At 52.7% G+C, this 284,032-nt stretch overlaps 6 protein-coding genes across 6 annotated transcripts; 4 read left to right on the top strand and 2 right to left on the bottom strand.

The window, feature by feature from the left end:
- Nucleotides 1–14,366: 14,366 nt before the first annotated feature.
- On the top strand, nucleotides 14,367–15,618 carry LOC146764377 (olfactory receptor 14J1-like). Its single transcript, XM_085565287.1, has one exon. The coding sequence runs from the start codon at nucleotides 14,388–14,390 to the stop codon at nucleotides 15,318–15,320; it is 933 nt and encodes a 310-aa protein (XP_085421413.1). The 5' UTR covers nucleotides 14,367–14,387; the 3' UTR covers nucleotides 15,321–15,618.
- A 37,109-nt stretch (nucleotides 15,619–52,727) lies between these two features.
- LOC146764373 (uncharacterized) lies at nucleotides 52,728–251,489 on the bottom strand. The gene is given in 8 exon segments (XM_085565021.1): nucleotides 52,728–54,078; nucleotides 137,700–137,702; nucleotides 138,323–138,735; nucleotides 153,430–153,436; nucleotides 167,513–168,025; nucleotides 245,081–245,291; nucleotides 246,653–246,738; nucleotides 250,108–251,489. Coding segments are annotated over 8 exon segments (3,042 nt in total). The 5' UTR covers nucleotides 251,244–251,489; the 3' UTR covers nucleotides 52,728–53,405.
- Nucleotides 98,216–99,167, bottom strand: LOC146764376 (olfactory receptor 14C36-like). The gene has a single exon (XM_085565299.1). The coding sequence runs from the start codon at nucleotides 99,146–99,148 to the stop codon at nucleotides 98,216–98,218; it is 933 nt and encodes a 310-aa protein (XP_085421425.1). The 5' UTR covers nucleotides 99,149–99,167.
- LOC146764375 (olfactory receptor 14C36-like) lies at nucleotides 151,026–152,235 on the top strand. Its single transcript, XM_085565318.1, has one exon. The coding sequence runs from the start codon at nucleotides 151,034–151,036 to the stop codon at nucleotides 151,955–151,957; it is 924 nt and encodes a 307-aa protein (XP_085421444.1). The 5' UTR covers nucleotides 151,026–151,033; the 3' UTR covers nucleotides 151,958–152,235.
- Nucleotides 230,477–238,210, top strand: LOC144248848 (uncharacterized). The gene is made up of 2 exons (XM_085565351.1): nucleotides 230,477–232,363; nucleotides 235,614–238,210. The coding sequence occupies exon 1, from the start codon at nucleotides 231,559–231,561 to the stop codon at nucleotides 232,351–232,353; it is 795 nt and encodes a 264-aa protein (XP_085421477.1). The 5' UTR covers nucleotides 230,477–231,558; the 3' UTR covers nucleotides 232,354–232,363; nucleotides 235,614–238,210.
- LOC146764374 (uncharacterized) lies at nucleotides 232,358–238,210 on the top strand. Its single transcript, XM_085565261.1, is given in 2 exon segments — nucleotides 232,358–233,273; nucleotides 233,276–238,210. Coding segments are annotated over 2 exon segments (1,569 nt in total). The 5' UTR covers nucleotides 232,358–232,876; the 3' UTR covers nucleotides 234,448–238,210.
- Nucleotides 251,490–284,032: the final 32,543 nt, after the last annotated feature.

The following is a 284,032-nucleotide window of genomic DNA, read 5'->3' as shown; positions in this document are numbered from 1 at the left end:
ATTCTTAATGCTTTAAATTCTTTTTGTTGATTTACTAGGGATGCCACTCCAGTTCTAGCTCCTATTCCCCGATGGTAAGGAGAGTTGCAATAGTTAAGGCAGTGAGGGGTTCCCTTTTCATTAGATGGTGTTCTGGCACAGTTTGTTGTTCATATATGTAGTCACTTGTATGGTAGGCAGTTCTGGGCACAATCGCCACCTGGAAGCAGTAGTTCTGGCCTGGACTAAACAGTTTCAGTGAGATGTACGGCGCGACACCCAGAGTGTCACACACCCACCCAGCGCCAGCTGCTGGCAATAGCCAGCCAGCCGGTCTTCTTCCACCTGTTTCTATTACTCCACAAAGGTATTTTCTATGTGTTGGGATTTTTCTTATGCATCTCTTTTTCCCTGTTACCTTCTTTATAAATATTAAGCTACCAAAATTGCCAAAATCGGACGAATATAAGCGAACGCCCCAAGTTTTTCCAATTAACCATATATTATCCTCTGGCCTTAATGCAGTAATTTGTATATTCCTGCAAATATTTTTTTGGGGGTTTATGACCTGTCCAGTAGCCGGGAGGAATACAACCATCTGGCTTTCAGACTACCTTAATGTATGGATCAGGAGTGGGGGGGGTCCCATGTACCAGCTATTGTTTCACAACCCCAATATGCACAGTAATATTGTCCAGGACTATTGCAATACCCTTTACCAGGATTTGAAGCAGGACACATATAAAACGATGAAACTCAATGGGAACCCCAACCAGTACCTAAGGATGCCACAGGTAACTGGAAAGTGGGAGCTCCAGTTGTAGTATTGCTCCTTATAACTCATGAATCCTCCCATTTTCCTAAAGTCCACTTGAAAGGTTCATGAGTAGTTACTTCCGCAGTATTACAAGATATACAAAGGAAAATCACAAGCAGTAAGCAAATGGCATGTGAGGTCTGGTTTCTCACACTGCAACAATTATACCTTTGAGTCTAAAAACTATTTCTGCCTTTGTTACTCCCAGTCCCGGGGTAGTTCCGCAAATATTGCTTGCGTATTCCATCCTGAGGGCTCCTTCCTCCACAGCTGTTTACTCCTCTGCCTCGCCTGTCGACTCGGGTGCTTCGAGCCACAGGGTGTACCATCTTCTTGGCAGCAAGAGTATTCTTCAGGAGGGGATTTATGCCCTCTGGTGCTTTGCCGCATGCAATAAGAACACCAATTCTGATCTTTTACTTCTGATGCGGTACAACTGACCCCTTTTAGGTCTTTCTTATAAAGGCCTTTTATGATCTTTGCCACAAATGGGCTCGGCTCGTTTGTATGGTAGCAGTAATTTGAGAAAATTTCCCACTACTCTTTAGATTCCAATCGGATTTTCCCTCTAGTCACTTTACAGGTCAGTACCCAAGCTGTAATTTCTCTTTGTACGTTCCAACAGGAATTGCAAGTTCCTCGTGGAGGATACCCTCTGTTGCAATGTGACCACCACCGTTCCCCACACACTTTACAGATATAGCATACAAAAGGATAGCAATTACAATTTTGAATTTTTTACACTTTACTCTAACACTTGAATTACTAATTAGCCCACTATCTAAGTAATATAAGTCTGATGTGTATTCAATCTGATAAGAGTCCATTAGTTTCTCTGTAACTTCAATTTCAGGTTCCCGGGAGGACTGGTTACTTGCCACACAGTGTTGTTAACTGGTCTTTTTACTCGACTGGCATGTGTCTATCTTCTTTCTGCAGTCTGAATTGCAGTTTCTTTATACTTCAGAAGTCTAGAATCTGTAATCCATTTATCAGCTTTCTGTTGTAAGATTCCTCTGATATTATGTGGGGATAACACTTTCAATTTTCCATTAAAAGTTATTTTATGAGCCTCTTCTACCAAAAGGGCAGTGGCTACTATAGCCTGCAAGCATGTAGGCCATCCTCTGCTCACTGGATCCAGTAATTTAGATAAATATGTTACAGGCTTCTTTTTATCCGCCCATTCTTGGGTTAAAACCCCGTATGCTGTTCCTTCCTCCGTATTAACAAACAAATAGAAGGGTCTTTTTAAATCAGGTAGGCTGAGGACTGGCGCGTTTACCAAATTATTTTGGAGCTCCTGGAGTCGCTGATCATCTGTGGGGCTCCATTTCATTAGGCTATCTTGGCTTAATTTATCATAGAGGAATCTGACCTTCTGACTGTAATTTTCAGTCCATTGTCTGCAATATCCAATTAACTCTAGTAGCTGACGAACTTGCCTTTTATTTCTGGGGGCTGGAATTGAGAGGATTCCTTTTACTCTTTCAGGATCAATCTTCTTTACCCCTCCACTTAAATAATGCCCCAAATACTTCACCTCTTCCTCTACAAACTGTAATTTAGATTTGGATACTTTTAGTCCTTTTAGGCTTAGGAAGTTTAGTAATTTAATACTTTCTTGCCTCACTGTTTCTTCTCCTGTTCCAGCAATAAGCAAATCATCCACATACTGAATCAGGGTCGTCCCTTTATCTACTTTATATTCCTGAAGAATTTGTTCCAAAGCTTGGCCAAATAAGTTAGGTGAATCCGTGAATTCTTGCGGCAAAACCGTCCACCTTAATTGCTGCCGCCGGTGTGTTGCCGGATCCTCCCATTCAAATGCAAAATAATCCCTACTTTTCTCATCCAGGGGGCATGCCCAAAAGGCATCCTTTAGATCAATAACACTATACCATCGATTTTCAGGTCCCAGACGGCTCAACAAAGTATATGGATTTGCAACGACTGGAAACCGGGCTAAAGTCCTCTTATTTATTTCTCTTAAATCGTGTACCAATCTGTAGGACCTATCTGACTTCTTTACAGGCAGGATGGGAGTATTGAAGGGAGACATACAGGGCTCTAAAAGCCCTTTTTCCAATAACTTATTTATTTCAGGTTTTAGTCTTAATTTTCCCTCCCTAGGGATAGGGTATTGTTTTATTCTTACGGGTTTGCCAGGATCACTTATTTCCACTGAAAAAGGCTTAATCTGCAATTTTCTCACCGTTTCTGGGGTATACCACACCTCAGGATTAATTTTTTTTTTTTTTTTTTTTTTTTTTTTTTTTTTTTTCATCCTCTTCTCTTAAAGGGCAGAGCTTTATCTGTAATTCTTTATTTACAACTTCTAAATTAATACTTAATTCTATTATCAGATCTCTCCCTAATAAATTGTAATCTGCTTCAGGTACCAGTAGTAAAGAACCTATACCAAATTTGGAATCAGTTTCTACCATTACATCCTTGATAACAGATACCTCAAAGGGCTCTCCTTTTGCCCCAATTACATGTACAGTGTCAGATGACTTTTTACATCCAAGCGGCAAGGCTTGGACTGTGGATTTTTCAGCCCTGGTATCTACTAAAAATTTCATCTCTTGTTGTTGGGGTCCCACTTTAAGCTTTACCAAGGGCCCCTTATGATGTTTCTTTACATACATAAATAACCCACCTATTTTAAAATATCATAGCTTAAATAATAGTGTGTACACAATGATTTCAAATTACTTCCACAGAAATGCAAGGGGGAAGAATAGTTTTTGTAGTAGACATTTCATAAAATGACTGCACACTAAGCTGAATTTGTATAAGCTGAGGCAGGAATTCACTCTTTTAAGTTTAGATTGTCCTGGCATTATTCCAGCTTAGGGGGAGAGGATGGAGTCCACAACATCATTGATGTGGCTGCTGTCATTTTTAAATGCACGAGGTTTCACAGCATACAGCAGGAAAGCAGAGACCGCATTTGAAGATCATATAAAGGATCAACTAGTTTCTGATTAAGAACACTTTTTTTTTTTTTTTTTTTTTTTTTTAGTGTCTTCCCTTAAATGCAGAAAATAAGTATCAAACGAATGAACAGCCTTACTAAGAAGTTGTTACAAGCTCATTAACTGTGTTTACATCCGAAAGGAAAGGGCTTTTTGCCTTTCAGAAGCAAATGAGCTGAATTACTCAGGTCATGTTTTGCACTCCGGCTGATTTTAACAGTGCAGGCACCAAGGCTTCAACACATGCAGTTCTGACAATGTCTGCAATTACTTGTGAAAACTATTCTTGCACACATTGTTTCCCTGAATCTCAGACCTACTTAAAATAGACATAATGCTCTGGCTGATAGCAATTTCAGTATTTTGAAAGTAATAAGGAAGAACTGCTTAGAAGAAGTTATTTGTGCTGTAACTAACAGTTGTTTACAATATCTCTAGGCACAAAACCCCATAATCTGTCATTAGCAGACAGTGATTTCCAGTGATGATATCAAAGTACTGGTTATTGAAAGGGAGCTCTTTCTATAGTACACTTCCCTGGACCATGCTCCCTGCTAGGGAGACTTACCTCAATACTTACTTCACTGTGTACTTAAGAAAACAAGTTAAGCAGAGCTCAGAATGAATTGACTAATCTAAGAACTTCAAAAAGTGGCTTCCCAACTTCAATTTCTGTTCCCCCAGACAGTAGCAGCAGCAGTGTGGGAAGTGTCCTGAAAGGGTGGAGGTAGGACCATGTTTGAACAGCAAGTTATGTGACAACTGTACAATTAAACGACAATAACAATACATTTGCATTTAAGAATTGAAGCTGCAGAAGCAAAAGGCTTCTTAAGGAGGGCAAGATAATGTGGTCCATTCTAAAAAGCAAGTAAAAGCACTGCCAGCATCTCACCCCATATAGGCTCCACTGCATGTCCCAAAATCTTGAAAAGGCTGAGCAGCAACACTGCAGTGTGGGTGGAAGCAGAAATTTTGGCACTGGAGAGTAATGCAAGAGTGCAGCTGTCCAAACAAGGGTGGTTTACACCATAAGCTCCATCAGGTTGACATTTCCAACCCCACTGCCACCTCTGGGGCTGGCAGTGAAGGGACCTTGCTGCTTCTCTGCTGGCCTGGGGCCTCACACCCCTAATCTTCCTTAAAGGCCTTCTCATCCACTATCTACATTCCTTGCATGGGAATTAGGGTTAGGCCCTTTCCGCACACTTCCATACAATAATGTATCATTTTAACTTTGTCTTTCCCTTTTCTAGATGGGAAAGCATCCCAATTAATTATCATCAAACCCAAGGGGCTTGGGAATCTGGGGAAGCTTAGCATGGGTCCCCTCTCCCATGGGACCAGAGGGCTTGCTTTTCCTCTGTCCCATCTTCCGGAGTGCACTCAATTTCTCACACACGTGCTCCCCTGGTTCGTGGCCCAGCCCCTCGCGGGGAATGGAAAACGCACTAATACAGAGTCCGCACTCACTTGGTCTCCACGAGACCTCTCACACACAGCACTCCGGGAAAACCACCCCAAACCGAGCGGGAAACTGGCCTATACTCACGCGTCCTGCGTCTTCGCTGGTTCTTCGTGCACAAAGATTACAGGGGTAACCGGTTCTCTTTTGCCCGTTACTCAATTTAGGTTCGTCGGTGGAGAGTGATCAGAAAGCCTGGGGCAGCCGGGCCGCCATAAGGGCGGGGCGCCTCCCGATCGTCCCGTAGCGACTGATCTACTTCTCCATCCGAGTCACGGCACCAAATTGTTATAAATTGTGACACGGCAATTTGAAGTGTCTTAATTCAATAAAGCAATTTTATTTAAAATGAGCAAGCAAGTAAGACAGGCAAAAATTCAGCGCTGGGCGGCCGGGGAGTCTCTTGCTCCACCAACGGCGCGCAAAAATGTTCTGTCCCAACCTTCCTTTTATCCCCCTTTTCTCCTTGCAGACGTGACTCTCCAGATGTAGTCTGAGTCTGGTCGTTGTGATAGCTTCTAAGTCTCTTCTTTTGAGATACAGTAAGCAGACCAGATACACACACGCCCAGGACTTTAATCTCAACCTCCTTATCACCCTGTAAGCAAATAAGCATTTCAAAGACACACCAGTACATTCTTAGTCACTATCTTATACAAAACAAATTAGGTTAACATACCACAGTACATTCTTATGCAAACTAAGACAAGCAAGCATATTACAGTGAACAAATTATCTTCTACTTATCTCAGGGAACCCCTCGGCCAGCCCGGGATGCTCTGCGCCCTGCGCTGGCCCCACGCCCGCTCTCCCTCCAGGCGTCCTGGCAGCTCCCACCCTGCCGGGCCCCGGCTCAGCCCCGCCCGGCACGGCCCGGCTTCTGCCGCTGGCCCGGCCCATCACCAGCTCGCCCCGGCGCCGGATGCTTTCGCTGCTTTCGCTGCTTTCGCTGCTTTCGCTGCCGCTGCTGCCGCTGCAGCTGAAGCTCCGTGTCCATGTGTCCCTGTGTCCGTGTGTCCGTGTGTCCCCATGTCCGTGTGTCCGTGTCCGTGTGTCCCCGAGTCCGTGTGTCCCCGTGTCCGTGTGTCCCCGTGTCTGTGTGTCCGCTGCCCGCTCGCCCCCGCGCCCAGCCCCGCGCTCCCCGGGGCAGTCCCTGAGCCTGTCCAAACACGGGAACTTTGCCGTGTCCAGCCCAGACCCAGAGCCTGGACTCCTGCCCAGGGGCACAGGAATCCCCTCGGTCACTGCTGTGTGTTGTCCCTGCTGAGGGTTGAACACTATGGCAGCGCATTCCCTCAATGCTGAATTTGTACCTGACCCAAGAACTGCACTTAGTCCCCAGCACTGATTTAAAAAAAAAAAAAAAAAAAAAAGAAAAAACCAAACCAAAACAGGGGAAGGCAAACTTTGTGTAGCTCATGGTATTTTACACTGTCTAAAACTTGCCACGTTGTGGATCATAGAAGTGAGATCCATTTGCAATTAATGGGAAGAAGAAGTAGTGAAAGATAGAAAAAGGTAGCCTAAAAATAAACAGAGAAAAACATCTTGGATTGTTTCTTTCCATTTTCATTTCATTTCTTAAAAGCTGTTTCAGTTTTCCCAGAATTTTCTCCACAGCCCCTTTTGCTGTTTCCAAGAACCTTTGCTGGAGAACTAGGAAGCTTTGAGCAGCTTCTGTCACAAAATGTGCCACCAGCTGCAGCTTCTCTTGCAGCTCGACTCTTGCAGAAAAGCGGGACAAATAGTTGAAGAACTTGACTGCTTGTTCATTCTTTTCCTTGTGGGCTAGGCAGTTGTGCCATTGGTGAGATTTTCACTGTTATTGTTCTACCCTAAGAAAACATGATGGGCTATCAGGAATTGTCAGGGAATGCAAGCCTGACTGAATGCAGAGAAAGAATCTCCAGAGCCTGCAGCCAGAAATGGGGAGCTGTGTGATAATCATTCCAACACCCCTATGGACAGCTTGAAAGTGATGTAGAAGATGAAAATGGGCTGACAGAGGGAGTTTGTTTCTGTGTTCATTTTAGAAGCTTCCACATCTCATGCACTGATATATATCAAGAGTTCAATCAGTTCATGAAAAGCACCAGAACCATCTGGACCTTTCAGGAGATGACTGTAAGAATCTGAAAAGGAGAAATGCAGGCAATGACTAGGTGAACCTTCCCTGGAAGAAGGGTCACTTTTCCCAAATAATTTCTAATCCATCTCCTCTGCATTTGTCTTTCTGAAAAAGGCCATTTTCATCCCAGATTCCCCATGAAATGGGAACCCTGAGCTTGTGGAAGTGCCTGAAAGATGCCCTGTTCCTCTGCAGGGACACTCGGGCTGAGACAGGAGCCGGAGCCCTCTCTCGGGAAGCCTCCTCCGAGCTGGAATTTGTGCCGTGCTGGGAGAGGAGGAGGAGGGGAGAAGGCTGGCGCTATGTGGCAGGAGCAGGAGGTTTGGTCCGCAGGACATTCCATCTGTGTCGCTGCCCCGCAATGGGCAGGAACGCTAAGGGGAAGGCTGGGGGAGACTGGAGCGGGATATGGATGGCACTGGGGGGAACTGGGAGAGCCTGGAAATGAACTCAGCTGTATTGGGAGGGACTGGGCTGTGCTGGGAGGGACTGGAGGGGCACTGGGCCTGTACTGGGCTGTACTGGGGATGAACTGGGCTGTGCTGGGAGGGACTGGAGGGGTTGAATGGGCTGTTCCCGCCCCCACTGCCTCCCATTGGCCGAGGCTCCCGCCCATCACGGCCCCAACCAATCAGCGCCAGGGATCATGGCTTTGGGGGCGGGGCCTGGAGTCCGCGCCATCTTTTCTTTTGTCTACAACTCCCGTCATGCTCTGCGACCCCTTAGAGCCCCATTAAAGCCGGGACTACAACGCCCGTCATGCCCCGCGCTCCACAGAACCCCGGTACTGCCCCCATCTGTCCCATCAGTGTCCCCCAGACCCTCCGGGACCCCCAGGTGCCCCTCAGCGCCCATTCGGGACCCCCAAAATTTTACTGGCAAAGTACAAAAGAACAAGGAACTTTGGAAATGCGTTTAATACCAATCCAATCCAACTTAAATCATTTTTCACAGCTGTAACTTCATTCCCTCAGCCCATTTAGCCTGGAAAGCCCTAAACACTGAAGTTGATCAGGTACCCAAAACTGTTCCATATAAAGAGCATTAGAAGGAGAGGAAAGAGAGAGAGACAGGAAGACAGAAGCTCCACAGAAAGACACACATGTGGCTCCGAGCTCCCGGGGCTCCAGTGTGGGCATAACACAAACCCCAGGAGAAGGCAGAGTCCATACCAGGGGCTGACCTTGTGCTCCTTGGTTTTAAGCCCCTGGGCCTTCGTGGGCCTCCCCCCAGCTGGGACTTCTGATATCTCAGGTGTTCAGAGCTGGGTCAGCACTGTCCCAGCAGAGTGACTGATCGACAGCTCAGCCCAAGGTGTCTGGGGACATTGATCTCATCCAGCCTCTGACAGCGACCATGGTGACACTGGGGAACCTCATGGAGCCTCATGGAGCCATGGGTCAGTTGGGACAAGGCAGGTCCAAGGACACCCTGGTGACACTGGGGAACCTCATCGAGCCATGGATCAGTTGTGACAAGGCAGGTCCAGAGACACCCTGGTGACACTGGGGAACCTCATGGGACTGTGGGTCAGTTGTGACAAGGCAGGTCCAAGGACACCCTGGTGACACTGGGGAACCTCATGGAGCCATGGGTCAGCTGTGACACTGTCGGGACCTCATGGATTCAGAGGGGGCCACTGGGAAGCTCCCATGGAACCAAGGGCCCAGGGTGACACTGTGGAGCCCAGAGTGTCACGGAGGAGCCATTGTGACACTGTGTGTCCCCATGGAACCAAGGGAACATGGGACAGGCTGATGCCTTAAATTTTAGCTTCCATATTTTCCCGATTCTGTGCTGTATCAGTCTGTAACTCTGAAATTCATACAGAGTGTCAGCAAGTTCTCTTACAGTGCAGTCAGACAAAACAATCCTTTTCCTGCCCGAGAACCAAAGACACTGCTGCAGCTTAAGGCCCAAAAAGCGAAAACAGCAGCAAATTGAGGAGAGCAGACTGGGAGGGTGGGGCTGCATAATCTAAAGGTGTAATTGGACAATTAACCCCAATATGGAAATGAACCAAATCTTAAAAAAGTGTGTAAATGCGTGACCTGCCGTCCATCCTGGATGTACCCTCAGCCAGGCCCTTGTACTGCCCAGGTGAATCCTTTGAAGGCCTTTTTAATAAATCCCCACTTTACTCCTGTAACACTGTCCAGCCTCTGCTCTAGGTGGCCTCTCAAGGCATCAAGGCCTGGCTGGCTGGGCCACCTGGGGGCCACCTGACAGGTCCAGCTGACCTTGGCATGTCCAGGGCTGCTGCTCATCTGCCCCTGGAGCACTGGGTCTTGGTGTTCTCCTTCCTGTGGAAAGAACTGTCCTTCTCTTCCAGGTGCCCATGGCCAAAATCTGGATTCCTCTTCTTAGTTTGCTTCTATGCAAAGATTGTTCCCAGATGAAATCTGCCAGGACAGACAGGTCTGGCTGGCTTGGCCACCCACAGGCCACCTCTCAGGAGGTGAAACACTGGGAAACACTGGGACCCTGTGCTTTTCTTTCTTATGGGAAAAAAGCACCTTTCACATCCAGGCACCCATGGCCAAAGTTGGGAATCCGCCTCCAGGATTCCTTATATCCAGGGATTTCTCCCAGGTGAAAGCTTCCAGGAGAGACAAGTCTGGCTGGCCTTGGTTTCCAAAGAGCTGATTCTTATCTGCCATTGAAACACTGGGGCTTTGTGCTTTCCTTTCTGATGAAAAGAACTCTTCTTCCTGCCCAGGTGCCCATGGCCAGAACTGAGATTCCACCTTCAAAATTCTGAATATCCAAGGATTTCCCCCAGATGAAAGGTGCCAGGAGAGACAGGTCTGGCTCTCTTGGCCTATGGTGACCACCTCTCATCTCCTTCCAAAACACCTGGGCTCCACGCTTTTCTTTCCTATGGGAAAAACCATCCATCTTGACCAGATGCCCATGACCAAAGTTTGGAATCCTCCTCCAGAATTCCCTAGGTCCAAGGATTTCTCAGTGACAAAAGCTGCCAGGACAAACAGGTCTGGATGGCTCGGCCTTCCAGGAGCCTTCTCTCTCTGCTTCTGCCCCTGCAACACGGGGGCTCTGGGCTTTCCTTCCTATGGAAAAGAACCATCCTTCTTAACAATGCAGAAATGGCCGAAATTGGGGTTCCACCTCCCAAATTCCCTATATCCAAGGGTTGCTTTCAGACAAAAAAAATACCAGAACAGAGAGGTCTGGCTGCCCTTGGCCTCTGATGGTCACCTTTCATCTGCCCCTGAAACACCGGTGTTCCATCCTTGCCTTCCTATGGAAAAGAACTGTCCTTCTCCTCCAGGCAGCCAGGTCTGAAACTGGCATTCCACCTCTAAAATTTCCTATATCCAAGGACAAAATCTGCCAGCACCATCTGATCTGGCTGCCCTTGGCCTCTGGTGGCTGTGGCTCATCTGCCCCTGGAACGCTGGGGCTGGGTTGTTCCCTTCCTGTGGAGACCATGGTGGCACAGTGAGGACCTGGTGGAACCATGGAGTCCATTGTGACACTTTGGGGCCATGGTGACACCGCGGGGCTCCATGGAACCCAGAGACCACCATGACTCTGTGGGGCCTTGTGGAACCATGGAGACCATTCCGAGCCTTCAGGGCCTGGTGTCACCAAGGGGGCATTGTGACACCTCAGGGCCTCCTGGAAGCAAGGGACCATTGGGACACTGTGGGGCTCCATGGAATGAGGGGAACAGGGAACAGGTCTGGCAGGCTTGGCCTCCCAGGGGCCACCTGACAGGTCTGGTTGATCTTGGAATGTCAAGGGCTGCCTCTCATCTTCCCATGAACCACTGGGGCTCCATGCTTTCCTTGCTATGGAAAAGAACTGTCCCTCTTTTTCGACACCCATGGACAAAATTGGTACTTCCCCTCAAAAATTTCCTGTATACAAGGGTATCTGCCAGAAAAAAACCTGCCAGCTCTGGCTGGCCTTGGACTCTGGTGGTCACATCTCAGTTGCCTCAGAAGCACTGGGGCTCTGTGCCTTCCTTCCTGCAGAAAAGAACTGACCCTCTTGTCCAGGAGCCATGGCAGGAACTGGAATTTGGCTGCCAAAATTCCATCTATCCTAGGATTGCTCCCAGACAAAAGCTGCCAGGACAGACAGTTCTGCCTGGCCTTGGCCTCTGGTGATATGAGCAGAATGTTTTCCTTTGCAAACACCTTGGACAGGGCCCAGAGATCTCCCGAGCTGGGTTTTGCAGGCCTCAAGAACATAACCCACGTATGGAGGCTGATGTGCCTGGGCTCAGCTGTGAAGAGACTGAGGGCAGATCACGAGTGGCCTGGCAGGGCTTGAAAGGTGGATTTAGAAATGGTGGAGCTTTTCTCTATAGTGGGAATCAGGCAGGGAGAGAAATTATGCCACAAATGCGGCTGGGGAAGCCCAGACTTGACACAGGAGGAGAGGAATTTCCCTCCCAGGGCAGGGCTGTGGTGCAACACTTCCCCAGCAGGAGCCTGGAGCAGCCCAAGGCTTTGTGTGTCCAGGCAGGGGCAGCAGGAGGCAGAGCTGCCAGCAAAGGAAGGGCCAGCGAGGTGGGGCAGCCGGGGGTGACGACAGCCTGCAGGGACAGAGGCGCAGGGCAGGGACACCGTGGGACAGCCTGGGCTGCAGAGGGCTCAGGGATGTGCAGCAGCTGCAAGGCCCTGACAGAGCCAACCTGTGCAGCCCTTTGGCCATGGCTGCTGGCCCTGGGCCTGAGGCCACGAGGGGACAAGTGACCCTTGCAGCCCTGGGGCCTCAGTGCCTCCTTGTCCCTGCTCAGCAGCCTGGCAGGGGCCGCCCCATGGTCCTGCCCTTGGCACTGCACATCCCCACATGCCAGTGCCCATCCCGGGAAGAGCCCTGAGCAATGAGGGAGGGACAGGATCTGCCTTGCCAGGGGCTGGGTCTCAGGCCTGGGCCCTTTGCATTCCTGAAACACATCCAGGTTTGCTCAGCACCAGAGCCACCTTCCCCTTGCTTGTCCCTTGCTGTCATCTCTGCCTCGTGCATTATGCTCTACCTGGGGACACTTTCTCAGTCGTGTCCCTCAGTGGGACCCATTAAAAGTCCAAGAAACTTCAGTGTTTCAATCACACTTTGAGTTCTTGAGAAGTTTTTTAAGCACACTCTCTGGGAATGAGACTAATGAAAACAATAGCAGCCCCTGAGAGGGTCATTAAAGTCCTTGTGCTGTGTCTGTGCTGCTGAGCTGGGCCGGGCTCCTGGCACAGAGGGTGATCCTGGTAACCAAGCAGAGCTTCAAAAGCACATTTCTCTTGCTGAGCAGCTCTTCTGCCAGCCCAGCAGGGCTGGGGCACTGCCTGCAGCCAGCGTGGGCACAGCACAGAGGCACAGAGAGCTTCAATCAGTCAGGGCTGGGAAGGGGCTGAGAAGTGCCTGGGGCAGAATCACTGCCAGCCCTTGGCACAGGAACCTCTGGCTGCAGGACAATGCAGCTGCAGCTCCTGGAGTGATCTCCTAAAGCTGGAACATGCCAATGCCCACAGATCCTGTGAGTACTGAGTATTTCTGGTGCAGGGGAGGTGAAATGCTCATGAAGCTCTGACATACTGAGGGCTTCTGATTAGTCATAGAATATTTCCAAGACAAGGATTTTGATAAAAATGTGGAAATTTCCTAAGAATTTTTAGTCAGCTGTCTACTATTGAAGAGTGGCAGGGAAAGAAGGATAAATATTAAAGGTTGATTATGAATATTGACAAGTGCATGAGACGTCTGAACTGTTACTTTTAGTGATCAGTAGGTTCACAGGAGATCCCTATTGTGCTTTCAGCCACTCTGCCCATGGACAGCACCAGCATCACCTTTGCTGGAGCCATCAGGCTCAGTCTGCGCTGTCCTTTCTCCAAGCTGCAAACAGAACCTGCCCCCAGCCCGTGCCCTGCAAACAGGCAGGGTTCTGTCAGGCCATGGAGAGTGCACAGACATTTGGGATGCAGGAATTCTGGCAGGGAGAGATCAGGCACAGGGAAACAACTGCAGGAGGAAAATGTCCAGGAAGCAGAGAGAAGATCAGGGAAGGAGAGAAAACAAAACCCAGAAATGCTGTGGCAAGGGAGGGTTTAGAGATGTCCAGAGGATCCCCTCCAGTGCAGCCCCTCCCTCTGCACAAGCCCCCTGCCTCCTGTGCCCCAGCCAAGCCTCTGCCCTCAGGGCCGGGGTTCCAAGGCGTGCAGCCCCTCCTGTGCAGGCAGAGCTGCAGCAGAGCCGTGAGGCAGCTCTGCAGCCCCGAGCCCAGTTCCCTCTGCAGAGCACAGGGCTGGGAGCAGCTGCCCGGCACTGGGGGCTCTGGCAGGGGGCACAGCTGGCTCAGGGTGACACAGCTGTCCCCAGTGCCCAGCTCTGGGCAGTGCTGGCAGTGCAGCCAGGGAAGGACCTGCACCTCCCTTCATCCAGTGCCATCAGAGGGACACTTGGAAGTGTCCCTGAAATTTCAGTCCAAGCTGGGAGCTTCAATGCAGGATGCAAACCTGTCCTTGAGCATCTTTGAGGCATAAGGTTGATAGGGAAAGGCAGAGGTGTTGTGACACTGAAAATGCTGCTGGGTTGGTGAAATGAGCAATGTGAGTCCTTGGCTCCAAATGGTGGATCTGGACTTTGGTGGATCCATCTGCCCTCAGCCGTACCTGGTGACATTTTAGGGGAAGCGTGGGAAGGTTATCATCCTCTAACTGAGAGCGGTTAAAGCCCAGAGAAATTTGAACACGTCAGAAGGACAGACCATCTCCCCTCAGTCTCCACTTATCACTTTGCCTCACAGAAATTGCTTTGTTCTCCCTGGGGGAAGGAGAAATGCTACAGTTTTCTGATACGCAAGAACACAAGAAGAGACATGGTGGGAGCTTAAAAAGTAATCTGCAGAACTCTTGAAGGCAAAAATATGTCCGTGTGTGTCACAGAAAAAAGAGGTGTATGTGAAATGTCTTTGATTTTACTTAAAGATATCTCCTTTAACACTTCACTGTCCTTTCTCCCTGAACAGGTGCCCATGTACAGCCACAGCAAATGTCCAACAGCAGCTCCATCAGCCACTTCCTCCTGCTGGCACTGGCAGACACGCGGCAGCTGCAGCTCCTGCACTTCTGCCTCTTCCTGGGCATCTCCCTGGCTGCCCTCCTGGGCAACGGCCTCATCATCAGCGCCGTAGCCTGCGGCCACCACCTGCACACGCCCATGTTCTTCTTCCTGCTCAACCTGGCCCTCAGCGACCTGGGCTCCATCTGCACCACTGTCCCCAAAGCCATGCACAATTCCCTCTGGGACACCAGGAACATCTCCTACACGGGATGTGCTGCTCAGCTCTTTTTCTTTGTCTTTTTCATCTCTGCAGAGTTTTCTCTCCTGACCATCATGTGCTACGACCGCTACGTGTCCATCTGCAAACCCCTGCACTACGGGACCCTCCTGGGCAGCAGAGCTTGTGCCCATATGGCAGCAGCTGCCTGGGCCAGTGGCTTTTTCAATGCTCTGCTGCAAACAGCCAATACATTTTCCCTGCCCCTGTGTCAGGGCAATGCCCTGGGCCAGTTCTTCTGTGAAATCCCACAGATCCTCAAACTCTCCTGCTCCAAATCCTATCTCAGGGAACTTGGACTCCTTGCTGTTAGTGTGTGTTTGGCATTTGGCTGTTTTCTGTTCATTGTTTTCTCCTATGTGCAGATATTCAGGGCAGTGCTGAGGATCCCCTCTGAGCAGGGACGGCACAAAGCCTTTTCAACCTGCCTCCCTCACCTGGCCGTGGTCTCCCTGTTTATCAGCACTGCTGTATTTACCTACCTAAAACCCCCCTCCATCTCCTCCCCATACCTGGACCTGGCCATGTCAATTCTGTACTCCGTGGTGCCTCCAGCCCTGAACCCCCTCATCTACAGCCTGAGGAACCAGGAGCTCAAGGCTGCAGTGAGGAGACTGATGACTGGATGCTTTCAGAGACATTAAACTGCCAGCCAAATTCTGCAAATCATTTGCAATAAAAGTCATCTTTGATACTTCTTGTTATTTTCCATTTGGAGGTACTTTTTCTTTGTTTTACATTTTAATGTTGTCCACAAAGAAATGTCATTGTTTGTGCCATTTCTAATTTTGTTTACCTCCACTTTCCCTGTGGCCACAGACTGTGTCAATGAGGGGCTGTGCTCTTGGCAGCTTTAAAGGAGCTAAATGATGTCCAGTCAGAGTTTTCTGCAGAGATGTCCTTTTGTTGCCTTCTCTGGAGCTGCAGCAGCAATGTCTGTGTGCAGAACTGGGGCAGTTCTGTGCTGGCACAGCCACTCTGGTCCTGCTGGCCACACCATTCCTGATCCAGGCCAGCAGCCATTGGCCTTCTTGGTGACCTGGGCACACTGCTGGCTCATGTCCAGCCTGCTGTCCATCAGTCCCTGCAGGTCCCTTTCTGCCTGGCTGCTGTCCAGCCCCTCTGTCCCCAGCCTGTAGCACTGCAGGGGTTGTTGTGGCCAAAGTGCACTACCCAGCACTTGGACTTGTTAAACCTCACCTTGTTGGATTTGGGGCCTGGATCCAGCCTGTGCAGGGCCCTGTGCAGAGCCTTCCTAACCTCCAGCAGATCAACACTCACATCCAGCTTGGTGTCATCAGCAAAACTGTCCTTGGTTCAATGGGCCCCAAAATGTGACAATGGACTCCTTGGTTCCATGGGGTTCACAGTGTCACAATGTTCTCATTGGTGCCGCAGTTTCACAGTGGTACCTTGGTCCCATGTGGCCCCAGGGTGTCACAAAGGCCCCATGGTCACATGAGGTCCCACACTGTCACAATGCTCTCTGTGCTTCCACAAGTCCCCTCAGTGTCACAATGGACTCCTTGTTTCCACGAGGCCACACAGTGTCACAAGGGCCTTCCAGATTCCCTGAGGCCCCAGAGTGTCACAGTGGCCCCTTGGTTACACAAGGTCCTGCAGTGTCACAATGTCCCCTTGGTTCCATGAGGCCCCGCAGTGTCAGAATGGCCCCTTGGTTCCACTGGGCCCTGGACTCTCCCAATGCTCTCCTTGGTGTGGCAGTGTCACAGTGGTGAAACCCCTCAGTCACACGAGGCCCCGCAGTGTCACCATGGCCTCTGTGGTTCCACCAGGACCCAGTGTCACAGGGACTCCCTGGCTCCATTTGGCCCCAGAGTACCACAATGGAGCCCTGGTTCTATGGGGCTGCACAGTGTCACCATGGTCCTCTTAGGTTCCACGAGGCCCTGCAGGGTCACAATGGCCCCAGAGTGTCCCAACCATCACACAATGAGAGAATCAAATAGGCTGGAAAAGACCTTTGGGATCATCAAGTCCAACCAATGCCCTAATACCACCTTGTCACCCAGACCATGCCACTGAGTGCCACTGGAGAGGGACAGTGACTCTGCCACCTCCCCCCTGGCCTGCCCATTCCAATGCCCACTCACCCTTTCTGAGAAGAAAAGGCTCTGAGTGCCAGGGGTAGTATGAGGGAAGTGGTGGGGAGTTGGTGCGGACAAAGTCTGATTGATTGTCAGCCATGAAGTGTCTTGATTTTCATATCTGTTCAGACTGCATTAAAAGATGCTGGGGTTCAATATCAATTGGGCATTGCTGATATCAGTCCATAAACAGGAAAAACAGGAAAAGAAAACAGGACAAAACTGTTCTCTCTGCATTGTTTTCAATACAGTATATTCAGTTTGAATACACTTCTGAAATCTGTTTCATTTACCACAGAAGTATTGACAACTTAATATATTCCCAGCAGCTTTTTTTTCTTTTTTTGTGTGTGCATTTTGAACAATTATTTATTGGCTTTTCTCACTGAATTCCTGAACTAAAGAGCTCAAGAAAGAAGAGGCCTCTGGAGCAGTAAAATTAATCACCAGCCTCCAAGTGGCTGAGGATGCATCCCCATCAGAGCAGCAATGAGCAGAAATGGGCACAGCTTTGTGGCTGCCCCAGCTCTGGGATGGGCCCTGGGCCTGGAGCAGGAGCAGCTCTGGAGGGCCCCAGGGCCGGGGCTCTTGTGCTGGCCTGGGCAGATGGGATGGCAGGAGGGGCTGCAGAGCTCTCAGCACCTCAGGCAGAGGGGAGCAGGGCAGCCAGGGAGCTCCTTTGGCCTTGGCCAAGCCCCTTCCCCCATGGTGGGGCTGAGTCCTGGCTGAGCTGCAGCTGCTGCTGTGCCCTTGGCAGGGGCTGAGGCCGTGGGGCAGTGCCCAGAGCAGCCTGGGCTGAGCAGAGCTGTGGGGCCAGAGCCGGCTGGGCTGTGCTGGGGAGAGGCCCTTGGTGCTGCCCAGAGCTCAGGGCAGCTGGCAGAGCTGGCAGGGAGCTGGGCTGGGCTGGGAGAGCCTGGCACAGAAACCATCAGTGTCCATCTCAGCCTGGCTGAGCGGGCAGGGGCAGGACTCAGCCCAGGCCTTGTGGGGCAGGGCCAGCGCCTGGGCAGGCATTGAAAACAGGCAAGAGCCCCAGAGAGGAGGCTGCTCTGTGCCCTTGGGGCATGCACAGAGCAGGGAGGGGCCCAGGACATTTGTCAGCGCCAGCCTCTGTCTGTGCCAGCCCTGGGCAGCCCTGGTTGCTGAGCCCAGCTCTGCCCTGGGCTGAGTTTGGCTATGGCCCAGCTCCATCCTCCTGCAGGGCTCAGGGCCTGTTCCCGGCCATGGCCAGCCCTGGCCGCCTCTCTGCTGGCCCCGAGGCCGGCAGAGCCCGGGCAGGCCTGTCTGTGCAGCCCCACAGGTGCCACGGGCTCTGCAGGAGCTGGCAGAGGCTGCCCAGCAGGGAGGCCATGGGGCACAGAGCCCCAAGGCTGCCCAGGGCCCCATGGCACAGGGGCCGTTCCCAGCCGCAATGCTCCTGTCCTGGGCTGGGCTGCACAGGGGCTGTGGCACCATGGCTGGGCCAGCACAGGGCCACCGAGGGGCCACGCAGCCGCTGCCGGGGCTGGCAGCAAGGCCGGGCACAGACAAGGAATTGCTGAGCATGGCCTGCGCTGGCCAGGGCTGCCTGTGCCCAAGGCAGAGCTCAGCTGCCCTTGGGGGCTGCAGGAACACTCAGGAGCCCAAAGAGCCTCCATGGCTGTGCTGGAGACCAAGGCTGGAGCAGGGAAATGCAGTGCTGCTGCGCCATGGGGAGGCCATGGAATTCCAGCACACACCTCAGCTCTCTGATGGTCCCGGCACCGTGCTGGGCCCTGTTCCAGACTGGAGCAGAGCAGATGTTGATGGCACAGGAGCCCTGCGGGGCTGGCAGGGACCTGCAGCTTGCAAGGTGCTCTGCTCTCCCTCAGCTCCTCTCTGTGAGATCCAATCCCAGCTCGGCACCTCAGGGCACAAGTGGCACTGCCTGTTCATGGGCACACAGCTGATATCTGCCTGGAAAGGGACACAGGTATTAATACTTGTACTTTTCATATTAAGGAAGGAAATTACTTGAGTATTTTTGAGAAACACCAAAGTTTTCCCTCCAGGAATAGGAATTTGCTGGAAGTGTACTGATGGGAGAAGAATAAGAAATACTGATATTGCCTTCTCCTTGTATCACCAATATAATGTTTATTATTTCCTCCCCCTCTTCCTTCAGCTGTTTCTAGCTCTCCTGTTGAAATGGCCATGTCTCAGGACATCTCTTCACTAGACCGGCTGGATCTATGTCCTTCCTATTACTCCCAGAGTTCCTGCTCCAGATGCTCCCTGGTCATCCAAGTGCCTCTCTACTGACTGGTGTCATGCTTTGAGAGCCAGGCAGTAGCCCATCCTTCTAATGTTCAAATAAATATTAATTATATCTTATTGCGTTTATATCCATCACAGAATTACCCTTTCTTATGTCTTTGTCTAAAACTGTTCCTGTGTATAAATCCCTTGGGGATGGGGGACATGTCAGATGCTGCTGGGACATCCCAGAGAGCTGAGGGAAGAGCTGTGATTGTTATTTAACGGTTCACATGCTCAGCTTGTGTTTGTTGGCAAGAAACCTTTCTGTGCCTCTGAGTGTCACCACCCCTGAGCCCAAAGGACACAAACCTGATGAGTTGTGGTTCCCACTGCAGGGGCTGCACTTGGACCTTGGCTCTGCACAGGAGAGCTCTTCATCCACTTTCCATCTTTTCCTCCCTCTGGGCATGGAGGCAGCTCCTGCCTTCAGCCTGTGACTCGTGTGTGCAAAGAGCAAATCTGGGCAGAATTGGGGCAGGGAGGGTTTGGGGGGACCTTGGGATCTGTGCTGGGCACAGAAAGTGTTTTCCATTGCTCTGAGACTGTCTGCTGTGCACAGTGGATTTAATAGCCAGCAGAGGAATGACTTTTGCATTGGATGGAGCTGTGCCTTCCCTTGGCTTTGTTGGCTGGCAATAAATGAACATCCCTCTGTGTCTGGGGCAGCTCCTTCTCCAAGGAAAACAGGTGGGAGTTGGAGCCCAGGAGCTGAAACCTGCAGGTGCAGCCTGGGCTGGAGGGAGCTCAGATTTGCACAAGACTGCTCTGAGTGCCAGGGCTTGAATGGGGGAAAAGGTGGGGTGGGGGTAGGGACAGAGTCTAATGGATTGTCAGCTACAAAGGATCTTGAATTTCATATCTATTCAAACTGCATAAGGAAGTACTTGGATTCAGTGTCATTTGGAAACTGGACATATCAATTTATTAGGGCTAAAATAAAACTAAACAGGACCTAAACATTTTTTTTTTTCTCACGATCTTTGTAAAAAGAATACATTCAGTTTGAATAGACTTCTGTAATCTGCTTAATCAAACACAAAACATTTGAACACCTATATTATTCCCAGAGGCTTGGCTTGTTAAGGTGTTCTGAATGTTAATGAGCCCTGGGGCACCGAATTCCTGCACTGAAGAGCTGAAAGCTGAAGAAGCCTCTGGAGCAGTAAAATTCAGCAGCAGCCTCCAAGTTGCTGAGGATGTCAGCAGCCCCCACTGAGGCCATCCCTGCCCAGAGACCCTGGGGGAATGGGCAGACAAGGAGAGCGTCCCTGGGGCTGGGGCAGCAGAACTCAGAGGCACCACAGCTCCAGCTGGGAAATGGAGTGTGGGATAGGGCTGTGAAAGCCCTGCCTGGGCTGTGCGAAGCAGGACACACAAGCCCTGACCCCCATCCACTAAAAAACTCTCTCATGGAGACATTTCAAAGGAATGACAATAATTTGTGTCCTCTGAGTTGGATGCACTGGAGCAATACTATCAAGAGTTTCTCAGGAGCTCTAAACAACAAAACAACCTTTACTGTGAAATTTAGAAAAATCAGAGAAACTTTGGCAAACGTTTTAATATCGCATTCAATCAACAAAAATAACAACTTCCCAAAGCATTAACTTGGCCCACTCAACTTCACAAACTCTTAGCCTGTTCAATTTTATGTTAATCAATATTTGCAAGAATACAGAAATAGAAGAAATAGATACAGAAAGAGAGAAAAATAAGATACAGAGAAGCACACACACAGCTACCGACTCCTGGATTCCAGCAATGTTCAGCTGGAAATTCCAAGAGGAGGTAGGGTCAAGATGTGTGCTTGCCTTGTGGTCAGCCTTAAATACTCCTTGGTCTTCCTGGGCTCTTCCCCCAGGTGGGACTTGGGGTCATTTGGTCACTCAGGAGCTGGGCTGGGGCTCCAGAGGTGGCTGTGGAGCATTGCCTGTGCTGTGCCAGGGACTGGCAGACACTGCTGGGCTGGGATAGAGGCTCTGGGGGGATTGGGGTTCCAGGGCAGGGCAGTGCTGGGGTTCCAGGACAGGGCAAGGCTGGACCTGCCCCTTCCTCCCCCACACATGAAATGTTTCCAGCCAACAATCTTCTCCAGTCTGTCACAACAGTCATCATTGGAGGTGAAATCCCAATATGGCCATTGGCACCTGCAGGAGAAGGACAGTTGTTTTCCATAGGAAGGAAAGCACAGACTCCCACTGTTTGGAAGGCAGGTGAGAGCCTCATTAGGCCAAGGCCAGCCAGACTTTTCAGGAGAGGCAGATTTTGTCTGGGGACAATCTTTGGAGATAGGGAATTTTGGAGACAATCTCAATTTTGGCCATGAGCACCTGGATAAGCAGGACAGTTCTTTCCCAAAGGAAGGAAAGTGTGGAGCCTTCCCCAGTGTTTTGGAGGCAGATAAGCAGTGACCCTTACCAAACGACTGCCTGCCAGATTTGTCCTGGCAATATGTCCATGGGAACAGTCCCTGGATATAAAGAAATGGAGGTGTAGTCCCAATTATGGCCATGTGTGCCTAGAGGAGAAGGAGAGTTCTTTTCCATAGGAAGAAAAGCCCCGAGCCCCAGTGTTTCAATAGCAGATGAGAAGAGACCCTCCAAGTGCCAAGCTGTCAGGCAGCCCCTGGAGGCCAAATCAACCAGACTTGTTCTGTAGTCCCTTTGTTCCTTGGGGCCATGCAGTGTCCCAGGGATCTCCGTGGTTCCCCAGGCCCCACAGTGTCATGGGACTCCTCTGTTCCATGAGGCCACAATGTCACAATGGACCTTTGGCCCCTGGGGCTTTGCGATGTCACAATGGTCTCCTTTGGCTCCTCAGGGTCACAATGGAACACTGATGACATGAGGCCCTGCAGTGTCACAATGGACCTTTGGTTCCCTGCAGCCCTGCAGTGCCACAAAGGCCTCCTGGTTTCACAAGGCCCCACAGTGTCACAATGGTCCTCTTGGTTCTGTGGGGAGCCCCAGGGTCACAATGGTCTCACTGGTGCCATGAGGCATCACAGTGTCACAATGCTTTGCTTATTCCACGGGGCTTCATAGTGTCCCAATGGTCTCCATGATTCCATGAGTCCCCTCAGTGTCACAATGGTCCCTTGGTTTTACAGGCCCCATAGTGTCACAATGCACCCTTGGTTCCATGAGGCTGTGAAGTCACTTAATGGTGTCTCCATGATTCCATGAGTTCTTGCAATGTCACAATGGCCCTTTGGATCCCTGGGGTCTCTCAGTGTAACAATGGCCCCTTGGTCCCATGATACCCCAGAGAGTCATGACAGTCTCCACGGTTCCCTGAGGCCCCATGGTGTCACAATGGCCCCTTGGTTTCACAGGCCCCACAGTGTCACAATGGCCCCTTGGTCTCACGGACCCCACAGTGTCACAATGTTCCCTTGGTCTCACAGGGGCCCACAGTGTCACAATGGTCCCTTGGTTCCATGGTTCCTGTGCTGGTGAATTCCCCCCCTGCCCTTCTCAGGCCGCCCTGCCAGATGAGAAATGCTCGCTGGCCTCGGCCTTGGCCAGCAGCCCCTGGGCTCAGCTCCTCTGGAGCTCAGCACAAACACGCTCTGCTCCAGGCACTGCTGCTGCCCAGCCAGCTCCTGGCTGCTTTAGGAGCAGCCCTGGGAACTGTTTGTGTTCCCTCGGTGACACAACATCCCTGTTCTCACCCTGCCAAAGAAAGCTGCTGATGCCAAGTGCGGCCAGGGTGAAACATGGCTGGGACTGCAGCCCCTCTCTTGGGGCCCTACAAACAGCGCTCCAAAAGGAGCCCTTGGAGCTCTCCTGGGCCAGCGACTCCCTCTGAGTGGGGCCTCTCCGAGCCGGGAACTCTCCCGTTTGCTGCACTCGGGGATCCCCAACAACGAGGGAGCCTGGGCCGATCCCCCCACTCCTCCAGGCTCAACCCTTCCCTGCTGGGGAGATGCCAAAGCATCCCCAGGGAGCATTTCCCTGCCCTCAGCGGAATTTCTCACAGGCGCCTTGCACTGACTCTCTGTGTCTGTGTGCACACAGGAGTGCCTGTGCTGGGCAAATGTGGCAGGAATGCTGCTCCCTGAGGGGTCTGAGTGCCTTGGATGGCTGAGCCAGTCAGGCCTGTAAGTGAGGTTAAGTCATGAGGAATAACCTAAGTGAAATGCTGCTAAGAGTTGTTCTTTTGCTAAGTTGTTACACTTAATAGAAGTTATAAGCTAAGTTGAATATTGTTAAATCTTATTCCTCTGTTAAAATGCAAAGTCATAGGTTATAAGTTACGTTAAATACTGTTAAGCTCATTTCTTTTGCTTAATTGTGAAATTTAAAGTAGAAGTTAAGGTTAAGTCCTGTTAAGTTTGAGGTGTTCAGCTTTTGGGCCATATTCCTTTTATCCTTGACATCACTGTCCTTGTGTCACACTCACACAGGGACAGTTTGTGTTTAATTTCTGCTTTGATTGTCTGGATTTTGTTTGGTTTTGTTGTTGCTTTTTTTCCTTGCTGTGCCTGAAGTGTGCAGTCAGGAGCAGAGTGACTCTTGCCAAGGAACTTTGTGCTGCTGTCGCTTAATATTAAATCTGGTTTTTGCTGCTCCCTTGCTGGGGATTTTTCCAGTGCTCTCAAGCCCTCGTTGGTCACAGGGTGAAGGAGCCCTGGCCCAGGCTCTGGCCCTGGGGCACATGGGGACGCTGCCAGGGGATCCCTGTCCCCCTGTCCCACCCCCCATGGCTCCAGCCCCCGTCCCTGTGTCAGGCTCTGGGGTCGATCTCGTGGAACATCCTCTGGGGGAGGCTGCGGCACCGGGGGCGGGGGGACCCGGGGGGACAGGGGACCCCGCTGTGCATGAGCAGCATTGGACTTCTCTGGGGGAACTGGGAGGGGAATGGGGCAGAGTAACCTCCCCAGTGACCTCACACAGCCCCTGTAATGTCACACAGGCCCTGTGATGTCACAAAGCCCTTGTGATATCACACAGCCTTTGTGATGTCACACAGCCATCTCTGTGATGTCACAATGTCCCTGTGATGTCACACAGCCCCTGTGATGTCACACAGCCATCTCTGTGATGTCACACTGTCTCTGTGATGTCACACATCCCTTGTGATGTCACACAGCCATCTCCGTGATGTTACACAGCCCTTGTGATGTCACAGCCAATTCTATGATGTCACCCTGTGATGCCATACAGCAGTGCTGTGATGTCACAGAAGACTGTGATGTCACAAAGTCACCCTATGAAGTCACAGTCTGTTCTGTGATGTCACAGCCAGCTCTGTGATGTCACATCCCCTTCGGTGATGTCACAAAACTCTCAAGATCTCAGTTACATTGAAACATTGAAGTTTCTTGTACTTTAAAGAGATCCCTTTTAGGGACATTGAGAAAGTGTCCCCAGGTTCCAGTCAGAGCAGAACACTGGAGGCACTGATGACAGCTGGGGACAAACAAGGCAAAAGTGTCTCTGGTGCTGAGCAAACCTGGATGTGTTTCAGGAATGCAAAGGGCCCAGGCCTGAGCCCCAGCCCCTGGCAAGGCAGATCCTGTCCCTCCCTCATTGCTCAGGGCTCTTCCCGGGATGGGCACTGGCATGTGGGGATGTGCAGTGCCAAGGGCAGGACCATGGGGCGGCCCCTGCCAGGCTGCTGAGCAGGGACAAGGAGGCACTGAGGCCCCAGGGCTGCAAGGGTCACTTGTCCCCTCGTGGCCTCAGGCCCAGGGCCAGCAGCCATGGCCAAAGGGCTGCACAGGTTGGCTCTGTCAGGGCCTTGCAGCTGCTGCACATCCCTGAGCCCTCTGCAGCCCAGGCTGTCCCACGGTGTCCCTGCCCTGCGCCTCTGTCCCTGCAGGCTGTCGTCACCCCCGGCTGCCCCACCTCGCTGGCCCTTCCTTTGCTGGCAGCTCTGCCTCCTGCTGCCCCTGCCTGGCCACACAAAGCCTTGGGCTGCTCCAGGCTCCTGCTGAGGATGTGCTGCACTACAGCCCTGCCCTGGGAGGAAAATTCCTCTCCTCATGTGTCCAGTCTGGACTTCCCCAGCTGCATTTGGGGCATAATTTCTCTCCCTGCCTGATTCCCACTATGGAGAAAAGCTCCACCATTTCCACATCCACCCTTCAAGCCCTGCCAGGCCACTCCTGATCTGCCCTCAGTCTCTTCACAACTGAGCCTAGGCACATCAGCCTCCATACATGGGTTATATTCTTGAGGCCTGCAAAACCCAGCTCGGGAGATCTCTGGGTCCTGTCCAAGGTGTTTGCAAAGGAAAACATTCTGCTCATACCACCAGAGGCCAAGGCCAGGCAGAACTGGCAGGTTTTTTTCTGGCAGATACCCTTGCATACAGGAAATTTTTTAGGGGAAGTACCAATTTTGTCCATGGGTGTCGAAAAAGAGGGGCAGTTCTTTTCCATAGCAAGGAAAGCACGGAGCCCCAGTGGTTCATGGGCAGATGAGAAGCAGCCCTTGATATTCCAAGATCAGCCAGACCTGTCAAGTGGCCCCTGGGAGGCCAAGCCTGCCAGACCTGTTCCCTGTTCCCCTCATTCCATGGAGCCTGGTCCCTTGTTTCCAGAAGGCCCTGAGGTGTCACAATGCCCCCTTGGTGACACCAGGCCCTGAAGGGTCGGAATGGTCTCCACGGTTCCACAAGGCCCCACAGAGTCATGGTGGTCTCTGGGTTCCATGGAGCCCCACGGTGTCACCGTGGCCCCAAAGTGTCACAATGGACTCCATGGTTCCTCCAGGTCCTCACTGTGCCACCATGGTCTCCACAGGAAGGGAACAACCCAGCCCCAGTGCTGCAGGGGCAGATGAGCCACAGCCACCAGAGGCCAAGGGCAGCCAGATCAGATGGTGCTGGCAGATTTTGTCCTTGGATATAGGGAATTTTAGAGGTGGAATGCCAGTTTCAGACCTGGCTGCCTGGAGGTGAAGGACGGTTCTTTTCCATAGGAAGGCAAGGACGGAACACCGGTGTTTCAGGGGCAGATGAAAGGTGACCATCAGAGGCCAAGGGCAGCCAGACCTCTCTGTTCTGGTATTTTTTTTGTCTGAAAGCAACCCTTGGATATAGGGAATTTGGGAGGTGAAACCCCAGTTTCAGCCATTTCTGCATTGTTAAGAAGGATGGTTCTTTTCCATAGGAAGGAAAGCCCAGAGCCCCCGTGTTGCAGGGGCAGAAGCAGAGAGAGAAGGCTCCTGGGAGGCCGGGCCATTCAGACATGTTTGTCCTGGCAGCTTTTGTCACTGAGAAATCCTTGGACCTAGGGAATTCTGGAGGAGGATTCCAAACTTTGGCCATGGGCATCTGGTCAAGATGGATGGTTTTTCCCATAGGAAAGAGAAGCGTGGAGCCCGGGTGTTTTGGAAGAAGATGAGAGGTGGTCACCATAGGCCAAGAGAGCCAGACTTGTCTCTCCTGGACCTTTCATCTGGGGGAAATCCTTGGATATCCAGAATTTTGAAGGTGGAATCTCAGTTCTGGCCATGGGCACCTGGGCAGGAAGAAGAGTTCTTTTCATCAGAAAGGAAAGCACAAAGCCCCAGTGTTTCAAAGGCAGATAAGGATCAGCTCTTTGGAAACCAAGGCCAGCCAGACTTGTCTCTCCTGGAAGCTTTCACCTCGGAGAAATCCATGGATATAGGGAATCCTGGAGGCGGATTCCCAACTTTGGCCATGGGTGCCTGGATGTGAAAGGTGCTTTTTTCCCATAAGAAAGAAAAGCACAGGGTCCCAGTGTTTCGCAGGCAGATGAGAGGTGGCCCCCAGGTGGCCCAGCCAGCCAGGCCTTGATGCCTTGAGAGGCCACCTAGAGCAGAGGCTGGACAGTGTTACAGGAGTAAAGTGGGGATTTATTAAAAAGGCCTTCAAAGGATTCACCTGGGCAGTACAAGGGCCTGGCTGAGGGTACACCCAGGATGGACGCCAGGTCACGCGTTTTCACACTTTTAAAAGTTCTGGTTCATTTCCATATTGGGGTTAATTGTCAATTACACCTTCAGGTTATGCAGCCCCACCCTCCCAGTCTGCTCTCCTCAATTCGCTGGTGTTTTCACTTTTTGGGCCTGAAGCTGCAGCGGTGTCCTTGGATCTCGGGCAGGAAAAGGATTGTTTTGTCTGACTACACTGTAAGAGAACTTGCTGACACTCTGCATGAAGTTCAGAGTTACAGACTGATACAGCACAGAATTGGGAAAATATGGAAGCTAAAACTTAAGGCATCAGCCTGTCCCATGTTCCCTTGGTTCCATGGGGACCCACAGTGTCACAATGGCTCCTCGTGACACTCTGGGCTCCACAGTGTCACCCTGGGCCCTTGGATCCATGGGAGCTTCCCAATGGTCTGCTCTGATTCCACGAGGTCCCCACAGTGTCACAGCTGACCCATGGCTCCATGAGGTTCCCCAGTGTCACCAGGGTGTCCTTGGACCTGCCTTGTCACAACTGACCCATGGTTCCATGAGGTTCCCCAGTGTCGCCAGGCTGTCTCTGGACCTGCCTTGTCCCAACTGACCCATGGCTCCATGATGCTCCATGAGGTTCCCCAGTGTCACCGTGGTCGCTGTCAGAGGCTGGATGAGATCAATGTCCCCAGACACCTTGGGCTGAGCTGTCAATCAGTCACACAGATGGGACAGCGCTCACCCAGCTCTGAACACCTGAGATATCAGAAGTCCCAGCTGGGGGGAGGCCCACGAAAGCCCAGGGGCTTAAAACCAAGGAGCACAAGGTCAGCCCCTGGTATGGACTCTGCCTTCTCCTGGGGTTTGTGTCTCACCCACACTGGAGCCCCAGGAGCTGGGAGCCACATGTGTGTCTTTCTGTGGAGCTTCTGTCTTCCTGTCTCTCTCTCTTTCCTCTCCTTCTAATGCTCTTTATATGGAACATTTGTGGGTACCTGAACAACTTCAGTGTTTAGGGCTTTCCAGGCTAAATGGGCTGACGGAATGAAGTTACTGCTATGACAAGTGATTTAAGTTGGATTGGATTTGTATTGAACACTTTTCCAAAGTTCCTTGTTCTTTTGTACTTTGCCAGTAATATTTTGGTGGTCCCGAATGGGCGCTGAGGGGCACTTGGGGGTCCCGGAGGGTCTGGGGGACACTGATGGGACAGATGGGGGCGGTACCGGGGTTCTGTGGAGCGCGGGGCATGACGGGCGTTGTAGTCCCGGCTTTAATGGGGCTCTATGGGGCCGCAGAGCATGACGGGAGTTGTAAGTAAAAAAAAGATGGCGCAGACCCCAGGCCCCGCCCCCAAAGCCATGATCCCTGGCGCTGATTGGTTGGGGCTGTGATGGGCGGGAGCCTCGGCAAATGGGAGGCGGTGGGGGCGGGAACAGCCCATTCAACCCCTTCAGTCCCTCCCAGCACAGCCCAGTTCATCCCCAGTACAGCCCCAGTGCCCCTCCAGTCCCTCCCAGCACAGCCCAGTCCATCCCAATACACCTGAGTTCATTCCCAGGCCCTCCCAGTTCTCCCCAGTGTCATCTATATCCCGCTCCAGTGTCCCCCAGTCTTCCCCACAGCGTTCCTGCCCATTGCGGGGCAGCGGCGCAGACGGGATGTCCTGCGGCCCAAACCTCCTGCTCCTGCCACACAGCGCCAGCCTTCTCCCCTCCTCCTCTCCCAGCACGGCACAAATTCCAGCTCGGAGGAAGCTTCCCCAGAGAGGGCTCCGGCTCCTGTCTCAGCCCGAGTGTCCCTGCAGAGGAACAGGGCATCTTTCAGGCACTTCCACAAGCTCAGGGTTCCCATTTCATGGCGAATCTGGGATGCCGGGGGAGAACGCCGGGGCATGGCCGGCCCGGGGCGCTCGGGCGGCGCTCGGGGCCGCTCCTGGCCCGGGCCGAGCGCTGACAGCCGCGTCCCGCCCGCAGGGAAGGCGCAGGAGGCCCGGCAGGAGCGGCACCGGCGGGTTCGCTGCTGGGCAGCGGCGGCTGCGGCGGCGGCTGCGCGGCCACGCGGCTCTCGGACGGCGCCCGGGGAGCGGCGGGGCCGGCGGCGGGCGCGGAGGAGGGGAAGGAGGAGGAGGAGGAGGGAGAGAAGGAGAAGGAGAAGGATGGGGCTGTGTGGTGCAGGCGGCGAGCTCAGTCCGCTGCTGCCCTCGGCTCGCAGGTGGCCATCAAAAGGGTGCCAGGGAACCGCGTCCGGCACCGGGGCGAGCTGGTGATGAGCGGGGCCAGCGGCAGAAGCCGGGCCGTGCCGGGCGGGGCTGAGCCGGGGCCCGGCAGGGTGGGAGCTGCCAGGACGCCTGGAGGGAGAGCGGGCGTGGGGCCAGCGCAGGGCGCAGAGCATCCCGGGCTGGCTGAGGGGTTCCCGACCCCCGGCACGGCATCAGCCCCACTGACGGCATCGTGCTCCTCCCGCAGCCCCACGGCACCAGCGCAGCCCTGGAGATCGCGCTGCTGGACAAGGTCTCCTCTGGCTGTGCTGGTGTCATTCAGCTCCTGCAGTGGCTTCAGCTCCCCGACAGCTTTGTGCTGGTGCTGGAGCATCCGGAGCGGTGCCAGGACCTGTCGGGTTCCCTGGCGGAGCGGGGGTTCTTGCCGGAGGAGGAGGCGCGGGGGCTGCTCCTCCAGGTGCTGGAGGCTGCAGCATCCCCCTGATGAACTGTGTCTGTGTTCCACAGGAACCCTGTCCTACAGCCCACCAGAGTGGATCCACCATCAATGCTACCACGGCGAGGCAGCGACGATCTGGTCCCTGGGCCTCCTGCTGCACCACCTGGTCATGGGGAAGCACCCGTTCAGGAGGGGCCAGGAGATATCTGGGGTCAGATCTTGTTCCCACCATGGCTCTCTCAAGGTGGATCCTCATCTCTGGCCTCGGGAGCAATACCAGTGCTGGGAGACAGCAGCAGCTCATGGGCATTCTGCTCTGGCAGCTGCTGAGGAGGTGGCACATGTCCTGCTCTCCTGCTCTCCTCCAAACAGAAAATCCATGGGGAAGTTTAGGCCCACCTCTAAGCACACCCAGCATGGCCTGGGCACGGGAAAAGGGGGCAACTTCTCCAAATGACTGGTGATTTCTGGTTTCTCTCCCCAGAGTGCCAGGATGTCATTAAGAGGTGTTTGTCCATGCAGCCCTTGGACAGGCCATCCTTAGAAGAGATTTTCTGTGATCCATGTTCCTCTGCCCTAGAAGATGGGAGAGATCCACATGCACAGTTGGATCCAGGGGCCTGGCAGGTAACAGCTCCACACATCTCTTGGCACTCAGTAGCAAAGCCAACCAGACAGGTTTTGTCCTGCCTGTAGCTCTGAGCAGGGGTCAGCAGGAGGGAACACAGCTCATGGGCTGGAGCTGAGCTGGAGACCTGGTGTGGCAAGCACTGGTGGCCAACATTCCCCTGGTTTTGCCTGCCATGGTTCATGGATGGCTGGGGCCCTGGGCAGAGCCCTGACAGCCTGGTCTGGCCCAGGGAAGAAGGAGCCCCTGGAGAAGCTGTCCCAGGTGGGGCTGCTGCTGCTGGGGACAGCGAGGATGACATCAAGGATGACAACCTCTTGCTCCACCTGACCACTGGCAGGCTGAAGATGGTGGACTTTGATTCTGACACCTCCTCCAAAGCCAGGCTCCACAGGGAGTTTGCAGATGAGTCCACAGACTGGGGGATGCTCCCAGATCTGGGCATTGCACAGCCTGGCTGGGAACCAAAGGTTCCCCCTTTGCTGGGGCGGATGCAGCTGATCCTTCAGTCGGCTGCCAGGCTGCTTTTGGCAGGGCTGGGGGCACGGGCTGGGGTGGGTACGAAATGGGAGTGAGCTCCTGGCCCTGCCAACAGCCCCCAGCACCCACCGTGCCCCGGGCTGGGGCTGGGCTGGGGCAGCCAGCCTGACACAAACAAACCCCCATGGTGGGAGCAGAGGTGGGACTCCAGACCCTGTGCAGGGGCTGCTTTGCTTTGCAGGCAAGGAAGGGCTTGGGCTGCTCCACTGCCCTTGTTTGCTTTGGGATCACCATGGGGGCAGTTCAGGGGAAGGGAGAAAGCCTGGGATTCCCTCACCCATGGTGAGTTTTTCGCTGGCATGCAGGGGTTGGGCCTTCCTTAGGCCCCTGACAGAGATAAGATTTTTGACCTTTTTTCTTGTTCCCCTTTTTCTCTGTAACCTATTTTCCATAATTTGATGTTTGTCTTTCTAGAGGAAGTGTTTCAGGTGGAGTCCAGTCTGGATCAGGAAGTGCTTGGGAGCAGCTGCGGCGTGGATGGGCCATGCCCTTGGAGAAGGCTGAGGGCATCGTTTGGGAGCATCTTTTCTTCCAGCGGGGGATGGCGTGAGGTGGGTCCTGTCTGCTGGGGATGGTGGGATCAGAGCTCTGGGGAGATGGCAGCGAGCACAGGAGCGTCCTGCTCTGGGCAGCTTCTGAGAGCTGGAGGTGCCGTGGCTGGCTGCAGGCTGGGCACATGTCCTGCCCTCCTGCTCTGCTCCCAAAGGCAGCAGTGATGGGCAGCTCTGGGCACAGCTCTGGCACGGCCAGCATGGCCTGGGCACCGCGGGTGGCTGGGACAAGGGGACAGGAGCCTTCAGCTGACGGGGCTTTCTGGTTTCTCTCCTTGCAGCCGGGCTGTGCGGGTGCTGAGGCTGCTCTGGGCTCTGCCAGGGCCCTGCTGGAGCTCAGCACGGGGCTGCAATCAGCCAAAGGAGAAATGGGGTGACCTGCAGCACAGACTGGCCTAGAGCATTTCAGCAACACAGCTCAAGTTTGCAGAGTGTACACCTCCAGGAGAAAACATGCCACCAACCTAAAAATAAGCTTGTTCAATAACTTCTGAAATGAAATCAATCTGGAATGACCCCAAATGACTTTTTGCAGCTTGCTCAAGCAGTAGCTCAGCCCTTCTCTGAACTGTTCTCTCCCCCACCTGCCTTTTACTTCCCAGCTGCTCCCTCTTTTCCCCCAGTGAGTTCCCAGCCCATTCCAGTCTCCAGCATACTGTTGCCTTCCTTGCTGCCCCTCACCATGAGGAAGGCTGAGCCCGAGTCTTAGGGATTCATCCTGTCACTGCTGAGGAGCAGCAATGTCTCAGAGGTCTGGTGGGATTTTAGTGTCATTCAGAGCTGCTCTCCAGCCCCCAGCCCTCCTCACTGCTGAGTCCCTGCTCTCTTTTCCTCATCCTTGCAGCAGGATGAGCTCTGTGAATCCCCTTAAACCTCCCCACTCTTCCCAGCCCACGCACCCACCTCAGTTAGGCTGAAGCTGCAGCTTCTCTGTCTCCTCTGGCACACCAGTGCAGTCCCCTGTGCGGGGAGCTCCAGCCCCAGAGCACAGCACTCAGCAGTGCAGTCGGGGCTGGAGCAGCTGCCCTGCAGCCCTGCCTTGGCTCTTTGTGGCAGGGAATGCTCCCTGTTTGCAGCTGTCCCTGCAGGATGGCCCCAGGGCAGAGCCCAGCCGGGCTCCCACTGCAGCCCCTGAAGCTTGGGGCAGACAGTGGTCCCAGAGCTGAGGTTCACGGGGAGCTCCCAGAGCTGTGCCTTGCACTCTGTTGCCGTGTCACCGTGCAGGCTGGCTTGTACGGGGTGAATGTACCAGCCCTGCTTTGACTGACAGGGGCCGGGCCCATCACATCTCTCCCAAGGCTGCAGGCATTGCCCAGGCCAGAATCTGAAGGGGCACAGAGATCAGAGCAGTGAAATCCAGACCGGGTTTTCAAAGGCCCTTTAGAAGGAAGGGCTTGAGAATAAATTTGCTCTGTTTGCCACATGAACATCGGGGTGAGTGGTCTCTTTGGCTCCAACCCACTTTCCTCCCCGAGCCAATGTTACCCACTCCCTCACACGTCCCCCCCGTGCCTTCCCACTGCCTTGTCCTGTCAGGGCTCCCACAGCCCCTCATCCCTTTGTGGCCCCGTCCCCTCAGGTTCTCCCCAGCCCGGCCAGCCTGCCCGGCAGCAGCGCCACAGCCCCACAGGAGCTCCAGAGGAGCCCCACCAAGAGGCACCTGGGAGCCCTCAGCAATCCAGCCAGCAACACACGGGCAGGAGGACACGGATGGCGCTTCCTGCCTGGGACAGGGCTTGTGGCCGTCTCCAGGCACCGCTCTCACAGAGATCCCCACAGCTCCAGCCCCTGCCCATCTGCTCTGTGGGCAGCACAAGGGCTTCATCAGAGCCACCAAAGGTCAAGGGGCTTCTGGCCATTTTCCCTGCAACCCTGCATGCCTGGGTAGCTTGCTGAGCCCAGGAACCCTTTTCTCCCTCTTCCCCTCAGCCCTGCAGAGCCTGGGCAGCAAAAGAAAGATCCTGGGAGTCTGTCTATTACAACACATCCTATATTTATATGCTAAAGAAAAAAAAAAAAGAAAGAAAAGAACAACCTTAAAGAAACAAAACATTTCTGCTGGCTCAGGTGGCCCCAGCAGACAGAGCCTCTGCAATCAGCTCTCTGCAGAGCTCCAGCAGCGCAGCCAGCCGAGCCCCGACAGACGAGGCCGTCTCCTCCATGCCCTGCAGAGCCGATCACGCAGGTTGTCAAAGGTGGAATATGGAGCTCTCTCTGCTTCCTGGAGAATGTACAATACTTGAACTGCCAGGCTTGCGACGGCAACGCTGTTGTCATTTTCCATGCCTTCAAGGGCTGAAAGAGAGAGGAACAGAGCCATGGTCAGTTCCCACATCTGACGGGACCCGAGGGGACTCTGTGCCAGGGCCATCCCAGCCGGCTCTGGCCATGGCCAGCAGGGAGCAGGGACCAGCTGGATCAGCCCGAAGCTGCTGGCCACGAATCCCCCAGGTGCCCTGAAAGCTCTGTGTGCTCTGCCCACGCCGGCCCTGGTCCGCACAGGGAGCAGAGCCCTCCGCAGCCGGGGCAGGGCTCGCAGCTCCCCCGGCAGCCCCCACTGGCAGCCCGCTGCCCTCACTCACCCTCAGAGAGGAGCTGGAGCTCTTCCTTCCTCCCCCTCAGGTGCCGCCCGGCCGTCCCTGGGAACACAGAGCCTGTCAGGCCCAGGGCACAGCTCCCTGCCAGCGGCGCCGCCAGCCCTGTGCCCACACGCCCTCCTGGCCCGGCTCGTGGCTCACCCATGAACCTGACGGCCGCCTCTCGCAGGGGCTCCTGTGGGCTCTGCAGGTAGGGCAGGGCCTGGCGCAGGTGCTCGGCCACGCTGCTGCTGTCCTCTGCCAGCTGGAGAGAGCGGCAGGAGGGAAGGGTTGGCCCCGCAGCCCCCCGGGCCGGGGCTCCATGGGCACCCGGCTGGGGCCGCAGGAGCCTGGAGCAGAGCCCGCGCGGCCTCGGGCTGCAGCAGCGGGCAGGGGCACAGCTGCCAGCCCGCACACCGAGCACCGCGCTCAGGGGCTGCTCCAGGCTGGGGCTGCGGCTTCCCGGCCCTCCTTACCAGGCACTCGGTGAATTGGCACAGCTTCTGGTTCTGCACCATCTGTACAAGATCCCTCCTCCTGAGGAACTCGGCCGCACAGAGCAGCGTTTCCTGAGAAGCCTGGAGAGCAGCAGAGACGCGGAGATGGCCCCACAGCCCAGGGCGCAGGACCCCGTCCCTGTGCCAAGGCCAGCAGGAGCTGCAGCCTGCAAGGCGCCAGGGCAGGGCCAGCCCAGCCCCTGCCAGGGGTCAGCGGCAGCTGCCGAGTCCTCACCTCTGCCACTCGCTGGTTCTCATCGTGGCAGTGCAAGGAGAGTGGCAGCAGGCTCTGGCGCACATGTGCCTTCAGGACCTTTTTTTCCTCTTCTGGAAAAACATCCAGCATCTCCCGGAAGATAAACATTGAGCACAACTGCACCTGGCTGTCCTCCTGTATGAAAGGAAGGAAGAAAGACCTCAGCGTCAGCTGCTTCAGGCCCACCTGGGCACAGCCCATGAGTGCACAGGGCACAAAGTGTGCGGGCAGCACCCGCTGGCCGTGGCTGGAGGCTCAGAGCCTTACGTTGTCAAAGAGTGGCAGGAGCGCCTCAGCCAGCTGCAGGGCGAGGGCGCTGGTTACTGGGGCACCATTGCACAGGAACAAACCCCTGAGGAGAACCGTGGTCATCCTGAGCATGGTGCTGTCATCTTCCTGCAGGAGCTCCACGAGCTTTTCATGCAGGCTCCACATCCTTATGGCCATCTACTTGTGGAACACAAGTGTGTGAAACACCATCCTGCTGCCACAGGGCCCAGGGGCCAAAGGCCTGTGCCAAAGCCCTGGGGCAGCTGCAGCAGGAGGCAGGAGAGCTGGCAGCAGCTGCCCCAGTGCCCCAAGGCCAGCCAAGCCCCAGGGACTGCCTTCCCCAGCCCCACGCTGGCAGCACGGCTTCAGCCCCTGCGCTCTTCTCACCGAGACACTGGTGGTGCCGAGCGCCACGAGGCCTCGGAGTGCCAAGCGACGCCTCCCCCTGCACTCGCTCTGCAGGTGCTTGGACAGGAACTGCAGGACGCTGTCACGGCACTCACTCAAGTTCAGGTGCTCCAGGATCTGAAAGGCACAGGCCGGTGACGGGGGAGCGGCCGGCGGGAGCCCAGAACCGCCCAGGGCCGGGCCCAGGCAGCAGCACAGGGCACGGGCTCCGTCCCAGGCACTGCGGCCAAGAGAGGGCAGAGAGCCGGGAGGCAGCTCAGCGAGGCAGCGCCGGCCTTCAGGCTCACCTCCACAAGGAACGCCAGGGCGGCCAAATCCCGGCACGGCGTGTCCTTGCTGAGCAGCCCGAGCAGGTGGAACGCAATCCTGGAACACGCAGCTTCGGATGCGCGGTGCATTTCTCTGACAGGAGGAAACACGAGTCAAAGCCCTGAGCCAGTGGAGGCAAACCTCTCCCAGGACTGCCTCACAGAGCTCTGGCCTTTCTCCACCACCCTGCAAGGGGCAGCTGAGCCCTCTGGGAGGTTGCTGCTCTTGGGCACGCTCCTCTCCCAGCCTTTTGCAGCCTCCTTGGCCGTCCCTTGGTGACAAGGCCTTCTGGCCCACGGCCACGGGGACTGTGTGGGGCACCTCGGGCACAGGGCACACATGCCGGGGACAGCTGGGGAGCAGGGGGTCTCACCTGGCCAGCACGCCCACAGCACAGTGGTGGGTGTCAGCACAGAGCAGTGTGTCCCAGCCACGCTTGTCTTCCATGGCCACCACCACATCCTCATAGTGAAGTTGGCAGAGCAGGGCATTGAGGGTCTGCTCTGCAAAGCTGTGCACAGAGCAAAGCCCAGGTCACGCTGGGAGCACTGGCCCTGCCCTGGGCACATGGCAGGGACAGGAGGACTGGCATGAAGCACCTGCTGGGGCTGGTGGCAAGACCGTGTTGCTGCTGGCATCCCTTCCAGAAGATATCGACCTCCTCTGGCACATCCAGAGTGCTGAAGAGCACTTGGAAGAGCAGATGCACAAAGAGGCCGGGGAAATGCACGGTGACTACATGTGGCACACAGGGCAGCTGGAGGATCTTCCACATCACCACGGTTGCCTGCAAAGGACAGAGCAGCCCGAGACAGCGCTCAGTGCCGAGGTGTCCGTGTGGCAGGGCCCGAGCATGGGAGGGAGATGCCCGGAGAGACGCAGGGGGAGCACTGGGCCTGGTGGCCCTGGAGCTGCCCCGAGGCCAGGTTTCAGCCCAGCGCCTGAGGCAGGGAGACGCCGTGGGGGAGGGAGGATGGAGAGCTGCTGGAAAGGTGGCCTTGGGGCCAGCACAGGCAGAAACTCACAGCCAGGGCAAGGACAGCCGTGTGGTCCCCATCGGAGGTGCACGTGCTGTGCTCTGGCCAGCTCCCCAGCACATCGAGGAGCACGAGCATGGCCGGCTCTGCAGTCCTCAGCGAGCACATGATGCTCTTCCACATGGCCAGAGCAGCTCTGTGGGGTCAGAGCTCTGTCTCAGAGGAGTCTGGGACACAGCAGCGTGGCCTGGGCGGCAGCGGGGAGCTGAGCTGCTCTGCCAGCCCTGCCTCTGCCCACTGCCCCTCACTGGCAGCACGCAGGCAGCCCAGCCCTGTGGGCACTGGCCCCTGAGGGGCAGGGGGAAGCATGGCAGCACGCTGGGGGGCTGGCAGGGGCCAGGGCTGGCAAAGGGAGCAGCCAGAGGGCCTTGGAATTCTCTGTGTCAGACACCTGGGACAGGCTGCACAGGGGGAAGGGCTGCTGAGCCCCGAGCCCTCTGGGCAGGTGGGCCCCGTACCTGTCACACAATGGGGCCACACGCAGGAGAGCCATCACCACGTCAGAGGGCTGTGCCTCTGTCAGATCCAGAAGGGGCCTGTACAGATTGTACTCAGGAAACTCATTGGCCACGAGCCACTGGTGGATGAACCTCACCATGGCGGGCACCTGGAGAAGGCAAGGGAGACTTGGAAAGCTGCCAGAGGAAGGAATGTGCCCAGCTGCCCCAGAGAAGTGCTTCCCTTGCCACCACACTGCCATGGCCTCAAAGGCTCCCAGGGAGCAGCAGGTGTGGCTTGGGAGGCCAAGCAATTGCTGGGAGAAGAATAGCCATGCCACAGGCTGCTTACTTGCTTTGGGCTGGAAGGACCCTCCTCCACAAGCATATCCAGCAGGGCAGCGCTGGTCTTGGTTTTGAAGATGGGAGAGTAGACTCTGAGCACGGTGCCCATGGCGCTGCTCTCTTCCTCCAGAATCCTCTTCATGAATTTGCAAACCATCTGCAGCAGAGAGGCAAAAAGCCCGGGATGGTGCATGGAGTGCTCCGAACACAGTGCTGGGCTGAGCGGTGCCAGCAGGCCCAGCCCAGGTGGGGATGGCTGCAGGTACCTGCGCTGTTCTGCGGAAGCGGCCACGGGTGCGTTCCTGCTCTCGTGTGCGCTGCACGGCTGCACCTGGCAAAGAGCGAGCGCAGCCCAAGCTGAGGGGCTGCGGGAGAGGCCGGAGAACACAGCCCAGCCCTGCGCTGCCCAGGCAGGGACAGCCCCGTGACGGCCCAGGGCACAGAGCACGGCTGTGGGATGTCTGCTTGGCCCCTATTCCATCCTGTCCATGGGCATGGCCCCAGGGGATGGGATGGGATGGGATGGGATGGGATGGGATGGGATGGGATGGCATGGCATGGCATGGCATGGCATGGCATGGCATGGCATGGCATGGCATGGCATGGGGCCAAGCTGGCTGCAGGCACCATCCCTGTGGCCCAGCTCTTCCACTCACCCTTCTGCGGTGGCTGGAACTGCTCCACCTCTTTAGGCTGCTGTGCTGGGGCAGCTCCAGGGCCTTCTTTCTCCTCCTTCCCCCAGGCCAGCTTGGGCACGCTCGCAGGTCTGAGCTCTACGTCGCTGCCTGGATTCATGGCTACTTGCAGAAGGTGAAAAGGAAAAGGTCCGAGTCAGCAAGTGCTGCAGTCGTGCCTTGAGGGCACCTGCAAGAGTGAAGTCTTGGCAAGGCTACAGGACAGCAAGTCCTGCACTCTGCTCTTGGGGCTCCTGCCACAAGGACAGGAGACTCCTGTCAAGGATGGTGCAAATGCCACAGTCTGCCCTCGAGGGCAGCTGCAGAAGAGATGCCTCGGGAAGGCCAGGGGTCACCAAGTGCTCTGGTCTGCCCACGAGGTCACCTGCAGGAGTAATACCTTGGGAAAGCTCTGGGTCAGCAAGGAACGAGTGGCTGTGCGAGGGCTCCTCACAGCACCGCTCTCTCCCGTCCTCTCTCGTCGTGTGCACCGAGCACTGTGGAGTGTAACTGTAACTTGTAACTGCCAACACCTCTGCCAGAGCGTGTCACCAAGGGCCCTTGGAATCCCTGCCCCGTTCCATTCCACGGTGACCATGCTGCACCGTGTCACCAAGGGCCCTTGGAATCCCTGTCCCATTCCATTCCATGGTGACCATGCTGCACCGTGTCACCAAGGGCCCTTGGATCCCCTGTCCCGTTCCATTCCACGGTGACCATGCTGCACCGTGTCACCAAGGGCCCTTGGATCCCCTGTCCCGTTCCATTCCACGGTGACCATGCTGCACCGTGTCACAAAGGGCCCTTGCACGCACTGCCACCTGCCCTGGGGCCACCCCCAGCCCCCCAGAGTGGCCCAGGGTGGAAGGAATGCCTTGCCCCAGGTGTGTCAGACAGCCCAACAGGATCTTTAGGAAGGGCTCAGCCCATCAGCAAACGCTGCCCTGCTCTGCGGGCTCAGAGCAGCAGGAGCCCCCGCAGCTGCCGACGCAGCCGTGACGGGAAGGGCACGGGGCCTCCACAGAAGCTGGCACGGCCTCCTTGGGACACGTCCCACATGGTGGCCATCCTGAGCACGGCCATGGGACACAGACCAGGAACGTGTGGGCCAGGGCAGGAATGCTGCTCTGAGCCCTGGGGCCCGGGCAGCGCTGACAGCAGCAGGTGAGGCACAGTCCCCGCCCAAGCAGAGTTCCCCCGAGCCCTGGCAGCACCGGTGCCCGTCTCCTGCCCAGAAACCTGTGCCCCAAAAGGGCTTCTCTGCCCGAGGGAAGCCAAAGCTGGTGTGCACTGGGGGCTGTGCTCTGTCCTACAGGGGCTATTGGTAGCAGCACCTGGAGCAACTGGGGGCAACACTTGGTGTGTGTCAGATGTTGTTGCTCCTTCCTGGGATGATTTTTTCATGGAAGGGATTAGCAGCAGCACAGAAACACCAACAACTACTGAACTTCACAGGACAAAGAGACTCCACTGAAACACTGCCATGTTTCCTTGTGCTTTTGCGTCTTTCTTGCACTCTGAAAGAAAAAGAATTGGCCCAAGCCCTGCTATTCAAATCTCCAGCTGCTGTGTGTCTTCCTGTGGCAGCTCACTGCAAACACAACTGGCTGTCTGCTCAGCTGGGCAATGGACAGCCACAAACAGGGAGGGCCCTGGTGAACATCTCTTTGGTCTCATGGGGCAGCGAGGGCACAGGAGACAAAGACTGCTCCTCCCAAGTTCATGGGGCAACAGAGAGATTTTATTTCCCAAGCTCCCCCTTAGACAGAACATTTGAAAGACCAGGCCTGGAAGCTCTCATCGGTTTGAGCTCCACGCCCCTTCAGGTTCTGGCCCGTGAGGTGCCTGCAGTTTTGGGAGATATTTGATTGGTCAAGACCCCTGTCAATCATGGGAACACCTCACCCTCCTTTTCTTTATAATATTCTGTTTATTGTTCTCTGTCACCCATCTGCAAGGGCCCTTTGCCAACATGGTGACAGAGGACAGCGTGCATCTAATTTACACTGGAGCTGCAGCATTCCCCTCCAGGAACTGTTAGGGGAGAACTCAGGCCACAGGCATAATGCTTCTTGGTTACAAATTGAACTTATCTCTAAAAGCAGAAGGCTATTTAACCCTGAGCCCATTTAACACTTAGAGAAAAACCCAATTTTAAAAAACAACCTTTAAGCACTTGATCCCTTGGGGAAAAACCAAACTTCCAGAAAACAATCTGTAAACAGAAAAACTGTTTGCAAACTTGAGAAGTAATTTGTAAACAAATCAAATCCATCTATGAACTGTCCATGAGGCAGGTGATCATTTGTAATGCTGTCTGTGGTTTCCAGTGTCCATATTTTAGGCAGCTGTATTGTACTGTTGTAGGATTTATTGTAAAACATGAGAACAGACTCAGAGGGGAGGAGGGTGTACCCTCAATCCAACCCCTTTCCCCTTTTTTCTTTGTATAAAAATAATAATAGGAACAGAACATGGACTTTGAATACTATTAACTTATGCAACGTTTCATCCACATTTACTGAAAATATTTGCCTTTATCAGCGAGGTTCAGGGCGAAGAACTTGATTGGGAGATGTTTTGATCAGGGCAAGGAACTTGGTTGGGAGACATTTTCTGTATTTATATTTTATCTAGTGCAAACCATATACTGTTTTCCCTTTGTTAGAAGTTAGAAATTTTGTTATTGACTTTAATAGCTGACTTTTCACTTTTAAAATGATGACAAGTGGCAGAATGTCAGTGAAAATCTCTGCAACTGCAATTTGCTTATGATAAATCAATGTTCTATGTGTACCTCAGTGGATATTCTTTGAATCATACCAGTTTATCTTGAAGCAATGCAAGAATAATTACTCGAATATTAAGAAAAGACATGTTATTGCACATACTAGGACTTCTTTAGGACAATGATTTACTAAAATATGAATATCAATCTAATATCGATATCCAACTGAGATGGACAAAAACTCTCTACGGGTTTAAAGTTAGAAAGTGTATGTTTATTGAGACAGCCAGGCAGTACCTGGGATAATTCCCTAATGCACACTGCAAAAATCACAGGTATTACAAAGCTTTTATATTTACAGAAGTCTTGAATACACAACATATGAATGCATATTCATATCCCTGTCACTTCCTCTGATCCGCTTCACATGCTAATTGGCAAAAAGGCAATTAAGCATGTGTAGTTCTGTTCCCTGAAATGAGTCAGGGGTCCTTTTTGGGGAGGGGTCTCCAAAATGAGGAAGTAAAATAAGTCTTCCTCGTTCTGACCTTTCTGCCTTTCCCATGCATACGTGACAAATGAATCCTTGCCGTTTTCCTGTGCTTAATGGATTCCTAAACTATGGGAAGTCTGCAACTGTTTTTGTGTCCCTGAAATCTGTTGATCACATTCTGTTTCACATGATAAGCACAGCTACCCAAGCATAAAGCTGGCAAGCAATGAGTTAATAGATCCTGGATATCTTATCTAAGATCCAGCTACTGTTAACTATGAACAAAGCCGATTTATCTACTTCCGATAAGTCAGCAACATCTAATTTAACTATCATCTTAACTTTCCTAAAATTCTTAATTCTTCAAAATTAATGTCTCACCGGGATTGGGGACAGGGAATGGGAATGGGGACAGGGAATGGGAATGGGGACAGGGAATGGGGAATGGGAATGGAGACAGGGACTGGGAGTGGTGACAGAGACAGGGAATGGGGACAGGGACCAGGAATGGGGACAGGGAATAGGACTGGGACAGGGACAGGGACAGGGACAGCGACAGGGACAGGGACAGGGACAGGGACAGGGAACACGGTACTGGGATCAAGAATGGGGTCCGGATTGGGATGGGAGCAGGATGGGAACGGGACAGGGGGGACACGGGAACAGGCAGGGGCAAGGGGAGTATGGAAGGGGAGTAAGGAGTTGGGCAGCCGCTGCAGGTGGACGAGGCGTTGGGATGGGGGCACATGGAGATAGATCCAGGGCAGGAGGTCCTTGACCAGCTGCCCAGAACCTCCACCAGGGTCTCCCAGGGCAACTGGAGCCGCTCAGCCTGGGGTGCTCAAAGCCCTGAGAAACTCCCAGGTCCCTCCCAGGAACCCCCAAGTCCTTCAAACCCAGCATCCCCCATATCCCCTGCAAGACCCCCCCCTCCATGTCCCCATCCTTGTCTTAGCTCAACATCTTTATTTTTGCCTGCTTTTAAGAGTTTTGAAAGGGCAAAGAGAAATGAAAAGAAAATCCAGGCCACGGGGAGCCAGGAGGATGTGGAGCCCCTCCAGCTGGGTGTCTTCCCAACATGGATCAGCAGCACCACAGGTCACCAGGGCTCTGCCCACTGGGGCTCACTGGGGATCAACCAGCACGGATCCTCCCATGGGGGATGGAGCTGGAGAAGCACACGGAGCTCTTCCCACACTGGGGCACTCGCAGGGCTGCCCTTCGTAGTGCCTCTGCTGGTTTGGGGTCAAGGCTGAGCCATGTCATGAGCTCTTCCCACACCTGGGACACTTGTGGGGCCTGGGACATCACCAGGAGTGGGGCTGGGATGTGTCCTGGTGCCTGGGACATCATCAGGAGCGGGGCTGGGATGTGCCCTGGTGCCTTGGACATCACCAGGAGCAGGGCTGGGATGTGTCCTGGTGCCTGGGACATCACCAGGATTGGGGCTGGGATGTGCCCTGGTGCCTGGGACATCACCGGGACGGGGCTGGGATGTGCCCTGGTTCCTGGGACATCACCAGGAGCGAGGCTGGGATGTGCCCTGGTGCCTGGGACATCACCGGGATGGGGCTGGGATGTGCTCTGGTGCCTGGGACATCACCAGGAGCGGGGCTGGCTCTGATGCTCTCCGGTGCCTGGGACATGACAAGGGGCGGTGCTGGCTGGGGTTTGTTTGGTGCCTGTGCAATCCCAAGGGCAGTGTCACAGCGGGGCAGCTCTCAGTGTCCCCAGCAGGTCACAGTGTCCAGGGCAGCCCGTGCCAGTGGTCACTGCGCACACGGGGCAGGCTGGGCTGGACAGGGGACGGGGCAGAAACGCTGCCCCGGGACTGGGGTCTCCCCCTGCCTCTGGGGCCCAGCCCCTGCTGGGAGTGCCTTGGGCAGGGCACGGGGCTGCTGCTGGGCCAGGGGGACAGGCCGTGCCCCCTGTCCCCTGCTGCTGGGCTAGGGGGACAGGCCGTGCCCCCTGTCCCCTGCTGCTGGGCCAGGGGGACAGGCCGTGCCTCCTGTCCCCTGCTGCTGGGCCAGGGGGACAGGCCGTGCCCCCTGTCCCCTGCTGCTGGGCCAGGGGGACTGGCCGTGCCCCCTGTCCCCTGCTGCTGGGCCAGGGGGACTGGCCGTGCCCCCTGTCCCCTGCTGCTGGGCCAGGGGTGTTATGGACAAATTCAATTGGGGAGGCTAATTATAGATAAATCAATTAACATGAATTTATTAAGCAAGTGGTATTAAGCAAACGAACAGGTCTGGGTGGCCAGGGAGCCTCTGCTCTGCCACGGCGCACCTTCCCCCTTCACCTTTTTTTTTTTATAGTTCCTTTTTATTTCCTGTTGACGCATTTTCTCTCGATGCACTCTGCATCGGTGCAATTGGTTCCTGGGGGGTCTTTTGTTCTGCCCTTGGTGGTCATAGGAATGAAGGCTCCTCATCTTCCTTGCAGATTGTCCTTGGCCTAAAAGTTAACTTGTATATAATTAGTTACACAGTCTTCTATGCTAATTGCATTCCCTACTCAGTTCAGATTCTTATCTCCTATATCGCTGGTTTTGATGAGCAAAACAATTTTTATTTATTACAATTCCCCCTTTTTCTCTTTACCAATTTGTTCATTAAAACGCTTTAACTCTTGGTAGCTTAAGACCAGGGTTTCATCTACTTCTAAGTCCCTGGGCAATGTTTCCTACCTATCTCTAATAAGTGTTAGATGAGCTGCCTCTAATCTTCCTTTTACAATGTCTATGATTTTATTAAAAATGTAAGGTCTGAAAGTTAAACTTAGTAACAACAATATTACGGGACCTGCAATCTCCCTTATACAGAATTTCTCCTTGAGTGCCATACCCCGGAGTTTTGCACCCCTCAGGGTACCATGAGACATTTAAACATTTACCTGGATGGGTGACAGCCAAGGCGGTTGCTATGGTTTCACAGCCCCAATACCCACACAGATATTCCCCAGGATAATGACCATATCCCCTCCCAGGATTGGAACTAGGACACCAATAGGTAGCCCGGAGTTCAGGTTTACTCCATCTCCACATAGAGTCTGCCAAGTCTTTGTTAGTAACAAAAAAAATGGGAGCTACAGTGGTGGCATTATGCTTAACAACTTTCCCTTGGTCTGTTTTGGTCAGAGTCCAATTAAATGGCTGGTGTGCATAGTCCCCTTGACCAGGCCAGGTACAACATATAACTAATATGCACAGAATTTGCCAGCAAGGGTGGAGTCCAAACTGCCCCAGGGTTTGATTATCATTATCTCCCCATTCCCAGTGTTTGTTTTGACATGTTATTGCCGGGCTCACCTTTACCCTTGGGAGATCAGTATCCTTGAGGCAGTTCTTGAAATACTTTGAATTGTCCCAGTCTGAGGGCTCTTTCCTCCACCGCTTCTCATCCCTCTGCCTCTCTCGCCGACTCGGTTGCTCCGGGCCGCGAGGCGCACCATCTTCTCAGCAGCAAGGATATTCTTCAGGAGGACCCTTACTCTGTTTTTGTTGCCTCTTTTTGAATGATTCCCAGCTTTTATCCTTCACTTGTGATGAGTCACACTGAATCCCAGGTAAAGTTTTCTGGTAATTCCCTTTTATAATTTGAACAATTAGGGGAATTGGAGTGGAAACAACAATTTTCAGGCCTAGCCCCCTTAGTAAACACCTCCCACCACTCTTGGGATTCCCTTGGTAGGGTCCCGTTCACTACTCCAATCTTTAGAACTGACTCTGTCAGTACTCTTTCTAACTGATAACACCTTTACAAATACCCCTAGGAGGAGTGCCTCTGTAACTATGGACCCACCACTGTTCCGGCAAATTTTACAAATAGAGCATACAAAAGGGTAACAATTACAATCCTTATTAGTACAATATACTCTAAAATCATTAGTTATAGGATATCCATAGTCCAATATCTCACTCTACCAGCTGGTTCGTACAATTCTTACTGAGTCCATTCAGTCCATTTAAATGTGACCTTAAGGTCCCCGGGCTGGCTGGTTATTCTCCAGGGCTCTTCGGCAGCAGCAGGAATCGCTCCCTTTATTTGGCTCGCATGGGTCCACCCCTTCTCGGCGGTTCTGACTGCAGTTTCTGTAGTGAGTAAAACAACATAGGAGGCTTCCCAGTATGGGGTTAGTGAGGTTTCTTTCCAGGTTTTTTATTAACACCTTATCACCTGGATTTATATTATGGATTGCTAGGTCTAAAGGAGGTTATTGCACTAGTAACCCAGCTCTTCTAAGCCCTTCCCGAGCCTTCACAAGTTGCATGACATATTGGTTAATTTGTTGATTACTTATTTCAGGGTGATCTATAGGAGAATCCATGTCATAAGGCATCCCGTAAAGCATTTCAAATGGACAAATTCCAATATCGGTTCTGGGCTGAGTTTTTATGTTTAACAAGGCTAAAGGTAAACATTTTACCCAAGATAATTGTGTTTTATACATCAATTTAGTTAGTTGTTTCGTAATTTTCCCATTTACCCTTTTCACTTTACATAGCTTTGTGGATGCCAGGGAGTATGATATTGCCACTTTGTTCCTAGAGCTGTAACTACTTGTTTAATTATTTTGGAGGCAAAGTGTGGCCCTCTGTCTGAGTCTATTACTTCTGCTAGTTCATAGCGGGGGATTATCTCTTCTAATAGTATTTTTACTACTGTTTGTGTAGTTGTCCTGGAGGTAGGGAATGTCTCTACAAAGTGAGTCAAGTGATCTATTATCACCAATAAGTGTTTATACCTTCCTACTTTAGGCATATCAGTAAAATCGATTTGAATGTGGGAAAACGGTCTATGTGCCAATTCCCGTCTCCCCCATTTCCCACACCACTCAGGATTTCTCACACCTGGGTCTATTCCTGGGTCAGGAGTCTCTTCAGCCCCGCTAGAAATCTCAGCCCTCATTCTAGAGAGACTGCAGACTGTGTAGAGAAAGCTTACCAGATTAAACACCAGGAAGATGGTCTCTTTAACAGTCAGGGGAAACGGAACATTCTCTAATAGGGAGCTAAGAGATTCAGAGGAGAAGAAGGAAAGCAAAGGCTGAAAAGCCTCGTCCCCTGCTTCCCCTCTAACTAACTGGCTGCACAACCATGACCATGAGCCATGCATTCCTGGAACAGACTTCAGCACCTTCATAAACCCCCTGGATGCCATTACACCCAAGCCCAGCCCAATGGATATTCTGGTCAGTGCCCTTCTACTACAAAAATTACATATTAGGGACAATACCGGAGCTATTCCTGAATAAGAAAATAAACCTAGGGACCATAGAGGGATTAAGATCTCAAAAAACCCTAGGGACCAGAAACACATACAGGCCTGCACTCTAAAAGACACTATGAATTCAAACAACATAGCCAGTAACTGCTCCATACTAACACAAAGTAATTGGAACCAAAATATGATTAGAACAGGTTGGTTTTTTTTTTTCACTCTCTCCAGACACGAAATGGGCAGCAAAATATTTGTCCTAGTTTAGGGCAAATTTGGGAGAAAAACCTCTGGAAGGAGCCCCCAGAAAACAAACCCCCACGGCCCCTCCCCACCCACCTGATTCGGGAAGAATTTTCTCTGAGAGAAGTGGAAAAGAACCTGTTTATTTAACAAACAAAACCCTTCCCAGCAGTAAAAAAATGAACAACATCAGATGACAACAAAACTCTTTCACCACTCTGCAGAGATGACAAATCCAGAAAGTCTCTCCTGGGGGTGGTCGCCCGGGTCTGGGCACTGGGGATTGCTCTGGACACTGGGGATGGCTGCTGCAGATCACAGAGCGCAGGCTCCCGGTGCTCCTTGGGGTTCCCAGGTCCCAGTCCAGAGCAGGTTGGATGGTATTCAGGAAAGGGAAAGGGAAAGGAAACAGTCCAGGCAAAGAACTGGACTGCTCAGCTAAACTAACTAGGAAGAAAAGGCAAAAGCAGAAGCAAGCAAAAAAAGCAAAGCAAAGCAAACAAAAGCCAGCAAGCAAAGCAAAGCAAGCCAGCACTGGCCCCTTCTAGACAGCAGACCATGGGGGGAGGTGAGCCGGCTGATAACAAGGCAAAACAAACCTTCACTTTCAGAGTCAGTTCTGAGAGCACAGAACAGAATATCAAACATGAACAGAACCCACGATTGGAGATACAAACACCATAACATCACCCTCGGACATTCCACCCCTTATCTCCATATCTTCAACATCATGTATAAACTTCATCAAGTAAAAACTTCTTTCATTTACTCAAACCTTTGACACTTACACATTTCCTTCTATTTCACTTGCTCAAACCTTTGACACACATTTCCTTCTGTCTCATGTCTGTGTGTTTTTGTGTACAGACACTGGCAGCACCATCCAGCAAACAGTGATATTTGCACATGAGTCTCACCCCACAATCAGATCCCCCTGAGGTACACATCGTGTTGCTCCATCTCTCTGCATTATCACCCTCGGACATTCCACCCCTTATCTCCATATCTTCAACATCATGTATAAACTTCATCAAGTAAAAACTTCTTTCATTTACTCAAACCTTTGACACTTACACATTTCCTTCTATTTCACTTGCTCAAACCTTTGACACACATTTCCTTCTGTCTCATGTCTGTGTGTTTTTGTGTACAGACACTGGCAGCACCATCCAGCAAACAGTGATATTTGCACATGAGTCTCACCCCACAATCAGATCCCCCTGAGGTACACATCGTGTTGCTCCATCTCTCTGCATTATCCACCATGTACAACCTGGTCCCTGAGCAAAGACAATCCCACAAATGGGTTTGTCTGTACTCGAGACAGAATTGATCCACACTGATTTCCTAACAAACCTCTGGCATGTGCCACTGGGACTTTATCTCCATCTACTATATTCAGGGGCTCAGACTGGGCAGGACCTGCTCGACTGGTGGAACCTCGGCTGTTAACTAACCAGGTGGCCTTTGCTAAATGTTGCTCCCAATTTTTGAAAGATCCCCCACCCAATGCTTTTAAGGTGGTTTTTAACAGTCCATTGTGCCTCTCCACTCTGCCTGCAGCTGGTGCATGGTTTGGGATGTGGTACGCCCACTCAATGCCATGTTCCCTAGCCCAGGTGTTGATAAGGCTGTTCTTGAAATGAGTCCCATGATCTGACTCAATCCTCTCAGGGGTACCATGCCTCCAAAGGACCTGCTTCTCAAGGCCCAGGATGGTGTTACGGGCTGTAGCATGAGACACAGGGTCGGTTTCCAACCATACAGTGGTGGCTTTTACCATGGTCAGCACGTAGCGCTTGCCTTGGCGTGTCTGGGGCAGTGTGATGTAGTCAATCTGCCAGGCCTCCCCATACTTGTACTTGGACCCCTGCCCACCATACCACAGGGGCTTCACCTGCTTGGCCTGTTTGATGGCAGCACAGGTCTCACAGTCATGGATCACCTGAGAAATACTGTCCATGGTTAGATCCACCCCTTGGTCTCGTGCCCACTTGTAGGTGGCATCTCTGCCCTGATGGCCTGAGGCATCACTGGCCCATTGTGCTCATAGCAACAACCACTGGTTGAGGCTCACAGTCTGGTTTAGCTGCTGGCTTAGGCTCACGGTCTGGTTTAGCTGCTGGCTTCGAGCCGGGGCTGTTGGCTGCAGCCTGAGTGACTGGGATCGCTGCTGATTTATCTCCCTGCCCCCCTTCCTCTCTCTGCTGCCCTACAGTATCTAGCAGGGTGTGATAAACATATGTGAGGGCCCAGCTCGCTGCAATGATCTTTTTCTCCTTAGACTTATCATGGCATTTATCTTTCAGGTACTCTGCCACCTCCGCTGGATTCTGAATTTGTTCACATGGGAAGTCCCGGCTATAGGGTCAGAAAATTCCTTTAAGGTTTGGCCCATATGCTCCCATTTCTTTCTTGAACTCCCTCACATCTCCTGAGTTGAGAGGTACCTCCACATAACCTATTCCCAGAATTTGGGTTGGTTGTCCCTGCTGACCAGCACTGGGGTTAGGGATCATTCCCAAAGCTACTTCCCTTCATGGATATAGAGCTTGCCTTTCCCTTTCTCTTTCCCCCCTTGTTAGACTATGAACAATGCAGCGATTTTCCTCAGGGACAGGCTCTGGGATTTCTACCTCTTGGTTATCAAAATCTCCCCCTTGATCTAAATCAGGGTAGACTGCAGGTGGTGCTGGTGGAGGTGGAGGAGGAGGAGGAGGAGGGATGTATGGTAGAGGGGGTGCAGTTGGAACTTCCTCAGGCTTTTTATTTTTCTTTTTCCCTCCCTGGGTGCTTCAGGCAAAAAGTTTTGCTCTTGTTTCCCCCACTATCCAGAGAGCAGCATACTTGCTCTCTTCCATATCAAAAGGTTCTTTAGAGTTTACATAAATGTTTAATGCCTGGCAAATCGAGTCCTTGAAGTTTCCAAACACTGGCCAAAATAAATTATCACTACAGATTTGTTTTCCTCCCCATTCTTTTATACAATAATATATCATTTTTGCCCTAGCCTTCCCTTTCCTTGAAGGATATTCATCCCAAGATTTTATCATTAGACCCAACGGACTGTCAGGGGGTATCTGGGGAAGCGTTACCGGGGTCCCCGTCCCCATGGAAGCAGAGGCCTTGCTTTTCCTCTGTCCCATCTCCCAGGACACCTTCAGGCACACACACACTCGCGGCCCCTGTTGGTGCCCAGCCCCTTGCGGGCTCTGCAAACCGCACTACTCAGAGCTCTGCCCGTGCCTCGTCCTACAAGGACATCTCATGAGTTATGTCCTGGGATCCCAACCCCAACCCAGCGGATCCCCACTTTTATACTCACGCTGTCCTGCGTCTTCGCCCGGCTTCGTGCACAAAGATTACGGGGTTACTGGTATCCCTTGTGCTCAATACCGAATTTGGGTTCGTCGGTAAGGGTCTGGGAAGGAAAAGCCTGCACCAGGGCCGCTGCAGAGGCAGCGGGGAGCCTCCCTGATTAGGAATTCCCACCCGGTCGCCCTTATCCGAGTCATGGCACTGAATTTGTTATGGACAAATTCAATTGGGGAGGCTAATTATCGATAAATCAATTAACAAGAATTTATTAAGCAAGCGGTATTAAGCAAACGAACAGCACTGGGCGGCTGGGGAGCCTCTGCTCTGCCACAGCGCACCTTCCCCTTTGACCTTTTTGTTTTTATAGTCCCTTTTTATTTCTGGTTGACGTATTTTCTCTCTGTGCACTCTGTGCCGGTACAATTGGTTCCTGGGGGGTCTTTTTTTCTGCCTGTCTTGGTTCGACAAGACAGGAGTCTGTGAAAGAAGGCAAAGCCTCCTGTGTAATGGAGAACGGCAAACCCCCCTCCCTCTGAATTACCAGGATCTTTAAATTAAAAGGCTCTCAGGCAAAGATATGGGAGTGGGAGTAACAATTCTTTACTAGGAGAAAACTAGACAACAATTTAAAAAGGCAAATGCAATCGGTACAAACAAAACCAGTGAAAGAAAAAAGTCCAGAACCTGAGGGGTGCCAGTATCAGTTCTGCTGGGACGATTGCTCCCCTTGCAGTGGTTGATGAATTGCAGCTGCAGTGGTGATCTTTTGAAGGGTATAGTTTTCCTCTGAAGATCTGGTGGCAGTGGGGCCGGTCTTCCTCTGCGCCGGGGTTGCCTCTGAGCTCCGCCGCCGTCGGCTCAGCGCGCGCCGGCTGCTTCGCTGCGAGTGCCGCTGAAGAGAGCTGCTTCTCCGGGAATCCCGCGAAGAGAGAAAAAGCGAGCTGCTTCTCTCCCTAAAAGCTACCCCTTTATACCATAATAGAGTGCTTGGCTTCCCCTCTGGGCGGGACTCCCCTCACTTACCAGCCCGGCAGGGAGTCAGTCAATAGTGTATAAACAAACCATTGCCTTTACGGGGCAAACCATTGTCTCTGAGAGAGATAACAAAACCTGTCCGACAGGTTTGCCTTCAACAGATGGCAAATAGAATACAAGCTTATTTTACAACCCAGGACACTGCCCTTGGTGGTCATAGGAATGAAGGCTCCTCATCTTCCTTGCAGATTGTCTTTGGCCTAAAAGTTAACTTGTATATAATTAGTTACACAGTCTTCTATGCTAGTTGCATTCCCTACTCAGTTCAAATTCTTGTCTCCTTTAACACTCATTTTGATGAACAAAGACCTTTTTATTTATTACACCCACTCTCTCCCAGTGCCCCCCAGCGTGTCCATCTCTCTGCTGCCCTCGAGCTCCCAGCCCGGCCCCGGCCGCCTGCTCCCATCCAGCTGAGGTGGTTCCAGGGCCAGCAGGAGCTCTCTGTGGTGGCCACCAACGTGGTCCCCAACGGGGACTGGACCCACCAGCTCCTGGTGCTGCTGGAAACCCCAACCCAGGCTGGGCTCACCTCCACCTGCCAGGTGGAGCATGTCAGCCTGGAGCACCCTGTGAGCCGACACTGGGGTACACGGGAGGAACTGGGGGTGCTGGGAGAGCCACTGGGATGTGCTGGGACCACCTGGGAGGGAGTTGGAGGGAGCCTGGTTTCAATGGGAGAGGAGGTTGTGGGTTTGGAAGGGCTAAGAAGGCATTTGAAGGATATTGGGGAGGGTGAGATGGGGTTCTGGGGGTCCTGGTGGCACTGAAGAGGGACTGGGAGAGGCTTTGGGGGTCCTGGGGCAGTGCGAGCGACTGGAAGGAGGCTGTGGGATCCTGAGAGGGACAGGAGGGGCTTTGGTGGGTCCTGGGGAGGTCAGGAAGGGATCAAGAGGAAGGTTTCAGGGGATCCTGAGTGGGCTGGGAGCAACCAGGAGGGTGCTTGGAGGGCCTTTGGGTGTCTGTGAGAGTTTTTGGGAGATCCTGACCCCTGCGGACCCCCAGAGATGCTGCCGGATGCTGCCGCAGGAAGATGCTGACAGGAACTGAGACTCCCAAGTTGGGTTTTGTCTTCCTGGCACTGGGGATCGGGTTCTACCTGTGCAAGAATGTCTGGGGGGGTCCCGTGAGTCGTGTCTCCCCTCCTGTGGAGTGTGTGTGCTCCCCGGGGCCCCCAGTCCGGTGTCACCCCCTTTTCTCTGCCCACAGAGCTCCTGAGCCGCCGGCGGCCGCAGCCGCTCCCCGTGGCCTTGGGCCCAGCCGGGACCCCCGCTCCATCCCCACGCTGATTTTGGGGGGATTGAGTGTCCCCCAGCCCTGCTGTCACTCTGCCCCTGCCCCCTGCTCCCAGTGTTCCCAGTAAAGCTTCCCAGTTAAACCCAGCCCAGTTCCTGGGGGCACTGGGGAGGGACTTGGGGGGACCCCACGGCGGGGCCGGCCCTGGGCAGGGAGGGCGGGTCCAGGTGGGGAACACTGCCTGCTGCGGGTCTGCCCGGCAACTGGTGAGTCATCAGCCCCGCTCTCGCTGATTGGCTGACTCTTCTCCACCGCGTTCTCTCATTGGCTGAGGAGAGGCCCGGCAGTGCAGAGAAGGAACGGGAGAGATCCCGCCCCGAGCACCGGCACGGGGACAACAGACCCGGCCTGGGCACAGGGAGGGAATTTATTACCAACCAAACCACGGCAGCACCAGGAGAAGGGAAAGAAATCCCTCCAGCACCTTCCCCCACCCAACGGGGATCACCCACAACAGGGTAATCCACCATGGAGAGACGGGGACATACGAGTTTAGAGCACAGCCAATTTTATTGAGTGTACCAGGTGTTTATACAGGGATTTACTTTATGGTGCTTATAGAGAGCTCTGTTTTTTGGTAACAATTTCCCATTGGTTACATATTCTTCGTGACATCCAGTAACGTGGGAACATTTCTGTTATCACAAAGACTCACACCATTTTTTCTGGTCACTTCTTGCCCAGGGAGACTGAAACTGTGTCTGTGTCTCCCACAGTTTCTGCTCAGTCAGGCCTCAGATATCAGGCCCCTTTATCAGCTCCATTGCTTTACTCTCTGTTTTATTCTCCATACAGGGACACCAGGGCTCTGCCCCACGGGGGTCACTGGGGATCATCCAGCCCAGATCCTCCCATGGGGAATGGAGCTGCAGGAGCACACCAAGCTCTTCCCTCGCTCTCTTCCCTCACTCCAAGCTCTTCCCTCACTCGGGGCACTCACAGGGCTTCCTTTAGTGGTGCCTCCGTTGGTGTCTGATCAACTTTGAGCTCCTGGAGAAGCTCTTCCCACACTTCCCACACTCGTAGGGCCTCTCCCCGGTGTGGATGCGCCGGTGCACGGTGAGGCTGAAGTTGTGCTTGAAGCCCTTCCCGCAGTCAGGGCAGCGGAAGGGCCTCTCCTCTGTGTGAATCTGCTCATGGAGGAGGAGATGGGAGCTGGTCTGAAACCTCTTCCCACACTGGGGACACTCGTAGGGCCTCTCCCCAGTGTGGATGAGCCCGTGTTTTCTCAGGCCTGAGCTCCTCCCAAAGCTCTTCCCACATTCCAAGCACTCATAGGGCCGTTCCCCAGTGTGGATCACCTGGTGCTGGATCAGGCCAGACATGTCTTTGAAGCCCTTCCCACATTTCCCACACTTGTAGGGCCTCTCCCCAGTGTGGATGCGCTCGTGAACAGTGAGATTACAGTTGTGCTGGAAGCCCTTCCCGCAGTCAGGGCAGCGGAAGGGCCTCTCCTCTGTGTGACTCCGCTCATGGAGGAGGAGATGGGACCTGGTCCGAAACCTCTTCCCACACTCCCCACACTCGTAGGGCCTCTCACCAGTGTGGATCCTCTGGTGCTCAATCAGGTGGGAGCTCCGGCTGAAACCCTTCCCACATTCCAAGCACTTGTGGGGCTTCTCCCTGCCATGAGGCTTCTCCACCAGCTCTGAGCTCCGCCTGGATCTCCGCCCGCCTTCCTGGCTCAGGGGGCTCTTTCCTCCCCGCAGCTCCCTGGGCTGGGTTTGCAGCTCCTCTTCCTGCAGCATCTCCGTGACTTTCCCTCCTCCTCCATCCAGCCAAGCCCTGGCAATGACAAATCCTGGTTTGAGGGAAAAACAATAGAAGAGCTTCTTGGACTGGAGGTTCCTCCTTGCCCAAGTTCATCTCAGGAAGTCATTGGGAATCCTGTGTCTGTAAGAACCTCCAAAACACCAAGATTCAGACCAAAAATCCCACAAACTTCAAGACACAAATCAAAAACTCCCCGAACATCACCACTCAGCAAAAACCTCCTTCAAAAGATAAAGATTCAGCTGCCACATAAAACCAAAGCACCAACATTTAGCCCAATAAAGCTCAGAAACACCAAGATTCACCCCCTGAAAATCTTGGATCCCCCTCCACAGTCACCTGCTGCATGTGGGGGGAGCAGCGCTCCTGGGGCTGGGGGGAGGCTGCAGACACAGGGAGGGGTGGAACCTTCTGCTGCTTCCTCTTTCTGCTCCTTCTCCTCCTCCTCTTGTGTCTCTACTCTTCCTCACACTCCTCTTTCTCCTGCTATTCCTCCTTCTCCTGCACAATCCCACCCTCTCCTGCCACCTGCATCGTTTGACCATTCTGTTCCTCAAGCCTGCTTCTCCTTCCCTTCTCCTCCTGCCCCCAGGCCCAGCACCCACTGCCGGCTCCCTCTTCCCCCCAGCCCCACAGCATCCCAGCGCAGGGGCAGGGATGGAGCTGGGGCAGGTCGGGCTGGGGCAGCGCTGGGCTCTCGGCCGCTCCCGCCCGCACTCGGTCCCCACTGCAGCCGCTCCCGCCAGGACAGCGCGGGGGGGCCCGGCCTTGGCGCTGCCCCACTCCCACCTCCCCAAATTCCCCTCGCGGGGCCATGGGGCCGAGGGGGGGCGCAGGTGGGTCCAGGTGGGGAATGCTGAGATAATTTTAAGAGTGGGTCCCCAAGAAGAAGAATTGGAATTTGTGGTAGACACAGGGGCAAAAAGAACCTTTATGTTAAATATTCCAAAAGGTTATAGTGTAAGCAAAGATACCGTAATAGTAACAGGAGCAAAAGGAGAGAGTTTCACAGTACCCGTTATTAAAAATGTGGTAATAGAGGGAGAAACTAAATTTTGGATGAGGGATGTTTTCTTGGTCCCAGGGGCAGGTAGCAATTTATTGGGACAAGATTTACAGGTGAAATTAGGAATAGGGGTTGTTCCAGAAGATGGGAAGATGACAGCTAGACTTTTAAAACTAGGCCAGGAGGATGGAAGAAGAATTAACAAGGAAGTTTGGGCTGGGGAGGGAAATAGGGGAAGATTAAATATTGACCCCATAAAGATTACAACTGTGGAAAAAAAAATTGTCCCATACATGTACGGCAGTATCCTGTATCTTTAGAAGGACGGGAATGTTTAAATCCAGTAATAGAAGGACTAACAAAGGATGGGACATTAGAACCTTGTATGTCTCCCCATAATACCCCAATACTCCCAGTAAAGAAGCCTGACGGGAGCTATAGACTGGTACAAGACGTAAGGGAGGTTAACAAAGGAACTCAGACCCGCTATCCAGTGGTACCAAATCCTTATACTCTTTTCAGTAAAGTTCCTCCCCAGCATCAGTGGTTTAGTGTAGTGGACCTTAAAGATGCCTTTTGGGCTTGCCCATTAGCCCAGGAGAGCAAGTTATCTTTGCTTTTGAATGGAAGGACCCACTAACTGGAGAAAACAGCAATTAAGATGGACAAAACTACCACAGGGGCTTACAGAATCCCCAGACTTATTCGGACAAGCTTTAGAAACAATACTACAAACTTTCCCCACTCCCCCTGAAATACAAATTATCCAATAAGTGGATAATCTTTTACTTTCTGGGGAAGCTGAAGCTGGAGAGGCTACTATAAAGCTTTTGAATTTTCTTGGGGAAAAAAGATTAAGGGTATCAAAAGGGAAGCTGCAATTTGTAGAATCAGAGGTAAAATATCTTGGACACTTGCTTAGTAAGGGTAGTTGGAAGCTCAACCCTGACTGAAACACAGGGATTCTATCCCTTCCCCCTCCCTCTTCAAAGGGGGAAATCAGAAAGATACTCAGATTATTGGGATATTATAGATTGTGAATTGAAGGAAATACACAGGCAGTAAAATTTTTGAATAAAAAAAAATTGACAGAGGGAGATGATATAAAATGGATCAAAAAGGATAATGAAAAACTAAGACACAAGAAGTTAAAACTAGCCCCAATATCAACTTTAAGCTCACCTTCACTAGCAAAACCCTTTCATCTGTATGTAAATGAAGAAAAGGGGGCAGCTCAAAATAGGGTTTTGTTTCAAGAGTGGGGAGGAGTAAAGAGACCTGTGGCTTATTTATCAAAGATGTGGGATCCAGTAAATCAAGGCTGGCCAGTGTGTATTCAAGCTACAGCAGCTACTGCAATCCTAGTAGAGGAAAGTCATAAACTGACTTCTAGAGGTAAATTAATTGTAATTGTGTGCACACCTCATGCAGTACTAAATTTCTTCCAATTTGCTTTGTGATTTTTATCTTGAAATACATAACTTACTGTACTCTAGGATTGAAAAACTAGTTTACAGCTGTGACATAGCAAAACCTGCTATTAATTTGAGTCAATGCAGGCTGTTCAATCAAGTGTTCTCAGTGTGTAAAGTTAAACTAAAGGTAACACCAGCTGCTTGGTAGGTCAACGAGAAACAATTTTCCTTCCAACCAATCCTTTTTCATGTACCCAAATGTGTTTTGCTTTCTTCGTTTTTTTGTTTTGTTTGTTTGCTGTTTTTTCTGGAAGTGCTAACTACTTGCAGTGTATCTAGAAGAGCAAATAAAATTGTGCATACAAAACACTTGTAAAAAAATAGGGCTCATTTTTTTCCCACAATGGGAGGTGGCTACATATAGAAAAGGGAAACTACAAAGCTAGATGAAGAAAAAGTTTCAGTATCTTCTAATGTAAACAATTTGTTACTTCCAGCATCACAGTGGGTGTGTGACACACACATATGAAAAAGATGGTGAGGGAGATCTCTGTTTACTACAGTTTCCTATTTCTTGAATGAGTTAGAGAGCTATGAAGCAATTGTGATTCCTTGTGTGGATTACCCAGGCCTGCAGGGAGGGCTTGGCCATGGTTCCCTCTGTGCTGCAGGCAGCCCTGCAGCGTGGCAGCAGTGGCTTGCCTCTGGTGAGTTTGCAGGCAGGGTGCTCCAGCACTGCAGTGCTCAGGGGCAGTTTCCTACTTTGACACCAAAGCTTAAATTCAAGAGTGCCTCTTTCCATCCAGTTATTGTTTGTACTGTAAGAACCTCTTCAGAGAGTGTCTCCTGGCAGTCAAAAAGAGAGTATTGCAGAGATAAATTCCTTACTTGCTGTCTCCCCCACTGTATCCACATTTTGTCTATTCCCTCTTCAAATCATAGATTTGTAAAACTCATGCTCTGTGTCCTCAGATGCCCTTCCCAAATCAAACCTTGGCTTCTTTGCAAATTATATTGCACTAACAAGCATTGCCTTAAATTTTTTATTGCAGGCAAGATCACTTCAGAAGTAAGTTTTTCTTTACCTTGTTCCTACAACCCTTTCAAGCTTGTGAATGGAAAATTGTGACAGCAAAATAAGTCTTTAGTTTTAGCACTGTCAGCTCTGGGTAGCTGGTAGCCCTTGGTGGAGGGTGCCGTGAATTAAAGGCCTGCAGAACACACATAACAAAAGTAATTAAATTTGTAAGGAAGTTGAAAAAGGAGGGAGAGGTGATTGGCAGACTCACCTCTCCAGGATGTAGGACTAATGTTAGAAAGTGGACTGATATTGGAATGTGGATGTTGAAATGTGAAAAGAGAAAAAGAGAGCGAAAGAGAGAGAAAGGGAGAAGAGAGAAGAAGAGAGAAGAAGAAAGAGAGAAGAAGAGAGAAGAAGAGAGAAGAAGAGAGAAGAGAGAAAAAGAGAAAAAAAAAGAGAGAAGAGAGAAAAAGAGAGAAAAAGAGAGAAGAAGAGAGAAGAAGAGAGAAAAAGAGAAAAAGAGAGAAAAAGAGAGAAAAAGAGAAAAAGAGAAAAAGAGAGAAAAAGAGAGAAAAAGAGAGAAAAAGAGAGAAAAAGAGAGAAAAAGAGAAAGAGAGAGAAAGGGAAAGAGAGAGAAAGAGAAAGAGGGAGAGCGAAATATGCCCCAAAGTCCCCATACCGTCGCTATTTGTAAGTTCTCCCCCATTCCTGCTAGACAGAGTGACAACAAGGGGAGGGGAGTGAGGAAGTACAGTCAAAGGCAAAGCCCTGAAAAAGAGGGAGAGCTGGACCACCAATAGAGAGAAGATCAAAGCAGAGATAGCTGACTCTCACAATGTGCTTTATTTTTTTAAACAAGACTTCTTTTTTTTCTTCTGATTTTTGATGTTAAGGAAAGGAGGCTTTTGTTCTGAAGAATGGGTCTGTAAGATTAAAACAGTTGGATGTTGCCTAAAAAGCAAAAAAACAAGAGATGTGATACATCTTGTGTTAAATTTGGGCTAGTCTTTTTTTATTTAACTAATTATAGCTCACAAGAAGAAGAATTGGCCTCTGCAGCAATTAGCACAGCTGGATACAAGAAGAAGCAGCTACAGAAAAAGTTTTTAGTTAAACCCAGAAAGTTTTGAAGAAAACTAATGGTGAAAGTTAATGCAGTATTGTTTTTCTTTTAACACTGTGTTATTAAGAAGTCCTTTCCAGGTACTACTAAAGCAGCAATCCCAACCATGGAAAAGAGGGTGAATTCATGCCAGCAAAATAAAAGAATTTGTGAAGAAACGTGAGGAATGGACTATCACATCTAAACTGGGTGATACCAAATTGACTTTCAACCAGGACTGGGTGGTAATGGTTTGGGAAGACCCAAATGACCCAAGGCAGGTACAAAGAATAACACCTAACTGAGAAATAAGGCAAAGCTTGCATCACTGGTTCTAAGCCCTGCCTGAATAAGCCCTGAGACGCCTCCGACACCTCCTTGGCAGAGGAACACTGCCACTTCAAACAGGAGGATCGGGAGTGTTTGAGTCAAAGAGTTCTTATACTCTGGCCTTAGCCTGTGACTTGTACAGGCAAGAAGGGAAATTGCCATTAATACTATGCTGTATACTTTATTTGATTCATCCCCATATTGGACATGGCAGCTGGGTTATAAGTGAATGTTTAAATTATGAGAATAATTGGCATTGTAGCTCACAAAATCTATGTTCTCGTGGCAAGAAGTATTGAGTACTGAATCAATCCCCTATACAGAAAGACCTCAAAAACTGAAGTAATAAATTGCTTTTGTAGATGGGAATTATCAATGCCTGTGGACTGAGAGATACCTGAGGAATGGTGGAAAACCACAGTTAAAAGGTGTCAAAAACAATTTGCCTGGAAATGAATAAAAAAGGAGTGACAAGGGAAACAGAGGGCAAGCCTGGATTGAGCACTGTACTCACCAGGGAGAAGATCACACGTACCTGCTGTGGGCAGCAGCCCCACAGGCAGGGGAGGTGGGGGTATAAGCCACGCCAGACCTCTGTCATTCCTGTTTCTGTCTCTCATTTGTTGTCTTTTCCCTTCTGAGATAGCAGCAAGATCGTGTCACAAATGCTACAGAAAGTATCACATGGAAAGAAACCAAAGTTCCTTTTTGTCACACACACCCATGTCAACAGGCACTGTTATAACCCATCCAAATTAAGTACCTGCAGGAAAAAGGGGGAAAATTATCACATTACAAAGAACTTAGGAAAAAGTAGTAATACTTGGGGCATGGAATGCCCAAAAGGAGAGAGATGGATTTGTTTTACATTTGATCTTAGAAATATAGTCCAAGATTCGGTAAAGAGACAGTTAGTAAAAAAAAAGGTGAAACAAGCACAGCAGTCTAGCTCTGTGTTAACCCCAAATTATATCCTGAGTCATATTAAATGACTCCAAGCAGTTATAGAGAAGATAATAAACAAAGCTGCTCAGGCATTGGAATTAATATGGAGTCTGCAAAGCCAAACATCACCTGCAGTGCATTAAAATAGGTTGGCTTTACACTATTTATTGGCTAAAGAATGGGGTGTACAGATTGTTGAAAATAGATGGCAATGAGGATGTCATCCTGGAAAAAACAAAGGATATCAGAAAAAAATTATGACCCAGGTATCAGTCCAAAAATGGGAAAATAACGTTAAAAACTAGCAAGTGGGGTAATGTATTGAGAATGGGATGGTGGAAGAAATTAGGATTCTTCCTTTTATGTGTTACAAGTGTTTTGATATTTCTTCTTTGTTTAATCCCATGTTTTATTTGATTACCAACAGAGTCCAAAGAATGCAAGAGGACAGGAAATATTCTTTATAAATCATTTGGCTTGAGCAGTAAGAGGTGGGATTGTGAAAAATGCATATTTATGATTGGCTTTTCGCAAACGTTACAATGAATATTATATGTGTCATGTTAGAAAGTTATGCTGTATTAATTCCCTTACATATTGTGTTAAGTGTAGTTTTAGGTTACAACATTATGTTAAAATAGAGATTATGTATGTGGGGGGACTTTTCTTTTTAGGAATGAGATGCTCCCTTCGAAGAACACCTAAATCTTCCAAAGGAGAGGAATTTATGGCTTCTGATCAGGAGAAGATAATTTCTTCAGGCCTTGCTCAGACTTGAAGACACCAGGGGATTAAAGGGAACAGTTGACATACAACAGAATTTCTTGTTTAGAACAGAATGTATGCATAACCATGAAGGATGTATGAATATGCAACAAGTGTCTTGGTTTAAGGGTGATTCCTTTGTTCACAAGTCAAGCTTTTCTTGACTTAGGGTCCAAGAGCATCTGGACATCCGTAATTCTTTGCTCTTTTTGTCTTGTAATTGTCCTAACTCTAATTGTATTATTATTTTTATAACCATTTTATTATTATTAAACTTTTAAAATTTTAAAAACCAAGTGATTAGAGTTTTTCAAAATTTTCAAAACTAGATGAGATTTAAAGGTGACCCTTTAACTCATAAACAATAAATAGATGATTTGAAGGAAAACAAAAAAGCAGCAGGTTGTGGGGGGGGCACATGTGAGGCTGCTGAAGCTCCTCTGGAAGAGAAGCTGAATTCCAGGCACCCAGAAGGAGCTTTAGAAATTCAAATTAACACTGCTGGGGCAAAGTGGGGACAATGTACCTGGCTCTTCTTGCCTGAGGCAGGAATTGGCTGATTCCCTCTGCCCCTCACCCCAAGCTCTGCCTGCTTGCACAGATGGAATCTGCACAGCTGAAGGCAGAGCCCATGCTGAGGATCTCTGACTCTGCAACAGAAACGGCTGAAGCTGCAAAGGGAAACAGCAAATGGAGAATGTTGGGAAAACTTCACTAAAATAAGGGGGGGATCATCCCTCTGCCCACTCCAACACCTGCAGTCACTGTCTGTGCTGTACAGGGTGTATCAGAGCACTGGGGTTGTTGCTATAACAAGTTCAAGGAAATCAGTTGGAATTCAACTATTTGATAATGTAATTAGAAAAAAGCAATCAATTGACGCAGCCCCGGATGGAGGGAACACACAAAAATGGGCAAAAGAATTAAAGGACCATCAGAACAAATCCTACAACACCATGGACCAGCCCCTGGGACCCGAATCAATTAATATCAGGACACAGAGAACCCATTTATTATTTCAATGGCATCATTAGATTACAAGCTGTCCTCGGAATAAGAACCAACCAGACAGCTCCAGCTCCTGACCTTCCTGCCGACCAGGCCACTGAAATGAGGAACACAACATTTCACCAGGGGATGGGATCAGATTATCTGTGAGCAGAAAAAACAGGAGTCTGGGGGAAACAAAGTGGCTCAATCTGCAGTCGGCAAAGACATGACAAGAGAAAACTGCTAAAAAAGATAACAAAGGAAATAGGAGAGCACTTTATGTATCGGTCCAAACATGGAAAGGATGGGAATGGGACACGGTTCCCCGGCTCCCCAGCACACCAGGGGATAAAGGAATGCTGCTTCTCCTCTTCTGTGCTGCAGCAACTCTCATCTTTTTACCATGCTCCACACCTTGGCAGTGCAGCTCATCCAGCAGCTGAGCCAGGGCATGCAGGTGGCAGCCAGGCCTCCTGATCCACAAACGGCTACAAAAGGACAGGGAATGAGGGCACCGAGAATAATCCCAAAACCAAAGAGGACCCGGGAAGAACAAAACAGAGTCAAGGAGTGAATCTGCCTGGAGATAGGGCCGGGCACTTGTAGATAAGGGGAGAAACCATCAGTTCCAATAAATGTTACTAATTGACCCAGACAGCTCCTCAAAGTCCAACTCCATTCCTGAACTTCGAGGAGAAGAACAAAGACTTAACAGAGCCATGAATATCGGCTGTTATACAAAAGGAGGGTGCACATTAACGAGGACAGGCTCCAGGCGCATCGGGAAGTCGGAACCTTCCAAGGAACTCAGCCGGTGGGCAAAGGCAGAGGGAGATCGGCCGGGAAAATGAGGATAAAAAGGAGGCTGCGGACTACAGCCACGGCAGAGAGCGCACGGCAAATGCCCCACGGCCTCTGCCCCTGCTCGGCAATAAAGTCACTTTGACAGGACTCCTCGCTCTCCGCCGGGCACACGAACCTCCGGCGACGGGAATTTCCCCGCCCGCTCCCGGCCGCGGGGCAGCCCCTCTGTCCTACCCACAGCAGCCGGGCCGAGCCAGCGCTGCTCCGGCAGCGGCTCCTGCCCGGCCCCGGCGGGAAGGAGACCGCGGGCAGCCGCTCCCGCAGCGCCCTCAGCCCGGGGCCGGCACGGGCCGGACACGGCACCGGCGAGCCGCCGGAGCCCCCTGCCGCCCCCTCCGCCCGCAGCCGGCCCCGAGCCCCCGCAGAGCCCAGCGCGGCTCCCACCTGCGCCGGGGCCGCCTCCGAGCTCCGCCGCCGCCGCCTCACCGCGCTCCGGCCGCTGCCGCCGCTGCCGGGCCCGCACAGCCGCTCGGCCAATGGCGGCGCTGCGCGGCCACGGCCGCCCTCAGCCCGCCGCCGGGGCCGCGCCGCGCCCCGCTCCCACCAATCAGCGCGCCGCAACCGCGACTGACGGCACCGGCGGCCAATGGCAGCGAGCTCGGGGCGGGCTCTGCGCACGGCCCCGCCTCGCCCCGCGCTCTCGGCGCCCCCGGGCTGCGTGAGGGGAAAGCCGGAGATGAGGAACAGCCCCGGCACGGGCCCGGGCCCGAGCCGGGATTGAGCTGCCCACACAAACAAACTTCTCCGCGCCTCCCGCCACGGCTTTCCCGGCCCTGCGCCTCCCGTGCCTCCGCCTCTGCGGGAAGCCCAGGAGCCTCACTTCTCCTGCCCCTCGTTAGCGCATCAGTGCTTCGCTTTGATTTCCCCCAAAAAGGGAAACCTGCCCCAAGCCCTGTGGGTGAGTGGGGCAGGGGAGAGATTTCTGGCAGAAAACTCCAAAGACTCGGAGCAGGAGAAGGAGAAGTCAGTGCAGACCCTTAAATGCAGCTTTCCCCGCGCCTCCCTGCTCCCAGCTGCACCTCCTCCCCCGGCAGGGCAGGAGACAGGGAATGGGGCCATGCTCAGCTCATCCCCCGGGGCTTCTCCCTCTGCTCAGGGACAGGAGTCGTTCCCTGCTGCACCCTGCGCTCTCTCCCGGCCGAGACTTCTCCAGGAACTTCTCGGAGCGGAGTCCATCCCCTGGGCACAGCCCCCTCCGAGTGCTGCAGCGTGGGTCACTGTGCCACGGGCTCAGTCCTGCCAGGACAGGCTGCTCCAGCGGGGCCCCTCTGCCCGCGGCCTCACAGCCTCCTCTCAGGCATCGCCGAGCTCCAGCCCGGCTCCTCCAGGGGCTGCAGGGGATCTCTGCATCCCCATGGACCTGCAGGGGATCTCTGCCTCCCCATGGACCTGCAGGGGATCTCTGCATCCCCATGGACCTGCAGGGGGATCTCTGCATCCCCATGGACCTGCAGGGGGATCTCCGCAGCCCCATTGTAATATATGTTATGGAATAATTTGTGCTTATGTAAAATATACATCAAGTCAGTTGTGCTTGTAGAAAAAGATTCTTAAAGTTTTATATGACCAGTGGCTGCAGCCGGGGCTGGAGAAACCACAGTTGGCAGAGAAAGAAAGACCTAATTTACAAATGAAAAAAGGTGTCTCTGTGCAGAGATGGGCCCTTTCCGGGGACAATCCAGGAGACACCCAACGTTTAACCCCTGGTCTGCCGGGGAGCCAGGAAACCAGGCACACGGGCATCCCGCCCTTGCAGCTGCTGAGGAGGCTGCTGGGCTGTGCTTCAGCAGAGGAGATGGAATGTGGCTTACCACTCTGCTCTTCTCTAAAAACAGAGAATGGGTCAGGAGGTTTGGGCTCTGAGCACACAGGAGCCTGGCCCAGGCACAGGCCGTGGTGGGACAGGGGCACAGGAGCCTTCTGTGACTGACCGTGGCTCTCTGGTTTCTCTCTGCAGGCTGCCAGCTCCTCATGCCATGGAAACGGCCCCACTCGGCTGCCAGTCTGGGAGGGCTGGAGGGCTGTGGGTACTCATTTGCTGTCAAAAATAAATTGTGTTCTTTTGTCATTGTCATCATCAGAACATTTCTTTCATCCTTTTCCAAGTTTTTGGCCCCTCCAGGGTAATATTTTTGTGTCCTTCCTCAGACAGTTGATGGCATTTGGATGGGGGGGTAAGCAATGTGAAAAGTTCAACAACAGCTCCAGTTGCCAACTGCAGCAGCCCCTTCAGGAGCCCTGAGCTGCCAGCGAGATCCACGTGTGCCTTGCAAAAGGGAGTGGTTTGCAGCAATGGGGTTGTTGCCCTGCTGCAAAAGCTGGGAGCAGATCAGAAGTGGCAAAATGCCATTTTGGCTCAACCCCCACCCAGGTTCTTTATCTTTTCCCTCTGCTCGGTGATAGGCAGACAGGGCTGGATCCAGCGAGGTTCAAGTTCTGGGTGCTCCCTGGCATCAAAGGGATCAACTAAACTCTTGTATGCAGTGACTGCAATAGGGCTACTGAAGGAAAAAAGGGAATGTCATGAGATGGGGAACCCTTCTTGTCTCCTCTGTCTCCCCAGGAGCCCCTTGGAAAGGGAAATACCCACTGGGTTTATCTGACTCCTTCCCAGCCAGCCCTTCCCTCGCTCCCGGGTCTCATTTGCTCCGCAGGATTCACCAGCTCGCTCAGCTCAGAGGAGCTCTCAGAGGAGAAAACGCTGCCTGGCGTGGGGCTGCCTGATCCCTGTCTCACCTTGATTCCATTTGCCCCCTCCCTGCCCCATCCAAGAGACCGAAGGATCCCCCACAGCCCCACGGTCCTGCAGCAGATCCCGGCACGTTCCCTGCTCCGCTCCTTGGTGCCCTGGGAGGCTCCAGAGCCCTCCCTGAGTGCGGGACAGCGGCTGCAGCACCGCTGCGCCCGCGGGCGAGCAGCGCCCAGGAGCAGCTGCGCCAGCTCTGAGCCTGAAGCGGAATCCTCAGCGCACACAAATGACAGCTGGCACTTCAGGGGCTGGCAGGAGAAGCTCAACCCATCTGCTCGCTGCCCTTCCCAGCCATGGCCATGCTGGTGCAATTGGAAGAGTCGCCCCTGCCCAGGAAGCTCTCAGGTCGAAGAGAGGAGCAAAAGCCACGGGTTTCTGAGGTGTTAGCTGCCACTGCCTCTGGTTTTCCTTCCAGTTCCTAAGGGGTTTTGACTGGTTTTACCATTTCAACACTTTCTGTGTAGAATGCTTATTTTATGATTGGCTTTTCACAAATGTTACAATGGATATTATATGTGTAATGTTAGAAAGTTATGCTGTATTCATTCTCTTAAGTAGTGTGTTAAATAGAGTTTTAGGTAACAACATAATATTAAAATAGAAACTCTGCGATGTAGGATTTTTTTACTTGCCCAAGCAAGAGATGAGATAATCAATAAACTCTTCACACAGGGATGGCGGTGACTTGGGGCACATAAAGAGTTACAACCTCCTTATCAGAAAAGACAAACATTCTTCCATCTTGTCTCCATCTTTATGGAAGCACCAGGATTAAGGGAAAGAAGTTGAAAAAATCCAGAAAAGTTCCTAATTTGCAAGGAATTTATGCATCATGTATGAGAGACATGAATATGCAATAGGCTATTGCTTTTAAGGTTATTCCTTTGTTCACAAGGCATGCTTGTCCTGGCTTAAGTGTCTGAGAGCATCTGGACATCTATAATTTTTTGCTTTTTATTGTCTTGTAATTGTCCTAACTCTAAATTTGATTACTCTAATTGTGTTACTATTTTTATAACCATTTTATTATTATTAAACGTTTAAAATTTTAAAAACCAAGTGATTGGCGTTTTTCACAACGTTCCAGGCTCCCGGGGACCCCCTTATCGGTCTGTCCGACCCCGCAGGCTGCAGAGGGTCCCCCAGCTCCGGTGCCGCCCTTCTCCGCTCCCAGCCCCGCCCCGCCGGTACCGGGCGATCCCCGGTGGCTCCGGGCTGACGATGCAGCGCCTGCCCCGGGCAGCCCAACCCCACCGCGGGAGGGTCCCACGCATCCCCGGCCCAGCGCCGGGGCTCTGCCAGCAGCCAGCACCGGGACCCCAAAATTCTGCTGTCCCGGGGCCACCGAGCGGGCACCCGGCCCTTGGCCCTGTCATAGATACATATTATAATATTGGCTTTTTGCAAATATTCCACTGGATTTTATATGTGTGGTGTTACAATAACTTTGTTATATAGTTTTTATTTCTGTTGTTCATTGATTAAGCTCAGACATACTAGTGCCATAGCTGATAGAAGCATGCTTGTGTTAAAATGCCTGCTTGGATGGGATAACATCCAGTGAGCACAGGATGAGGACACCTGTACAGATCTGCCAACCATCAGCACTCACCGTCTGAAGGCAGTGTGGGCCGGGGCCAAAACTGAAGATGATGAGAAAAAAGGACCAAAACCACAACCAAGGAATACACATGCCCTAAAAAGGTGAAACCGAGGAGGAGCCATGCTAAACAGTTCTTGGAATATGTAAACTAGCTTGGGAAAAAGTTTACTATGCATAAGGGACTATGAATATGCAACCGGCTGGTGTAAGGGAAAAGGTATTCAAGGGGTATCTCCGGAGATAAGCGTGTGCTCTTGGCTCAGTGCCGAGATGCACCCGGCCCTAACAACCTTTGCTCTATGGCCTTGTCTCCTCTTGTCCTGTATTAAACGTTTTAAATGTTCCCAGGGCAGTGAAGGTGTTTTTCCCAGCCCCGAGCAGAGAGCTCTGCCCGGCGGCTCCCGGGAAAGGCGGCGGCGCTCGGCAGCGGCCCCGGCCCGCCCGGCCCGCGGGAATTCCCCGCAGCGGGACAAAATCCTGCCCCGAAGGAGCGCTCGGAACGCCGCCTGCGGCTCCTCCGTGCCCCGCAGGTGCCGCAGCTGCCCCGCTGCGGCAGGCGCGGCTCTGGAGCAGAGAGGCTCTGCGGGACCCCCGGGCTGTGCCCCCTCCCGGGCCGTGCCCCGGGGCTGATGCTCGGCCCGGGCTCTCTCGCTGTCCCGGCTCCCGCAGGCTCCCGGCGGGAGCGGCACCGCCCGCCCGGCGCCGCAGGGCCGAGCCCTGCCCAGCAAAGGCTCCGTGTCCACGGCCGGGCCCTGCCGGGGCTGCGGCCGCTGCCCGGCCCGGCACAACCCGCAGCGCCCGGCGCGGCTCCCTCCAGCCGGGCACTGCGGCTCCAACCAGGCGGAATATTCAGCGCACGGAATCTCTGTCAGCGCTGCTCACATTGCAAAACCAGCTGCTGCCGAGGCAATCCCAGCTCCCACTGAAGCCTCCCACCCAAAATGCTGCCTTCATCTTGGACACACCGGTAAGAAACCCAAGAGCAAACTGGAAGCTGATTAGAGAATCTTGCACAATCACATCCAAGAACATTTTGTTACAAAATCACAAATATTAACAGAAGCTGAGAAAGTCAACAATGTTAGAAAACAAGCTTCCAACAATGGGACTCGAAGAGCTAAGAGCATGTGTTTGAATGGAATAAGCCCTCTCTGACATGTGAGCAATGCCATGGAATTTCTCAAACCAGGGAAATAGGGAGGCCTGGCAGCAGTAGCTTCACACACAGCAATGACAGAGAACAGGGCAGGGCAAGAGGCTGACAAAACTCTAGCCGCTACTTGCAATGAAGTACCTTTGTTTCCAGTTCTAATCTAGCCACTATTAATACAGAGTCCAAAAGACTAAAAATACTAGTAATAATAATAACAACTGTACCATTAATAGCAAAAATAGAGGTAATAGAAATGATAAGAGTTAATAGTGGTAATAAAAACTCTACCATACTTATACCAGGTTTGCATGGCCAGGTTTTGGTAAGGGAGGGGCTCTAGGAGCAGCTTCTGTGAGAGCAGCTGCTCCTCCATGTCCCACAGAGTCAATTCCAGCCGGCTTCAGGACAGACTGGCTGCTGGACAAGGCTGGCCCAGTTAGAAATGGTGGTAATGCCTTTGGAATAAGAGATTTAAGGAAATGGGTGATCCTGGAGTTGTGACTGTGAGCAGGGAGGAACAGGGTGAGGACCTGTGAGGGGAACAGCTCTGCACACCCCCAGGGCAGGGCAAGGCAGGAGGGGCAGGAGCTGCTCCAGCTGCTGGAGCTGATTGCCCTGAGATTCCCTGGTCAGTCCCTGGGGAGGCAGCTGGGCCCTGCAGCCCGTGGAGGGCACGGAGGGCAGAGATGCACCTGCAGCGCCTGGAGGAGCCCGTGCTGGAGCAGGGGGATGCCTGAGCGGAGGCTGCGACCCCATGAGAAACCTGTGCTGGAGCAGGGACCTGGCAGGGACCTGCAAACCCCTGGAGAGGAGCCCACGCTGGAGCAGGGCCCTTCCAGGACTTGTGAGCCCATGGAGGAGCGAGCCACGCTGCAGCAGCTTGTGGAGAACTGCTGTCCGTGGGATGAACTCACCGTGGAGAAGTTCATGGAGAAGTGTCTCCAGAAGGGACCCCTGGCACAGCAGGGGAATGACTCCTCCCCCTGAGCAGCAGGAGAAACAACAGGGGATGAACTGACCAGAGCCCCCATTCCCTGTCTCCCTGCACCCACTGCGGGGGGAGGTAGAGCTGGGAAGGAGGGAGGAAAGGGCAGAAGGTGTTTTTAAAGCTTTGTTTTACTCCTCACTATCCTGCCCTGATCCAGATAGCAAAAATTCCATTAATATCTCCAATTTTGAAAATTTTTTGCCCATGATGGCATTTGCTGAGTGATCTGTCGCAGTCCTTAGCTCTACCCATGAAGCCTTCATTCGGTTTTCTCCCTCCTGTCCATCTCTGGAGGGGAGTGAGAGAGCAGCTTTGGTGGGTGCCTGACATCCAGCCAGGGTGAACAGCCAACACTTCCTTTCCTTCATTCATTCTTTCTTTCCAGAGGTCACTGTGAAGGGGTTGAGTGGGGCTTTGACGGAGGGAGTGAAGGTGGTGGGGAATGGTGGAGACAGGAGCCACAGGGAAATGGGACAGGCATCAGAGGGGCCTGGGCAGCTGGCAGGGGGCACGGCCTGTCCCCCTGGCCCAGCAGCAGGGGACAGGGGGCACGGCCTGTCCCCCTGGCCCAGCAGCGGGGGACAGGGGGCACGGCCTGTCCCCCTGGCCCAGCAGCAGCCCCGTGACCTGCCCAAGGCGCTCCCAGCAGGGGCTGGGCCTCAGAGGCAGGGGGAGACCCCAGTCCCGGGGCAGTGTTTCTGCCCCGTCCCCTGTCCAGCCCAGCCTGCCCCGTGTGCGCAGTGACCGCTGGCACGGGCTGCCCTGGACACTGTGACCTGCTGGGGACACTGAGAGCTGCCCCGCTGTGACACTGCCCTTGGGATTGCACAGGCACCAAACAAACCCCAGCCAGCACCGCCCCTTGTCATGTCCCAGGCACTGGAGAGCATCAGAGCCAGCCCTGCTCCTGGTGATGTCCCAGGCACCAGGGCACATCCCAGCCCCGCTCCTGGTGATGTCCCAGGCACCAGGGCACATCCCAGCCCCAATCCTGCTGATAAACAGATTTCAGGGGCACAAAAACAGTTGCAGACTTCCCATACTTTAGGGATCCATTAAGCACAGGAAAACGGCAAAGATTCATTTGTCACGTATGCATAGGAAAGGCAGAAATGTCAGAACGAGGAAGACTTATTTTACTTCCTCATTTTGGAGACTCCTCCCCAAAATGGCCCCGGGAACAGAACCACACATGCTTAATAGCCTTTTTGCCAATTAGCATATGAAGCGGAGCAGAGGAAGTGACAGGGATATGAATATGCATTCATATTTTGTGTATTCAAGACCTCTGTAAATAAAAAAGCTTTGTAATACCTGTGATTTTTGCAGTGTGCATTAGGGAATTATCCCACGTACTGCCCAGCTGTCTCAATAAACATACACTTTCTAACTTTAAACTCTTAGAGAGTTTTTGTCTGTCTCAGTTGGATATCGATATTAGATTGATATTCATATTTTAGTAAATCATTGTCTTAAAGAAGTCCTAGTATGTGTATTAACATGCCTTTTCTTAATATTCTAATAATTATTGTTGCATTGCTTCAAGATAAACTGGTATGATTCAAGGAATATCCACTGAGGTACACACAGAGATTGGATTTTTCATAAGCAAAGTGCATTTGTAAAGTTTTTTCACTGAATTCTGCCACTTGTCATCATTTTAAAAGTTAAAAGTCAGCTATTAAAGTCAATAAAAAATTTCTAACTTCTAACAAAGGGAAAAAAGTATATGGTTTGCACTAGATAAAATATAAATACAGAAAATATCTCCCAACCGAGTTCCTTGCCCTTATCAAAACATCTCCCAATCAAGTTCTTTGCCCTGAACCTGGCTGGTAAAGAAAAATATTATCAGTAAACCTGGATGAAAGTTTGCATAAGTTAATAGTATTCAAAATACATGTGCTGTTCCTATTATTATTTCTTAGACAAAGAAAAAAGGGGAAAGGGGTTGGATTGAGGGCACACCCTCCTCCCCTCTGAGTCTGTTCTCATGTTTTACAATAAATCCTACAACAGTACAATGCAGCTGCCTAAAATATGGACACTGGAAACCACAGACAGCATTAAAAATGATCACCTGCCTCATGGACAGTTCATAGAAGGACTTGATTTCTTTACAAATTATTTCTCATGTTTGCAAACAGTTTTTCTGTTTACAGACTCTTTTCTGGGAGTTCGGTTTTTTTCCAAGGGATCAAGTGCTGAAAGGTTGTTTTATAAAATTGGGTTTTTCTCTAAGGGTTAAATGGGCTCAGGGTTAAATACTTTCTGCTTTTAGAGATAAGTTCAATTTGTAACCAAGAAGCATTATGCCTGTGGCCTGAGTTCTCCCCTAACAGTTCCTGAAGGGGAATGCTGCAGCTGCAGTGTAAATTAGATGCACGCTGTCCTCTGTCCCCATGTTTGCAAAGGGCCCTTGCAGATGGGTGACAGAGAACAATACACAGAATTTGATAAAGAAAAGAAGGGTGAGGTGTTCCCATGATTGACAGGGGTCTTGACCAATCAAATATCTCCCAAAACTGCAGGCACCTCACGGGCCAGAACCTGAAGGGGCGTGGAGCTCAAACCAATGAGAGCTTCCAGGCCTGGTCTTTCAAATGCCCTGTCTAAGGGGGGGCTTGGGAAATAAAATCTCTCTGTTGCCCCATGAACTCGGGAGGAGCAGTCTTTGTCTCCTGTGCCCTCGCTGCCCCATGAGACCAAAGAGATGTTCACCAGGGCCCTCCCTATTTGTGGCCGTCCATTGCCCAGCTGAGTAGGCAGCCAGTTGTGTTTGCAGTGAGCTGCCACAGGAAGACACACAGCAGCTGGAGATTTGAATAGCAGGGCTTGGGCCAATTCTTCTTCTTTCAGAGTGCAAGAAAGACGCAAAAGCACAAGGAAACATGGCAGTGTTTCGGTGGAGTCTCTTTGTCCTGTGAAGTTCAGTAGTTGTTGGTGTTTCTGTGCTGCTGCTAATCCCTTCCATGAAAAAATCATCCCAGGAAGGAGCAACAACATCTGACACGCACCAAGTGTTGCCCCCAGTTGCTCCAGGTGCTGCTCCCAACAGCCCCTGTAGGACGGAGCACAGCCCCCAGTGCACACCAGCTTTGGCTGCCCTCTGGCAGAGAAGCCCTTTTGGGGCACAGGTTTCTGGGCAGGAGACGGGCACCGGTGCTGCCAGGGCTCGGGGGAACTCTGCTTGGGCGGGGACTGTGCCTCACCTGCTGCTGTCAGCGCTGCCCGGGCCCCAGGGCTCAGAGCAGCATTCCTGCCCTGGCCCACACGTTCCTGGTCTGTGTCCCACGGCCGTGCTTAGGATGGCCACCATGTGGGACGTGTCCCAAGGAGGCCGTGCCAGCTTCTGTGGAGGCCCCGTGCCCTTCCCAGCGCGGCTGCGTCGCCAGCTGCGGGGGCTCCTGCTGCTCTGAGCCCGCAGAGCAGGGCAGCGTTTGCTGATGGGCTGAGCCCTTCCTAAAGATCCTGTTGGGCTGTCTGACACACCTGGGGCAAGGCATTCCTTCCACCCTGGGCCACTCTGGGGGGCTGGGGGTGGCCCCAGGGCAGGTGGCAGTGCGTGCAAGGGCCCTTGGTGACACGGTGCAGCATGGTCACCGTGGAATGGAACGGGACAGGGGATCCAAGGGCCCTTGGTGACACGGTGCAGCATGGTCACCATGGAATGGAACGGGACAGGGGATCCAAGGGCCCTTGGTGACACGGTGCAGCATGGTCACCGTGGAATGGAACGGGGCAGGGATTCCAAGGGCCCTTGGTGACACGCTCTGGCAGAGGTGTTGGCAGTTACAAGTTACAGTTACACTCCACAGTGCTCGGTGCACACGACGAGAGAGGACGCGAGAGAGCAGTGCTGTGAGGAGCCCTCGCACAGACACTCGTTCCCTGCTGACCCAGAGCTTTCCAGAGGTATTACTCCTGCAGGTGACCTCGTGGGCAGACCAGAGCACTTGGTGACCCCTGGCCTTCCCGAGGCATCTCTTCTGCAGCTGCCCTCGAGGGCAGACCGTGGCATTTGCACCATCCTTGACAGGAGTCTCCTGTCCTTGTGGCTGGAGCCCCAAGAGCAGAGTGCAGGACTTGCTGTCCTGTAGCCTTGCCAAGACTTCACTCTTGCAGGTGCCCTCAAGGCACGACTGCAGCACTTGCTGACTTGGACCTTTTCCTTTTCACCTTCTGCAAGCAGCCATGAATCCAGGCAGCGACGTAGAGCTCAGACCTGCGAGCGTGCCCAAGCTGGCCTGGGGGAAGGAGGAGAAAGAAGTTCCTGGAGCTGCCCGAGCACAGCAGCCTGAAGAGGTGGAGCAGTTCCAGCCACGGCAGAAGGGTGAGTGGAAGAGCTGGGCCACAGGGATGGTGCCTGCAGCCAGCTTGGCCCCATGCCATGCCATGCCATGCCATGCCATGCCATGCCATGCCATGCCATGCCATGCCATCCCATCCCATCCCATCCCATCCCATCCCATCCCATCCCATCCCCTGGGGCCATGCCCATGGACAGGATGGAATAGGGGCCAAGCAGACACCCCACAGCCGTGCTCCATGCCCTGGGCCGTCACGGGGCTGTCCCTGCCTGGGCAGCGCAGGGCTGGGCTGTGTTCTCCGGCCTCTCCCGCAGCCCCTCAGCTCGGGCTGCGCTCGCTCTTTGCCAGGTGCAGCCGTGCAGTGCACACGAGAGCAGGAACGCACCCGTGGCCGCTTCCGCAGAACAGCGCAGGTACCTGCAGCCATCCCCACCTGGGCTGGGCCTGCTGGCACTGCTCAGCCCAGCAGCACGCCTGCAGCACTCCATGGCTTCTTGCCCTTCTCCTACAGCTCGTTTGCAAATTCATCAAGAGAATTCGGCAGGAAGAGACCGGCGCCATGGGCCCTGGGCTCAGAGCCTACTCAGAGCTCCTCGGACATGAGACCAGTGCCGCCCTGCTGGATTTGCTTGTGCAGAGGGGTGTTTCCAGAGCAGAGCAAGTAGGCAGCTGTGGCCAGGCTTCAATTCCCCCATGAGTCACACGGCTTCCCAAGCCACAGTGCTGGGCCCTGTGAGCCTTTGAGGCCATCACATTGTGGTGGGAAGGGAAGCACTTCTCTGGGGACACTGGGAACACTGCTCCCTCTGGCAGCTTTCCAAGTCTCCCTGTGCCTTCTCCAGGTGCCTGCCATGGTGAGGTACATCCACCAGTGGCTCATGGCCAATGATTCTGCAGAGCACAGGCTGGACAACGCCCTGCTGTATCTCACAGAAGCGCAGCCAAATGACGCAGTAATGACACTTCTGCGTGTGGCCCCATCCTGTGACAGGTACGGGGCCCACCTGCCCAGAGGGCTCAGGGCTCACCCCAACCCATCGCCCTGTACAGCCTGTGCCAGGTGTCTGACCCACAGAGAGTCCCAGGGCCCTCTGGCTGCTCCCTTTCCCAGCCCTGGCACGTCAGCCCCGAGCCTGCTGCCATGCTCCCTCGCTGCCCCACAGGGGCCTGTCCCCACAGGGCTGGGCTGCCTGGCTGCTGCTGGAGAGGGGCAGTGAGCAAAGGCAGAGCCGTCGGTCAACCCGGGCCCCTAGAGATGCCCAGGCCACGGTGCTGTGTCTGAGATCCCCTGAGACAGAGCTCTAACCCTACAGAGCTGCCATGGCCATGTGGAAGACCATCATGTGCACGCCCTGGACTGCAGAGCTGGCACAGCAGATACTCCTGGATGTGCTGGGGAGCTGGCCAGAGCACAGCACGTGCACCTCCGATGGGGACAAAACGGGTGTCTTTGTCCTGGCTGTGAGTTTCTGCCAGTGGCCTTTGCTGGCCCCAAGGCCACCTGTCCAGCAGCTCTCCATCCTCCTTCCCCCACTGCATCTCCCTGCCTCAGGGCCTGAAAGCTGGCCTAGGGACAGCTGCAGGGCCACCAGGCCCGCTGCTCCCCCTGTGTCTCTCTGGGCCTCTCCCTGCCACGCTCGGGCCCTGTCACACGAACACCTCGGCACTGAGCGCTGTCTTGGGGGGCTTTGTCCTTTGCAGGCAACTGTGGTAATATGGAAGATCCTCCAGGAGCGCTGTGTCCCAGATATAGTGGATGAGCATTTCCCGCAGTTATTTGTGCATCTGCTCTTCCAAGTGTTCTCCAGCACCAAAGAGATGCCAGAGGCGGTTGGTACCTTCTGGAAGGGATGCCAGGAAGAACACGGCCTTGCCACCAGCCCCAGCAGGTGCTCTATCCCAGTCCTTCTGTCCCTGCCACATGGCCAGGGCAGGAGCCAGTGCTCCCAGTGTGACCCGGGCTTTGCTCTGCACTCAGGTTTGCAGTGAGGACCCTGAAGTCCCTGCTGTGCCGACTGCACTATGAGGATGTGGTGTTGTCAATGGAGCGCAAGCGTGGCTGGGACACGCTGCTCTGTGCTGACACCCACATTTATGCCGTGGGTCTGCTGGCCAGGTGAGACCCCCTTCTCCCCATTGCTCCCGGCATTTGTGCTCTGTGTCTGGGGTATTCCACTCAGTCCCTGTGGCTGTGGGCCAGAGGCACGAGGGACGGCCAAGCAGACTGGGAAAGGCTGGGAGAGGAGGGTGCCCAGTAGCAGCCACATCTCAAAGGGCCCAGGTCCCCCTGCAGGGTGGGGGGTAAAGACAAGAACTGCATCAGTCTGTCCTGGGAGGGGCTTCCCCCCCCAGCTCAGGGTCTTAGTGTCATAGGAGCAGGCCCCCAGCTGGGTGATCATTATCACTGACTCCATATATTTCAGAGGTCCGATCAATAATAATTATTATTAAGAAACCCAGTGTTCTTATAGATAGTTATGATATAGATTGATTTAATGGGTTTTCAAGTCTAAACATTATCACCATTAGTTAATTAAAAAATCACGCTTAGGTAGACAAATCTCCGTAACATATTCAGATGTTCACAATACCAGGTGCAGCATGTTAAGATAAGAATGTTTTTTCATTCTTTCCTCTGATCTTCTCAGACTTTCTCAGGCGATGCCTGGGAAGGTTGTCTGTTTCTCTCTGAGGCCAGAGAGCTGCTGCCACATCTTAGTGCCATTTTCCGCCTTCCAGGGAGATGCACAATGAATCCATCGATTTGTGTAAAAGCATCTCAGACTGTCTCCTTCAGTTGCTCCGCAAAGAGATGCCATACTGGAACTTCCCTGCCCTGGCATTCCTTGTGGGGGTGAGTCTGAAGGCCGGCACTGCCTCCCAGCTCTCTGCCCTCTCGTAGCCGCAGCTGCCTGGGACGGTGCCCACGCCCTGTGCTGCTGCCTGGTCCCCGCCCTGTGCGGTTCTGGGCTCCTGCAGGCCGGGTCCCCTGTCACTGCCCTGTGCCTTTCAGGTCCTGCATTGCCTGGACTTGGGTGCATGTGGTGACAGCATCATGGATCTCTTGTCGAGGCACTTGCTGAGTGAGTGCACAGAGATGCGCCGCCAGGTTCTGAGGGCCCTCCTCTTGCTCAGGGATAATCCCTCGCTGGTAAGGAGGGGCAGCAGCTGAAGCCGTGCAGGCAGCGTGGGGCTGGGGAACGCAGTTGCTGGAACTTGGCTGGGCTTCAGGCACTGGGGCAGCCGCTCCCAGCTCTCCTGCCTCCCACTTCAGCTGCCCGAGGGCTGCGGGACAGGGCTTTGGCCTCTGGGCCCTGTGGCAGCAGGGTGGCCTTTCACACACCTTTGCTCCGCACAGGCCAAAAGAATGTGGAGCCTGACCGAAAGCCTCGGGGAGCTCCTGCAGGAAAATGACAGTGATGTGGTCAGGATGGCCATTGTTCTAGTTAGTGATTTGTTCCTGGATAATGACGCCCCAATACCCAGCCCCATCGCCCTGCAGCTGGCTAAGGTGCTCCTGCCACTCTTTGAACACGTAAGGCTCTGTGCCCTCAGCCACGGCCACTGGCTGCTGCCCAGACACTTGGTGCCCTGTGGAGATGCAGGCCTGCACCAATGTGGGCCAGAATCAGCTGATGCCAAGGTCTTGTTTCCTTCCTGTTACACAGGATGACAGGCATGTGCAGTGGATCTCCATGTTTGTATTTCGAACCTTGCTGTCTACTGCAGAAGAGGAAGGAAAAAAGCTCCTGATGACACAAGTGTGTCACAGCCTGCTCCCACTCTTCTTCCACTGCCATGATGAGAATCAGAGTGTGGCAGAGGTGAGGACTCGCGGGCTGCTGCTGTTCCCCTGGGAGAGGGCTTGGCTGCCTCCTACCCTGGCACCTAGTAGGCTGGATCCTCCTCCTGGCCCTGGTACAGGGATGCTGATCCTGGGCTGTAGGGCGATTTCCGTGTCTCTACTGCTCTCCAGGCTTCTCAGGAAACCCTCCTTTGTGTGGCCAAATTCCTGAACAGGAGACATCTTGAAAAATCTGTAAAGAAGGAGAAACTGTGGAAGTTCATTGAGATCCTGGTAAGGAGGGCCGGGAAGCCGCAGCCCCAGCCTGGAGCAGCCCCTGAGCGCGGTGCTCGGTGTGCGGGCTGGCAGCTGTGCCCCTGCCCGCTGCTGCAGCCCGAGGCCGCGCGGGCTCTGCTCCAGGCTCCTGTGGCCCCAGCTGGGTGCCCATGGAGCCCAGGCCCGGGGGGCTGCGGGGCCAACCCTTCCCTCCTGCCGCTCTCTCCAGCTGGCAGAGGACAGCAGCAGCGTGGCCGAGCACCTGCGCCGGGCCCTGCCCTACCTGCAGAGCCCACAGGAGCCCCTGCGAGAGGCGGCCGTCAGGTTCATGGGTGAGCCACGAGCTGGGCCAGGAGGGCGTGTGGGCACAGGGCTGGCGGCACCGCTGGCAGGGAGCTGTGCCCTGGGCCTGACAGGCTCTGTGTTCCCAGGGACGGCCGGGCGGTACCTGAGGGGGAGGAAGGAAGAGCTCCAGCTCCTCTCTGAGGGTGAGTGAGGGCAGCGGGCTGCCAGCGGGGGCTGCCGGGGGAGCTGCGAGCCCTGCCCCGGCTGCGGAGGGCTCTGCTCCCTGTGCGGACCAGGGCCGGCGTGGGCAGAGCACACAGAGCTTTCAGGGCACCTGGGGGATTCGTGGCCAGCAGCTTCGGGCTGATCCAGCTGGTCCCTGCTCCCTGCTGGCCATGGCCAGAGCTGGCTGGGATGGCCCTGGCACAGAGTCCCCTCGGGTCCCCTCAGATGTGGGAACTTACCATGGCTCTGTTCCTCTCTCTTTCAGCCCTTGAAGGCCTGACCAATGACATCAGTGACGCCGTCGGAAGCCTGGCAGTTCAGACACTGTACATCCTCCAGGAAGCAGAGAGAGCTCCATATTCCATCTTCAATAACCTGTGTGATCGGCTCTGCAGGGCATGGGGGAGACGGCCTCGTCTGTCGGGGCTCGGCTGGCTGCGCTGCTGGAGCTCTGCAGAGAGCTGATTCCAGAGGCTCTGTCTGCTGGGGCCACCTGAGCCAGCAGGAATGTTTTATTTCTTTAACATTGTTCTTTTCTTCTTTTGTTTCTCTTTAGCATGTTAATATAGGATGTGTTGTAATAGACAGACTCCCAGCATCTTTCTTTTGCTGCCCAGGCTCTGCAGGGCCTAGGGGAAGAGGGAGAAAAGGGTTCCTGGGCTCAGCAAGCTGCCCAGGCTTGCAGGGTTGCAGGGAAAATGGCCAGAAGCCCCTTGGCCTTTGGTGGTTCTGCTGAAGCCTCTGTGCTGCCCACAGAGCAGATGGGCAGGGGCTGGAGCTGTGGGGATCACTGTGAGAGCGGTGCCTGGAGATGGCCACAAGCCCTGTCCCAGGCAGGAAGCGCCATCCGTGTCCTCCTGCCCGCGTGTTCCTGGCTGGATTGCTGAGGGCTCCCAGGTGCCTCTTGGTGGGGCTCCTCTGGAGCTCCTGTGGGGCTGCGGCGCTGCTGCCGGGGAGGTTGGCCGGGCTGGGGAGACCCTGAGGGGACGGGCCCACGAAGGGATGAGGGGCTGCGGAAGCCCTGACAGGACAAGGCAGTGGGAAGGCACGGGGGGGACGTGTGAGGGAGTGGGTAACGTTGGCTCGGGGAGGAAAGTGGGTTGGAGCCAAAGAGACCACTCACCTCGATGTTCGTGTGGCAAACAGAGCACATTTATTCTCAAGCCCTTCCTTCTAAAGGGCCTCTGAAAACCCAGTCTGGATGATTTCACTGGTCTGATCTCTGTGCCCCTTCAGATTCTGGCCTGGGCAATGCCTGCAGCCTTGGGACAGCTGCAAACAGGGAGCATTCCCTGCCACAAAGAGCCAAGGTGGGGCTGCAGGGCAGCTGCTCCAGCCCCGACTGCACTGCTGAATGCTGTGCTCTGGGGCTGGGGCTGCCTGCACAGGGGACTGCACTGGTGTGCCAGGGGAGACAGAGAAGCTGCAGCTTCAGCCTTACCGAGGTGGGTTTGTGGGCTGGGATGAGTGAGGAGGCTCCAGGAGATTCACAGAGCTCATCCTGCTGCAAGGACGAGGAAAAGGGAGCGGGAACTCAGCAGTGAGGAGAGCTGGGGGCTGGAGAGCAGCTCTGAATGACACTAAAATCCCACCAGACCTCTGAGACATTGCTGCTCCTCAGCAGTGAGAGGATGATTCCCTAAGCCTGGGGGCTCGGCCTTCCTCATGGTGAGGGGCACCAGGGAAGGCAACAGTGTTATGGAGACTGGAATGGGCTGGGAACTCACTGGGGGAAAAGAGGGAACAGTTGGGAAGTAAAAGGCAGGTGGGGGAGAGAACTGGTCAGAGAAGTGCTGAGCTACTGCTTGAGCAAGCTGCAAAAAGTCATTTGGGTTCATCCCAGATTGATTCAATTTCAGAAGTTATTGAACAAGCTTATTTTTTGGGTGGTGGCATGTTTTCTCTTGGAGGTGTACACTCTGCAAACTTGAGCTGTGTTGCTGAAATGCTCAAGCCAGTCTGTGCTGCAGGGCACCCCATTTCTCCTTTGGCTGATTGCAGCCCGGTGCTGAGCTCCAGCAGGGCCCTGGCAGAGCCCAGAGCAGCCTCAGCACCCGCAGAGCCCGGCTGCAAGGAGAGAAACCAGAAAGCCCCGTCAGCTGAAGGCTCCTGTCCCCTTGTCCCAGCCGCCCGCGGTGCCCAGGCCATGCTGGCCGTGCCAGAGCTGTGCCCAGAGCTGCCCATCACTGCTGCCTTTGGGAGCAGAGCAGGAGGGCAGGACATGTGCCCAGCCTGCAGCCAGCCACGGCACCTCCAGCCCTCAGCAGCTGCCCAGAGCAGGACGCTCCTGTGCTCACTGCCATCTCCCCAAAGCTCTGATCCCACCATCCCCAGCAGACAGGACCCACCTCACGCCATCCCCCGCTGGAAGAAAAGCTGCTCCCAAACGATGCCCTCAGCCTTCTCCAAGGGCACGGCCCATCCACGCCACAGCTGCTCCCAAGCACTTCCTGATCCAGACTGGACTCCACCTGAAACACTTCCTCTAGAAAGACAAACATCAAATTATGGAAAATAGGTTACAGAGAAAAAGGGGAACAAGAAAAAACGTCAAAAATCTTATCTCTGTCAGGGCCCTAAGGAAGGCCCAACCCCTGCATGCCAGGGAAAAACCCACCATGGGTGAGGGAATCCCAGGCTTTCTCCCTTCCCCTGCACTGCCCCCATGGTGATCCCAAAGCAAACAAGGGCAGTGGAGCAGCCCAAGTCCTTCCTTGCCTGCAAAGCAAAGCAGCCCCTGCACAGGGTCTGGAGTCCCACCTCTGCTCCCACCATGGGGGTTTGTTTGTGTCAGGCTGGCTGCCCCAGCCCAGCCCCAGCCCGGGGCACGGTGGGTGCTGGGGGCTGTTGTCAGGGCCAGGAGCCCACTCCCATTTCATATCCACCCCAGCCCATGTCCCCAGCCCTGCCAAAAGCAGCCTGGCAGCCGACTGAAGGATCAGCTGCATCCGCCCCAGCAAAGGGGGAACCTTTGGTTCCCAGCCAGGCTGAGCAATGCCGAAATCTGGGAGCATCCCCCTGCGTGTGGATTCATCTGCAAATTCCCTGTGGAACCTGGCTTTGGAGGAGGTGTCAGAATCAAAGTCCACCATCTTCAGCCTGCCAGAGACCAGGTGGAGCAAGAGGTTGTCATCCTTGACGTCATCCTCGCTGTCCCCAGCAGCAGCAGCCCCACCTGGGACAGCTTCTCCAGGGGCTCCTTCTTCCCTGGGCCAGACCAGGCTGTCAGGGCTCTGCCCAGGGCCCCAGCATCCATGAACCATGGCAAGCAAAATCAGGGGGATGGTGGCCCCCTGTGCTTGCCACACCAGGTCTCCAGCTCAGCTCCAGCCCATGAGCTGTGTTCCCTTCTGCTGACCCCTGCTCAGAGCTACAGGCAGGACAAAACCTGTCTGGTTAGCTTTGCCACTGAGTGCCAAGTGATGTGTGCAGCTGTTACCTGCCAGGCCCCTGGATCCAACTGTGCACGTGGATCTCTCCCATCTTCTAGGGCAGAGGAACTCCCTTCACCCAAGGATCACGGAAAAGCTCTTCTAAGGATGGCCTGTTCAAGGGCTGCATGGACAAACACCTCTTAATGACATCCAGGCACTCTGGGGAGAGAAACCAGCAATCACCAGTCAGCTGGAGAAGTTGCCCCCTGTTCCCATGCCCAGGCCATGCTGAGTGTGCCCAGAGCTGGGCCTAAACTTCCCCATGGATTCTCTGTTTGGAGGAGAGCAGGAGAACAGGACATGTGCCACCTCCTCAGCAGCTGCCAGAGCAGAATGCCCATGAGCTGCTGCTGTCTCCCAGCACTGGTATTCCCCCTGTGCCCACAGATGAGGATCCACCTTGAGAGAGCCATGGTGGGAACAAGATCTTTCCCCAGATATCTCCTGGCCCCTCCTGAACGGGTGCTTCCCCATGACCAGGTGGTGCAGCAGGAGGCCCAGGGATCAGATCGTCGCTGCCTCACCGTGGTAGCGTTGCTGGTGGATCCCCTCTGGTGGGCTGTAGGACAGGGTTCCTGTGGAACACAGACACAGTTCATCAGGGGGATGCTGCAGCCTCCAGCACCTGGAGGAGCAGCCCCCGTGCCTCCTCCTCCGGCAGGAACCCCCGCTCCGCCAGGAAACCCGACAGGTCCTGGCAGCGCTCCGGATGCTCCAGCACCAGCACAAAGCTGTCGGGGAGCTGAAGCCACTGCAGGAGCTGAATGACACCAGCACAGCCAGAGGAGACCTTGTCCAGCAGCGCGATCTCCAGGGCTGCGCTGGTGCCGTGGGGCTGCGGGAGGAGCACGATGCCGTCAGTGGGGCTGATGCCGTGCCGGGGGTCGGGAACCCCTCGGCCAGCCCGGGATGCTCTGCGCCCTGCGCTGGCCCCACGCCCGCTCTCCCTCCAGGCGTCCTGGCAGCTCCCACCCTGCCGGGCCCCGGCTCAGCCCCGCCCGACACGGCCCGGCTTCTGCCGCTGGCCCGGCTCACTCACCAGCTCACCCTAGTGCTGGTTGCTTTCGCTGCTTTCGCTGCTTTTGCTGCCACTGCAGCCGCTGCAGCTGAAATTCCATGTCCGTGTGTCCCCGTTTCCATGTGTCCCCGTGTCTGTGTGTCCCTGTATCCATCTGTCCCGTGTCCGTGTGTCCCCGTGTCCATGTGTCCCCGTGTCCGTGTGTCGAGTGTCCGTGTGTCCCCGTGTCCGTGTGTCCATATCCATGTGTCCCTGTGTCCGTGTGTCCCGTGTCCGTGTGTCCGCTGCCCGCTCGCCCCCGTGCCCAGCCCCGCGCTCCCCGGGGCAGCTCCTGAGCCTGTCCAAACACGGGAACTTTGCCGTGTCCAGCCCAGACCCAGAGCCTGGACTCCTGCCCAGGAGCACAGGAATCCCCTCGGTCACTGCTGTGCATTGTCCCTGCTGAGGGTCAAACACTCTTGGAGCACATTCCCTCAATGCTGAATTTGTACCTGACCCAAGAACTGCACTTAGTCCCCAGCACTGATCTCCAAAAAGAAAACACCAAAAAACAAAACAAAACAGGGGAAGGCAAACTGTGTGTAGCTCATGATATTTTACACTGTCTAAAACTTGCCACGTCGTGGATTATAAAAGTGAGATCCATTTGCAATTAGTGAGAAGGAGAAGTAGTGAAAGATAGAAAAGGGTAGCATAAAAATAAACAGAGAAATACATCTTGGATTGTTTCTTTCCATTTTCATTTCATTTCTTAAAAGCTGTTTCAGTTTTCCAAGAACCTTTGCTGGAAGACGAGGAAGCTTTGAGCAGCTTTTGTCACAAGATGTGCCACCAGCTGCAGCTTTTCTTGCCTTTCCACACCATGTGTGCAGTTTGACTCTTGCAGAAAAGTGGGACAAATAGTTGAAGAACTTTACAATTTGTTCTTTCTTTATCTTGTGGGCTGGGCAGTTGGGCCATTGGTGAGATTTTCACTGTTATTGTTCTACCCTAAGAAACCATGATGGGCTACCAGGAATTGTCAGGGAATGCAAGCCTGACTGAATGCAGAGAAAGAATCTCCAGAGCCTGCAGCCAGAAATGGAGAGCTGTGTGATAATCATTCCAACACCCCTATGGACAGCTTGAAAGTGATGTAGAAGATGAAAATGGGCTGACAGAGGGAGTTTGTTTCTGTGTTCAGTTTAGAAGCTTCCACATCTCATGCACTGATATATATCAAGAGTTCAATCAGTTCATGAAAAGCACCAGAACAATCTGGACCTTTCAGGAGATGACTGTAAGAACCTGAAAAGGAGAAATGCAGGCAATGACTTGGTGAACTTTGTTTGGAAGAAGGGTCACTTTTTCCAAATAATTTCTAATCCATCTCCTCTGCATTTGTCTTTCTGAAAAAGGCCATTTTCATCCCAGATTCCCCATGAAATGGGAACCCTGAGCTTGTGGAAGTGCCTGAAAAATGCCCTGTTCCTCTGCAGGGACACTCGGGCTGAGACAGGTGCTGGAGCCCTCTCTGGGGAAGCCTCCTCCGAGCTGGAATTTGTGCTCTGCTTGGAGAGGAGGAGGGCCGCAGGACATTCCATCTGCGCCGCTGCCCCGCAATGGGCGGGAACGCTGTGGGGAAGGCTGGAGGACACTGGAGCGGGATATGGATGGCACTGGGGGGACTGAGAGGGCCTGGGAATGAACTCAGGTGTATTGGGAGGGACTGGGCTGTACTGGGAGGGACTGGAGGGGTTGAATGGGCTGTTCCCGCCGCCCACTGCCTCCCATTGGCCGAGGCTCCTGCCTATCACGGCTCCAACCAATCAGCGTCAGGAATCATGGCTTTGGGAGCGGTGCCTGGAGTCTGCGCCATCTTTTCTTTTGCCTACAACTCCCGTCATGCTCTGCGGCCCCTTAGAGCCCCATTAAAGCCGGGACTACAACGCCCGTCATGCCCCGCGCTCCACAGAACCCCGGTACCGCCCCCATCTGTCCCATCAGTGTCCCCCAGACCCTCCGGGACCCCCAAGTGCCCCTCAGCGCCCATTCGGGACCACCAAAATATTACTGGCAAAGTACAAAAGAACAAGAAACTTTGGAAAAGCGTTTAATACAAATCCAATCCAACTTAAATCACTTGTCACAGCTGTAACTTCATTCCGTCAGCCCATTTAGCCTGGAAAGCCCTAAACACTGAAGTTGTTCAGGTACCCACAAATGTTCCATATAAAGAGCATTAGAAGGAGAGGAAAGAGAGAGAGAGACAGGAAGACAGAAGCTCCACAGAAAGACACACATGTGGCTCCCAGCTCCTGGGGCTCCAGTGCTGGCGAGACACAAACCCCAGGAGAAGGCAGAGTCCATAAGAGAGGCTGACATTGTGCTCCTTGGTTTTAAGCCCCTGGGCCTTCGTGGGCCTCCCCCCAGTTGGGACTTCTGATATCTCAGGTGTTCAGAGCTGGGTGAGCGCTGTCCCATCTGTGTGACTGATTGACAGCTCAGCCCAAGGTGTCTGGGGACATTGATCTCATCCAGCCTCTGACAGCGACCACGGTGACACTGGGGAACCTCATGGAGCCTCGTGGAGCCATGGGTCAGTTGTGACAAGGCAGGTCCAAGGACACCCTGGTGACACTGGGGAACCTCATGGAGCCATGGGTCAGTTGTGACACTTTGGGGACCTCGTGGAATCAGAGGGAACCATTGGGAAGCTCCCATGGATCCAAGGGCCCAGGGTGACACTGTGCAGCCCAGAGTGTCACAGAGGAGCCATTGTGACACTGTGGGTCCCCATGGAACCAAGGGAACATGGGACAGGCTGATGCCTTAAGTTTTAGCTTCCATATTTTCCCAATTCTGTCCTGTATCTGTAACTCTAAACTTCATGCAGAGTGTCAGCAAGTTTTCTTACAGTGTAGTCAGACAAAACAATCCTTTTCCTGCCCGAGAACCAAAGACACCGCTGCAGCTTTGGGCCCAAAAAGTGAAAACAGCAGCGAATTGAGGAGAGCAGACTGGGAGGGTGGGGCTGCATAACCTGAAGGTGTAATTGGACAATTAACCTCAATATGGAAATGAACCAAATCTTACAAAAGTGTGAAAATGCGTGACCTGGCGTCCATCCTGGGTGTACCCTCAGCCAGGCCCTTGTACTGCCCAGGTGAATCCTTTGAAGGCCTTTTTAATAAATCCCCACTTTACTCCTGTAACACTGTCCAGCCTCTGCTCTAGGTGGCTTCTCAAGGCATCAAGGCCTGGCTGGCTGGGCCACCTGGGGGCCACCTGACAGGTCCAGCTGACCTTGGCATGTCCAGGGCTGCTGCTCATCTGCCCCTGGAGCACTGGGTCTTGGTGTTCTCCTTCCTGTGGAAAGAACTGTCCTTCTCTTCCAGGTGCCCATGGCCAAAATCTGGATTCCTCTTCTTAGTTTGCTTCTATGCAAAGATTGTTCCCAGATGAAATCTGCCAGGACAGACAGGTCTGGCTGGCTTGGCCACCCAGGGGCCACCTCTCATCTTCCTGTGAAACACTGGGACCCTGTGCTTTTCTTTCTTATGGGAAAAAAGCACCTTTCACATCCAGGCACCCATGGCCAAAGTTGGAAATCCACCTCCAGGATTCCCTATATCCAAGGATTTCTCCCAGGTGAAAGCTTCCAGGAGAGACAAGTCTGGCTGGCCTTGGTCTCCAAAGAGCTGATTCTTATCTGCCTTTGAAACACTGGGGCTTTGTGCTTTCCTTTATGATGAAAAGAACTCTTCTTCCTGCCCAGGTGCCCATGGCCAGAACTGAGATTCCACCTTCAAAATTCTGAATATCCAAGGATTTCCCCCAGATGAAAGGTGCCAGGAGAGACAGGTCTGGCTCTCTTGGCCTATGGTGACCACCTCTCATCTTCTTCCAAAACACCTGGGCTCCACGCTTCTCTTTCCTGTGGGAAAAACCATCCATCTTGACTAGATGCCTGTGGCCAAAGTTTGGAATCCTCCTCCAGAATTCCCTAGGTCCAAGGATTTCTCAGTGACAAAAGCTGCCAGGACAAACAGGTCTGGATGGCTTGGCCTCCCAGGAGCCTTCTCTCTCTGCTTCTGCCCCTGCAACAGTGGGGCTCTGGGCTTTCCTTCCTATGGAAAAGAACCGTCCTTCCTAACAATGCAGAAATGGCCAAAACCGGGGTTCCACCTCCCAGATTCCCTAAATCCAAGGGTTGCTTTCAGACAAAAAAATACCAGAACAGAGAGGTCTGGCTGCCCTTGGCCTCTGATGGTCACCTTTCATCTGCCCCTGAAACACCGGTGTTCTGTGCTTGCCTTCCTATGGAAAAGAACTGTCCTTCTCCTCCAGGCAGCCAGGTCTGAAACTGGCATTCCACCTCTAAAATTCCCTATATCCAAGGACAAAATCTGCCAGCACCATCTGATCTGGCTGCCCTTGGCCTCTGGTGGCTGTGGCTCATCTGCCCCTGGAACGCTGGGGCTGGGTTGTTCCCTTCCTGTGGAGACCATGGTGGCATGATGAGGACCTGGTGGAACCATGGAGTCCATTGTGAAACTCTGGGCCCACGGTGACACCACGGAGCTCCATGGAACCCAGAGACCACCATGACTCTGTGGGGCCTTGTGGAACCGTGGAGACCATCCCAACCCTTCAGGGCCTCGTGTCACCAAGGGGGCATTGTGACACCTCAGGGCCTCCTGGAAGCAAGAGACCATTGGGACACTGTGGGGATCCATGGAATGAGGGGAACAGGGAACAGGTCTGGCTGGGTTGGCCTCCCAGGGGCCACCTGACAGGTCTGGCTGATCTTGGAATGTCAAGGACTGCTTCTCATCTGCCCATGAACCACTGGGGCTCCGTGCTTTCCTTGCTATGGAAAATAACTGTCCCTCTTTTCAGACATCCATGGACAAAATTGGTACTTCCCCTCAAAAATTTCCTGTATGCAAGGGTATCTGCCAGAAAAAGACCTGCCAGCTCTGGCTGGCCTTGGCCTCTGATGGTCGCATCTCAGTTGCCTCAGAAGCACTGGGGCTCTGTGCCTTCCTTCCTGCAGAAAAGAACTGACCCTCTTGTCCAGGGGCCATGGCAGGAGCTGGAATGTGGCTGCCAAAATTCCATCTATCCTAGGATTGCTCCCAGACAAAAGCTGCCAGGACAGACAGTTCTGCCTGGCCTTGGCCTCTGGTGATATGAGCAGAATGTTTTCCTTTGCAAACACCTTGGACAGGGCCCAGAGATCTCCCGAGCTGGGTTTTGCAGGCCTCAAGAACATAACCCACGTATGGAGGCTGATGTGCCTGGGCTCAGCTGTGAAGAGACTGAGGACAGATCAGGAGTGGCCTGGCAGGGCTTGAAAGTTGGATTCTGAAATGGTGGAGCTTTTCTCCATAGTGGGAATCAGGCAGGGAGAGAAATTATGCCCCAAATGCAGCTGGGGAAGTCCAGACTGGACACAGGAGGAGAAAGGAATTTCCCTCCCAGGGCAGGGCTGTGGTGCAGCACGTCCCCAGCAGGAGCCTGGAGCAGCCCAAGGCTTTGTGTGGCCAGGCAGGGGCAGCAGGAGGCAGAGCTGCCAGCAAAGGAAGGGCCAGCAAGGTGGGGCAGCCGGGGGTGACGACAGCCTGCAGGGACAGAGGCGCAGGGCAGGGACACCGTGGGACAGCCTGGGCTGCAGAGGGCTCAGGGATGTGCAGCAGCTGCAAGGCCCTGACAGAGCCAACCTGTGCAGCCCTTTGGCCATGGCTGCTGGCCCTGGGCCTGAGGCCACCAGGGGACAAGTGACCCTTGCAGCCCTGGGGCCTCAGTGCCTCCTTGTCCCTGCTCAGCAGCCTGGCAGGGGCCGCCCCATGGTCCTGCCCTTGGCACTGCACATCCCCACATGCCAGTGCCCATCCCGGGAAGAGCCCTGAGCAATGAGGGAGGGACAGGATCTGCCTTGCCAGGGGCTGGGGCTCAGGCCTGGGCCCTTTGCATTCCTGAAACACATCCAGGTTTGCTCAGCACCAGAGACACCTTTCCCTTGCTTGTGCCCAGCTGTCATCACTGACTCCAGTGTTCTGCTCTGACGGGAACCTGGGGAAACTTTCTCAGTCCTGTTCCTCAGTGGGACCCATTAAAACTTCAAGAAACTTTGGAGTTTTAATTTAACTTTGAGTTCTTTAGAAGTTTTTTGAAGACACTCTCAGGGACTGAGTCTGATGTAAACAACACCAAAGCCCTGAGAGGGTCATTAAAGTTTTCCTATTCCAGTTGTGGAGAAAGATTTCAAAGTGCTTGTAAGAAATACACATTCCTGTTTTAAAGGGTGTATTTTATTACATTTCTCTTTAGATCAGAGGCGATTGCAGCATTCTGTGATTGATATTGACCCTGGGTCTCCCCTCAGGAGCTCTGGCCTGCTCGGAGAAGCTGTGCCCTGAGCTCTGGCCCAGCGTGGACAACCTTGCTCCACATTGCCCCAGCCCATCCTGTCTGTCCTCACTCACCTGGGACCTGCTGTGCCTGCAGAGCTGGCTGCACCCAGCCTAAGAGGGGCTTTCCCTTTTTCTATGTTTGGAACAATCTAAAACCCCTGAGTTTCCCCATGAAAACAGACACCCTCCTCAGGTGTGTGCCAGCCCAAGGTGCCACCAAAACTCCTCCAGACCGGCCCAGGGCCAGCTGTGAGGGTGGATCATCAGCCCCAGCTGCACTGGGCACTGCAAGGGGCTGTGGCCATGGGCACTGCACTGACCCCACTGCTGGGTTTGGCTGCCACGGCAGCCCTGAGAAATTAAACTGTCCTTGGAAACACTGGGGAGGACTGGGACATACTGGGGAACACTGGGAATGCTGTGGGAGACACTGGGACATACTGGGAGTGATCCTGTGGGGCACTGGGACAGCCTGGGAACATGAGGAATGCTGAGGGGGAATCTGGGTGGGCTGGGACACACTGGGACATACTGGGAGTGAAACAGTGAGTGAAACTGGGGGATACTGGGACAAACTAGGGACATTGTGGGGAAGACTGGGCAATACTGGGGCATACTGTGGATGACATTGGGATGAACTGGGAGGGCCTGGGAATGAACTCAGGTGTATTGGGAGGGACTGGGCTGTACTGGGAAAGATTGGAGGGGAACTCGGTTTCTACTGGGCTGTACTGGGGATGAACTGGGCTGTGCTGGGACGCCCTGGAGGGGCACTGGAGCTGTACTGGAATGGGCTGTTCCCGTCCCCGCCACCTCCCATTGGCGGAGGGTCCCGCCCATCACTGCTTCCAACCAATAAGCGTCAGGGATCATGGCTTTGGGGGCGGTGCCTGGGGGTCTGCGCCATCTTTTCTTTTGCCTACAACTCCCATCATGCCCCGCAGCCCCATAGAGCCCCATTAAAGCCGGGACTACAACGCCCGTCATGCCCCGCGCTCCACAGAACCCCGGTACCGCCCCCATCTGTCCCATCAGTGCCCCCCAGACCCTCCGGGATCCCCAAGTGCCCCTCAGCGCCCATTCGGGACCCCCTAAAACCGTCCTCGGATCCCCTGAGTGCTCCCAGCCCCACAGGTGCCCGGTACAGCCACTTCTGGGAATTCCTCTCCTCTCATCCCCCGCGGCCCCAGAGCCCCTCAGAACACAGTTCCGCGCCTAAAATTCCTGCCGCGCCCTGCGCCCTGAGGAACCCGGTTAAATCTCCCCAAGCTCCCCCGAGTGCTCCCCGGACCCCGAAGGGCCCCAAATTCCCCTCGCTGACCTCCAGGGCCCCGGACCCCCGAGTGCTCCCCCGGACCCCGAACTGCCCCTCAGGATCCCTGAGTGCCCCTCCAAGCGCCCGCCCGGCTCCCCCAGGGGTCCCCCAGACCCTCAAGTTCTCTCTGAATTCCCTCCCCAGACACAAAACTGCCCCAAATGTGCCCAGAAATGTCTCCGTGGGCGCAAAGTGGCCGCTTTTACCCTGTCTGTGAAAATGATAAAAATGATGATAAAAATAATACAAATAAAGGAAAATACAATAAAGGGGGTAAAATCAATAGCCAATAGTGGTCAATGAATTAATGAAGGGAATTGTGTTACTTAGAACCAATGACCAATCCGTTTTTGGTTGCAAAAAACATACAGAGATTTTTTTATAGAAGCATTAAGATGAAATGTTAAAATATAGAATAATATTTTTATGCATAAGCAAAATAAAATTTTAATTATTATTATCAAAAATCAATCAGTTTAATTAATTTAATTAAAAATTCACTTAATTTTAATTATGAAGAAAAATGCACAATTTTTAAAAAATGTTTTGGGGTGTCAGTCCCAGGTGGGCAATATCAGGGGGTAAGGGGATGTGGTAAATGGATGTGATTCATGCTGAATAAGTTGTTGTCCTAGATTGCAAGGCAAGATGTATTCAATTGCCATCTGTTAGAGGTTGGTTCACTGCATTGTTTATTTTATCTTTTTATTTTCTTCCCTAATAAAGAACTGTTATTCCTGCTCCCATATTTTTGCCTGAGAGTCGCCCTTAACTTCAAATTTATAGCAATTCAGAGGGAGGGGGTCTACATTGTTTTTCCCATTTCAGGGGAGGCTCCTGCCTTCCTTAGCAGACTCCTGTCTTTGCAAACCAGGACAGATTTTGGCACCCAACGTGCGGCTCGAGGGCACAGGAACAAAAAAGGGAATAAGAGTTCTTGAGTAATCCAGTTTTTGTGTGCTGCTACAGAAACCTCGTTCAGCGGCACCCTGTGCTCCAGCCTGCCCTGGTTTGGGTGGCACGGAACCGTGGCTGCATTTCTCCATTTGCAGGCCCTGATCTAAACACGGCTCCTACAGCCAAGGCTGCTGTGGCTGTTCTCCGGTTTGTTTTATGGGTGAATAAGGGGAAGAATTCATGATCTTTAATTCCTCTGGGAAGCAGGCACATGGATTCACAGCTGTCACACACTGACTGTGTGCTTTTGGGGTTACTTTAATAATGGCACCTACTGTGAGGAAATGACACCGGGGGAAATTTTCTCCCAACCCTTTAACCATCTCTCTGGGTTTGCCCCACCAGTTTGTGAAGGGCTCAGATCCACTCCAAATACCAATGATATCATACAGGGGCTGTGTTGCTGTTAGCCCTGTTCTATTTGGCACGGAGAGACAAGGGAAGATTAACCTGGATAACCACCCTGACACCCAGCCCAGAACCTGACACGGCCCCAGAGACCAGGGATGCTGCTGCCCCAGAGCCTGACCCTGCCCCACAGCCACCCCAGATATGAACCACCCAGACTGGGTGGGGTCTGGTGAGGGAGATGCAAGAGATGCTGAAGGAGTGCATTTCCCCAGCTGGTGAGAAGCCCTCCCCCTGCCTCGAAAAAGGAGAGTCTGATGGGGCAGCAGTGGAACCCACAGATGTTACAACTGTCCAGGTTCCAGCCGAGCCACAAAGGCAGCCACAGCCAGCAGCAGTCGCCCCTGTAGAAACAAGGAGGTATAAGATGGAATCAGAGCACCCAGATAAGGGAAGGCCCTCACAACCCACAGAGGAGCCAGAGGTTGTGATCATCACCGAGTCCCTGACGTACAAAAGTCTCTGTAACCTGCACAAGAACATTGTACGATGGAGACGTGAGGCTTATACAACCTGACTGCTTCAAGTCTGAGACCTCATGGGTACAGGTGTCCAGCTGGATGGTGGTGAGGCAAGGAATTTGGGACCCTTAACCCAAGACTCAGGTATGAATCAGATTTTTGTAAGGGAGCCAGGGTCCCTTTCCCTCTGGGAGCGGATTTTAATGAGTGTCAGAGACAGGTTTGTCCACAAGGGGAGAATGCAGGAGCACCACCATAAAACATGCTGGAAAACCTTGAGGAAGGGATCCAACAGCTGAGGGAAGTGGCAGCATTGGAGGTACTCTTTGGGAGGGATGGACAGCATGATAATGACCCCGACAAGGTCAGGTGCACAGAGCAAATGCTGTGGAGTCTGGCAAGGCTGGGGCCATCTCAGTACACCACCTTCATTGCCACGATTAATGCCGATAACAGCCGAGAGACAGTGGGCTCTGCTGCCAGCAGCTGAGAAATTGTGAGAGTATGACCCATGGCCCAGTGCAGGCTCATGGCTCTGCTGTGGGCAAGGAAATCAAAGAGGAGATGAGGGAGATGAGGGAGGAGGTGAGGAGGAACAGTTCCCACATTGCCCCAGTGCGAGTCACAGGCCCCAAAGTCAGAGCCCAACGTTCCCCAGCCAGAGAGAGAGGGTACACCCCACGGGCTGGCCTGGGGTTCTTTCTGTGTGACCATGGGGAAGACATGGGAAGGTGGGATGGGAAACCCATTTCTGTCCTGGCAGTGTGGGTATGTCAGCTCAAGGAGGGAAGCACTGACCGAGGGAATTTCAGTGAAGTGAAGGTAGCCTCAGCCTCCCATGACTGAGCTGTCGAGTAGGATCTGTCAGATCCCCTTGAAAGTACCTCTACCATGTATGCCTGGGAAAGAAATAATAATCAGGGTTAGAGGGGCCCTGCCTCAAGCCAGGGAGAGGCACAGGAAAACCGGATCTTTTGGTCAGTGTGGATCCAATGGCCTGGCACATCAGAGCCACAGAAATATGAAGCCTTAGCTGATACTGGTGCACAGTGTACCCCAATGCCATCGGGACATGTGGGGCAGAACCTGTTTCCATTGCCGGGGTGACGGGGGGATCACAGCAATTGACCCTGTTGGGAGCCGAGGTGAGACTGACTGGGAATGAGCAGCAGAAACATCCATTGTGACCGGCCCAGAGGCCCCGTGTGTTCTGGGCATAGACTTCCTCCGGAACGGCTGTTACAGAGACCCAAAGGGACTCAGGTGGGCTTTTGGCATAGCTGCTGCAGAGGCAGAGGACATTAAGCAATTGAACACCTTGCCTGGACTGTCAGAAAACCCCTCTGCAGTAGGACTCCTGAGGGTGGAAGAGCAACAAGTGCCAATTGCCACCTCGACAGTGCACGGCCGGCATTATTGAACAAATCGGGATGCCGTGATCCCCATCCACAGAATGATCCGTGAGCTGGAGAGCCAAGGGGTGGTCAGTAAGGCCCACTCACCCTTCCACAGCCCCATCTGGCCTGTGCACATGTCTGATGGAGAATGGTGATTGACTGTGGACTATTGTGGCTTGAATGAAGTGACTCCACCGCTGAGCACTGCTGTGGTGGACATGCTGGAACTCCAGCACGAGCTGGAGTCCAAGGCAGCAGAGTGGTACGCCCCTGCTGACATTGCAAACGCGTTTTTCTCCATTCCTCTGGCAGCAGAATGCAGGCCTCAGTTTGCTTTCACCTGGAGGGGCGTGCAGTACACCTGGAACCGACTGTCCCAGGGGTGGAAACACAGCCCCACCATCTGCCATGGACTGATCCAGGCTGCACTGGAAAAGGGAGAAGCTCCAGAACACCTGCAGTACATCTATGGCATCATTGTGTGGGGGAACACGGCAGTGGAAGTGTTTAAGAAAGGAGAGAGGATCATCCAGATTCTGCTGGAAGCTTTGCCATCAAGAAGAGCAAAGTCAAGGGTCCTGCCTGAGAGATCCAGTTCCTCGGGTAAAGTGGCGAGATGGACAGAGTCAGATTCCAACTGAGGTCATCAATAAGATCACTGGGATGTCTCTATCCACCACCAAGAAGGAAACACAAGCTTTCCTAGGTGCCATAGGTTTTTGGAGAATGCACATTCTCAAGTATGGCCATATTTTGAGCCCTCCCTACCTGGTCGCCCACAAAAAAAACCAATTTCCACTGGGGCCCTGAGCAGCAACAAGCTTTTACCCAGATCAAACAGGAGATCGCTCATGCTGTAGCCCTTGGCCCAGTCAGGACAGGACCAGATTTCAGAAGTGTCTTCAAAGTGGATAGACTATATTGAAAACAATGCAGAGAGAATTGTTTTTCCCTTTTAACTTTTCTTTTCCTATTTATATCTTGATATCAGCAATATCCAATTGATATTGACCCCCAGCACCTTGTTATGCAATCTGAATACATATGAAAATCATGATCCTTCATGGCTGACAATCAATAACACTTTGTCCCTACCTCCCCCATTTCCCTCATCCAACCCCTGGCACTCCTATGCATCAGGAATGTTGTGGCCAGCAGGACCAGGGCAGTGATTCTTCCCCTGCGAGACAGAGTGAAAATTTAACAGGGTAGAAATCCATTTGGATTTCGGTGAAATGTGCTGCTTTGAGCTTGCTAACATGAGTGAAATATGCTGTTTAGTCTGGTAACTGCAGCACTAGGAATGTTGCCCCAGCTAAAGAGAAAGAATGCAAATTTCCACACTAAAAAGAGATAAGAAAGACTCCTTGGGCCTTTAAACAGACCACGCAGAGTGACCCAGGAGTTCTTTCTGTACTTTCTGACAGAAACAAGTGTAACTAACTGTAAGTGGAACATGAAATCATCAAAATGAATATGCATGAACCTATTGTGAAATTCTATGCCTATGGAAATTAATTAAGGGTAATAAAAAAGGTTTGGGACTTCTCAGGGGTGTGCATGTCCATTGAAGGGCAATGAGTCCCCAGTGTGTCCAGTGCTGTAAATAAACATACCATTCCTTACAAATCTTTATTGGAATTGCGAGGTTTTTATTTTTCATCAGTATTTCACCTGTGCTGGGCACTGGTTGGGCAGCACCTCGAGTGCTGGGTCCAGTTCTGGGGTCCCCAATTTAGGAAGTGTCAGATTCCAGGACACTGCAGCACCAAGGAATTCATTGTGGCACTCTGAGGCCTCATGGAACCAAGAGGCCACTGTGACCCTGAAGGGCCTTGTGGAACCCTGCAGAGCTTTGTGACAGAGCAGGACCTCATGTCATGATGGGGCCATTGTGACCCCAGGGAACCAAGGGGCCAGTGCTGCCCCTCAGGAACTCACGGAATGCAGGAAACATGCTTGACACTGTGGTGGCCCTTGGGACCAAGAGGCCATTGTGACACTGTGGGACCAAGGAGAGCATTGCTGCCTGACAGACCTCATGGAACCAAGGATCCCCTGTGACACTGCAGGGCCTTGGGGGACCACGGTGACATAGTGACACTGCAGGGCCCAAGGATCCAAGGGACTTTGTGACACCAAAGGGTCCCATGGAACCAAAGGGACATTGGGACACTGGGAGGCCTCATGGAATCATGGAGACCATTGGGACACTCTGGGGTCTCATGGAACTCTGGTGACACCAAGCTGGCTGGGAGTCTGGATCTGCTGGAGGGTGGGACGGCTCTGCAGAGGAACCTGCACAGGCTGGATCCAGGGCCCAAATCCAACAAGGTGAGGTTTAACAAGTCCAAGTGCCGGGTCCTGCACTTTGGCCACAACAACCCCTGCAGTGCTACAGGCTGGGGACAGAGTGGCTGGAGAGCAGCCAGGCAGAAAGGGACCTGCAGGGACTGATGGACAGCAGACTGGACATGAGCCAGCTGTGTGCCCAGGTGGCCAAGAAGGGCAATGGCTCCTGGCCTGGATCAGGAATGGTGTGTCCAGCAGGAGCAGGGCAGTGATTCTTCCCCTGTGCTGGGCACTGGTTGGGCAGCACCTCGAGTGCTGTGTCCAGCTCTGGGCCCCCAATTTAGGAAGGACATGGAGGGCCTGGAGTTTGTCCATAGAAGAGCAACAAGGCTGATGAGGGGTCTGGAGCACAAGTCTTCTGAGGAGTGGCCAAGAGAGGTGGGGTTGTTGATCCTGATGACACTACAGGGCCCAAGGATCCAAGCAACTTTGTGACACCAAGGGGTCCCATGGAACCAAAGGGGCATTGGGACACTGGGAGGCCTCATGGAATCATGGAGACCATTGGGACACTCTGGGGACTCAGGGAACCCTGGTGACACCAAGTTGGCTGGGAGTGTGGATCTGCTGGAGGGTAGGAGGGCTCTGCACAGGGCCCTGGGCAGGCTGGATCCAGGGCCCAAATCCAACAAGGTGAGGTTTAACAAGTTCAAGTGCCAGGTCCTGCACTTTGGCCACAACAACCCCTGCAGTGCTACAGGCTGGGGACAGAGGGGCTGGACAGCAGCCAGGCAGAAAGGGACCTGCAGGGACTGATGGACAGCAGACTGGACATGAGCCAGCAGTGTGCCCAGGTGGCCAAGAAGGCCAATGGCTCCTGGCCTGGATCAGGAATGGTGTGGCCAGCAGGAGCAGGGCAGTGATTCTTCCCCTGTGCTGGGCACTGGTTGGGCAGCACCTCAAGTGCTGTGTCCAGTTCTGGGACCCCCAATTTAGGAAGGACCTGAAGGGGCTGGAGCATGTCCAGAGAAGGGCAACAAGGCTGGTGAGGGGTCTGGAGCACAAGTCCTGTGAGGAGCGGCTGAGGGGGCTGGGATTGTTGATCCTGGAGAAGAGGAGGCTCAGGGGAGACAAGGCTGTGTCAGGGCACAGCTTGGACTTGATGATGTTCAAGGTCTTTTCCAGCCTTGCTGATTCTGGGATTCTCTGAATCCACCCTTGGAGCTGTTGCAGGAGGAGCCCTGGGCCTCCTCTTCAGAAGCTCCAGCAGCCCAGGTCCCTCAGCTTCTCCTCACAGCCCCAAAGCCCATCCTGTCAGTCCTGCAGATCCTCTGCAGCTCCTCCTCACTGCCCAGAACAGAGAGCCCCACAGCCAGACACAGCAGCCCAGATGTGCCCCCCTGGCCTGGGGTGCCTCTGGCAAGGGAGCAGCACCAGGCACTGCAGGAGCTTGCAGACAATTCCTGCAGCACTTGTGGGATGATCCTGCTCCCCAAGGGACGTTCCCATGGTGCCAAGTCAGGAACTGCAATGGGGAGTGGGGCCAGAGAGGAAAGGGCAAACAGGGATGGGCTGTGTGCAGGGGAGGGAGCAAGGCAGGGCAAGAGGAAGAAATCTGTATCAGGAAGAGTAAAGAAAGCAAAGGTGAAGCCAAGGAAATGCTCAGGGAAGTTTGGGGGTGGCTGCCAGGCAGCCCTGGCTCTGAGCAGCAGCGTCTGCAGTGGGACAGGAAACTCCCAGCTGATGGGAACAAACTTTCTGGCTGACTGCAGAGGCCAGGACAAAGCTGAGTGGTTTCCCTGGCGTCCCCCAGCCCTTCCTGGCCCCAGGGGCTGATGGCATTTATGCTGCTTCAGGTTCATGTCCCCACAGCACCAGCATGGGGGTGCTCACGGGGGTTTTCTGTGCTGAGCATTGGCCTGGCCGTGTTCTTGAGAGAGCCTGGGCAAGGAGCCTGGAGCCCCCAGGCCCTGGCCTGAGGCGTCAGCGCTGCCCCAGCAGTGCCCATGGCCTGTCCCTGCTGCAGCCCCGGCACTGCCACCCCCAGGACTGTGCCCGGCCCCGAGAGCACTCAGGCCCTGCAGCAACACCAGGGCCACCAGGGCAGCGGGGCAGGGCCACGGGAGCAGCACTGGCAGCACCAAGTGCTGCTGCTCCTGGGCACAGCTGCTGTGCCAGCCCTGATCTGCCCCAGCTCTGCACACAGACATTGCTGCTGCAGCTCCAGAAAAGGCAACAAAAGGGCATCTCTGCAGAAAACTGTGCTGGGAGATCCTTTAGTTCCTTGAAAGCCACTGAGAGCACAATCCCTCTTTGAACACAGTCTGTGGGCACAGGGAAGGTGGAGAGAAACAAAATGAGAAATGGCACAAGGAATGACGTTTCGTCGTGGACAACATTAAAATGTAAAAAAAAGAAAAAGAACCTCCAAATGAAACCACAACAAGTATCAAAATGACTTTTATTAAAAGTTATTTGCAGAAATTGGCCAGCAGTTTAATGTTTCTGAAAGCATCCAGTCATCAGTCTCCACACTTCAGCCTTGAGCTCCTGGTTCCTCAGGCTGTAGATGAGGGGGTTCAGGGCTGGAGGCACGACCGAGTACAGAACTGACAGAGACAGATCCAGGGATGGGGAGGAGATGGAAGGGGGCTTCAGGTAGGTAACTGTGCCAGTGCTGATGAACAGAGAAACCACGGCCAGGTGAGGGAGGCAGGTGGAAAAGGCTTTGTGCTGTCCCTGCTCAGAGGGGATCCTCAGCACAGCCCTGAAGATCTGCACATAAGAGAAAATAATGAACACAAAACAACCAAATAGTAAAGAAATGGAAAACACAATGAACCCAAATTCCTTTAGGTATGATTGTGAGCAGGAGAACTTGAGGATCTGTGGAATTTCACAAAAGAACTGGTTCAGGGCATTGCCATGGCACAGGGGCAGGGAAAATGTATTGGCTGTGTGCAGCAGAGCATTGAGAAAGGCACTGGCCCAGGCAGCTGCTGCCATGTGGGCACAAGCTCTGCTGCCCAGGAGGGTCCCGTAGTGCAGGGGTTTGCAGATGGACACGTAGCGGTCATAGCACATGATGGTCAGGAGGCAAAACTCCGATACAATGAAGAAGAGAAAGAAAAAGAGCTGTGCAGCACATCCTGAGTAGGAGATGGTGCTGGTGTCCCAGAGGGAATTGTGCATGGCTTTGGGGACAGTGGTGCAGATGGAGCCCAGGTCGCTGAGGGCCAGGTTGAGCAGGAAGAAGAACATGGGCGTGTGCAGGTGGTGGCCGCAGGCTACGGCGCTGATGATGAGGCCGTTGCCCAGGAGGGCAGCCAGGGAGATGCCCAGGAAGAGGCAGAAGTGCAGGAGCTGCAGCTGCCGCGTGTCTGCCAGTGCCAGCAGGAGGAAGTGGCTGATGGAGCTGCTGTTGGACATTTGCTGTGGCTGCACATGGGCACCTGTTCATGGAGAAGGACAGGGACAAGTCAGGAGAGGCTGCTTGGAGCCAAATCTGGGCCATTCCCTGCAGCCTGTCCTGCTGGGACTCACCCACCCTTGTTCCTGCTCTGGGAAAACCTTCACCCAGGTCCCTGCCTGATCTCCAGTTGTGCTGGCTGAGTGTGCCAGGAGCAGTCAGGGCTGTGTGTGGGGGCACTCAAGGAGCCATCCCTGCCCTACTGCCGTGGGTTTGTGGCCATGTGGCAGAGGGAGAAGGCTGGATAATCAGGATTTGTCAGGGAAATCACTCCTGATGCTGAAAGGCTTGGTACCATCTGCATTCAGACCTCTAAAGGAATTTCACTTTATTTCTAAAGGAAATAGATGTCAGGAGTTGGTTTTAGGAATTGTTTTCCTATCCACTCACCATTCCTGGCCCTCTGAGGTCAGAAATCCCCAGCATTCCTGCTGCACTCAGAGTTTGCCACTGAGAGATGTGAGAGGCAAAGGATTCCCTGTGTCTGAGAGCAGGTGAGGGGCTGGATGGGCTTGTTCCCTCAGCACTGCTCTGCTCAGCCCCCTCTGCTTCCCTGAGCATCTCCCTGGGCCTGGACATCCCCTCCTGAGAGGTGCCTTGTCCCTGCCAGCGCTCACAGAGCCCATCCCACCCTGTGTGCCCTCGGCCCGGCCCTACAGAAACCTGCCTGTGTGCAGGGCCCTGGCTGGGGCAGGCTCTGTGTGCAGCTGGGCAAGGGCAGCTCAGGAGAGCCCTGCTGGGCCCTGCAGAGGTGATGCTGCTGCTGCCCAGGGCTGAGGAGTGGCTGAAGGCCCTTTGGGAGGCTCCCAGCAGAGACACTGACCAGCCAAAGTCACAGTTCTGGAGTCCCTGTAAATGTTCAAACATTCCTTTGATGATCCTGTGTGTCCCTTTCAACTCAGAATGTTCTGTCATTCTGGGATTACAATTCCTGTTCTGCTTCTCTCAACCCCCTGTTGTCTATAATAAAAGGAGAAAAAAGCCCTTGCAACAGTGTTAGAACAGTAAAGTAACAACCAGACCATTATTGTAAGCTTCCAGGTGTCCCAGTGGGGATGAGGCACACCCAGCCGCTGATTACAACAATTCATAAAGGTTGATTAACTAGGATATTTAACAAGGACATTCAAAAGAATATTCACTCGTCCCAGTTACACACCCCTGGCTCAACACATTGGAGGAAGTAGAAGGACTTTTTTCCCTCAGTTTTTGTTATCACTGCTGGCATCCAAAAACCAAAATGTTCTTCTTGTAGGTGCTCATCCTGTTCAAAAGACTATATAATATTCAAAAATGTATTTATACAGTCAGGTAATTTTTCTAAATTCTAAGAGAAACCATAAGAAAATGTACTAGAGTTAATTAAATATAATAGATATAGAGGTATATAATAACAGTTTAATAATGTTCAGTAAGAGTTTAAGAGAGTTAATCAAGACTTAAATAGCAATAATAAAGGATTATAGTTTTCTAAGTATATAAGTATAATCCTTGGCTTACCTTCTTTGGGAAGTGTCCTCCGGAGCTGTGCCCAGGCTGGTCTGGAGCTGGGAGCAGCCCTGCCCCAGCCAGCCCCTCTCAGCAGCAGCACCTGCCCTGCTCAGGGTGGCTCCTTCCCCCCACAGCTCCTGGCCAGCGCTGGGAGCAGCTCCAGGGCCGGCTGAGAGCTGTCCCTGGCAGGCAGCAGAGTCCCTGGCCCAGCACAGCGCCCTGGGCTGCAGGACCCTGCTCTGCAGGACAGCCCTGGGCACCCCTGGCTGCTCTGCACAGGAGATGAGCAGAGAATGCACTCACAGGCTCTGTGGGCATTGGCATGTTCCAGCTTTAGGAGATCTCTCCAGGAGCTGCAGCTGCATTGTCCTGCAGCCAGAGGTTCCTGTGCCAAGGGCTGGCAGTGATTCTGCCCCAGGCACTTCTCAGCCCCTTCCCAGCCCTGACTGATTGAAGCTCTCTGTGCCTCTGTGCTGTGCCCGGGCTGGCTGCAGGCAGTGCCCTAGCCCTGCTGGGCTGGCAGAAGAGCTGCTCAGCAACAGAAATGTGCTTTTGAAGCTCTGCTTGCTTACCAGCATCACCCTCTGTGCCAGGAGCCCAGCTCAGCAGCACAGACACAGCACAAGGACTTTAATGACCCTCTGGGGCTTTGTGCTCAGGCCCTGAACATCAGGCCCTGAGAGGGAGCTGCAGAAACCTCTCCAGAACTCCAAGTCACAATCCAACTCCAAAGTTTCTTGGACTTTTAATGGGTCCCACTGAGGGACACGACTGACAAAGTGTCCCCAGGCCCCAGGCAGAGCAGAGAACTGGAGGCACTGATGACAGGAGGGGACAAAGAGAAGCCAAGTCTTGGTGCCCTGGGGCACAGCAGGGTCTGTGCCACCAAGGGCTGTGAGGAGACACCTTGTCCTGAGGCCCTGGGGCCTCCTGGCACAGCCCCAGCCAGGCTGGGCACTGTCAGCCCCTGGTCCTGCCCTCAGCATCCCTCCCTAGCCCACATCCCAGTGGCCTCAAGGATCTGCTGGAAGGAGTCCCTGGGGAACCTTGGTCAGGAATGGCCCTGGGGGCTCCTTCATGCTCCCAGGGAACTGCAGGTTTTGCAAAGGACTTTGGCTTTTGCTTTTGCCTTGGAGACTCTGAGAGCTTTCTGCAAACATGGCTTCCAATTATCTTCTTTAATTAGTCCCTGGAGAGGCTTTGTCAGGAACAACACTCAGTGGGGCCCATTAATGCTTCAAGGTACTTCAGTTGTTTTAAGGTACTTGGTGTTTCCCTTTTGATACAAACACTGTGAGAGGTTTGTGCAATCATGGCCCCAATTATCTGCTTTAATGAGTCCCTTGAGAGCTTTGTACTGACACTCAGTGGGGCTCATTAATACTTTAAGATTCTTAACATTTGTGAGGTATTTTTGGATTTTCCTTTCCATACTGACAGTTCTTTGTGCCATTTTCAATCTCTGAGAGGTTTTTTTGCAATCCTGGCCTCCAGTTCTCTCCTCCAAGGACTCCATGAAGAGCGTTTGGTATAGATGGACCTTTGTGGTTCCCAATAATGCTTTAGACTCCAACCACTTTGGGTATTTCCTCTGACTTGGACTCCTGGAAAGGTTTGTGCAATCTCTTCTCAGGCCCTGAGGTTACAGGGCTCAGCTCCAAATGCACCACAGGGCTCATTAGGATCAAGCAAGTCCTGAAAAATCATGGCTTTAGCTTGATTTCCCTCTGCTCTAGTGCAGTTCATCAGGAAGTTTCTGTAGTGGTTTTGGTTCACCATTTTGAGATTTCTCAGCCAATGCATCAATTAGTGTGGTGGGTTCAGTGTTGGCTAATTACCAGTACATTCACTAGAATATACTTACTCATTTCCTGCTGTGAGATAGGATTAGGATAAAGGCAAAGTGGGCTCAAAACTCTAAGAGCATGAATAAAATTTTGATAACAGTAACTAAAAGAAAAAGCAACATGGATAGAACAAAACTTTCAGAACACTTCCCCTCACCATACAACCTGACAATGTAAAGAGACAAAACATAAAATTTTCGGTCAGTTTACCACCTCTAGAATAGTCTGTCTTCATTAAGGGAGAGAAGTCGGTCATGTTAATGTTATAGAGGCTTCTCCACAAGAAAACAGTTATCTCACGGGTTTTGATTTCCACAAATAGCAGCCACCCAAAAAATCTGCAATTGTAAAGTCCCTGACATTTTTTCGCAGCTTTTACCACAGCTGTGCTTATGAGCCATATCAACTTATGGGGTATTAGTGTAAAGATGAGCTGTTTAAGAGCAAAGGTTCTCTTCATCTCTTTCTGAAATCATCTTAATCTCTGGGAGCAGAGATCTTCTTCTTCTCTCCCTGAGGGCACAGGGTCTCATCACTCTGCTCTTTCTCTGTTCAAACTTCTCATGGGATCACAACTACTTCAATATTTGCTTACTTTAGCATGGAGGCCTTTGCTGAAACAAGTCATCTCCCCATAGTTTTCAATGCATTATAGGGAAAAAGAGAGTCTGATGTATCAATGACATCCTTCTCCACAGCTTTACCAGAGGATTCCAGCCCCAGGATCAAGGCATCTCCTCTTCAGTGACCTCGGTGTGTTCATGCTGCTCCTCTGTGTGCCTGCCCTGTGTCCTTTTCTCTCACTGGAGAGAGGATGGCAGCACTGGCAGAGTCAATATCTGCCCGGAGCTGCAGATGGTTCCGTGAGCCCAGCTGGGCTCAGTGGCCAATTCTAATTTTGGCCATGGTCCCTTGTACATGAATACCAGTACTTTTCCATAGGAATGAAGGAACAAAGTGCCACTTCTTTAGGGGCAGATGAGAGGTGACCACCAGAGGACAGGTCCAGCCAGAGCTGCCAGATTTTGTTCTGAGAGATACCCTTGAATATCAGAAAGTTTTTTGGCAGAGTGTCAGTTTTGGCAATGGGCATCTGAAAAGATGGACGGTTCGTTTCCATACAGAGGAGAGCATGGAGCCCCAGTGCTCCAGGAGCTGATGAGAGGCAGCCCTTGACATCCCAACATCAGCCAGACCTCTCAGGTGGCCCCTGGCAGGCCAAGCCAGCCAGACCTGGTCCATGTTCCCTCGCTTCCATGGAGCCCCACAGTGTCCCAATGGTCCCTTGCTTCCAGGAGGCCCTGAGGTGTCACAATGCCCCCTTGGTGACACCAGGCCCTGAAGGGTCGGAATGGTCTCCATGGTTCCATCAGGCCCCACAGAGTCATAATGGTCTCTGGGTCCATGAAGCCCCACGGTGTCACCATGGCCCCTTGGTTCCATGGGCTCCAGTGGTGCCACAATGATCCCCTTGGTTCCATGAGGTGCCCACAGTGTCACAGTGATCTCCATGGGACGGAAAGAACCGAGCCCCAGTGTGGCAGGGGCAGTGTCACGATCCGCTTATAGCGGGGTGTCGTGATGGTTCGTTAGCCGATCCCAAAGTGCAAAAGACACTCAGCAGTTTAATCACAACAAATGCACCTTTATTAAGGGCCAAAACAATAAATGCGATAGTGGGTTCAGAAAAGAAATAAGAAGGATAGAGAGAGAGAGAGAAGGGGGGATGGGAATAGCTACCAACACAGGCGGAGTCCTCACTGGTCCGGACGATGGGGATCCGTCTTGTTGTGTTGGGGAGAGTCTCCAAAGTTCTACCTATCCCAGGGGTCCAGTTATAGTCCACAGAGGGAAAAGGGGGGGAGCAGGCAGAACAATGAGAGTCTATTGAAATTGCTGTGGGGGAACAAGTGTATTTACAGAACATCATCTAGGCTGAACAAACACAATAAGGGATAAGTCCATTGAAGTTACTGGAGAAGAACAGGTCAGGTCATTCTCTCCCTTCGCCCACTGTTTGTGGTAGGAGTCTCAGTCTCAGTCCTTGGGGAGAGGGTTCTTGATCTCCATCTGTCATGGTGGTAATGAGGCAGATGAGGGGTCTTCAGTGAGAGACCACCAGAGTCACCCCAACAGTTCATTTGGCTTAAAGGTGGAGAGTGAAGCAGGAATTGCAGTAGGCCGCTCTGTGCTGGGTCCACGCTGGGTCTTCGCCAAGTCCTTGCCAACTCCTTGCCAAGTTCTTGCCGGTCCTCATTGGGAACAGCACGTAACGGTACAGCGGCTACACCTGCACTGTTGCCTTCTCCAAGCCGGAACTGCAGAGGGGGAAGGGAAATCCTGCTCGTGGCAATCGGCAGGCAAATGAGTGAGGGTCTTCAGACGACCTCTTACAGGCAGCCACCAGAGGCCAAGGCCAGCCAGACTTGATGGTAGTGGCAGATTTTGACTGGGAGCAACCCTTGGATATAGGGAATTTTAGAGGTGAAATCCCAATTTCAGACATGGACACCCAAAGTAGAAGGATGGTTCTTTTCCACAGGAAGAAAAGCACGGAACACCAGTGTTTCAAGGACAGATGAAAGGCTTCCACCAGAGGCCTATGGCAGCCAGACTTCTCTGTCCTGGTAGCTTTTGTCTGAAAGCAACCCTTGGATATAGCGAATTTGGGAAGTGGAACCCCAATTTCAGCCATTTCTGCGTAGATAAGAAGGCCAGTTCTTTTCCATAGGAAGGAAAGCACGGAGCCCCAGTGTTTCAGAGGCAGAAGTGAAGAGAAGTGGCTCTTGAGAGGCCAAGCCAGCCAGACCTGTTTGTCCTGGCAGCTTTTGTCATGGGGAGATCCTTGGATATATGGAATTTGGGAGAAGGAATCTCAATTTTGACCATGAACACCTTGAGAAGAAGGACAGGTCTTTTTAATTGGAAGGAAAACCACTGACCCCAGTGTTTGAAAGCAGGTGAGAGGCTTCCCCAAGAGGCCAAGGGCAGCCAGACCTGTCTGTCCTGGCAGATTTCACTGGGAGCAATCATTGGATGTACAGAGTTTTGGCAGTGGAATCACAGTTCTGGCCATGGATGCCTGCTCAGGATGGATGTTTTTTTCCTATAGGAAAGAAAAGCACAAAATCCAAGTGTTCTAGAAGAAGATGAGATGTGGCCAGCCTTAAGCCAAGCCAGCCAGACCTCTCTCTCCTGACAACTTTCATCTAGGGGCTATCCTTGGACATAGGGCATTTTGGAGGTGGAATCTCAGTTCTGGCCGTGGACACCTAGACAGGAAGAAGAGTTCTTTTCATTAGGAATGAAAGCACAGAGTCCCAGTGTTTCAGAGGCAGATGAGTGCCAGCCCTCAGGAAGCCAAGGCCAGCCAGATTTGTGATTCCTGGCATCATTTTTCTGGGAGCTATCATTGGATATACGGAATTCTGGAGGCAGATGCCCAATTTTGGCCATGGGTACCTGGTTGAGATGGATGTTTTTTCCCCATAATAAAGAAAAGCACATGGTCCCAGTGTTTGAAAGGCAGATGAGAGGTGGCTCCTGGGTAGCCAAGGCAGCCAGACCTGTCTCTCCTGGCAGATTTCATCTATAAACAATCCTTGCAATATAAGGAAATTTGGAGGAGGAATTCCAGTTTTGGCTATAGGCCCCTGGAGGAGAAGAATAGTTCTCTCCCATAGGATGGAAAGCCCAGTACCCCAATGTCACTATGGGACATGAGAAAACATGATGGGCACCTTTGCGTTTATGACGGTAAAAGAAATTAAATTTATTTCTGACTCCAACATTTATAGTTTTCCAAAGGTGACAGTGGATTGGAGGGTGAAAGTGCCACCTTCCAATGACACTGGACAAAACTACCGTCCATCAAATTTCTCCTCCTCTATGAAGGAATGCAAAGTAATAAGTTATTTACAGAAATTTGTGTGAGAAAATTTGATACAAGAATGTAAACTCAGAAGGTCTTAGAAAATCTTAAAAAATCAGGCCGACACCCCAGTGCTTCAGGGGCAGATGAGAAGCAGCCGTCAACATGCCAAAGTCAGCCAGACCTGTCAGGTGGTCCCCAGGAGGCCCAGCCAGCCAGACCTGTTCCATGTTCCCTTGGTTCTGTGGGACCGGACAGTGTCACAATGGTCTCCTTGGTTCCATCAGGCCCTGGAGTGTCTCAATGTTCCCCTTGCTTCTGCAGTGTCACAGTTGCCCCGTGCTTCCATGAGGCCTTGCAGTGTCACAATGGCTTTGTGGTTCCACAAAGCCCTGATGTGTCACAATGGCCCATCGGCTCCGTGTGCCCTCGCTGTGTCACAACGGCTCCTCTGTGACACTGCGGCTGTACAAGGTCACCATGGACCCTTGGTTCCTTGGGGTCTCTGAGTTCACAATGGTCTCCTTGATTCCATGAGGCAGCACAGTGCCACAATGGCCACTTGGTTCCATGAGGATCTGCAGGGTCACACAGGTTTCTGACATTTGTCCTTGCTGCCCCTCACATCCCCGTGCCCCACAAACAGCCCCGAGCCACCCGTGAGGGACAGGCCCTGCTGTGCCAGGCTGGGCTCAGGGCTTGGCCTTTCTGCTTTCCCCAGCCAGCCCAGGCCTTGCTCAGCATTGCAGTTCCCTGCTCTGAGCCTTGGGCTCCCTGCAATCCTGGCCTCAAGGATCTGCTCCCACAAGTCCCTGGGAGCCTTTGGCAGTCCCTGCCCTCAGTGGGGCCCAGTGATGCTCCAAAGGACTTGGAGTTTTGCTCCTGACTCCTTGAGCAGCTTCTTCAGCGTTCTCTCAGTGCCTGAGGGTTCTGGACTCAGCCCCAAATCCACCATGGGGATCATCAAAATGCAGGAATCCTTCAGGGGCGCTTTGTCTTCATTCAATTGTCTGCAAATCTCCTGGGCTTGTGCAGCTGATTGGAGTCAGTTTGGAGTTCTTGTAAGGAGGAAGATTTCCAAGTGCACCTCCTGAATTTTTTTCTTTAATCAAGTGAGTATTCTTAGTTTCCAGTTCAGAGAAGAGCTGATAGAAGCATTCCCCTAGTGACCTTGATACTCAGTGTCTCCTTAGTAGGTCTGGGCATGTAGAAGAATGAGCCCCTTGAGGGCTGACCCTGTTTGGACAAGCTGCTCCTCAGCCCCAGCCTCACCATGTCTGACATCGCCCACCTGGCACTGACATCCCTGTGCCCTGCAGCAGAACCTTGTCCCTGAGCTCTGCAGCTCCATGTCCCAGCCCATTGCACCGTGTCCCACCTGCTCTCCTCAGGGCTCTGCCTGCACACAGGCCCAGGAGAAGATTTCCTGTTGGGAAAGAAAGAATGGAAAAGCCTGAGCAGGTTTCCTAAACAACAAACCCCACTCAGTAGCCACCTGCTCAGTACAGGCTGCCTGGAATGGTGTCACCTTTCTCCAAGGGACAGTGTTACCAGAAATGATCTCTGGAAGCAGAATTCTCTGAGTCTCCCAGCTGAATTCTCTGTCCCTGTCCTTTCCCCAGATCTCTGTTGCAGATGGAAGCTGCTGGTGCCATCCTCACCTTTAACCTCTCTTTGGAATGCAAACAGATGTTCCCAGGTCTGTTAAGCAGGATTTGCTCAATGTTTCTATAAATTTTTTGTGTTCCTCATGGAACAAAGGGGCCATTTTGGAACTGAGGGGGTGACGTGGAAGCAAGGAGTCAATTGTGACCCTGGGGTCCCATGGAACCAAGGGGCCATGGTGACACAGGAGGGCCATGTGGATCCAGTGGTCCATTGTGACACTGTGGATCCAAGGAGACCATGGAGACACCCCCAGAACCTCATGGAACCAAGGAGTCCATGGTGACCCAGCAGGGCTGCATGGAGCCAATGGTCCATAGTGACACTGCTCATCCAAGGAGGCCATTTGGACACTGCAGAAGCTCATGGAGCGAGGTGGCCATTGTGACACTGAAGAACTTCATGACACCAAATATCCATGGGGACACAGCAGGGCATCATGGAACCCAGGAACCGCTGTTGGCAGTGCAGAAACTCATGGAACCAGGGGCCCTTGTGGCACTGCAGAACCAACACAGCTGCTGCACCTTGTCCCCTGCCCTGCACAGCTCCTTGGGAGGCATGGCAGGAGCAGCACCCTCGGAGCCTCGGGAATGACCCTCTGGGATCCATGGCACACACTCCCAGGGGCTGGAATTCCAGTTCCCAGCCAGGAAAATATGTCCCTGCCCTTGAAGGAAAAGCTCTTATGAAAGAGCCAAAAACCAAGTAGAGCAGGATCCTACAGTGACATTTCACTGCCAGCCTTCCTAACTTCACCCATGGTTGTTGTAGCTCATGGATTGGGAATTATATCAGGGCAGGGTCTTTGGAGGGAGCTGCCATGGGTCAAGGGAGACACTGAGAGAGAAACAGAGCAGGCAAATGAAGGCAGGAGAGAAAGGAAGTGTTTTGGTTTGGAATGACAGGTGTCTGCTAAGAAAGGCAGGAGCCTCCCCTGAAATGGAAAAATGTAGACTCTTTCTTTCTGAATTGTTATAAATTTGAAATTAAGGGGTGGCTCTCAGGTAAAATATGGGAGTGGGAATAACAGTTCTTTATTTAGGAAGAAAAGAAAAAGATAAAATAAACAATGCAGTAAACTCAAACAACACTGACAGAGTCAGAATACAACCTGACACCCTGTTGGAAGGGTGTTGGCCGCAGTCCAATTGGAATTGTGGCTGCAGTCCTCCTGGAGTGTCAGGTGTGGTTCTGTTGGGGTAGTGATCCTGTAGAAACGGGTGTCTTCTTCTGAAGAGGAAGAGGCAGCTGTTCCTCTGAGAAATCCAGCCCAGAAAAAGCTGTGTTGGTGGGCCAGAATCTCAAGACTAGATGCAGGTAGGAATGCTTGGCTCCTCCCTCTGGGTGGAACATTTCACAATGGGATGTTACAGTTCTTATCAGTCATGCAGTGACATTCAATAGCCCATTATCAGCAGATGTCTCCCCTGAGGGAGGATTGATTGTGGAAGAGTGTTGGAACTCAAAATGTCTCTCAGACATTTTTAGAGGTTCCAGGCCTTGCTTAGAAGCATTTTAGACCCTGGCAAACAGCTGGAAACAGCTGTGATTTTGAGTTTGAGCCATGGAATGAGTTACCAACTTTGGAGGTGGAACAAGCAGTCTCAAAAGATTAGATAATATTGTAAAAGTAGTTACAAAACAGAGGGGAAATATTTTTAGTATTTTACAGGGGGGTTTTAACACTTGTACAGGGGGGGTTTTTAATTTGTACATGGGGGTCAGAAGTTCTAAGATGGAGGAAAGTGGGCTGATCCTGTTCTTCCTCCTTCTTTTTCCTTGCCTCCATGTTCTTGGTGATGTTGGCACTCACAGATTTGTTTAGAGTAGAAAAGCACTTTGTAATATAGGTAGTAGGTATTGGGGGAAAACTATAAACATGCAATACGTAATATATCATATAAAAGATAGCAGCAGCCCTGGGCGGGGAGAGAGAAGAAGAACACAGCAGACAGAGAGGATGTCAGGTGTGTGTGCCTCTGCCTGAGCTGCTGACCAAACTGCAGTAGCCAGAGAAGACAATCTTTTAGATAACTAGCAATAAACTGCCTTGAGACCGAACAAAAAGAGGCTGCGGAGTTTTTCTTTGAAAGCATGGGTTGGAGGAGAGACTTTACCACCACATGAAACCCCTGACCAAGCCCAGGGTTCTCACAGGTCACAGGGTTACTGTAAATCCCCTTCTCCAGCCAGCTGTTGGACTGTAAAATCTGGCCCATTTGCATCTTGAGTATAAGTCTCTGAAATGTTTTTAATTGTCTTTTCCAATGCCTTTCCAATAGCATATATTCTGCCGGGGAAAGAAGGCAGTGGGCAATGTTTTTAAAGTCATGAGGTACCAAAATATGTGCTGAAAAGAGCTTCCAGGAAATTTCTGAAAATATGTGAACTTCTACCATGTTCTTTGGCTATATTTCGTAGTTGTATCAGTTCTTTATTTGTGTTAGGTTCCCACGTTAATTTAGTGGTGGCCCCGCCTCTTTTCCCCTTCATATAAATTGCTGGGAAGGCAGAAATTCTCTGAGCTAGTTCCCAATTCCCTGCCCGCGTCGCTTCCATTTTGATTAGAGCCCATGGATCAATTTCCTCTGTGTCAGAATCGGACTCACTGTGCTCAAACGAGGAGTGAGAGAGAGCAGGAGGTGCACTACGCTTTTTTGGGCGTGTTGGACAAGGGTTTGCAGGGGTGTGGGGGCTGGACAGAGTGCGAGGGGGCAGCTGGCTGGGCTTGGCTAGAGGGAGGCAGCAGTGGAGCGGCGATGGCAGCGCCGCTGTGGCACAGCCTGCGAAGGGCTGAGGTGCGTGGGGAAGCGGGGTGCCCCCGTGGGGGTCTCGGAGGTGCCGTTCGGGGGGCGCTGAGGGTGGGTGGGTGGGTGCAGCGCTTGGGGATGAGGGCACGGGAGGAGCGGGGCAGAGGAGGCGGTGGGGCTGGGGGAGCTGCTGCCATCCCGGCGGGGCTGGGCAGGCAGGGATGGGAGCGGGCTGGGGAGAGCCGCAGCGGGGCCGGGAGGCACGGCTGCAGGGCTGGGGCAGTCACGGGGGCTGCGCGGAGGTTTTGGAGCGAGGCAGGGCGTTCCCGATGGAAACCGACGCAGTTACAGCCGAGCACTGAGCGGGGCACGGGGCGCGCAGCGCGCCGCGTGTTGCGGGACCGGGAGCGGAATCCGCGCCTGCCGCGGCCGAGGGGGAGCCGGGGGATGGGTGGGCTCCACGGACCCCGCGGGTGGGTGGGGTGGGACAATTTCCGTGTTCCCCGTCCCAGGAATTGAGAGAGGAATGTTATCTGGCTAATCAGCATTTGAAGGGACAGTGTCTGTTGAGAAAGATAAGGGTGGGATTTCCTCAGCAGAGGGAAGCTGCAGAGAATTTGTCTTTTCCACTGCTTTAGTAATTGAGTGAAATAGAGGTAGAAACTTAGTTACAGAAAAGTTTTCATTAGTTTGGAAAGCGTATATTCTTTTCCCTACTATGTCCCAAAAAGAACCTAAACCAATAGTGTGTGTGTTAGTATCTGGAAACTGGGAAATAATCTATTCTATAATTTTTTCCAAGTTAGTTTTTGAAAGATTACCTTTAGAGAAAGAAAAGCTGTTAGCAGATAGGATTTCTAGGATTTGTAAATATAAGTCTCTCTCATTATGGGATACTTTTAATTTACTAGATTTTGATCCCATTTCAGTATTGTTCCCTTTTCTCCCCCAGCAGTAAAAAGAAAAAGAAAAAAAAACAAAACAAAAAAAAAAAAAAAAACAAAACAAAAAAAAAAACAAAAACGAAAAGTGACTCAAGATAAAAGTGTGCAAAAACCACTATTTTAAACTTACACTTCTTCAGCCCAATGTGGGTCAAGGAACTGCTGGGTGGGTGGTCTGCCATCCAGCTCCTGAGGACCTCGTCCCAGACGGCGATGTGCAGGTTCATCGGACACCTCTTCAGATAACTTCTTCTATAATGGAGCAGTTACCTTCAAGTGGTCATAGCCAGCCTAGACAGTAACAATTCATGAGGAATGCTGCTCTCAGGGGTGCCAGGATGCCAGTGCTCCCTTTGGGTGGCCACGTAATGCAACCTGGGGTCCCAGGAGTTCTTCCAACCCTGTCTGCCGTGGGTGTCCCGGATAGCACTGGGCTGATGGGCTCAGCCTGTCCAGATCCCTCAGCAGGCTCCCAGCCAGGGGCAAACTTAGCGAGCAGCTCTGGAGTGATTTCAGCTCTTTGGTGAATTCAGCTCTTAGTGATTTTAGCTCTTTGCTCGCTAATTGCCTCAGCAGATGCAGAGATGAGAGAGAGAGAAGGCTGTATGCGGTTCCACTGTGGTGTCTTTATTGGCAGCTCCTGCCAAAGGGACAGTGACAGCTCTTCTGCAGAACTGGGCAGAAATGGGTACAGGAGTGTTGGAAATTGTGCAGTTGCCAGGGTCAGGGTGAGTGTGACCCATGGTCTTACAGAGAGATAACAAGGGTCCAAATGCAGAAGAGGGGCTTCTTTGGTCCAGTCATGACTCAGGATTTCTTATCTTAGGTAACTGATCACCAGGGAGGCCTTGCAGGGCCTCTGACTGCTACAGATACAGACAGACCAGACTGGTTAATTGAAATCCAAACACCGTCACCATTGACCAATTTAGAAATCACCCTTTGGTAAACAAATCTCCATAATACGTTCCACATGTGCACAACAGGTGCAGCAAGTGAAGATAAGAATTGTTTCTCATTCTTTCCTCTGAGCTTTCTCACAGCTTCTCAGGAAAATTCTGGGAGAGCTCTCTCTGCTCAGAGGATATGTGATTGCCACAGGTCAGTTGTGACAGTCCAGGTCTAAGGACACCACGGTGACACTGCAGAACCTCATGGAACCAAGGGGCCATGGTGACACTGTGCTGCCTCATGGAATCAAGGAGACCATTGTGGAACTCAGACCCCAAGGAACCAAGGGTCCATGGTGACCTTGTGCAGCCGCAGTGTCACAGAAGATCCGTTGTGACACAGCGAGGGCACACGGAGCCCAGGGGCCATTGTGACACATCAGGGCTCTGTGGAACCACAAAGCCATTGTGACACTCCAGGGCCTCATGGAACCAAGGAGACCATTGTGACACTGTGGGGTCCCACAGAACCAAGGGAACATGGAACAGGTCTGTCTGGCTGGGGCTCCTGGGGACCACCTGACAGGTCTGGCTGACCTTGGCATGTCGAGGGCTGCTTCTCATCTGCCCCTGAAGCACTGGGACCCTGGGCTTTCCTTCCTATGGGAGAGAACTGTCCTGCTCTTCCAGAGGCCAAAACCGGGATTTGTTCTCCAAATTTTCTTATATTGCAAGGATTGTTCCCAGATGAAATCTGCCAGGAGAAACAGGTCTGGCTGCCTTGACCACCCAGTGGCCACCTCTCATCTGCGTTTCAAACACTGGGACCATGTGTATTTCTTACTTATGTGAAAAACCACCCATCTCAACTATGCACCCGTGGCCACAATGCAGCATCTGCCTCCAGAAATCCCTATATCTAAGGATATCTCTCAGAAGCTGCCAGGACTGACAAGTCTGGCTGGCCTTGGCTTCCTGAGGGCTGGCACTCATCTGCCTCTGAAACACTGGGACTTTGTGCTTTTCTTCCTAATGAAAATAATTCATCTTCCTGTCCCAGCAACCATGGCCAAAATTGAGATTCCACCTCCAAAATTTCCTGTGTCCAAAGATATACCCTAGACAAAAAGTGCAGGGAGAGACAGGTCTGGCTGGCTTGGCCTAAGGGTGGCCACCTCTCATCTTCTTCCAGAACACTTGGATTTTTGCACTTTTTCTTCCATAGGAAAAAAACCGCTCATCTTGACCAGGCACCAATGGCCAAAATTGGGATTCCTCCTCCAAAACTCTGTATATCCAAGGAATTGCTCCCAAGTGAAAGCTGCCAGGACAGACAGGTCTGGGTACCCTTGGCCTCTTGAGAACTGCTTCTCATCTGCTTTCAAAACACTGGGGCGTGGTGCTTTCCTTCCAATGAAAAAGAACCATACTTCTTAAGGTGTTCATGGTCAAAACTGAGATTCCTCTTCCCAAATTCCATATTGCCAAGGGTTTCTCCATGACAAAAGCTGCCAGGAAGAACAGGTCTGTTTGGCTGAGCCTCCCAGGAGTGACGTCTTTCTTCTTTGCCTTTGAAACACTGGGGCTCTGTGCTTTCCTTCCTATGGAAAAGAACCATCCTTGTTTATGCAGGAATGGGCGAAACTGGAATACAAACTCCCAAATTCCCTATGTCCAAGGGTTGCTTTCAGAGAGGTCTGGCTAGCCTGGGCCTCTGGTGGCCACCTTTCATCTGCCCCTGAAACATCGGTGTTCCATGCTTTTCTTCCTTTGGAAAAGAACCGTCCTTCTACTCTGGATGTCCATGTCTGAAATTGGGATTCCACCTCTAAAATTCCCTATATCCAAGGGTTGCACCCAACCAAAATCAGCCAGTACCATCAAGTCTGGCTGGCCTTGGCCTCTGGTGGCTGCCCCTGCCACACTGGGGCTCGGTTCTTCCCTTCCCATGGAGATCACTGTGACACTGTGGGCACCTCATGGAACCAAGGGGATTATTGTGGCACCACTGGAGCCCATGGAACCAAGGGGCCATGGTGACACTGTGGGGCTTCATGGACCCAGAGACCATTATGACTCTGTGGGGCCTGATGGAACCATGGAGACCATTCTGACCCTTCAGGGCCTCGTGTCACCAAGGGGGCATTGTGACACCTCAGGGCCTCCTGGAAGCAAGGGACCATTGGGACACTGTGGGGCCCCATGGAACCAAGGGAACATGGACCAGATCTGGCTAGCTTGGCCTTCCAGGGGCCACCTGACAGGTCTGGCTGATGTTAGGATGTCAAGGGCTGCCTCTCATCAGCTCCTGGAGCACTGGGGCTCCATGCTCTCATTTGTATGGAAAAGAACCATCTGTCTTTTCAGATGCCCATTGCCAAAACTGACATTCTGCCTAAAATATTTCCTGTATTCAAGGGTATCTCTAAGAACAGGATCTGGCAGCTCTGGCTGGCCTTGTCCTCTTGTGGTCACCTCTCATCTGCCCCTAAAACAGTGGAGCTCTGTTCCTTCATTCCTATGGAAAAGAACTGGTCTTCATGTCCAGAGACCATGGCCAAAATTAGAATTGGCCACTGAGTCTGGCCAGGGTTGTGTAACCATCTGCAGGCCAAGGGGAGATATTGACTCTTCCAGTGCTGCCATCCTCCCTCCAGTGAGAGAAAAGGACACAGGGCAGGCACACAGAAGAGCAACATGAACACACCGAGGGCAGGGAAGAGGAAGTTGAGTCCCAGATAGGAGGGATGAGGAGATGCCTTGATCTTGGGGCTGGAATCCTCTGGTAAAGCTGTGGAGAAGGATGTCATTGATATATCAGACTCTCTTTTTCCCTATAATGCATTGAAAAGTATGGGGAGATGACTTATTTCAGCAAAGGCCTCCATGCTCAATTGAGCAAATGTTGCAGTAGCTGTGATCCCATGAGAAGTTTGAACAGAGAAAAATAGAGAAAACTGATGAGAGCCTGTGCCCTCAGGGAGAGATGACCTCTGTTCCCAGAAATGAAGATGATTTCAGAAATAGGTGAAAAGAACTTTTGCTCTTAAACAGCTCATCTTTAATCTAATATCCCATAAGTTAACATGGGCTATAAACACAGCTGTGGGAAAGGCTGTGAAAAAATGGGAGGGACTTCACAATTACAGATTTTTCTGGGCAGCTGCTATTCATGGAAATGAAAATCCATGAGATAACTGTTTCATTGTGGATAAGTTTCCATAACATTAATAAGAGGAACTTTTCTCCCTGTTAGCTGACAGAAAATTTTACATTTGGTCTCTTTACATTGTCAGGTTGTATGGAGATGGGAAGTGTTCTGAAAGTTTTGTTCTGATTCTTATTACTCTTTCTTTTAGCTACTGTTAATAAACTTTTCTTTAGAAGTTTAAACTTTTCTTTTAAACTTCTGAGCCTACTTTGCCTTTTTTCCTAATCCCATCTCAGAGCAGGAAATTAGTAAGTATATTCTAGTGTGTGCACTGGTAATCAAGCAACACTGAACCTGCCACACTAATTAATACATTGGCCAAGAAATCTCAAATTGAAAAACCAAAACCACTACAGAAACTTTCCGATGAACTGCACTAGAGCAGAGGGAAATCTAGGCAGAGCCATGGTTTGTCAGGTCTTGCTTGATCCTAATGAACCCTGTGGTGCATTTGGAGCTGAGGCCTGGAATCTTGGGGCCTGAGAGGAGATTGCACAAACCTTTCCAGGAGTCAGAGTCAAGAGGAAACACCCAAATGTGTCTCAAGGCATTAATGGAACCCACTGAGGTCCATACCCAACACAGGCTCTTTATGGAGTCCTTGGAGGAGAGAACTGGAGGCCAGGATGGCACAAAAACCTCTCAGATACACTCAGTGTGGGAAGGAGATTCCAAAGTATTTTAAAAACCTTGAGTTTCTCAAAGTGTCAGTAAAAAGTTCTCAAGTAACTCATTAAATCAGATAATTTGGGCCATGATTGCACAAACCTCTCACAGAGTTGGTATCAAAAGGGAAACACCAAGTACATTAAAATAACTGAAGTACCTTGAAGCATTAATGGGCCCCACTGAGTGTTGTTCCTGACAAAGCCTCTCCAGGGACTAATTAAAGCAGAATATTGGAGGCCATGATTGCAGAAAGCTCTCAGAGAATGCAAGGCAAAAGCCAAAGCCAAAGTCCTTTGAAAAACCTGCAGTCCCTGGGAGCATGAAGGAGCCCCCAGGGCCATTCCTGACCAAGGCTCCCCAGGGACTCCTTCCAGCAGATCCTTGAGGCCACTGGGATGTGGGCTAGGGGGGGATGCTGAGGGCAGGACCAGGGGCTGACAGTGCCCAGGCTGGCTGGGGCTGTGCCAGGAGGCCCCAGGGCCTCAGGACAAGGTGTCTCCTCACAGCCCTTGGTGGCACAGACCCTGCTGTGCCCCAGGGCACCAAGACTTGGCTTCTCTTTGTCCCCACCTGGCATCAGTGCCTCCAGTTCTCTGCTCTGCCTGGGGCCTGGGGACACTTTGTCAGTCGTGTCCCTCAGTGGGACACATTAAAAGTCCAAGAAACTTTGGAGTTGGATTGTGACTTGGAGTTCTGGAGAGGTTTCTGCAGCTCCCTCTCAGGGCCTGATGTTCAGGGCTGAGCACAAAGCCCCAGAGGGTCATTAAAGTCCTTGTGCTGTGTCTGTGCTGCTGAGCTGGGCCGGGCTCCTGGCACAGAGGGTGATGCTGGTAACCAGGAAAAGCTTCAAAAGCACATTTCTCTTGCTGAGCAGCTCTTCTCCCAGCCCAGCAGGGCTGGGGCACTGCCTGCAGCCAGCCCAGGCACAGCACAGAGGCACAGAGAGCTTCAATCAGTCAGGGCTGGGAAGGGGCTGAGAAGTGCCTGGGGCAGAATCACTGCCAGCCCTTGGCACAGGAACCTCTGGCTGCAGGACAATGCAGCTGCAGCTCCTGGAGAGATCTCCTAAAGCTGGAACATGCCAATGCCCACAGAGCCTGTGAGTGCATTCTCTGCTCATCTCCTGTGCAGAGCAGCCAGGGGTGCCCAGGGCTGTCCTGCAGAGCAGGGTCCTGCAGCCCAGGGCGCTGTGCTGGGCCAGGGACTCTGCTGCCTGCCAGGGACAGCTCTCAGCCGGCCCTGGAGCTGCTCCCAGCGCTGGCCAGGAGCTGTGGGGGGAAGGAGCCACCCTGAGCAGGGCAGGTGCTGCTGCTGAGAGGGGCTGGCTGGGGCAGGGCTGCTCCCAGCTCCAGACCAGCCTGGGCACAGCTCCGGAGGACACTTCCCAAAGGAGGTAAGCCTGGGATTGCTGTAAAGGTCAGGAGCTTTCCTGAGAGTATTTTCTATTTCCTGCTTGGTGCAGGATGGGAATGTTGGGGTGGTTACATAAAGATTTTTGCTTTTTATACATTTTTCATATACTGTAGCTCTGTAAGTTACTATTTTATAATTATAAAATTATAATACTTACTTAGCTCCATTGAACTCTTAATTGGCTTTATCAAACTACTATTATGTACTTATGTAACTGTAATCTTTGCTGACACTAGTATGTTTCCTACTTTTCTCTTAGATTTTAGTACAATAAATTGACTGTCTAAATATATTCCTGAAATACTGTATAGTCTTATTATCAGGAAGAGTGTATACAAGAAGAATATTTTGGTATTTGACCACAATGTGAACAGTCATAACTATAACTGGGGCAAAGAAGTCCTCGGACTTACTGGAATGTGTTGATCCAGGGGTGTGGAATTGGGGCAACTGAATCTCCTACTGGACCTTCCTGTTAAATATCCTAATTAATTAACCTTAATGAACTTTTGAAATCAGGGGCTGGGTGTTCCTCATCCTCACTGGGACACCTGGAAACTTCCAATAAAGGTATGGTTTTTACTTTACTGTTCTAACACTGTTGCAAGGGTTCTTTTTTTGTCTTTTGATTATAGGCAGCAGGGGATTGAGAGAAGCAGAACAGAAATTGTAATCCCAGAATCACAGAACATTCTGAGTTGAAAGGAACACACAGGATCATCAAAGGAATGTTTGAACATTTACAGAGACTCCAGAACTGTGACTTTGGCTGGTCAGTCGCTCTGCTGGGAGCCTCCCAAAGGGCCTTCAGCCACTCCTCAGCCCTGGGCAGCAGCAGCATCACCTCTGCAGGGCCCAGCAGGGCTCTCCTGAGCTGCCCTTGCCCAGCTGCACACAGAGCCTGCCCCAGCCAGGGCCCTGCACACAGGCAGGTTTCTGTAGGGCCGGGCCGAGGGCACACAGGGTGGGATGGGCTCTGTGAGCGCTGGCAGGGACAAGGCACCTCTCAGGAGGGGATGTCCAGGCCCAGGGAGATGCTCAGGGAAGCAGAGGGGGCTGAACAGAGCAGTGCTGGAGGAACAAACCCATCCAGCCCCTCACCTTCCCTCAGCCACAGGGAATCCTTTGCCTCTCACATCTCTCAGTGGCAAACTCTGGGTGCAGCAGAAAAGCTGGGGATTTCTGACCTCAGAGAGCCATAAATGGTGTGTGGGTAGGAACACAGTTCCTAAAACCATCTCCTTCCATCCCTTTGACCTGGGAGTGCAGATGGTAGCAAGCCTTTCTGCAGTAGGAGTGATTCCCCTGAAAAATCCTGAATATCCAGCCTTCTCCCTCTGCCAAATGGCCACAAACCTAGGGCAGCAGGGCAGGGATGGCTCCTCGAGAGCCCCCACACACAGCCCTGACTGCTCCTGGCACACTCAGCCAGCACAACTGGAGCTCAGGCAGGGACCTGGGTGAAGGTTTTCCCAGAGCAGGAACAAAGGTGGGTGAGTCGCAGCAGGACAGGCTGCAGGGAATGGCCCAGGTTTGGCTCCAAGCAGCCTCTCCTGACTTGTCCCTGTCCTTTCTCCATGAACAGGTGCCCATGTGCAGCCACAGCAAATGTCCAACAGCAGCTCCATCAGCCACTTCCTCCTGCTGGCACTGGCAGACACGCGGCAGCTGCAGCTCCTGCACTTCTGCCTCTTCCTGGGCATCTCCCTGGCTGCCCTCCTGGGCAACGGCCTCATCATCAGCGCCGTAGCCTGCGGCCACCACCTGCACACGCCCATGTTCTTCTTCCTGCTCAACCTGGCCCTCAGCGACCTGGGATCCATCTGCACCACTGTCCCCAAAGTCATGCACAATTCCCTCTGGGACACCAGGAACATCTCCTACTCAGGATGTGCTGCACAGCTCTTTTTCCTTCTGTTCTTCCTTGGAGCAGAATATTCCCTCCTGACCATCATGTGCTATGACTGCTACGTGTCCATCTGCAAACCCCTGCACTACGGGACCCTCCTGGGCAGCAGAGCTTGTGCCCACATGGCAGCAGCTGCCTGGGCCAGTGCCTTTCTCAATGCTCTCATGCACACAGACAATACATTTTCCCTGCCCCTGTGCCATGGCAATGCCCTGGGCCAGTTCTCCTGTGATATCCCACAGATCCTCAAGCTCTCCTGCTCCAATTCCCACCTCAGGGAACTTGGGCTTCTTGTGGTAACTAGCAGTTTATCATTTTGTTCTTTTGTGTTCATTGTTTTCTCCTATGTACAGATCATCATGGCTGTGCTGAGGATCCCCTTTGAGCAGGGACGGCACAAAGCCTTTTCCACCTGCCTCCCTCACCTGGCTGTAGTCTCTCTCTTTGTCAGCACTGCAGAATTTGCTCACCTGAAGCCTGCCTCGATGTCCTCCCCATCCCTGGATCTGGCCCTGTCAGTTCTGCGCGATGAAATCCTGCTCAGCGTGGGCAACTGAGCCCTTGAAGGACTTAGTGTCAGGTCAAGGCTTGCTTTCCCTCCCAAAGCCTTCCCTTGGCAGCCTTGGGCAGGGGATTCATCCTCCCTCCTTCCTCCTTCCCACAGACCTGCTCGGAACCACTCTGTGGGCACTTTCCATTCTCTGTGTCTGTCCTAAAGTGCAGTGCCAACCTGGGTCAGTCCTGGCCCTGTCCTGAGCTCCCAGGAGCTCGCAGGCTGAGATGGCAACGCTCAGCCACACCAGGGCCCTGCCCCTGCCAGCAGCACCCCCACAAGCAGCAGCAGCAGCAGCAGCAGCTCAGTCGCGTCTCAGCTGTTGGTGCCCCTGCACTGTAGCCCCCCCCCGGCAGCAACGTTCCATTGTGGCCTTGGAGACAGTCATGAATCCATCCATGGGGTCACAGAGACATGGAATCCCAGCGTTCCAGGTTCCTGGAATCCTAGAGTCATTGAATATTGAGAACCACACAAAGAGGAGGAGGAGGAGGACGAGGAGGAGGAGGAGGACGAGGAGGAGGAGGATAAGGAGGAGGAGGAGGAGGAGTATAAAGAGGAGGAGGAGGAGGAGGAGGAAGAGGAGTATAAAGAGGAGGAGGAGGAGAAGGAGGAGAGGGAGGAGGAAGAGGAGGAGGATGAGGAGGAGGAGGAGGACGAAGAGGATGAGGAGGAGGACAAGGAGGATGAGGAGGAGGACGAGGAGGAGGACGAGGAGGAGGACGAGGAGGAGGACGACGACGATGACGAAGAGGAGGTGGAAGATGAAGAGGAGGAATAGGAGGAGGAAGAGAGAGAACAAGGACAAGGAGGATGACGAGGAGGAGGAGGAGAACGAGGAGGAAGAGGAGAATGAGGATGAGGAAGAGGAGGAGGAGGAGCAGGACAATGATAAGGAGGATGAGGAGGGGGAGGAGAAACAGGAGGAGCAGGAGGAGGAAGAGGAGGAGGAGGAGGATGACAAGGACTAGAGCAAGCACAAAAAAGATGAGGAGGAGGAGGAGGACAAGGAAGAGGAGGAGGCAGAGATGCAGGAAGAGGAGGAATAGGAGGAGGAATAGAGAGGACAAGGACAAGGACGATGATGAGGATGAGGTGGAGGAGGATAACGAGGAGGAGGAGGAGGAGAATAAGGATGAGGACGAGGAGGAGAAGGATGAAGATGAGGAAAAGGATGAAGATGCAGAGGACAAGGAGGACGAGGAGGAGGACAAGGAGGACGAGGAGGATGAGGAGGAGAAGGAGGAATAGGAGGATAAAGAGGATGAGAATGAGGATGTGGAGGAGGAGGAGAAGGATGAGGATGAGGAAAAGGATGAAGATGCAGAGGACAAGGAGGACGAGGAGGAGGACGAGGAGGAGGACGAGGAGGAGGATGAGGAGGAGGACGAGGAGGAAGATGAGGATGAGGACGAAGAAGAGGACGAGGAGGAGGACGAGGAGGAGGAGGACGACGACGACGACGATGACGAAGAGGAGGTGGAAGATGAGGAGGAGGAATAGTAGGAGGAAGAGATAGGACAAGGACAAGGAGGATGATGAGGAGGAGGAGGAGAACGAGGAGGAAGAGGAGAATGAGGAGGAGGAGGAGGAGGAGGAGGAGGAGGACAATGACAAGGAGGATGAGGAGGGGGAGGAGAAAGAGGAGGAGCACGAGGAGGAAGAGGAGGAGGAGGAGGACGACAAGGACTAGGGCAAGCACAAGGAAGATGAGGAGGAGGAGGAGGACAAGGAAGAGGAGGAGACAGAGAAGCAGGAAGAGGCGGAATACGAGGAGGAAGATAGAGGACAAGGACAAGGAGGATGATGAGGATGAGGACGAGGAGGAGAAGGATGAGGATGAGGAAAAGGATGAAGATGCAGAGGACAAGGACGAGGAGGAGGAGGAGGAGAAGGAGGAGAATAAAGAGGAAGAGGACAAGGATGAGAAGGACCAGGAGGAGGAGGATGAGGATGAGCAGGATGGGGAGGACGAGGAGGAGGAAGAGGGGGAAGATGAGGAGGTGGAGAAGGAGCAGAATGAGGATGAGGAAGACAATGAGGAGGATGAGGAGGATAAGGATGCGGAGGATAAGGAGGAGGAGGATGAGGAGGAGGAGAAGGACGAGGAGGACGAGGACGAGGAGGAAAAGGATGAGGATGAGGAAAAGGATGAAGATGCAGAGGACAAGGAGGACTTCCTTGTCGTCGTCCTCCTCGTCCTCCTCCTCGTCCTCCTCCTGGTCCTCCTGGTCCTCCTGGTCCTCCTCGTCCTCCTCCTCGTCCTCCCCCTCCTCCTCTTCCTCCTCCTCCTCCTCTTCCTCCTCCTCCTCGTCCTCCTCCTCCTCCTCGTCCTCCTCCTCGTCCTCCTCCTCCTCTTCTTCCTCCTTGTCCTCGTCCTCGTCCTCCTCCTCCTCATCGTCCTCCTCGTCCTCCTCTTCCTCCTTGTCCTCGTCCTCATCCTCGTCCTCGTCCTCGTCCTCCTCCTCCTCCTCCTCCTCCTCCTCGACCTCCTCGTCCTCCTTGTCCTCTGCGTCTTCATCCTTTTCCTGATCTTCATCCTTCTCCTCCTCGTTCTCGTCCTCATCCTTCTTCTCCTCCTCCTCCTCGTTGTCCTCCTCCTCCTCATCCTCATCATCCTCTTTGTCCTTGTTCTCTCTCTTCCTCCTCCTATTCCTCCTCCTCATCTTCCACCTCCTCTTCGTCGTCGTCGTCGTCGTCCTCCTCGTCCTCCTCCTCCTCCTCTTCCTCCTCCTCCTCTTCCTCCTCCTCCTTCTCATCATCCTCCTCGTCCTCATTCTCCTCATCCTCCTGGTCCTCCTCCTCCTCCTCGTCCTCCTCCTCGTCCTCATCCTCATCATCCTCTTTGTCCTTGTTCTCTCTCTTCCTCCTCCTATTCCTCCTCCTCATCTTCCACCTCCTCTTCGTCGTCGTCGTCGTCGTCCTCCTCGTCCTCCTCCTCGTCCTCCTCCTCCTCTTCTTCCTCCTTGTCCTCGTCCTCGTCCTCCTCCTCCTCATCGTCCTCGTCCTCGTCCTCGTCCTCCTCCTCCTCCTCCTCCTCCTCCTCCTCCTCCTCGACCTCCTCGTCCTCCTTGTCCTCTGCGTCTTCATCCTTTTCCTGATCTTCATCCTTCTCCTCCTCGTTCTCGTCCTCATCCTTCTTCTCCTCCTCCTCCTCGTTGTCCTCCTCCTCCTCATCCTCATCATCCTCTTTGTCCTTGTTCTCTCTCTTCCTCCTCCTATTCCTCCTCCTCATCTTCCACCTCCTCTTCGTCGTCGTCGTCGTCGTCCTCCTCGTCCTCCTCCTCCTCCTCTTCCTCCTCCTCCTCTTCCTCCTCCTCCTTCTCATCATCCTCCTCGTCCTCATTCTCCTCATCCTCCTGGTCCTCCTCATCCTCCTCGTCTTCCTCGTCCTCGTCCTCGTCGTCGTCCTCCTCCTCCTCATTGTCCTCCTTATTGTCCTCCTCCACATCCTCATTCTCATCCTCTTTATCCTCATATTCCTCCTCCTCCTCCTCGTCTTCTTCGTCCTCCTCCTCCTTGTCCTCCTTGTCCTCCTCGTCCTCCTTGTCCTGCTCATCCTCGTCCTTTTCCTCATCCTTGTCCTCCTCCTCATCCTCCTCCTCCTTATCCTCCGCATCCTTATCCTCCTCATCCTCCTCATTGTCCTTTTCATCCTCATTCTCCTCCTTCTCCTCCTCCTCATCTTCCTCCTCTTCCTCCTTCTCGTCCTCCCCATCTTGTTCATCCTCATCCTCCTTGTCCTTCTCCTCCTGGTCCTCCTCATCCTTGTCCACCTCCTCTTTATTCTCCTCCGTGTCCTCCTCCTCCTCCTGTTCAACTTCCTTCTCCACCTCCTCCTCCTTGTCCTCCTTGTCCTCTGCATCTTCATCCTTTTCCTCATCCTCATCCTTCTCCTTCTCATCCTCGTCCTCATCCTTCTTCTCCTCCTTCTCCTCCTCGCTGTCCTCCTCCTCCTCATCCTCATCATCTTCCTTGTCCTTGTCCTCTCTCTTCCTCCTGCTATTCCTCCTCTTCATGCTTCTCTGCCTCCTCCTCTTCTTTGTCCTCCTCCTCCTCCTCATCTTCCATGTGCTTGCCCTAGTCCTTGTCGTCCTCCTCCTCCTCCTCTTCCTCATCCTCATTCTCCTCTTCCTCCTCGTTCTCCTCCTCCTCCTCTTCATCCTCCTTGTCCTTGTTCTCTATCTTCCTCCTCCTATTCCTCCTCCTCATCTTCCACCTCCTCTTCGTCATCGTCGTCGTCGTCCTCCTCGTCGTCCTCCTTGTCCTCCCCCTCCTCCTCTTTCTCCTCCTCCTCCTCCTCCTCCTCCTCCTCCTCCTCGTCCTCCTCCTCCTGGTCCTCCTCCTCCTCGTCCTCCTCCTCCTCCTCCTCGTCCTCCTCTTCCTCCTTGTCCTCGTCCTCGTCCTCGTCCTCCTCCTCCTCTTCGTCCTCGTCCTCGTCATTCTCCTCGTCCTCCTCCTCGTCCTCCTCGTCCCCCTCCTCATCCTCCTCCTCCTCCTCCTCGTCCTCCTCCTCGTCCTCCTACTTCTCCTCCTCGTCCTCATCCTCGTCCTCGTCCTTGTCCTCCTCCTTGTCCTCGTCCTCGTCCTCCTCCTCGTCCTCGTCCTCATCATCGTCCTCATCCTTGTCCTCCTCCCCCTCCTCCTCCTCCTCCTCCTCGACCTCCTCGTCCTTCTTGTCCTCTGCATCTTCATCCTTTTCCTGATCTTCATCCTTCTCCTCGTCCTCGTCCTCATCCTTCTTCTCCTCCTCCTCCTCGTTGTACTCCTCCTCCTCATCCTAATCATCCTCCTTATCCTTGTTCTCTCTCTTCCTCCTCCTATTCCTCCTCCTCATCTTCCACCTCCTCTTCGTCATCGTCGTCGTCGTCCTCCTCCTCCTCCTCGTCCTCCTCCTCGTCCTCTTCTTCGTCCTCATCCTCGTCTTCCTCCTCGTCCTCCTTGTCCTCCTCCTCATCCTCTTCATCCTCCTCGTCCTCCTCGTCCTCCTCCTCCTTGTCCTCCTCCTCCTCGTCCTCCTCGTCCTCATCCTCCTTGTCCTCATCCTCCTCCTCCTCGTCCTCGTCCTCCTCGTCCTCGTCCTCATCCTCCTCCTCGTCCTCCTCCTCCTCCTCCTCGTCCTCGTCCTCCTCCTCCTCGTCCTCCTCCTCCTCGTCCTCCTCCTCCTCGTCCTTCTCCTTGTCCTCCTCCTCCTCGTCCTCCTCCTCTTCCTCTGTGTGTGGTTCTCAAGATTCAATGACTCTAGGACTCCACAGGAACCTGGAACGCTGGGATTCCATGGCTCTGTGACCCCATGGATGGATTCATGACTGTCTCCAAGGCCATGAGGGAATGTTGGTGCCAGTGGGAGGGGCTGCAGTGCAGGGGCACCAACAGCTGAGAGGCGACTGCAGCTGCTGCTGCTGCTGCTGCTGCTGCTGCTGCTGCTGCTGCTGCTGCTGCTGCTTGTGGGGGTGCTGCTGGCAGGGGCAGGGCCCTGGTGTGGCTGAGCATTGCCATCTCAGCCTGTGAGCTCCTGGGAGCTCAGGACAGGGCCAGGACTGACCCAGGTTGGCACTGCACTTTAGGACAGACACAGAGAATGGAAAGTGCCCACAGAGTGGTTCCGAGCAGGTCTGTGGGAAGGAGGAAGGAGGGAGGATGAATCCCCTGCCCAAGGCTGCCAAGGGAAGGCTTTGGGAGGGAAAGCAAGCCTTGACCTGACACTAAGCCCTTCAAGGGCTCATTTGCCCACGCTGAGCAGGATTTCATCGCGCAGAACTGACAGGGCCAGATCCAGGGATGGGGAGGACATCGAGGCAGGCTTCAGGTGAGCAAATTCTGCAGTGCTGACAAAGAGAGAGACTACAGCCAGGTGAGGGAGGCAGGTGGAAAAGGCTTTGTGCCGTCCCTGCTCAGAAGGGATCCTCAGCACAGCCCTGACGATCTGTACATAGGAGAAAACAATGAACACAAAACAACAAAATGATAAACTGCAAGTAACCACAAGAAGCCCAAGTTCCCTGAGGTGGGAATTGGAGCAGGAGAGCTTGAGGATCTGTGGGATATCACAGAAGAACTGGCCCAGGGCTTTGCCATGGCACAGGGGCAGGGAAAATGTATTGTCTGTGTGCTTGAGAGCATTGAGAAAGGCACTGGCCCAGGCAGCTGCTGCCATGTGGGCACAAGCTCTGCTGCCCAGGAGGGTCCTGTAGTGCAGGGGTTTGCAGATGGACATGTAGCGGTTATAGCGCATGATGGTCAGCAGGAAATATTCTGTTGCAGTACAGAAAAAAAAAAAAACTTGTGCAGCACATCCTGTGTAGGAGATGGTGCTGGTGTCCCAGAGGCAATTGTGCATGTCTTTGGGGACAGTGGTGCAGATGGAGCCCAGGTCGCTGAGGGCCAGGTTGAGCAGGAAGAAGAACATGGGCGTGTGCAGGTGGTGGCCTCAGGCTACGGCGCTGATGATGAGGCCGTTGCCCAGGAGGGCAGCCAGGGAGATGCCCAGGAAGAGGCAGAAGTGCAGGAGCTGCAGCTGCCGCGTGTCTGCCAGTGCCAGCAGGAGGAAGTGGCTGATGGAGCTGCTGTTGGACATTTGCTGTGGCTGCACATGGGCACCTGTTCATGGAGAAAGGACAGGGACAAGTCAGGAGAGGCTGCTCGGAGCCAAACCTGGGCCATTCCCTGCAGCCTGTCCTGCTGGGACTCACCCACCCTTGTTCCTGCTCTGGGAAAACCTTCACCCAGGTCCCTGCCTGAGCTCCAGTTGTGCTGGCTGAGTGTGCCAGGAGCAGCAAGGGCTGTGTGTGGGGGCTCTGGAGGAGCCATCCCTGCCCTGCTGCCCTAGGTTTGTGGCCATGTGGCAGGGGGACAAGGCTGGATATTCAGGATTTGTCAGGGGAATCACTCCTACTGCAGAAAGGCTTGGTACCATCTGCATTCAGTCTTCTAAAGGAATTTCACTTTATTTCTAAAGGAAATAGATGGCAGGAGTTGGTTTTAGGAATTGTTTTCTTACCCACTCACCATTCCTAGCCCTCTGAGGTCAGAAATCCCCAGCATTCCTGCTTCACTCAGAGTTTGCCACTGAGAGATGTGAGAGGCAAAGGATTCCATGTGGCTGAGGGCAGGTGAGGGGCTGGATGGGCTTGTTCCCCCAGCACTGCTCTGCTCAGCCCCCTCTGCTTCCCTGAGCATCTCCCTGGGCCTGGACATCCCCTCCTGAGAGGTGCCTTGTCCCTGCCAGCGCTCACAGAGCCCATCCCACCCTGTGTGCCCTCGGCCTGGCCCTACAGAAACCTGCCTGTGTGCAGGGCCCTGGCTGGGGCAGGCTCTGTGTGCAGCTGGGCAAGGGCAGCTCAGGAGAGCCCTGCTGGGCCCTGCAGAGGTGATGCTGCTGCTGCCCAGGGCTGAGGAGTGGCTGAAGGCCCTTTGGGAGGCTCCCAGCAGAGCGACTGACCAGCCAAAGTCACAGTTCTGGAGTCTCTCTAAATGTTCAAACATTCCTTTGATGATCCTGTGTGTTCCTTTCAACTCAGAATGTTCTGTGATTCTGGGATTACAATTCCTGTTCTGCTTCTCTTATCCCCCTGTTGTCTATAATCAAAAGAGAAAAAAAAAAAAACCTTGCAACACTGTTAGAGGAGTAAAATAAAAACCAGACTTTTATTGGAAGATCCCAGGTGTCCCAGTGGGGATGAGGCACACCCAACCCCTGATTTCAGCAATTCCTTAATTCATTGATTAATTAGGATATTTAACAAGGACATTTGAAAGGACATTCACTTGTCCCAATTACAGTTCCCTGGCTCAACCCATTGGAGTGGGTCCAAGGACTTCTTTGCCCAGCTTTTTGATATCACTGCTCACATTGAAAAACCAAAATGTTCTTCTTGTAGGTCCTTTTCCTTATAATATGACTATATAGTATTAAAGGAATGTATTTAGATAGTCAGCTTATTGTTCTAAAATCTAAGAGAAAGGTAAGGATAAGTACTAGAGTTAATTAATGATTATAACTATATTAACTATATAATAGTAGTTTCAAATAGTTAAGAGTTTAATAGAGTTTCGTAGGATTATAATTTTATAACTATATCATAGTAATTTACAGAACTGTGAATATATGATAAATATATAAAAAGCAAAAACCTTTTTGTCATCACCCCAACATTCCCATCCTGCACCAAGCAGGAAATAGAAAATACTCTCAGGAAAGCTCCTGATCTTTACAGCGATCCCAGGCTTACCTTCTTTGGGAAGTGCCCTCCGGAGCTGTGCCCAGGCTGGTCTGGAGCTGGGAGCAGCCCTGCCCCAGCCAGCCCCTCTCAGCAGCAGCACCTGCCCTGCTCAGGGTGGCTCCTTCCCCCCACAGCTCCTGGCCAGCGCTGGGAGCAGCTCCAGGGCCGGCTGAGAGCTGTCCCTTGCAGGCAGCAGAGTCCCTGGCCCAGCACAGCGCCCTGGGCTGCAGGACCCTGCTCTGCAGGACAGCCCTGGGCACCCCTGGCTGCTCTGCACAGGACATGAGCAGAGAATGCACTCACAGGGTCTGTGGGCATTGGCATGTTCCAGCTTTAGGAGATCACTCCAGGAGCTGCAGCTGCATTGTCCTGCAGCCAGAGGTTCCTGTGCCAAGGGCTGACAGTGATTCTGCCCCAGGCACTTCTCAGCCCCTTCCCAGCCCTGACTGATTGAAGCTCTCTGTGCCTCTGTGCTGTGCCCGGGCTGGCTGCAGGCAGTGCCCCAGCCCTGCTGGGCTGGCATAAGAGCTGCTCAGCAAGAGAAATGTGCTTTTGAAGCTCTGCTTGGTTAGCAGGATCCCCTCTGTGCCAGGAGCCCGGCCCAGCTCAGCAGCACAGACACAGCACAAGGACTTTAATGACCCTCTGGGGCTTTATGCTCAGCCCTGAACATCAGGCCCTGAGAGGGAGCTGCAGAAACTCTCCAGAACTCCAAGTCAGAATCCAACTCCAAAGTTTCTTGGACTTTTAATGTGTCTCACTGAGGGACACGACTGAGAAAGTGTCCCCAGGCCCCAGGCAGAGCAGAGAACTGGAGGCACTGATGCCAGGTGGGGACAAAGAGAAGCCAAGTCTTGGTGCCCTGGGGCACAGCAGGGTCTGTGCCACCAAGGGCTGTGAGGAGACACCTTGTCCTGAGGCCCTGGGGCCTCCTGGCACAGCCCCAGCCAGCCTGGGCACTGTCAGCCCCTGGTCCTGCCCTCAGCATCCCCCCCTAGCCCACATCCCAGTGGCCTCAAGGATCTGCTGGAAGGAGTCCCTGGGGAGCCTTGGTCAGGAATGGCCCTGGGGGCTCCTTCATGCTCCCAGGGACTGCAGGTTTTGCAAAGGATTTTGGCTTTTGCTTTTGCCTTGCAGTCTCTGAGAGCTTTGTGCAATCATGACCTCCAATTATCTGCTGTAATTAGTCCCTGGAAAGGCTTTGTCATTAACAACACTCAGTGGAGCCCATTAATGCTTCAAGGTACTTTAGTTATTTTAAGGTACTTGGTGTTTCCCTTTTGATACAGACTTTATGAGATAGTACAGTCACAGCCTCAAATTTTCTGTTTTAATGCGTCCCTTGAGTCATTTGAATTGACACTCAGTGGAGCTCATTAATACTTTGAGATTCTCAATTTTTGTAAGCTACTTTGGATTGTCCTATCTAGACTGAGTGGTTTTTGTGCCATTTTGAGTCTCTTGACAGGTTTTTTTGCCATTCTGCCTCCAATTCTCTCTTCCAAGGACTCCATGAGGAGCCTGTGTTGGGGATGGACCTCAGAGGGTCCCATTAATGCTTTGAGACACTTTGGGTGTTTGGGTGCAATCTCCTCTCAGGCCCTGAGGCTCCAGGGCTCAGCTCCAAATGCAGAACGGGGCTCATTAGGATCAAGCAAGTCCTTAAAAACCATGGCTCTGCCTTTATTTCCCTCTGTTCTGGGGCAGTTTATCAGGAAGGTTTCTGTAGTGGTTTTGGTTCATAGTTTTAGATGTCTCGGCCAATGCATCAATAAACGTGATGGGTTCCGTGTTGGCTAATTCCCAGCGCACTCGCTGGAATATACTTACTCATTTCCTGCTGTGAGGTAGGATTAGGAGAAAGGCAGATTGGGCTCAAACTTTAGGAATAATGTTTATTAACAGTAAATAAAGAAAAATAAGGATCTGATCAAGACTGTCAGAACAGTTTCCCTCCACATAGAACTTGACAATGTAAAGAGACAAAGCCTAAAATTTTCAGTCAGTTTTCCACCCCTAGAGTAGTCTTTATTCAGTTCATTTAGAGAGAGGTGTTCCTCTTCTTTATGTTATGGAGACTTCTCCAGAACAAAACATCAATCTCATGACTTTTAATTTCCACGAATAGCAGCTGCCTGGAAAAATCTGCAATTGTCAATTCCCTCCCATTTTTTCCCACCTTTTCCCACAGCTGTCCATATGGGCCATGGCAATTTATGGTTTATTAGTTTAAAGATGAGCTGTTTAAGAGCAACAGTTCTCTTCATCTATTTCTGAAATCATCTTCATCTCTGGGAACAGAGGTCTTCTTCTCTCCCTGAGGGTGCAGGGTCTCATCACTGTTCTCCCTTTCGATGTTCAAATCTCTCATGGGAGATCACAGCTACTACAATATGTGCTTACTTTATCATGGAGGCCTTTGCTGAAACAAGTCATCTCCCCATACTTTTCAATGTGTTATAGTGTCATAGGGAAAAAGAGAGTCTGATGTATCAATGACCTCCTTCTCCACAGCTTTACAAGAGGATTCCAGCCCCAAGATCAAGGCATCTCCTCATCCCTCCCATCTGGGACTCAACTTCCCCTTCCCTGCCCTCGGTGTGTCCATGCTGCTCCTCTGTGTGCCTGCCCTGTGTCCTTTTCTCTCACTGGAGGGAGGATGGCAGCACTGGCAGAGTCAATATCTCCCGGGGCTGCAGATGGTTCCGTGAGCCCGGCCGGGCTCGGTGCTTGCGGCCGGAGCTGTTTTGCCATGGAGGTTTCTGCAGTGGCTGCGCTGGGGCTGTGTCAGGCTGGGCCGCGCTGGGGCAGGGCCAGGATCTCAGCAGCCAGGCCAGAGCCCAGCAGCAGCACGGCCGGGGCCGATGGCTTCTCCTGCCCTGCCCGCCGGCTGCGGGCGAAGCCCAAGGGCGGCAGAGCCTTGGCCGAGCCAGCCCGGCCCGGGGCTGCTCCTGGGGCCCGGCGGATCCTGGCCGGGCCCGGGCTGGCGGCGGGGCAGGGCTCGGCAGGGCCAGATGTCAGCACCCGCAGCCACGGCCCGGCCTCGGCCCCGCGGCCTCCCCTGCCCTGCCCGGCAGCCGATGGCGCCTGGCGGCTCCCTGGGAAGGGGCCCGGCCCCACGGCAGGAGCCGCCCGGCCCCACGGCCGAGACGGGGCTGGGCCGGCCTCGGCACCTCTGTGGGGCCACAAGGGAGAGAGACCCAGCCAGGCTTTCTCATCTCTAACTTGTGTCTGCACAGAGGCGTCTGCAGCTTCCTTAGTGCTTTAACAGACTGTCAGCTCTCAGAGCTAATTACTGATTGGTTTTTGTCAGACACAGAGGAAACTGCTAGCAGCTTCTCTCAGGACATCACTTCTGTGATGCAAAACCACCACAGCAGCACAGAGCTCAGAGCTCCTTGGTCCATATGTAGTGGTCATGTTCCCGAGGGTTCAGAACCCCTCCTTGGGTGATCTCTGGGCCCTCTCCAAGGTGTTTTCAAATGAAAACATTCAGCTCAGAGTCTAAGAAAATCACCAGAGAACAGGACCAGCCTGACCTGTCTGTCCCAGCTACTTCTGTCTAGGATCAATCCTTGGGTATATGGAAATTGGGAGGCCAAATTCTAATTTTGGCCATGGTCCCTGGACATGAAGGCCAGGTTCTTTTCCACAGGAAGGAATGGAGCCCTACTGTTTCCCCGGGTGGATGAGAGGCGACCACCAGAGGACAAGGCCAGCCAGAGTTGTCAAGTTTTCTTCTGTGAGATATCCTTGCATATAGGAAATTTTTTAAGGAGGATACCAATTTTGGCAATGGGCATCTGAAAACAGAGAGTTCTTTTCCATGGCAAAGAAAGCCCCAGTACTCCCAGAACTGATGAGAGGCAGCCCTTGGCATTCCAACATCAGCCAGACCTGTCAGGTGGCCCCTGGCAGGCCAAGCCAGCCACACCCGTTCCATGTTCCCTCGCTTCCATGGGGCCCCACAGTGTCCCAATGATCCCTGGCTTCCAGGAGGCCCTGAGGTATCACAATGCCCCCTTGGGGACACGAGGCCCTGAAAGGTCGGAATGGTCTCCTTGGTTCCATCAGGCCCCACAGAGTCATAATGGTCTCTGGGTCCATGAAGCCCCGCGGTGTCACCATGGCCCCTTGGTTCCATGGGCTCCAGTGGTGCCACAATGATCCCCTTGGTTCCATGAGGTGCCCACAGTGTCACAGTGATCTCCATGGGAAGGAAAGAACCGAGCCCCAGTGTGCCAGGGGCAGCCACCAGAGACCAAGGCCAGCCAGACTTGATGGTAGTGGCAGATTTTGGCTGGAAGTAACCCTTGGATATAGGGAATTTTAGAGGTGGAATCCCAATTTTGGCCATTTCCTATAGATAAGAAGGAGAGCTCTTTTCCATAGGAAGGAAAACACAGAGCCCCAGTGTTTCAAATGCAGATGAGAGGCAGAACCCAAGGGTCCAAGGGCCACCAGACCTGTCTGTCCTAGCTGATTTCACTTGGGAGCAATCCTCAGATGTACAAATTTTGGAGGTGGAATCCCAGTTTTGGCCATGACAGGATGAATGTTTTTTTCCTATAGGAATGAGAAGCATGAAATCCAGGTGTTCTGGAAGAAGATTAGACATGGCCGCCCTTAGGCCAAGCCACCCAGACCTGTCTCTCCTGGCACCTTTCATACAGGGGCTATCCTTGGACACAGGGAATTTTGGAGGTGGAATCTCAGTTTTGGCCATGGGCACATGGACAGGAAGATGAGTTCTTTTCATTAGGAAGGAAAGCACAGACTCCCAGTGTTTCAGAGGCAGATGAGTGCCAGCCCTCAGGAAGACAAGGCCAGCCAGACTTGTCAGTCCTGGCAGCTTTTGTCTGAGAGCTATTCTTGGATACAGGGAATTCTGGAGGCATGGGTGCATAGTTGAGATGGGTGGTTTTTCACATAAGAAAGAAAAGCACATGGTCCCAGAGTTTCAAAGACAAATGAGAGGTGGCCCCTGGGTGGCCAAGGCAGCCAGACCTTTTTCTCCTGGCAGATTTCATCTGGGAACAATCCTTGCAATATAAGGAAATTTGGAGGAGGAATTCCAGTTTTGGCCCTGGGTCCCTGAAGGAGAAGGACAGTTCTCTCCCACAGGAAGGAAAGCTCAGAGGCCCAGTGCTCCAGGGGCATATGAGAAGCAGCCCTTGACATGCCGAGGTCAGCCAGACCTGTCAGGTGGTCCCCAGGAGCCCCAGCCAGCCAGACCTGTTCCATGTTCCCTTAGTTTCCTGGGACCCCACAGTGTCACAATGGTCTCCTTGGTTCCATCAGGCCCTGGAGTGTCACAATGTTCCCCTTGCTTCTGCAGTGTCACAATGGCCCCGTGCTTCCATGAGGCCTTGCAATGTCACAATGGCTTCATGGTTCCACAAAGCCCTGATGTGTCACAATGGCCCCTCGGCTCCGTGTGCCCTCGCTGTGTCACAAGGGCTCCTCTGTGACACTGCGGCTGCACAAGGGCACCATGGACCCTTGGTTCCTTGGGGTCTCTGAGTTTACAATGGTCTCCTTGATTCCATGAGGCAGCACAGTGTCACCATGGCCCCTTGGTTCCATGAGGTTCTGCAGGGTCACCATGGTATCCTTGGACCTGCATTGTCACAACTGACCTGTGGTAATCACATGTCCCCTGAACAGAGAGAGAGAGCTCTCCCAGGATTTTCTTGGGAAGCTGTGATAAAGCTCAGAGAAAAGAATGAGGAACAATTCTTGTCTTCACTTGCTGCCCCTGTTATTGTGCACATGTGGAATGTGTTATGGAGATTTGTTTACCAAAGTGTGATTTCTAAATTGGCCAATGGTTGCAATGTTTGAGTTTCAATTAACCAGTCTGGTCTGTCTGTGTCAGACTGTCTGCAAGAGTGGTGAGTGTTTCTTAGCAGTACAGTATAGTATAATGTAATAAAGTGATTGATCAGTTTTCTGGAATCATGGAGTCAGTGCTAATTATTACCAGCCAGGGATGCCCTGCTATGATAATTATCCAAGCCAATCTTCCCTTACCTCTGAATGCTAAACAGAATAGGCTTAACAGGCATATCAGCAACACCAACCACTGTAGACCCAAAGAGCAGGCTGAGGGGTTGGGAGAAAATTTCCCTAGTGTCATTTCCTCACAGTGGGTACCATTATTAAAGTCATTCCAAACATACACAGTTAGTGTGTGGTAGCCTCTAATCCGTGTGCCCACCATCCAGAGAAAATTAAAAACCCATCAATTCCTCACCATATTAACCCATCAAACAAATTGAATAGCAGCCACGTTAGCCATAGTTATAGGATGGGAAAAATGTAGCCACAAACATGTGCCACCCAAACCAGGGTCAGCTAGACCACATGGTGACACTTAACAATGTTTCTATATCCAGTACACCAAAAAAAAAAAAAAAAAAAAAAAAGTTACTCAAGAATTGTTTTTTTCATTTCACGATTTTCCTCTTGACACCCTTGGGCTGCACACTGGGTGCCAAAATTGGTCTTGGTTTACAAGACAGGTCTGCCAGGGAAGGCGGAAAAAAGCTTCCTGTGGAGGTGCCTCCAGCAGGACTCTCAGAAAGCAGCCAGCTGGGCTGGCAGGATGTCTTGGCAGGCAGGGGGTGAGGGGCTCCAAGCAGGGCAGGGAGAGCCCAGCTCAGGATCCTGGGCACCCGAGCAGACAGGGATAGGTCTCTCTTTTAGTGGGGCAGGTGTTAATAAGGTCCCAGTTTAGTGGCTTGCCGCGTTACCCGCCCCAGATACCCTTCTTCCTTCTCTAGCCCAGACTAGCTCTTAGGTCTCTGGGGCGAGAACGGACAGAGGGGGGCGCCTCCCGCTGCTCCTCAAAGAGGGTTTAGGAGGTACCCTCGTGGGTTCCCGGGTGTCGCTGGCGTGCCTCGACAGGGTAATGAAAAGCCGGATCCAGTGGCGGGCTAAATCCTTCTTTATTAGAGGCCAACAGGGCCAAACGCAGTGAAGGGGTGCCAGCCAACTGGAACCCTGGGCTGGGCTTAACATGAACTTTTATGGGTTGTGGGAGGGGTGGATCGTGAGGGAGGAACCAATGAGGAGCAGGGAAGGGAGTGGCTCCGGGATGGGGTGATTCCACCTGGTCCAATGGGGAAGGGGTGTGGGAGTGGCCCCAGGCCCTCGTCCAATCACTCAGTGCCCTGAGTGGAAGCTTCCAGATGGAGGGGAAGGAACACTGAGTGACGGACAAGGCGCCTGGGAGGGGACAAGGGAATGACTTAGCACTTTCAGGGATGACTGACAAGTGCTGGGGAGGTGGGAAAAGGGGACCAGGCGGGAAAACGAGAACAAAAGACCAAACCAAATGGGAAAACAGGGGGGTACAGGAACAAACCATCGGGGAATACAAATATATAAAGCATATATAAAAACATATAAATCGCACACCACCACAGTGGCTGTTCTCAGGAGCAGAGGCTCACCCCATGACAGAAGAAGCAGCTCTGGGCTGGGCTCTGGCAGCAGCAGTGGAGACTCCCTTCTCCAAGAGCAGCAGCTCTGATCATCCTCCCAAAATAAGGGATCAACAGACAATCATCAGCCGATGATAAGGAATGAACAGAAAGGAAAAACCCAACACTGGTTTGCCATTCTTAGTCCTGTAGGACAAATTCTATAAAGGTTTTATTTCACCTTTATAACTGTTTACATATGAGCTTTTGAAAAGTCAGGGACAGGGATTGGAACCTGCTGCTCCGAGGCTCCTCTCACAAAAGGAGTTCAGAAAGCCTGGAGGTCCTTGGAGGTATTTGGGGATCTATAGGGGATATTGGGGTTTTTTTCTGTACCTCCTGACCTGACAGGAACTTCTCTAATGAACTTTGCCTAAAGCTCCCACCCTGCCCATGACAGGAGCCCCTGTGAGTGCCTGTGACATCCTGGCTCTTTGGCAGCCTGGGGACACTTAGAAAGTCCCCATGGAACCCCTCTGAGGGCCTGTCAAAAAATCTGATCCTTACTAGGCAAACTGTTGGATGTTAACTAAAAGGTTGGTGGTTCGAGCACAGCCAGGGATGCCATTTATGTCAGAATCTGTGGTATTTAAATGATCCCAAAATTGTAGAAAGTTGCTGTCTTTCAGCCCCACTGCCAAAGAAGAAGTCATAATTCATCTGTGCTGGTTTTCAAGGTTGTTTATTATTGTTTATCTATAACATGTCCAGCTGCCCTGCCGCAGGTCTGTCCTGCAGGACAGCATTTGGGGTTCTGCCCTCAGTGGGATGTTACAAACATTATATACCAGAAACTACATGTGCTATATTTACAATAACGTGCCAATACCTATCACCTACATTGAACAGTGTGTCCCCAGTGTAAACCAATAGAAAAATGCCAACACTACAGTGAAACATGGAAGGCATGAAGAAGAAAAAAGACAAGGCACAACCAATTTCCTCCATCTTTCCTCCTCTGAACCCCTTATCTAGAATCCTACAATTCTACTTTTGCACCCATGTCACACTAATTATTACTTATATCAAACACTCAGAGCTTGTAATTCATCCTGTGAGATTGAAAACTTGTCCATGGACAGAGATCAGAGACAGTGTCTCTCGGGGCTCTGTACATGGGGTTCCTGATCCCCTTGCCAGGGTCCCAGACCTGCCAGGGCAGCCAGAGAGATTCCCTGGATTATCGAAGCAAACCTCATCAGGATCCATTGCTATGGTCAGTTTCCATGGCAACCATCCCCAGGAAACCCTGTTGCTATGGTCAGTTTCCATGGCAACCATCCCCAGCCCCTGTTGCTATGGTCAGTCCCTGGGCAGCTCCATGAAGACCAGCTGCTGGCCCTGCACAGGACACCCCAACACTGCCAGCCTGGGCCTGGCAGCGCTGTCCAAATGCTGCTGAAGCTTAGAGAGCCCTGGAACTGTGACCCTTCCCTGGGGAGCCTGGGCAGTGCTCCAGCAGCCTCTGGGCAAAAACCTTTTCCTGAGATCCAACCTAAGCCTGCCCCGACTCAGCTGCAGCCGCTCCCTCCACTCCTGTCCCTGGGCACCAGAGTGAAGAGGTTCCCTCAGCCCCAGCCAGGGACCCGCTCCCAAGGCTGCTGCCATGGCCACCAGGGCTGGCACCAGCTGGGATGCTCGGTTTCCACGGGCCGTGCTTCAGGAATGGGATTCCCCATTTTCCTGCTCCAGCTAAAACCGCGCTGCCACTTGCTGCCCTCCCATCTCCCATGGAAAGCACAAAAGGCAAAGATCTCAGGAAGGTAAAAGGACAATTTACTGGGAACAGCAACAAGATAAAGAACAAACAGGAACAGAAACAATATTGACAACAGAAGGGATAAGAAAAACTATTTACAGGGAAAATTTCAACATCAATGACTGTCTTTTCCTGGCCACGTGTTTCCTGCTATCTGGAAAAGACACCCTTCTCCTCAGGGAAAGAGAAAGAGTCCCTTTCCTGCCCCTGGCAATGACCTGAGGTGGGAGTGAATGTAATGATAAAGCCATGCCGAGACCCTCATGTTCTTCAATCCCATATCAGGTCATTGGCAGGGGCAGGAGAAGGTACAGTTGTCTTCCCAGCATGGATCACAGGGAACAGGGATCACCATGGCTCTTCCGAATTTGGGTTCTTCAATGAGGGATGAAGCTGGAGCGGTGCACGAAGCTCCTCCTGCAGCTGGGGCACTCACAGGGCTTCCCTTACCTGTGCGTCCATTGGTGCCTGGTCAAGTGAGAGCTCTGGGTGAAGCTCTTCCCACACTGGGGACATTCATAGGGCCTCTCCCCGGTGTGGATGCGCCGGTGGGTGATGAGGTGGGAGGTGCGCTTGAAGCCCTTCCCACATTCAGGGCAGTGGAAGGGCCTCTCCTCAGTGTGGATCTGCTCATGGAGGACGAGATTGGAGCTGGTGTGAAACCTCTTCCCACACTGGGGACACTCGTAAGGCCTCTCCCCAGTGTGGATGCGCTGGTGGATGATGAGTTGGGAGCTCCAGCTGAATCCCTTCCCACATTCCCCACACTCGTAGGGCCATTCCCCAGTGTGAATCATCTGGTGTTGTTTCAGATTTTTGCTCTGGCTGAAGTGCTTCCCACACTCCAAGCACTTGTAGGGCTTCTCCCCATCAGGAAGCGTCTCAGGCACCACCAGCTCCGAGCTCTGGCTGAAGCTCTGCCCACTTTCCTGACCCAGAGTGGGCCTTTCTTCCTCAGAGCACCCTGGGCTGGGTATGTAGCCCCTCCTCCGGTGGGATCTCCAGGGATTTTCCTTCCCATTGGATTCCTCCACTGAGGAGCCGCTCAAAATGGCCTCTTCCATGAGGTTCTGCTGCAGGGATTTCTCCTTCCTAGTCTCCATCCTCAGCTCCTGCTCTGGGGGAGGAAGGACAAGGAGAGGATGGGATTTGCCTCCGTGCCAGAGGGAAGGACAAGGAGATCCCCCCAGTGCGTCCCCGGCAGGAGGGCACCGGCAGCGGGACAGTCCTGCAGCCAGGGGCCAGGCTGGGCTGGGAGATGGAGCAGGAGAGAGGGGGAAAGGGGCACTGACTTCCTCCTCACCTGCCTCGGTGTCCCAGGGCATCTTCCTTTTCCTTGCAACCTTCTCCTCCATCTGGCGAATGTTTGGGTACGGGAAATCCTGTTTTGGGAGGAAAACAAGGGATGAGCACAGTGAGTTTTGTACTGGCTTGAAGGCAAACCAGGGGGAGAGTCTAAGCCAGAATAATTGAATAAAAAAATTAAGATCATGGCAATGATACAGAAACACTGGCTTAATCTGACAGAGTCAGAATATAACCTGACACCACAATGCTCAGGGTGATGGTAGTAGGCTGACGAAATGGTGGCTGCAGTCCTGTTGGAGCAAGGAACGTGATTCTGTGAAAGCAGTGATCCTGTAGAAGGGTCTGGTCTTGCTCTGAAGGTCCACTGGTGCTTATGGAGCTCTTGTCATCTGGGAATGCAGTAGGCAAGGTGGTCGTGGTGTTGCAAATGGTGAGATTATATCCAGGCAGGAATGCTTGGTTCCTCCCCCTGGGCGGAGCATCCCACAATGGGATGATGTAATTTTATCAGTCCTGCAGTGACACTCAATGGCCCATTAACAGAAGATGGCCCCTGGTGGGCGTTATCAGGGCTGAGCCATGGAAGAGATAAAGAACACTGCCCCACCTGTTGATAACAGTTTATGGAGATGGTGACTGAAAACACTTTTGGTTACATCTGACATTGTAACCTGAAACAGTGAGGCAATCCCTGCTCGGGGTGGGGGGTGAGCACCACCCTCCTTACCCAAACTGGCTCAGGTGTAAAACCCCCACCCTGGGGAGGCCACACACACAGGGGACAATGTCACACTTGCCCCGCCCCAGGGGAGATCTCTGTCACTCCCTTGCTCTCCCCCCTTTTCTCTTTCTTTCCATCTCTCTCTACCTCACATTTACTGTTCAATAAAAACCACTTTGGATTTGGTCTTGTGAGCACCTTAATTGGGGCAGAGGCATCTCTCTAACAATTTTATTATCCAGATTCTGACATTATTTTGGCACAGTGAGTTCAGGGCACTGTTGTCTGACCCCAAGTGTCTTTGACAACAGCATGGTTCCCTCCTCTGAGGAGCTTGTGGCTCTTTCAGGAGGAACTCTTGGAAACTTGGATGCAGCTTCCTCTGAGTGACTTTTGGGAGAACTTATGAGGAAAATGGCTGTTGTGGGTTGCCAGTGTAAAGAAAATATTTTCTTTTCCTTCCTAGACAAGTTTGTTAAAATCACTGGAAGAAAGGAACCAAATGATACCCGCAAGACTGACAAGGATCATTCACCCCAAAGTGAGAAAAACAAGGCTACGAAAAGTCCTACAAGATGCCCAGCTCAAGTAGTTAAATTCCCAAATAACTCTTGAATTCACAGGCTTGGGGAGGGGAGAAGCATTATTTTCTTGATCCCTGTCACCTGTGTGACAGCTACACAGAGCTTTCCCTTCCTTTTAATAATCTGTATTGGGACAAATTTCGAGTTTTCCTTAATCGGAACCTGCCAGCATCTGAGCTGGAGCTGTGCTGGAACTCATGAAATTTGGAATTGCCACAGAATTGCTTCTGTTGTTGGTTTATTAATGTTTGGGATTTGTTTGCATTTCCATTGCAAGTGACTTGTGAGAAGAGCAAATCTTCCTCAAGGCATTTTATGGAGGGTTAAGCTTAATTTCTGCTGAGTTTGTTTTGTCCATTGCCTGGGGGATGCTCAAGGGGTCTTTGGTTTTGGTTTGGCCCTAATTTTCTTCTGATTTGTCTTTATCACTTAAAAACACCTGAAAAATGGCTAAAAAGAGTATTTACCAGAGATGTCAAAAGTCCCACCATTTTAGAGGTATTTGAGGTGGAATTTATTGTTTGGGAACATATTCTGGAGGATCTGTTGGTTCTTGGGGGATATCTGGTAGTATTCTCCATATCTTTGCACTCCAAATGTCAAGGTGGATTTGTCTGTAACCTCAAAATGATTCAATCCCAGTGGAAACCCCTCAATCTAACCACAAAATTGCTCAATCCCACCTCAAAATGGCTGGTTCCCACCTCAGCCCCATGCCAAAATTACTCAATTCCACAGCCTCCAGGGTGAGATGGGGTTGGAAGGAGATCAGGAGAAGTGAGATCCAAATTTGAGGTTGTGGGATCAGGATTGTGTGGGGCTGGGTGGTTGTGATTTATTTTGATAATAAATAAAACTATCAGAATTATTGATTTCTGTCCCATTCCTTTTCTGTCAGCTCTGATTTGCTTTTCAGAGTGCTGCCTTCTCAGCTGATTTTGTTTGTGACCTCCTGTCCCAGACTGAAAAGCAAGATGTGTTCTATTTGCCATCTGTATGGCAGTTGTCCTGTGTTAAGTGGGCAGTTTTTCCTTATCTCTTCCACAATCAATCCTCCCTCAGGGGAGACATCTGCTGATAAGGGGCTATTGAATGTCACTGCATGACTGATAAGAACTGTAACATCCCATTGTGAGATGTTCTGCCCAGAGGGAGGAGCTAAGCATTCCTACCTGCATCTAGACTTGAGATTCTGGCCCACCAACACAGCTTTTTCTGGGCTGGATTTTCCCAGAGGAACAGCTGCCTCTTCCTCTTCCTTCTCAGAGGAAGACTCCCTTTTCTACAGGATCACTTCAACAGATTCACACTCCTGGAGGACTGCAGCCACAACTACAATTGGACTGCGGCCAACACCCTGTCCAAAAATGTCACATTGAATTCTGGTTCTCTCAGTGTTGTTTTGGTTCACTTCATTGTTCATGTTTTCATCTTCTTCCCTAATAAAGAACTGTTATTCCTGCTCCCAGATTTTTACCTGAGAGCCCCCCTTAATTTCAAATTTATAGCAATTCTGAAAGAAAGAGCCTACATTATTTCATTTCAGGGGAGGCTCCTGCCTTCCTTAGCAGACACCGATCTTTCTAAACCAAAACACCTCCTTTCTCTCCCATCTTTCTTTGCCTGCTCTGTTTCTCTCTCAGTGTCTCCCTCGAGCCAGGGCAGCTCCCAAAAAAGGCCCTGCCCTGATTTCATTCCGAGTGCAGGAACTACAGCAACCACGGGGGAAGTTATGAAGGCTGGCAGTGAAATGTCACTGTAAGGTCTTGCTCCACTTGGCTGGTGGCTCCTAGTTAAGAGCTTTGCCTTCAAGGGCAGGAACATCTTTTCCTGGCTGGGAACTGGAATTCCAGCCCCTGGGAGTGTGTGCCATGGATCCCAGAGGGTCATTCCCGAGGCTCCCAGGGTGCTGCTCCTGCCGTGCCTCCCAAGGAGCTGTGCAGGGCAGGGGACAAGGTGCAGCAGCTGTGTTGGTTCTGCAGTGCCACAAGGGCCCCTGGTTCCATGAGTTTCTGCACTGCCAACAGCGGTTCCTGGGTTCCATGATGCCCTGCTGTGTCCCCATGGATATTTGGTGTCATGAAGTTCTTCAGTGTCACAATGGCCACCTCGCTCCATGAGCTTCTGCAGTGTCCAAATGGCCTCCTTGGATGGGCAGTGTCACCATGGACCATTGGCTCCATGCAGCCCCGCTGGGTCACCATGGACTCCTTGGTTCCATGAGGTTCTGGGGGTGTCTCCATGGTCTCTTTGGATCCACAGTGTCACAATGGACAATTGGATACATGTGTCCCTGCTTTGTCACCGTGGCCCCTTGGTTCCATGGGACCCCAGGGTCACAATTGACTCCTTGCTTCCACGTCACCCCCTCAGTGCCAAAATGGCCCCTTCATTCCATGGGGAACACAAAAGATTTATAGAAACATTGAGCAAATCCTGCTTAACACAGCTGCAAACATCTGTTTGCATTCCAAAGAGAGGTTAAATATGAGGTTGGCACCAGCAGCTTCCATCTGCAACATGGATCCAGGGAAAGGACAGGGACAGAGAGTTCAGGTGGGAGACTCAGAGAATTCTGCTTCCAGAGATCATTTCTGGTCACATTGTCCCTTGCAGGAAGGTGACACCATTCCATGCAGCCTGTACTGAGCAGGTGACTCCTGAGTGGGGTTTGTTGTTTAGGAAATCTGCTCAGGCTTTTCCGGTCTTTCTTTACCAACAGGAAAACTTCTCCTGGGCCTGTGTGCAGGCAGAGACTGAGGAGAGCAGTTGGGACACGGTGCAATGGGCTGGGACATGGAGCTGCAGAGCTCAGGGACAAGGTTCTGCTGCAGGGCTCAGGGATGTCAGTGCCAGGTGGGCGATGTCAGACATGGTGAGGCTGGGGGTGAGGAGCAGCTTGTCCAAACAGGGTCAGTCCTCAAGGGGCTCATTCTCCTACATGCCCAGACCTCCTAAGGAGAACTTCAGTGTCAAGATCACCTGGGGAATGCTTCTATCAGCTCTTCTCTGAACTCGGAAACAAAACAATATTGCTTTTATAAAAGAAAAAAAACAGGAGGTGCACTTGGAAATCTTCCTCCTTACAAGAACTGCAAACTGACTCCAATCAGCTGCACAAGGCCTGGAGATTTTCAGACCATTGAATGAAGGCAAAGAGCACCTGAGGGCTTTCTGTATTTTAATGATCCTACAGTGGATTCGGGGCTGAGTCCAGGACCCTCAGGCACTGACAGAAGGCTGAAGGAGCTGCTCAAGGAGTCATAAGCAAAACTCCAAGTCCTTTGGAGCATCACTGAGGGCTGGGGCTGCCAAAGGCTCCCCAAGGACTGGGGGGAGCAGATCCTTGAGGCCAGGATTGCAGGGAGCCCAAGGCTCAGAGCAGGGAACTGCAATGCTGAGCAAGGCCTGGGCTGGCTGGGGGAAGCAGAAAGGCCAAGCCCTGAGCCCAGCCTGGCACAGCAGGGCCTGTCCCTCACGGGTGGCTCGGGGCTGTTTGTGGGGCACGGGGATGTGAGGGGCAGCAAGGACAAATGTCACAAACCTGTGTGACCCTGCAGATCCTCATGGAGCCAAGTGGCCACTGTGGCACTGTGCTGCCTCATGGAATCAAGGAGACCATTGTGGAACTCAGAGGAGCCGTTGTGACACAGCAAGGGCACACGGAGCCGAGGGGCCATTGTGACACATCAGGGCTCTGTGGAACCATGAAGCCGTTGTGACATTGCAAGGGCTCATGGAAGCACGGGGCCATTGTGACACTGCAGAAGCAAGGGGAACATTGTGACACTCCAGGGCCTGATGGAACCAAGGAGACCATTGTGACACTGTCCGGTCCCACAGAACCAAGGGAACATGGAATAGGTCTGGCTGGCTGGGCCTCCTGGGGACCACCTGACAGGTCTGGGTGACTTTGGCATGTTGACGGCTGCTTCTCATCTACCCCTGAAACACTGGGGTGTCACCCTGATTTTTTAAGATTTTCTAAGACCTTCTGAGTTTACATTCTTGTAGCAAATTTTCTCACACAACTTTCTGTAAATAACTTATTGCTTTGCATTCCTTCATAGAGGAGGGGAAATTTGATGGACGGTAGTTTTGTCCAGTGTCATTGGAGAGGTGGTACTTTCATCCTCCAATCCACTGTCATCTTTGGAAAACTATAAATGTTGGAGTCAGAAATAAATTACATTTCTTTTACCGTCACATACGCAAAGGTGCCCATCATGTCTTCTCATGTCCCATAGTCACACTGGGGGTCTGGGCTTTCCTTCCTATGGGAGAGAACTGTCCTTCTCCTCCAGGGGCCTATAGCCAAAACTGGATTTCCTCCTCCAAATTTCCTTATAGTGCAAGGATTGTTTATAGATGAAATCTGCCAGGAGAGACAGATCTGGCTGCCTTGGCCACCCGGGGGCCACCTCTCATCTGCCTTTCAAACACTGGGACCATGTGCTTTTCTTTATTATGGGGAAAAAACATCCATCTCAACCAGGTACCCATGGCCAAAACTGGGCATCTGCCTCCAGTATTCCCTATATCCAATGATAGCTCCCAGAAAAAATGATGCCAGGAATCACAAATCTGGCTGGCCTTGGCTTCCTGAGGGCTGGCACTCATGTGCCTCTGAAACACTGGGACTCTGTGCTTTCATTCCTAATGAAAAGAACTCTTCTTCCTGTCTAGGTGTCCACGGCCAAAACCGAGATTCCACCTCCAAAATGCTCTATGTCCAAGGATAGCTCCTAGACGAAAGTTGTCAGGAGAGAGAGGTCTGGCTGGCTTGGCCTAAGGGTGGCCACATCTCATCTTCTTCCAGAACTCTTGGATTTTGTGCTTTTCTTTCCTATAGGAAAAAAAAACATCCATCCTGAGCAGGCGTCCATGGCCAGAACTGGAATTCCACCTCCAAAACTCTGTACATCCAACGATTGCTCCCAGTGAAATCTGCCAGGACAGACAGATCTGCCTGCCCTTGGCCTCTTGGGGAAGCCTCTCACCTGCTTTCAAAACACTGGGGTCAGTGGTTTCCTTCCAGTGAAAAGGCCTGTCCTTCTTCTCAAGGTGTTCATGGTCAAAATTGAGATTCCTTCTCCCAAATTCCATATATCCAAGGATCTCCCCATGACAAAAGCTGCCAGGACAAACAGGTCTGGCTGGCTTGGCCTCTCAAGAGCCACCTCTCTTCACTTCTGCCTTTGAAACACTGGGGCTCCGTGCTTTCCTTCCTATGGAAAAGAACTGTCCTTCTTATCTACATAGAAATGGCTGAAATTGGGGTTCCACTTCCCAAATTCCCTATATCCAAGGGTTGCTTTCAGACAAAAGCTACCAGGACAGAGAAGTCTGGCTGCCATAGGCCTCTGGTGGAAGCCTTTCATCTGTCCCTGAAACACCGGTGTTCCGTGCTTTTCTTCCTGTGGAAAAGAACCATCCTTCTACTTTGGGTGTCCATGTGTGAAATTGGGATTCCACCTCTAAAATTCCCTATATCCAAGGGTTACTTCCAGCCAAAATCTGCCACTACCATCAAGTCTGGCTGGCCTTGGCCTCAGGTGGCTGCCCCTGCCACACTGGGGCTCGGTTCTTTCTTTCCCATGGAGATCACTGTGACACTGTGGGCACCTCATGGAACCAAGGGGATCATTGTGGCACCACTGGAGCCCATGGAACCAAGGGGCCATGGTGACACTGTGGGGCTTCATGGACCCAGAGACCATTATGACTCTGTGGGGCCTGATGGAACCATGGAGACCATTCCGACCCTTCAGGGCCTGGTGTCACCAAGGGGGCATTGTGACAGCTCAGGGCTGCCTGGAAGCAAGGGACCATTGGGACACTGTGGGGCTCCATGGAAGCGAGGGAACATGGACCAGGTCTGGCTGGCTTGGCCTGCCAGGGGCCACCTGACAGGTCTGGCTGATGTTGGAATGCCAAGGGCTGCCTCTCATCAGCTCCTGGAGCACTGGGGCTCAGTGCTGTCCTTTGTATGGAAAAGAACCATCTGTCTTTTCAGATGCCCATTGCCAAAACTGACACTCTGCCAAAAAAAATTTCCTATATTCAAGGGTATCTCTCAGAACAAAATCTGGCAGCTCTGGCTGGACCTGTCCTCTGGTGGTCACTTCTCATCTGCCCCTAAAGAAGTGGCGCTCCGTTCCTTCATTCCTATGGAAAAGTACTGGTCTTCATGTACAAGGGACCATGGCCAAAATTAGAATTGGCCACTGAGCCCAGCTGGGCTCACGGAACCATCTGCAGCCCCGGGAGATATTGACTCTGCCAGTGCTGCCATCCTCTCTCCAGTGAGAGAAAAGGACACAGGGCAGGCACACAGAGGAGCAACACGAACACACTGAGGTCACTGAAGAGGAGATGCCTTGATCTTGGGGCTGGAATCCTCTGGTAAAGCTGTGGAGAAGGATGTCATTGATACATCAGACTCTCTTTTTCCCTAAAATACATTGAAAAGTATGGGGAGATGACTTGTTTCAGCAAAGGCCTCCATGCTAAAGTAAGCAAATATTGAAGTAGTTGTGATCCCATGACAAGTTTGAACAGAGAAAGAGCAGAGTGATGAGTCCCTGTGCCCTCAGGGAGAGAAGAAGACCTCTGTTCCCAGAGATTAAGATGATTTCAGAAAGAGATTAAGAGAACCTTTGCTCTTAAACTGCTCATCTTTACACTAATACCCCATAAGTTGACATGGCTCATAAGCACAGCTGTGGTAAAAGTGGCGAAAAAATGTCAGGGACTTCACAAATGCAGATTTTTTTGGGTGGCTGCTATTTGTGGAAATGAAAACCTGTGAGATAACTGTTTTCTTGTGGAGAAGCCTCTATAACATTAACATGACTGACTTCTCTCCCTTAATGAAGTGAAGACAGACTATTCTAGAGGTGGTAAACTGACCGAAAATTTTATGTTTTGTCTCTTTACATTGTCAGGTTGTATGGTGAGGGGAAGTGTTCTGAATGTTTTTTTCTATCCATGTTGCTTTTTCTTTTAGTTACTGTTTACAAAATTTTATTCATGCTCTTAAGGCTTTGAGCCGACTTTGCCTTCCTCCTAATCCTATCTCACAGCAAGAAATGAGTAAGTATATTCTAGTGAGTGCACTGGTAATTAGCCAACACTGAACCCACCACAATAATTGATGCATTGGCTGAGAAATCTCAAATTGGTGAACCAAAACCACTACAGAAACTTCCTGATGAACTGCACTAGAGCAGAGAGAAATTGAGGCAGAGCCATGGTTTGTTAGGACTTGCTTGATCCTAATGAGCCCCGTGGTGCATTTGGAGCTGAGACCTGGAACCTCAGGGCCTGAGAGAAGATTGCACAAACCTTTCCTGGAGTCAAAGTCAGAAGAAAACCCCAAAGTGGTTGGGGTCTAAATCATTAATGGGAAACACAAAGGTCCATCTATACCACAGGCTCTTCATGGACTCCTTGGAGGAGAGAACTGGAGGCCAGGATGGCACAAAAACCTCTCAGAGACTGAAAATGGCACAAAGAACTCTCAATGTGGAAAGGAAAATCCAAAATACCTTACAAAAGTTAAGAATCTCAAAGTATTCATGAGCCCCACTGAGTGTCAGTACAAAGCTCTCAAGGGACTCATTAAAGCAGATAATTGGGGCCATGATTGCACAAACCTATCACAGAGTGGATCAAAAGGCAAACACCAAGTACCTTAATAAAACTGAAATACCTTGAAGCATTAATGGGCCCCACTGAGTGTTGTTAATGACAAAGCCTCTCCAGGGACTAATTAAAGCAGATAATTGGAGACCAGGATTGCAGAAAGCTCTCAGAGACTCCAAGGCAAAAGCAAAAGCCAAAGTCCTTTCAAAAACCTGCAGTCCCTGGGAGCATGAAGGAGCCCCCAGGGCCATTCCTGACCAAGGCTCCCCAGGGACTCCTTCCAGCAGAACCTTGAGGCCACTGGGATGTGGGCATGGGGGGGATGCTGAGGGCAGGACCAGGGGCTGACAGTGCCCAGCCTGGCTGGGGCTGTGCCAGGAGGCCCCAGGGCCTCAGGACAAGGTGTCTCCTCACAGCCCTTGGTGGCACAGACCCTGCTGTGCCCCAGGGCACCAAGACTTGGCTTCTCTTTGTCCCCACCTGGCATCAGTGCCTCCAGTTCTCTGCTCTGCCTGGGGCCTGGGGATACTTTCCCAGTGGGACCCATTAAAAGTCCAAGAAACTTTGGAGTTGGATTGTGACTTGGAGCTCTGGAGAGGTTTCTGCAGCTCCCTCTCAGGGCCTGATGTTCAGGGCCTGAGCACAAAGCCCCAGAGGCTCATTAAAGTCCTTGTGTTGTGTCTGTGCTGCTGAGCTGGGCCGGGCTTCTGGCACAGAGGGTGATCCTGGTAACCAAGCAGAGCTTCAAAAGCACATTTCTCTTGCTGAGCAGCTCTTCTGCCAGCCCAGCAGGGCTGGGGCACTGCCTGCAGCCAGCCTGGGCACAGCACAGAGGCACAGAGAGCTTCAATCAGTCAGGGCTGGGAAGGGGCTGAGAAGTGCCTGGGGCAGAATCACTGCCAGCCCTTGGCACAGGAACCTCTGGCTGCAGGACAATGCAGCTGCAGCTCCTGGAGAGATCTCCTAAAGCTGGAACATGCCAATGCCCACAGAGCCTGTGAGTGCATTCTCTGCTCATCTCCTGTGCAGAGCAGCCAGGGGTGCCCAGGGCTGTCCTGCAGAGCAGGGTCCTGCAGCCCAGGGCGCTGTGCTGGGCCAGGGACTCTGCTGCCTGCCAGGGACAGCTCTCAGCCGGCCCTGGAGCTGCTCCCAGCGCTGGCCAGGAGCTGTGGGGGGAAGGAGCCACCCTGAGCAGGGCAGGTGCTGCTGCTGAGAGGGGCTGGCTGGGGCAGGGCTGCTCCCAGCTCCAGACAAGCCTGGGCACAGCTCCGGAGGACACTTCCCAAAGAAGGTAAGCCTGGGATTGCTGTAAAGATCAGGAGCTTTCCTGAGAGTGTTTTCAATTTCCTGCTTGGAGAAGGATGGGAAAGTTAAGGTGATGACAAAAAGTGTTTTTGGTTTTTATACATTTTTCATATATCCATAGGTCTGTAAATTGGTATGATATAGTTATAAATCTATAATCCTTACATAACTCTATTAAACTCTTAATTAGCTCTATTAAACTACTAATTTGTACTTATATAACTGTAATCCTTAGCTGTCTCTAGTATGTTTTCTACCTATCTCTTTGATTTTACTAGAACAAGTTGTCTGTCTAAATATATTCCTGAAATACTGTATAGTATTATTATGAGGAAGAAGGACTACAATAAGAACATTTTAGGTTCTGTCCAGAATGTGAGCTGTCACAAGAAAGAGTGAAGACAAGGAAGCCCTTGGACCTACTCCAATGGATTGAGCCAGAGTTATGTAACTGGGGCAACTGAATCTCCTATTGAATGTTCCTGTTAAATATCCTAATTAATTAACCTCAATGAATTGTTGAAATCAGGGGCCAGAAGTGCCCCTGGGCTACCTGGAATCTTCCAATAAAGGTCTGGTTTTTACTGGTCTAACACTGTTGCAAGGGTTCTTTTTTTCCTCTTTTGATTACAGACAACAGAGGGATAAGAGAAGCAGAATAGGAATCCTAATCCCAGAATCACAGAACATTCTGAGTTGAAAGGATCATCAAAGCAATGTTTGAACATTTACAGAGACTCCAGAACGGTGACTTTGGCTGGTCAGTGTCTCTGCTGGGAGCCTCCCAAAGGGCCTTCAGCCACTCCTCAGCCCTGGGCAGCAGCAGCATCACCTCTGCAGGGCCCAGCAGGGCTCTCCTGAGCTGCCCTTGCCCAGCTGCACACAGAGCCTGCCCCAGCCAGGGCCCTGCACACAGGCAGGTTTCTGTAGGGCCGGGCCGAGGGCACACAGGGTGGGATGGGCTCTGTGAGCGCTGGCAGGGACAAGGCACCTCTCAGGAGGGGATGTCCAGGCCCAGGGAGATGCTCAGGGAAGCAGAGGGGGCTGAGCAGAGCAGTGCTGGGGGAACAAGCCCATCCAGCCCCTCACCTTCCCTCAGCCACATGGAATCCTTTGCCTCTCACATCTCTCAGTGGCAAACTCTGAGTGCAGTAGGAATGCTGGGGATTTCTGACCTCAGAAAGCCAGGAATGGTGAGTGGGTAGGAAAACAATTCCTTAAACCAACTCCTGCCATTCCGTAGACCTGGGAGTGCAGATGGTACCAAAGTTTTCTGCAGTAGGAATGATTCCCCTGACAAATCCTGAATATCCAGCCTTGTCCCTCTGCCACATGGCCACAAACCCAGGGCAGCAAGGCAGGGATGGCTCCTCAAGAGCCCCCACGCACTGCCCTGACTGCTCCTGGCACACTCAGCCAGCACAACTGGAGCTCAGGCAGGGACCTGGGTGAAGGTTTTCCCAGAGCAGGAACAAGAGTGGGTGAGTCCCAGCAGGACAGGCTGCAGGGAATGGCCCAGGTTTGGCTCCGAGCAGCCTCTCCTGACTTGTCCCTGTCCTTTCTCCATGAACAGGTGCCCATGTGCAGCCACAGCAAATGTCCAACAGCAGCTCCATCAGCCACTTCCTCCTGCTGGCACTGGCAGACACGCGGCAGCTGCAGCTCCTGCACTTCTGCCTCTTCCTGGGCATCTCCCTGGCTGCCCTCCTGGGCAACGGCCTCATCATCAGCGCCGTAGCCTGCGGCCACCACCTGCACACGCCCATGTTCTTCTTCCTGCTCAACCTGGCCCTCAGCGACCTGGGCTCCATCTGCACCACTGTCCCCAAAGCCATGCACAATTCCTATTGGGACACCAGGAACATCTCCTTTACAGGATGTGCTGCTCAGCTCTTTTTCCTTCTGTTCTTCCTTGGAACAGAGCTTTCCCTTCTGACCATCATGTGCTACAACCGCTACGTGTCCATCTGCAAACCCCTGCACTACGGGACCCTCCTGGGCAGCAGAGCTTGTGCCCACATGGCAGCAGCTGCCTGGGCCAGTGCCTTTTTCCATACTCTTCTACATATGGCAAATACATTTTCCCTGCCCCTGTGCCATGGCAATGTCCTGAGCCAGTTCTTCTGTGAAATCCCACAGATCCTCAAGCTCTCCTGCTCCAAATCTTACTTCAGAGAAATTGGGATCGTTGCTGTTAGTGTGTGTTTAGGACTTGGCTGTTTTGTGTTCATTGTTTTCTCCTATGTGCAGATCTTCAGGGCTGTGCTGAGGATCCCCTCAGAGCAGGGACGGCACAAAGCCTTTTCCACCTGCCTCCCTCACCTGGCTGTGGTCTCCTTGTTCCTCAGCACTATTATGTTTGCTCATCTGAAGCCCCCCTCTATCTCCTCCCCATCCCTGGATCTGTCCCTGTCAGTTCTGTACTCGGTGGTGCCTCCAGCCCTGAACCCCCTCATCTACAGCCTGAGGAACCAGGAGCTCAAGGCTGCAGTGAGGAGACTGATGACTGGATGCTTCTAGGGACATTAAACTGCTGGCCAATTTCTGCAAATCACTTGTAATAAAAGTCATCTTTGTTACTTCTTGTTGGTTTCATTTTGGACTTTCTTTGTTTTACATATTAATGTTGCCACAAAGAAATGCCATTGTTTGTGCCGTTTCTTATTTGATTCTTTCCACTATCCATGTGGCCACAGACTGTGTCAATGAGGGGCTGCGCTCTCGGTGGCTTTCAAGGAACTAAAGGATCTCCCAGCACAGTTTTCTGAAGAGATGCTACTTTATTGCCTTCTCTGGAGCTGCAGCAGCAATGTCTGTGTGCAGAGCTGGGGCAGATCAGTGCTGGCACAGCAACTCTGCTCCTGCTGGCCACACAGTTCCTGACCCAGGCCAGGAGCCATTGGCCTTCGTGGCTACCTGGGCACTCTGCTGGCTCATGTCCAGCCTGCTGTCCATCAGTCCCTGCAGGTCCCTTTCTGCCTGGCTGCTGTCCAGCCACTCTGTCCCCAGCCTGTAGCGCTGCAGGGGTTGTTGTGGCCACAGTGCAGGACCCGGCACTTGGACTTGTTAAACCTCACCTTGTTGCATTTGGGCCCTGGATCCAGCCTGTCCAGGGCCCTGTGCAGAGCCCTCCTACCCTCCAGCAGATCAACACTCACATCCAGCTTGGTATCATCTGCAAAGATGTCCTTGGTTCCAAGGGGCCCCTCAGTGTCACAATGTCCCTTTGGATTCACCAGGCCCTGCACTGTCACACTGGTCTCCTTGGTTCCATGGGGCCCCAAAATGTGACAATGGACTCCTTGGTTCCATGGGGTTCACAGTGTCACAATGGTCTCCTAGGTGCCACAATTTCACAGTGGCCCCTTGGTTCCATGGGGCCCCAGGGTGTCACAAAGGCCCCATGGTCTCATGAGGTCCCACACTGTCACAATGCTCTCTGTGCTTCCACAAGTCCTCTCAGTGTCGCAATGGACTCCTTGTTTCCATGAGGCCACACAGTGTCACAAGGGCCTTCCAGATTCCCTGAGGCCCCAGAGTGTCACAGTGTCCCCTTGGTTCCATGAGGCCCCGCAGTGTCAGAACAGCCCCTTGGTTCCACTGGGCCCTGGACTCTCCCAATGCTCTCCTTGGTTTGGCAGTGTCACTGTGGTGAAACCCCTCGGTCACACGAGGCCCCGCAGTGTCACCATGGCCTCTGTGGTTCCACCAGGACTCAGTGTCACGGGGACTCCCTGGTTCCATTGGGCCCCAGAGCACCACAATGGAGCCCTGGTTCTATGGGGCTGCACAGTGTCACCATGGTCCTCTTAGTTCCACGAGGCCCTGCAGGGTCACAATGGCCCCAGAGTGTCCCAATTATCATAGAATGACAGAATCAAGCAGGCTGGAAAAACCTTTGGGATCATCAAGTCCAGGCAATGTCCTAATACCACCTTGTCACCCAGACCATGCCACTGAGTGCCACTGGAGAGGGACAGTGACTCTGCCACCTCCCCCCTGGCCTGCCCATTCCAATGCCCACTCACCCTTTCTGTGAAGAACTTCTTCCTCTTGTCCAGCCTAAACCTCCCCTGGTGCAGCTGAAGGCTGTGTCTTCTTGTCCTGCCCTCCAGCAGATCCACACTCACACCCAGCTTGGTGTCACCTGCAAATTTGGGGATGGTGGGCTCGATCCCCTCCCCCAGATCATCGGAGAAGATGTTAAACAGGACTGGGCCCAACACAGATCCCTGGGGACAACACCAGGGACTGGACACCAGCTGGGTGCAGCACCATCCCCACCCCTCTCTGGGCCCAGCCTCCAGCCAGCTCTTCCATCTCCCAGCCAGGAGGAAACCTGCCCAAGCCGTGGGCTGCAGCTTTTCCAGGGAATGCTGTCAGGGACAGTGTCCAAGGCTTTGCTGAAGTCCAGATGGACACATCCACAGCCTTTCCCACATCCTCAGGTGGGTGACCTGGTCATAAAAGGAGATCAGGTTGCTCAGGCAGGACCTGCCCCTCTTAAATCCACGCTGGCTGGCTCTGACCCCTCGGCCATCCTGTGGGTGCCCTGTGGTGGCTCTCAAGGTGATCTGTTCCATAACCTTGCCGGGCACCGAGGTCAGGCTGGCAGGCCTGGAGCTCCCCAGATCCTCCTTCCAGCCCTTCCTGGGGATGAGCTCACAGTGGCACCTCCAGTGCTCTGGGACCTCCCTGGTGAGCCAGGACTGATAGTAAATGATGGGGAACAGCTTGGGGAGCTCATCCCCCAGCTCCCTCATCCTCCTAGCATGGATCCCATCCCATCCCATACACCTGTGAGCATCTGAGTGGTTCAGCAGGTCACCAGCAGCTTCCTCCTGGATTACAGGGGGCTGTCCTGCTCCCTGTGCCCATCTACCAGCTCAGGAGAACTCTTGTCCTGAGGAGAACCTCTCCATATATTGAAAACTGAGACAAACAATGAGTTAAATATCTTGGTCTTTCCTTATCTTTAGTTACTATATTTTCCACTGAATCCAATAAAGAGTAGAGGTTCTCCTTATACCACATTTTACTATGAATTTATTCATAGAGACATTTTTTATTATTTTTCACAGTAGTGGCCAGGTTAAGCTCTAATTGAGATTTCACCTCTTTCCTTGTTTTTTCTCCATGACCTAACAACGTCCCTAAAAACTTGCTAAGTTGCCTGACTTTCTGTCCAAAGTTGATGTGCCCTCTTCTTTCCCCTGAGTTCCCACAAAAGCTCCATGGGCAGCCAGGACAGTCATTTTCCACACCAGCTCATCTTTTGCCACACTGGGACAGGCTGCTCCTTCCCCTTTAAGATTACTTTCCTGAAATGTGTCCATCCTTCCTGGACCCCTTTGTTTTTAAGGGCTGTTTCCCTTAAAAAATCAGTACCTGGTTCTGTACTCCCCAAATCAGCATCCTAAATAGGCCAAAGTCTGCCCTTCCTAATTCCAGTGTGCAAGTTCTGCTGCTGCCCCTCCTTCTTTCACAGATCATTGAAAACTTTATTATTTCATGGTCCCAGTGCCCCAGGCAGCCTCCAAACCCCACATCTGCAGCCAGCCCTTCTCTGTTTGTGAGCAGCAGGAGACAGAGCTTTCCTTGGGAGTGGAGTGTTACCAAAAATTCGGTAAAAGAGAAAACTCCTTAACACCAGTGAAGCATTAAGAATCAGCATTCTTTATTCAGGGGGATGCACGGGGGATAGCTCCTCCCAAAGCCGAGCATACTGAGTACAGGAAAGTTTCTGTTCATATTCTGTATTTTGCACTCATATTCATTGATTGTCCTGGACTAAACACACATCTGATAATAATTTCCCGAAAATCATTAACATATTTCCCCTCCCCTTTACCCATGTGTTCTTCTGTCCTGGGGGTCTCTCTGGTGGTTTCTGGTGGTCGTGGACCCCAATGTTCCTGTGGGCCTGGCTGAGCTGGCAAGACACTGAGGCTGGTGAAATTCCAGTTCCCCTTGTCCCACAATGGGCATTGTGTGGTTTTCATAGGCCTGTTGGTTTTGGAGAAAATGTTCCAGGTGTTAGCTCACCTGGTGGAGACAATTTATCATCTGGTTACATGAGGTCAAAGAGTGGGCTATGACATCACATGAGTGATCTATGACAGAATGGTCCATGACATCACAGAGTGGTTAATGTGATGTCATCAAGAAGTTATGACATCATAGGCCAGCTCTGTGACATCCCAGAGCAGGCTTAGAGATCACAGGACAGAGCTTTGAAATTGCAGAGCAGACTGTGACATCACAGAGTTGTCTGTGACATCAGAGACCATCTGTGTGACATTACAGAATGGGCTGTGATATCTCAGAGAGGCTGTGTGACATCTCAGAGAGGCTGTGTGACATCCCAGGCAGGCTCTGTGAGGTCACTGGGTTGGTCACTCCACCCCAGCTCCCCCTCACAGTTTCTCCCAACAAGTCCAATGCTGTTCATGCCCAGCAGGGTCCCTGTCCCCTGGTATCCCCCCAGTCCCCCTGGAGCCACAGCCTCCACCAAACGATGTTCCACAGGATCCACCCCAGAGCCTGACATGGGGAAAAGGGGCCAGGGCTGTGTGACCAGGACATCAAGGACGTGGATTATCCAGGTCCTGTGGCCTGGGTTGGGTGACCTAGGGCAGGAAAGATGTCTGGCAGCTGGAGCAGGCTTAGGGAAGGGCCTCCAAGGTGGGGCTGGAGCCCTTGGGCTGTGAGCAGAGGCTGAGGGAGCTGGTCTTGTCCAGCCTGAGCAGGAAAGGCTGAGGGGCTCCTTATCCCAGCCTGGCAGTGCCAGCAAGGAGGGGATGGAGAACACAGAGCCAGGCTCTTCACCAGGGGCCTGGTGGGAGACAAAAGCCAATGGGTGGAAGGGGAAAGAGGGGAGATCAGCCAGGCCAGGAGGAGATGAAATGAGTCAGGCTGATTTCAGCATTTCCTCAGCACCAAAAGCAGCCTGACCTCCCTTCTCCATCCACCACTGACAGCTTTGCACATCAGGAATTGTTTGAGCTGTTTTTCCCCCACTTCAGGATGAGCATCCTGATACAAGAACCTAACTGTGTTTATATCTATCACAGAACCACATTTGTCAGAAATTCATTCTAGCATGAAAATCACTTGTGGATGGTGGACTCATCAGACACTGCTGGGATCATGCACATAGTTCAACCATGGTCTGTTGGCCATGAAGAGAAACTTTCTGTGCCTCTGAGTCTCACGGGTTCCTGACCCCCAAAGGACACAAACCTGATGAGTTGTGGTTCCCACTCCAGTGGTGGCACTGGGCCCTCCCTCCATCCCCAGAGCAGAGCTCCCTTGTCCCAGAAAGTCCCTGGTAATGCAGGGATGAAGGAAACAGGCTGTGGGGATCAGGGGCAGGGCACGGCCAGGCATTTGGGGTGGTTGTAAGCCCAGGGCAGGACCTGGCCCTTGGCCTTGGTGAACCTCATCCCATTGTCCTGGGCCCATGGCTCCAGCCTGTCCAGATCCCTCTGCAGAGCTTCCTGCCCTCCAGCACAGCCACACTCCCACCCAGCCTGGGCTCATATGGAACTGCCTGAGGGTGCCCTCGATGGCCTCGTCCAGATCATCAATAAAGAGACTTCACTGACCTGGCCCCAGTCCTGAGCCCTGGGGACACCCCTGGATGTGACTCCATTCCTCAGCTGCTCTGAGTGCCAGGGGTTGGATGAGGGAAATGGTGGGGAGGGGTAGGGACAAAGTGTTATTGATTGTCAGTCATGAAGGGTCTTGAGTTTCATATATGTTCAGACAGCGTTAAAAGGTGCTGGGTCTAAATATAAATTGGACATTGCTGATATCAGTCTATTAACAGGAAAATAACAATTCTCTCTGCCCTGTTTTCAATATAGTATATTCCCTTTGTATAAATTTCTGAAATCTGTCTAATTAACCACAGAAGAATTGAGGACTTGAATTATTCCCATGGGTTTTTCCTTGTTATGGCACTTTGAACAAATGTTTAGAAGTCTTTTGTCACTGAATTCCTGAACTGAAGAGCTCAAGAAAGAAGAGCCCTCTGGAGCAGTAAAATTCATCATCAACCCCCAAGTGGCTGAGGATGCATCTCCATCAGAGCAGCAATGAGCAGAAATGGGCACAGCTCTGTGGCTGCCCCAGCTCTGGGATGGGCCCTGGGCCTGGAGCAGGAGCAGCTCTGGAGGGCCCCAGGGCCGGGGCTCTTGTGCTGGCCTGGGCAGATGGGATGGCAGGAGGGGCTGCAGAGCTCTCAGCACCTCAGGCAGAGGGGAGCAGGGCAGCCAGGGAGCTCCTTTGGCCTTGGCCAAGCCCCTTCCCCCATGGTGGGGCTGAGTCCTGGCTGAGCTGCAGCTGCTGCTGTGCCCTTGGCAGGGGCTGAGGCCGTGGGGCAGTGCCCAGAGCAGCCTGGGCTGAGCAGAGCTGTGGGGCCAGAGCCAGCTGGGCTGTACTGGGGAGAGGCCCTTGGTGCTGCCCAGAGCTCAGGGCAGCTGGCAGAGCTGGCAGGGAGCTGGGCTGGGCTGGGAGAGCCTGGCACAGAAACCATCAGTGTCCATGGCTGTGCTGGAGACCAAGGCTGGAGCAGGGAAATGCAGGGCTGCTGCGCCATGGGGAGGGCATGGAATTCCAGCACACACCTCAGCTCTCTGATGATCCCGGCACCGTGCTGGGCCCTGTTCCAGACTGGAGCAGAGCAGATGTTGATGGCACAGGAGCCCTGCGGGGCTGGCAGGGACCTGCAGCTTGCAAGGTGCTCTGCTCTCCCTCAGCTCCTCTCGGAGAGATCCAATCCCAGCTCTGCACCTCAGGGCACAAGTGGCACTGTCTGTTCATGGGCACACAGCTGATGTCTGCCTGGAAAAGGGCCACAGATGTTAGTACTTGTACATTTCATATTACAAATGGTTATTTTTTTTTTCTGGGTCACTTGAGAATGGTTAAGAAATTGCAAAGTTTTCCCACCAGGATCAGGAATTTCCTGGAAGTGTACTGATGGCATGAGGAGAAATACTGATCTTGCCTTCTATTTGCATCACCAATATTCAATTTATTATATCACCTCCCTCTTCCTTCAGGATTTTCCAAGTCTTCTGTTGAAATGGGTATGTCTAAGGACATCTCTTCACTAGACCAACTGGATCTATGTCCTTCCTGGTGCTCCCAGATTTCCTCATCTAGGTGCTCTCGGGTCATTCAAGTGCCTCTCCACTGACTGGTTTCATGCTTTGAGCTTCAGGGAGTTGTCCTCTCTTTCAGAAGTTCAAATAAATATCACATTAGTCAACATTTTAATTGTGTTTTTGTCCGTCACAGAATTGCCCTTTCTTACGTCTTTGTCTAAAACTGTCCCTGTATAGAAATCCCTTGGGGACGGGGAACATGTCAGATGCTGCTGGGACATCCCAGAGAGCTGAGGGAAGAGCTGTGATGATTATTAAATTGTTCAAATGTTCAACTTGTGTTAGCTGACAAGAAACCTTTCTGTGCCTCTGAATGTCACCAGTCCCTGAGCCCAAAGGACACAAACCTGATGAGTTGTGGTTCCCACTGCAGGGGCACTTGGACCTTGGCTCTGCACAGGAGAGCTCTTCATCCACTTTCCCTCTTTTCCTCCCTCTGGGCATGGAGGGAGCTCCTGACTTCAGCCTGTGACTCGTGTGTGCAAAGAGCAAATCTGGGCAGAATTGGGGCAGGGAGGGTTTAGGGGGATTTTGGGATTTGTGCTGGGCACAGAAGGAGTTTTCCATTGCTCTGAGACTGTCTGCTGTGCACAATGGATTTAATAGCCAGCAGAGGAATGACTTTTGCATTGGATGGAGCTGTGCCTTCCCTTGGCTTTTTTGGCTGGTAATAAATATGAATATCCCTCTGTGTCTGGGGCAGCTCCTTCTCCAAGGAAAGCAGGTGGGAGTTGGAGCCCAGGAGCTGAAACCTGCAGGTGCAGCCTGGGCTGGAGGGAGCTCAGATTTGCACAAGGCTGCTCTGAGTGCCAGGGCTTGGATGGGGGAAATGGTGGGGTGGGGGTAGGGACAGAATCTGATGGATTGTCAGCCACAAAGGGTCTTGATTTTCATATCTATTCAAACTGCAGGAGGAGGTACTTGGATTCAGTGTCAATTGGAGATTGCACATATCAATGTATTAACTAAAAAATCAAAACGGGACCTAAAAAATGGTTTCTCTCTCCCTGTGTAAATAAAATTCATTCATTTCAACTAAACTAATGGAATCCGCCTAACCAACCACAAAGGATTTGAAAGCTTAAATCAAATTATTTCCAGAGGCTTGGCTTGTTAAGGTGTTCTGAATGTTAATGAGCCCTGGGGCACTGAATTCCTGCACTGAAGAGCTGAAGGCTGAAGAAGCCTCTGGAGCAGTAAAATTCAGCAGCAGCCTCCAAGTTGCTGAGGATGTCAGCAGCCCCCACTGAGGCCATCCCTGCCCAGAGACCCTGGGGGAATGGGCAGACAAGGAGAGCATCCCTGGGGCTGGGGCAGCAGAACTCAGAGGCACCAGCGGCTCCAGCTGGGAAATGGAGTGTGGGATGGGGCTGTGAAAGCCCTGCCTGGGCTGTGCCAAGCAGGACACACAAGCCCTGACCCCCATCCACTAAAAAACTCTCAAGGAGACATTTAAAAGGAATGACAATTGTTTGTGTGCTCTGAGTTGGATGTACTGCAGAAATACCAACAAGAGATTCTCAGGAGCTCAAAACAACAAAATAGCCTTTACTTGCAACTTTTAGAAAATCAGAGAAACTTTGGAAAAAGGTATTATATGACATTTCATAAACACAAAACACTTCTCAAATCATTACCTTGGCCCATTCACTTCAAAAAATCTAAGCCTGTACAGTTTTAAGTTAATAAAAATATGCAAGAGGACAGAATTAGAAAAAGAAGACAGAAAGAGAGAAAGACAAAATAGATACAGAGAAGCACACACAGGTACCAACTCCTGGATTCCAGTGAGATTCAGGTAGAAATTCCAAGAGGAGGTAGGGCTCCCCTTGTGATCAGCCTTAAATACCCCTTGGTGTTCCTGGGCCCTTCCCCCAGGTGGGACTTGGGGTCATTTGGTCACTCAGGAGCTGGGCTGGGGCTCCAGAGGTGACTGTGGAGCATTGCCTGTGCTGTGCCAGGGACTGACAGACACTGCTGGGCTGGGATAGAGGATCTGGGGGGATTGGGGTTCCAGGGCAGGGCAGGGCTGGGGTTCCAGGACAGGGCAAGGCTGGACCTGCCCCTTCCTCCCCCTCACATAAAATGTTTCCAGCCAACAATCTCCTCCAGTCTGTCACAACAGTCAACATTGGAGGTGAAATCCCAATATGGCCATTGGGACCTGCAGGAGAAGGACAGTTCTTTTCCATAGGAAGGAAAGCACAGAGCCCCACTGTTTGGAAGGCAGGTGAAAGCCTCATTAGGCCAAGGCCAGCCAGATTTTTCAGGAATGGCAGATTTTGTCCGGGGGCAGTCTTTGGATATAGGGAATTTTGGAGACAATCTCAATTTTGGCCATGGCACCTGGAGAAGCAGGACAGTTCTTTCCCAAAGGAAAGAAAAGCATGGAGCCTTCCCCCATGATTTGGAGGCAGATAAGCAGTGACCCTTACCAAACGACTGCCTGCCAGATTTGTCCTGGCAATATGCCCATGGGAACAATCCCTGGATATAAGGAAATGGAGGTGAAATCCCAATTCTGGCCATGTGTGCCTAGAGGAGAAGGAGAGTTCTTTTCCATAGGAAGGAAAGCCCCGAGCCCCAGTGCTTCAATAGCAGATGAGAAGAGACCCTGCAGGTGCCAAGCTGTCAGGCAGCCCCTGGAGGCCAAACCAGCCAGACCTGCTCCGTGTTCCCTTGGATCCTTGGGACCCCACAGTGTCCCAGTGATCTCCGTGGTTCCCCAGGCCCCACAATGACACGGGACTCCTCTGTTTCATGAGGCCGCAATGTCACAATGGACCTGTGGACCCTGGGGGTTTGCAGTGTCACAATGGTCTCCTTTGGCTCCACAGGGTCACAATGGAACACTGATGACACGAGGCCCTGCAGTGTCACAATGGACCTTTGGTTCCCTGCAGCCCTGCAGTGTCACAAAGGCCTCTTGGTTTCACGAGGCCCCACAGGGTCACAATGCTTTGCTTATTCCATGGGGCCTCATAGTGTCCCAATGTATTCCATGATCCCATGAGTCCCCCCAGTGTCACAGTGGTCTCCTTGGTTCTATGGTGCCCCAAAGAGTCACAATGGCCCCTTGGTTCCATGAGGCTGTGAAGTCTCTAAATGGTGTCTCCATGATTCCATGAGGCCTTGTAATGTCACAATGGACCTTTGGCCCCCTGGGGTCTCACAGTGTCACAATGGCCTCTTGGTCCCATGACATCCCAAAGAGTCATTATGGTCTCCACGGTTCCCTGAGGCCCTGTGGTATCACAATGGACCCTTGGTTTGATGGGGCCTCTCAGTGTCACAATGATCCCGACATTCCCGAGAGTGTCACAATAGTCCCTTGGTCTCACAGGCCCCACAGTGTCACAATGGTCCCTTGGTTCCATGGTGCCCCACAGTGTCACAATGGTCCCTTGGTTCCATGGTGCCCCACAGTGTCACAATGGTCCCTTGGTTCCATGGTTCCTGTGCTGGTGCATTCCCCCCTCCCCTTCTCAGGCCGCCCTGCCAGCTGAGAAATGCTCGCTGGCCTCGGCCTTGGCCAGCAGCCCCTGGGCTCAGCTCCTCTGGAGCTCAGCACAAACACGCTCTGCTCCAGGCACTGCTGCTGCCCAGCCAGCTCCTGGCTGCTTTAGGAGCAGCCCTGGGAACTGTTTGTGTTCCCTCGGTGGCACAACATCCCTGTTCTCACCCTGCCAAAGAAAGCTGCTGATGCCAAGTGCGGCCAGGATGAAACATGGCTGGGACTGCAGCCCCTCTCTTGGGGCCCTACAAACAGCGCTCCAAAAGGAGCCCTTGGAGCTCTCCTGGGCCAGCGACTCCCTCTGAGTGGGGCCTCTCCAAGCCGGGAACTCTCCCGTTTGCTGCACTCGGGGATCCCCAACAACGAGGGAGCCTGGGCCGATCACCCCACTCCTCCAGGCTCAACCCTTCCCTGCTGGGGAGATGCCAAAGCATCCCCAGGGAGCATTTCCCTTTGCTCAGGGGAATTTCTCACAGGTGCCTTGCACTGACTCTCTGTGTCTGTGTGCACACAGGAGTGCCCATGTGCTGGGCAAATGTGGCAGAAATGCTCTGAGTGCCTTGGATAGCTGAGCCAGTCAGGCCTGTAGGTGAGGTTAAATCACAAGGTCTAAGTGAAATGCTTCTAAGAGTTGTCCTTTTGCTAAGTTGTTATGTTTTATATAAGTTATAAGCTGAGTTAAATATTTTTAAATGTTATTCCTCTGTTAAATTGCTACGTTGTAGGTTATAAGTTAGGTTAAATATTGTTAAGCTCTTTTCTTTTGCTAAATTGTGACTGTGAAGCTATCATTTAAGGTTAAGGTGTAAGTCCTGTTAAGTTTGAACTCTGTTAAGCTTTTAGGCCATATTCCTTTTATCCTTGCCCTCACTGCCCTTTTGTCACACACACACACACACACACACAGTGACAGTTCTCGATTCATTTCTGGTTTGATTGCCTGGATTTTGTTTGGTTTTGTTGTTGCTTTGTTTCCTTGCTGTGCCTGAAGTGTCCAGTCAGGAGCAGAGTGACTCTTGCCAAGGAACTTTGTGCTGCTGTCACTTTAATATTAAATCTGGTTTTTGCTGGGGATTTTTCCAGCACTCTCAAGCCCTCGTTGGTCACAGGGTGAAGGAGCCCTGGCCCAGGCTCTGGCCCTGGGGGACACGGGGACGCTGCCGGGGGGTCCCTGTCCCCCTGTCCCACCCCCACAGCCTTGGCCCCCGTCCCCGTGTCAGGCTCTGGGGTCGATCTCGTGGAACATCCTCTGGGGGAGGCTGCGGCACCGGGGGCAGGGGGACCCGGGGGGACAGGGGACCCTGCTGTGCACAAGCAGCGTTGGACTTCTCTGGGGGAACTGGGAGGGGGAATGGGGCAGAGTGACCTCCCCAGTGACCTCACACAGCCCCTGTGATGTCACACATCTCCCTGTGATGTCACAGAGCCAACTCTATGATGTCACCCTGTGATGCCATACAGCAGTGCTCTGATATCACAGAAGACTGTGATGTCACAAAGTCACTATGTGAAGTCACAGTCCATTCTGTGATGTCACAGCCTGCTCTATGATGTTACAACACTTTCTGATGCCACAGAGCCACCCTCGATGATGGCAGAGTCTGCTCGATGGCCTCACACCCTACTCTGGGACATCACAGCCAGCTCTGTGATGTCACATCGCCCTCAGAGATGTCACAAACCTCTCAGGATCTCAGTTACATTGAAACATTGAAGTTTCTTGTACTTTGAAGAGATCACTGTTAGGGACACTGAGAAAGTGTCCCCAGGTTCCAGTTAGGGCAGAACACTGGAGGCAGTGATGAGAGCTGGGGACAAGCAAGGGAAAGGTGTCTCTGGTGCTGAGCAAACCTGGATGTGTTTCAGGAATGCAAAGGGCACAGGCCTGAGCCCCAGCCCCTGGCAAGGCAGATCCTGTCCCTCCCTCATTGCTCAGGGCTCTTCCCGGGATGGGCACTGGCATGTGGGGATGTGCAGTGCCAAGGGCAGGACCATGGGGCGGCCCCTGCCAGGCTGCTGAGCAGGGACAAGGAGGCACTGAGGCCCCAGGGCTGCAAGGGTCACTTGTCCCCTCGTGGCCTCAGGCCCAGGGCCAGCAGCCATGGCCAAAGGGCTGCACAGGTTGGCTCTGTCAGGGCCTTGCAGCTGCTGCACATCCCTGAGCCCTCTGCAGCCCAGGCTGTCCCACGGTGTCCCTGCCCTGCGCCTCTGTCCCTGCAGGCTGTCGTCACCCCCGGCTGCCCCACCTCGCTGGCCCTTCCTTTGCTGGCAGCTCTGCCTCCTGCTGCCCCTGCCTGGCCACACAAAGCCTTGGGCTGCTCCAGGCTCCTGCTGGGCATGTGTAGCACCACAGCCCTGCCCTGGGAGGGAAATTCCTTTCTCCTGGTGTTCAGTCTGGGCCTCCCCAGCTGTCCTTGGTGCCATTATTTCTTTCTCTCACTTTTTTATACAAGGAAAAAAATCTCCATCCTCTCTGAAACCACCCTTCAATCCCTCCCAGGCTACTCCTGTTCTGTCCTCAATCACCATATCACTGACCCCAGAGTCTGCAGCCTCTACCTGCTGGTTATGTGATGAGGCCTCCAAACCCCATCTTGGGAGATTTTTGGGCCCTCTACAAGGTCTGTGAAAATTGAAAAACAGTCAAAGTTATTTTCTTCAAAATCTTGCAGTGACAGAACAAGGATCAATATATTTAAACTGAATGAGGGTGGATTTAAATTTGTTAGAAGGACGAAATATTTTATAATTATGAGAGTGACACAAAATGGATACTGTTTTTCCACAAAGATGTATTCCCCATCCCAGGAATGCTCCAAAATCAGGGAATGTGTGCAACCTGACCCTGTGAAATCCCCTCCCCTCCCCAAGGATGGAATTCCTGTTGTGTGGGTTCTCTGATGTGCTGGGTGCCCTCACAACACTTCTGGCCAGAATGTCTGCTGAGGGCAGCCAGGCTGCTGCAGGGCAGTGACCTCACAGCCATCACCATGGCAGCCCTGTCCCCTGGGCCTGGCTCTCCCCTTTCCTCTGCCCCTGCCTTGTCTCTGCTGGCATGAAGAGTTTTGTTGATAATATCTTGTCCCCAAGGTGCTGGGCCAATGGCTTCCCAGACAGGCTCCTGGAGCAGAAGTGTCTTTTCAGAGCCCATCCAGAAATGAGCCCTGAGACAGCAGCTCTGCAGCGCTGGCCACCAGGCCGGGTGCCAAGGGAGGCTTCTGGCCATGCCCTGCAAGCAGCTGCTGCTGCCAAGGTGCCTTTGGTGCCTCGGGCTGTCCCTGGCACAGCTCCCAGCACGGCACTCTGCCCTTGTGCCCGAGGCCTTCCCTGTGCTGGGGCTGGCCTGGGGCTGTTCCTGCAGCGGGACCTGCCCTGCTCCTGGCACAGGAAAGGCAGTTCCTGCTGGAGCAGGAGGATCTGCCTGCAATGGGCTCAAACCCCTCCAGCAAGGCCCTGCTGACTTCAAAATTGCTTCCTAGAGCAGAATATCCTATGGGTGTTGTAGCTTCTGGACTGTGGAGTAAATAACTCTGGTTTAGAGCTTACTGTCTAGTCATGATCTGATTGTATTTATATAAATATGTCTGGTATTCCATCATTAATCCTGTAGGAAAAATTGCATTGACAAATTGTTCAATTCTACCTGTCCAATCGTTTATACATAAACCTTTGACAAATTCTGGGGCCGGGATTGGATCCAGTCACTCCCAGACTCCTCTCTTAAAAGGAATTTTAGAAGTCTGGGGGCTCTGCAGGGCTTTTAGAACTCATGGTGGCTGCTGGGTGTCTCCATCTCATGACTCAGCAGGAGTTTCTCCAATAATGAAATAAAGCTTTTGCCTGAAGCTCCCTCTCTGCCCATGACAGGAACCCCTGTGAGTACCTGTGACATCCCAGCTCTTTGGCAGCCTGGGGACCCCTGGGATGTCACTGTGGAGCCCCCATGAGTGCCTGTGACAGATCGGTACCTTTGCAGCCCAAGGTTTCCTGGGATGTCACCATGGAATGGCTGTGACTGCCTCTGACCACACGGCTCTTTGCCATCCCCAGAAAACCTTGGGAGGGCTCCATGGAGCCCCTGTCTCTGTGTGTGACATTCCAGCTCTTGAACAGCCTGGAAACTCTTGGAAAGTCCCCATGGAACCCCTCTGAGATCCTGTGACAAATCTCATCCTAAGGAGGCAACCATCACCAGGAAACCCTGTTGCTATGGTCAGTTTCCATGGCAACCATCCCCACCCCTGTTGCTATGGTCGGTTTCCATGGCAACCATCCCCAGCCCCTGTTGCTATGGTCAGTTTCCATGGCAACCATCCCCAGCCCCTGTTGCTATGGTCAGTCCCTGGGCAGCTCCATGGAGACCCCATGCCAGGGGTGGTTGCCATGGACACCAGCTCAGACCTGGAGCCCGTTGCCATGGCAACCATTGGCACGCCCATCCCCAGGCTCATGGATCCCAGAACCACAGAATTGGCTGAGCTGGGAGGGACCCATCAGGATCCTCGAGTCCAACTGCTGGCCCTGCACAGGACACCCCAACACTGCCAGCCTGGGCCTGGCAGCGCTGTCCAAACGCTGCTGGAGCTCAGAGAGCCCTGGAGCTGTGACCCTTCCCTGGGGAGACTGGGCAGTGCCCCAGCAGCCTCTGGGCAAAAACCTTTTCCTGAGATCCAACCTCAGCCTGCCCCGACTCAGCTGCAGCCGCTCCCTCCACTCCTGTCCCTGGGCACCAGAGTGAAGAGGTTCCCTCAGCCCCAGCCAGGGACCCGCTCCCAAGGCTGCTGCCATGGCCACCAGGGCTGGCACCAGCTGGGATGCTCGGTTTCCAAGAACTGGGGTTTGGGAATGGGATTCCTCAATTTCCTGCTCCCGCTAAAACCGCCCTGCCATTTGCTGCCCTCCCACCTACCATGGAAAGCACAAAAGGCAAAGATTCCAGGCTGGAATAAGAACAATTTACTAGGAACAGCAACAAGACCGGGACCAAACAGGAACAGAAAGAATATTGATAACAGAAGGGATAAGATAAACTATTTCCACAGAAAACTACATCACCAGTGACTGTCTCTTCCTGGCCACGTGTTTCCTCCTGCATGGAAAGGACACCCTTCTCCTCAGGGAGAGAGAAAGAGTCCCTTTCCTGCCCCTGGCAATGACCTGAGGTGGGAGTGAATGTAGTGACAGGGCCATGGCCAGACCCTCATGTTCTTCAATCCCACATCAGGTCATTGGCAGGGGCAGGAAAAGGGACAGGTGTCTTCCCAGCATGGATCACAGGGAGCATGGATCACCAGGGCTCTTCCCAACATGGTCCTCCAATGGGGGATGAAGCTGGAGCAGTGCACAAAGCTCTTCCTGCAGCTGGGGAATTTGCAGGGCTTCCCTTACCGGTGGCTCCGTTGGTGTTTGGTCAAGTGAGAGCTCTGGGTGAAGCTCTTCCCACACTGGGAACGCTCATATGGCCTCTCCCTGGTATGGATGGACTGGTGCCTGACAAGGGTTGAGTTATGCTGGAAGCTCCTCCCACAGTCGGGGCAGCGGAAGGGCCTCTCATCCGTGTGAATCCGCTCATGCAGGAGGAGATTTGAGCTGGTCTGAAATCGTTTCCCACATGTGGGGCACTCATAGGGCCTCTCCCCAGTGTGGATGCGCTTGTGTCTGATGAGGTGGAAGTTGCGCTTGAAGCTCTTCCTGCAGTCGGGGCATTGAAAGGGCCTCTCCTCTGTGTGAATCTGCTGGTGGCAGAGGAGATCAGAGCTGGTGTGAAACCTCTTCTGACACTTGGGACACTCGTAGGGCCTCTCCCCAGTGTGGATGCGTTGGTGGATGATGAGGTGGGACCTGCAGCTGAATCCCTTCCCACACTCCCCACACTCGTAGGGTCATTCGCCGGTGTGGATAATCTGGTGGCAGATCAGGGTGTTGCTCTTCCTGAAGCTCTTCCAATACTCCAACCACTTCTAGGGCTTCTCCCCATCATGAGGCTTCTCATGGACCAACAGCTCCAAGCTCTGGCTGAAGCTCTGCCCACCTTCCTGGCCCAGGGTGGATCTTTCCTGCTCAGAACACCCTGGGCTGGGTTTGCAGCCCCTCTTCCTGGGGGATTTTTGGGGCTTTTCCTCCCTGTTGGATTCCTGTGCTGTGGGGCTGCTCAAAATGGCCTCTTCTACAACGTTCTTCCACGGGGATTTGCCCTCACTGGTCCCCATCCTCAGCTCCTTGTCTGGGGGAGGAAGGACAAGGAGAGGATGGGATTTGCCTCCATGCCACAGGGAAGGACAAGGAGATCCCCCAAGTGCATCCCCGGCAGGAGGGCACTGGCAGCGGGTCTGTCCTGCAGCCGGGGGCCATGCTGGGCTGGGAGATGGAGCAGGAGAGAGGAAGAAAGGGGCACTGACTTCCTCCTCACCTGCCTGGGGGTCCCAGGGCATCTTCCTCTTCCTTGCAGCCTCCTCCTCCATCCAGCCAAAGTCTGGGTATGGGAAATTCTGTTTTGGAAGGAAAACAAGGGATGAGCACATTAAGTTTTGTACTGGTTTGCAGGCAAACCTGGGAGAGAGTCTAAGCCAGAATGACAATTGAATAAGAAAATTAAGATCAAGGCAATGATACAGAAACACTGGTTTAATCTGACAGAGTCAGGATATAACCTTACACCCCGTTGCTCAGGGTGGTGGTAGCAGTCTGATGAAATGGTGGCTGCAGTCAGGCTGGAGTGATGAACGTGATTCTGTCAAAGCAGTGATCCTGTAGAAGGGTCTGGTCTTCCTCTGAAGGTCCAGTGGTGATTATGGAGCTCTTGTCCTCTGGGAATGCAGTAGCCAAGGTGGTTGTGGTATTGCAAATGGTGAGATTATATCCAGGTAGGAATGCTTGGTTCCTCCCCCTGGGCGGAGCATCCCACAATGGGATGATGTAATTTTATCAGTCCTGCAGTGACACTCAATGGCCCATTAACAGAAGATGGCCCTGGAGGGCGTTATCAGGGCTGAGCCATGGAAGAGATAAAGAACACTGCCCCACCTGTTGATAACAGTTTATGGAGATGGGGACTGAAAACACTTTTGGTTACATCTGACATTGTAACCTGAAACAGTGAGGCAATCCCTGCTCGGGGTGGGGGGTGAACACCACCCCCCTTACCCAAACTGGCTCCGGTGTAAAACCCCCACCCTGGGAAGGCCACGCACACAGGGGACAATGTCACACTTGCCCCGCTCCAGGGGAGATCTCTGTCCCTGTCAGTCCCTTGTTCTCCCCCTTTTCTTTTTCTTTCCATCTCTCTCTCTACCCCTCATTTACTGTTCAATAAAATCCACTTTGGATTTGGTCTCCTTAGCACCTTAATTGGTGCAGAGGCATCTCTCTAACAATTTTATTAGCCAGATTGCAATATTAATTTGGCACAGTGAGTTCAGGGCTCTGTTGTCTGACCCCAAGTGCCTTTGACAACAGCCTGGTTCCCTCCTCTGAGGAGGTTTTGCCTCTTCTGGAGGAACTCTTGGAAACTTGGATGCAGCTTTCTCTGAGCAACTTATAGAAGAACTTATGAGGAAAATGGCTGTTGTGGGTGGCCAGTGTAAAGATAATATTTTCTTGTCCTTCCCTGCAAAGTTTGCTAAAATCACTGAAAGAAAGGGAACAAATCATACCAGCAAGACTGACAAGTTCTACAAGAAGCCCAGCTCTACCTAAATTCCTGAATAACTCCCAAATTTACAGGTTTGGGGGTTTTGCCAAATATGAGAATCATTATCTCCTTCGTCCCTGTCACCTTTGTGACAGCTACACAGCGCATTCTCTTCCTTTTAATTATCTGTATTGGGCTAAATGTCCACTTTTCTTTTTTTGGAACCTGCCAGCATCTGAGCTGGATCTGTGCTGGAACTGATGAAACTTGGAGTTGCCACTGAATTGCTTCTATTGTTGGTTTGTTCATATTTGGGATTTGATTGCATTTCCATCACAAGTGACTTGTGGGAAGAGCAAATATTCTTCAGTGCATTTTGTGGAGGGTTTAAATTGATTTCTGCCAAGTTTGTTTTGTCCAGTGCTCAGGGGATGCTCAAGGGGTCTCTGTGCCTCTCTCCCTGGGGGATGCTTGGGAGGGGCTTGGATGGGTTGTCCCTTTCCCTGTCACTCCAGGCTATTCCCCAGGGGTGTCCCTGGCCCTGTTACCCCAGGGCATTCCCCTGAGGGGTTGTCCCCATCTCTTTCACCCCAGGCTATTCCACAGGGGCTGTCCCTGTCCCTATCCCTGTTACCCCAGGCCATTCCTGAGGACGTTTCTCTCTCCCGGTCACCCCAAGCCATTCCCCAGGGCAGTCTCCATTGTTCTCACCCCTGTGCCAGGGGAGTGCTCGGGGAAGACTCTGTCCCTCGCAGCCCAGGGTGTGATCGGGGGTTGAAACAGGGTATTTAATAAGGTAAATTTAACATGGTAGAAATCCATTTGGATTTAGGTGAAATGTGCTGATTTGAATTATTAGTAGATTGCTAGCATAGGTAAAATATGCTGTTTAGTCTGCTAGCTCTGCTGCTGAAACACAGATGAAAAACTGATCCTCACAAATCCTGTAAGGATTTGCAGAGATGGTATGTTTATTGCAGTGCTGGATGCATGTGGGGATCATTCCACTTCAAAGGACATCAGCACCCTGTGTAAGGGATAGTCCCATGTTCCTCTCATTTTTGCCTCACGTTTGCCGCAATGGCAGAAACTGAGATCCTGCAGACCCTGATTGGAGATCCAGCTTGGAGAGATGGATGATTATTTTTGCAGGTGTATTTGCTGTACCACCACAGACCACTGCTTCGAGCAGGGCCTGGCAAGGACCTGGCAAGGAGTGGCTTGTTCTACGTGCTCACACCGGCTTCACGATACCTGCTAAACCCACAGATTTTCCCACCTCTTGGCCCAATGAACTTTGGGGTAACTCTGATGATCTCCCACGGAAGACCCCTCATCTGCCTCATGACCACTGTGATAGACAGAGATTGAAGCCCCTCCCAAGGACCAAGACTGAGACCCCCACCACAGGGAGGAAGGCTGGCCTGATCAATGTGAGATGTTTCCCAGGTGTGGTCAATGGATGATGAAAACAATGGCTCTCGTTCACAGCTGATAACATGACCTGTTCCCTCTTGGTGGCTTCAATGGATTTATTCTTCATTCTACCTGTTCCCCCTCAACGATTTCAATAGACTTTCAATGTCTTTTGCCTGTTCCCCTGCTTTGACAGTGGACTATAAAAGACCTCTGAGATAACCAAGATTTTGATTATCTTTGGTGTCTTTGGCGGGAGCTGCCCTGGCTCAGGGGAGACAGAGAGAGAGAAAAACAGCAGGCAAAGAGAGGCAGAGAGACACAAACACAATCAGCCGAGAAGGAGGCACTCTGAAAACAGAACTGCAAGAGACTGAAAAGGAATGGGATGGAAAGAAATAATTTTTAACTTGTATTTCCAATCAAAATACAATTTCCTCCCTTTTTCACCAACCTCCTCCTGGTGTCATTCAGCAGGGCTGTCAGAACGTTCTTCATTTTGAGTGGATTTTCCAGGCTGTACCCACAAGGAAACAGGGAATGGGGATTTCCTGCTCCTGATTTCACATCCTCAGCTGAGGAGAGGAGGAGGCAGCAGGAGAAAAGGACAGCTGGGCTTCACCCTTCCTCAGGAATGAGTGGGAGAAAGTCTCTCATCATGTCTGCAGCTGCTCCCACAGAGATGTGAGGGCTGATCCCAGAGCCCCAAGGGTCACATTCAGGGCTGCCCTCAGGGAATGTTCGCCTGGTATTGAGGGGCTGCGTGGCAGCACCTGGATCTTGGAGCACCCAGCTGCCCTCCATGTTTGGAGGTGCCTGAGGAGGGCTGGGACGATGCCAGGGACATCCTGCAGTGACATCCTCCCTGTCCCACTCTGCGTGTGCTCAGTCCCAAACCTGACCCTGATCCTGGTCTCAATCTCACTCCATGTTTAGACACACTCACAGTTCTGTATTTAGTCTCAGTCCAGTGCCAGACTCATCTAGCCCCAGACCCAATCCCAGCCCCAGCCCTAAAGCCAATCCCATGTTTTGCCTTAATCCCAATCCCAGCTCTAATCCAAATCTCAGCCCCAACTCCTACCCCAGCCCCAATTCCAGCCGCTTCCTAAATCCTCAGCCCCAAACCAAATCCCAGGTTCAGCCCTTCTGCGGGTTTGGGGGTGTCTCTGTCCCTCTGACCCCAATGATGTTTGGGTGGGGTCGCACCAGGGCTGAGAGGGACAGAGACGCCCCCGGCCTCCCCAGGGATGGGAAGGTCGGAGAGCCCCCCAAGCCCCGAGCACCCTCAGTGCTGAGAGGGACACAGAGCCCCTGGTCCCCAGCCCTGCACAAGCATTCCCTGAGGCCAGAGGGATGGAGACCCCCTGAGCATCCCCCAGGGCAAGGGGACAGAGACTCCTGAGCATCCCCTGGGCTAAGAGGGACAGAGACTGCCCCAAGCACCTCCTGGCACAGGGGTGAGAGGGTGGGAGACCCCCCAGGTATTCCCTGGGTGAGAATGATGGAGACACCCTGGGGAATGGCCTGGGGTGACAGGGACACGAACACCCCTAGGGAATGGCCTGGAGTGACGGGAACAGGGACAACCACCCCAAGCCCCTCCCAAGAATCCCCTAGGGCGAGAAGCACAGAGAACCCTTGAGCATCCCCTGAGCACTGGACAAAACAAACTCGGCAGAAATAAAACTTAACCCTCCAAAAAATGCCTTGAGGTATATTTGCTCTTCCCAAAAGTCACTTGTGATGGAAATGCAAACAAATCCCATACATGAATAAACTGAAAATAGAAGCAATTCTGTGGCAATTCCAAGTTTCATCAGTTCCAGCACATCTCCAGCTCAGGTGCTGGCAGGTTCCAAAAAAAGGAAAGTGGAAATTTGGCCCAATACATATTAATAAAGGGAAGGGAAAGCTCAGTGTAGCTGTCACAAAGGTGACAGGGACCAAGAAAATAATGATTCTCATATTTGGCAAAGTCCCAAAACCTCTGAATTCAGGAGTTACTTGGGAATTTATCTACTTGAACTGGGCTTCTTATAGGAATTTAGTAGCCTTGTGTTCCTCACCTTGGGGAGAATGAACCTTGTCAGTCTCTCTGGTATGATTTGCTCCCTTTCCTCCAATTATTTTAACAAACTTTTCAAGGAAGGACAAGAATTTATTTTCTTTACACTGGCCACCCACAACAGCCATTTTCCTCATATGTTCTCCCAAAAGTCACTCAAAGGAAGCTGCATCCAAGTTTCCAGGAGTTCCTCCAGAAAGAGGCAAAACCTCCTCAGAGGAGGGAACCAGGCTGTTGTCAAAGGCACTTGGGGTCAGACAACAGAGCCCTGAACTCACTGTGCAAAAATAATGTTGCAGTCTGGCTAATAAAATTATTAGACAGTTGCCTCTGCCCTAATTAAGGTGCTAAGGAGACCAAATTCAAAGTGGATTTTATTGAACAGTAAATGAGGGGTAGAGAGAGAGATGGAAAGAAAAAGAAAAGGGGGAGAACAAGGGACTGACAGGGACAGAGATCTCCCCTGGGGCGGGGCAAGTGTGTCATTGTCCTCTGTGTGCGTGGCCTTCCCAGGGTGGGGGTTTTACACCTGAGCCAGTTTGGGTAAGGGGGGTGGTGTTCACCCCCCACCCCGAGCAGGGATTGCCTCACTGTTTCAGGTTACAGTGTCAGATGTAACCAAAAGTGTTTTCAGTCCCCATCTCCATAAACTGTTATCAACAGGTGGGGCAGTGTTCTTTATCTCTTCCATGGCTCAGCCCTGATAACGCCCTCCAGGGGCCATCTTCCGTTAATGGGCCATCGAGTGTCACTGCAGGACTGATAAAATTACATCATCCCATTGTGGGATGCTCCGCCCAGGGGGAGGAACCAAGCATTCCTACCTGGATATAATCTCACCATTTGCAACACCATGACCACCTTGCCTAATGCATTCCCAGAGGACAAGAGCTCCATAATCACCACTGGACCTTCGGAGCAAGACCAGACCCTTCTACAGGATCACTGCTTTGACAGAATCATGTTCATCACTCGAGCCAAAATGCAGCCACCATTTCATCAGACTGCTACCACCACTCTGAGCAACGGGGTGTCAGGTTATATCCTGTCTCTGTCAGGTTAATCCAGTGTTTCTGTATCATTGCCTTGATCGTAATTTTCTTACTCAGTTGTCATTCTGGCTTAGACTCTCTCCCTGGTTTGCTTTGAAACCAGTACAAAACTTAATGTGCTCTCCCCTTGTTTTCCTTCCAAAGCTGGATTTCCCATCCCTTAAAGTTTGCCAGATGGAGGAGGAGGCTGCAAGGAAGAGGAAGATGCCCTGGGACCCCCAGGCAGGTGAGGAGGAAGTCAGTGCTCCTTTCCCCCTCTCTCCTGCTCCATCTCCCAACTCAGCACGGCCCCCGGCTGCAGGACAGCCCCACTGCCGACGCTGTCCTATTGGGGAAGCACTGGGGGAACCTCCTTCCTCTTCCCTCTGGCTCAGAGGCAAACCCCATCCTCTCCATGTCTTTCTTCCCCCAGACAAGCCGCTGGGGATGGAGATGAGGGAGGACAAATCCCCTCTGCAGAACCTAGTGGAAGAGGCCATTTTGAGCAGCTGCACAGTGCAGGAATCCAACGGGGAGGAAATCCCTCAGAGATCCTACAGGAGGAGGTACTGCAAGCCCAGCCCAGGGTGCTCTGAGGAGGAAAGACCCACCCTGTGCCAGGAAGGTGGGCAGAGCTTCAGCCAGAGCTTGGAGCTGTTGGTCCATGAGAAGCCTCATGATGGGGAGAAGCCCTAGAAGTGGTTGGAGTATTGGAAGAGCTTCAGGAAGAGCAACACCCTGATCTGCCACCAGATTATCCACACCGGCGAATGACCCTACGAGTGTGGGGAGTGTGGGAAGGGCTTCAGCTGCAGCTCTGCCCTTGTCACCCACCAACACATCCAGACTGGAGAGAGGCCCTACGAATGTCCCAAGTGTCAGAAGAGGTTTCACACCAGCTCTGATCTCCTCTGCCACCAGCAGATTCACACAGAGGAAAGGCCCTTCTGCTGCCCTGAGTGTGGGAAGGGCTTCAAGCACAACTCCACCCTTGTCACCCACCGGTGCATCCACACTGGGGAGAGGCCCTACGAGTGTGAGGAATGTGGGATGAGCTTCAGCCAGAAGTTCTCATTGATTCGCCACCAGATCATCCACACTGAGGAAAGGCCATACAAGTGTGAGCAATGTGGGAAGGGCTTCAGCCAGAGGTCCAAACTGATCATCCACCAAATGATCCACACTGGGGAGAGGCCCTACATGTGTCCCAAGTGTCAGAAGAAGTTTAAGACCAGGTCAAATCTCTTCTGTCATCAGCAGATTCACAGACAGGAGAGGCCCTTCTGCTGCTCCAACTGCAGGAAGGGCTTCAAGTGCAACTCCTCCCTTGTCAAGCACTGGCGCATCCACACTGGGGAGAGGCCCTACGAGTGTCCCCGGTGTGGGAAGAGCTTCACCCAGAGCTCTCACTTGACCAAACACCAATGGACGCACTAGTAAAGGAAGTCCTGTGAGTCCCCCAACTGCCTGAAGAGCTTTGTACACTGCTCCAGCCTTATCCCCCATGGGAAGACCCATGTTGGGCACAGGCCTGGTGACCCACATTCCCTGTGATCCATATTGGGAAGACACCTGACTGGTTATCTTTTTGGTTTCACCCTAACATTCTTCTGATTTGTCTTTATCAATTAAAACACCTGAAATAGGACTGAAAAGAAAGTAATTATTCACAGATTTCTAAAGTCCAACCTTTTAACAGGTATTTGAGAAGAAATTTATAGTCTGGGGACATATTCTGGAGGATTTGTGGGTTCTTGGGGGATTTCAGGCAGTGTTGTCCATATCTTTGCACTACTGAAGTCAAGATGGATTCATCTGTCACCTCAAAATGACTCAGTCTCACTAAAATCACCTCAGTCTTACCCCAAAATGGTATAATCCCACTTCAAAATGGCTTTCTTCCACCTCAAAAAACTCTAACCCATGACAAAACACCCAATTCCACAGCCTCCAGGGTGAGATGGGGTAGGAGGGAAATTGGAGGAAGTGGGATCCAAATTTAAAGGGTGTGGGACCATGATTGTGTGCAGCTGGGTGTATGGGATATAGTTAAATAGTAAATAAAACTCTCAGAATTATTGCTTCTTGTCCCATTAATTTTCAGTCAGTTCTCTTTTGTTTTTCAGAGTGCCACCTTCTCAGTTGATTGTGTTTGTGTCCTCCCTTCCCTTCCACCTCTCTTTGCCTGCTCTGTTTCTTTCTCAGTGTCTCCCTTGAGCCACGGCAGCTCCCAGCAAAGACCATGCCCAGATTTAATTCCCAATCCACGAGCTACAACAACCATGTGTGAAGTTAGGAAGGCTGGCAGTGAAATGTCACTGTAGGATTTGCTCCAATCGGCTTTTGGCTCTTCCATCAGAGCTTTGCCTTCAAGGGTAGGAACATCTTTTCCTGGCTGGGAACTGGAATTCCAGCCCCTGGGAGTGTGTGCCATGGATCTCAGAGGGGCATTCCAAGGCTCCCAGGGTGCTGCTCCTGCCATGCCTCCCAAGGAGCTGTGCAGGGCAGGGGACAAGGTGCAGCAGCTGTGTTGGTTCTGCAGTGCCACAACAGCCCCTGGTTCCAGGAGTTTCCACACTGTCAACAGCAGTTCCTGCGTTCCATGATGCCCTGCTGTGTCCCCATGGATATTTGGTGTCATGAAGTTCTTCAGTGTCACAATGGCCACCTCCCTCCATAAGCTTCCACAGTATCCAAATGGCTTCCTTGGATGGGCAGTGTCACCATGGACCATTGGCTCCATGCAGCCCTGCTGGGTCACCATGGACTCCTTGGTTCCATGAGGTTCTGGGGGTGTCTCCATGGTCTCCTTGGATCCACAGTGTCACAATGGACCACTGGATCCACATGGCCCTGCTGTGTCACCACGGCCCCTTGGTTCCATGGGACCCCAGGGTCACCATTGACTTCTTGCTTCCACGTCACCCCCTCAGTGCCAAAATGGCCCCTTTCATTCCATTGGGAAACACAAAAGATTTATAGAAACATTGAGCAAATCCTGCTTAACACAGCTGGGAACATCTGTTTGCCTTCCAAAGAGAAGTTAAAGGTGAGGATGGCACCAGCAGCTTCCATCTGCAACAGAGATCCAGGGAAAGGACAGGAACAGAGAATTCAGCTGGGAGACTCAGAGAATTCTGCTTCCAGTGATCATTTCTGGTCACACTGTCCCTTGTAGAAAGGTGACACCATTACAGGCAGCCTGCACTGAACAGGTGGCTCCTGAGTGGGGTTTGTTGTTTAGGAAACCTGCTCAGGCTTTTCCATTCTTTCCTTCCTAAGAGGAAAACTTCTCCTGGGCCTGTGTGCAGGCAGAGCCCTGAGGAGAGCAGGTGGGACACGGTGCAGTGGGCTGGGACATGGAGCTGCAGAGCTCAGGGACAAGGTTCTGCTGCAGGGCACAGGGATGTCAGTGCCAGGTGGGCGATGTCAAACATGGTGAGGCTGGGGGTGAGGAGCAGCTTGTCCAAACAGGGTCAGCCCTCAATGGGCTCATTCTTCTACATGCCCAGACATCCTAAGGAGAACTTCAGTGTCAAGGTCTCCTGGGGAATGCTTCTATCAGCTCTTCTCTGAAATGGGAAATAAGAAAAATACTCATTTGATTGAAGAAAAAAAGGTCATGAGGTGCATTTGGAAATATTCCTCCTTAACAGAACTCCAGACTGAGTCCAATCAGCTGCAGAAGCCCTGGAGACTTGAAGAAAATTGAATGAAGACAAAGCACCCCTGATGGCTTCCTGTATTTTGATTATCCCCACCCTGGATTTGGGGTTGAGTCCAGGACCCTCAGGCACTGAGAGAAGGCTGAAGAAGCTGCTCAAGGAGTCAGGAGCAAAACTCCAAGTCCCTTGGAGCATCACTGGGCCCCACTGAGGGCAGGGACTGCCAAAGGCTCCCCAAGGACTGCTGAGAGCAGATCCTTGAGGCCAGGATTGCAGGGAGCCCAAGGCTCAGAGCAGGGAACTGCAATGCTGAGCAAGGCCTGGGCTGGCTGGGGGAAGCAGAAAGGCCAAGCCCTGAGCCCAGCCTGGCACAGCAGGGCCTGTCCCTCACAGGTGGCTCGGGGCTGTTTGTGGGGCAGGGGGATGTGAGGGGCAGCAAGGACAAATGTCACAAATCTGTGTGACCGTGCAGATCTTCATGGATCCAAGGGGCCGGTGTGACACTGTGGGAAATTGTGGAACCAAGGGGATCATTGTGGCAGTGTTGGGCCCATGGAACCAAGGGGCCAGGGTGACACTGTGGAGCCTCATGGACACACGAGGCCATTGTGAGTCTGCAGGATTTAACACCCCAGAACACTGAAATGCTGGGGGTCACCAAAGGTTCCTTTACTTGAGTTTGGTGCACAGGAGAAACATCAACCTGATATTCTCACCATAGCCAGATGCAAAGGATATTCTTGGTAGGAAGGGACCCACAAGGATCATCAAGTCCAATTCTTTAGTGAATGGCCCACACAGGGATTGAACCTACAGCCTTGGTGGTACCAGCACCATGCTCTAACCAATGGAGCTAAGAGGTCAAAATGACACAAAATTTTACTGACAAAATATAGACAAGAATGGAACTTTACCTAAGGCTTTAATACAACACCCTCTTCAACATAAATCTCTTATCTTAGCATTAACTTCAGTAACTTAATTAATATAACCTAAAAACCTTTAACCCTTAATATGTTAATTTTTCAAAAAATGTTCCAGGTAAGTAGGATTAGAAAGAGGATAAATAGAGAACAACAGAAAGACAGGAGATCTATAGAAAGACATGTACACAAGCACCAACCTCATGGGTTCCAGCGTCACTAACAGAGGAACCCTAGGAGAAGGCAGGATCCAGACCATGGGCTGGCCTCGTGCTCCGGCTTTTAACCCCCTGGGCCTCCATGGGCCCGCCCCTGGGGTGGGACTGCCAGGTGATTGCCCAATCAGAGCCAGGGTAGGCACCAGCTGCTGGTGTGTGATTGGTTGACAGCTCAGCCAATCAGCACCGCCCCTGCTGTGTGATTGACAGCTCTGCCAGGCCAGGGCTGGGGGCGGAGCTCTGTCCCACCACAAACCAAGGCCTGACCCGCCCCCGGCCCCACACGGGCATTCCGAGCATCCCAAGGTGTCTCGGGACATGGATCTCATCCAGCATCTGACAGTGACCACAGTGACATTACGGAACCTCATGGAACCAAGGGTCAATTGTGACAGTCCAGGTCCAAGGACACCACGGTGACACTGCAGAACTTCATGGAACCAAGGAACCACGGTGACACCATGATCCATCATGGAATCAAGGAGACCATTGTGGAACTCAGAGACCCCAAGGAACCAAGGGTCCATGGTGACCTTATGCAGCCGCAGTGTCACAGAGGAGCCGTTGTGACACAGCGAGGGCACACAGAGCCAAGGGGCTGTTGTGACACATCAGGGCTTTGTGGAACCACAAAGCCATTGTGACATTGCAAGGCCTCATGGAAGCACGGGGCCATTGTGACACTGCAGAAGCAAGAGGAACATTGTGACACTCCAGGGCCTCATGGAACCAAGGAGACCATTGCGACACTGGGGGATCCCACGAAACCAAGGGAACATGGAACAGGTCTGGCTGCCTTGACCACCCAGGGGCCAATTCTCATCTGCCTATGAAACACTGGGACCATGTGCTTTTCTTTCTTATGGGAAAAAAACATTCACCTCAACTAGGATCACATGGCCAAAATTGGGCATTTGACGCCAGAATTTCCTATATCCAAGGATAGCTCCCAGATAAAATCTGCCAGGACTGACAAGTCTGGCTGGCCTTGTCTTCCTGAGGGCTGACATTTATTTGCCTCAGAAACACGGGGGCTCTGTGCTTTCCTTCCTAAAGAAATGGCCAAAACTGAGATTCCACCTCCAAAATGCCATATGTCCAAGGATAGCCTCTAAACAAAAGGGGCCAAGAGAGCCAGATCTGGCTGGCTTGGCCTAAGACAACCTCTCATCTTCTTCCAGAACACTTGGACTTCACGCTTCTCTTATCCATAGGAAAAAAACCCATCCATCTTGACCAGGCGCCCATGGCCAATACTGAGAATCCACCTCCAAAACAACATACAGCCAAGGATTGCTCCCAAATGAAATGCCAGGAAAGACAAGTCTGGCTACCCTTGGACCCTTGGGGGCTGCCTCTCACCTGCCTTGAAACACTGGGGCTTGCTGCTTTCCTTCCTATGGAAATGAACTGTCCTTATGTATGAAGAAATTACCAAAAATGGAATTCAACCTCCAAAATTCCCTATATCCAAGGGTTGCTTTCAGACAAAAGCTACCAGGACAGAGAGGTCTGGCTGCCTTAGGCCTCTAGTGGCCACCTTTCATCTGCCCCACAAACACCGGTGTTCTGTGCTTTTCTTCCCATGCAAAGGACAGCCCTTCTCCTCCGGGTGTCCATGTCTGAAACTAGGATGCCACCTCTAAATATCCCTATATTCAAGGGTTGCTCCCAGACAAAATCTGCCAGTACCATCAAGTCTGTCTGGCCTTGGCCTCTGGTGGCTGCCCCTGCCACACTGGGGCTCGGTTCTTTCCTTCCCATGGAGATGACTGTGACACTGTGGGCACCTCATGGAACCAAGGGGATCCTTGTGGCACCACTGGAGCCCATGGAACCAAGGGGCCATGGTGACACCATGGGGCTTCATGGACCCAGAGACCATTATGACTCTGTGGGGCCTGATGGAACCATGGAGACCATTCCGACCCTTCAGGGCCTGGTGTCACCAAGGGGGCATTGTGACACCTCAGGGCCTCCTGGAAGCAAGGGACCATTGGGACACTGTGGGGCCCCATGGGATAGGAGAACATGGACCAGGTCTGGCTGGCTTGGCCTGCCATGGGCCACCTGACCGGTCTAGCTGATCTTGGAATGTCAAGGCCTGCCCCTCATCAGCTCCTGGAGCACTGGGGCTCAGTGCTCTTCTCTGTATGGAAATAACCGTCTGCTATTTCAGATGTCCATTGCCAAAATTGGTACCCTCCCTAAAAAATTTCCTATTTGTAAGGGTATCTCTTAGAACACAATCAGGCAGCTCTGGATGGCCTTTGCCTCTGGTGGTCAACTCTCATCCACCCCTAAAACAGTGGCACTCTGTTTCTTCATTCATGTGGAAAAGAACTGGTCTTCATGTCCAGGGACCATGGCCAAAACAAGACTTAGCCACCAAGCTCAGCCGGGCTCACGGAACCATCTGCAGCCCCGGGAGATATTGACTCTGCCAGTGCTGCCATCCTCCCTCCAGTGAGAGAAAAGGACACAGGGCAGGCACACAGAGGAGCAACATGGACACACCGAGGGCAGGGAAGGGGAAGTTGAGTCCCAGGTGGGAGGGATGAGGAGATGCCTTGATCTTGGGGCTGAAATCCTCTGCTAAAGCTGTGGAGAAGGAGGTCATTGATACATCAGACTCTCTTTTTGGCTATAAGGCATTGAAAACTATGGGGAGATGACTTGCTCAGCAAAGGCCTCCATGATAAAGTAAGCAAATGTTGCAGTAGCTGTGATCCCACGAGAAGTTTGAACAGAGAAAGAGAGCACAGTGATGAGACACTGTGCCCTCAGGGAGAGAAGAAGACCTCTGTTCCCAGAGATGAAGATGATTTTAGAAATAGAAGGAGAGAACTTTTGCTTTTAACAGCTCTTCTTTAAACTAATACCCCATAAACTGACATGGCCCATAAACACAGCTGTGAGAAAGCCTGTGAGAAAATTGGAGGGACTTCACAATTGCAGATTTTTCTGAGCAGCTGCTATTTGTGGAAGCTAAAAGCCATGCGATAACTGTTTTCTTGTGGAGATGCCTCCATAACATAAACAAGAGGAACTTCTCTACCTAAGTGAACAGAAGAAAGACAATTCTAGAGATGGTAAACTGACTGAAAATATTTGGTTTTTTCTCTTTACATTTTCAGGTTGTCAGGAGAGAGGAAGTGTTCTGAAAGTTTTGTTCTGGTCCTTAATGCTCCTTCTTTTATTTACTGTTAGTAAACTTTTCTTTTTACTCTAAAAGTTTGACCTTTGCCTTTCTCCTAATCCTACCTCACAGCAGGAATTGAGTAAGTATATTCTAGTGTGTGCACTGATAATTAGCCAACACTGAACCCACTACACTAGTCGATGCATTAGCCAGGAAATCTCAAATTGGTGAAGCAAAACCAGTAAAGGAATGTTCATGATGAACTACATTACAACAGTGGCAAATCAAGGCAGAAGCATGGTTTGTCAGGACTTGCTTGATCCTAATGAGCCCCGTGGTGCACTTGGAGCTGAGCCTTGGAACCTCAGGGCCTGAGAGGAGATTGCAAAAAACCTTCCAGAAGTTAAAATCAAGAGGAAAAACCCAAAGTGTCACGAGGTACTAATGGGACTTACTTAGGTCCATCCCCAACACAGGCTCCTCATGGACTCCTTGGAGGAGAGAACTGGAGGCCAGGATGGCACAAAAACTTCTCAGTCTGGAAATGAAAATTCCAAAGTAGCTTACAAAAGTTAAGTATCTCAAAGCATTAAAGAGCTCCTCTGAGTGTCAGTGCCAAGCTCTCAAGGGACTCCTTAAAGCAGATTATTGGGGCCATGATTGCACAAACCTCCCACAGAGTCTGTATCAAAAGGGAAACACCAAGTACCTTAAAAGAACTGAAGTACCTTGAAGCATTAATGAGTGTTGTTCCTGACAAAGCCTCTCCAGGGACTAATTACAGCAGATAATTGGAGGCCATGATTGCACAAAGCTCTCAGAGACTCCAAGGCAAAAGCAAAAGCCAAAGTCCTTTGAAAAACCTGCAGTCCCTGGGAGCATGAAGGAGCCCCCAGGGTCATTCCTGACCAAGGCTCCCCAGGGACTCCTTCCAGCAGATCCTTGAGGCCACTGGGATGTGGGCTAGTGGGGGGATGCTGAGGGCAGGACCAGGGGCTGACAGTGCCCAGCCTGGCTGGGGCTGTGCCAGGAGGCCCCAGGGCCTCAGGACAAGGTGTCTCCTCACAGCCCTTGGTGGCACAGACCCTGCTATGCCCCAGGGCACCAAGACTTGGCTTCTCTTTGTCCCCACCTGCCATCAGTGCCTCCAGTTCTCTGCTCTGCCTGGGGCCTGGGGACACTTTCTCAGTTGTGTCCCTCAGTGGGACCCATTAAAAGTCCAAGAAACTTTGGAGTTGGATTCTGACATGGAGTTCTGCAGAGGTTTCTGCAGATCCCTCGCAGGGCCTGATGTTCAGGGCTGAGCACAAAGCCCCAGAGGGTCATTAAAGTCCTTTTGCTGTGTCTGTGCTGCTGAGCTGGGCCGGGCTCCTGGCACAGAGGGAGATCCTGGTAACCAAACAGAGCTTCAAAAGCACATTTCTCATGCTGAGCAGCTCTTCTCCCAGCCCAGCAGGGCTAGGGCACTGCCTGCAGCCAGCCCGGGCACAGCACAGAGGCACAGAGAGCTTCAATCAGTCAGGGCTGGGAAGAGGCTGAGAAGTGCCCGGGGCAGAATCACTGCCAGCCCTTGGCACAGGAACCTCTGGCTGCAGGACAAGGCAGCTGCAGCTCCTGGAGAGATCTCCTAAAGCTGGAACATGCCAATGCCCACAGAGCCTGTGAGTGCATTCTCTGCTCATCTCCTGTGCAGAGCAGCCAGGGGTGCCCAGGGCTGTCCTGCAGAGCAGGGTCCTGCAGCCCAGGGCGCTGTGCTGGGCCAGGGACTCTGCTGCCTGCCAGGGACAGCTCTCAGCCGGCCCTGGAGCTGCTCCCAGCGCTGGCCAGGAGCTGTGGGGGGAAGGAGCCACCCTGAGCAGGGCAGGTGCTGCTGCTGAGAGGGGCTGGCTGGGGCAGGACTGCTCCAGCTCCAGACCAGCTCCAGAGGGCACTTCCCAAAGAAGGTAAGCCTGGGTTTGCTGTAAAGGTCAGGAGCTTTCCTGAGATTATTTTCAATTTTCTGCTTGGAGAAAGATGATGAAGTTGTGATGATGATAAAAATATTTTTGCTTTTATATATTTTTCATATATTCATAGTTCTGTAAATTACTGTTACGTAGTTTTAAAATTATAATCCTTAACTAACTCTATTAAACTCTTAAATAACTCTTTTTAACTACTATTATATATTTAATGTATTTATGATCCTTAATTAACTCTAGTATGTTTCCTTACCTTCTCTTGGATTTTAGAACTATAACCTGTCTAAATACATTTTTAAAGTGCTATATAATCTTTTTATCAGAGAAAGAACCCACAAGAAGAGTATTTTGGGATTTGAATGTGAGCAGTGATAAGAAAAACTGGGACAAAGAAGGCCCTGGACTTATTCCAGTGGGTTGTGCCAGGGGTGTGTAACTGGGTACTGAATCTCCCATTGGATGTTCCTGTTAAATATCCTAAATAATCAACATTAACAAATTGTTGAAATCAGGGGCTGGGTGTGCCTCATCCCCACTGGGACACCTGGAAGCTTCCAATAAAGGTCTGGTTTTTACTTTACTGTTCTAATACTGTTGCAAGGTCTTTTTTTCTCCTTCAATTATAGACAACAGGGGGTTGAGAGAAGCAGAACAGGAATTGAAATCCCAGAATAACAGAACATTCCGAGTTGAAAGGGATACACAGGATCATCAAAGGAATGTTCGAACATGTCCAGAGACTCCAGAATTGTGACTTTGGCTGGTCAGTGTCTCTGCTGGGAGCCTCCCAAAGGGCCTTCAGCCACTCATCAGCCCTGGGCAGCAGCAGCATCACCTCTGCAGGGCCCAGCAGGGCTCTCCTGAGCTGCCCTTGCCCAGCTGCACACAGAGCCTGCCCCAGCCTGGGCCCTGCACACAGGCAGGTTTCTGTAGGGCCAGGCCGAGGGCACACAGGGTGGGATGGGCTCTGTGAGCACTGGCAGGGACAAGGCACCTCTCAGGAGGGGATGTCCAGGCCCAGGGAGATGCTCAGGGAAGGAGAGGGGGCTGAATAGAGCAGTGCTGGGGGAACAAACCCATCCAGCCCCTCACCTGCCCTCAGCCACAGGGAATCCTTTGCTTCTCACATCTCTCAGTGGCAAACTCTGAGTGCAGCAGGAATGCTGGGGATTTCTGACCTCAAAGAGACAGGAATCGTGTGTGGGTAGGAAATCAATTCCGAAATCCAACCCCTGCCATCAATTTCTCTTAGGAGTGTGAATGCGGATGGTACCAAGCCTTTCTGCAGTAGGAGTGATTCCCCTGACAGATCCTGAATATCCAGCCTTGTTCCTCTGCCCCATGGATACAAACCCAGGGCAGCAGAGCAGGGATGGCTTCTCCAGAGCCCCCACATACAGCCCTTGCTGCTCCTGGCACACTCAGCCAGCACAACTGGAGCTCAGGCAGGGACCTGGGTGAAGGTTTTCCCAGAGCAGGAACAAGGGTGGGTGAGTCTCAGCAGGACAGGCTGCAGGGAATGGCCCAGGTTTGACTCCAAGCAGCCTCTCCTGACTTGTCCCTGTCCTTTCTCCATGAACAGGTGCCCATGTGCAGCCACAGCGAATGTCCAACAGCAGCTCCATCAGCCACTTCCTCCTGCTGGCACTGGCAGACACGCGGCAGCTGCAGCTCCTGCACTTCTGCCTTTTCCTGGGCATCTCCCTGGCTGCCCTCCTGGGCAACGGCCTCATCATCAGTGCCGTAGCCTGCGGCCACCACCTGCACACGCCCATGTTCTTCTTCCTGCTCAACCTGGCCCTCAGCGACCTGGGCTCCATCTGCACCACTGTCCTCAAAGCCATGCACAATTCCCATTGGGACACCAGGAACATCTCCTACACAGGATGTGCTGCACAAGATTTTTTTTTCTTTTCTGTGCTGCAACAGAATATTTCCTCCTGACCATCATGTGCTATGACCGCTACGTGTCCATCTGCAAACCCCTGCACTACGGAACCCTCCTGGGCAGCAGAGCTTGTGCCCACATGGCAGCAGCTGCCTGGGCCAGTGCCTTTCTCAGTGCTCTGCTGCACACAGCCAATACATTTTCCCTGCCCCTGTGTCAGGGCAATGCCCTGGGCCAGTTCTTCTGTGAAATCCCACAGATCCTCAAACTCTCCTGCTCCAATTCCCACCTCAGGGAACTTGGGTTTCTTGTGGTTACTAGCAGTTTATCATTTTGTTCTTTTGTGTTCAATGTTTTCTCCTATGTACAGATCGTCAGGGCTGTGCTGAGGATCCCTTCTGAGCAGGGACGGCACAAAGCCTTTTCCACCTGCCTCCCTCACCTGGCTGTAGTCTCTCTCTTTGACAGCACTGCAGAATTTGCTCACCTGGAGCCCTCCTCGATGTCCTCCCCATCCCTGGATCTGGCCCTGTCAGTTCTGCGCAATGAAATCCTGCTCAGCATGGGCAACTGAGCCCTTGAAGGACTTAGTGTCAGGTTAAGACTTGCTTTCCCTCCCAAAGCCTTCACTTGTCAGCCTTGGGCAGGGGATTCATCCTCCCTCCCTCCTCCTTCCCACAGAGCAGCTCGGAACCACTCTGTGGGCACTTTTCATTTGCTGTGTCTGTCCTCAAGTGCAGTGCCAACCTGGGTCAGTCCTGGCTCTGTCCTGAGCTCCCAGGAACTCCCAGGCTGAGATGGCAACGCTCAGCCACACCAGGGCACTGCCCCTGCCAGCAGCACCCCCACAAGCAGCAGCAGCAGCTGCAGCAGCAGCAGCAGCAGCAGCGGCAGAACCAGCAGCAGCAGCAGAAGCAGCAGCACCCGCACAGCAGCAGCAGAGGCAGCAGCAGAACCAGCAGCACCCGCACAGCAGCAGCAGAGGCAGCAGCAGAAGCAGCAGCAGCAGCAGCAGCAGCAGCAGCAGCAGCAGCAGCAGCAGCTGCAGTCGCCTCTCAGCTGTTGGTGCCCCTGCACTGCAGCCCCTCCCGCTGGCACCAACGTTCGCTCGTGGCCTTGGAGACAGTCCTGAATCTATCCATGGGGTCACAGAGCCATGGAATCGCAGAGTTCCAGGTTCCTGGAATCCTGGAGTCATTGAATCCTGAGAACCACACTCACAGGAGGAGAAGGAGGAGGAGGAGGAGGAGAGGGAGGAGGAGGAGGAGGACAAGGACGAGGACGAGGAGGAGGACGAGGAGGAGGAGGACGAGGAGGAGGAGGAGGAAGAGGAGAAAGAGGAGGAGGAGGAGGAGGACGAGGAGGAGGAGGAGGACGCGGATGAGGATGAGGAGGAGGACGAGGAGGAGGACGAGGAGGAGGAGGACGAGGAGGAGGAGGACGAGGAGGAGGAGGAAGAGGAGGAAGAGGAGGAGAAAGAGGACAACAAAGACTAGGGCAAGTACAAGGATGATGAGGAGGACGAGGAGGACAAGGAAGTGGAGGAGGCAGAGAAGCATGAAGAGGAGGAATAGGAGGAGGAAGAGAGAGGACAAGGACAAGGAGGATGATGAGGATGAGGAGGAGGAGGACAACGAGGAGGAGGAGGAGGAGAAGAAGGATGAGGACGAGGACGAGGAGGAGAAGGATGAGGATGAGGAAAAGGATGAAGAGGACAAGGAGGAGGAGGAGGAGGAGGAGGAGGAGGAGGAGGAGGATGAGGAGGACGAGGAGGAGGACAAGGAGGAGGACGAGGAGGAGGACGAGGAGGACAAGGCGGAGGACGAGGAGGAGGACGAGGAGGACGAGGAGGATGAGGATGAGCAGGATGGGGAGGATGAGGAGGAGGAAGAGGAGGAAGATGAGGAGGAGGAGAAGGAAGAGAATGAGGATGAGGAGGAGGAGGAGGAGGACGAGGAGGATAAGGATGCGGAGGATAAGGAGGAGGAGGATGAGGAGGAGGACAAGGATGAGGAAAAGGACGAAGATGAGGAGGACAAGGAGGAGGAGGAGGAGGAGGATGAGGAGGAGGAGGAAGAGGACGAGGAGGACGAGGACGAGGAGGACGAGGACGAAGACGAGGACGAGAACGAGGACGAAGACGAGGAGGACGAGGTCGAAGAGGACAAGGAGGAGGACGAGGAGGAGGAGGAGGAGGATGACACGGACTAGGTAAAGCACTAAGATGAGGAGGAGGAGGAGGACAAGGAAGAGGAGGAGGCAGAGAAGCATGAAGAGGAGGAATAGGAGGAGGAAGAGAGAGGACAAGGACAAGGAGGATGATGAGGATGAGGAGGAGGAGGACAGCGAGGAGGAGGAGGAGGACAAGAAGGATGAGGATGAGGACGAGGAGGAGAAGGATGAGGATGAGGAAAGGGATGAAGATGCAGAGGACAAGGAGGCCGAGGAGGAGGAGGAGAAGGAAGATGAACAGGAGGAGAAGGAGAACAAGGTGGAGAAGAAAGAGGAGGAGGACAAGGATGAGGAGAACGAGGAGGAGAAGGACGAGGAGGATGAGGATGAGCAGAATGGGGAGGATGAGGAGGAGGAAGAGGAGGAAGATGAGGAGGAGGAGAAGGAGGAGAATGAGGATGACAATGAGGAGGATGAGGAGGATAACGATGTGGAGGATAAGGAGGAGGAGGATGAGGAGGAGGACAAGGATGAGGAAAAGGACGAGGATGAGGAGGACAAGGAGGACGAGGAGGAGGAGGATGAGGAGGAGGAGGATGAGGACGAGGAGGACGAGGACGAGGAGGACGAGGACGAGGACGAGGACGAGGACGAGGACGAGGACGAAGACGAGGACGAAAACGAGGACGAAGACGAGGAGGACGAGGTCGAAGAGGATGAGGAGGATGAGGAGGACGACGAGGAGGACGAGGAGGAGGAGGAGGAATAGGAGGATAAAGAGGATGAGAATGAGGATGTGGAGGAGGACAATGAGGAGGAGGAGGAGGACGATGATGAGGAGGACGAGGAGAAGGAGGAGGAGGAGGAGGTGGAGGAGCAGTACGAGGAGGATGAGGAGGACGAGGAGGAGGAGGACGAGAAAGACGAGGAGGAAGAGGAGGACGAGGACAACGAGGAGGACGAGGATGAGGACGAGGAGGAGGACAAGGAGGAGGATGAGGAGAAGGAAAAGGAGGATGAGGAGGAGAAGGAGGACAAGGAGGAAGACAACGACGACAACGACGACGACGAAGAGGAGGTGGAAGATGAGGAGGAGGAATAGCAGGAGGAAGTGACAGAACGAGGACAAGGAGGATGATTACGAGGAGGAGGAGAACGAGGAGGAAGAAGAGAATGAGGATGAGGGGGAGGAGGAGAAGAAGGAAAATGACAAGGTGGATGAGGAGGGGGAGGAGAAAGAGGAGGAGCAGGAGGAGGAAGCGGAGGAGGAGGAGGAGGAAAAGGAGGAGGAGGACAAGGAGGGCGAGGAGGACGAGGAGGAGGACAAGGTGGAGGTAGAGGAGAAGGAGGACGACGAGGACGAGGAGGACGAGGAGGATGAGGAGGACAAGGAGGATGAGGAGGAGGAGGAGGAGGACGACGACGACGACGAAGAAGAGGTGGAAGATGAGGAGGAGGAATAGGAGGAGGAAGAGAGAGAACGAGGACAAGGAAAATGAGGATGATGAGGAGGAGAACGAGGAGGAAGAGGAGAATGAGGATGAGGAAGAGGAGGAGGAGGACAATGACAAGGAGGATGAGGAGGGGGAGGAGAAAGAGGAGGAGCAGGAGGAGGAAGAGGAGGAGGAGGAAGACGACAAGGACTAGGGCAAGCACAAGGAAGATGAGGAGGAGGAGGAGGCCAAGGAAGACGAGGAGGCAGAGAAGCAGGAAGAGGAGGAATAGGAGGAGGAAGAGAGAGGACAAGGACAAGGAGGATGATGAGGATGAGGAGGAGGAGGACAGCAAGGAGGAGGAGGAGGAGAAGAAGGATGAGGACGAGGACGAGGAGGAGAAGGATGAGGATGAGGAAAAGGAGGAAGATGCAGAGGACAAGTAGGAGGAGGAGGAGGAGGAGGAAAAGGAAGATGAATAGGAGGAGGAGGAGGACAAGGTGGAGAATAAAGAGGAGGAGGACTAGGATGAGGACGACCAGGAGGAGAAGGATGAGGAGGATGAGTATGAGCAGGATGGGGAGAACGAGGAGGAGGAAGAGGAGGAAGATGAGGAGGAGAAGGAGGAGAATGAGGATGAGGAGGACAATGAGGAGGATGAGGCAGATAAGGAGGAGGAGGATGAGGACGAGGAGGAGGACGAGGAGGAGGACGAGAAGGACGAGGAGGAGGACGAGGACGATGACGAGGAGTAGAAGGATGAGGATGAGGAAAAGGATGACAATGCAGAGGACAAGGAGGGCGTCCTCCTCCTCCTCCTCGTCCTCCTCCTCCTCGTCATTCTCCTCGTCCTCCTCGTCCTCCTCATTGTCCTCGTCCTCCTCCTCCTTCTCCTCATCGTCCTCCTCATCCTCCTTGTCCTTCTCATCCTCGTCCTCCTCCTACTCCTCCTCCTCCTCCTCCACCTCCTCATCGTGCTCCTCCACATCCCCATTCTCATCCTCTTTATCCTCCTATTCATCCTCCTCCTCCTCGTCTTCCTCATCCTCCTCCTCCTTGTCCTCCTTGTCCTCTTCATCCGCCTTGTCCTCCTCATCCTCGTCCTTTTCCTCCTCCTTGTCCTCCTCCTCATCCTAGTCCTCCTTATCGTCCGCATCCTTATCCTCCTCATCCTCCTCATTGTCCTGCACATCCTCATTCTCCTCCTTCTCCTCCTCTTCATCTTCCTCCTCTTCCTCCTCCTTGTCTTCCCAATCCTGCTCATCCGCATCCTCCTCGTCCTTCTCCTCCTGGTCCTCCTCATCCTTGTCCTCCTCCTCTTTATTCTCCTCCTTCTCCTCCTATTCCTCCCGTTCATCTTCCTTCCCCTCCTCCTCCTCCTCCTCCTCGCCCTCCTTGTCCTCTGCATCTTCATCCTTTTCCTCGTCCTCATCCTTCTTCTCCTCCTCCTCCTCCTCATCCTCATCACCCTCCTTGTCCTTGTCCTCTCTCTTATTCCTCCTATTCCTCCTCTTCATGCTTCTCTGCCTCCTCCTCTTCCTTCTCCTCCTCCTCCTCCTCATCTTCCTTGTGCTTGCCCTAGTCCTTGTCGTCTTCCTCCTCCTCCTCCTCCTCCTCCTCATCCTCATCCTCATTCTCCTCTTCTTCCTTGTTCTCCTCATCCTGCTCATCATTCTCCTTGTCCTTGTTCTCTCTCTTCCTCCTCCTATTCCTCCTCCTCATCTTCCACCTCCTCTTCATCGTCGTCGCCATCGTTGTCGTCGTTGTCATCCTCCTTGTCCTCCTTCTCCTCCTCCTCCTCATACTCCTCGTCCTCGTCCTCATCCTTGTCCTCCTCCTAGTCCTCCTCCTCCTCCTTGTCCTCTACATCTTCATCCTTTTCCTCATCCTCATCCTTCTCCTCCTCGTACTCGTCCTCATCCTTCTTCTCCTCGTCCTCCTCCTCGTTGTCCTCCTCCTCCTCATTCTCGTCGTCCTCCTCGTCCTCCTCCTGGTCCGCCTCCTTGTCCTCCTTGTCCTCCTTGTCCTCGTCCTCCTCCTCGTCCTTGTCCTTGTCCTCGTCCTCGTCCTTGTCCTCCTCGTCCTCGTCCTCGTCCTCGTCCTCCTCGTCCTTTTCGTCCTCCTCCTCCTCGACCTCCTCCTCCTCCTCCTTGTCCTCGTCCTCGTCTTCCTCATCCTCCTCCTCATCCTCCTCCTCGTCCTAGTCCTCGTCCTCGTCCTCGTCCCCGTCCCCATCCTCGTCCTCCTCGTCCTCCTCTTCCTCATCCTCCTCCTCCTCCTCCTCCTCATTTTCCTCCTCTATGTCCTCATTCTCATCCTCTTTATCCTGCTATTCCTCCTCCTCCTCCTCGTCTTCCTCGTCCTCTTCCTCCTTGTCCTCCTTGTCCTCGTCGTCCTCCTTGTCCTCCTCATCTTCGTCCTTTTCCTCATCCTTGTCCTCCTCTTCATCCTCCTCCTCCTTATCCTCCGCATCCTTATCCTCCTCATTGTCCTCCTCATCCTCATTCTCCTCCTTCTCCTCCTCCTCATCTTCCTCCTCTTCCTCCTCCTCATCCTCCCCATGATGCTCATCCTCATCCTCCTCGTCCTTCTCCTCCTCGTCCTCCTCATCCTTGTCCTCCTCCTCTTTATTCTCCTCCTTGTCCTCCTCCTCCTTCTGTTCATCTTCCTTCTCCTCCTCGTTCTCCTCCTCCTCGGCCTCCTTGTCCTCTGCATCTTCATCCCTTTCCTCATCCTCATCCTTCTCCTCCTCGTCCTCGTCCTCATCCTTCTTCTCCTCCTCCTCCTCGTTGTCCTCCTCCTCATCCTCATCATCCTCCTTGTCCTTGTCCTCTCTCTTCCTCCTCCTATTCCTCCTCTTCATGCTTCTCTGCCTCCTCCTCTTCCTTGTCCTCCTCCTCCTCATCATCCTTGTGCTTGCCCTAGTCCTTGTCGTCCTCCTCCTCCTCCTCTTCCTCCTCCTGCTCCTCCTCATTCTCCTCCCCCTCCTCATCCTCCTTTTGATTGTCCTCCTCCTCCTCCTCTTCCTCGTCCTCATTCTCCTCTTCCTCCTATTTCTCCTCCTCCTCATCGTCATCCTCCTTGTTCTTGTTCTTTTTCTTCCTCCTCCTATTCCTCCTCCTCATCTTCCACCTCCTCTTCATCGTCGTCGTCGTCGTCGTCGTCATCGTCATCGTCGACCTCCTCCTCCTCTTCATCTTCCTCCTCGTCCTCCTCCTCCTCCTCATCTTCCTCATGCTCCTCCTCCTTGTCCTCCTCCACATCCTCATTCTCATCCTCTTTATCCTCCTATTCCTCCTCCTCCTCCTCGTCTTCCTCATCCCCCTCCTCCTTGTCCTCCTTGTCCTCCTCGTCCTCCTTATCCGCCTCATCCTCGTCCTTTTCCTCATCCTTGTCCTACTCCTCGTCCTCCTCCTCCTTATCCTCCGCATCCTTGTCCTTCTCATCCTCCTCATTGTCCTCCTCATCCTCATTCTCCTCATTCTCCTCCTCCTCATCCTTGTCCTCCTCTTCCTCCTCCTCGTCCTCCCCATCCTGCTCATCCTCATCCTCCTCGTCTTTCTCCTCCTGGTCCTCCTCATCCTTGTCCTCCTCCTTTTTATTCTCCACCTTGTCCTCCTCCTCCTCCTGTTCATCTTCCTTTTCCTCCTCCTCCTCGTCCTCCTTGTCCTCTGCATCTTCATCCTTTTCCTCATCCTCATCCTTCTCCTCCTCCTCGTCCTCGTCCTCATCCTTCTTCTCTTCCTCCTGCTCCTACTCTTCCTCCTCCCCCTCCTCATCCTCCTTGTCATTGTCCTCTTTCTCCTCCTCCTCCTCATCCTCATTCTCCTCTTCCTTCTCGTTCTCCTCCTCCTCCTCCTCCTCCTCGACCTCCTCGTCCTCCTTGTCCTCTGCATCTTCATCATTTTCCTCATCCTCATCCTTCTCCTCCTCGTCCTCGTCCTCATCCTTCTACTCCTCCTCCTCCTCCTCGTTGTCCTCCTCCTCCTCATCCTCATCATCCTCCTTGTCCTTGTCCTCTCTCTTCCTCCTCCTATTCCTCTTCTTCCTGCTTCTCTGCCTCCTCCTCTTCCTTGTCCTACTCCTCCTCCTCTTCCTCTTCCTGCTCCTCCTCTTTCTCTTCCCCCTCCTCATCCGGCTTGTCATTGTCCTCGTCCTCCTCTTCCTCATACTCATTCTCCTCTTCCTCCTCGTTCTCCTCCTCCTTCTCATCATCCTCCTTGTCCTTGTTCTCTCTCTTCCTCCTCCTATTCCTCCTCCTCATCTTTCACCTCCTCTTCATCCTCGTCATCGTCCTCCTCATCCTCCTCCTTGTCCTCTTCATCCTCCTCGTCCTCCTCATCCTCCTCCTGCTCCTCCTCCTCCTCCTCGTCCTCGACCTCGTCCTCCTCCTCCTCCTTATCCTCCTCCTCCTCGTCCTCTTCCTCCTCGTCCTCATCCTCCTCCTCCTCCTCTTCCTCCTCCTCCTTGTCTTCTTCCTCCTCGTCCTCCTCCTCTCCCTCCTCCCTCTCCTCCTCCTCCCCCTCTTCCTCCTCCTCCTCCTCCTCCTCCTCCTCTGTGTGTGGTTCTCAGGATTCAATAACTCTAGGATTCCAGGAACTTGGAACTCTGAGATTCCATGGCTCTGTGACCCCATGGATGGATTCAGGACTGTCTCCAAGGCCACAAGGGAACGTTGGTGCCAGCGGGAGGGGCTGCAGTGCAGGGGCACCAACAGCTGAGAGGTGACTGCTGCCGCTGCTGCTGCTGCTGCTGCTGCTGCTGCTGCTGCTGCTGCTTGTGGTGGTGCTGCTGGAAGGGGCAGGGCCCTGGTGTGGCTGAGCTTTGCTATCTCAGCCTGCGAGCTCCTGGGAGCTCAGGACAGAGCCAGGACTGACCCAGGTTGGTACTGCACTTGAGGACAGACAGAGAATGGAACGTGCCCACAGAGTGGTTTCGAGGAGGTCTGTGGGAAGGAGGAGGGAGGGAGGATGAATCCCCTGCCCAAGGCTGCCAAGGGAAGGCTTTGGGAGGGAAAGCAAGCCTTGACCTGACACTAAGTCCTTCAAGGGCTCAGTTGCCCACGCTGAGCAGGATTTCATCGCGCAGAACTGACTGGGCCAGATCCAGGGATGGGGAGGACATCGAGGCAGGCTTCAGGTAAGCAAATTCTGCAGTGCTGACAAAGAGAGAGACTACAGCCAGGTGAGGGAGGCAGGTGGGAAAGGCTTTGTGCCGTCCCTGCTCAGAAGGGATCCTCAGCACAGCCCTGACGATCTGTACATAGGAGAAAACAATGAACACAAAAGAACAAAATGATAAACTGCTAGTAACCACAAGAAGCCCAAGTTCCCTGAGGTGGGAATTGGAGCAGGAGAGCTTGAGGATCTGTGGGATATCACAGAAGAACTGGCCCAGGGCATTGCCATGGCACAGGGGCAGGGAAAATGTATTGTCTGTGTGCAGTAGTGAATAGAGAAAGGCACTGGCCCAGGCAGCTGCTGCCATGTGGGCACAAGCTCTGCTGCCCAGGAGGGTCCCGTAGTGCAGGGGTTTGCAGATGGACACGTAGCGGTCATAGCACATGATGGTCAGGACGGAATACTCTGCTCCAAGGAAGAACAGAAGGAAAAAGAGCTGTGCTGCACATCCTGTGTAGGAGATGTTCCTGGTGTCCCAGAGGGAATTGTGCATGGCTTTGGGGACAGTGGTGCAGATGGAGCCCAGGTCGCTGAGGGCCAGGTTGAGCAGGAAGAAGAACATGGGCGTGTGCAGGTGGTGGCCGCAGGCTACGGCGCTGATGATGAGGCCGTTGCCCAGGAGGGCAGCCAGGGAGATGCCCAGGAAGAGGCAGAAGTGCAGGAGCTGCAGCTGCCGCGTGTCTGCCAGTGCCAGCAGGAGGAAGTGGCTGATGGAGCTGCTGTTGGACATTTGCTGTGGCTGCACATGGGCACCTGTTCATGGGGAAAGGACAGTGAAGAGAAAAAGGAGATGCCTTTAACCAAAATCAAAGGCATTTCACATGAACCTCTTTTTTCTATGACACACACGGACATATTTTTGTGTTCAAGAGTCCTGCGGATTACTTTTTAAGCTCCCCCCATGTCTCTCCTGGTGTTCTTGGAATCAGAAACCTTTAGCATTTCTGCTTCCCCCAGGGTGAACAAAGCAATTTCTGTGAGGCAAAGTGATAAGTGGAGAGTAAGGGGAGATGGCCTGTCGTTCTCACCTGTTCAGATTTCTCTGGGCTTTAACCACTCTCAGTTAGAGGATGATCACGTTCCCATGCTTCCCTAAAATGTCACCAGGCACGGCTGAGAGCAGATGGATCCACAACAGCTCAGCTCCACATTTGGATCGAAGAACTCACTTTGCTCATTTCACCCACCCAACAGCATTTTCAGTGTCACAACACCTCTGCCTTTCCTCATCAATCTTATAAATCAGAGATGCTCTAGGACAGGTTTGCACCCTGGATTGAAGCTCCCAGCTTGGACTGAAATCTCAAGGAGACTTCCAAGTGTCCTTCTGATGGCACTGGATGAAGGGAGGTGCAGGTCCTTCCCTGGCTGCACTGCCAGCACTGCCCAGAGCCGGGCACTGGGGACAGCTGTGTCACCCTGAGCCAGCTGTGCCCCTGCCAGAGCCCCCAGTGCCGGGCAGCTGCTCCCAGCCCTGTGCTCTGCAGAGGGAACTGGGCCCGGGGCTGCAGAGCTGCCCCACGGCTCTGCTGCAGCTCTGCCTGCACAGGAGGGGCTGCACGCCTTGGAGCCCCGGCCCTGAGGGCAGAGGCTTGGCTGGGGCACAGGAGGGAGGGGGCTTGTTCAGAGGGAGGGGCTGCACTGGAGGGGATCCTCTGGACATCTCTAAACTCTCCCTGCCTCAGCATTTCTGGGTTTTGTTTTCTTTCCTTCCCTGATCTTCTCTCTGCTTCCTGGAGATTTTCCTCCTGCAGGTGTCTCCCTGTGCCTGATCTCTCCCTGCCAGCACTCCCAGACCCCAAATCTCTGTGCCCTCTCCTTGGCCTGACAGAACCCTGCCTGTTTGCAGGGCACTGGCTGGGGGCAGGTTCTATTTGCAGCTTGGAGAAAGGACAGCGCAGACTGAGCCTGATGGCTCCAGCAAAGGTGATGCTGCTGCTGTCCATGGGCAGAGTGGCTGCAAGCACATTAGGGATCTCCTGTGAACCTACTGATCACTAAAAGTAACAGTTCAGATTTCTCAGGCACTTCTCAAAATACAGAATCAACTGCTGATATTTATTTCTCCCTCCCTGCCATTCTGCAATGGTAGGAAACTGAATACAAACTTTTTGGGAATTTCTTCATTTTTATCAATATCCTTGTCTTGGAAATATTCTGTGACTGATCAGAAACCCTCAGCATGTCAGAACACCATGAGCATTTCACCTACCCTACACCAGAACACTCAGAGTTGTACTCACAGGCTCTGTGGTCATTGGGATGTTCCAGCTTTAGGAGATCACTCCAGGAGCTGCAGCTGCATTGTCCTGCAGCCAGAGGTTCCTTTGCCAAGGGCTGGCAGTGATTCTGCCCCAGGCACTTCTCAGCCCCTTCCCAGCCCTGACTGATTGAAGCTCTCTGTGCCTCTGTGCTGTGCCCACGCTGGCTGCAGGCAGTGCCCCAGCCCTGCTGGGCTGGCAGAAGAGCTGCTCAGCAAGAGAAATGTGCTTTTGAAGCTCTGCTTGGTTACCAGCATCACCCTCTGTGCCAGGAGCCCGGCCCAGCTCAGCAGCACAGACACAGCACAAGGACTTTAATGACCGTCTCAGGGGCTGCTGTTGTTTTCATTAGTCTCATTCCCAGAGAGTGTGCTCAAAAAACTTCTCAAGAACTCAAAGTGTGATTGAAACATTGAAGTTTCTTGGACTTTTAATGGGTCCCACTGAGGGAAACGACTGAGAAAGTGTCCCCAAGTAGAGCATAATGCTGGAGCAGAGATGACAGCAAGGGAAAAGCAAGGGGAAGGTGTCTCTGGTGCTGAGCAAACCTGGATGTGTTTCAGGAATGCAAAGGGCCCAGGCCTGAGCCCCAGCCCCTGGCAAGGCAGATCCTGGCCCTCCCTCATTGCTCAGGGCTCTTCCTGGGATGGGCACTGGCATGTGGGGATGGGCAGTGCCAAGGGCAGGACCATGGGGCGGCCCCTGCCAGGCTGCTGAGCAGGGACAAGGAGGCACTGAGGCCCCAGGGCTGCAAGGGTCACTTGTCCCCTCGTGGCCTCAGGCCCAGGGCCAGCAGCCATGGCCAAAGGGCTGCACAGGTTGGCTCTGTCAGGGCCTTGCAGCTGCTGCACATCCCTGAGCCCTCTGCAGCCCAGGCTGTCCCACGGTGTCCCTGCCCTGCGCCTCTGTCCCTGCAGGCTGTCGTCACCCCCGGCTGCCCCACCTCGCTGGCCCTTCCTTTGCTGGCAGCTCTGCCTCCTGCTGCCCCTGCCTGGCCACACAAAGCCTTGGGCTGCTCCAGGCTCCTGCTGGGGACGTGCTGCACCACAGCCCTGCCCTGGGAGGGAAATTCCTTTCTCCTCCTGTGTCCAGTCTGGACTTCCCCAGCTGCATTTGGGGCATAATTTTTCTCTCTGGCTGTTTCCCACTATGGAGAAAAGCTCCACCATTTTGGAATCCACCTTTCAAGCCCTGCCAGGCCACTCCTGATCTGTCCTCAGTCTCTTCACAGCTGAGCCCAGGCACATCAGCCTCCATACATGGGTTATGTTCCTGAGGCCTGCAAAACCCAGCTCGGGAGATCTCTGGGCCTTTTCCAAGGTGTTTGCAAAGGAAAACATTCTGCTCATACCACCAGAGGCCAAGGCCAGGCAGAACTGTCTGTCCTGGCAGCTTTTGTCTGGGAGCAATCCTAGGATAGATGGAATTTTGGCGGCCACATTCCAGCTCCTGCCATGGCCCCTGGACAAGAGGGTCAGTTCTTTTCTGCAGGAAGGAAGGCACAGAGCCCCAGTGCTTCTGAGGCAACTGAGATGCGACCATCAGAGGCCAAGGCCAGCCAGAGCTGGCAGGTTTTTTTCTGGCAGATACCCTTGCATACAGGAAATTTTTGAGGGGAAGTACCAATTTTGTCCATGGGTGTCGAAAAAGAGGGACAGTTCTTTTCCAGAGCAAGGAAAGCACGAAGTCCCAGTGGTTCATGGGCAGATGAGAAGCAGCCCTTGACATTCCAAGATCAGCCAGACCTGTCAGGTGGCCCCTGGGAGGCCAAGCCTGCCAGACCTGTTCCCTGTTCCCCTCATTCCATGGAGCCCCACAGTGTCCCAATGGTCCCTTGTTTCCAGAAGGCCCTGAGGTGTCACAATGCCCTCTTGGTGACACGAGGCCCTGAAGGGTCGGAATGGTCTCCATGGTTCCACAAGGCCCCACAGAGTCATGGTGGTCTCTGGGTTCCATGGAGCCCTGCAGTGTCACCATGGCCCCAAAGTGTTACAATGGACTCCATGGTTTCACCAGGTCCTCACCGTGCCACCATGGTCTCCACAGGAAGGGAACAACCCAGCCCCAGTGCTGCAGGGGCAGATGAGCCACAGCCACCAGAGGCCAAGGGCAGCCAGATCAGATGGTGCTGGCAGATTTTGTCCTTGGATATAGGGAATTTTAGAGGTGGAATGCCAGTTTCAGACCTGGCTGCCTAGAGGTGAAGGACGGTTCTTTTCCATAGGAAGGCAAGGATGGAACACCGGTGTTTCAGGGGCAGATGAAAGGTGACCATCAGAGGCCAAGGGCAGCCAGACCCCTCCGTTGTGGTATTTTTTTGTCTGAAAGCAACCCTTGGATTTAGGGAATTTGGGAGGTGGAACCCCAATTTCAGCCATTTCTGCATTGTTAAGAAGGACGGTTCTTTTCCATAGGAAGGAAAGCACCGAGCCCCCGTGTTGCAGGGGCAGAAGCAGAGAGAGAAGGCTCCTGGGAGGCCGAGCCATCCAGACCTGTTTGTCCTGGCAGCTTTTGTCACTGAGAAATCCTTGGACCTAGGGAATTCTGGAGGAGGATTCCAAACTTTGGCCATGGGCATCTGGTCGAGATGGATGGTTTTTCCCATAGGAAAGAGAAGTGTGGAACCCAGGTGTTTTGGAAGGAGATGAGAGGTGGTCACCATAGGCCAAGAGAGCCAGACCTGTCTCTCCTGGCACCTTTCATCTGGGGGAAATCCTTGGATATTCAGAATTTTGAAGGTGGAATCTCAGTTTTGGCCATGGGCACCTGGGCAGGAAGAAGAGTTCTTTTCATCATAAAGGAAGGCACAAAGCCCCAGTGTTTCAAAGGCAGATAAGGATCAGCTCTTTGGAGACCAAGGCCAGCCAGGCTTGTCTCTCCTGGAAGCTTTCAACTGGGAGAAATCCCTGGATATAGGGAATCCTGGAGGCGGATTCCCAACTTTGGCCATGGGTGCCTGGATGTGAAAGGTGCTTTTTTCCCATAAGAAAGAAAAGCACAGGGTCCCAGTGTTTCACAGGAAGATGAGAGGTGGCCCGTGGGTGGCCAAGCCAGCCAGACCTGTCTGTCCTGGCAGATTTCATCTGGGAACAATCTTTGCATAGAAGCAAACTAAGAAGAGGAATCCAAATTTTGGCCATGGGCACCTGGAAGAGAAGGAGAGTTCTTTTCACAGGAAGGAGAGCACCGAGCCCCAGTGCTCCAGGGGCAGATGAGCAGCAGCCCTGGACATGCCAAGGTCAGCTGGACCTGTCAGGTGGCCCCCAGGTGGCCCAGCCAGCCAGGCCTTGATGCCTTGAGAGGCCACCTAGAGCAGAGGCTGGACAGTGTTACAGGAGTAAAGTGGGGATTTATTAAAAAGGCCTTCAAAGGATTCACCTGGGCAGTACAAGGGCCTGGCTGAGGGTACACCCAGGATGGACGCCAGGTCACGTGTTTACACACTTTTTTAAGATTTGGTTCATTTCCATATTGGGGTTAATTGTCCAATTATACCTTCACGTTATGCAGCCCCACCCTCCCAGTCTGCTCTCCTCAATTCGCTGCTGTTTTCGATTTTTGGGCCTGAAGCTGCAGCGGTGTCTATGGTTCTCGGGCAGGAAAAGGATTGTTTTGTCTGACTACACTGTAAAAGAACTTGCTGACACTCTGCATGAAGTTCAGAGTTACAGACTGATACAGCACAGAATTGGGAAAATATGGAAGCTAAAACTTAAGGCATCAGCCTGTCCCATGTTCCCTTGGTTCCATGGGGACACACTGTCACAATGGCTCCTCTGTGACACTCTGGGCTCCACAGTGTCACCCTGGGCCCTTGGATCCATGGGAGCTTCCCAATGGTCCCCTCTGATTCCACGAGGTCCCCACAGTGTCACAACTGACCCATGGCTCCATGAGGCTCCATGAGGTTCCCCAGTGTCACCATGGTCGCTGTCAGAGGCTGGATGAGATCAATGTCCCCAGACACCTTGGGCTGAGCTGTCAATCAGTCACACAGATGGGACAGCGCTCACCCAGCTCTGAACACCTGAGATATCAGAAGTCCCAGCTGGGGGGAGGCCCACGAAGGCCCAGGGGCTTAAAACCAAGGAGCACAAGGTCAGCCCCTGGTATGGGCTCTGCCTTCTCCTGGGGTTTGTGTCATGCCCACACTGGAGCCCCAGGAGCTGGGAGCCACATGTGTGTCGTTCTGTGGAGCTTCTCTCTTCCTGTCTCTCTCTCTTTCCTCTCCTTCTAATGCTCTTTATATGGAACATTTTTGGGTACCTGAACAACTTCAGTGTTTAGGGGTTTCCAGGTTAAATGGGCTGAGTGAATGAAGTTACTGCTATGACAAGTAGTTTAAGTTGGATTGGATTTGTATTAAACGCTTTTCCAAAGTTCCTTGTTCTTTTGTACTTTGCCAGTAAAATTTTGGGGGTCCCGAATGGACACTGAGGAGCACTTGGGGGTCCCGGAGGGTCTGGGGGACACTGATGGGACAGACGGGGGCGGTACCGGGGTTCTGTGGAGCGCGGGGCATGACGGGCGTTGTAGTCCCGGCTTTAATGGGGCTCTATGGGGCCGCAGAGCATGACGGGAGTTGTAGACAAAAGAAAAGATGGCGCAGGCCTCAGGCCCCGCCCCCAAAGCCATGAGCCATGTCTCTGATTGGTTGGGGCCGTGATGGGCGGGAGCCTCGGCCAATGGGAGGCAGTGCGGGTGGGAACAGCCATTCAACCCCTCCAGTCCCTCCCAGCACAGCCCAGTTCATCCCCAGCACAGCCCAGTACAGCCCCAGTGCCCCTCCAGTCCCTCCCAGTACAGCCCAGTTCATCCCCAGTACAGCCCAGTACAGCCCCAGTGCCCCTCCAGTCCCTCCCAGCACAGCCCAGTCCCTCCCAATACACCTGAGTTCATTCCCAGGCCCTCCCAGTCCCCCTAGTGCCATCCATATCCCGCTCCAGTGTCCCCCAGTCTTCCCCACAGCGTTCCCGCCCATTGCGGGGCAGCGGTGCAGACGGAATGTCCTGCGGCCCAAACCTCCTGCTCCTGCCACACAGCACCAGCCTTCTCCCCTCCTCCTCCTCTCCCAGCACGGCACAAATTCCAGCTCGGAGGAGGCTTCCCCAGAGAGGGCTCCGGCTCCTGTCTCAGCCCGAGTGTCCCTGCAGAGGAACAGGGCATCCTTCAGGCACTTCCACAAGCTCAGGGTTCCCATTTCATGGCGAATCTGGGATGCTGGGGGAGAACGCCGGGGCATGGCCGGCCCGGGGCGCTCGGGCGGCGCTCGGGGCCGCTCCTGGCCCGGGCCGAGCGCTGACAGCCGCGTCCCGCCCGCAGGGAAGGCGCAGGAGGCCCGGCAGGAGCGGCCCCGGCGGGTTCGCTGCTGGGCAGCGGCGGCTGCGGCGGCGGCTGCGCGGCCACGCGGCTCTCGGACGGCGCCCGGGGAGCGGCGGGGCCGGCGGCGGGCACGGAGGACGGGAAGGAGGAGGAGGAGGAGGGAGAGAAGGAGAAGGAGGAGAAGGATGGGGCTGTGCGGGGCAGGCGGCGAGCTCAGCCCGCTGCTGCCCTCGGCTCGCAGGTGGCCATCAAAAGGGTGCCAGGGAACCGCGTCCGGCACCGGGGCGAGCTGGTGATGAGCCGGGCCAGCGGCAGAAGCCGGGCCGTGCCGGGCGGGGCTGAGCCGCGGCCCGGCAGGGTGGGAGCTGCCAGGACGCCTGGAGGGAGAGCGGGCGTGGGGCCAGCGCAGGGCGCAGAGCATCCCGGGCTGGCTGAGGGGTTCCCGACCCCCGGCACGGCATCAGCCCCACTGACGGCATCGTGCTCCTCCCGCAGCCCCACGGCACCAGCGCAGCCCTGGAGATCGCGCTGCTGGACAAGGTCTCCTCTGGCTGTGCTGGTGTCATTCAGCTCCTGGAGTGGCCTCAGCTCCCCGACAGCTTTGTGCTGGTGCTGGAGCATCCGGAGCGGTGCCAGGACCTTTCGGGTTTCCTGGCGGAGCGGGGGTTCCTGCCGGAGGAGAAGGCGCGGGGGCTGCTCCTCCAGGTGCTGGAGGCTGCAGCATCCCCCTGATGAACTGTGTCTGTGTTCCACAGGAACCCTGTCCTACAGCCCACCAGAGTGGATCCACCAGCAATGCTACCACGGTGAGGCAGCGACGATCTGATCCCTGGACCTTCTGCTGCACCACCTGGTCATGGGGAAGCACCCATTCAGGAGGAGCCAGGAGATATCTGGGGGCAGATCTTGTTCCCAGGATGGCTCTCTCAAGGTGGATCCTCATCTCTGGCCTTGGGAGCAATACCAGTGCTGGGAGACAGCAGCAGCTCATGGGCATTCTGCTCTGGCAGCTGCTGAGGAGGTGGCACATGTCCTGCTCTCTTGCTCTCCTCCAAACAGAAAATCCATGGGGAAGTTTAGGCCCACCTCTAAGCACACCCAGCATGGCCTGGGTACGGGAAAAGGGGGCAACTTCTCCAAATGACTGGTGATTTCTGGTTTCTCTCCCCAGAGTGCCAGGATGTCATTAATAGGTGTTTGTCCATGCAGCCCTTGGACAGGCCATCCTTAGAAGAGATTTTCCATGATCCATGTTCCTCTGCCCTAGAAGATGGGAGAGATCCACATGCACAGTTGGATCCAGGGGCCTGGCAGGTAACAGCTCCACACATCTCTTGGCACTCAGTAGCAAAGCCAACCAGACAGGTTTTGTCCTGCCTGTAGCTCTGAGCAGGGGTCAGCAGGAGGGAACACAGCTCATGGGCTGGAGCTGAGCTGGAGACCTGGTGTGGCAAGCACTGGTGGCCAACATCCCCCTGGTTTTGCCTGCCATGGTTCATGGATGCTGGGGCCCTGGGCAGAGCCCTGACAGCCTGGTCTGGCCCAGGGAAGAAGGAGCCCCTGGAGAAGCTGTCCCAGGTGGGGCTGCTGCTGCTGGGGACAGTGAGGACATCAAGGATGACAACCTCTTGCTCCACCTGACCACCGGCAGGCTGAAGATGGTGGACTTTGATTCTGACACCTCCTCCAAAGCCAGGCTCCACAGGGAGTTTGTAGATGAGTCCACACACTGGGGGATGCTCCCAGATTTGGGCATTGCACAGCCTGGCTGGGAAGCAAAGGTTCCCCCTTTGCTGGGGCGGATGCAGCTGATCCTTCAGTCGGCTGCCAGGCTGCTTTTGGAAGGGCTGGGGACATGGGCTGGGGTGGATATGAAATGGGAGTGGGCTCCTGGCCCTGCCAAAAGCCCCCAGCACCCACCGTGCCTCGGGCTGGGGCTGGGCTGGGGCAGCCAGCCCGACACAAACAAACCCCCATGGTGGGAGCAGAGGTGGGACTCCAGACCCTGTGCAGGGGCTGCTTTGCTTTGCAGGCAAGGAAGGGCTTGGGCTGCTCCACTGCCCTTGTTTGCTTTGGGATCACCATGGGGGCAGTGCAGGGGAAGGGAGAAAGCCTGGGATTCCCTCCCCCATGGTGGGTTTTTCCCTGGCACGCAGGGGTTGGGCCTTCCTTAGGGCCCTGACAGAGATAAGATTTTTGACCTTTTTTCTTGTTCCCCTTTTTCTCTGTAACCTATTTTCCATAATTTGATGTTTGTCTTTCTAGAGGAAGCGTTTCAGGTGGAGTCCAGTCTGGATCAGGACGTGCTTGGGAGCAGCTGCAGCGTGGATGGGCCGTGCCCTTGGAGAAGGCTGAGGGCATCGTTTGGGAGCAGCTTTTCTTCCAGCGGGGGATGGCGTGAGGTGGGTCCTGTCCGCTGGGGATGGTGGGATCAGAGCTCTGGGGAGATGGCAGCGAGCACAGGAGCGTCCTGCTCTGGGCAGCTGCTGAGGGCTGGAGGTGCCGTGGCTGGCTGCAGGCTGGGCACATGTCCTGCCCTCCTGCTCTGCTCCCAAAGGCAGCAGTGATGGGCAGCTCTGGGCACAGCTCTGGCACGGCCAGCATGGCCTGGGCACCGCGGGTGGCTGGGACAAGGGGACAGGAGCCTTCAGCTGACGGGGCTTTCTGGTTTCTCTCCTTGCAGCCGGGCTCTGTGGGTGCTGAGGCTGCTCTGGGCTCTGCCAGGGCCCTGCTGGAGCTCAGCATGGGGCTGCAATCAGCCAAAGGAGAAATGGGGTGACCTGCAGCACAGACTGGCTTGAGCATTTTAGCAATACAGCTCCAGAAAACATGCAGCCACCCAAAAAATAAACTTGTTCAATAACTTCTGAAATGAAATCAATCTGGGATGACCCCAAATGACTTTTTGCAGCTTGCTCAAGCAGTAGCTCAGCCCTTCTCTGAACTGTTCTCTCTTCTCCCTGCCTTTTACATCCCAACTGCTTCCTCTTTTCCCCCAGTGAGTTCCCAGCCTATTCCAGTCTCCATCACACTGTTCCCTTCCTTGGTGCCCCTCGCCATGAGGAAGGCCAAGCCCCAGGCTAAGGGACTCATCCTGTCACTGGCTGAGGAGCAGCAATGTCTCAGAGGTCTGGTGGGATTTTAGTGTCATTGAGAGCTGCTCTCCAGCCCCCAGCTCTCCTCACTGCTGAGTTCCCGCTCCTTTTTCCTCGTCCTTGCAGCAGAATGAGCTCTGTGAATCCCCTTGAGCCTCCCCACTCTTTCCACCCCACGCACCCACCTCAGCTAGGCTGAAGCTGCAGCTTCTCTGTCTCCTCTGGCACACCAGTGCAGTCCCCTGTGTGGGGAGCCCCAGCCCCAGAGCACAGCACTCAGCAGTGCAGTCGGGGCTGGAGCAGCTGCCCTGCAGCCCTGCCTTGGCTCTTTGTGGCAGGGAATGCTCCCTGTTTGCAGCTGTCCCTGCAGGATGGCCCCAGGGCAGAGCCCAGCCGGGCTCCCACTGCAGCCCCTGAAGCTTGGGGCAGACAGTGGTCCCAGAGCTGAGGTTCACGGGGAGCTCCCGGAGCTGTGCCTCGCACTCTGTTGCCGTGTCACCGTGCAGGCTGGCTTGTACGGGGTGAATGTACCAGCCCTGCTTTGACTGACAGGGGCCTGGCCCATCACATCTCTCCCAAGGCTGCAGGCATTGCCCAGGCCAGAATCTGAAGGGGCACAGAGATCAGAGCAGTGAAATCCAGACTGGGTTTTCAAAGGCCCTTTAGAAGGAAGGGCTTGAGAATAAATGTGCTCTGTTTGCCACATAAACATCGGGGTGAGTGGTCTCTTTGGCTCCAACCCACTTTCCTCCCCGAGCCAACATTACCCACTCCCTCACACGTCCCCCCCGTGCCTTCCCACTGCCTTGTCCTGTCAGGGCTCCCACAGCCCCTCATCCCTTTGTGGCCCCGTCTCCTCAGGTTCTCCCCAGCCCGGCCAGCCTGCCCGGCAGCAGCGCCGCAGCCCCACAGGAGCTCCAGAGGAGCCCCACCAAGAGGCACCTGGGAGCCCTCAGCAATCCAGCCAGGAACACACGGGCAGGAGGACACGGATGGCGCTTCCTGCCTGGGACAGGGCTTGTGGCCATCTCCAGGCACTGCTCTCACAGAGATCCCCACAGCTCCAGCCCCTGCCCATCTGCTCTGTGGGCAGCACAGAGGCTTCAGCAGAACCACCAAAGGCCAAGGGGCTTCTGGCCATTTTCCCTGCAACCCTGCATGCCTGGGCAGCTTGCTGAGCCCAGGAACCATTTTCTCCCTCTTCCCCTAGGCCCTGCAGAGCCTGGGCAGCAAAAGAAAGAACCTGGGAGTCTGTCTATAGCAACACATCCTATATTTCTACGCTAAAGAAAAACAAAAGAAAGAAAAGAACAATCTTAAAGAAACGAAACAGTCCTGCTGGCTCGGGTGGCCCCAGCAGACAGAGCCTCTGGGATCAGCTCTGTGCAGAGCTCCAGCAGCGCAGCCAGCCGAGCCCCGACAGACGAGGCCGTCTCCCCCATGCCCTGCAGAGCCGATCACGCAGGTTGTCAAAGGTGGAATATGGAGCTCTCTCTGCTTCCTGGAGAATGTACGATGTTTGAACTGCCAGGCTTGCGACGGCAACACTGATGTCATTTTCCATGCCTTCAAGGGCTGAAAGAGAGAGGAACAGAGCCATGGTCAGTTCCCACATGTGAGGGGACCCGAGGGGACTCTGTGCCAGGGCCATCCCAGCCAGCTCTGGCCATGGCCAGCAGGGAGCAGGGACCAGCTGGATCAGCCCGAAGCTGCTGGCCACGAATCCCCCAGGTGCCCTGAAAGCTCTGTGTGCTCTGCCCACGCCGGCCCTGGTCCGCACAGGGAGCAGAGCCCTCCGCAGCCGGGGCAGGGCTCACAGCTCCCCCGGCAGCCCCCGCTGGCAGCCCGCTGCCCTCACTCACCCTCACAGAGGAGCTGGAGCTCTTCCTTCCTCCCCCTCAGGTGCCGCCCGGCCGTCCCTGGGAACACAGAGCCTGTCAGGCCCAGGGCACAGCTCCCTGCCAGCGGCGCCGCCAGCCCTGTGCCCACACGCCCTCCTGGCCCGGCTCGTGGCTCACCCATGAACCTGACGGCCGCCTCTCGCAGGGGCTCCTGTGGGCTCTGCAGGTAGGGCAGGGCCTGGCGCAGGTGCTCGGCCACGCTGCTGCTGTCCTCTGCCAGCTGGAGAGAGCGGCAGGAGGGAAGGGTTGGCCCCGCAGCCCCCCGGGCCGGGGCTCCATGGGCACCCGGCTGGGGCCGCAGGAGCCTGGAGCAGAGCCCGCGCGGCCTCGGGCTGCAGCAGCGGGCAGGGGCACAGCTGCCAGCCCGCACACCGAGCACCGCGCTCAGGGGCTGCTCCAGGCTGGGGCTGCGGCTTCCCGGCCCTCCTTACCAGGATCTCAATGAACTTCCACAGCTTCTCCTTCTTTACAGATTTTTCAAGATCTGTCCTGTTCAGGAATTTGGCCACACAAAGGAGAGTTTCCTCAGAAGCCTGGAGAGCAGTAGAGACACGGAAATTGCCCTACAGCCCAGGATCAGCATCCCTGTGCCAGAGCCAGGAGGAGGATCCAGCCTACTAGGTGCCAGGGCAGGAGGCAGCCAAGCCCTCTCCCAGGGGGACAGCAGCAGCCCGCGAGTCCTCACCTCTGCCACACACTGATTCTCATCATGGCAGTGGAAGAAGAGTGGGAGCAGGCTGTGACACACTTGTGTCATCAGGAGCTTTTTTCCTTCTTCTTCTACAGTAGACAGCAAGGTTCGAAATACAAACATGGAGATCCACTGCACATGCCTGTCATCCTGTGTAACAGGAAGGAAACAAAACCTTGGCATCAGCTGATTCTGGCCCACGTTGGTGCAGGCCTGCATCTCCACAGGGCACCAAGTGTCTGGGCAGCAGCCAGTGGCCGTGGCTGAGGGCACAGAGCCTTACGTGTTCAAAGAGTGGCAGGAGCACCTTAGCCAGCTGCAGGGTGATGAGGCTGGGTATTGGGGCGTCATTATCCAGGAACAAATCACTAACTAGAACAATGGCCATCCTGACCACATCACTGTCATTTTCCTGCAGGAGCTCCCCGAGGCTTTCGGTCAGGCTCCACATTCTTTTGGCCTGTGCGGAGCAAAGGTGTGTGAAAGGCCACCCTGCTGCCACAAGGCCCAGAGGCCAAAGGCCTGTCCCACAGCACTCGGGCAGCTGAAGTGGGAGGCAGGAGAGCTGGGAGCGGCTGCCCAAGTGCCTGAAGCCCAGCCAAGTTCCAGCGACTGCGTTCCCCAGCCCCACGCTGCCTGCACGGCTTCAGCTGCTGCCCCTCCTTACCAGCGAGGGATTATCCCTGAGCAAGAGGAGGGCCCTCAGAACCTGGCGGCGCATCTCTGTGCACTCACTCAGCAAGTGCCTCGACAAGAGATCCATGATGCTGTCACCACATGCACTCAAGTCCAGGCAATGCAGGACCTGAAAGGCACAGGGCAGTGACAGGGGACCCGGCCGGCAGGAGCCCAGAACCGCACAGGGCGGGGACCAGGCAGCAGCACAGGGCGTGGGCACCGTCCCAGGCAGCTGCGGCTACGAGAGGGCAGAGAGCTGGGAGGCAGTGCTGGCCTTCAGACTCACCCCCACAAGGAATGCCAGGGCAGGGAAGTTCCAGTATGGCATCTCTTTGCTGAGCAACTGAAGGAGACAGTCTGAGATGCTTTTACACAAATCGATGGATTCATTGTGCATCTCCCTGGAAGGCGGAAAATGGCACTAAGATGTGGCAGCAGCTCTCTGGCCTCAGAGAGAAACAGACAACCTTCCCAGGCATCGCCTGAGAAAGTCTGAGAAGATCAGAGGAAAGAATGAAAAAACATTCTTATCTTAACATGCTGCACCTGGTATTGTGAACATCTGAATATGTTACGGAGATTTGTCTACCTAAGCGTGATTTTTTAATTAACTAATGGTGATAATGTTTAGACTTGATAACCCATTAAATCAATCTATATCATAACTATCTATAAGAACACTGGGTTTCTTAATAATAATTATTATTGATCGGACCTCTGAAATATATGGAGTCAGTGATAATGATTACCCAGCTGGGGGCCTGCTCCTATGACACTAAGACCCTGAGCCGGGGGGGGAAGCCCCTTCCAGGACAGACTGATGCAGTTCTTGTCTTTACCCCCCACCCTGCAGGGGGACCTGGGCCCTTTGAGATGTGGCTGCTACTGGGCACCCTCCTCTCCCAGCCTTTCCCAGTCTGCTTGGCCGTCCCTCGTGCCTCTGGCCCACAGCCACAGGGACTGAGTGGGATACCCCAGACACAGAGCACAAATGCCGGGAGCAATGGGGAGAAGGGGGTCTCACCTGGCCAGCAGACCCACGGCATAAATGTGGGTGTCAGCACAGAGCAGCGTGTCCCAACCACGCTTGCGTTCCATTGACAACACCACATCCTCATAGTCCATTTGGCACAGCAGGGACTTCAGGGTCCTCACTGCAAACCTGAGTGCAGAGCAAAGCCCGGGTCACACTGGGAGCACTGGCTCCTGCCCTGGCCATGTGGCAGGTACAGAAGGACTGGGATAGAGCACCTGCTGGGGCTGGTGGCAAGGCCGTGTTCTTCCTGGCATCCCTTCCAGAAGGTACCAACCGCCTCTGGCATCTCTTTGGTGCTGGAGAACACTTGGAAGAGCAGATGCACAAATAACTGCGGGAAATGCTCATCCACTATATCTGGGACACAGCGCTCCTGGAGGATCTTCCATATTACCACAGTTGCCTGCAAAGGACAAAGCCCCCCGAGACAGCGCTCAGTGCCGAGGTGTTCGTGTGACAGGGCCCGAGCGTGGCAGGGAGAGGCCCAGAGAGACACAGGGGGAGCAGCGGGCCTGGTGGCCCTGCAGCTGTCCCTAGGCCAGCTTTCAGGCCCTGAGGCAGGGAGATGCAGTGGGGGAAGGAGGATGGAGAGCTGCTGGACAGGTGACCTTGGGGCCAGCAAAGGCCACTGGCAGAAACTCACAGCCAGGACAAAGACACCCGTTTTGTCCCCATCGGAGGTGCACGTGCTGTGCTCTGGCCAGCTCCCCAGCACATCCAGGAGTATCTGCTGTGCCAGCTCTGCAGTCCAGGGCGTGCACATGATGGTCTTCCACATGGCCATGGCAGCTCTGTGGGGTTAGAGATCTGTCTCAGGGGATCTCAGACACAGCACCGTGGCCTGGGCATCTCTAGGGGCCTGGGTTGACCGACGGCTCTGCCTTTGCCCACTGCCCCTCTCCAGCAGCGGCCAGGCAGCCCAGCCCTGTGGGGACAGGCCCCTGTGGGGCAGCGAGGGAGCATGGCAGCAGGCTCGGGGCTGACATGCCAGGGCTGGGAAAGGGAGCAGCCAGAGGGCCCTGGGACTCTCTGTGGGTCACACACCTGGCACAGGCTGTACAGGGCGATGGGTTGGGGTGAGCCCTGAGCCCTCTGGGCAGGTGGGCCCCATACCTGTCACAGGATGGGGCCACACGCAGGAGTGTCATTACGGCGTCATTTGGCTGCGCTTCTGTGAGATACAACAGGGCGTTGTCCAGCCTGTGCTCTGCAGAATCATTGGCCATGAGCCACTGGTGGATGTACCTCACCATGGCAGGCACCTGGAGAAGGCACAGGGAGACTTGGGAAGCTGCCAGAGGGAGCAGTGTTCCCAGTGTCCCCAGACAAGTGCTTCCCTTCCCACCACAATGTGATGGCCTCAAAGGCTCACAGGGCCCAGCACTGTGGCTTGGGAAGCCATGTGAGTCATGGGGGAATTGAAGCCTGGCCACAGCTGCCTACTTGCTCTGCTCTGGAAACACCCCTCTGCACAAGCAAATCCAGCAGGGCGGCACTGGTCTCATGTCCGAGGAGCTCTGAGTAGGCTCTGAGCCCAGGGCCCATGGCGCCGGTCTCTTCCTGCCGAATTCTCTTGATGAATTTGCAAACGAGCTGTAGGAGAAGGGCAAGAAGCCATGGAGTGCTGCAGGCGTGCTGCTGGGCTGAGCAGTGCCAGCAGGCCCAGCCCAGGTGGGGATGGCTGCAGGTACCTGCGCTGTTCTGCGGAAGCGGCCACGGGTGCGTTCCTGCTCTCGTGTGCGCTGCACGGCTGCACCTGGCAAAGAGCGAGCGCAGCCTGAGCTGAGGGGCTGCGGGAGAGGCCGGAGAACACAGCCCAGCCCTGCGCTGCCCAGGCAGGGACAGCCCCGTGACGGCCCAGGGCATGGAGCACGGCTGTGGGGTGTCTGCTTGGCCCCTATTCCATCCTGTCCATGGGCATGGCCCCAGGGGATGGGATGGGATGGGATGGCATGGCATGGCATGGCATGGCATGGCATGGCATGGCATGGCATGGGGCCAAGCTGGCTGCAGGCACCATCCCTGTGGCCCAGCTCTTCCACTCACCCTTCTGCCGTGGCTGGAACTGCTCCAGCTCTTCAGGCTGCTGTGCTGGGGCAGCTCCAGGGCCTTCTTTCTCCTCCTTCCCCCAGGCCAGCTTGGGCACGCTCGCAGGTCTGAGCTCTACGTCGCTGCCTGGATTCATGGCTGCTTGCAGAAGGTGAAAAGGAAAAGGTCCAAGTCAGCAAGTGCTGCAGTCGTGCCTTGAGGGCACCTGCAAGAGTGAAGTCTTGGCAAGGCTACAGGACAGCAAGTCCTGCATTCTGCTCTTGGGGCTCCTGCCACAAGGACAGGAGACTCCTGTCAAGGATGGTGCAAATGCCACGGTCTGCCCTCGAGGGCAGCTGCAGAAGAGATGCCTCGGGAAGGCCAGGGGTCACCAAGTGCTCTGGTCTGCCCACGAGGTCACCTGCAGGAGTAATACCTTGGGAAAGCTCTGGGTCAGCAAGGAACAAGTAGCTGTGCGAGGGCTCCTCACAGCACCGCTCTCTCGCGTCCTCTCTCGTCGTGTGCACCGAGCACTGTGGAGTGTAACTGTAACTTGTAACTGCCAACACCTCTGCCAGAGCGTGTCACCAAGGGCCCTTGGAATCCCTGCCCCGTTCCATTCCATGGTGACCATGCTGCACCGTGTCACCAAGGGCCCTTGGAATCCCTGCCCCGTTCCATTCCATGGTGACCATGCTGCACCGTGTCACCAAGGGCCCTTGGATCCCCTGTCCCGTTCCATTCCACGGTGACCATGCTGCACCGTGTCACCAAGGGCCCTTGCACGCACTGCCACCTGCCCTGGGGCCACCCCCAGCCCCCCAGAGTGGCCCAGGGTGGAAGGAATGCCTTGCCCCAGGTGTGTCAGACAGCCCAACAGGATCTTTAGGAAGGGCTCAGCCCATCAGCAAACGCTGCCCTTCTCTGCAGGCTCAGAGCAGCAGGAGCCCCCGCAGCTGCCGACGCAGCCGCGGCGGGAAGGGCACGGGGCCTCCACAGAAGCTGGCACGGCCTCCTCGGGACACGTCCCACATGGTGACCATCCTAAGCACGGCCGTGGGACACAGACCAGGAACGTGTGGGCCAGGGCAGGAATGCTGCTCTGAGCCCTGGGGCCCGGGCAGCGCTGACAGCAGCAGGTGAGGCACAGTCCCCGCCCAAGCAGAGTTTCCCCGAGCCCTGGCAGCACCGGTGCCCGTCTCCTGCCCCAGAAACCTGTGCCCCAAAAGGGCTTCTCTGCCAGAGGGCAGCCAAAGCTGGTGTGCACTGGGGGCTGTGCTCTGTCCTACAGGGGCTGTGGGTAGCAGCACCTGGAGCAACTGGGGGCAACACTTGGTGCGTGTCAGATGTTGCTGCTCCTTCCCAGAATGATTTTTTCATGGAAGGGATTAGCAGCAGCACAGAAACACCAACAACTACTGAACTTCACAGGACAAAGAGACTCCACTGAAACACTGCCATGTTTCCTTGTGCTTTTGCGTCTTTCTTGCACTCTGAAAGAAGAAGAATTGGCCCAAGCCCTACTATTCAAATCTCCAGCTGCTGTGTGTCTTCCTGTGGCAGCTCACTGCAAACACAACTGGCTGTCTGCTCAGCTGGGCAATGGACAGCCACAAACAGGGAGGGCCCTGGTGAACATCTCTTTGGTCTCATGGGGCAGCGAGGGCACAGGAGACAAAGACTGCTCCTCCCGAGTTCATGGGGCAACAGAGAGATTTTATTTCCCAAGCCCCCCCTTAGACAGGGCATTTGAAAGACCAGGCCTGGAAGCTCTCATTGGTTTGAGCTCCACGCCCCTTCAGGTTCTGGCCTGTGAGGTGCCTGCAGTTTTGGGAGATATTTGATTGGTCAAGACCCCTGTCAATCATGGTAACACCTCACCCTTCTTTTCTTTATCAAATTCTGTGTATTGTTCTCTGTCACCCATCTGCAAGGGCCCTTGATCCCTTGGAAAAAAACCAAACTCCCAGAAAAGAGTCTGTAAACAGAAAAACTGTTTGCAAACATGAGAAATAATTTGTAAAGAAATCAAGTCCTTCTATGAACTGTCCGTGAGGCAGGTGATCATTTTTAATGCTGTCTGTGGTTTCCAGTGTCCATATTTTAGGCAGCTGCATTGTACTGTTGTAGGATTTATTGTAAAACATGAGAACAGACTCAGAGGGGAGGAGGGTGTGCCCTCAATCCAACCCCTTTCCCCTTTTTTCTTTGTCTAAGAAATAATAATAGGAACAGCACATGTATTTTGAATACTATTAACTTATGCAAACTTTCATCCAGGTTTACTGATAATATTTTTCTTTACCAGCCAGGTTCAGGGCAAAGAACTTGATTGGGAGATGTTTTGATAAGGGCAAGGAACTCGGTTGGGAGACATTTTCTATATTTATATTTTATCTAGTGCAAACCATATACTTTTTTCCCTTTGTTAGAAGTTAGAAATTTTTTATTGACTTTAATAGCTGACTTTTAACTTTTAAAATGATGACAAGTGGCAGAATTCAGTGAAAAAACTTTACAACTGCACTTGGCTTATGAAAAATCCAATCTCTGTGTGTACCTCAGTGGATATTCCTTGAATCATACCAGTTTATCTTGAAGCAATGCAACAATAATTATTAGAATATTAAGAAAAGGCATGTTAATACACATACTAGGACTTCTTTAAGACAATGATTTACTAAAATATGAATATCAATCTAATATCGATATCCAACTGAGACAGACAAAAACTCTCTAAGAGTTTAAAGTTAGAAAGTGTATGTTTATTGAGACAGCCAGGCAGTACGTGGGATAATTCCCTAATGCACACTGCAAAAATCACAGGTATTACAAAGCTTTTTTATTTACAGAGGTCTTGAATACACAAAATATGAATGCATATTCATATCCCTGTCACTTCCTCTGCTCCGCTTCATATGCTAATTGGCAAAAAGGCTATTAAGCATGTGTGGTTCTGTTCCCGGGGTCCATTTTGGGGAGGAGTCTCCAAAATGAGGAAGTAAAATAAGTCTTCCTCGTTCTGACCTTTCTGCCTTTCCCATGCATACGTGACAAATGAATCTTTGCCGTTTTCCTGTGCTTAATGGATCCCTAAAGTATGGGAAGTCTGCAACTGTTTTTGTGCCCCTGAAATCAGCAGGATTGGGGCTGGGATGTGCCCTGGTGCCTGGGACATCACCAGGAGCGGGGCTGGGATGTGCTCTGGTGCCTGGGACATCACCAGGAGTGGGGCTGGGATGTGCTCTGGTGCCTGGGACATCACCAGGAGCGGGGCTGGGATGTGCCCTGGTGCCTGGGACATCACCAGGAGTGGGGCTGGCTCTGATGCTCTCCAGTGCCTGGGACATGACAAGGGGCGGTGCTGGCTGGGGTTTGTTTGGTGCCTGTGCAATCCCAAGGGCAGTGTCACAGCGGGGCAGCTCTCAGTGTCCCCAGCAGGTCACAGTGTCCAGGGCAGCCCGTGCCAGCGGTCACTGCGCACACGGGGCAGGCTGGGCTGGACAGGGGACGGGGCAGAAACGCTGTCCCGGGACTGGGGTATCCTCCTGCCTCTGGGGCCCAGCCCCTGCTGGGAGCGCCTTGGGCAGGGCACGGGGCTGCTGCTGGGCCAGGGGGACAGGCCGTGCCCCCTGTCCCCTGCTGCTGGGCCAGGGGACAGGCCGTGCCCCCTGTCCCCTGCTGCTGGGCCAGGGGACAGGCCGTGCCCCCTGCCAGCTGCCCAAGCCCCTCTGATGCCTGTCCCTCGTCCCTGTGGCTCCTGTCCCCACCACTCCCCACCACCTTCACTCCCTCCTTCAAAGCCCCACTCAACCCCTTCACAGTGACCTCTGGAAAGAAAGAATGAATGAAGGAAAGGAAGTGTTGGCTGTTCACCCTGGCTGGATGTCAGGCACCCACCAAAGCTGCTCTCTCACTCCCCTCCAGAGATGGACAGCAGAGAGAAAACAGAATGAAGGCTTTATGGGTTGAGCTATGGACTGGGACAGATCAATCAGCAAATACCATTATGGGCAAAACATTTCCAAAATTGGAGATATTAATGGAATTTATTGCTATCTGGATCAGGGCAGGATAGTGAGGAGTAAAACCAAGCTTTAAAAACACCTTCTGCCCTTCCCTCCCTCCTTCCCAGCTCTACCTCCCCCCGCAGTGGCTGCAGGGAGACAGGGAATGGGGGCTCTGGTCAGTTCATCCCCTGTTGTTTCTCCTGCTGCTCGGGGGGAGGAGTCGTTCCCCTGCTGTGCCAGGGGTCCCTTCTGGAGACACTTCTCCATGAACTTCTCCACGGTGAGTTCATCCCACGGACAGCAGTTCTCCACAAGCTGCTGCAGCGTGGCTCGCTCCTCCATGGGCTCACAAGTCCTGGCAGGGCCCTGCTCCAGCGTGGGCTCCTCTCCAGGGGTTTGCAGGTCCCTGCCAGGTCCCTGCTCCAGCACAGGTTTCTCATGGGGTCGCAGCCTCCGCTCAGGCATCCCTCTGCTCCAGCACGGGCTCCTCCAGGCGCTGCAGGTGCATCTCTGCCCTCCGTGCCCTCCACGGGCTGCAGGGCCCAGCTGCCTCCCCAGGGACTGACCAGGGAATCTCAGGGCAATCAGCTCCAGCAGCTGGAGCAGCTCCTGCCCCTCCTGCCCTGCCCTGCCCTGCCCTGGGGGTGTGCAGAGCTGTTCCCCTCACAGGTCCTCACCCTGTTCCTCCCTGCTCACAGTCACAACTCCAGCATCACCCATTTCCTTAAATCTCTTATTCCAAAGGTGTTACCACCATTTCTAACTGGGCCAGCCTTGGCCAGCAGCCAGTCTGTCCTGGAGCCGGCTGGAATTGACTCTGTGGGACATGGAGGAGCAGCTGCTCTCACAGAAGCTGCTCCTAGAGCTCCTCCCTTACCAAAACCTGGCCATGCAAACCTGGTATAAGTATGGTAGAGCTTTTATTACCACTATTAATTCTTATTATTTCTATTACCTCTATTTTTGCTATTAATGGTACAGTTATTATTATTACTAGTATTTTTAGTCTTTTGGACTCTATATATATTAATAGTGGCTAGATTAGAACTGGAAACAAAGGTACGTCATTGCAAGTAGCGGCTAGAGTTTTGTCAGCCTCTTGCCCTGCCCTGTTCTGTGTCATTGCTGTGTCTGTGTCTGAAGCTGCTGCTGCCAGGCCTCCCTGTTTCTCTGGTTTGGGAAATTCCATGGCATTGCTCACATGTCAGAAAGAGAAAGCTCATTCCATTCAAACGCATGCCCTTAGCTCTTTGAGTCCCATTGTTGGAAGCTTGTTTTCTAACATTGTTGACTTTCTCAGCTTCTGTTAATATTTGTGATTTTATAACAAAATGTTCTTGGATGTGATTGTGCAAGATTCTCTAATGAGCTTTCAGTTTGCTCTTGGGTTTCTTACCGGTGTGTCCGAGCTGACGGCAGCATTTTGAGTGGAAGGCTTCAGTGGGAGGTGGGATTGCCTCGGCAGCAGCTGGTTTTACAATGTGAGCAGCGCTGACAGAGATTCCGTGCGCTGAATATTCCGCCCGGTTGGAGCCGCAGTGCCCGGCTGGAGGGAGCCGCGCCGGGCGCTGCGGGTTGTGCCGGGCCGGGCAGCGGCCGCAGCCCCGGCAGGGCCCGGCCGTGGACACGGAGCCTTTGCTGGGCAGGGCTCGGCCCTGCGGCGCCGGGCGGGCGGTGCCGCTCCCGCCGGGAGCCTGCGGGAGCCGGGACAGCGAGAGAGCCCGGGCCGAGCATCAGCCCCGGGGCACGGCCCGGGAGGGGGCACAGCCCGGGGGTCCCGCAGAGCCTCCCTGCTCCAGAGCCGCGCCTGCCGCAGCGGGGCAGCTGCGGCACCTGCGGGGCGCGGAGGAGCCGCAGGCGGCGTTCCGAGCGCTCCTTCGGGGCAGGATTTTGTCCCGCTGCGGGGAATTCCCGCGGGCCGGGCGGGCCGGGGCCGCTGCCGAGCGCCGCCGCCTTTCCCGGGAGCCGCCGGGCAGAGCTCTCTGCTCGGGGCTGGGAAAAACACCTTCACTGCCCTGGGAACATTTAAAAAGTTTAATACAGGACAAGAGGAGGCAAGGGCCATAGAGCAAAGGTTGTTGCGGCCGGGTGCATCTCGGCACTGAGCCAAGAGCACACGGTTATCTCCGGAGATGCCCCTTGAATACCTTTTCCCCTACACCAGCCGGTTGCATATTCATAGTCCCTTATGCATAGTAAACTTTTTCCCAAGCTAGTTTACATATTCCAAGAACTGTTCAGCATGGCTCCTCCTCGGTTGCACCTTTTTAGGGCATGTGTATTCCTTGGTTGTGGTTTTGGTCCTTTTTTATCATCATCTTCAGTTTTGGCCCCGGCCCACACTGCCTTCAGACGGTGAGTGCTGATGGTTGGCAGATCTGTACAGGTGTCCTCATCCTGTGCTCACTGGATGTTATCCCATCCAAGCAGGCATTTTAACACAAGCATGCTTCTATCAGCTATGGCACTACTATGTCTGAGCGTAATCAATGAACAACAGAAATAAAAACTATATAACAAAGTTATTGTAACACCACACATATAAAATCCAGTGGAATATTTGCAAAAAGCCAATATTATAATATGTATCTATAACAGGGCCAAGGGCCGGGTGCCCGCTCGGTGGCCCTGGGACAGCAGAATTTTGGGGTCCCGGTGCTGGCTGCCGGCAGAGCCCCGGCGCTGGGCCGGGGATGCGTGGGACCCTCCCGCGGTGGGGTTGGGCTGCCCGGGGCAGGCGCTGCATCGTCAGCCCGGAGCCACCGGGGATCGCCCGGTACCGGCGGGGCGGGGCTGGGGAGCGGAGAAGGGCGGCACCGGAGCGGGGGGACCCTCTGCAGCCTGCGGGGTCGGACATACCGATAAGGGGGTCCCCGGGAGCCTGGAACGTTGTGAAAAACGCCAATCACTTGGTTTTTAAAATTTTAAACGTTTAATAATAATAATAATAATAAAATTGTTATAAAAATAGTAACACAATTAGACTAATCAAATTTAGAGTTAGGACAATTACAAGACAATAAAAAGCAAAAAATTATAGACGTCCAGATGCTCTCTGACACTTAAGCCAGGACAAGCATGCCTTGTGAACAAAGGAATAACCTTAAAAGCAATAGCCTATTGCATATTCATGTATCTCATACATGATGCATAAATTCCTTGCAAATTAGGAACTTTTCTGGATTTTGTCAACTTCTTTCCCTTAATCCTGGTACTTCCATAAAGATGGAGACAAGATGGAAGAATGTTTGTCTTTTCTGATAAGGAGGTTGTAACTCTATGTGCCCCAAGTCACCGCCATCCCTGTGTGAAGAGTTTATTGATTATCTCATCTCTTGCTTGAGCAAGGAAAAAAATCCTGCATCGCAGAGTTTCTATTTTAATATTATGTTGTTACCTAAAACTCTATTTAACACACTACTTAAGAGAATTAATACAGCATAACTGTCTAACATTACACATATAATATTCATTGTAACATTTGTGAAAAGCCAATCATAAAATAAGCATTCTACACAGAAAGTGTTGAAATGGTAAAACCAGTCAAAACCCCTTAGGAATTGGAAGGAAAACCAGAGGCAGTGGCAGCTAACACCTCAGAAACCCGTGGCTTTTGCTCCTCTCTTCGACCTGAGAGCTTCCTGGGAAGGGGCGACTCTTCCAATTGCACCAGCGTGGCCATGGCTGGGAAGGGCAGCGAGCAGATGGGTTGAGCTTCTCCTGCCAGCCCCTGAAGTGCCAGCTGTCATTTGTGTGCGCTGAGGATTCCCTTCAGGCTCGGAGCTGGCGCAGCTGCTCCTGGGCGCTGCTCGCCCGCGGGCGCAGCGGTGCTGCAGCCGCTGTCCCGCACACAGGGAGGGCTCTGGAGCCTCCCAGGGCACCAAGGAGCGGAGCAGGGAACGTGCCGGGATCTGCTGCAGGACCGTGGGGCTGTGGGGGATCCTTCGGTCTCTTGGATGGGGCAGGGAGGGGGCAAATGGAATCAAGGTGAGACAGGGATCAGGCAGCCCCACGCCAGGCAGCGTTTTCTCCTCTGAGAGCTCCTCTGAGCTGAGCGAGCTGGTGAATCCTGCGGAGCAAATGAGACCCGGGAGCGAGGGAAGGGCTGGCTGGGAAGGAGTCAGATAAACCCAGTGGGTATTTCCCTTTCCAAGGGGCTCCTGGGGAGACAGAGGAGACAAGAAGGGTTCCCCATCTCATGACATTCCCTTTTTTCCTTCAGTAGCCCTATTGCAGTCACTGCATACAAGAGTTTAGCTGATCCCTTTGATGCCAGGGAGAACCCAGAACTTGAACCTCGCTGGATCCAGCCCTGTCTGCCTATCACCGAGCAGAGGGAAAAGATAAAGAACCTGGGTGGGGGTTGAGCCAAAATGGCATTTTGCCACTTCTGATCTGCTCCCAGCTTTTGCAGCAGGGCAACAACCCCATCGCTGCAAACCACTCCCTTTTGCAAGGCACACGTGGACCTCGCTGGTAGCTCAGGGCTCCTGAAGGGGCTGCTGCAGTTGGCAACTGGAGCTGTTGTTGAACTTTTCACATTGCTTACCCCCACCATCCAAATGCCATCAACTGTCTGAGGAAGGACACAAAAATATTACCCTGGAGGGGCCAAAAACTTGGAAAAGGATGAAAGAAATGTTCTGATGATGACAATGACAATGACAAAAAAACACAATTTATTTTTGACAGCAAATGAGTACCCACAGCCCTCCAGCCCTCCCAGACTGGCAGCCGAGTGGGGCCGTTTCCATGGCATGAGGAGCTGGCAGTCTGCAGAGAGAAACCAGAGAGCCACGGTCAGTCACAGAAGGCTCCTGTGCCCCTGTCCCACCATGGCCTGTGCCTGGGCCAGGCTGCTGTGTGCTCAGAGCCCAAACCTCCTGACCCATTCTCCGTTTTTAGACAAGGGCAGAGTGGTAAGCCACATTCCATCTCCTCTGCTGAAGCACAGCCCAGCAGCCTCCTCAGCAGCTGCAAGGGCGGGATGCCCGTGTGCCTGGTTTCCTGGCTCCCCGGCAGATCAGGGGTTATAGGTTGGGTGTCTCCTGGATTGTCCCCGGAAAGAGCCCATCTCTGCACAGAGACACCGTTTTTCATTTGTAAATTAGGTCTTTCTTTCTCTGCCAACTGTGGTTTCTCCAGCCCCGGCTGCAGCCACTGGTCATTTAAAACTTTAAGAATCTTTTTTTACAAGCACAACTGACTTGATGTATATTTTACAAAATCACGAATTATGCCATAACATATATTACAATGGGGCAGAGATCCCCTGCAGGTCCATGGGGATGCAGAGATCCCCTGCAGGTCCATGGGGATGCAGAGATCCCCCTGCAGGTCCATGGGGCTGCAGAGATCCCCTGCAGGTCCGTGGGGATGCAGAGATCCCCTGCAGGTCCGTGGGGATGCAGAGATCCCCCTGCAGGTCCGTGGGGATGCAGAGATCCCCCTGCAGGTCCGTGGGGATGCAGAGATCCCCTGCAGCCCCTGGAGGAGCCGGGCTGGAGCTCGGCGATGCCTGAGAGGAGGCTGTGAGCCCGCGGGCAGAGGGGCCCCGCTGGAGCAGCCTGTCCTGGCAGGACTGAGCCCGTGGCACAGTGACCCACGCTGCAGCACTCGGAGGGGGCTGTGCCCAGGGGATGGACTCCGCTCCGAGAAGTTCCTGGAGAAGTCTCGGCCGGGAGAGAGCGCAGGGTGCAGCAGGGAACGACTCCTGTCCCTGAGCAGAGGGAGAAGCCCCGGGGGATGAGCTGAGCATGGCCCCATTCCCTGTCTCCTGCCCTGCCGGGGGAGGAGGTGCAGCTGGGAGCAGGGAGGCGTGGGGAAAGCTGCATTTAAGGCTCTGCACTGACTTCTCCTGCTCCTGCTCCGAGTCTTTGGAGTTTTCTGCCAGAAATCTCTCCCCTGCCCCACTCACCCACAGGGCTTGGGGCAGGTTTCCCTTTTCGGGGGAAATCAAAGCGAAGCTCTGATGCGCTAACGAGGGGCAGGAGAAGTGAGGCTCCTGGGCTTCCCGCAGAGGCGGAGGCACGGGAGGCGCAGGGCCGGGAAAGCCGTGGCGGGAGGCGCGGAGAAGTTTGTTTGTGTGGGCAGCTCAATCCCGGCTCGGCCCGGGCCCGTGCCGGGGCTGTTCCTCATCTCCGGCTTTCCCCTCACGCAGCCCGGGGGCGCCGAGAGCGCGGGGCGAGGCGGGGCCGTGCGCAGAGCCCGCCCCGAGCTCGCTGCCATTGGCCGCCGGTGCCGTCAGTCGCGGTTGCGGCGCGCTGATTGGTGGGAGCGGGGCGCGGCGCGGCCCCGGCGGCGGGCTGAGGGCGGCCGTGGCCGCGCAGCGCCGCCATTGGCCGAGCGGCTGTGCGGGCCCGGCAGCGGCGGCAGCGGCCGGAGCGCGGTGAGGCGGCGGCGGCGGAGCTCGGAGGCGGCCCCGGCGCAGGTGGGAGCCGCGCTGGGCTCTGCGGGGGCTCGGGGCCGGCTGCGGGCGGAGGGGGCGGCAGGGGGCTCCGGCGGCTCGCCGGTGCCGTGTCCGGCCCGTGCCGGCCCCGGGCTGAGGGCGCTGCGGGAGCGGCTGCCCGCGGTCTCCTTCCCGCCGGGGCCGGGCAGGAGCCGCTGCCGGAGCAGCGCTGGCTCGGCCCGGCTGCTGTGGGTAGGACAGAGGGGCTGCCCCGCGGCCGGGAGCGGGCGGGGAAATTCCCGTCGCCGGAGGTTCGTGTGCCCGGGGGAGAGCGAGGAGTCCTGTCAAAGTGACTTTATTGCCGAGCAGGGGCAGAGGCCGTGGGGCATTTGCCGTGCGCTCTCTGCCGTGGCTGTAGTCCGCAGCCTCCTTTTTATCCTCATTTTCCCGGCCGCATCTCCCTCTGCCTTTGCCCACCGGCTGAGTTCCTTGGAAGGTTCCGACTTCCCGATGCGCCTGGAGCCTGTCCTCGTTAATGTGCACCCTCCTTTTGTAGAACAGCCGATATTCATGGCTCTGTTAAGTCTTTGTTCTTCTCCTCGAAGTTCGGGAATGTAGCGGGACTTTGAGCAGCTGTCTGGGTCAATTTGTAACATTTATTGGAACTGATGGTTTCTCCCCTTATCTAGAGGTGCCCGGCCCTATCTCCAGGCAGATTCACTCCTTGACTCTGTTTTGTCCTTCCCGGGTCCTCTTTGGTTTTGGGATTATTCTCGGTGCCCTCATTCCCTGTCCTTTTGTAGCGTTTGTGGATCAGGAGGCCTGGCTGCCACCTGCATGCCCTGGCTCAGCTGCTGGATGAGCTGCACTGCCAAGGTGTGGAGCATGGTAAAAAGATGAGAGTTGCTGCAGCACAGAAGAGGAGAAGCAGCATTCCTTTAACCCCTGGTGTGCCGGGGAGCCAGGAAACCGTGTCCCATTCCCATCCTTTCCATGTTTGGACCAATACATAAACTGCTCTCCTATTTCCTTTCTTATCATTTTTAGCAGTTTTCTCATAATCTCTTTGCCAACAGCAGTTTGAGCCATTTAGTTTTCCACAAACTCCTCCTTTTTCTGTTCACAGATAATCTGATCCCATCCCCTGGTGAAATGTTGTGTTCCTCATTTCAGTGGCTTGGTCGGCAGAAAGGTCAGGAGCTGGAGCTGTCTGGTTGGTTCTTATTCTGAGGACAGCTTGTAATCAAATTATGCCATTAAAATTAAAAATAGGTTCTCTGTCTCCTGATATGAATTTGTGAGAAATGCCAATCACTTGGTTTTTAAAATGTTAGAAGTTTAATACTAGTAAAATGGTTATAGAAGTAGAAATACAATTAGACTACTAAAAATTTAGGGTTAGGACAATTGCAAGACATTAAAAAGCAAAGACTTACAGATGGACAGATGTTCTCTTGGGCGCTTAAGCCACAACAAGAATACCTTGTGAATAAAGGAATCACCCCTAAAAAAATTCACTGTTGCATATTCTTATATCCTTCATGGTTATGCATACATTCTATTTCAAACGAGAAACTCTGTCTGTTGTATGTCAGCTATTTTTTTTTAATCCCCACGGCATCCTCCAGTCTGAGCATGGCCTGAAGAAATTAACTTCTTCTAGTAAGAAATCCATAAATTCCTCGTGTCTGGAGAATTTAGGTGTTCCTTGAGCGAATTTAGGTGTTCTCATTCCTTAACCGCCCCCACCACACACACACACACACACATGCATGTTTTCTCTTTTAACTACTAAAGCTTCATTTTATCTACAAAGCTACGTTTACCGTACTATTAAAATGTTCATACAGCACAAGTTATCATTATAACATAATACATCTGCACAGAGCCATATAACATGCATTTTTCACAAAATCATTTTGGTTCCCAGGGGCTGGTCCATGGTGTTGTAGGATTAGTTCTGGTGGCCGTTCATCTTTTCCCCATGTTTGGGCGCTCCCTCAAGCTCGGGCTGCATCAATTGACCATTTTTTTTCTTACTCCTTCATCATATACTTGAATTCCAACTGATTTCCCTGAACTTGTTCTAGCAAAACTCCCAGTGCTCTGATACACCCTGTACAGCACAGACAGTGACAGCAGATGTTGGAGTGGGCAGAGGGATGATCCCCCCCTTATTTTAGTGAAGTTTTCCCAACATTCTCCATTTGCTGTTTCCCTTTGCAGCTTCAGCCATTTCTGTTGCAGAGTCAGAGATCCTCAGCATGGGCTCTGCCTTCAGCTGTGCAGATTCCATCTGTGCAAGCAGGCAGAGCTTGGGGTGAGGGGCAGAGGGAATCAGCCAATTCCTGCCCCAGGCAAGAAGAGCCAGGTACATTGTCCCCAGTTTGCCCCAGCAGTGTTAATTTGCATTTCTGAAGCTCCTCCTGGGTGCCTGGAATGCAGCTTCTCTTCCACAGCAGCCTTCAGCAGCCTCAGTTGTGCCCCCTCCCCACAATCTGCTGCTTTTTTTTTTTCCCTTCAAATCATCTATTTATTGTTTATGAGTTACAGGGTCACCTTTAAATCTCATCTAGTTTTGAAAATTTTGAAAAACTCTAATCACTTGGTTTTTAAAATTTTAAAAGTTTAATAATAATAAAATGGTTATAAAAATAATAATACAATTAGAGTTAGGACAATTACAAGACAAAAAGAGCAAAGAATTACGGACCTCCAGATGCTCTTGGACCCTAAGTCAAGAAAAGCTTGACTTGTGAACAAAGGAATCACCCTTAAACCAAGACACTTGTTGCATATTCATACATCCTTCATGGTTATGCATACATTCTGTTCTAAACAAGAAACTCTGTTGTATGTCAACTGTTCCCTTTAATCCCCTGGCGTCTTCAAGTCTGAGCAAGGCCTGAAGAAATTAGCTTCTCCTGATCAGAAGCCATAAATTCCTCTCCTTTGGAAGATTTAGGTGTTCTTCGAAGGGAGCATCTCATTCCTAAAAAGAAAACTCCCCCCACATACATAATCTCTATTTTAACATAATGTTGTAACCTAAAACTACACTTAACACAATATGTAAGGGAATTAATACAGCATAACTTTCTAACATTACACATATAATATTCATTGTAACATTTGCGAAAAGCCAATCATAAATATGCATTTTTCACAATCCCACCTCTTACTGCTCAAGCCAAATGATTTATAAAGAATATTTCCTGTCCTCTTGCATTCTTTGGACTCTGTTGGTAATCAAATAAAACATGGGATTAAACAATGAAGAAATATTAAAAGACTTGTAACACATAAAAGGAAGAATCCTAATTTCTTCCACCATCCCATTCTCAATACATTACCCCACCTGCTAGTTTTTAACATTATTTTCCCATTTTTGGACTGATACCTGGGTCATAATTTTTTTCTGATATCCTTTGTTTTTTCCAGGATGACATCCTCATTGCCATCTATTTTCAATAATCTGTACACCCCATTCTTTAGCCAATAAATAGCGTAAAGCCAACCTATTTTAATGCACTGCAGGTGATGTTTGGCTTTGCAGACTCAATATTAATTCCAATGCCTGAGCAGCTTTGTTTATTATCTTGTCTATAACTGCATGGAGTCCTTTAATACGACTCAGGATATAATTTGGGGTTAATACAGAGCTAGACTGCTGTGCCTGTTTTACCTTTTTTTTTAACTAATTGTCTCTTTACCGAATCTTGGACTATATTTCTAAGATCAAATGTAAAACAAATCCGTCTCTCTCCTTTTGGACATTCCATGCCCCAAGTATTACTACTTTTCCCTAAGTTCTTTGTAATGTGATAATTTCCCCCCTTTTTCCTGCAGGTACTTAATTTGGACGGGTTATAACAGTGGCTGTTGACATGGGTGTGTGTGACAAAAAGGAACTTTGGTTTCTTTCCATGTGATACTTTCTGTAGCATTTGTGACACGATCTTGCTGCTATCTCAGAAGGGAAAAGACAACAAATGAGAGACAGAAACAGGAATGACAGAGGTCTGGCGTGGCTTATACCCCCACCTCCCCTGCCTGTGGGGCTGCTGCCCACAGCAGGTACGTGTGATCTTCTCGCTGCTGAGTACAGTGCTCAACCCAGGCTTGCCCTCTGTTTCCCTTGTCACTCCTTTTTTACTCATTTCCAGGCAAATTGTTTTTGACACCTTTTAACTGTGGTTTTCCACCATTCCTCAGGTATCTCTCAGTCCACAGGCATTGATAATCCCCATCTACAAAAGCAATTTATTACTTCAGTTTTTGAGGTCTTTCTGTATAGGGGATTGATTCAGTACTCAATACTTCTTGCCACGAGAACGTAGATTTTGTGAGCTACAATGCCAATTATTCTCATAATTTAAACATTCACTTATAACCCAGCTGCCATGTCCAATATGGGGATGAATCAAATAAAGTATACAGCATAGTATTAATGGCAATTTCCCTTCTTGCCTGTACAAGTCACAGGCTAAGGCCAGACTATCAGAACTCTTTGACTCAAACACTCCCGATCCTCCTGTTTGAAGTGGCAGTGTTCCTCTGCCAAGGAGGTGTCGGAGGCGTCTCAGGGCTTATTCAGGCAGGGCTTAGAACCAGTGATGCAAGCTTTGCCTTATTTCTCAGTTAGGTGTTATTCTTTGTACCTGCCTTGGGTCATTTGGGTCTTCCCAAACCATTACCACCCAGTCCTGGTTGAAAGTTAATTTGGTATCACCCGGTTTAGATGTGATAGTCCATTCCTCACGTTTCTTCACAAATTCTTTTATTTTGCTGGCATGAATTCACCCTCTTTTCCATGGTTGGGATTGCTGCTTTAGTAGTACCTGGAAAGGACTTTTTAATAACACAGTGTTAAAAGAAAAGAAAAACAATACTGCATTAACTTTCACTATTAGTTTTCTTCAAAACTTTCTGGGTTTAACTAAAAACTTTTTCTGTAGCTGCTTCTTCTTCTTGTATCCAGCTGTGCTAATTGCTGCAGAGGCCAATTCTTCTTCTTGTGAGCTATAATTAGTTAAATAAAAAAAGACTAGCCCAAATTTAACACAAGATGTATCACATCTCTTGGTTTTTTGCTTTTTAGGCAACATCCAACTGTTTTAGTCTTACAGACCCATTCTTCAGAACAAAAGCCTCCTTTCCTTAACAACAGAAATCAGAAGGAAAAAAAAGAAGTCTTGTTTAAAAAGATAAAGCACATTGTGAGAGTTAGCTATCTCTGCTTTGATCTTATCTCTATTGGTGGTCCAGCTCTCCCTCTTTTTCACAGCTTTGCCTTTGACTGTACTTCCTCACTCCCCTCCCCTTGTTGTCACTCTGTCTAGCAGGAATGGGGGAGAACTTACAAATAGCGATGGTATGGGGACTTTGGGGTGTATTTCACTCTTTCTCTTTCTCTCTCTTTCCCTTTCTCTCTCTTTCTCTTTTTCTCTCTTCTTCTCTCTTCTCCCTTTCTCTCTCTTTTGCTCTCTTTTTCTCTCTTCACATTTCAACATCCACATTCCAATATCAGTCCACTTTCTAACATTAGTCCTACATCCTGGAGAGGTGAGTCTGCCAATCACCTCTCCCTCCTTTTTCAACTTCCTTACAAATTTAATTACTGTTGTTATGTGTGTTCTGCAGGCCTTTAATTCACGGCACCCTCCACCAAGGGCTACCAGCTACCCACAGCTGACAGTGCTAAAACTAAAGACTTATTTTGCTGTCACAATTTTCCATTCACAAGCTTGAAAGGGTTGTAGGAACAAGGTAAACAAAAACTTACTTCTGAAGTGATCTTGCCTGCAATAAAAAATTTAAAGCAATCCTTGTTAGTGCAATATAATTTGCAAAGAAGCCAAGGTATGATTTGGGAAGGGCATCTGAGGACACAGAGCATGAGTTTTACAAATCTACAATTTGAAGAGGGAATAGACAAAATGTGGATACAGTGGGGGAGACAGCAAGTAAGGAATTTATCTCTGCAATACTCTCTTTTTGACTGCCAGGAGACACTCTCTGAAGAGGTTCTTACGGTACAAACAATAACTGGATGGGAAGAGGCACTCTTGAATTTAAGCTTTGGTGTCAAAATAGGAAACTGCCCCTGAGCACTGCAGTGCTGGAGCACCCTGCCTGCAAACTCACCAGAGGCAAGCCACTGCTGCCATGCTGCAGGGCTGCCTGCAGCACAGAGGGAACCATGGCCAAGCCCTCCCTGCAGGCCTGGGTAATGCACACAAGGAATCACAATTGCTTCATAGCTCTCTAACTCATTCAAGAAATAGGAAACTGTAGTAAACAGAGATCTCCCTCACCATCTTTTTCATATGTGTGTGTCACACACCCACTGTGATGCTGGAAGTAACAAATTGTTTACATTAGAAGATACTGAAACTTTTTCTTCATCTAGCTTTGTAGTTTCCCTTTTCTATATGTAGCCACCTCCCATTGTGGGAAAAAAATGAGCCCTATTTTTTTACAAGTGTTTTGTATGCACAATTTTATTTGCTCTTCTAGATACACTGCAAGTAGTTAGCACTTCCAGAAAAAACAGCAAACAAACAAAACAAAAAAACGAAGAAAGCAAAACACATTTGGGTACATGAAAAAGGACTGGTTGGAAGGAAAATTGTTTGCTTGACCTACCAGGCAGCTGGTGTTACCTTTAGTTTAACTTTACACACTGAGAACACTTGATTGAACAGCCTGCATTGACTCAAATTAATAGCAGGTTTTGCTATGTCGCAGCTGTAAACTAGTTTTTCAATCCTAGAGTACAGTAAGTTATGTATTTCAAGATAAAAATCACAAAGCAAATTGGAAGAAATTTAGTACTGCATGAGGTGTGCACACAATTACAATTAATTTACCTCTAGAAGTCAGTTTATGACTTTCCTCTACTAGGATTGCAGTAGCTGCTGTAGCTTGAATACACACTGGCCAGCCTTGATTTACTGGATCCCACATCTTTGATAAATAAGCCATGGGTCTCTTTACTCCTCCCCACTCTTGAAACAAAACCCTATGAGCTACCCCCTTTTTTTCATTTACATACAAATGAAAGAGTGTTGCTAGTTAAGGTAAGCTTAAAGTTGATATTGGGGCTAGTTTTATCTTCTTTTTTCTTAGTTTTTCATTACCCTTTTTGATCCATTTTATATCATCTCCCTCTGTCAGTTTTTTTTATTCAAAAATTTTACTGCCTGTGTATTTCCTTCAATCCACAATCTATAATATCCCAATTATCTGAGTATCTTTCTGATTTCCCCCTTTGAAGAGGGAGGGGGAAGGGATAGAATCCCTGTGTTTCAGTCTGGGTTGAGCTTCCAACTACCCTTACTAAGCAAGTGGCCAAGATATTTTACCTCTGATTCTACAAATTGCAGCTTCCCTTTTGATACCCTTAATCTTTTTTCCCCAAGAAAATTCAAAAGCTTTATAGTAGCCTCTCTAACTTCAGCTTCAGCTTCCCCAGAAAGTAAAAGATTACCCACATATTGGATAATTTGTATTCCAGGGGGAGTGGGGAAAGTTTGTAGTATTGTTTCTAAAGCTTGTCTAAATAAGTCTGGGGATTCTGTAAGCCCCTGTGGTAGTTTTGTCCATCTTAATTGCTGTTTTCTCCAGTTAGTGGGTCCTTCCATTCAAAAGCAAAGATAACTTGCTCTCCTGGGCTAATGGGCAAGCCCAAAAGGCATCTTTAAGGTCTACTACACTAAACCACTGATGCTGGGGAGGAACTTTACTGAAAAGAGTATAAGGATTTGGTACCACTGGATAGTGGGTCTGAGTTCCTTTGTTAACCTCCCTTAAGGCTTGTACCAGTCTATAGCTCCCATCAGGCTTCTTTACTGGGAGTATTGGGGTATTATGGGGAGACATACAAGGTTCTAATGTCCATCCTTTATTAGTCCTTCTGTTACTGGCTTTAAACATTCCCGTCCTTCTAAAGATACAGGATAGTCCTGTACATGTATGGGACAATTTTTTTTTCCTCAGTTGTAATCTTTATGGGGTTAATATTTAATCTTCCCCTATTTCCCTCCCCAGCCCAAACTTCCTTGTTAATTCTTCTTCCATCCTCCTGGCCTAGTTTTAAAAGTCTAGCTGTCATCTTCCCATCTTCTGGAACAACCCCTATTCCTAATTTCACCTGTAAATCTTGTCCCAATAAATTGCTACCTGCCCCTGTGACCAAGAAAACATCCCTCATCCAAAATTTAGTTTCTCCCTCTATTACCACATTTTTAATAACGGGTACTGTGAAACTCTCTCCTTTTGCTCCTGTTACTATTACGGTATCTTTGCTTACACTATAACCTTTTGGAATATTTAACATAAAGGTTCTTTTTGCCCCTGTGTCTACCACAAATTCCAATTCTTCTTCTTGGGGACCCACTCTTAAAATTATCTCAGCATTCCCCACCTGGACCCACCTGCGCCCCCCCTCGGCCCCATGGCCCCGCGAGGGGAATTTGGGGAGGTGGGAGTGGGGCAGCGCCAAGGCCGGGCCCCCCCGCGCTGTCCTGGCGGGAGCGGCTGCAGTGGGGACCGAGTGCGGGCGGGAGCGGCCGAGAGCCCAGCGCTGCCCCAGCCCGACCTGCCCCAGCTCCATCCCTGCCCCTGCGCTGGGATGCTGTGGGTCTGGGGGGAAGAGGGAGCCGGCAGTGGGTGCTGGGCCTGGGGCCAGGAGGAGAAGGGAAGGAGAAGCAGGCTTGAGGAACAGAATGGTCAAACGATGCAGGTGGCAGAAGATGGGATTGTGCAGGAGAAGGAGGAATAGCAGGAGGAAGAGGCGTGTGAGAATGAGGAGTGACGAGGAGGAGGAGGAGGAGGAGGAGCAGAAAGAGGAAGCAGCAGAAGGTTCCACCCCTCCCTGTGTCTGCAGCCTCCCCCCAGCCCCAGGAGCGCTGCTCCCCCCACATGCAGCAGGTGACAGTGGAGGGGTATCCACGATTTTCAGGGGGTGAATCTTGGTGTTTCTGAGCTTTCTTGGGTTAAATGTTGGTGCTTTGGTTTTATGTGGCAGCTGAATCTTTATCTTTTGGAGGAGGTTTTGCTGACTTGTGATGTTTGGGGAGTTTTTCATCTGTGTCTTGAAGTTTGTGGTGTGTTTGGGCTGAATCTTGGTGTTTTGGTGGTACTTACAGACACAAGATTCCCAATGACTTCCTGAGATGAACTTGGGCAAGGTGGAACCTGCATTCCAAGGTGCTCTCCTCTTGTTCTTTCCCCAAACCAGGATTTGTCATTTCCAGGGTGTGGCTGGATGGAAGAGGAGGAAAAGCCCCGGAGATGCTGCAGGAGGAGGAGCTGCAAACCCAGCCCAGGGAGCTGTGGGGAGGAAAGAGCCCCCTGAGCCAGGAAGGCGGGCGGAGATCCAGGAGCTCGGAGCTGGTGGAGAAGCCTCATGGCAGGGAGAAGCCCCACAAGTGCTTGGAATGTGGGAAGGGTTTCAGCTGGAGCTCCAGCCTGATCCAGCACCAGAGGATCCACACTGGGGAACGGCCCTACGAGTGTGGGGAGTGTGGGAAGAGGTTTCAGAGAAGCTCCACTCTCCTCAGACATGAGCGGATTCACACAGAGGAGAGGCCCTTCCTCTGCCCCGACTGTGGGAAGGGCTTCAACCGCAACTCCAGCCTCACCGTGCACCGGCGCATCCACACCGGGGAGAGGCCCTACGAGTGTGGGAAGTGTGGGAAGAGCTTCATACGCATGTCTGGCCTGATCCAGCACCAGGTGATCCACACTGGGGAACGGCCCTACGAGTGCTTGGAATGTGGGAAGAGCTTTGGGTGGAGCTCAGACCTGAGAACACACCAGCGCATCCACACTGGGGAGAGGCCCTACGAGTGTCCCCAGTGTGGGAAGAGGTTTCGGACCAGCTCCGATGTCCTAAGTCATGAGCGGAGTCACACTGAGGAGAGGCCCTTCCACTGCCCCGACTGCGGGAAGGGCTTCAAGCACAACTCCGACCTCACCGTGCACCGGCGCATCCACACCGGGGAGAGGCCCTACGAGTGTGGGAAGTGTGGGAAGAGCTTCTCACAGAGATCAACCTTGACCAAACACCAACGGAGGCACCACTAAGGGAAGCCCTGTGAGTGCCCCGAGTGAGGGGAGAGCTTGGTGCGCTGCTGCAGCTCCATCCCCCATGGGAGGATCGGGCCTGGATGATCCCCAGTGACCCCCGTTGGGCAGAACCCTGGTGTCCCCGTATGGAGAATAAAACAGAGAGAAAAGCAATGGAGCTGATAAGGGGGCCTGATATCTGAGGCCTGACTGAGCAGAAACTGTGGGAGACACAGACACAGTTTAAGGCTCCCTGGGCAAGAAGAGGGGACAGTGGGGGGTGGCAGGGGTGTGACAGAGGGGATGAGGGGGTGACAAAGGGACAGAGGGGACATCAGAGCCCTCAGGAGGGGACAAAGGGGACCCTGGGAGGACACAGGGACCACCGCAGGAGGCCACAAGTGCCACCAGGTCCCTGACACCTCCCCTGTCCCCTCCCCAGGTGTCCCCGTACCAGCTGGAGTCACTGGTGAATGTGGTGGCCACCCTGGGTGAGGTGGCAGCCACCGTGACCAGGTTACAGAGGAACGAGCAGCAGCTCATGTCCCCAGAGTCCCTGCACGGGAACCTGAGGAACTTCACCTGGAGTCTCCGTGAGACCCTGGAGCAGGGCGATGTCACCTCCCTGGGCCACCGTGGTGTCCCCTCCCTGGGCCAGGCCCTGGCCGTGCTTGGGGCCACCCCAGGGGCCACCTGGGCCGATGTGAGAGCTGCGGGCTGGGCCTGGCAGGAGTTGGTGGTCAGGCTCGAGGACAGCCGGGCCCTGCTGGCCTGGGATGCCACCGAGCTCCACGACGCCCGCTGGGACGCGGCCATCGCTGTCATCCGGGCCGGGGACCTGCAGAACGTGGCCACCCGCAGGAGGACAGCTGGGAGCAGCCTGGTGGCCACAGCCCAGCAGCTGAAGGTGGCCCTGGGCAGGGAAAAGAGGGCCTTGGCAGGGCCATGCACAAGGCCCAGGTGGCTGCGGCCACCAACGAGGCCGTGGGAGAGGCCGTGGTGGCCAGCAGCCAAGCCATGGTGGCCACCAGAAGGGGACATTGGGCACAGGTGGCCCTGGGGCCGCTGGAGCACTTGGTGGAAGAGTGTGAAGGAGGCAGGTGGTTCCCCGAGGAGCTGCAGCGCCGGCTCGGGGACATCGAGGCCATCCTGGAGGGGACAAAGAAGGTGTCCCCCAATGTCCCTGAGGCCTTGGTGGCCGAAGTGGCCGGGTTTGAGCAGCTGTGGGATGCCAGTGCCTGCCTGGGCAAGGATCACCTGCTGGGGACACTTGGGGACATCCACGACCTCCTCTTGAGTCCCTGTGGTGGCTCCGGCGGCCCCGGTGGCCCCAGCAGGCGCGCCCTGGCCCAGCGGTGCCAAAAAGCCGTGGAGGATCTCCCCAGGCTGCTGCAGCGATGGCACCGCTCTGATGCCATCAGGGACAGTGACATCCTGGTGGGCAGTGCTGGCGTCACCAGTCCCCTCCTCATGTGGGATCTGAGACCAATTCGGAGAATTTTCTGGGAATTTTCATGGGCATTGTCCCACATGCTGATGGGAGTTTCTGGGATGACGTTACCAGCCGCACCTGGGGCCATTCTGAGAGCACTCAGAAGGCTTTTGCATTCCCCTGCTGCCTTCTGCATTTTTCTGCTTTTTCTGTTGGGTTTGGCATTTCTCTGTTGCCTTTTGCAGGTTCCTATTGACTCCCAGCATTTTGCTCAGGTGCTCATACTGATATTGATTATTGATAATTCCTTGCAGCTGCTCGCTGGCACAATAAAATCTCAGAGTTTGCATGGACAAGTCCAAGGCAGTGTGAGCTTTCTGCCAGGATTTGGGAATCCTTTACGAATCCAATTCTCACATCCCTGGGCCCCCCCCCGTTCCCGGCGCTGTTCCCGGGGGTCCCGCGGCTCTGGGGGGTCAAAGGGGAGGGGGCAGAACCCCCGTGATGGGTGGGGGGCACAAAGGGGGGTCCGGGCCCAGTGCTCGGGGGGGTCGGGGGCACTGAAGGGGTGCGGGTGCGGTTTTTGGGGGGTCCCGGTGCTCGGTGAGGGGGGGTCAGTGCTCAGCAGCGGGGGCTGTCCAGGGACCCCCCCGGCCCCCCCAAATCCCAGCCGGGTGTGAGAAACAAAGTTCACTAAGGGATTACTAAACAAAGTTTAATCAGGGATAAAAAAGGGTTTTGGGGCTGGCCAAAGAACTCGCCCTCAACTTAACCCTTCATTCTCCGGATCCGGTTCCACTGCAGGGCCAGGAACACACTCCTGAGTTTTGACATTATTCAAACACTCCCGGGAGGTTTGGGTGTCCCAGGAACTCGTGTTTGGGTCTCACCTCTGACTTGTCTGCAGGACATTCTGTAGATTAAGTCGATATTTTTGATTCCTTCTCATGGTTCCACGCTGTTGTTTCAGACCCCCTGATAAATTCATAAATTCTTCTGAGCTTTGTGTCACTGGTATCACCTGGTGAGGCTGGTCCACAGATGTGGGAAACACTGGAATTGTTTTACACCTGAGTCAGTCACACAAAAGCATTTTAACATTACATAGTCTCTATTCCGGTATTTATTATTGATCTATTTAATGTTTATCTATTTTTACTATATTAAGGCCTATGATATAATATCTGTTTATTACTCTAGCAGTAAATTTGTTATATGCTGCACACATAAACGGATTGATTTTATTGTACCAGCGAGCAGCTGCAAGGAATTATCAGTAATCAATATCAATATCAAGTACCACAGCAAAATCCTCGTGCTCAATAACAACGTGCAGAAGGCAATACAGAATTTCAAAAGCTGATTATTCTATTGTCATTTATAACCCGGCTCTGCTGCAAGGCACCGAGGGGCTCATTCAGCCCCTGACCCACCGCCACCCCCATCAGTGTCCCCAGAGCGTCCTCAGAATGTCCCCAAGTGTCCCCAGTGACGTCACCCCAGGAACTCCCATCAGCATTTGGGACAATTGCAATGAAAATTCCCAGAAAATTCCCCGAATTCGTCTCAAATCCCGCGTGGGGAGGGGAAGGGGGAGAAGTGACAGCAGCGATGTCCCTGATGATGTCACCGTCCCCGACGATGTTACAGCGGTGACATCGCTGTCCCTGCAGCAGCCTCGGGATGTCCTCTGTGAAAAATGCATATTTTATGGTTGGCTTTTTGCAGGTATTAAATTGAATAGGATTTGCATTATGTTACATTGATTAGTAGTGCTGTATTAACATTTTAATGGTAGGGTAAATGTAGATTTGTGGTTAAAATGGAGCTTTTGTGGTTAAAACAGAAACTCTGTGCGTGGGAAGAAAGGAATGAGGTATTTGCACCGGGACAGCAGCCGCAGGACACCGAAATCTTCCAGAGAAAAAGAATTTACAGCTTATTGTAAATGCAGGCGGGCCGGGGGGAAGAAATGACGATGCCTGACTCCAGCTCAGAAGGATGAATGATTTCTTTATTAGAACTATACTAATATACATTAATATACTGTTTAAAGGAGACACTAAAACTACAAACCTGCTTTTTCTATTCATATACTGTTTAAAGGAGATACTAAAACTATAAACCTGCTTTTTCTATTCATACACTGTTTAAAGGAGACACTAGAACTACTAACCTGCTTTTTCTATTAATATACCATTTAAAGGAGACACTAAAACTACAAACCTGGTTTTTCTATTAATACTCTATTTAAAGGAGACACTAAAACTACAAACTGCTTTTTCTAACTCCCAAATCTAACTCCTCACAACTTGTGACCCTCTCTGAGATTCCAGCCCCAGGTGGGTTGGATTGGCCCCAGGCTCAAACGATCCTCACCAGAGCCCAACCCAGCAACCACCCCACAACAATTTGGGTAACAAATTGTTAAACAATTCTCCAAACACGTTCCACATACTAAAACAAGGAGCAGAAACAGAAATTGTTTTCTCTCTCGTTTCCCTCTGTGCTCCTCTGTGGAAAATGCTGGGAGGCAGAGCAATGTGCTGCCACAAGCGCTCCCTGATTAAAGGAAATTCACTCTCCGTGCCCCGCTCAGCCCTGCGGGCGCCGCGGGATTGAGAAGAGGCTGCCACTGCTCCGGGTTCTGTGACTGGACAGGATTGATGCATCATGCATGAGATCGATGAATATGCAACAGGCTGCTGCTTTTAGGTTATTCCTTGTTCAAGGCGTGGTTTTGGCAGCTCAGTGCCCGAACCATCCGGACGTCCGTAATCCCTCGCTTTTTATTGTCTTGTCACTGTCCTGACCTCATTGTCCACATTGTTGTTGCTCTGATTTTATCGCTGGTTTTTAATAACTGTTTTATTACTAGTAAACTTTTACAATTTTAAAAACCAACTGACTGGTGTTTTCCACAGTGCCCAAAAACATCCAGATGTCCAAAATTCTTCACTTTTTATTGTCTTGTCATCGTCCTGACCCTCATTGTCCAGATTCTTATTGCTCCGATTTCATTGCTATTTTTATAACTATTTTGTTACTAATTAACTTTTTGAATTAGTAAATTTTTAAATTTCAAAAACCAGCGAGTGGTGCTTTTCACAGTGCCCAAGAACTCCTGGATGTCCAAAATTCATTTTTTATCATCTTGTGGTGTTCTCATCCTCATTGTCCACATTTTTATTACTCTGATTTTATTTACTTTTTTTTTTTTTACTCACTATTTTATTACTAATAAACTTTTAAAATTTAAAAAACAACTGATTGTTATTTTCCACAGTGCCCAAAAACTCCTGGATGTCTGAAATTCTTAATTTTTTATTGTATCATGGTGCCTGACCCTCGCTATCCACATTTTATTACTCTGATTTTATTTTTAAATTTTATTTTATTTTATTTCTTATTATTTTATTTTTATTTTTATATGTCTTAATAATTGTTTTATTACTAAGAAACTTTTAAAATTTCAGAAACAACTGATCTGTGTTTTCACAGTGCCCAAAAGCTCCTGGATGTCCAAAATTCTTCATTTTTTATCATCTCGTGGTGCTTTGACCCTCATTGTCCAAATTTTTATTACTCCTCTTTATTGCTATTTTTATAACTATTCTATTACTAATTAACTTGTTTGAATCAGTAATTTTTAAAATATTTTAAAGAACCAGACTGGCATTTTTCACGGTGCCCAAAAACATCCGGGCATCCGAAATTATTTTCTTTTTATCGCCTTGTGGTGGCCTAAATGTCATTGTCCAGATTTTGATAACTCTGATTTTATTTTGTATTTTAATTTTATTATTTTTATTATTTTAATTTTTTATTTTATATTTTTAATAACTATTTTATTATTAATAAACTTTTAACATTTCAAGAACAACTGATCGGTGTTTTCACAGTGCCCAAGAACTCCTGGGTGTCCAAAATTCTTCATTTTTTTATCATCTTGTGGTGTCCTGACTCTCATTGTCCACATTTTTATTGCTCCGATTTAATTGCTATTATAATTATTATTTCATTACTAATTAACTTGTTTAGTTATTTATTACTAACTAACTTGTGTAATAATTAGTTTATTATTAATTAACTTGTGTAATTAGTGATTAGTTTGTGATTTTATAGACCCGCGATCGGCGCTTTCAGAGCTCGCGGCGAGCGGGAAACGTTACACGGGAACGAGCTTTGGATCGATTCCTGTGTGATACTGATCAATAATCAATAATCAATAATTAATGCTGGATCGATTCCTGTGTGATACTGATCAATAATCAATAATCAATAACTAATGCTGGATCGATTCCTGTGTGATACTGATCAATAATCAATAACTAATGCTGGATTGATTCCTGTGTGACATTGCTCAATAATCAATAATTAATAACTAATACTGGAACTATTAATTTGTGATATTGATTAATTAATAATAAATAATTGACATTGGATTGATTCCTCTGTAGCATTGATTAATAATAAATAATAATGAAGAGTGGATAAAAGTTTCTGTAATATCGAGTGATTAATAATTAATAATTACTAATATCTAATAATATAGATTGATTCCTTTGTGATATTGATTAATAATTTATAATTTATATTGGATTATTTTATTTTTAACATTGATTAACACTATTGGATTTGTTACTTTGTAATATTAATAATAATTAATAATATAGGATTGATTTCCTTGTAATATTGATTAATAATAAATAACTAATAACATAGGATTAATTTATGTGTAATATTGATTCTTAATAATCAATAATTAATAATTAATTTTGGATAGATTTCTTTGTAATATTGATTAATTAATCCTTAATAATTAATAATAGATCAACTTATTTTTAGTGTTGATTAATTAATAATCAATAGTTGATATCGGATAAATTTATTTGTAATGGTTAATAATTAATAATCAATTATCAATAATCAATAATCAATAAATAATATTGGATTGATTTCTTTGTAATGTGAAAAATGCCGATTGAATGATGCACTGCTATTGATTATTGATAACTCCCTGCTATTGATTATTGATAACACCCTGCTATTGATTATTGATAATCTGCTATTGATTATTGATAATCTGCTATTATTGATAACTCCCTGCTATTGATCATTGATAACTCCCTGCTATTGATTATTGATAATCTGCTGTTGATTATTGACAACTCACTGCTATTGATTATTGATAATCTGCTATTGATTTTTATAACTCACTGCTATTGATTATTGATAATCCGCTATTGATTATTGATAACTCACTATTGATTATTGATAACTCCCTACTATTGATCATTGCTAACTCTCTGCTATTGATTCGGATGTGTGGACATGAAGGAACAATGGGAAAGGAAATCTCCTTTTTTTTCCTTTTTTCCCCCATTTTTTTCTCCTTTTTTTGCCCCTCTCTCTCCCGTGACAAAAATGAAGATTTGCTGAAAAATCGATAAAATGGGAAACAGAACTTTTTAAAAATTGCTTTTTAAAAAAAAATCAGTGAACAATTGGAGCTGGATAATTGGTTCTTTAATGACTTTAAATTCGTGCTTTGGGTTTTTTAATCAATGCTTTAAAAAAGAACCTTAAAATCCAAACTGGAACAAATTCCCCAAGTGTCACCAACCCCACCGGTGTCCCCAATGTCCCCAAACTCCCCAAATGTCCCCAAACCTCCCCAAATGTCCCCAAACTCTCCAAATGTCCCCAAATATCCCCAAACTCCCCAAATGTCTCCAAACCTCCCCAGATGTCCCCAAACCTCCCCAGACCTCCCCAAATGTCCACCAGGCCCATCCCTGCCATGTTCTCCACGCTGGGCCTGGTGGCACCTGTTGGGACATTGGGCACACGTCACCGACACCCCCGGGTGGCACTGAGCCCGTCCTGGTGGCACCGGCCACCCCCCGATGTCCCCAGCTCTGCTCCTGATGTCCCTTAGGAGATCCCAGTCGTGTCCCCAGTGTCCCAAACCCCATCCCCGGTGTCCCCAACCCCATCCCAGGTGTCCCCAGCCCCATCCCAGCTGTCCCCAGCCCCATTCCTTATGTCCCCAACCCTGTCCCCAGTGTCCCCAGGCATCTCTGCTGTCCCAAGACCCTCCAAACCCCATTCCCGATGTCCCCAGCTGTCCCCAATCCCACTCTTGATGTCCCCAACTCCGTCCTGGTGTCCCCAACTCTATCCTCAATGTCCCAAACCCCATCCCAGGTGTCCCCAGCTCCAGTCCTGGTGTCCCAAGACCATCCACACCCCATCCCTGATGTCCCCAGGTATCCCCAACCCCATCCCTGATGTTCTCAAGTGTCCCAAACTCCGTTCCTGATGTCCCCAGCTGTGGCCAAACCCTGTCCCTGATGTCCCCAGGTTTCCCAAACTCCATCCCTGATGTCCCCAGGTGTCCTCAAACCCCATCCCTGATGTCCCCATGTGTCCCTCACCCGCCACCACCACAGTGACCCGGTGTGGCACGTCCCAGCCGGGCCCCAGGGTGGTCACCAAAGTGTCCCCCTTGGTGTCCCCCTCAGTGTCCCCCAAGCGTGGCCGGGTGTGTCCACGGGCGCGGTGCTCCCAGCAGATCTCCACGTCCAGCGGGAAGAAGCCGACGGCGTCGCAACGCAGCTCGGCCGGGAGCCCCAGGGACAGCCGGGACGGCAGCAGGGGCTGGGAAACAGGACAGTGAGCTGGGGATACTGTGAAGGACTGGGAGGGACTGGGAGGGAACTGGGAGGGACTGGGACATACTGGGACATATTGGGAGGGACTGGGAGGTAACTGGGATGGACTGGGAGGGACTGGGACAGCTGCAGCGACATCTCCCTGGCGCCCGCCGGCGGCTGGGAGGATCGTGGCCGTTCTGTGCCCAAAAACCCCCAGAACCCCCCCCAAAAAAAATACCAAAAATGCCCCCAAAACCCCCAAAAATCACCCACCGAACCCCCCAGGACTTCCCAAAAAGCCACAAAAAACGCTCCCAAAACCTTCAAAAAACCATTCAATGCCCACAGCGCCCCCTAGTGGCCATGAGGACCGAGGCTGTTCCGTGCCAGTAGCGCCCCCTGGTGGCCGGGAGGGCCAAAACCACCCACTGCCAGTGGCGCCCCCTAGCGGCTGGGAGGAGCAAAGCAGTTCCATGCCTGCAGCGCCCCCTGGTGGCCGGGAGGACCAAAGCAGTTCCATGCCCACAGCGCCCCCTGGTGGCCGGGAGGACCAAGGCTGTCCATTGGCGCCTCCCAGTGGCCAGGAGGACTGAGGCCGCCCACTCCCAGCAGCGCCCCCTGGCGGCCAGGAGGACCCGACACCCCCTGCTCGGTGGCGCCCCCCGCTGTCCCCGCAGGGCTCCGCAGCCCCTCCCCTCCCCTCACCTGCGCGGTGCCGGGGGGGCTCCCGTGGCCCCCCAGGAACAGCAGCACCCCCGGCGCGGCCTCGGTGCGGTGGGTGGCGGCCGAGTCGAAGGCCAGCAGGCGCCGCGTGGCGCCGTGGCGGTGCCGCAGCCACTGCAGCGTGAAGGGCTCGGCCGGGGGCGCGAAGGCGCAGTGCAGCTGCCCCGGCGCCCCCAGCAGCGGCCGTGTCTGCGGCGTCTGCGTGGACACCAACAGGGACACTGCGGGGTGGGACAGGGCATCATGGGTGTAGGGACATCGGGGACACTGGGGACATCGGGGATGTGGGGGATATCAGGGACATTGTGGGGTGGGACAGGGCGGTCATGGGGTGGGGGGGCATCGGTGACACTGGGAGAACATTGGGGATTTAGGGACCTCAGGGATGTGGGGGGACATTGGGGACACCAGAGACATTGGGAACAATGGGGATGTGGGGGGACATCAGGGAAAATGGGGATGTGGAGGGACATTGGGGACATCCGGGATGTGGGGGATGTGGGGATAATGGGGACATCGGGGACAATGGGGGAACATCAGGCACATCAGGGACATTGGGGATGTGAGGACAATGGGGACATCAGGGATGTGGGGACAACAGAGGGACATTGGGGACATGGGGACAGTGTGGGGGCATACGAGACATTGGGGGACATGGGGACAATGGGGGACATTGGGGACAATGTGAGGACATTGGAGACATTGAGATATTTGGGCCAATGGGGGACATTGGGGACATCAGAAACATCAGGGACAATGGGCGAACACTGAGGACATGGGGACAATGCTGGAGCATCGGGGACAATGGGGGAACATTGCGGGGACATCAGGGACATCAGAGACATCAGGGACATTGGGGACATTGGGACAGTGGGGGGACAATGGGGACAATTGGGATGTGGGGTGTCCTGGCTTGTAAGATCAGCATGTATTCTATTTGCCATCTGTTGGAGGTTGGGCAGTTTTCTTATCTCTTCCAAGAACAATGTCTCCTTCCGGGGAGATATCTTCTGTTCATGGACCATTGAATGACTCACTGCATGACCGGTAAAGTTACATCATCCCATTGTGAGATGCTCCACCCAGAGGGAGGAGCCAAGAATTCCTACCTGCATAAAATCAGCACTTTTTGAGACACTGGCAGCCACTTCGCTGGATTCCCCGAGGAGCAGCTTCTTCTCTGCTGGATTCCCAGAGGAAGACCAGGCCCAACTACTACCAGACCTTCAGAGAAAACTCCACCCTTCTAGAGATCACCGCTTCAGCAGCATTTCATCTGCCACTCCAGGAGGAGCAGCCACCATTTAACTGGACTATTACCAACACCCTGACTCCTCAGGGTGTCAGGTTTCTGACTCTATCACTAGTTTTGTTTGTACTAATTGCATTTTTTTTAATTTAGTTTTTTTCCTAGTAAAGAACTGTTATTCCCATTCCCATATCTTTGCTTGAGAGCCTTTTAATTTTGAAATTGTGGTAATTCAGAGGGAGGGGGGTTTACCTTTTCCATTTCACAGGAGGGTCTTGCCTTCCTACACAGACTCCTGTCTTTTCAAACCAAGACATTGCATCAGCCCGTTCAGGGAAAACGGCTAAAGATGTCTCTAGAACTTCACTGCTGCTTTTGTAACTCTGGGTATACCACCTGAAGTAAAGGCAATGGCCCAGCTTATACTTCCTGCTGAGTTGCTGCCTGTTTTGCCTTTGGGGAATTATGCACAAAACAGGTATTCCTCATTCCTCAAAAGGCCAATCTGTCACTGAACGGGCTCATGGCTCCCTCAAGCGTCTCCTGGTACAATAGAAAGGGGGGCCAGAGAGGACAACCCTTCTGAGAGACTGCAGAAAGCCTTTTATGTGTTCAGCTTCTTGAAATGATCTTTGATGGACCCCAAACCTTGATTGTTTGACATTTTAATTGTAATTCACAATTGCAACAAAAGGAAAAATCCCTTGCCTTAGTGAAGGATCCAGGATCTGGTAAGATATTGGGGCTTTATCCTTAGGTCACCTGATGTCACCTGGTGTCACCACTGAGTCAGGAACAAGAGTCAGGCGACACATAAAATCTAACTCTCTCCAGGAGACTAATACTAATTTTATTAGGAACCCATTTCTTTTTATACACTGCTCCAACACCGGTAGACCTGACTGGTCCTTTAATCAACACACCTCACATGATTGGCTAATTAAGGAAATACCCTTTATTAAACATCTTATAAGAAAACAACTGTTCAAAACACCAGCTGCAAGATTGCTTTAATTCTTTCTCTCAGCCTTCTCAAAACTCCCCAGAACAATTCCTAGGAAAGTTTACCTGGCTTTCTCTCTGACCAGGCTGGGGTAGAGGTTTTGCTTGCATGTCCACAGAGAATGGTTCCAAGTGGTTTCCAGCAAACAATGTGAAGGCGTTTTGAGATTCTTTGACTGCATCATTTGCAGATTCACCTTGAACATCAACATTGGAAGAGAACCCTTGTGAACAGGACCTCGCCAACACATCAGCACCTGTTTAACCTCTAACAGACTTATGCCCTTGGGGAAATGGTTATGATTACCCAGTGGTATAAGGGCTTACAGGGCTAGATCAGCTTCTGGGGGATTGGAGACTTGGTGGATGGATAAGAAATTTAGTTAAAATAGGCTTATATGTATTAGGATTATATTATGTATTGTTATGCTTATTCCTTGTATTTTATATTGTGTGAAAAAATTAATAGACAAATCACTTAAGAATGTATTTTTGTTTGAACAGATAGGGGGAGGTATGGGGAACAAACCAGAGAGTACAGTGGAACTGATAAAGGGGCCTGATATCTTCTTCTTCTTCTGCCTGATTGAGCAGAAACCATGGGAGAGACAGACACAGAGAAAGTCTCCCTGGGCAAGAAGTGACCAAGAAACATATTGTGAGACATAGTGATAAAATAATGTTACCAGGTGATGTGATGTCATAAAGAAGTGTAACCAATGGGAAATTGTTACCAAAAACAGAGCCCTATATAAGCACCATACAAGTGAAACTCTATATAAACACCTGGTACACTCAATAAAATTGGCTTCTGATCCCAACTCAGATGCCCCCGACTCTCCATCATTGATAACCCCTGGTCTGGGTGATCCCTGTTGGGTGGGGGGAAGGTGTTGGAGAGATTTCTTTCCCTTCTCCTGCTGTGATTTGGATGGTAATAAATTCCCTCCCTGTGCCCAGGCTGGGACTGTTTTGCCAGTGCCGGTGCTCGGGGCGGGATCTCTCCCGATCCTTTTCCTACTCCCGCCTTCCCTCAGCCAATCAGAGACAGCGCGGCTGATGACTCACCAGTTGCTGGGCAGACCCGCAGCGACCAGCGGTCCCGGCCGGACCCGCCCCGCCACGGCCCAAATCCTCCCAAATCCTCCCCGAATCCTCCCAAATCCTCCCCAAATCCTCCCGAATCCTCCCCAAATCCTCCCGAATCCTCCCGAATCCTCCCCAAATCCTCCCCAAATCCTCCCAAATCCTCCCGAATCCTCCCAAATCCTCCCAAATCCTCCCGAATCCTCCCCAAATCCTCCCAAATCCTCCCCAATCCTCCCCAAATCCTCCCCAATCCTCCCAAATCCTCCCCAAATCCTCCCAAATCCTCCCAAATCCTCCCCAAATCCTCCCGAATCCTCCCCAATCCTCCCCGAATCCTCCCCAAATCTTCCCCAAATCCTCCCAAATCCTCCCCAAACCCTCCCCAAATCCTCCCGAACCCTCCCCAAATCCTCCCCAAATCCTCCCAAATCCTCCCGAATCCTCCCGAATCCTCCCTGCCCCATCACAGGGGGTCCTGTGCAAGGCCACGGGGAGCGGCTGCGGCCGCCGCTGGCTCAGGAGCTCTGTGGGCAGGAAAGGGGGTGACACTGGGACTGGGGGTACTCGCAGGGCTTCCCTTAATGGTGCCTCCTTTGGTGTTGGGTCAAGCGAGAGCTTCTGGAGAATCTCTCCCCACACACAGGACACTCACCGGGCCTCTCCCCGGTGTGGATGTGCCTGTGGGTGACGAGGCTGGAGCTGTGCTTGAAGCCCTTCCCGCACTCAGGGCAGCAGAAGGGCCTCTCCTGTGTGTGAATCCACTGATGCACTGAAGCATGGACAGACGGCTCCTCAACTAATTAAAGCTGGAAAGAAGGGTATTTTATTGCAGTGCTGGACACACATGGAATCATTTCCAAATACATGTGCAAGGAGTTGCAGACTCCTGCTTTCTATTTATACAGGAAAGGTTTTACATATCCAAGCTGTTTCTAAGGACACATAATACATAATCATTACCTGCCCGCTTCGTATTATAATCAGCTGAATATCCATTACGGCTGTGCAATCGTGTTTCCTTAACTGGGTCTTTGGGATTTTGAAATAAGGGAGTGGGTGTAAGGGAGGAAGAAAGCTGTCTTCCTCAAGGTAAACTCTTCACCCATGGCCAGTTTGCAGGACTTTTTGATCTGCTGGTCACGGTAGCCTCTCCTAACTGCTGATTATTCTTAAGGCAAGATATTTCTATGGTCTCTGCTCCTTCGCAATTCCTACATCTATCCCTGTCACTCCTAGCTTTACTTTTCTAATATATTTGCTACTCTTTAACTAAGGCATGTGATTTTTGCTAGCTAACTTGGCTTCTTAACTAATTTTAAAATCTTAACTAAAATATGAAATCTTCTACTATCTCAGTTATATTCCCAGCTGTCCCCTTGACTCATCCACAGTTTTCAATTATCCTAAATACATTTCCAGCTGACCCTTGGCTCATTACGATGAGATTGGAGCTTCTCAGAAACCACTTCCTACACTTGGGACACTCATAGGGCCTCTCCCTGGTGTGAATCTTGTGGTGCTGATGAACTTGGAGATCCACCCAAAGCCCTTCCCACACTCCCCACACTTGTAGGGCTGATTGATTCCCCATCTGGATCACCTGGTGCCAGATCAGGTCTGATCTCCGGAGCTCCAGCTGAAGCCCTTCCCACATTCCAAGTGCTTGTGGAGCTTCTGCCCACCATGAGTCATCTCCACCATCTCTGAGTGCCAAATGGATCTCTGGCTGCCTTCTAGGCACAGAGGGGCTCTTACCTCCTCACAACTCCCAGGGCTGGGTTTGCAGCCCCTCCTTGTGTGGGATCTCCAGGGCTTTTCCTCCCCATTGGGTTCCCATGCTGTGGAGCTGCTCAAAAAAGCCTCAAAACAGAGGTTCTGAGCAGCGATTTGTCCTCCCAGGTCTCTGTCTGCAGCTCAGTGCCTGGGGTAAGGAAAGAAAAGGAAGGAATGTGGAAGGAAGAAGGATAGAATGAGAAGAGGAAGGAGGGTGGACAAGGAGAGGATGGGATTTGCCTCCATGCCAGAGGGAAGGGGAAGGAGATCCCACCAATTCGTCCCTGGCAGGACAGTGTTGGCAGCAGCGCTGTCCTGCAGCCAGGGGCAATCTTGGGCTGATAGGTGGAGCAGAGGAGAGGGGGAAAGGGGCAGTGACTTCCTCCTCACCTGCCTCAGTGTTCCATGCTATCTTCCTTTTCCTCACAGCCTCCACCAGCTCCACCTGCACAAAGGTTGGGATGGACAAATCCTGGCTTGGGGGAAAAACAAAGGGTGAGCACCTTGGTCCTGCTGCCCAAGTCCAGCTTGAGAAGTCACCACCCTGTTCACAGTTGGATGGGCCCAGACTCTGCTCATCTCCAGAGTCCCCCACTCCTCCAGGCTGCTGGGATCCCCCAGCTCCAGGATTGGCCATTGCTGCTCTCCCCACTCCGATGCCAATTGGAACCCCAAAACCAATGTCCCCCCCAAACTGTTACCACTGCCCCAGCCAGTACAGAGATCGCTACAGGAACCCTTCACAAGTCTCCAAAGGGGCATCTGCGTCTCACCTTTGGGGCAATGCAAGATCCAAATATCCCTTTCCCTGCAAAAAAAACTCCCAGAAATCCCCCAATGGATTTGGGGTGAGTTCCCCCTCCCCACTTACCTGCAGGATCTGGGCGAGTAAATGCTGCCCTGACCAGGGGAGCTGCAGACTCAGCAGAAGGGCAGGCAAACCGTGTGGATCTGCTGCGGTTCCTCCTCTTCCTCCTCCTGTTCCTGTTCCTTCTTTTCCCTAACCTCCTCCTCATCTCTCTCTCCTCTTCCTACTGCTCCTCCTCCCTGACCACCCCAGATCCCCCTTTCCTACCCACCTCTCCCCCATGGCTGCAGCACCAGCGTTTGGATAGAGGGAACCTCCCATGAGCCCCCCAGGTATGGGCAGGGGGCTTGGGGACCCACCCAGTGCAGATCCATTCCCCCCTCCCAGAGCCTCACGGAAATCACTCCAGGGATCAAGCGATGGGGACACTAAGGGATCCCCATGGAACCACCCATTTTTGATCCCATCCCCACCCTTCCCTCCCCACTCCCATTGTTCCCCCAAACCAAAGACCCCTCCCAACTCAATCTGAGGGTCCCATTCCTCTCCTGGTCGGAATCCTCTTTCCCCCTGCTCTCCCACCCCTTCCCCATTGTGCCTCCAGCTCTACCTCTCACCCCTGGGCTTGGATTTGGGGATCCAGACCCCTCCTGTTCAGTTTGAGGATCACATCCCCCCTTTCCCTCAATTCAGGCAGCTCCTGGCAGCTTTTTCCTGGGAGGAATCCCTGAGTTTTGGGACTTTTAGGATGTAGCTTAGGAGGAGAACAGCTCTGTTGGGCTTTCCCCTCCCTGTTGTGACCCCTCAGCTGTTCCCGACACCCTGGGGGTGCTGGGATTTCCCTCCTAGGGACAAGGATGTTCATCCCCTTCCAGGAGCCCAGTGCCCAGCTGGGGCTCCAGGTCAGGGGTCCTTGAGCAGCTGCCCCAGAACCTCCACCAGGTTCTCCCAGCGCAGCCGGAGCCGCTCGGCCTGGGCTCCCCAAAGGCCTCAGCAAGGTCCAAGTCCTGCCCAGGAACCCTCAACTCCCTCAAACCCAGCATCCCCCTCATCCCCTGCAAGTTCCTCCCATGGCACCGGCCATGGCCATGTCCCCACTTGTCACTGGCCATGTCCCACCATGTCCTCACCCATGGCTGTCTCCCCACCATGTTTCCATCCCTGTCACTGCCCCCCATGTCTCCATCCATGCCTGTGTCTCCCCATGTCCCTAGGGATGGCCCTGTCCCCCTCCATGTCCATGCGTGCCCATGTCACTCTCCATGTCTAATGCTTTTTCTCTTTTTGAGCCTGGTCTTATAAGCTCTCAGAGATAAGCATTATACCCTTGATAGCTCAGCTACCTCAGGTGGCATAAAACAAGCAGGATGGCTCATGTGACAGTGTTGGGAATAAAAAGTTTTAATAAAAGGCAAAAATAAAAAAGCTTTTTACAGAGAAAAGCCAAGTCAGGGCAGAGGCTCTTGCTCTTACTAAAACACTTCACAAAAGCAATTAACTTCTTTTGTTCTCTTCTTTTCTAGGGAATTGCTTAGGTGGGACTTTTTGGCTCCTGTCCAATTAGCTACCCTTAAGTTTGAGGTGAAGTCCCAGAGGTCCTATGAGGTGTCTTTCAACCAAATTGAGGAGAGAAACACCTGGCCTTTTGTCTTTTTTAAGGGAACAAAAGGTTAACTTGTCTACTCTGTCAACAGAGGGCACATTCTTACACGTGTCCCACCATGTCTGTGTCCTACCATGACCACATCCACTAACTTAGTTCAATGTCTATTTTTACTTCAATATTGGATATTTTAAAGGGATAAAGAGAAATGAAAACAAAATCAAGGCCAAAAGAAAAAGACTTCCATGTCCATGCCGGCTGAGGATCCACGTGCTTGGGTGGAGGGAAGAACCTTTTTGGTGGAGTTTCTACCCCACTGTCTCCAAAATCTTGGTCTTTTCCCCAGTTTTTCCACCATCTGGCTGCAGAAGACACCCTTGGGCAATAGGAAATCAAAATCGTGGAATCCCTGAAGTTGGAAAAGACCTTGTCCTGGTTCAGAGCAAATTTGGGAGAGAACCTCCAAAGGGATTCCTCTGGAAAGCAGATTCAATTGGCTCCTCCCCCAGCCAGTTTGGGAAAAATATCTCCTTGGAGAACAGTGGAAAAAACTGTTTTTTAAAGAATAAAACCTAAACAATATTAAACAATAAAACCTCTTGCTGCTCTAAAAGAGAGACAAACTCAGGAAGTCCCTCCGTGGGTTGTAGCTCAGCTCACTCAGTCTCTTATCAGTCCCTCCGGTGCTGGAAATGCCACAGTCCAGGCCTGGCCCGCTGGGCCACAGGTGTGAGCTGCCGGTGCTCTTCTGGGTGTTCAGGCCAGAGCAGGTTTAAACAGGTCCAAAGAAAAGGGAAAAGCAGCCACAGTCCAGGGAACTTCTCTGCCACAGCTAGCTAAAACTAATTAACAGCAAAGGAGAGATCTGTACCTCTGTCTGTCCATCTGCAGACAACCCGGCCCAGGAGCAGGAATGTGGAGGAGTGAGTGCAGTTTCTGAAAACAAACTCTGCCCTTCTCTCCCTCCTTTGCTCTCGGAACAAGTCTTAAAGGTGCAAAAATTATAATTCACTATAAACAGAACAGACAACTGGAGATACAAGCATCATATAGTCAACCTAGGACATACCTCCAAGACCATTCAGTATTCCTTGATGCCACCAGAAGATAGGATTGAATGCAAAAGATTTTATGGAGTTGGAAGTCATTAAATCTGCTCTCCCCAAGGAATTCCCATTGTTGGTCTGTGCCCCAATGGATGTTCCTGCCACTGGGTTTATCTAGGTGCCCGCAGGGAACGAGGAAGATGTGGAGCCTCCCAGCCAAGTGTCTTCCCAACACAGATAACCAGGCCCATAGATCACCAAGACTGCCCAATGAAGGTCACTGAGGATCATCCAACGTGGATCCTCCCATCGGGAATGGAGCTGGGAGGAGCATAAGAAGCTCTTCCCACCCTTGGGGAACTCACAGGGCTTCCCCCCTTAGTGGCGCCTCCTTTGGTGTTTGATCAAGTTTGATCTCTCTGAGAAGCCCTTCCCACACTTCCCACACTCGTAGGGCCTCTCCCCGGTGTGGATGTGCCGGTGCTTGGTGATGTGGGAGTTGTGCTTGAAGCCCTTCCCGCAGTCGGGGCAGCGGTAGGGCCTCTCCTCTGTGTGACTCCGCTGATGTACGAGGAGACTGGAGCTGATCTGAAACCTCTTCCCACACTGGGAACACTCGTAGGGCTTCTCCCCGCTGTGGATGTGCTGGTGCTTTCTCAGGTCTGAGTGCCACCCATAGCTCTTCCCACATTCCAAGCAGGTGTAGGGCCGTTCCCCAGTGTGGATCACCTGGTGCCGAATCAGGGCTGAGCTTCCCCTGAAACTCTTCCCACATTCCCCACACTTGTAGGGCTTTTCCCCAGTATGGATCTTTTTGTGTTCCGTAAGCTGGGAGTTGAGGCTGAAACTCATCCCACACACCCCACACTCGTAGGGCTTTTCTCCAGTGTGGATCCTCTCGTGTCTCCTCAGGCCAGAGCTCTGCCTGAAGCTCTTCCCACATTCCCCACACTCATAGGGCTTTTCCCCAGTGTGTATCCTCTGGTGTTGCATCAGGTAGCCCTTCTGGCTGAAGCTCATCCCACATTCCCCACACTCAAAGGGCTTTTCCCCAGTGTGGATCCTCTGATGTTGGATCAGAATGGAGTTCTGGCTGAAGCTCCTCCCACACTCCCCACACTCAAAGGGCCTCTCCCCGGTGTGGAATCTCTGGTGAAGTCTCAGGTTGGAGCTCCAGCGGAAACGCTTCCCACATTCCTCACACTCGTAGGGCCGTTCCCCAGTGTGGATCACCTGGTGCTGGATCAGATCCAAGCTCCGGCTGAAACCCTTCCCACATTCCAAGCACTTGTGGGGCTTCTCCCTGCCACGAGGCTTCTCCACCAGCTCTGAGCTCTGGCTGGATCTCTGCCCACCTTCCTGGCTCAGGGGGGCTCTTTCCTCCCCGCAGCTCCCTGGGCTGGGTTTGCTGCCACTCCTTGTGCGGGATCTCCAGGGCTTTTCCTCCTCCTCCATTTCCTCCATTTTCATTCCTCCCTGGGAATGAAAAATCCTGGTCTGGGGGAAAAAAAAAGAACAGAGCATCTTGGACTGGGAGTTCCTCCTGTCCCCACTTCATCTCACAAAGTCATTGGGCATTGTGTGTCTATAAGAACCTCCAAAACACCAAGGTTCAGAATAAAAATCCTCCAAACTTTAAGACACAGATCAAAACCTCCCCAAACATCAAGATTCAGCAAAAAATTCCTCCAAAACAAAAAGATTCAGCCCCTAAAAAAAAAAAAAAAATCACCAACATTTAACCCAATAAAGCTGAGGAATGCCATGACTCACCCCTGTGAAAATCGTGGAACCACTCAACAGTCACCTGCTGCATGTGAGGTGGCAATGCTTCTGGGGCTGAGGGGAGGCTATAGATGCAAAGAGGAATGGAACCTCGTGGTGATCCTTGTTTCTGCTCCTCCTCCTCCGGTGTCCCTATTCTTCCTCACACTCCTCTTCCTCCTCCTATTCCTCCTTCTCCTGCACAATCCCACCCTCTTCTGCCACCTGCATCGTTTGACCATTCTGTTCCTCAAGCCTGCTTCTCCTTCCCTTCTCCTCCTGGCCCCAGGCCCAGCACCCACTGCCGGCTCCCTCTTCCCCCCAGCCCCACAGCATCCCAGCGCAGGGGCAGGGATGGAGCTGGGGCAGGTCGGGCTGGGGCAGCGCTGGGCTCTCGGCCGCTCCCGCCCGCACTCGGTCCCCACTGCAGCCGCTCCCGCCAGGACAGCGCGGGGGGGCCCGGCCTTGGCGCTGCCCCACTCCCACCTCCCCAAATTCCCCTCGCGGGGCCATGGGGCCGAGGGGGGGCGCAGGTGGGTCCAGGTGGGGAACGCGGGGAGCTGCGAGTCTGCCTGGCAACTGGTGAGTCATCAGCGCCGCGGGCTCTGATTGGCTGAGCTCTGCCCGAGCCCTGGGGCTGCAGCACAGAGGGGACACCCTGCTCCAGGGGGGATGTCCCACAAACGGGGGACCCCATGGAAGGAACCACAGGAAAGTGTCTTTACAAACAGATGCTCTAAAGCTGCTCGGATATGGGGCCAGAAAACTTTTATGTAAGGAAGTGACAGGAGAAGCCATCTGTTTCAGAAAATGCTATCAATTGATGACAGACTGCTGCTCAGCCAAGGTCCTGCTCTATTCATGAACTTCCAGAAGAACAACAAAGCCTTAACAGAGCCATGAATATCGTTTGCTATACAAAAGTGGGAAGCATATTAAGGGGGTATGTAATAGGTGGATTGGGAAGTCTGCAGCTCTCAAGTACTTCAGCCAATAGGGAAAGCAGAGGGAGATGTGGCCAGAATTAGGATGAAAAGGAGTCTGTGTGCTCCAACAAGTGGAAAGTTCCCATGGGGAATGTCCCTTGGCCTCTCCCATTTTTAGAATGAAATTAGTTTCATAGGACTCCTCTGTCTGCTTTGTGGACAGAATCCTCTGGCAATGTCAATTTTTCCACACACCCTGGGGCTCATCCCGAATTCCTTCCACCGTCCGGGGCGGCGGGCAGGGAGTGCAGCTGAAGGTGCCTCACCCACGTTGGGTGAGCGGCTCCCTTGGTTGGTGGCGGCACCGGGGATTGACTGGGGACCCGGGAGTGACCAGGAGACAGACGAGTGACACATCAGGGGGGTCTGGGAAGAGTCAGCAGGGAGAGAGCACTGAAAATCTCATCAGTGAGTGCCCTGGGATCCTCGGGGAGTGAACATGGCAGGGCACCCATGGAGGGGAGAAAAGGGAAAGCCAGGGAGGGGGCCTGGCCAAAGGGATGATGATCTCAAAACGTCTCTGAAGGGTCCCTTAAACATATGGGTGGAGTTTTTCTTTTTCCTGCAGTTTCAATGCAAAGTTTAGAGCATTAGAGTATTTTTTGTTGATACAGGGACCTGACCTGTTCAAAACTACTTAAGGGTTAAATGACTAGAAAAGAATTAAGTGAAGAAAACATTATGTGCTATGTATATGCACCAGTATCCTGTTATTCTAGACATTAGCAAACAGATGTAGAAACTTTGTCCTTGGCTATGTACTTTACTCTGATAAGCTTCCTTTACTCTGATAAGCTTCCTGATTATATGTAAAGAATGCATACTCAGCAGATAGACTGTGGTCAGTTGAATAGGCCATATATCATAAAGGGAGGAAAAGATGGGGCCCAGAGCACAGAAAAACTACCACGCATGCTCGAAATAAAAGTTCAACTAGCGGACAGAGTGATGAAGACTATGGACGACCACCAGAGGACCCCTGACGACCACCGAAGACCACCCAAAAATGCAACTACGCTTGCGCATCCTTATCTCGGAATAATCATGAATATGTAAATAATTTTCAAGACTTGTAATGAATATGCATGTTTTAGTAAGATAAATCACAACTTTCTCAGCTGCACGGTGCACATGTTAGGAGGAGAGATCCCCCATGTGCCCAGCGCTGCAATAAAGAGTATCTGCTGCCCGGATTGCTTCCGTCTTTAATTCAATTTGGCGAGCCAGGCAGGAGGACTCTCTGCTCGGCCGCGGGACCCGCTGAGAACAGGACTCCCTAGGGTACCCCCGGGATCTTCCCGGAGGGGCTCCTCGCCTCATTCGGATCACCGCGGGAGCAGACAAGAACTCCGTTCGCCCCGGCAGCACAGGTATTCTTTATTATTATTTGTTTAGGACCGGTCATTTGGTTAAGCTCCCCGCAGGGGGTAGCGTTTGTTATACGATCGTATTTGGTTTTAGTTAAGCTCCCCGCAGGGGTAGCGTTTGTTATACGATCGTATTTGGTTTTGGTTAAGCTCCCCGCAGGGGGTAGCGTTTGTTATACGATCGTATTTGGTTTTGGTTAAGCTCCCCGCAGGGGGTAGCGTTTGTTATACGATCGTATTTGGTTTTGAATAAGCTCCCCGCAGAGTTTGTGTTTGTTATACGATCGTATTTGGTTTTGGTCTACTACTTTGGTATATTAAGACATACACTTCTGAGTTAATGGTTTGGGAACTGTTTAACACGTACTGGGTTTGGTTGCTTATTTTTGGAATTATTCTGATTGTTGTTGGAATTTTGTGTTGCTGTAAAAAGTGTCCTGTTTGGTGTATAGTATAATGAGTGGACGACAGAGCGGGGGAATCGTAAAGAAGAGCCCTTTGGGTTGTATTTTAATGCATTGGAAGGAAATAGGTGGGACTCCTGGAGGGACGGTGAATAAGAAAACATTAATTAAATATTGTAACCAGTGGTGGCCTTTGTATAAGTTGGAAGATGGTGAGAAGTGGCCGTTCAATGGAACTTTGCAGTATAATACTTTGTTGCAGTTAATGTTGTTTTTAAGGCGGGAAGGAAAGTGGGATGAAGTGGGATATGCGGATATGTTTTTCACTTTGCGGAATCACCCTGAATGGCAGAAAGAATGTGGGATAAACATAGCACCCCAAGATCCTTTGGTGTTAGCTATAGAAAAGGAACAGAGAAAGAATGGGACTAGGTTAAAACGGTGTTGTTCGGCTTGCAGTATAGGGCAAAGGTGTGTAAAACTTAAAGAAACAAAGGAAAGAATGGAAGATTATAATTCTCCACCCCAACCCCCTTCTCCCCCGGAAACCCCTCCCCCCCCTAGATCCCGACCTTCTACCTCATCAGATGAATCAGATAAAAGTAATCGCATAGAAAAATCTGGTAAGGCTGTCCCTGAAAAAATGAGCTTTTCTCCCATCACAGCTCGAACTCGGAGTAAAATGGGGCCGATAATTCAAGCCCCGTTGAGGCAAGCGATGGGAGCAACAGGACCCACCAGAATTAAAATTCCCTTTTCTATGAATGACTTGGATGTTTGGCGAGAAATAGTAAAGGGATACCGGGATGATCCGGAAGGGGTGGCAAAACGATTTGAGTTAATAGTTAAAAATCAGGATCCAAATTGGAAAGATATAAATTTAATGTTAGATGCCTTAACTGAAACAGAAAAACAATTAATAATTAAAAGTGCTCGTACACAAGTACAAATTCAAATCACGGCAAGAACCCTTCAGGGTACGGTCGAAACCCACGTCCCTAGAAATGACCAAGATTACAGGCTACTTAAAAAATACCAAGAATAGATTAAGATTGGTATCGGGACGGCCGTACCGAAGGCAGTAAATTGGTCAAATTTATATAAAATCAAGCAAAATTCGGCAGAAACTCCTACAGAGTTTCTTGACAAATTACGGACTGCTATGAAAAAATATACCGGGGCTTCTTATTCGGTATTAAACCAACAATTAATGCCGAAAGACAAAGATTTTATCACTGTAATTGGAGCTACAGGACAAAAGGAAAAAGCTTATTTCCTTAAACCACTTAATTATCGGCTTAGAAAACAAATTGAAATTCACAGGTTTCTATATTTACCAAATTCCCCAAAGCCCTTGCTAGGGCGAGATTTACTAGAACAACTTGAGGCGAAAATTGTTTTTCAGAAAGAGAAAATTGAATTTCAAATTCAAGAAGAACAATTAGTAGAAGTTTTGAGCCTAGCCTTAATACAAACTCAAAGCCATTCTGAAATACCTAGAGAGGTTCTGGACCCGGTATATCCAGGGGTTTGGGCTAGTGAAGTTCCGGGAAAAGCCAAAAATGCAAGCCCTGTCGTAATCAAGTTGAAACCAGGAGTAAAGCCGGTAAGAATTAAACAATATCCCTTAAGGCTAGAAAACAGGGAAAGAATCAAAAATATTATTAATCGATTTCTGCAATACAATTTGCTAACGGAATGCGAATCAGAATACAACACTCCGATTTTACCCGTTAAAAAGGCAGATGGAAAAAGTTATAGATTAGTACAAGACCTAAGGGCAATTAATAAAATAGTTGAAGACATCCACCCGGTTGTAGCCAACCCATATACACTATTAACTAAATTGAGAGATACCTTACATTGGTTTACTGTACTGGATCTCAAAGATGCCTTCTTCTGTTTGCCGCTAGCCTCAGAAAGTCAGAAGCTATTTGCTTTTGAATGAGAAAATCCGGATTCAGGAAGAAAAACACAATTAACTTGGGCAGTATTACCACAAAAATTTAAGAACAGCCCCACGATTTTTAGAAACCAGTTAGCTAAAGATTTAGAAAATTAGACTCCCCCAGATGGTAAAGGAGTCCTCGTGCAATATGTTAATGATCTTTTAATAGCCACTAAGAACAGGGAAGAGTGTCTCTCATGGACTATAGAACTTCTCAATTTCCTAGGAATGAATGGATACAGAGTATCCCAACAAAAAGCTCAAATAGTGCAACAGCGAGTAACTTATTTAGGATTAGAAATTTCCAGAAGACAAAGAGAATTGGGAACTGAGCGAAAAGAGGCAATTTGTCGCACCCCGGAGCCCCAAACGGCCAAGGAATTGCGGACGTTCTTGGGAATGGCAGGTTGGTGCCGCTTATGGATATACAACTATGGTGTAATAGTTAAACCTCTATATGAACTGCTAAAGAAAACCCGACTTAAAATAGAATGGACGGCGGAGGCTCGAGCCGCCTTCAAGAAACTTAAAAAGGAACTGATGAAGGCTCCGGCCCTTGGCTTACCAGATGTCTCTAAACCCTTTTTATTATTCTCACATGAAAGACAGGAGATGGCACTTGGAGTATTGGCCCAAGAACTTGGCCCTTACAAGCGGGCAGTGGCGTACTTCTCCAAGCAGCTGGACGAGGTAAGCAAAGGATGGCCAGGATGCCTACGTGCAGTGGCGGCGGTTGTAATAAACATTCAAGAAGCACGCAAATTCACATTAGGGCAGAAGATAACGGTAATGGTTTCCCATACTGTCTCAGCTGTGTTAGAACAAAAAGAGAACCATTGGCTCTCCCCACAGAGATTTCTGAAATACCAAGCCATCATAGTAAAACAAGATGATATAGAAATAATTGTTACTAACATTATAAATCCAGCTTCTTTTCTCAGCGGTGCCCAAAGAGAACCACTGTCCCACGACTGCATAGAGACCATCGAAGCCACCTATTCGAGCCGTCCAGATCTCCAGGACACCCCTCTAGAAGACGCTGAAGACTCCTGGTACACAGATGGAAGCAGCTTCGTGAAACTGGGACAGCGGAGAGCGGGATATGCGATAACCACTACTCAAAAAGTAGTGCATGCGCATGGAGCAATTTAGAAAAAATGAGGACTGTTGAACACCCAGAAGAAACAGATCAAACATGCAGAAGAAATATTAAAATTATTGAAAGTGATTCAACTACCGGAAAAAAATAGCTATAATGCATTGCCGAAGACACCAAAAAGGTAACTCTGACCAAGAAATAGGAAATCGATTGGCTGATAGTGAAGCCAAGCAAGTGGCAGAGGAAGTTAAGGTATGTGCTTTAATACCAGACAGTAAACCAATTGATCTAGAACAGTCACCTAGATACTCAAAGGAAGATTTGAAATTGGCTAATGATCTAGGAGGTGAGCCCGGAACAAAGGGCTGGATACAGTTAAAAGAAGGTCACATATTAGTTCCTTCTAATATTTTGTGGCCCCTAATACAAGCAGAACATAGAAAAACCCATTGGGGAGCAGATGCATTATACAAAGAAGTGACCAAAAGAATAGTAGGGCGAAATTTGTATACCACAGTAAAACAAGTAACGCAGCAATGTGAAATATGTCAACGAAATAATCCAGACACAACTAGCAAAATAAAATTAGGGATGATAGGTAAAGGAAACTGCCCTGGGCAACAATGGCAAATTGATTTTTCTGAGCTCCCCAGAAAAGGGGGGTATAGATATCTTTTAGTCCTGACAGACACTTTCACAGGATGGCCAGAAGCATATCCCTGCAGGACTAACAAAGCGCGAGAAGTGACTAAAGCGCTATTGAATGAAATAATTCCTCGTTTCGGAGTTCCATCGACAATATCCTCCAATCGAGGACCACATTTTAATGCTAAAATTGTTCAACAAGTAGAAAAAGCATTAAGAATAGACTGGCAGTTACATACCCCGTACAGACCTCAAGCAAGTGGCCAAGTTGAAAAGATGAATCATATGCTCAAACAACAGATAGCAAAGATTAGTCAGGAGGCAAATTTAACTTGGCCCCAAGCTTTACCATTGGCATTATTGAAAATAAGAGTTAAACCTCGGACAAAGGAAAATTTAAGCCCTTTTGAGATATTATATGGGCGACCCTATCAACTTCAATTTAAAAATGAAGAATTGGCACAAATTGGAGAAGGATATTTATTGAAATACATAAAAGCATTGCAGAAACAATTATCAGAAATACATAAAAATGTTTTGGGTACTAGAGTAAGGAGATTAAATCACCCCCTCCATGCCTTTGAACCTGGTGATTATGTATATGTTAAGAATTTTTCAGGACAACCCTTGGAGGAAAAGTGGAAAGGTCCATATCAAGTGCTGTTGACAACATTCACTGCGGTGAAGATTAAAGAACACCCAGCTTGGATTCACTACTCGAAAATAAAGAAGGCCCCTACGAAACCATGGACTGCTACTCCCGTAAGACCTACCAGATTGCGATTTTCCAGATTATCTTGACCTATGGGGGAGCCTGGGCACGGTGGGATTTGAATCTTCATCTTTCGCTGACGGAAGGTATATCTCGAACTCTAAATAGAACTAATTGTTAGATATGTACACATATGCCTGAATACAGTGGAAAACAGATCTTATTAATAGGCATCCCCATACCTGGTAATAATCCGTGGACGAGATATTGGAAGAATACCACCTGGGTAAATTATACACATAGAGCTCAGCCATTAAAAATTCATAACCCTCCAATTAAAAATCTTACTATAAATGTGTGCAGAGGTGTAACCCACCTAAAGGATTAAATAAAGTTGAGAGTTGTAATAACGCCCTATATATAAAAAAATCAAACGAGTTATAATAAAATAAAATATATCGGGTCCCCCACCTCTATTAATAGTACCCTCTGGCCAGTTCCAGAAGGAAAAGGATGGTATTGGCTGTGCAATGATACTGCATGGAAAGTATTACCTGAAAATTGGGTGAGAACATGCACCCTGGGAGCCGTAGTCCCAAACATAACTATACATAATCGTTTATCCGAAAGTTGGCTTCAAACACATATTCGAAGAATTAGACGGGAAGTAGAAAATCCCCTAATAAAAAGGCAGAATGCATTTCATTCCTTTGCTAAATGGTTTCTCCCTTGGCTAGGGGTAAGTGAATTAAAAAAAACTATAATAAATATTTCAACAGTAGTAGAAGACATTGAAAATAAAACAATAAATGCAATTCAAGCACAGCAAATTGAAATAAATAGCCTTGCACAAGTAGTACAGCAAAATAAAATGACTTTAGATTTATTATTGGCTTCACGAGGGGAAGTTTGTACCATTGTAAATACAAGTTGTTGTATATACGTAGATCAGAATAATCGAATTGCTACAGATTTAAGTGAAATCTGGAAACAGACTAAGATACTCCATGAAGTAACCAAGGATGACACCTCGTGGAGATTTGAAGAATTGTAAAAAGTCCTAACATCCTGGTTACCTAATTTAAATTGGCTAAAACAACTTTTTATTTCCGTAATACTTGTAATATTGTTAATTATCATAGTCTAGATTTTAATTAAGTGTGTCTTACTTTGTAACAAAGAAGCAACTAATGTTGGAAGATATAGATATAGAGGCGTAATATGATTGCAAAAGAATTTGCAATGGTTATAGAAAAGGGGGGACTTGATACAGGGACCTGACCTGTTCAAAACTACTTAAGGGTTAAATGACTAGAAAAGAATTAAGTGAAGAAAACATTATGTGCTATGTATATGCACCAGTATCCTGTTATTCTAGACATTAGCAAACAGATGTAGAAACTTTGTCCTTGGCTATGTACTTTACTCTGATAAGCTTCCTTTACTCTGATAAGCTTCCTGATTATATGTAAAGAATGCATACTCAGCAGATAGACTGTGGTCAGTTGAATAGGCCATATATCATAAAGGGAGGAAAAGATGGGGCCCAGAGCACAGAAAAACTACCACGCATGCTCGAAATAAAAGTTCAACTAGCAGACAGAGTGATGAAGACTATGGACGACCACCAGAGGACCCCTGACGACCACCGAAGACCACCCAAAAATGCAACTACGCTTGCGCATCCTTATCTCGGAATAATCATGAATATGTAAATAATTTTCAAGACTTGTAATGAATATGCATGTTTTAGTAAGATAAAGCACAACTTTCTCAGCTGCACGGTGCACATGTTAGGAGGAGAGATCCCCCATGTGCCCAGCGCTGCAATAAAGAGTATCTGCTGCCCGGATTGCTTCCGTCTTTAATTCATTGTATTACTCCCAATTCTATATTGGCGGTTACGTTCAGATCAGAGATGTGAGAATGAGTTTTTATTCTGAGAAGGAGAAAAATGTGAATTGCCTTGGAAATTTTTCGTGTATGTTTCTGTGATGCTCTTCGAGGAACCAAAATTTTGGTCTGGGTTCCTTGATGTTCATGTCTTGGCTGTATTTTGCAAAACTAGAAGAGATTGAAAAGTGAGCCCTTAACTCATAAACGGGCAGCCAAGAGAGGAGCTTTAGAAATGCAAATTAACACTGTCAGGGCAAATTGGGGACAATGTAGCTGGCTCTTCTTGCCTGGGGCAGGAATTGGCTGATTCCCTCTGCCCCTCACCCCAAGCTCTGCCTGCTTGCACAGATGGAATCTGCACAGCTGAAGGCAGAGCCCATGCTGAGGATCTCTGACTCTGCAACAGAAATGGCTGAAGCTGCAAAGGGAAACAGCAAATGGAGAATGTTGTGAAAACTTCCTAAAATAAGGAGGGGGATCATCCCTCTGCCCACTCCAACATCTGCTGCCACTGTCTGTGCTGTACAGGGTCTATCAGAGCACTGGGGTTTTTGCTAGAAGAGGTTCAGGGAAATCAGTTGGAATTCAAGTATTTGATGATGGAATAAGAAAAAAACGGTCAATTGATGCAACCCTAAAATGGGGAAAAGTATTGAAGGGCCACCAGAACAAATCCTAAAACACCATGGACCAGCCCCTGGGAACCCGAACCAATTCATATCAGGAGAAAGAGAACCCATTTATCATTTCAATGGCATCATTAGATTTCAAGCTGTCCTCGGAATTAAAACCAACCAGACAGCTCCAGCTCCTGACATTCCTGCCGACCAAGCCACTGAAATGAGGAATACAGCATTTCATCAGGGGATGGGATCAGATTATCTGTTAGCAGAAAAAACCAAGAGTTTGTGGAAAACTAAATTTCAAAAACTGCTGTTGGCAAAGAGATGACAAAGGAAAAGTGCTGAAAAAGATAACAAAAGAAATAGGAGAGCAGTTTATGTATTGGTCCAAACATGGAAAGAATGGGAATGGGACACGCTTTCCTGGTCCCCAGCACACCAGGGGTTAAAGGAATGCTGCTTCTCCTCTTCTGTGCTGCAGCAACTCTCATCTTTTTACCATGCTCCACACCTTGGCAGTGCAGCTCATCCAGCAGCTGAGCCAGGGCATGCAGGTGGCAGCCAGGCCTCCTGATCCACAAACGGCTACAAAAGGACAGGGAATGAGGGCACCGAGAATAATCCCGAAACCAAAGAGGACCCGGGAAGGACAAAACAGAGTCAAGGAGTGAATCTGCCAGGAGATAGGGCCGGGCACTTGTAGAAAAGGAAGTAACTGGAGAAACCATCAGTTCCAATAAATGTTACAAATTGACCCAGACAGCTGCTCAAAGTCCCGCTACATTCCCGAACTTCGAGGAGAAGAACAAAGACTTAACAGAGCCATGAATATCGGCTGTTCTACAAAAGGAGGGTGCACATTAACGAGGACAGGCAGCAGGCGCATCGGGAACTCGGAACCTTCCAAGGAACTCAGCGAGTGGGCAAAGGCAGAGGGAGATCGGCCGGGAAAATGAGGATAAAAAGGAGGCTGCGGACTACAGCCACGGCAGAGAGCGCACGGCAAATGCCCCACGGCCTCTGCCCCTGCTCGGCAATAAAGTCACTTTGACAGGACTCCTCGCTCTCCGCCGGGCACACGAACCTCCGGCGACGGGAATTTCCCCGCCCGCTCCCGGCCGCGGGGCAGCCCCTCTGTCCTACCCACAGCAGCCGGGCCGAGCCAGCGCTGCTCCGGCAGCGGCTCCTGCCCGGCCCCGGCGGGAAGGAGACCGCGGGCAGCCGCTCCCGCAGCGCCCTCGGCCCGGGGCCGGCACGGGCCGGACACGGCACCGGCGAGCCGCCGGAGCCCCCTGCCGCCCCCTCCGCCCGCAGCCAGCCCCGAGCCCCCGCAGAGCCCAGCGCGGCTCCCACCTGCGCCGGGGCCGCCTCCGAGCTCCGCCGCCGCCGCCTCACCGCGCTCCGGCCGCTGCCGCCGCTGCCGGGCCCGCACAGCCGCTCGGCCAATGGCGGCGCTGCGCGGCCACGGCCGCCCTCAGCCCGCCGCCGGGGCCGCGCCGCGCCCCGCTCCCACCAATCAGCGCGCCGCAACCGCGACTGACGGCACCGGCGGCCAATGGCAGCGAGCTCGGGGCGGGCTCTGCGCACGGCCCCGCCTCGCCCCGCGCTCTCGGCGCCCCCGGGCTGCGTGAGGGGAAAGCCGGAGATGAGGAACAGCCCCGGCACGGGCCCGGGCCGAGCCGGGATTGAGCTGCCCACACAAACAAACTTCTCCGCGCCTCCCGCCACGGCTTTCCCGGCCCTGCGCCTCCCGTGCCTCCGCCTCTGCGGGAAGCCCAGGAGCCTCACTTCCCCTGCCCCTCGTTAGCGCATCAGAGCTTCGCTTTGGTTTCCCCCGAAAAGGGAAACCTGCCCAATGCCCTGTGGGTGGGTGGGGCAGGGGAGAGATTTCTGGCAGAAAACTCCAAAGACTCGGAGCAGGAGAAGGAGAAGTCAGTGCAGAGCCTTAAATGCAGCTTTCCCCACGCCTCCCTGCTCCCAGCTGCACCTCCTCCCCCGGCAGGGCAGGAGACAGGGAATGGGGCCATGCTCAGCTCATCCCCCGGGGCTTCTCCCTCTGCTCAGGGACAGGAGTCGTTCCCTGCTGCACCCTGCGCTCTCTCCCGGCCGAGACTTCTCCAGGAACTTCTCGGAGCGGAGTCCATCCCCTGGGCACAGCCCCCTCCGAGTGCTGCAGCGTGGGTCACTGTGCCACGGGCTCAGTCCTGCCAGGACAGGCTGCTCCAGCGGGGCCCCTCTGCCCGCGGGCTCACAGCCTCCTCTCGGGCATTGCCGAGCTCCAGCCCGGCTCCTCCAGGGGCTGCAGGGGATCTCTGCATCCCCATGGACCTGCAGGGGGATCTCTGCATCCCCATGGACCTGCAGGGGGATCTCTGCAGCCCCATGGACCTGCAGGGGATCTCTGCATCCCCATGGACCTGCAGGCGGATCTCTGCAGCCCCATTGTAATATATGTTATGGCATAATTCGTGATTTTGTAAAATATACTTCAAGTCAGTTGTGCCTGTACAAAAAGATTCTTAAAGTTTTAAATGACCAGGGCTGCAGAAACCACAGTTGGCAGAGAAAGAAAGACCTAATTTAGAAATGAAAAAAGGTAGCTCCGTGCAGAGATGGGCCCTTTCCGGGGACAATCCAGGAGACACCCAACCTATAACCCCTGATCTGCCGGGGAGCCAGGAAACCAGGCACACGGGCATCCCGCCCTGGCAGCTGCTGAGGAGGCTGCTGGGCTGTGCTTCAGCAGAGGAGATGGAATGTGGCTTACCACTCTGCCCTTGTCTAAAAACGGAGAATGGGTCAGGAGGTTTGGGCTCTGAGCACACAGCAGCCTGGCCCAGGCACAGGCCGTGGTGGGACAGGGGCACAGGAGCCTTCTGTGACTGACCGTGGCTCTCTGGTTTCTCTCTGCAGGCTGCCAGCTCCTCATGCCATGGAAACGGCCCCACTCGGCCTGCCAGTCTGGGAGGGCTGGAGGGCTGTGGGTACTCATTTGCTGTCAAAAAGAAATTTTGTTTTTTTGTCATTGTCATTGTCATCATCAGAACATTTCTTTCATCCTTTTCCAAGTTTTTGGCCCCTCCAGGGTAATATTTTTGTGTCCTTCCTCAGGCAGTTGATGGCATTTGGATGGTGGGGGTAAGCAATGTGAAAAGTTCAACAACAGCTCCAGTTGCCAACTGCAGCAGCCCCTTCAAGAGCCCTGAGCTGCCAGCGAGGTCCACGTGTGCCTTGCAAAAGGGAGTGGTTTGCAGCGATGGGGTTGTTGCCCTGCTGCAAAAGCTGGGAGCAGATCAGAAGTGGCAAAATGCCATTTTGGCTCCACCCCCACCCAGGTTCTTTATCTTTTCCCTCTGCTCGGTGATAGGCAGACAGGGCTGGATCCAGCGAGGTTCAAGTTCTGGCTGCTCCCTGGCATCAAAGGGATCAACTAAACTCTTGTATGCAGTGACTGCAATAGGGCTACTGAAGGAAAAAAGGGAATGTCATGAGATGGGGAATCCTTCTTGTCTCCTTTGTCTCCCCAGGAGCCCCTTGGAAAGGGAAATACCCACTGGGTTTATCTGACTCCTTCCCAGCCAGCCCTTCCCTCGCTCCCGGGTCTCATTTGCTCCGCAGGATTCACCAGCTCGCTCAGCTCAGAGGAGCTCTCAGAGGAGAAAACGCTGCCTGGCGTGGGGCTGCCTGATCCTTTCTCACCTTGATTCCATTTGCCCCCTCCCTGCCCCATCCAAGAGACTGAAGGATCCCCCACAGCCCCACGGTCCTGCAGCAGATCCCGGCACGTTCCCTGCTCCGCTCCTTGGTGCCCTGGGAGGCTCCAGAGCCCTCCCTGTGTGCGGGACAGCGGCTGCAGCACCGCTGCGCCCGCGGGCGAGCAGCGCCCAGGAGCAGCTGCGCCAGCTCCGAGCCTGAAGGGAATCCTCAGCGCACACAAATGACAGCTGGCACTTCAGGGGCTGGCAGGAGAAGCTCAACCCATCTGCTCGCTGCCCTTCCCAGCCATGGCCACGCTGGTGCAATTGGAAGAGTCGCCCCTGCCCAGGAAGCTCTCAGGTCGAAGAGAGGAGCAAAAGCCACGGGTTTCAGAGGTGTTAGCTGCCACTGCCTCTGGTTTTCCTTCCAGTTCCTAAGGGGTTGTGACTGGTTTTACCATTTCAACACTTTCTGTGTAGAATGCTTATTTTATGATTGGCTTTTCACAAATGTTACAATGAATATTATATGTGTAATGTTAGAAAGTTATGCTGTATTCATTCTCTTAAGTAGTGTGTTAAATAGAGTTTTAGGTAACAACATAATATTAAAATAGAAACTCTGCGATGTAGGATTTTTTTACTTGCCCAAGCAAGAGATGAGATAATCAATAAACTCTTCACACAGGGATGGCGGTGACTTGGGGCACATAGAGTTACAACCTCCTTATCAGAAAAGACAAACATTCTTCCATCTTGTCTCCATCTTTATGGAAGCACCAGGATTAAGGGAAAGAAGTTGACAAAATCCAGAAAAGTTCCTAATTTGCAAGGAATTTATGCATCATGTATGAGATACATGAATATGCAATAGGCTATTGCTTTTAAGGTTATTCCTTAGTTCACAAGGCATGCTCGTCCTGGCTTAAGTGTCCGAGAGCATCTGGACGTCTATAATTTTTTGCTTTTTATTGTCTTGTAATTGTCCTAACTCTAAATTTGATTACTCTAATTGTGTTACTATTTTTATAACCATTTTATTATTATTAAACGTTTAAAATTTTAAAAACCAAGTGATTGGCGTTTTTCACAACGTTCCAGGCTCCCGGGGACCCCCTTATCGGTATGTCCGACCCCGCAGGCTGCAGAGGGTCCCCCCGCTCCGGTGCCGCCCTTCTCCGCTCCCCAGCCCCGCCCCGCCGGTACCGGGCGATCCCCGGTGGCTCCGGGCTGACGATGCAGCGCCTGCCCCGGGCAGCCCAACCCCACCGCGGGAGGGTCCCACGCATCCCCGGCCCAGCGCCGGGGCTCTGCCGGCAGCCAGCACCGGGACCCCAAAATTCTGCTGTCCCGGGGCCACCGAGCGGGCACCCGGCCCTTGGCCCTGTTATAGATACATATTATAATATTGGCTTTTTGCAAATATTCCACTGGATTTTATATGTGTGGTGTTACAATAACTTTGTTATATAGTTTTTATTTCTGTTGTTCATTGATTAAGATCAGACATACTAGTGCCATAGCTGATAGAAGCATGCTTGTGTTAAAATTCCTGCTTGGATGGGATAACATCGAGTGAGCACAGGATGAGGACACCTGTACAGATCTGCCAACCATCAGCACTCACCGTCTGAAGGCAGTGTGGGCCGGGGCCAAAACTGAAGATGATGATAAAAAAGGACCAAAACCACAACCAAGGAATACACATGCCCTAAAAAGGTGCAACCGAGGAGGAGCCATGCTGAACAGTTCTTGGAATATGTAAACTAGCTTGGGAAAAAGTTTACTATGCATAAGGGACTATGAATATGCAACAGGCTGGTGTAAGGGAAAACGTATTCAAGGGGTATCTCCGGAGATAAGCGTGTGCTCTTGGCTCAGTGCCGAGATGCACCCGGCCCTAACAACCTTTGCTCTATGGCCCTTGTCTCCTCTTGTCCTGTATTAAACTTTTTAAATGTTCCCAGGGCAGTGAAGGTGTTTTTCCCAGCCCCGAGCAGAGAGCTCTGCCCGGCGGCTCCCGGGAAAGGCGGCGGCGCTCGGCAGCGGCCCCTGCCCGCCCGGCCCGCGGGAATTCCCCGCAGCGGGACAAAATCCTGCCCCGAAGGAGCGCTCGGAACGCCGCCTGCGGCTCCTCCGTGCCCCGCAGGTGCCGCAGCTGCCCCGCTGCGGCAGGCGCGGCTCTGGAGCAGGGAGGCTCTGCGGGACCCCCGGGCTGTGCCCCCTCCCGGGCCGTGCCCCGGGGCTGATGCTCGGCCCGGGCTCTCTCGCTGTCCCGGCTCCCGCAGGCTCCCGGCGGGAGCGGCACCGCCCGCCCGGCGCCGCAGGGCCGAGCCCTGCCCAGCAAAGGCTCCGTGTCCACGGCCGGGCCCTGCCGGGGCTGCGGCCGCTGCCCGGCCCGGCACAACCCGCAGCGCCCGGCGCGGCTCCCTCCAGCCGGGCACTGCGGCTCCAACCAGGCGGAATATTCAGCGCACGGAATCTCTGTCAGCGCTTCTCACATTGCAAAACCAGCTGCTGCCGAGACAATCCCAGCTCCCGCTGAAGCCTCCCACCCAAAATGCTGCCTTCAGCTTGGACACACCGGTAAGAAACCCAAGAGCAAACTGGAAGCTGATTAGAGAATCTTGCACAATCACATCCAAGAACATTTTGTTACAAAATCACAAATATTAACAGAAGCTGAGAAAGTCAACAATGTTAGAAAACAAGCTTCCAACAATGGGACTCGAAGAGCTAAGAGCATGTGTTTGAATGGAATAAGCCCTCTCTGACATGTGAGCAATGCCATGGAATTTCTCAAACCAGGGAAATAGGGAGGCCTGGCAGCAGCAGCTTCACACACAGCAATGACAGAGAACAGGGCAGGGCAAGAGGCTGACAAAACTCTAACCGCTACTTGCAATGAAGTACCTTTGTTTCCAGTTCTAATCTAGCCACTATTAATATAGAGTCCAAAAGACTAAAAATACTAGTAATAATAATAACAACTGTACCATTAATAGCAAAAAATTGAGAGAATAGAAATAATAAGAATTAATAGTGGTAATAAAAACCCTACCATACTTATACCAGGTTTGCATGGCCAGGTTTTGGTAAGGCAGGGGATCTAGGAGCAGCTTCTGTGAGAGCAGCTGTTCCTCCATGTCCCACAGAGTCAATTCCAGCTGGCTCCAGGACAGACTGGCTGCTGGACAAGGCTGGCCCAGTTAGAAATGGTGGTAACACCTTTGGAATAAGAGATTTAAGGAAATGGGTGATCCTGGAATTGTGGCTGTGAGCAGGGAGGAACAGGGTGAGGACCTGTGAGGGGAACAGCTCTGCACACCCCCAGGGCAGGGCAGGGCAGGAGGGGCAGGAGCTGCTCCAGCTGCTGGAGCTGATTGCCCTGAGATTCCCTGGTCAGTCCCTGGGGAGGCAGCTGGGCCCTGCAGCCCATGGAGGGCACGGAGGGCAGACATTCACCTGCAGCGCCTGGAGGAGCCCGTGCTGGAGCAGGGGGATGCCTGAGCGGAGGCTGTGACCCCATGAGAAACCTGTGCTGGAGCAGGGACCTGGCAGGGACCTGCAAACCCCTGGAGAGGAGCCCACGCTGGAGCAGGGCCCTGCCAGGACTTGTGAGCCCATGGAGGAGCGAGCCACGCTGCAGCAGCTTGTGGAGAACTGCTGTCCGTGGGATGAACTCACCGTGGAGAAGTTCATGGAGAAGTGTCTCCAGGAGGGACCCCTGGCACAGCAGGGGAATGACTCCTCTCCCCAAGCAGCAGGAGAAACAACCGGGGATGAACTGACCAGAGCCCCCATTCCCTGTCTCCCTGCACCCACTGCGGGGGGAGGTAGAGATGGGAAGGAGGGAGGAAAGGGCAGAAGGTGTTTTTAAAGCTTTGTTTTACTTCTCACTATCCTGCCCTGATCCAGATAGCAAAAATTCCATTAATATCTCCAATTTTGAAAATGGTTTGCCCATGATGGCATTTGCTGAGTGATCTGTCGCAGTCCTTAGCTCAACCCATGAAGCCTTCATTCTGTTTTCTCCCTCCTGTCCATCTCTGGAGGGGAGTGAGAGAGCAGCTTTGGTGGGTGCCTGACATCCAGCCAGGGTGAACAGACAACACTTCCTTTCCTTCATTCATTCTTTCTTTCCAGAGGTCACTGTGAAGGGGTTGAGTGGGGCTTTGACAGAGGGAGTGAAGGTGGTGGGGAGTGGTGGGGACAGAAGCCACAGGGACAAGGGACAGGCATCAGAGGGGCCTGGGCAGCTGGCAGGGGGCACGGCCTGTTCCCTGGCCCAGCAGCAGGGGACAGGGGGCACGGCCTGTCCCCTGGCCCAGCAGCAGGGGACAGGGGGCATGGCCTGTCCCCCTGGCCCAGCAGCAGCCCCGTGCCCTGCCCAAGGCGCTCCCAGCAGGGGCTGGGCCCCAGAGGCAGGGGGAGACCCCAGTCCCGGGGCAGCGTTTCTGCCCCGTCCCCTGTCCAGCCCAGCCTGCCCCGTGTGCGCAGTGACCGCTGGCACGGGCTGCCCTGGACACTGTGACCTGCTGGGGACACTGAGAGCTGCCCCGCTGTGACACTGCCCTTGGGATTGCACAGGCACCAAACAAACCCCAGCCAGCACCGCCCCTTGTCATGTCCCAGGCACCGGAGAGAATCAGAGCCAGCCCCGCTCCTGGTGATGTCCCAGGCACCAGGGCACATCCCAGCCCCACTCCTGGTGATGTCCAGGCACCAGGGCACATCCCAGCCCCGTTCCTGGTGATGTCCCAGGCACCAGAGCACATCCCAGCCCTGCTCCTGGTGATGTCCAGGCACCAGAGCACATCCCAGCCCCGCTCCTGATGATGTCCCAGGCACCAGGGCACATCCCAGCCCCGTTCCTGGTGATAGATTTCAGGGGCACAAAAACAGTTGCAGACTTCCCATACTTTAGGGATCCATTAAGCACAGGAAAACGGCAAAGATTCATTTGTCACGTATGCATGGGAAAGGCAGAAAGGTCAGAACGAGGAAGACTTATTTTGCTTCTTCATTTTGGAGACCCCTCCCCAAAATGGACCCCCAACTCATTTCAGGGAACAGAACTACACATGCTTAATTGCCTTTTTGCCAATTAGCACATGAAGCGGAGCAGAGGAAGTGACAGGGATATGAATATGCATTCATATTTGTGTATTCAAGACTTCTGCAAATAAAAAAGCTTTGTAATACCTGTGATTTTTGCAGTGTGCATTAGGGAATTATCCCATGTACTGCCCGGCTGTCTCAATAAACATACACTTTCTAACTTTAAACCCTTAGAGAGTTTTTGTCCATCTCAGTTGGATATCGATATTAAATTGATACTCATATTTCAGTAAATCATTGTCTTAAAGATGTCCTAGTATGTGTATTAACATGTCTTTTCTTAATATTCTAGTAATTATTCTTGCATTGTTTCAAGATAAACTGGAATGATTCAAAGAATATCCACTGAGGTACACATAGAACATCGATTTATCATAAGCAAATTGCAGTTGCAAAGTTTTTTCACTGAAATTCTGCCACTTGTCATCATTTTAAAAGTCAGCTATTAAAGTCAACAACAAAATTTCTAACTTTGAACAAAGGGAAAAAAGTATATGGTTTGCACTAGAAAAAATAGAAATACAGAAAATGTCTCCTAACCAAGTTCCTTGCCCTGATCAAAACATCTCCCAATCAAGTTCTTCACCCTGAACCTGGCTGGTAAAGAAAAATATTATCAGTAAACGTGGATGAAATTTTGCATAAGTTAATAGTATTCAAAATCCATGTTCTAATCCTATTATTATTTCTTAGACAACGAAAAAAGGGGAAAGGGGTTGGATTGAGGGTACACCCTCCTCCCCTCTGAGTCTGTTCTCATGTTTTACAATAAATCCTACAACAGTACAATACAGCTGCCTAAAATATGGACACTGGAAACCACAGACAGCATTACAAATGATCACCTGCCTCATGGACAGTTCATATAAGGACTTGATTTGTTTACAAATTATTTCTCATGTTTAGAAACAGTTTTTCTGTTTACAGATTGTTTTCTGGGAGTTCAGTTTTTCCCCAAGGGATCAAGTGCTTAAAGGTTGTTTTTTAAAATTGGGTTTTTCTCTAAGGGTTAAATGGGCTCAGGGTTAAATAGCTTTCTGCTTTTAGAGATAAGTTCAATTTGTAACCAAGAAGCATTATGCCTGTGGCCTGAGTTCTCCCCTAACAGTTCCTGGAGGGGAATGCTGCAGCTCAAGTGCAAATTAGATGCACGCTGTCCTCTGTCACCATGTTGGCAAAGGGCCCTTGCAGATGGGTGACAGAGAACAATACACAGAATTTTATAAAGAAAAGAAGGGTGAGGTGTTACCATGATTGACAGGGGTCTTGACCAATCAAATATCTCCCAAAACTGCAGGCACCTCACGGGCCAGAACCTGAAGGGGCATGGAGCTCAAACCAATGAGAGCTTCCAGGCCTGGTCTTTCAAATGCCCTGTCTAAGGGGGGGCTTGGGAAATAAAATCTCTCTGTTGCCCCATGAACTCGGGAGGAGCAGTCTTTGTCTCCTGTGCCCTCGCTGCCCCACGAGACCAAAGAGATGTTCACCAGGGCCCTCCCTGTTTGTGGCTGTCCATTGCCCAGCTGAGCAGGCAGCCAGTTGTGTTTGCAGGGAGCTGCCACAGGCAGACACACAGCAGCTGGAGATTTGAATAGCAGGGCTTGGGCCAATTCTTCTTCTTTCAGAGTGCAAGAAAGACACAAAAGCACAAGGAAACATGACAGTGTTTTGGTGGAGTCTCTTTGTCCTGTGAAGTTCAGTAGCTGTTGGTGTTTCTGTGCTGCTGCTAATCCCTTCCATGAAAAAATCATCCCAGGAAGGAGCAACAACATCTGACACTCACCAAGTGTTGCCACCAGTTGCTCCAGGTGCTGCTCCCAACAGCCCCTGTAGGACGGAGCACAGCCCCCAGTGCACACCAGCTTTGGCTGCCCTCTGGCAGAGAAGCTCTTTTGGGGCACAGATTTCTGGGCAGGAGACGGGCACCGCTGCTGCCAGGGCTCGGGGGAACTCTGCTTGGGCGGGGACTGTGCCTCACCTGCTGCTGTCAGCGCTGCCCGGGCCCCAGGGCTCAGAGCAGCATTCCTGCCCTGGCCCACACGTTCCTGGTCTGTGTCCCACGGCCGTGATTAGGATGGCCACCGTGTGGGACGTGTCCCGAGGAGGCCATGCACGCTTCTGTGGAGGCCCCGTGCCCTTCCCGCCGCGGCTGCGTCGGCAGCTGCGGGGGCTCCTGCTGCTCTGAGCCCGCAGAGCAGGGCAGCGTTTGCTGATGGGCTGAGCCCTTCCTAAAGATCCTGTTGGGCTGTCTGACACACCTGGGGCAAGGCATTCCTTCCAACCTGGGCCACTCTGGGGGGCTGGGGGTGGCCCCAGGGCAGGTGGCAGTGCGTGCAAGGGCCCTTGGTGACACGGTGCAGCATGGTCACCGTGGAATGGAACGGGGCAGGGATTCCAAGGGCCCTTGGTGACACGCTCTGGCAGAGGTGTTGGCAGTTACAAGTTACAGTTACACTCCACAGTGCTCGGTGCACACGACGAGAGAGGACGCGAGAGAGCGGTGCTGTGAGGAGCCCTCGCACAGCTACTTGTTCCTTGCTGACCCAGAGCTTTCCCAAGGTATTATTCCTGCAGGTGAGCTCGTGGCCAGACCAGAGCACTTGGTGACCCCTGGCCTTCCCGAGGCATCTCTTCTGCAGCTGCCCTCGAGGGCAGACCGTGGCATTTGCTTTTCACTGCCCTTGACAGGAGTCTCCTGTCCTTGTGGCTGGAGCCCCCAGGACCAGAGTGCAGGACTTGCTGTCCTGTAGCCTTGCCAAGACTTCACTCTTGCAGGTGCCCTCAAGGCACGACTGCAGCACTTGCTGACTTGGACCTTTTCCTTTTCACCTTCTGCAAGCAGCCATGAATCCAGGCAGTGTCGTAGAGCACAGACCTGCGAGTGTGCCCAAGCTGGCCTGGGGGAAGGAGGAGAAAGAAGGCCCTGGATCTGCCCCAACAGAGCAGCCTAAAGAGGTGGAGCAGTTCCAGCCACGGCAGAAGGGTGAGTGGCAGAGCTGGGCCACAGGGCTGGTGCCTGCAGCCAGCTTGGCCCCATGCCATGCCATGCCATGCCATGCCATGCCATGCCATGCCATGCCATGCCATGCCATGCCATGCCATGCCATGCCATCCCCTGGGGCCATGCCCATGGACAGGTTGGAATAGGGGCCGGGCAGACACCCCACAGCCGTGCTCCGTGCCCTGGGCCGTCGCGGGGCTGTCCCTGCCTGGGCAGCGCAGGGCTGGGCTGTGTTCTCCGGCCTCTCCCGCAGCCCCTCAGCTCGGGCTGCGCTCGCTCTTTGCCAGGTGCAGCCGTGCAGCGCACACGAGAGCAGGAACGCACCCGTGGCCGCTTCCGCAGAACAGCGCAGGTACCTGCAGCCATCCCCACCTGGGCTGGGCCTGCTGGCACTGCTCAGCCCAGCACTGTGCTCGGAGCTCTCCATGCAGCATCCCGGGCTTCTTGCCCTTCTGCTGCAGATGGTTTGCAAATTCATGAAGAGGATTCGGGAGGAAGAGAGCAGCGCCATGGGCACCGTGCTCAGAGCGTACTCTCCCATCTTCAAAACCAAGACCAGCGCTGCCCTGCTGGATATGCTTGTGGAGGAGGGTCCTTCCAGCCCAAAGCAAGTAAGCAGCCTGTGGCCTGGCTATTCTTCTCCCAGCAATTGCTTGGCCTCCCAAGCCACACCTGCTGCTCCCTGGGAGCCTTTGAGGCCATGGCAGTGTGGAGGCAAGGGAAGCACTTCTCTGGGGCAGCTGGGCACATTCCTTCCTCCGGCAGCTTTCCAAGTCTCCCCTTCCTTCTTCAGGTGCCCGCCATGGTGAGGTACATCCACCAGTGGCTCATGGCCAATGAGTTTCCTGAGTACAATCTGTACAGGCCCCTTCTGGATCTGACAGAGGCACAGCCCTCTGACGTGGTGATGGCTCTCCTGCGTGTGGCCCCATTGTGTGACAGGTACGGGGCCCACCTGCCCAGAGGGCTCGGGGCTCAGCAGCCCTTCCCCCTGTGCAGCCTGTCCCAGGTGTCTGACACAGAGAATTCCAGGGCCCTCTGGCTGCTCCCTTTGCCAGCCCTGGCCCCTGCCAGCCCCCCAGCGTGCTGCCATGCTTCCCCCCTGCCCCTCAGGGGCCAGTGCCCACAGGGCTGGGCTGCCTGCGTGCTGCCAGTGAGGGGCAGTGGGCAGAGGCAGGGCTGGCAGAGCAGCTCAGCTCCCCGCTGCCGCCCAGGCCACGCTGCTGTGTCCCAGACTCCTCTGAGACAGAGCTCTGACCCCACAGAGCTGCTCTGGCCATGTGGAAGAGCATCATGTGCTCGCTGAGGACTGCAGAGCCGGCCATGCTCGTGCTCCTCGATGTGCTGGGGAGCTGGCCAGAGCACAGCACGTGCACCTCCGATGGGGACCACGCGGCTGTCCTTGCCCTGGCTGTGAGTTTCTGCCTTTGCTGGCCCCAAGGCCACCTCTCCAGCAGCTCTCCATCCTCCCTCCCCCACAGCGTCTCCCTGCCTCAGGCGCTGGGCTGAAACCTGGCCTCGGGGCAGCTCCAGGGCCACCAGGCCCGGTGCTCCCCCTGTGTCTCTCCGGGCCTCTCCCTCCCCTGCTCGGGCCCTGCCACACGGACACCTCGGCACTGAGCGCTGTCTCAGGCTGCTCTGTCCTTTGCAGGCAACCGTGGTGATGTGGAAGATCCTCCAGCTGCCCTGTGTGCCACATGTAGTCACCGTGCATTTCCCCGGCCTCTTTGTGCATCTGCTCTTCCAAGTGCTCTTCAGCACTCTGGATGTGCCAGAGGAGGTCGATACCTTCTGGAAGGGATGTCAGCAGCAACACGGTCTTGCCACCAGCCCCAGCAGGTGCTCCATGCCAGTCCTCCTGTCCCTGCCATGTGCCCAGGGCAGGGGCCAGTGCTCCCAGTGTAACCTCAGCTTTGCTCTGTGCACAGCTTTGCAGAGCAGACCCTCAAGGCCCTGCTCTGCCAACTTCACTATGAGGATGTGGTGGTGGCCATGGAAGACAAGCGTGGCTGGGACACACTGCTCTGTGCTGACACCCACCACTGTGCTGTGGGCGTGCTGGCCAGGTGAGACTCCCTGCTCCCCAGCTGTCCCTGGCATGTGTGCCCTGTGCCCGAGGTGCCCCACACAGTCCCCGTGGCCGTGGGCCAGAAGGCCTTGTCACCAAGGGATGGCCAAGGAGGCTGCAAAAGGCTGGGAGAGGAGCGTGCCCAAGAGCAGCAACCTCCCAGAGGGCTCAGCTGCCCCTTGCAGGGTGGTGGAGAAAGGCCAGAGCTCTGTGAGGCAGTCCTGGGAGAGGTTTGCCCCCGCTGGCTGAGGGCTTTGACTCGTGTTTCCTCCTGTCAGAGAAATGCACCGCGCATCCGAAGCCGCGTGTTCCAGGATTGCGTTCCACCTGCTCGGGCTGCTCAGCAAGGACACGCCGTGCCGGGATTTGGCCACCCTGGCGTTCCTTGTGGAGGTGAGCCTGAAGGCCGGCGCTGCCTCGCTGAGCTGCCTCCCGGCTCTCTGCCCTCTCTTGGCCGCAGTGCCTGGGACGGAGCCCGCGCCCTGTGCTGCTGCCTGGGCCCAGCCCTGGGCGGTTCTGGGCTCCCGCCGGCCGCTCCCCCGTCACCAGCCTGTGCCTTTCAGATCCTGGAGCACCTGAACTTGAGTGAGTGCCGGGACAGCGTCCTGCAGTTCCTGTCCAAGCACCTGCAGAGCGAGTGCAGGGGGAGGCGTCGCTTGGCACTCCGAGGCCTCGTGGCGCTCGGCACCACCAGTGTCTCGGTGAGAAGAGCGCAGGGGCTGAAGCCGTGCTGCCAGCGTGGGGCTGGGGAAGGCAGTCCCTGGGGCTTGGCTGGCCTTGGGGCACTGGGGCAGCTGCTGCCAGCTCTCCTGCCTCCTGCTGCAGCTGCCCCAGGGCTTTGGCACAGGCCTGTGGCCCCTGGGCCCTGTGGCAGCAGGATGTGTTTCACACACTTGTGTTCCACAAGTAGATGGCCATAAGGATGTGGAGCCTGCATGAAAGGCTCGTGGAGCTCCTGAAGGAGGATGACAGCGTCATGCTCAGGATGACCACGGTTCTCCTCAGGGGTTTGTTCCTGTGCAATGGTGCCCCAGTAACCAGCACCCTCGCCCTGCAGCTGGCTGAGGCGCTCCTGCCACTCTTTGACAACGTAAGGCTCTGCGCCTCCAGCCACGGCCAGCGGGTGCTGCCCGCACACTTTGTGCCCTGTGCACTCATAGGCTGTGCCCAGGTGGGCCTGAAGCAGCTGACGCTGAGGCCTTTCTTCCTCCCATCCATACAGGAGGACAGCCAGGTGCAGTTGTGCTCCATGTTTATCTTCAAGGAGATGCTGGATGTTTTTCCAGAAGAGGAAAAAAAGGTCCTCAAGGCACATGTGCGCCAGAGCCTGGTGCCACTCTTCTTCCACTGCCACGATGAGAACCAGCGAGTGGCAGAGGTGAGGACTCGGCAGCTGCCGCTGGCCCCTGGCAGGGGCTGGGCTGGCCCTGCCCTGGCGCCTCGCAGGCTGCAGCTCCTGCTGGCCTTGGCACAGGGACGGGGTCCTGCGCCCTGGGCTCTGGGGCCATCTCCGCGTCTCTGCTGCTCTCCAGGCTTCTCAGGAAACACTGCTCTGTGCGGCCGAGTTCCTCAGGAGGAGGGACCTTGAACAGCTGGTGCAGAACCAGAAGCTGTGGCAGTTCCCCGAGTGCCTGGTAAGGAGGGCCGGGAAGCCACAGCCCCAGCCTGGAGCAGCCCCTGAGCGCGGTGCTCGGTGTGCGGGCTGGCAGCTGTGCCCCTGCCCGCTGCTGCAGCCCGAGGCCGTGCGGGCTCTGCTCCAGGCTCCTGCGGCCCCAGCCGGGTGCCCATGGAGCCCCGGCCCGGGGGGCTGCGGGGCCAACCCTTCCCTCCTGCCACTCTCTCCAGCTGGCAGAGGACAGCAGCAGCGTGGCCGAGCACCTGCGCCGGGCCCTGCCCTACCTGCAGAGCCCACAGGAGCCCCTGCGAGAGGCGGCCGTCAGGTTCATTGGTGAGCCACGAGCCGGGCCAGGAGGGCGTGTGGGCACAGGGCTGGCGGCGCCGCTGGCAGGGAGCTGTGCCCTGGGCCTGACAGGCTCTGTGTTCCCAGGGACGGCCGGGCGGCACCTGAGGGGGAGGAAGGAAGAGCTCCAGCTCCTCTCTGAGGGTGACCAAGGGCAGCGGGCTGCCAGCGGGGGCTGCCGGGGGAGCTGCGAGCCCTGCCCCGGCTGCGGAGGGCTCTGCTCCCTGTGCGGACCAGGGCCGGCGTGGGCAGAGCACACAGAGCTTTCAGGGCACCTGGGGGATTCGTGGCCAGCAGCTTCGGGCTGATCCAGCTGGTCCCTGCTCCCTGCTGGCCATGGCCAGAGCCAGCTGGGATGGCCCTGGCACAGAGTCCCCTCGGGTCCCCTCAGATGTGGGAACTGACCATGGCTCTGTTCCTCTCTCTTTCAGCCCTTGAAGGCATGGAAAATGACATCAGTGTCGACGTCGCAAGCCTGGCAGTTCAAACACCATACATCGTCCAGGAAGCAGAGAGAGCTCCATATTCCATCTTTGACAGCCTGCGTGATCGGCTCTGCAGGGCATGGAGGAGACGGCCTCGTCTGTCGAGGCTCGGCTGGCTGCGCTGCTGGAGCTCTGCACAGAGCTGATTCCTGAGGCTCTGTCTGCTGGGGCCACCTGAGCCAGCAGGAATGTTTTGTTTCGTTAAGATTGTTCTTTTCTTTCTTTTTGTTTTTCTTTAGCATGTTAATATAGGATGTGTTGCTATAGACAGACTCCCAGGATCTTTCTTTGGCTGTCCAGGCTCTGCAGGGCTGAGGGGAAGAGGGAGAAAAGGGTTCCTGGGCTCAGCAAGCTGCCCAGGCTTGCAGGGTTGCAGGGAAAATGGCCAGAAGCCCCTTGGCCTTTGGTGGCTCTGATGAAGCCTCTGTGCTGCCCACAGAGCAGATGGGCAGGGGCTGGAGCTGTGGGGATCTCTGTGAGAGCGGTGCCTGGAGATGGCCACAAGCCCTGTCCCAGGCAGGAAGCGCCATCCGTGTCCTCCTGCCCGTGTGTTGCTGGCTGGATTGCTGAGGGCTCCCAGGTGCCTCTTGCTGGGGCTCCTGTGGAGCTCCTGTGGGGCTGCGGCGCTGCTGCCGGGCAGGTTGGCCGGGCTGGGGAGACCCTGAGGGGACGGGGCCACAAAGGGATGAGGGGCTGCGGGAGCCCTGACAGGACAAGGCAGTGGGAAGGCACGAGGGGGACGTGTGAGGGAGAGGGTAACATTGGCTCGGGGAGGAAAGTGTGTTGGAGCCAAAGAGACCACTCACCCTTATGTTTGTGTGGCAAACAGAGCACATTTATTCTCAAGCCCTTCCTTCTAAAGGGCCTTTGAAAACCCGGTCTGGATTATTTCACTGCTCTGATCTCTGTGCCCCTTCAGATTCTGGCCTGGGCAATGCCTGCAGCCTTGGGAGAGATGTGATGGGCCCGGCCCCTGTTAGTCAAACCAGGGCTGGTACATTCACCCCGTACAAGCCAGCCTGCACGGTGACATGGCAACAGAGTGCGAGGCACAGCTCCGGGAGCTCCCCGGGAACCTCAGCTCTGGGACCACTGTCTGCCCCAAGCTTCAGGGGCTGCAGTGGGAGCCCGGCTGGGCTCTGCCCTGGGGCCATCCTGCAGGGACAGCTGCAAACAGGGAGCATTCCCTGCCACAAAGAGCCAAGGCAGGGCTGCAGGGCAGCTGCTCCAGCCCCAACTGCACTGCTGAGTGCTGTGCTCTGGGGCTGGGGCTCCCTGCACAGGGGACTGCACTGGTGTGCCAGAGGAGACAGAGAAGCTGCAGCTTCAGCCTAACTGAGGTGGGTGCGTGGGCTGGAAAGAGTGGGGAGGCTCCAGGGGATTCACAGAGCTCATTCTGCTGCAAGGACGAGGAAAAAGGAGCGGGAACTCAGCAGTGAGGAGAGCTGGGGGCTGGAGAGCAGCTCTGAATGACACTAAAATCCCACCAGACCTCTTGAGACATTGCTGCTCCTCAGCCAGTGACAGGATGAGTCCCTTAGCCTGGGGCTTGGCCTTCCCCATGGCGAGGGGCACCAAGGAAGGCAACAGTGTGATGGAGACTGGAATAGGCTGGGAACTCACTGGGGGAAAAGAGGAAGCAGTTGGGATGTAAAAGGCAGGGAGAAGAGAGAACAGTTCAGAGAAGGGCTGAGCTACTGCTTGAGCAAGCTGCAAAAAGTCATTAGGGGTCATCCCAGATTGATTTCATTTCAGAAGTTATTGAACAAGTTTATTTTTTGGGTGGCTGCATGTTTTCTTGAGCTGTATTGCTAAAATGCTCAAGCCAGTCTGTGCTGCAGGGCACCCCATTTCTCCTTTGGCTGATTGCAGCCCCGTGCTGAGCTCCAGCAGGGCCCTGGCAGAGCCCAGAGCAGCCTCAGCACCCACAGAGCCCGGCTGCAAGGAGAGAAACCAGAAAGCCCCGTCAGCTGAAGGCTCCTGTCCCCTTGTCCCAGCCGCCCGCGGTGCCCAGGCCATGCTGGCCGTGCCAGAGCTGTGCCCATCACTGCTGCCTTTGGGAGCAGAGCAGGAGGGCAGGACATGTGCCCAGCCTGCAGCCAGCCACGGCACCTCCAGCCCTCAGCAGCTGCCCAGAGCAGGACGCTCCTGTGCTCGCTGCCATCTCCCCAGAGCTCTGATCCCACCATCCCCAGCAGACAGGACCCACCTCACGCCATCCCCCGCTGGAAGAAAAGCTGGTCCCAAACGATGCCCTCAGCCTTCTCCAAGGGCACGGCCCATCCACGCCACAGCTGCTCCCAAGCACGTCCTGATCCAGACTGGGCCCCACCTGGAACACTTCCTCTAGAAAAACAAATATCAAATTATGGAAAATAGGTTACAGAGAAAAAGGGGAACAAGAAAAAAGGTCAAAGATCTTATCTCTGTCAGGGGCCTAAGGAAGGCCCAACCCCTGCGTGCCAGGGAAAAACCCACCATGGGGGAGGGAATCCCAGGCTTTCTCCCTTCCCCTGCACTGCCGCCATGGTGATCCCAAAGCAAACAAGGGCAGTGGAGCAGCCCAAGCCCTTCCTTGCCTGCAAAGCAAAGCAGCCCCTGCACAGGGTCTGGAGTCCCACCTCTGCTCCCACCATGGGGGTTTGTTTGTGTCAGGCTGGCTGCCCCAGTCCGGGGCACAGTGGGTGCTGGGGGCTGTTGGCAGGGCCAGGAGCCCACTCCCATTTCGTACCCACCCCAGCCCATGCCCCCAGCCCTGCCAAAAGCAGCCTGGCAGCCGACTGAAGGATCAGCTGCATCCGCCCCAGCAAAGGGGGAACCTTTGGTTCCCGGCCAGGCTGTGCAATGCCTAAATCTGGGAGCATTCCCCTGTGTCCTCACTGTCCCCAGCAGCAGCCCCACCTGGGACAGCTTCTCCAGGGGCTCCTTCTCCTTCCCTGGGCCAGACCAGGCTGTCAGGGCTCTGCCCAGGGCCCCAGCCATCCATGAGCCATGGCAGGCAAAACCAGGGGGATGTTGGCCACCAGTGCTTGCCACACCAGGTCTCCAGCTCAGCTCCAGCCCATGAGCTGTGTTCCCTCCTGCTGACCCCTGCTCAGAGCTACAGGCAGGACAAAACCTGTCTGGTTGGCTTTGCTACTTAGTGCCAAGAGATGTGTGGAGCTGTTACCTGCCAGGCCCCTGGATCCAACTGTGCATGTGGATCTCTCCCATCTTCTAGGGCAGAGGAACATGGATCACGGAAAATCTCTTCTAAGGATGGCCTGTCCAAGGGCTGCATGGACAAACACCTCTTAATGACATCCTGGCACTCTGGGGAGAGAAACCAGAAATCACCAGTCATTTGGAGAAGTTGCCCCCTTTTCCCGTGCCCAGGCCATGCTGGGTGTGCTTAGAGGTGGGCCTAAACTTCCCCATGGATTTTCTGTTTGGAGGAGAGCAGGAGAGCAGGACATGTGCCACCTCCTCAGCAGCTGCCAGACCAGAATGCCCATGAGCTGCTGCTGTCTCCCAGCACTGGTATTGCTCCCGAGGCCAGAGATGAGGATCCACCTTGAGAGAGCCATCCTGGGAACAAGATCTGACCCCAGATATCTCCTGGCCCCTCCTGAACGGGTGCTTCCCTGTGACCAGGTGGTGCAGCAGGAGGCCCAGGGATCAGATCGTCGCTGCCTCGCCGTGGTAGCCTTGCTGGTGGATCCCCTCTGGTGGGCTGTAGGACAGGGTTCCTGTGGAACACAGACACAGTTCATCAGGGGGATGCTGCAGCCTCCAGCACCTGGAGGAGCAGCCCCCGTGCCTCCTCCTCCGGCAGGAACCCCCGCTCCGCCAGGAAACCCGACAGGTCCTGGCACCGCTCCGGATGCTCCAGCACCAGCACAAAGCTGTCGGGGAGCTGAGGCCACTCCTGGAGCTGAATGACACCAGCATAGCCAGAGGAGACCTTGTCCAGCAGCGCGATCTCCAGGGCTGTGCTGGTGCCGTGGGGCTGCGGGAGGAGCACGATGCCGTCAGTGGGGCTGATGCCGTGCCGGGGGTCGGGAACCCCTCAGCCAGCCCGGGATGCTCTGCGCCCTGCGCTGGCCCCACGCCCGCTCTCCCTCCAGGCGTCCTGGCAGCTCCCACCCTGCCGGGCCGCGGCTCAGCCCCGCCCGGCACGGCCCGGCTTCTGCCGCTGGCCCCGCTCATCACCAGCTCGCCCCGGTGCCGGACGCGGTTCCCTGGCACCCTTTTGATGGCCACCTGCGAGCCGAGGGCAGCAGCGGGCTGAGCTCGCCGCCTGCCCCGCACAGCCCCATCCTTCTCCTCCTTCTCCTTCTCTCCTCCTCCTCCTCCTCCTTCCCCTCCTCCGCGCCCGCCGCCGGCCCCGCCGCTCCCCGGGCGCCGTCCGAGAGCCACGTGGCCGCGCAGCCGCCGCCGCAGCCGCCGCTGCCCAGCAGCGAACCCGCCGGGGCCGCTCCTGCCGGGCCTCCTGCGCCTTCCCTGCGGGCGGGACGCGGCTGTCAGCTCTCGGCCCGGGCCAGGAGCGGCCCCGAGCGCCGCCCGAGCGCCCCGGGCCGGCCATGCCCCGGCGTTCTCCCCCGGCATCCCAGATTCCCCATGAAATGGGAACCCTGAGCTTGTGGAAGTGCCTGAAGGATGCCCTGTTCCTCTGCAGGGACACTCGGGCTGAGACAAGAGCCGGAGCCCTCTCTGGGGAAGCCTCCTCCGAGCTGGAATTTGTGCTGTGCTGGGAGAGGAGGAGGAGGGGAGAAGGCTGGCACTGTGTGGCAGGAGCAGGAGGTTTGGGCCGCAGGACATTCCGTCTGCGCCGCTGCCCCGCAATGGGCAGGAATGCTGTGGGGAAGACTGGGGGACACTGGAGCGGGATATAGATGACACTGGGGGGAACTGGGAGTGCCTGGGAATGAACTCAGGTGTATTGGGATGGACTGGGCTGTGCTGGGAGGGACTGGAGGGGCACTGGGGCTGTACTGGGCTGTACTGGGGCTGTACTGGGCTGTGCTGGGGATGAACTGGGCTGTACTGGGAGGGACTGGAGGGGTTGAATGGCTGTTCCCACCCGCACTGGCTCCCATTGGCCGAGGCTCACGTCCATCACAGCCCCAACTAATTAGCGCCATGGATCATGGCTTTGGGGGCGGGGCCTGAGGCCTGCGCCATCTTTTCTTTTGCCTACAACTCCCGTCATGCTCTGCGGCCCCATAGAGCCCCATTAAAGCCAGGACTACAACGCCCGTCATGCCCCGCGCTCCACAGAACCCCGGTACCGCCCCCATCTGTCCCATCAGTGTCCCCCAGACCCTCCGGGTCCCCCAAGTGCCCCTCAGCGCCCATTCGGGACCCCCAAAATTTTACTGGCAAAGTACAAAAGAACAAGGAACTTTGGAAAAGCGTTTAATACAAATCCAATCCAACTTAAACTACTTGTCATAGCAGTAACTTCATTCACTCAGCCCATTTAGCCTGGAAACCCCTAAACACTGAAGTTGTTCAGGTACCCAAAAATGTTCCATATAAAGAGCATTAGAAGGAGAGGAAAGAGAGAGACACAGGAAGAGAGAAGCTCCACAGAACGACACACATGTGGCTCCCAGCTCCTGGGGCTCCAGTGTGGGTGAGACACAAACCCCAGGAGAAGGCAGAGTCCATACCAGGGGCTGACCTTTTGCTCCTTGGTTTTAAGCCCCTGGGCCTTCGTGGGCCTCGCCCCAGCTGGGACTTCTGATATCTCAGGTGTTCAGAGCTGGGTGAGAGCTGTCCCATCTGTGTGACTGATTGACAGCTCAGGCCAAGGTGTCTGGGGACATTGATCTCATCCAGCCTCTGACAGCGACCACGGTGACACTGGGGAACCTCATGGAGCCTCATGGAGCCATGGGTCAGTTGTGACAAGGCAGGTCCAAGGACACCCTGGTGACACCGGGGAACCTCATGGGACGATGGGTGAGTTGGGACAAGGCAGGTCCAAGGACACCGTGGTGACACTGGGGAACCTCATGGAGCCATGGATCAGTTGTGACACTGTGGGGACCTCGTAGAATCAGAGGGGACCATTGGGAAGCTGCCATGGATCCAAGGGCCCAGGGTGACACTGTGGAGCCCAGAGTGTCATGGAGGAGCCATTTTAACACTGTGTGTCCCCATGGAAGCAAGGGAACATGGGACAGGCTGATGCCTTAAGTTTTAGCTTCCATATTTTCCCAACTCTGTGCTGTATCAGTCTGTAACTCTGAACTTCATGCAGAGTGTCAGCAAGTTCTTTTACGTGTAGTCAGACAAAACAATCCTTTTCCTGCCCGAGAACCATAGACACTGCTGCAGCTTCAGGCCCAAAAATTGAAAACAGCAGCGAATTGAGGAGAGCAGACTGGGAGGGTGGGGCTGCATAATCTGAAGGTGTAATTGGACAATTAACCCCAATATGGAAATGAACAAAATCTTAAAAAAGTATGTAAACACGTGACCTGGCGTCCATCCTGGGTGTACCCTCAGCCAGGCCCTTGTACTGCCCAGGTGAATCCTTTGAAGGCCTTTTT

Source organism: Lonchura striata, chromosome 35, assembly GCF_050655825.1.
Source record: "Lonchura striata isolate lonStrDom1 chromosome 35, ASM5065582v1, whole genome shotgun sequence".
Lineage (NCBI taxonomy): Eukaryota > Metazoa > Chordata > Aves > Passeriformes > Estrildidae > Lonchura > Lonchura striata.
Note: the sequence above shows the minus strand (reverse complement) of the source record. Positions and strands in the feature narration are given on the sequence as shown.

Excerpts from the sequence above, each read along its gene's own strand:
- LOC144248848 (XM_085565351.1), top strand. The coding sequence starts at position 231,559 with ATGCTGCAGGAGGAGGAGCTGCAAACCCAGCCCAGGGAGCTGTGGGGA.
- LOC146764375 (XM_085565318.1), top strand. The coding sequence starts at position 151,034 with ATGTCCAACAGCAGCTCCATCAGCCACTTCCTCCTGCTGGCACTGGCA.
- LOC146764377 (XM_085565287.1), top strand. The coding sequence starts at position 14,388 with ATGTCCAACAGCAGCTCCATCAGCCACTTCCTCCTGCTGGCACTGGCA.
- LOC146764376 (XM_085565299.1), bottom strand. The coding sequence starts at position 99,148 with ATGTCCAACAGCAGCTCCATCAGCCACTTCCTCCTGCTGGCACTGGCA.